Raw genomic sequence first — 288,358 nt, 5'->3', positions numbered from 1 at the left:
AACGCAGGGAGGAGGAGGGGCGGGACTGCACTTCTGCTGATTTAAGGACCTTAGAACTAGAACAGACAGTAAATCCCTACTTTCTCTTCCTATCCACTAACTCACCCCTCCCCACACAGAGCCTTTCTTCCATGAAGTGCACAAAGCCTTTGATTGAATATACCTCTATCCCTGTCTCTGTCTCTGTCTCTGTCTCTATCTCCATCTCTCCCTCCCTCCTCTCTCTTCCCTCCCCCTTCCTCTCTCCTCTTCTCTCTTTCTTGGAAGAGCCTGAATTGCTCAGATTCCTTATGAAATCACTGTTACTAATCTTCTCTTTTACTACATAAAATATATGAAAGTCCTTCTCGGACTCGGCCATCCAACAGCATGCTGATTCTGTTGGTTAAGCAGGCTGGATTAGTTACCTACAGCTCCCTCTGTTCAACTTCACTCAGGAAAATAAGCAACCTCACAAAAAGAGCTAAACCTGTAACTCATTGCTCCTTTGTAAAATGTAAGTGGCACTCTACTGCATGAGGCTTCATTTTTAAGATTATACTTCCATTAAATGATATTTTTAAAGATTTATTTGTTTATCTATTTATCTATCTATTTATTTATTTATTTATTTATTTATTTATTTATTTATTTATTTATATGAGTACATTGTAGCTGTCTTCAGACAGATCAGAAGAGTGCTTTGGATCCCCATTACAGATGGTTGTGAGCCACCATGTGGTTGCTGGGAATTGAACTCAGGACCTCTGGAAGAGCAGTCAGTGCTCTTAACTGATGAGCCATCTCTCCAGCTCCCTTAAATGATTAATGAATTAATTAAAAAATAAAATTGAGTGGACTAGGCTCACACCTGCCTTGACCTTCCTCTTTCTGCCCGGAATGAGATTACAGTGGCAGGTGATACCATGGCCACGTTGCTATATTGCAGCTGTGGCTAAAAGTCACATGCTAGCACAAGCACAGGGGAGCTCGGCATCGGTGGCTACTTGCAGTCTAGATCTGGGATGGAGTTGTGACATTGCTGTTTCTCTCGAGTTTCTTCCTCTTAGAATGTGGGGGAAATAAATGTCTATTTGGCTAATCCTCTGTAGTAGATTTTATGTCTCATGCACCTGAAAACAATCACAAGTAACAAACTGACTCCCGTTCCAGGGGAAATTATTGACATTATTTCTTCATTCTTGGTGAGAGGTCTGCTGTAACTGCCAAGCGTATAGAGTAAATATTACCACCAACCAAAATTTGTATTGAATAAAGCATGAGGTGAATATTTTGAGCAATTAAAGCAAAGAAAAACAGATGTGCTCACTGTTGTGCCTATGCCCCATCCGCGTTCCTCTTTTGCCTGGTCTTTTGTTTCTACTTATGTTTTGCAAAGTGAATATTAAAGTCATAGAAGATGTATTTAGAATTAAGGGGCTCCCCCATTGATTAGTTATGCAGTACAATGGTGACTTCAAAGGTAAAAACAACCAGGAGCGAGATTCCTGTTTTTAAACATTGTGGATGCAATTGTGTGATCAAGTCTCTGAGATGATCTCACTTGGATTCAAAGAACTTGACCCATTCCTTAAGTTCTGGCTTCATGAAAAGAGCAAGAAGGCTTAGAAGATGACAAACTCGAGTAATTCCCCAGTTTTCTGGTGTTCCAACCATTCCTTCTCAAGCACCTTTGGATCTAAATCAGCCATAGCTATAAATACCATTCATTTATAAGTGGTTTTGTTTTGACTATCAAGTAACAGAAAATCCATGGGTCCAGGGAAGAAGGCAGAGTGGAAACGGTCACTGGAATCTTCACTTTTGAGAAACAGAAAGCCTGGGGGTGGGGGAAGACAAACGGCAGCATCTTCTGAACTGCTCGCTGGTGAGAGAGAAATAGTTTAGATTGCTCTGCCACATAACAAGCCTCAGAGTTTATTGTTTTGCTTGCAGACTGAGGTCTGCAGAAAATAAATATCTGGCGCCGAGGGCATGGGCAGATAATGAACATTCAGAAGTGCAACCACACCCTCGGGCGTTTGCGGAGTCATCTTAGTAGCTGAGGAGAAGTTTTAGCAGAGAGAAAACGAAGAGAGAGGCCATGAGCCGGAGCTGGTGTCTGGGGATGACGGGCACTCCAGCCGGAGTCACCAGGCGTCTCCTCTGCAGACTCATTACCAGCAGGGCTCACTTAGTGTCTGCACCAGATACCTCGGCTCCTGGAATATTAAGTAAGCCCCGAAGCAGGAGCCATTCCAAACTAAGCTAGCTCCATTCTTCATTCTCCTCCGACAGCTCCATCCTCTCCGGGAAGCACAGCGGATGCTCACGTTCAGGGGAGACTAGTTCACGGCCATAGCAGGCAAATAACTCTTGGTGCTGGCTGCGGAGGAGATGGCTCGATGGTTAGGAGCACTGACTGGCTTTTGTTTTGTTTTTGTTTTTGTTTTTGATTTTTTAGATCTAAGTTTAGTTCCCAGCACATACATAGCAGCTCACAACTGCCTGTGACTCCAGTTCCAGGGGATCTCATGTGGCGCACACACACACAACATACACACCACACACACACCACACACACACTACACACACACCATATACACACCATACACACTATACACACTACACACCACACACACACTACACACCACACATACACACCATACACCACACACACACACACACACACATACCTTTAAAGAAATTACCCTTAGTGGACATGAGAGATTCATCATGAAGCAACAGCCATGACATTTGGTTTCTTTTATACAAGGGAATTGGGGGTTATCTTACTTTCTGCTGATTTTGTATGCAATGTTGAAGGTTCCCAAAGCAGAAAGTCAGTTGCTGCAAAATGGTGACCCCCCCCCCAGTGAATCAAGCAGCTTCTCAGTTGCCTGCATCCCCCAAATATGACATAGTCAGTCAGTGATCAGAATCCATCCCGTAGCTGGACTACTGTGCCCTAGGCCAGCTGTAGGTCTCTGCAGAGATGCACAGGCCACAGGACCATGCTCAGGATGTGAGGGTCTAAGGAAGGAAGGAAACACACATACCACGTGCAGGCACAAGGAAATGTGGGCAGTAGAAGGTTCGCTTGCTGAAAACTGAAGAGACTATGAGGAGAACATTTCAAGCTATACAATATGTGTGTGTGTGTGTGTGTGTGTGTGTGTGTGTGTGTGTGTGTGTGTGTATGAAGACTGCGAGTATGGACAGAGCCTGTGGCTCTGATGGTGATGACATGGAGACCTGCGGGAGCATAAGCCAAGGCCTGGCAGTGAGGTGAGGTGCACATGGGATGGAAGGAGAGCATCTGTCTTCACAGTATTGTTTCCTAAAAGCCAGCCAGGCAGGTCCTGTTCCGATCACACATCTGTACAAGCAGCGGGTTATAAAGAACGAGGAATCACACCCATGCATTGACTCCATGGGCTTCTATTAAATTGACTTAGTTATTTCTTAATGACTCTTTACATTTAATTCTTAACGATCATAAACAAGCCTAAAGCCCAGCGTTGACAACAGTGGACATAATATCCAACTAGAAATGAAGTACTCTCTTCTTCCCTTCCCCATCCCTTTCTCTTTCTCTCCCTCTCCATTTCCCTCTGTTGTTTAGACATATTGCCGCTCAGGAAGCCACCTGAGCTCAGCCCTCAGTGATGAAAATGAAGATTAATGAAAGAGAGAAAGACTGCGAGACTGAAACCAAAAAGTAGGCAAAGGATTTAGTATGCTAATTAGCTTGATTTAATCAGGTAACAAGACATCACTACAACCTCCATAAATACATGTAATTGTGAATTTTAATTTTTTAAAAAAGGGGTAGAAAATACACACTGGAACCAAGTATCTCGTTGTAATGCAGAAGGAACTAATAAGAAAACAACTTCATCATTGTCTTCTACTTCTTGTTCCAGGTAAGCTCCAAAATAATGTGACTTATATTTATAAAAGCCGTAACTGGCACCGTTTACAAAATTCAGCCTTCAGAGCCAGGCAGGTATGCACGCACAGTCCAGACCCACAAGAAAATGATGAAGCAAAGACACAGCCAAAGCGCCCAGCCCCTGGATGAAGATATCCCTCCTCCCTCTTCTCTGCTCAGAATCGTGTAAGTTTGAGAGCGAGTATACACACAAGCGGGGGTTGTGGAGGTCAACCTCGTGAAAGGATGCAGAGCGAGGCGCCACAGGCTCAGGCAGTTGCTTGGAGAGACGTGATCCGCTGCACACTGCATTAGATCTAAGATGGCTCCCGGAACATGAGAAAGCAAAAAAGCGAACCAAGACCAAGGCGGAGGCTGTTTCCGCTTCTTAGCGGAAGTCCTAACAGGTGACACATACCACCCCACTTCTCAGTTACCTCATCAGGCAGGCCTTTCATTGGGGCACGGTGGCAGTGCAGTGAGATATGATTGGCTGAGGATTTAGGGGCCTTGGGATTGGCTCAAACACTATATAAACGCTTATGCACTGGGTCATGAAATCAGATCTGCACCCGAATCCTGGTCTTTGGAGTCTGATTGCCTGGCATTTGTCATGTGACTTTGTTGCCTCTCACAGTCCCATCCTTGGTCCTGTCCCCACCCACTCCCATACACACACAGACACACACAAGTGTATGCATATACATATATACCAGGTCTGCAAATGCAGCTAAATAAATAATAGATGGTTAAGGATTTTGCATATATATGCATAGATAGATAGATAGATAGATAGATAGATAGATAGATAGATAGATAGATAGGAGATAGATGTGATACATACATATATACGAGAGATACAGAAAGAGACATAGAGACACACTCAGAGATATTGGTCCATACCACCTGTCTACAAACAGAACCCAAGACAGCATTTCAACCATAAAATGAAGGTTGGTAAAAGTATGCAATCCACATCAGCTACTTCAGACATTTCTAGATGTTGAAAGACAGAGAGAAGAAGTTCATCACACAGCAATAGAGGGTCAGAAAAATACTGGGGAAAACAGAAGTACTCTGAGAAAGAAAAAACCCTATTTAAATTCTGTACTTCGAGGATTCATGCTAGTCAACAATGAAGCTTATTATAAAACACAGAAACCATTATAAGGAGACCACAGAAGAAATTATGCAATCATCTTATTTTTATCTTAATGTGCTTAAGGTAATATTTTCAGAACATTTCTGATGGACAGGTGCCACCTATTTCTAATTCCCTCTCTCAGTAATAAACTTACCTTGGTGGGATAGGGCATCCCTTACAAATTTTACTGATTCCAATTTTTTTCTGGCAAAACAAAATGATAGTTAGTCAAATACTTAAATATTCTGGCAAAAGAGCACAGCATTTGATGCTTCCAGTCAGGCTGAATTATCCATGTGTAAATGGTTGCTGGAGTCTTTTCCCCTGTCTGCTATGACCCTTCTGCCAACAGTTCTCTGTGCTGATTTCCTCCAGTGCTGACAGGGATCCACTGAAGTGTTGTGCCAGGAGACATTGGTAAACACCAAAAAGACCACCAAGGAGCTGAATCCTATGCACTCACATTAGAGTCTCTTTATTCAAGCTCCAGCTTGGGCCACACCACCATCTCTGACGAAGGAGAATGAGAGGGAGCCCCAAGAAAAGCATTTATAAAGGCAAGAAGGGGCCATCCAACCTGGCACACGTCTGATTGGTGGGTCATGATGGCCTTCAACATAATTGTCTGGTGCTGGGAGCCAAACTATAACCTTAATTTCTGCTTTCCTCTTGATTGGTGGTTGTTAGGAAATGAAGGGACGGGGCAGGCTTGCAACCTGGAGGTGCAGATTTGTTGGGGGAGTAACCTGGAAACTGGTGCTAGGACCCAGCCTGTTAGTTAACTTGAGTTTAGCCTTATTAGGTCAAGTTCTCTAAGATGGAGTCTAAAGCCAAGATCTGGTCTCTCAGAGGAAATACACACAGGCTTCAGCACGAGCTGCCACCAGCCTTAACTGAGTAAGTCCAGAGAATGAAAAACAGTCATACTATTTTCAATAATGTATGCCCCAAACATGTATCAATTAGAGCCTATGAGATCAACCTCTGGGCTGGCGTCCGTTGGCACAGCTAAGTTGGTATCCATGTTTATCATCATTCTGCAATGGTATCTCTAGGCAGAACATGGATACAGAAAAGCATTCCATTGTCACATTTGTCCTTCATGCTCCAGGAACCTCATGTCAAAGTAAGTTAGTGAAGAGCCTACTTGGCTAGGCTGAGGGTGTGTCTCTCTTCACGGAGCTAGTAGGGCTGGCTGGCTCTTCTTGCAGTTCTCAAGCTTTTGAGTGTGGAAATCTTGGTATTCCTGATTTCTGCTCACCCCTTACTCAAGGGATAGAAAATCAAGGAAGACCCATCCTGTTCCAATGAGAACTCCTCACACCTCCAAGCCTTGCTCATCTGTGTGATTTGGAGAGAAGCTTACAAAGTTCTGAACTAGAGATAGACAATGGTAAATTCCCACAATTTACCATCAGCCAAATCTTATGCTGGGCACCTGGCAAAGTATATCATCCTATTGGGCATTTAAAATTATACAGCAAAGTAAGAGTCATAAATATCCTCATTTTATACTTAAAACAGATTCAGAAACATGAACCTTTGCTGAGAAACAAAGGGGTAAGACTGAATTTAGCTTGCCAGACCCAGTGCCTAGGTCCTTAGGAACCTCAGAGCCATCAGGTCGGCTAAAGTTAAACCCATAGAGTCTCAGGCACAGAGCTGGACCTGAAGGAACTGGAGGACACAGCAAAGACCAGGCTTGTAAGAGCATGTGGTCCTCAGGGCAGAGGGCTGGTGTTGTCTGGCTCAATGTTGCTGCTTAACTTTGTGTTTTTCTCTAATTTATATACTCAAGATAAAGGTCATTTCCACTCAAATGCCTGTTTAGGGGTGACATCTTGATTTCCACCACAGTTTCCAACTGGACTGACTAAAGGTCAGGGCAGTGAGTGGAAGCATCTGGAGCCAGACTGGATTTGGAGCTCAGAGCATTTCTCCTTCCACTGACTACTCCTGATGTTTGTTTTATTTCTGTGATATTCTGTCACAGGAAATCCCTTACATTGGGTCGAATAACTTAAATATAATACTATATCCAATCTTGTTTCTGCAGTGATCAAAAATCAATGGAATAAAATGCATTAGGAAAGCAGGAGACATATTAATGTAGGAAGGGTGCAGGGTAGTATTTTCATTTCACAGCAAGGTACAAGTGTAACCAGATATGGCACCACCAAGGACCAGACAGATAAGCCATTTGCTCCTAGAGTCCTCCAGGGAGCATCTCTTATGTTGGCTACTCTTCTTTCATTCTCAAAAAGTGATGGTTTTGAGAATGGTTCATGATGGTTGCTCTGCCTCTCTGAGTCATGTATTTAATGTAGAACTCACCCAGCTTTGGCAGCTGAGTGGAAGAAAAATCAGAAATCACATGACTTTGCCCTGACCAATCAACAACTTCTGTTCTATTAGACCAGCAGTTGCAAAGATAGATGAGTCACATGAAACCAATTTGGGGACTTTGACTACAACCTTTGGGTTGCTTGGTAGGCTTGTAGAGTAGGCAAGCTGAAGGCACTACAAGACAAAGACTGACTTCAAGGAATCCAGCACTCAACAAAATTACAAAGAGACAGAGAGACAGAGACAGTGATGGTGGATGAACACAATCCTTTTGTGCTACTTGAGCTCACAATAAAAAGTGGGCTACTGGAAGGTAGACCTTGTGGTCCATGTTCCAGCCCAAATTCCTGTCTAATTTCTATTCCCCTGATGGCAGATGCAACATGACCAGTCACAGCACATACCTTCCATCATGACTGCCCTCACCAGCCAAAACAAGCTATTCCTCAAGCTGCTGCATTTCTGGACCAATGGCTCCTCTCAGACAGACCTCAACTTCCCCAAAATTGAAAAGCATAGCATCTGTGGCCTGGTGAAGAAATATTTCAAGAACATGATGGGGGTCAGATGGAGGGTCTTGTATTGACTTCCTCCCTTCAGGGGAGTCAGGGCTAAGGGATGCAGTGATGAAGACAGAATGAGGAAAGCTGTTTGTCAGTGAACACATGGGGCCTTGATTATAAAGGGGCTGCAGGAACGAGGCTCTCTGAACTTCAGTGTCCTCAGGCAATGGTAGCACAAAGCCTGCTCTCCCACCATTGCTAATGAGCAGGCATATCTTAAAGTAAGACAAAATACAACACCATGCCCTGTTGAGAAAACCACACCGGTTTCCCATTACTCTTAGAAGATGTAAAATGTACTTGACCCTGTCTAGCAGATCAAGATCTGACTCACGCTTACCCAGCTCTTCCACTGCCCCTGAGGCTCTGTTCTCCAACTTTCTCAATTTCCTAACACATCAAGTTCCTTCTGGCCTTCCTTAAACCTGATTTATGTTGGGCTTTCTCAGTCTTTATTTCTCTTTAGCAGCGTTTCACCTGGGTAATTTCAACCCACCCCCCCTTCCCCCGCCACAGTGATATGACAATTCAGTCTACTTAGACATCAACTTTGGCTTTCCTACAGTACTTTAGACTTCTCTAACATTTTGTTTAACATCCTGAATATTTCTTGACAACATTTCTTGTCATCCTTAATGTATAATTTTTCTTTAAATATTGGTTTCTCCTCAAGTATGAATTGTTGGTTCGCAGGGACTTTGGAAACAAGTCAATAGTGCTGACATGTGCGTTCTCTACAAATTTCTTCCAATATTTAGTAAAGATATGAAAATATCTAGAAAAGTAAATTGTTCTTAGAACCAAAAATACAAAACAAACAAACAAACAAAAACCAAAAGAAAAAGAAAAAAACCCAACCTCTTGTGAAGAGACACCCACTCTTATAAAAGAAAGAGTATATATAATAGGGCCTTGATTACAGTTTGAGTCTCAGGTTTAGTCTGTTATAATTATGGTAGGGAGCGTGGTGGCAAACAGGCAGACATGGTGCTAGAGAAGAGACTGAGAGTTCTACATCCTAATCCACAGACAATAAGAACAGAAACAGTGGGCCTAGCATGGGCTTTTGAAACCTCAAAGCCCATCCCCAGTGATACACTTCCTCCAACAAGGCCACACCTACCCCAACAAGGCCAGACCTCCTAATCCTTCCAATCCCTTCAACAGTTTCACTCTTTTGTAACTAAACATTCAAATCTATGAGCAGAAGGAGGCCATTATTATTCAACCACCACATACTTCCATTTTTATTTTACTGTCTGTGATGCCTTGGGGACATTTAAGTTGCTATAACAGAATACTATAAACAGTAGCATTTATTTCTCATAGGTTCAAAGACTGAGAGGTCCAAAATCATGAGTTTGTGACAAATGGCTGTCTTCTAATGAGTCCTCACAGTAGAAAAAACATGGAGGTATATGGTGTTTCTTAGAAGAGGATACTAGTCCCAATAATATGGTATTCACCCTTATGACTCAATTGTTCTCAGTGGCCCCACTTCCAAATATTAATGCTTCAAGAATGAGCCTTCAACCTAGCAATTTGACAGTATATGAATATCCAGTCTAACTGGAACCCTAAAAATGATTGTGCATAGAAAGGCAGACAGTGTTTCTAATATACTGGTGAATATATAGACATTTACATCTGTATTTATACAAATATACCACACATACATGGACAATTTTATGTAATGCATGAGCATCAGGGGTGTGGCAGCAAATGCACTTCTTGCTATGGCCTACCTACACTCAAATGCTTGAAGAGTATCTTCTTCTGATTCTTTCTGAATGATGAGAACTCAGCAGAACCTGACTCTTGCTAGGAATGCAGTCTCCAACTCTATTCCATTACAATACTTTAAAGCATCACTGATTAGCATCATGTCTTTTATTTTGCATCATTCATTACCCAAGATGGTTGAAGTGTAAGCCATTAATAGCAAAAGGAGGGTGAGTATAATGTGTAGGTTTTGGTATGCTGCTCAGTGTTCCCAGCTAGACACATGCGTGCAAGCATCCAGGAGCCATCCTATATCCTCAAATGAAACACACACACACACACACACACACACACACACACATTAATTTATTTTTAATATCTTTTAGCTCAATGGCTGGGCACATCTAAGCCTTCCTCGGCTATCATACCCTTCTTTTCACTCCCAGATCAATACCTCTAAAAGTACCCTCAACTTAGTTGTGTTTCTAATATCCTGCTTGCTACCCCAGCCCCAGCCAGGGAAGTGGCCAATGTCAACTCCACCTAAGATCTCACATGGCTGATCACCCTCTCTCCCTCCAAAGCACGGTGAATTTTCTTTCTTCCTCCTGCATCTGCTAGCCTGCCTGCAGGAACCTGGAAGCTCCACCTCGTTCACCCAACCATTGGCCACTAGCATCTTTATTGATGGACCAAGAACCAATGGGGGAACAGGACCTTCAGTATCCATTCCCAATCAAAGCATTGGAACCACCCCCTACCGGTAAGTTAAATAATGGGTATAAAAAATGGAGGCATTTATTCAGAGTAGAATTCTTGCTGAAATTCTGTGTGAAATATAGTAATGGAAGGTAATTTCCAGAAAAACACTGGACAACCTCAAGCCAATGTGTCTAGTTTGTATAAACACCATTATAGTTGATACACAAATAGAGGTATGAGTATAAAAACATTGAATATCTGGGTGTGTTGGCATGTGTCTTTAATCCCAGAACTTGGGAGGCAGAGGCAAGCAGATTTCTGAGTTTGAGACCAGCCTGGTCTACAGAGTAAATTCCAGCTCAGCCAAGGCTATACAGAGAAACCCTGTCTTGAAAACCCAATGTGTGTAGGTGTGTGTGTGTATATATGTGTGTGTGTGTATACATATATGTATATACACATATATACATATAGATATATAAATATCAAATAGTGGATAATGCCCTACTTGTCTGAGACTATCTTCCCATTTCACAAAATCATAGCACAACTTGCAACTTGAAGTTCCTGATTTTCAAATCTATCTGAAGATTTGAATGCTTTAAGCTTCTAATCATTTCTGCAAAGTATAAATATGTCAGTATAAACATGTATATATAATATTCATATAAATCTAACCTGAATGTCTTTGTATACAATTCTCAAACTATATACACCTTTATTACCATATCTATACATCTCTTCTGTTTCAAATGTCTATACACACATGGACAATCACAGTCTATTTCTCTTTAACCCTCAGGGATATGCCACTACAGAGAAACCAGTTCTCAGCTTAACAGGTGAGTAAATGTTGACTTGGAAGTTCAAGAAGCAAGTACACTTAGGTGAGGTTTGTGGTGAGCAAAAGCAGGATTATAGATGAAAGTAGAACAAAATCTGTTCTTGAAATCCCTAGAGCCCCAACTCCTACTTCTGAGCAGTCATATTTCTGTGGTCTTCAAAATCCATTATTCTAGAATCTTCCAGACCCTCATTCATAGCTTTAACTGGACCCTGAACAGAAGTCAACACATAATGGAAGTGAGTGAAAACTGGAAGTATAGAAGAAAGAATTGTCTATGAAAATTTAAATGGCTTCCCTGACATTTCCATAAGGGACATAGGGCAAAATAGATCAGCGAGGCTGCCTCAGACCTCCCCATTCTAATGCACAGCCCATGCCTGCAGTCAAGACACAGCGAGAGACCACCACCCTGCAGCTTATGACTTTTCAGGAGAATCCAACAAGTGACTGCTTTAGTTGTTCACTGTACTATTTATTTATAGTTATCCTTGTGTGTCCCTTTCTCTCCATATGGTAATATCTCACAGGACAGGTTTGCTGCATTTTCTGAATAATGCCATGCTGGGTCATGAAGCCTTCCCTGATCTATGATACACCTGTTCAAGTATGCTTAAGATGGCAATCGTAGCAGTAATAAATATTATCTGGATCGGAACTTTTATATTTCTTCCCAATCACAAGCTCTTTTTTTCATTTATTTATTTATTTATTTATTTACTTATCTATTTATTCACTTTTATGTCCTGATTACAGCTCCCCCCATCCTCCCAGTATCCCCTCACATAGCACTCCTCTCCCCTCCACATTTTCCTCTGAGAAAGGAGAAACCCACCCTGAACACCAACCCACCAGGCATATCAAGTCATTGCAAGACTAGGCTCATTCTCACCACCTTAAGTCAGTCAAGGCAGCCCAGTGAGGGGAACAGGATCCACAGTCAGGCAAGAGAGTCAGGGACAGACCAGACCCCCCTCCCCACTCCAGTTGTTGGGGAACCCACATGAAGACCAAGTTGCACATCCGCTATATATGTGCAGGGTTGGTGGTTCCGTCTCTGAGACCCAACCACGCCCCACCCAGTGGTCCTGCTTAGCTGACTTTGTTGGTCTTCTTGTGGAGTGCCTATTCCTTCCAGTCCCTCAATCCTTCCCCTGATTCTTTCACAAGATTTCCCAAGCTCCGTTTAATGTTTGGATGTGGGTCTCTGCATCTGTTTCAGTCAGTGCTAGGTGGATACTCTCAAAGGGCAATTATGCTAGGCTCCTGTCTGAAAGCATAACAGAGCAATATTAATACTGTCAGGGATTGGTTCCTGCCCATGGGATGGGTGTCAAGTTGGGCTAGTCATTTGTTGGCCCTTGGTTCAGTCTCTGCTCCTGCAAGCTCTTTTTGTCTGAGAAAGTTGTATACAAAAATAAGAATACACATTCAAACACCTAATAGTAAATTATAAAAGAATTCATTTTTAAAACAATTCTTTGATACATATATATTTATAATTGTATCATTTGTTAATGATGGAAGTAAATCTTCAAATATAGATGAATGTGCTTAATATTATAGTTATAAGACATGGTGATACATTTGCACATTACTGAGACTGGTATAATTTTTTTACATTAAATGTTGTATCTTGACGGAATGTTTGATAGTGCATCTCAGAGAGCATCTTCAACAATTGTGAGAGCTCACTGGCATTTTGGATTGACAGTTATCAGTACTTAGAGCACTGCATCGCATAAGTATGTAGCACCAAATCATAGAAACATTCCCAGGGTCATTTTAGATACTAATGTGCATTCTGATCTAATCCCAAGGGAAATTAATTTAAAGATTTAAAAAATTAGATTTAATTATTTATGCATATGAGTGTTTTGTCTACATATGTTTGTATACTCTATGTGTGCCTGGTGACTGCAGAGGTCAGAAGAGGGCATTGACTCTCCTGAAACTGGAGCTAAAGACAGTTGTGAGCCACCATGTGGTTGCTGGGAACAAATCTAGGTTCTCTGCAATACCAACACATGTGTGCTCTTAACCATTGAGCCATCTCTCTACCCTTAATGACTTAAAAAATAAAAACAAGTCAACAAACAAAATTTTCAAAACCAAATATTCCCAAACAGCATAATCTAAGCTGCAATAATCTGATGCATCCATTCTAAGGAATAATACTGAGAAAAATATTTTAAAGTCTTTATTTTCTGTAATTCAAACATTTTGCTTCTATAAAGAACAGAAAACATCCTATAAAAAGCCTGCGGTATAAACCCTGCAGTTCATAATGCTGCAGTTCCAAATCTGAGCTGAAGCTTTGGGGCAGCCTTTGTCTGTCCTTGGCATGAGGGCTTGCACTGTAAAAAATGTCATGCTGTGTGCTCAGAATCAACGCTGAAGTGGAGTCCCGTTGAGCAGCAAGGAGTGCACTGTCAGAAACCTCTGAGATTTTCATGCACACCACTTTGAGTTAATATTTGCTCTTTGTATATTGTTCAGAAAACATTTACTGCTGCTGTTGGTTTTCCAGCCCTGTATGGTTTTACAACCCAGGATAAAAAGCGGAGATCCATAGACTAAGTTTAATGTAACAAGCTGATCGGGTGTAACCAGTGAGTCAGTCATCTTTCTCTACGTGTGGCATCTCGAGATTATGGGAATGTTGGGAAATGTCAGTCAACTTCCCATTACTTCATAGGTTTTATTCTAGAAGTCAATACTGAATTCGATCCCCATGTCTACTATTCCTTAGCTTTGTGATGGTTGTGATGAACATTCCCAGGGGATCCCATACAGGAGACCAATGACATCCCAAAGGATGACTCTACCAAAGTCTGACTTCTGGAGTCAGCGAGTTGAATGGTTTTATTTATGAAGCTTAGGCGAACACTTACTTGTAGGAGTCTGGGTGACCTCAAAGCAGCTTCATCAATGAAAAGTCTCAGCACCATGGATAATGGCTTCCCAGAGATGCATCAACATATTTCCCACCTTTCCATTAAAGTTCAGTACTCAATATACTCTGGTACCTCCCAAGACCACAAGACCATGAGCAACTAAGGCAGAATTACAGAAAACTGGCCCAAAAGGTAAGGGATAGAATACCTGGAGTCTTAGTAGAGGGTCCAATGACCATCTCTAACCCATCTTCTTAAAGGCCAAGACCTAATCTTCACAGACTCTTGAACGTACAGCAATGGCTGTTAGGTTCAGAGGACAGTGCCGTGTACTGTGACCATATACAAGTTAGCAACTTCTCTGAGCATCAAAGCCATCAACAGCCATGTCTCCTATCAGACAAAGTTTTGAGCACAGCACATATGGAGGGGCATCTGGAGTATTGGCAAGGAAATGAAGGAAAGGAGTCCAATGGAAAGAGTTGTAACATCTGCTGCTGCAGTGGGATAGAGAAGGAGACACAGTACACGCGTGTGCCACTCATGTTTGGGAGCTATGCTGCTCAAGAGATATATCCGCCATATCCTGAAAAGCAGTGGGTGAGGGCCGCCATGCAAGCTGGGAAATTTTTAGAACATCTGGCTTGCTGCATGACACACATGAAGAGTGTGCTTCTGGCAAAGGTGGAATTCAAAGTATCAAGAGCCTTTGGTCTCGTGAAGGCTCAATGCTCCAGTGTAGGGGAATTTGAGGGTGGGGAGGTGGGAGTGTGTGTGGGGGGTGGGTAGGTGAATGGGTGAATACTCTTCTAGAAGCAGGAGGAGGGGGATGGAATAGGGGCTTCCTGGGGGGAATCAGAAAAGAGAATAACACTTGAAATATAAATAAATAAAATATTCAATAAAAACAAAAAAAGAAACAAAGAAACAAAGAAAGAAAAAAAGAAACAAAGAAACAAAGAAGCTGTTAAGGTAAGAGACCATTTGGAAACACAAAACACTTCTAGAGATGAGATTGGGAGCATGTACCACAAGAAGAAACAATCAAAGAAACTTCAAATAAATCATGTTATACATGCTGTGATGTGTTAGATACTCTCAAAGTGTAAGCTTTCAGCAAATGGCCCCTTCATTAAGACAGCAAGAGGGGAAAATGTTAGGCCTGATGTGTGCACCTCTTTTAAACTGAGCCAACATCACTTTTGCATGCTATAATAGATAGTTATAACTGTCCACTTGATACAACCCAGAAAAATCTGGAAGTGCTCACTTGCTTGTTCCATTTGGTCTTCTTGACATGTATGTGGGAACTGGGATAAATAAGTTAAGTGATTAGTAAGATCCTGCCCACTGTGGGTAGTGTCATTCCCTATACAAGGCGTCCTGGACCATCTAAAAGTAGAGACATTTGCACAAGCAAGCAAGTAGCCACGAGTGCATTCATTTCTCTCTGCTTTGGATTGTGGGGTAGCCTCTCTTGTGTGAAACGGAGCAAAGCTTTTAAACAGCACACCCTCAGACACCATTCCTCTAACGTCTCATCATGTCTATGTATCTAAATTTAATGCTGCTGTTTCTGAAGTTTGGAAGCACTAAGATCCGAGTCCACAGATGTCAACACTATATGTGTTTGTCGAGCACCTACCAAGTATAAGACCGCATGCTAGACAAGAATAAACACAGCTGTCTTAGTGCGTGTTCTACTGTGGTAAAGAGACACAATGACTAAGGTATCGCTTATAAAAGGATGTAGGTGAGGCTCGCTTATAGTTTCAGAAGTTGAGTTCATTGTCAGGATGTGGCAGAGAACAGTGCAGCATGCAGGCAGACAGGAAGCTGGAAAAGTAGCTGAGACTTGTACCTCTCAGGCTTCTAGAGAAGAAAGGGCCACTGGGCCTGGTTTGTACTTCTAAAACCTCAAAGCCCATCCCCCAGTGACATACTACCCAGAATAAGGCCATCCTACCCCATCAATGCCACGCCTCCTAATCCTTCTAAATAGTGGCACTCCCTGATAACAAAGCATTAAAATGTATGAGCCTGCAGGATCCATTCTTAATCAAACCACAAAGGAACTTGCTTTAAAGGAGATCTTTAAAGATATGCTTTTTAAAAATATCTGTTATGTTGGGAGAAGGTCATGCCTTCTCTAATCTCTTCACAAATATCACTAAAACAGTTCAGCCACGTGCCAAAAGAACCAAGAATAATATTAAATAATTCAAGAAGTTGGTTGCTTAGTTGCACTTTCAGCAAAATTTTACCAAGTGCAATATTAAGCAATCTGTTGTGAAAGTTTATCTTCTCAGCATTAAAAGCAAATGAGCAAGAACATTACATCAATTGCTTGTGTGCTTGTTAAGAGTAAAACTTGGTATTTGAATCTCATTCTACTAAGAATGTGGACATCTGTAAGTGATTTGGTTTATTTATTAGTTTCTCAGAAATAATTCAAAGTTTATTCCTACACTAATTTACAACACAGAGAAATAATAGACTTATCTTAAAATAAAACCCACAATGGAAAAAAATTTACAATCAAAACCTCCAATGTCTTTATTATTTCAGTGAATTCTTAGAACTTACTTGGGATTTTCTATGTCATGGGAGCCAGTTTCCATCAGAAGACCAGCAGTCGCAATTAACCTGGATCCCGGAGATTGCTCAGACACTGAGCCACCAACCAGGCAGAATACACCAGCTGATATGAGGCCTCCAACACAGATACAAGGGAGGACTGCCGGGTCTTGACTCAGTGAGAGAAGATGCACTTAGCCTCAAGAGACTTGAGGCCCCAGGAAGTGGGGAGATCAGGTGGGATGTGGGGGTGGGGTGGGGATATCCTCTTGGAGACTGAGGGTGGGGAGGAAGTATGGGTTGTAGAACAGTCAGAGGGCAGACTGGGAAGAGGATAAAGACTGGACTGTAAAAATAAGATTCAAGTATATATAAAGGAAATAATGGGGACAGGACTAGAGAGATGCTTAGTAGCTTCTCAGTCCTGAGGACCTGAGTCCTGGTCTCAGCCTCCATGTCACCAAGGCTCACAATCACCTGTAACTCCCCAGCTTCAAAGGATGCAATGCAGTCCTCGGGTCTCTGTGTGCCCTCATTCACTCACACGTGACACACGCGTGACACACACACACATGCATGTGTTCATACACACAAGTTAAAAACCTTTCAGAAAAGGAATAATGATGATTACAAAAAGAACATAGCTGAACACGCCTCTTGCTTGTAGCAAGGACAAGAAACCAGAATGTTTCCTCCTCGATAATTCTCCTGAGAAATCAGAAAAGTCAAAGCAGGGACCACGTGGCAGGAGGCCTCTGGATTCAGCCAGACGCTCTTGAATCTCTAACACTTTGTATGTCTCTGAAGAAGCCATGGGCTACAGTGATTGCCCTAGAAATAAAGAATGCTGGGGTCCACTCCACACACCCAGTGAGGCTATTTCATCTCATCTACAAAGCTGTATGGGCCGCTGTATCAAGGCTTCTTGCTGTTTCCTTATGTATAAAGGATTCAATATATTTGGCCTTCATTTTTACCTAGAATGTTCTATTGCTTTTATAGTAACTCCTTTGCAAGATTTAGGCTTCCTTGGGAGCAACTAAAAGGAGAAAAGAGGCTAAATTCTGGTAGAAATGGCTACCATACAAAAAGCTCAAGCTACCTTAAAGAAAAATCTATTCCCATCTTGAGGGCTGGAGAAATGTCTCAGCTCTTAAAAGTATTTGTTGCTCTTCCAGAGGACCTGGGTTTGGTTCCCAGCACCCACATCTTTCTTTGACTCTAGTTCCTGGGAATCTATTTTCTTCTTCTGGTCTATACTGACACTATACGCACATGGCACCCAGATAATCACACAGGCAAAACACTTATACACATAAAATGAAAATAAATAAATCTTTAGTAGCACGTGGTATTTTTTAATCTCAACACTTGAGAGGCAGAGGCAGGTGGATCTCTGTGAGTGACAGGCCAATGTTGTCTACATAGTGAGTTCCAGGTCACCATGTAGCTGGTCAAAGCTACATAGTGAAACCCTGTCTCAAGAAAGAAAAAAAATTCAATCTTTCATACCACACTACTAAAACAATCCCCAGACACAGATGAAGACATATGTTTGAACAGATTTATAATCAATTTATAATTAAATTCACTACTATTTGGCATCCAAGATTTATAATCACTCTATAATCAAATTCATTACTATTTGGCATCTGAGATTTATAATCAATTTATTGTCAAATTCATTACGATTTCGCATCCTGTCTCCTCCACCCAAATGTCTCTCAGACTCCTCCCAACCTTCCTCCGGATCAGTATTAGTGGGAATACCCATTGCTTAATAAAACTGTAACTAACTTAGTATGCATGATGTATTTCTCATGATCACATGGGTGGAGAGAGATGGAGGAGGGGCTCTCATGGTTGAGGCAAACACATAGTAAGATGCACACTCAACTCAAAACTCCACCAGACCCTTTGACGCGCTCTGACTGTAATCACGCATGCGCACGGACGCAGATTCCCCAGGAGACTGTAATCACACAACAGTCTCCATCTTTGGCTTTGCCTCTTTCTTTCATTGTCTAAGCCACATCTACTCTCCTTAATTTCTTGATTTTTTTTTGTTTCATTTAATTAATGCACGAGGGTCCCTACGGATGTTTAATCCAGTAATTATGAAATCTCGTAATTTACTAAATCTCTGAGCACACAGCCCCATCTAGAAGCCACATGGCATGAACTGCTACGGGAGCATCCCTGTTTCCCAACAGTGGCGTCGCACAGAGCTCCCACGGCTCCTCAGAGGTGTCCTCATTTGAGGAGCCTACGTACAGAAAGACGAACTGGACGAAATAACGGTCTTGCCGTCTCCCAGCTGCTAAGCTTTCGTGTTGAGATAATAATCGAAGCACTAAGTGAAAACTCCCACATGGCATTATACTATGTTTTCACACCGTGGTTCCCCCCTTCCATTTGCATTCTCACACAGGAGAAAGTTCCAAACAGCAGCTCGATCAACTCAGGTTATTCAGAAAGCACTGGAACATTTTAGATGCCATCAAACAAAATTTATGCAAGGCAGTGTCTAAACACTCAACTGGAACGGACCGTAGGTTTGACCCTTGCTTTCTGTCCCCTCTCCCCACTCACCCCATGAGGAACCCCATGCCCCAGGTTACCCTCAGAAGATCATTTCCAACAGCCTCGGATGAGTTAACAAAAGCCCACACCACCTCGCACCCGAGGTCGCTGAGGAGACACATCAGCCACATTGGATGTCGGAATAAGAGATTCCACTTGGGCTCCAGACACAAGAGAGACTACAGAAGGAGTGGGGTGTCCGTCTGTTTTCTTTCGTCTGCCTGGCTTAACTTTTTAAATTTTATTTTTAATTTTCATAACTGACAATATTTATTTTTTATTTGTGGTATATAACACAGTGTTCTGACATATGTATTATAGAATGGCTGACAAACCAATTAGGTTTGTTATAGTGAGCACATAAACCTCCTCTCAGCAATTTTCAAATATGCCTATCTACTCCGTGATGTGCACGATATCTCTAAACTTACCACTGCTTCATAGCTGAAGGTTTGACCATTTGGCCAGTCTTTCCAACCCGGGCTTCTATAGAAGTAACTATGATTCTGCTTTTTCTATGATTTCTATCTACTAAGATTCCATTTATAATTGATATTATGAATGGTGTCCCTATGGTTCTAGTTTCTTGTATTTAACATAGTGTCCTTTAGGTTTAGCTGTGCTGGAAGGGAGCATCTGATCCCTTGTTGCTAAGGTTACAGGCACTTGTGAGTTATCCAGTGATGCTGCTGGGAGCCAAAGTCAGGTCTTCTATGAGAACAGCCAGTGCTCTTAATACTGGATTTATTTTTATATTTCAACATTATTCAATTGTGTATATAGACACAATGTATCACTTTTATTCACCCATCCACTTAAATGGATTCTTGGCTAATGGGACTGCCACGTCAGTCAACATGGGAGTGCACCATCTCATCTACACACTGATATGTGTAGCCTTTGGATATGCACCAAGAAGCAAGATTACCAGATCAAACGGAAGGTCTATGGAGAGGACCGCCAAACAGTTTCAGCAACTGACTGCAACACTCGCATGGCTCTGCCACAGACCTACCTGCCAAACACTGCTCCAAGAGCAGCCATGCAACCAAGCAATTGCTTCCTGCAAAACTGTTGTGAGTGCTCGCTGATTGATGCACCTCATAAAACATAAGACACTACGAGGATGGAGAAGCTACTCAACAGAGAACCTGTATGCCAGCGCGGGCACTTCCTACCGCATGCATGGAAAAGCAGGAAAGCCTGAACTTTGAAGAGAAAAAGAATAAATTACATCCATGGACACACATGAGGATGAGATCCCATTCACTCATGAGAAATGAAGAAAATAATTTTTAATCATTGAATCCATAGTTTCCCATTCCAGTCTCTCTAAGCTGTGCACACTCCCTCCCTCTGAGCCCCCAAATAACTACAGACTCATAGAACACACACACACACTTCATGTTCCCACACTCTCAAAAGAAACAGGCACATACATTTTCTACAACGTTATCAAGTCTCATTAAGTCTCTATTACTTAGAACCAAAAAATATTGTTGAAAATGTGAATGAATTTTGTGATAAAAATAGAAATCTCAACATTCCTGTGATGTTAATTCAGGATAATATGTTAAAAAAAAGTCTCATAATTTATTTAATAACTTAGGTTAGTTAGCCAGGTTCCCTGTGGAGCTTGTTTCAGTCAAAGGAACAGTGATTGCCTCTCAGGGCATTCTGTAGGGTGGATTGAGAGTCACTGACGACAACACAAGGTGGTGTGGAGTCTTGGAGAACAGATCAGGGTGACTCAAAGCTGAGGTCAAGTGAGTAAAACAGATGAAATTGCCTGACTAATCCAAATTACTCATGAGTCCTGAGGCTCAAATTCCCATGGAATTCTGAGCGTGCGTGCGTGCGTGCGTGCGTGCGGCTTATAAGGTGCAACTTGGTCCCTGAGGGGCACCGTGGGAGAGGTAGAGGTATGACTTCCAGCTCCAACTGTCAAGTTATATTAGGACTATTGTAGAGTACTTTCATTCACTAAAAGGTTTATGTCACTGAGGGAGTCTCAACTTATCTAGCAGCAGGTTGTGACCTAACAGCATGCAAGGTAACTAGCGTCTTTGCAGGCACTGTGCTTGCTCTGTGGAGTAATGGATCGGGTGGATACCAGCGATGCTTCCTAGAAGCAGCTGCACAGTTCCAGAATGTTGATTGACAACCCTAAGGCTTCTCGCTGTGCTGTGAGCAGGCCTTTCTCGGAATCCTATGAAGCCCGAGATAAAGCTTTGGGACTTCCTGGGGAGGGCCCTAGAGCACTGCAGCTGCTCACCCACGCCAGCCTTTCGCATCATCTGCCCTCTTAGGAGTGCACACCCTCTTCACTGCAGCTTTTTAAAATCAAGTGAAAGTATTTTCCCATTGCCTGCTGCTCATACGTTTGAATCCACTAGCTTGTTTTGCTTGTGACTTATTTAATAGCTACATGCATCCATTTTTCTCTGGACATGCACTTCTATTGCTATGGAATCTGTTATGGAAACCTGACTAAGGCAAGCTCAGTCAGAAAGCCTTTCCTCCGCTCAGCCCTCAAGGCCGAATTCTCTTTATTTGGAAATCTTTTCACACAGACCCAAACTCCTACCCTGCCAAATCCTGCAGTCTGAACAACAGGCCTTCACAAGGTCAGGGGATCATGAAGATTAAGTGGCAGTGAGTGGCCTTTTTCTGCCTGTCTGAAAATGCCTCCCACCATTATCAATTTCAATACCCCATCAGCAAAGGTCCAGATAGGTGAGCACACACAGCCCAGAGGATAAAAGGGCCACACCTGGAGCCATGGTGCTGTAGAAAGGGGCAAGGCTGGTATCTGGCCCAGGTTGCTCTCCCGACTTACAAAACTGGCCTTAGGGTGAAACACCCAAATATAGAAAACACCTAATTTCAGAGAGGGTAACCTTCCACTGTTAGAGATGACTGCAGGACACACGTGCTCGCTCAGTTTCCATGCCTGTGTCACCCACACTCAGTGTGGTTGGTTATTCTGCAAACCAGATGTGAGGTCATGGGCCAGCAGCACTCCCACAGTCTTCTGTTTTACCCTGAGGCATATTGTCTAATTAATATGAAAGGTTGAGCTTGTGGGAGGATTTTTTTCCCTAAACCAGTTGTCATCTTTTCAAACTGCCACTCCAAAGCACGCTTGCTTTCTCTTTTCTGAACTGGTTATTTTCTTTTTCTCCCCAGGTTGTTTAACAAACAACTCACTTCTTGGGTTGGGCACGGTCTCTCACGTGTACTTGCAATTCGCACCCTTCCCTGCTGGCAAACTTGGCATGGGAATGCGCCGCCTGGCATTCTGCATTCGTCTGGCCACTCTTGCATAATCTCAGCGGCCTTCTGATGAGTAGAACATGAGCATTAAATGAAGAGCAGGGAGAGGGCCAGAGGACAGGTATACCTGAAAAACGACCACGCTGTCTGCACACCTCCTGGATCCCTTCCCACCATTTCTATCAATGTAGAAGCAGGAAGCAGCTATATTCTATTTTCATTCAGATATGGCTCGTGTTTTTATCAAGAGACAAACAAAAGAGAGCTCCACACAGACAATGCAACGCTTGCCTTGCTTTGGCAAATCTTCGAACATTAAATGTTGTTTGGGGCCAGCAAGATGGCCTAGTGCCACGGTTCTCAACCTGGGGGATCACAACCCCTGTGAGGAGGACTGTATGCTAGAAATCCTATGAATCAGATGTTTATATTATGATTCAAAATAGTAGCAAAAGTATGGATATAAAGTAACAATGAAATACTTTCATTGTGAGGAATCATATTAACCACAACATGAGGAATTTTATTAAATGATGACAGAATCAAGATGGTTGAGTACCACTGCCTTAGGAGATAAAGGGGTTTGCTGTCCAATTTAACAGTTTGGGGAGTAACCTTGTAGAAGAAGAAGAGAACAGATTTCCCACCCCCACCCCACCCCGCCAAGCTGATCCTTTTTTCACATATAGGCGGTTTTATAAACACACACACACACACACACCATAAATGAATAAATAAAAACCTAGCGTTTTTAAAAAAAATATTAAATTCAATGTGGCATCTAATTAAACAAAACCCATCATACTATAGAAAAAGGTCACAAGATAGATCGCAGTTAAAGGTCCCTGTCAGGCTCCACAAGAGTTGCCATCTGAGGTATAACCGGAAGTAGTCTTAGCGATGAATAGAAAGTTTGTATCAGATATGAACAAAATGAAAGCACACTGCACACAATGACCGTGGTTCCCCCCACCTGCTCATGGGTCTCATGCTGGTGAGCAAACCGCAGCACACATGACGAGCAGATCCAGGTGCAGACAGAACTTCACCTCTCTTCGCAGACTCCCCAGCAGTGGCTCTCAACCTCCCTCATGCTGTGTGCCCTTGACACAGTTCCTCATGCTGTCGCAACCCCCAACCATAAAATTATCTTGCTGCTACTTCATAACTGCAAGTTTGCTACTGTTAGGCATCATAATGTAAGGATCTGATATGCCGATGGTCTTAGGCGGCCTCTGTGAAAGAGTTTTGGATTCCCAAAGGGGTTGCAAACCACAGGTTCAGAGCAGCTGCTCCAGAAGTCTTCCTTCAATCCACTCATTGAATAATATGAGAGATGGGTAAGAATAGTATTTGTTTCGAAGTCAAGAAATTAGGACCAACAAATGGAGCTTAGAACCAATCTAGAAATGAGACAGGAAATTATAGCACCTCCCTTCCCAGCTTAAGTTTGGCTCTGTGGAAGCTCTAGCCTGCACTTAAGGAAGTGTTCTCAGCTATGAGCACTGAACCCTTTGTTCAAGAAAGATGAGGCAACTTTCACAGTATCTCATGAAAGATACAGTGTATTCTCTAATATATTCCTACAACAGCCCCACTAAGTGGTGACTGAAAGACAGGTTGTTTTCAGTAAGGACTATGTAAGAAACTAAAGGAATATTTGGTTACAGAAAAACTATCACTAGGAGATTGTGAACATGATGTTTAATAAAAAAATTTATAATTGGATACTGGAAAGATGGATCAGGAGTTAAGAAAGCTTGTTGCTATTGGAGAGGATCGGAGTTCAGCTCCTAGGACCTACATCAGGTCACTCACAACCACCCTTCAACTGCGAGAGCTGATGCCCTCTTCTGGCCTCTGAGAGTACTTGCACACACATTAATGTAACCACACAAAGATATCCATAAATATAATTAAAACTAAATATTTTAAGGTACTAAAATACTCATAGACCATGTATCTATTAAAATGTTAAAATGTTGGCTTTCAAAAGACACAAAGCACCCCAAAATTAGCTTCATTGAAGGCCAAAGACCGTGGCAGAGAGGAATGAATGGATAAGACAAACATTTCTGTAATGTCTTGTTTCTCTGGGGAGTTATGAAGAATTGGACTGGGGGGAAAAAGGCCAGCGGGTAAAGTGAAAACAGAGACTTCAGTTCAGTCCCCACAACCGTTACAAAAGGGCTACATGGTGGTGTGCTTTTGTAATCTCAGCACTGAACGAGTGGAGACAGGCAGATCACCAGTATTTCCTGGCTACCAGCCTAGCCTACTGAGTCAGCTCCAGGCCAATGAAAGGCCCAATCTCAAAAGAAGATGGATGACAACTGGAAAAGATACAAATTCTGTGCTTTGCCTCCTACTCCACACACACACACACACACACACACACACCACATGCACATATGCATGCACAGGTACACACACGCCACACATGCACACATGCATGTACAGGCACACACATGCACACACACGTGCACACATGGGCACATGTGCACGTGCACACACACACATACAAACCACACACCATGTACCACACACATGCACGCACATGCACATGCACACACGTGTACATGCACACACACTAACACAAACACATACAGTTTAGATAAAGGACTCCATTCCTTGGATAACAAATTTTATTCTCTATATTTTTCTCTATTTTAAATACTTTACATATAAAATATAGATGTATATATGATACTATCTATGTGCATGTATCTAATATAATTGTATATTCATGTCAAAATATAGTATAGGTAATATGTAAAGATATCATGTACACTTATACATATATTGAATATGTATATATGTAACCAACTTATATATATATATGTATATATATATTGTGTGTGTGTTGGTTTTACATATATGTTATATACATAAATACATATATTTTAAATCTGTGTGGTATTTTATAAGATATTTAAAAACAAAAATATATAAGATTTTCCTCTCAAAAATATGAAACCTTCCAGAATACAGTATATAACCCATATGCACAATTGTAATTTATTTTTATTATAAAGGTGATAACACACTCTCCCATCATGATCACGTCATCTAGGCATGGTGTTATACTTCTCATTATCACCTGCTCTTGTAAGTTAAGAAATGGTCAGCACATAGTTATCCAGTTAGAACACACTCAACGGAACAATTTATGTATGAGACATGCACAGCTTTAATGATGCATACTTACCCTCTTTAATTTTGCTAAGGACTAGGGTGGAGCACATCACCACAGAGCATCACCACAGAGCATCACCACAGAGCATCACCACAGAGCATCACCACAGAGCATCACCACAGAGCATCACCACAGAGCATCACCACAGAGCATCACCACAGAGCATCACCACAGAGCATCACCACAGAGCATCACCACAGAGCATCACCACAGAGCATCACCACAGAGCATCACCACAGAGCATCACCACAGAGCATCACCACAGAGCATCATCACAGAGCATCACCACAGAGCATCACCACAGAGCATCACCACAGAGCATCACCACAGAGTATCCTCCTATCTTCTCAGACCTCCTTTCTTCTTGGCCTCCTGTCTTCTTCTTGCCACATGCCTCTAGTTGTCTCCTCCACTATTACTGTATGCACCTCTATTACTCTGGAGTTGATGGGAACCTCTTTGTACCTCATATTCCATGGAAAGTAGAGATGATTGTTAGAGAATGTTTCATTTCCTTCAGTGATAGACAAGAACATTCGGGATAATCTTCCCTGTCATTGCCAGCCCACCCTATGCCGAATTACCCAGCGTGTATACCGGTGGGCTCAGAGTTTCATTACTAGAATTCCCTTTACAGCCTTCTCTGCTGACACCAGTAAATCGTTAAAGGACAAATGTTCACCATTTAGAAGAAACAAAGGATTAGTAAGGTACTCAGTTGCAAGAGTACACCCCAATGCCTACATAAATACCTAGGTGGGACAGAATCCCTGTGTGGGACAGATCCCTGGGCTGCATGCTAGATAGTGTAGCCTAGTGGGTGAGCACCAGCTCAGGTAGAGGCCTGTCTGAAGACAAACAGTAGGCAGTTCCCAAGAAAAGAAAAGAAAAGAAAAGAAAAGAAAAGAAAAGAAAAGAAAAGAAAAGAAAAGAAAAGAAAAGAAAAGAGAAGAGAAGAGAAGGGAAGGGAAGGGAAGGGAAGGGAAGGGAAGGGAAGGGAAGGGAAGGGAAGGGAAGAGAAGAGACAAGACAAGACCTTTGGCCTCTGAAGATATGCACACACATATCCACACACACATGCCTCCATAAATCACACATACACATACCCTCCTTACCCTCACATACACATACACATACACATGCATATGCATGCACACACACACACACAAGGAAAAAAGCACACAAAATTTATTCCATAGGCTATGGAATTTTAGATAATTTCTGCTCTAATCCTTTATACACTTTTTGGTTAACACAGGAACCAAGCTATCTGTTTCTCTCAGTTGAGCCAGGAAAATGGTTCAACCATGGCGCGCTTCACTTCTCTGAGATTTGGTCAGCCTTTTCCCAAAGCAAAGCTGGTCCACACGACCTGCCCAGAACCCTAGGCTTCCAAGGGACAAACATATAAGAAATCAAGAGCAAGGGATAGAACTCAACAGTTGTATGATATAGAGTGCTGACAAGAACCCCAATTGTTTTCTAGTGCTCAAAACATCCAGATGATGGTCAGTTCTGTGCAAGATGGTCTCATTGGACATTTGCCTTGCCATAGTCCTTTGGGTCAATGGAAGTTTTCAGAGAAAGATCAGCAAAGTCCAGAGTTTTCATGCCAAGATTCTAGATACCAGGGTAAGAAGCCCCATCTGTACCTCTCTACTGAACTGGTGATATGTGGCAAAAGGAGCAACTGTCCAGTCTGTCTGCTGCCTGAGACGGACTGAGCTGGCGTGAACATAGAGAGCCTCTGAGTTCATTCCTTATGACTGCCGCATGCAGTAACGCTGTTTTATCTTCCCTAGAACACAATAGCAGTGCAGGCAGACACCAGGAATAAATTCTACACACCTGACAGTGTCTTTCAGAGGAGCATGGAGTAAGTCATAGAAGCAAAATGCAGGTACCAAAAATAGCTCCGATAATGGAAACAAGACACTTTGTATGTCTTGGAAAAACTATTTAAAATGCTATGGGTTGTTTATTTTTTTGAATGGTGTATTTTATAAATGGTGTGGGCTAAGAGTGTTTTCTTCATTTGGATAATACAAGAAGCCTCACAAGAGAAGACAGCCATTCGCTGAGTCAAAGATATGAAAGGATGAGAAAATTATAATGCTGGGGTCTGGTTTTACAGTTCTCATCCAAACGTCTCACCCTGGAATATACAGATGAGACGGAAATTGGTTAAAACTGACTTGAACCATGTTTGCGATTTTAAAGTTCAACCTTTTTTTTTTAATTGTTTCAGCCTTGAAATAAATGTGAGCTGATACTATCCTTAAAGGGGTTGAGGGGAAGGATCTTAGTAGGACTGTCTGAACCATAAAGAAAAGGTGGTGCTGCATACATCTGGAATTCTACTTGAATTCTGGATGGCATAGCAATGACTTTGAGACAGAAAGGAGGAGGGAGAGAGGGGGGGAGGGAGAAGGAGAGAGAGGGGGAGGGAAGGAGGGAGGGAGGGAGGGAGGGAGGGAGGGAGGGAGGGAGGGAGGGAGGGAGGGAGGGAGGGAGGGAGGGAAAGGGCGAAGCAGAGGCAGAGGCAGAGGACCTTCTCTTCAATATCATAAGCCAAAGGAAACCTCTGATTCATGCAGAATTGGGGATAGATATGAAGGGAGATTTAACCTGGCCTGGGCCACAAACAGGTGTAACAAAGCAGGAAAATCATAGATAAAAAAGCAAAATTATGCTTCTAGAGATAGGGCAGGGAAGCTGTACTTGCTTAGAGCTGGGACAAGACAGCTGAGCACTTTGTGGGTGCTGTAAAGTCATAGAACGTTTTATCAACTCTATCCCAGAGGAAGAGAGAGGCAAAGACAGAGGCAGAGGCAGAGACAAACACACAAACAAACACACACACACAAACACACACACACAAACACACACACAAAAACACACACACACAAACACACACGCAAACACACACACACAAAACACACACACACAAACACACACACACGTGGGGGAGAGAGAGAGAATGAATGAGAGAGAGAGAAGGAGAGAGAGAGAGAGAGAGAGAGAGAGAGAGAGAGAGAGAGAGAGAGAGAGAGAGAACTATAGTGTGGTGGCCTGGCTTCTGGGATGAGAAGAAATGAACTAGAGTGTGTTCTAACCAAGTCCTATTACAGTAGGTCTTGGAGACATGATCTACCATGGAAATGAAATCAAATGATTAACTTGCTATTTTTTTCCAAACCACATTGTGTATATATATTTTTAATTAGTGTGTGAATGGCTGTGTGGCTGAGTTTAAATGCATAAATGGAGCTTTCGAATGTTACCTTTATTTGATTTGTTCTCCCTAACAGTTATAAGTGGTTCAAAGGCTGAGCTGCCACCGTGGAACAGTGAACTGAACAGGCTGGTGCCCTCTGAGTTAACATGGACAGAGATTAACTACACCACTTCAGCACCGAGGTGGAGGAGGGATGCCTCTTCCTCTAAAATACATTTGTATTATGTCTTTGAGAATTTCCTACAACGTATTTATATCATGCCCACCCCTATTTCTCCCTTCAAGTCCTCCCAGGTACAACCCCCCCCCCTCAGCTCTCTATCCTTTTTTAATAAAAAAAATTACTACTTAAGAACCTATTGACTGCAATTTGTGCTGTTCATATAGTTCTGGATGTGGGACCATCCACTGTAGTGCGATCAGCCTAAGAGGAGGCATACTCTTTAATAAAGCTGACTCTCCATCCTTCCAAAGCTATCGACTTCCCCTAATTCCTCAGTTAGGGGTGGAGGCTTATTAGCACATTCCCCTTTATGCTAAAACATTAACTGGCTTAACCCTATGTAGATCTTGTGCAGTCGACCACAGCTCCAGTGAGTTCATGACTGAGTCCATGACTACTGTAGCCTCAACATGCCCAAAGACTATTTAGCACTAGTTCTCCCCAAGTACTGGTTCTTAAAAATGCTTCTGTCCCATCTTCCATGACAGTTCTTGAGCCTTGAGGCGGAGGGTTAAATCTATGTCCCAATTCTGTTGAACACCCTACTGACACTTATTCTCTGGACTCTGACCAGTTATGGATTCTAACACCTTTTATTAAAGGCTTTATTATTTTTGTTTATGTCTGTCTGTATGTGTGCATGTATGTCTAAGCATGTGCATGTGGGGCCTGTAATGACCAGAAGAGGGCGCCAGATGCCCTGAAGTTAGAGTTACAGGTGATCTGACCCAGATGCTAAGAACTGATCTTAGGTCCTCTGCTTTTAAACCACTAAACCATCATGCCAACCCCAGATATAATGTTATAATGTTAAGAAGGATTAGATTCAAGCACTAATTTTTTTAGAAGAAGAAAATCAAAACATTCATAGTCCACAATGCTCTTACAACACACATACACAGACACACAGACACACAGACACACACACATAATCACACAATCACACACACAGACACACACAGACACACACAAGCACACACACACACACACAGGAATACAGACTGGCTTTTAGAAACCATGCAGTAAAGAATGAACTGGGGTTGTTTTTTGTTTTTTGCTCCCCCCACATCCCCTACCCCCCCCACCCCTGACTGGACCTTATCTCTATGCCTGTGCTGCAGCCAATTCGCCATGGCTGGTAGAAAGCCAGGGATGGGTGAACAGAAGGCCTGTCTGGCACACCACATGGATGCTGAGGTGCATCACATCTCAGCCCTACCGAGGAAAACAGCAAGAGCTAAGGCCATCCTTGGGTAGCATGGGGGTCCTGAGACCAGCATGAACCTCCACCTCAGAAGGTCTGCATTCTAAATGAACATCTTGACACTGAACAACCTGTATCTGGTTTGTGAGCATCCTGTACTATGGAGATGTGGAAACGTCACAGTTGGCATCGGTCATTTCCTCCCTGGAAATGAGACAGTGAAAACAGCATGCTGTGTCTACTCTAGAGGGAATTGGGGATAGAGGAACTAGCCAATGTCCTTGCCCTTGTCATTCTGACTGCTTCAAGTCAAGAGAGCATAATCTGCATCTTCCTAGGTGCTTCCAGGGGCTTCCCTCACTAACTCGTAAGAGCCACACCTCCCAGTCACACACATTCCGAAGGCCATTTTGCTCAAGACCCTCAGATGGTCATTGGTTTGTCATTTTCATGGTCAGCCCTTCTGCAGCTCCCTCTTGGAAGCACATAACAAGTTATAATTCTCTGCACTGCAAGGTCCCAGCTTAGGTTTTACACCCATGCCCGACATATTTAGGTAAGGGGCTTCAAACATTAAAACTACCTTCCAGAAACCTCAGCGTTTAGGAGAGTCTCCCTCCAGGTGAATATGCAGATTGTGAGCACCTGGCTTGGGCTACTGTTCTGGGGACTTTAATGAAGATAAATACTGCTGGCATCTGGGTGCAGGACTCACTCGTAAGAACAAGCCACGCTTGGGCAAGCCAAGCACCAGAATGGACACCAGGCAGTTGTGTTCGTTTGTGACATGCCTCAGCCTACTCTCAATGAGGTCTTAAGAGGGAAGCCCCCCGTGTAGTTGGCATCTGTACTCCTAAACAGTAGAATAAAATAAATGGAGTCTTCAAGCCTCTGCATAATGTATGTATGCATGCTAGAGAGAAAACTCAACCCTTAAACTGCAGCCTCTCCGAACATGATGTCACAAGTCAGATCCCATTAAAGGAAATGGAAGATGAATGTTTGCTCCAGGCGGCTGGAAGGAGTCAAAAAGAAAATACATTATAAATCTTCCCACTGCGTGCCGAAATTGTAAAAGATGCCTTTCAGCATCACCCAGACTCCTTGTGATGAGTAACTTCTTCCTGACAAAGATGTTCCAAGCAGTTGGTAAATATAAAATACGGATGATCGGATTAGCAGAGGGAGACCAGTCCATGCGACCCTGTTCCTTCATCTAAACCCTAGCTTAGTCCTCAGGAGGACAGTACCCAGATCAGGACCACAGTGGACTCAGAATCTGACAAGACCAACTGGACAAGAAGAGTTCAGACGTCAGACTTCAGAGTTCAGAAAGAAACTCACATAAGCAGACCTAGCAAACATCTCCTCTGCTTTTGGAGTGGGGAGTCTTTGTATTGTTTCTTGGAGCCAGAATTGATTGTATGAGAACAGCAGTTCTTTATTCAGGCTTCTATCTGAGTGTTATCACCACCTTGTGTAACTGCAGTTAACAAGTGTTGTATTAGACAGGTGCTCTCTTTGATTAAACTTAGTAATGACACTGGGCTGATCATCAGGCACAATCTCACAGGCACACATAGCCACAAAGCACACAGTATGTGCAGAGAAACAGAGGTGTTGGGAAGGGCAGGAAGGCCCTCCAGCCTCAAGCATAAAGGAGGAAGATCCTCTTTGGACTAGAACCAAGTGTCTCAAATCAATACTAGTGAATCATTTAAAAATTGTTGCTGAATGTCTCTTGTACATTATACACACTGGCATCTGCACACTTCTGGCAAACCGACATAGCATATGGCTCTGCTTCCTTCCAGGAGCGCACTGCAATGGTGCGTAGCACCAAGTAGCTGTCCTTGACTAGGAGGGAAGGAAGCACAAAAGCGAATCCCCTGGGGAAACAGAAAAGAATAAATGTCACTCACTTTAGATATGGCACCAAGATAGACCAGAGAAGCCAATACACTCAAGGCTAGCTTAGAGAGACAGTGCTAACTTGGATCCTACGGGGTATGCGTGAGGGGCTACCTACAGGATGGGGAGGATTCAAATCGCCAATGGCAATGTGAGTGACAGCTCACAAGAGCTGCCTCCCTGGAGCTCTCTGCCCAACTTGCATGCATCAGGACCTGCTGGAGAGACTCACTTCCCCTATAATTATTGCTTGCGTCACCTTTGGGAAAGGTCTTGTTAACCTTGTTAAGTTTGAGAAACTTCCAAAGACTTGTAAGTTGGTTGGTTGGTTGGTTGGATGGTTGGATGGTTTCTTGATTTTCATTTTTTTCCTGAGCCATAAGAGCTTCCTTCCTAGAGGGGCTGTTTCTATTCAGAATAAATAACTAAAGAGGAGTGAATAAAGAAGCACATAGGGGCTGGAGAGATGGCTCAGCATTTAAGAGCTGAGAAGTTAAGAAATGCTCTTCTGAAGGCCCTGAGTTCAAATCCCAGCAACCACATGGTGGCTCACAACCATCCATAACAAGATCTGACTCCCTCTTCTGGAGTGTCTGAAGACAGCTACAGTGTACTTACATATAATAAATGAATAAATAAATAAATCTTTTTAAAAAAAGGACAGATAGAGAAGAAGTGTGCAGAGAAGGATCCTGATGGAAAATGAGAAGGTTGTCTGGAGACTTTCTTCAACGTTGATTGGCAGCCCCCCCAAATAAGAAGCCCAAGAGGGAATGACTTCCATGTTGAATTGCAGAAATGTTGCACATTGCACAGAAGTCACCATGGAAAATTGATGTTGTAAGTAATCGTCCTCAGACTCCAGGCCTGCCCTCCTATGACATACACAGGTAGACTTTCATGCCTTGTGATGGTGCAACTCTGAATTATAGATCTTCATATCATGCTGATTATGATGATTTCAGCTTTTAGAATGACCGTTATAGGAGGAGATCCGGAGGGACTAAGTTTGGCAAATATCTTACAGTTTAACCCACTAGGTCTAGAAATATCAGAGAACAACAATATTAAAATATCAGCCAGTTCCCAGGACTTGCCATGTATATCTAGCGACATAACCAATCAGGGAAAACAACAACAACAATAACAACAACAAAACAAAAGCAGAACCAGAAAATCTTAACTTTTGGAAATCACCTGTGTGAGCAGGATTGGAACAGTGGTACAGAACAAATGAAAGCAACAGTCTTTTGAATCCTATGCAGATCTGTCCACTTTGGAGTCATTACCCATGTCAAGAAAGACTACAAGGATGTGTTCAGACTCAGCAAGGAAAAGCATTCTGGCAGGAGGACTTTCCCATCAAAAGACAAACTCTTGTCACAGTAGGATCAGGATCAATACTGATAAAAGTATTGTGACTCGAGGGTAGGTACCACAATGACAAACAGGTCACCAAAGTTAAGGAAACCAAAACCTTAGTGCAAGAGAGGCTGGTGGATTGCATAGCTTGCAGGGAGTTATGAAGAACTCGAGGAGAAGATCCGAAGTTGTTTAATATTCAGGCCATCATCGGTATGGCGCATGCCGACAAGCCCTATTGCCTGCTACATTGATGTCTTGGTCAATTTAATATACAGATGGAGGTCCTGGCTAAATACTCAGAACTGCAGATGGCCCATTAGGAGGAGTCTAGCGATTTATGGAAGTCTAACCCAACCAAGCTGCCCAAAAACATGATCTCATGAGGAAAAATGGTTACTGAGAATATTTCCAAGTTATCAGTGTGATGAGGAACATTTCTAACCCACTAATGAATCTGTCTCCCAGCCTACTGCAGCATCTGTAACTGCAGAAAGAGTGGGAACCCCAAAAGGGAAGGGAATCACAGAGCTCTCCTACAGAAACAAAGGGCAAACTGACGGCTAATTGTGTGTCTGTGATTAACCAAACTCCTAGCCATTGTTTACAAAACAATTAAGTATACATAAATTAACACAGAAAGAGAAAGAGTGAGAGAGAGAGAGAGAGAGAGAGAGAGAGAGAAGACAAAAGTAGTGCAGATCATATTTGTCATCCATATTCGTCAATAAAGAGGTTTACTTTAGTGTAGTTGAGCCTTTGTTTTTATACCCAATTTGTACTGTTGTTTTTATGGGGGTAGACCCATCAGTTCATAATCTGAGACATTTTTAGTGTCACTCCTTTTAGAAGCCCTTGCTAAACTCATTCACTGGAAAACTTAAATATGGCTTTAGTATTTGAGTGGTTAGTCAACAGCGGGCGATTTCAAATGCTGCAGTTGGCATCCATGTTAATACTGACATCATGAGGCAGGGGGACTTACCTGGCGCAGCCCACCTACTGCAGAGCCATTATTAACAGCTGGCCACTAGCAAAGAAATCACAGACCTGGATGTCATAGCTGTATATTATTTAGCTAACTTATTCGTTTTGAGAGTATAGAATGGACATTTTTTGGCCAACTATTTTATTGCAATTTCCAACCATGTTCATGTTGGCCATCTGTTTTAATAATGGAATCTGCCACTTTTTTAAAAAGTTTGATATTTATTTTTGTTAACTTACACTTGAGAGTAATCAACCCTTAGCGCACATGCTTATTTAATAATGGGCTCCAATATTTCCATTGATTGATCTCCAACATTCTGGTTTATGGTTCCCTAAAGTGACAATTTACTGTTTAAAAAAAAACAAAAACAAAAATTTGTTGCAAGTTTGTCTCTGAATCTGATCCTTTGCTAGGCCAACACCATCTGTTTTGGACTGATAGTTCTTTAACCACATCTCTGTGCTCTGTATTTAGTAGAAAGTATCAGTTTATTAATTATAATTAAATGGGCTCTGAATTTTAGAATCAACAAACTATGGCCCACAGACCAAATTGACCAAGCATATGTTTCTATGAGATCAAAAACAAATTGTACATTGGTATACTTAAATGCTTAAAAAAAAATACCTAAAGAACAAAAACATTGCATGATATATGAAAACCCGATCTCAGCACCTATGCTTCTGCTGGGACAAGGCCAACCTTGGCCATTTATCCTCTGCCTGGGTCTGCTTTGGGCTGTGGCTGCAGCCAAGTGAATCATGTAGGAGAAAGCACAAGGCTTACAAAGCCAAAAATATCCACAGTCCAAAAAGTTTACAGAAAGCTTACTACCTCCCTATCACCCTGCCCCTCTGACTATTTTAATGTTACAGATATATCTTGAATTTCCACATTGCAGCAATCTTTGTTAGGTTTTTGTTACTACAGTAAAACACCAACCAAAACCAACTTGGGGAAAAGAGGAATTGTTTGGCTTACGTATCCTGATCATATTTCCATCAAGGGAGGCCAAGGCAGAGATTCAAACAGGGCAGGAATCTGGGGATGGGACTGTCACAGAGGCCATGGAGGAAGGCCACGCTCTGGCTTGCTCCCTATGGTTGTACAGTCTGCTGTCTTATGCCACTCAGACCCACCTGCACAGAGGTGGCACAGCCTACCATGGGCTGAGCCTTCCCTAGTCAGTCATCAATCACAATCCCCCAGTTCTGCCTGCAAGCCATACTCATGGAAGCAATCCCTCAGCTGAGGTTCCTAGGTATCCCTCTTGTGTGTAATATTGGTAGAAAGTAATGAGCACAAAAGGTGTGTGCATGGTACTTCCAGCTTAAAGATGAGATTTCTGGTTAAAGATGGCAGAGAGAAAATGAAGATTGAAAGACTCTGTGGCCATGTAGTGTCTTGTCACACCCTGAGTTCATGCTCCACTTCCTGGAGATTCATTTTCTATACAACACATTCCTTCTTTCTGTTTTTTAACCAGCATTAAGGCACTGAAACCCTTAGTCTATCTAAACATGTTCCTTTAGGATCACAAATCTCCTAATGCATGCTTTAACCGTGCCCTTTCCTGTAAGTCTTGATAGTCAACATATGTTAAAGTTTCTCATCTCTCCTTACAGTGGCTGGGGTGATTATGAGCTTTTTTTAAAAAATTAATTTATTTTCATCCCATGTGGATGAGTGTATGTCTCTCTGCTATGTGCATGCAATATCTGTGAGGGTTTGAAGAGGCACTGCATCCCCTAGCACTGGAGCTACAGAGGTAGCATAACAGGTTCTCTGTAAGAGCAGCCATTGCTCTTAACCACTGAGCCACTTCTCCATCGCCACAGTGCCAATATGGGTGAGGCACACATTTGTAACTCGAGAGCTGAGGAGAGGCAGATGGCTGCAACTTTGTGGCAGAACAGACTAGTTACCTCAGGGAGTTCTGGGCCAGTGAGAAAGACCTTGTCTCAAATTACATGGAGTCTGTAACCTCAGAAACAATCTGGAGGTTGACTTCTGGCCTCTACATACATATTGTGGTGGTCTGAATACGCTTGGCCCAGGAAGTGACACTATTAGGAGATATGCCCTTGTTAGAGGAAGTGTGTCACTGTCTGGGAGAGCAACGAGACCCTCCTCCTAACCACATGGAAGCCAGTCTTCTCCTGTTTGCCTTCAGAACAAGATGTAGAGCTCTCAGCTGGTCCATGTCTGCCTGCCTGGACACTGCCATCCTTCCTGCTGTGATGATAATGGACTGAACCTCTGAACTGTAAGCCAGCCCCAATTAAATGCTGTCCTTTATAAGAGTTGCCTTGGTCATGGTATCTCTTCACAGCAACAGAACCCTACCTAAGACTCATGCTTGCATTTACATATACATGCATGCACATGTACACACAGACACATTGGGTAAAATCAGATAAGAATGACTCTTGAGTGACATCAGTCTTCTCTTGGTGACCCTTTGCACACAACTGATACTGTAACATGGGTACTCCATTTTCCCACCCACCCCACCCACAGCTAACCTGTTATATTGGACTCGGTGGCTGTGAAGGAGTTGAATAGGAAACTGAGAAACACTCCTGCGTTTCTCTCTCTCTCTCTCTCTCTCTCTCTCTCTCTCTCTCTCTCTCTCTCTCTCTCTCTCTCTCTCTCTCTCTCTCTCTCTCTCTCTCTGTGCTTTCCTTCCTGGAAGGAGCCAATGTTACAGACAGAAAGTTTCTGAATTACATGTCGATCTTGCTAAAGTTAGCTGTGCTGAAATTTAGCAATAGAGGAAAATACCTGTTCACGCTGTGCTAGTTGGGTGGTGGAATTTTACAAATTAACATCGTAGGGACCAGAGAGGTGTGTTAGCACCTGCTGCTACACTTCCAGAGGAACAAACCTCCTGGAAAGCCTGTGACCCAGAGCAGTGACAAGTTTGTACAATCATAGAGAAGCCTGAAGAGCCCTGTGAGCAAGGGAGAGCCAATCCAGGACTGCCACTGTGGCTTTCTTTCATCCAAGAAGGCTTTATGGACAGAGCAGGGGTGACGTGTTCAATATTCTCTTTATAACTTTTAATTGTCTCGAAATTATAATTATATTATCTACCTTTTCCCTTCCTTCCTCCCTCCAACCCTTCCAGCCCCTTCCATGTACCCCTCTTTGATCTTTCTCATATTCATAGGCTCTGTTCCCTTTGCTTGCTATTACACATATACATGTTATACCATGGACATTTTAACACAGAAGAGGGAAAGCTCACAGGGCTTACATACACCGTAGATGAAGACCTATGGGCCCCTAGGGAATGCTGAAAGTGGGGGAAATGCTATTCCCCAGGGAAGAGTCCCTTGACGTGTTTATCCAGTGACAAACGATCAGCCCATATTGTCTGCATAAGCTAGTGACAGAGCACAGTCAGTCTGGTGTAAAGAGAAGTTGGCTGGAAATGGGGGAGAAGCGTCAGCCTATTTGCAGGGATGTAGAGAGAAACAGGGAACCAATTATGCTGGCTGAGATGTGGAAACAGTCCCCTGCACGTTTCTCACTTGAACAGTGGCACCGACAACTGATAACTGGCTAGCACTTGGGAAGAATTTTAATTTCCCTCAAATGTCTCCACGTGTCTTGTCTTCAGTAACTGGAATATTGAATGATTGATCATATTTATAAATTATTCTGTGGTTGTGGAGCTTTCAGAAGTCATTTCTGGAGTGTATTGCCATTTGGGAGCTCATCACAAATTACTAATGCATTATCACCACTCGGTGGTGGCCACTTCTTCGCCAAGCTCCATCGAAACTCATGTAAGCAACACGTGCTTGTTCTCCCGTTGACGTCAGGAGACCCACACCATGAAGGAAAGCAATGTGAAAATGGAAGACTATTCAGAAAAAAAATTAAAATAATTCAATTAATGTTTACCATTTGCCTTCTGGACCCTGATGGCTTTTCTAATAGGGAAACTTACACACATGAACAGAACCATCTAGACCCAGGAAGAATGTACCGCATCTTAGGGGCCACTCTAGACCCCATGAGGTGCGCTGCCACAGTCTGATATTTGGAAACAGAACGCATGGTATCTATTGCAGCAGATCTCCAATTATCTGCTCTAGTGGGAAGGATAATCACCTTTTGGGTTATATTCTAATTTATATCTTTACACTCTGTCCGGCTTAACTGTGGGGAGCTCGGGGTAAGGGAATAAAATCATCCAAAGGTTAAAACACACACACACACACAAACTTAGAGGCAATATTTGAATTTTCCTTCTCCACTGTAAAGGTAGGCTCTTGCTTGTGTCTGCTGAGCCTCGTGACCCTTCTTCTGCCTGATACACCCACTTATCACTGTCCATCTTCCCTCCCTTCCTGTCTCTGCAAATAGTTCTGCTTCATTCTCTCCTTGCAATCCTCAGCTCCTATGATAACCCCAAGATGGACCCCAGGCCATTTGCATCCCTAAAGCTTGCACTGCCAGAGAGATAATAGGTGGGGGAACAAAAGCCAAGAGAAGCAACCCAGGTCAGTGAGCACATGTTCTGACACTGTCCCTTTATACCATACTTAGGGACAACACAGATTTAAAAATGAGAATGAATGATCAAGGACTCACGAGGGTAAGAAGTGCAATTGGAATGGCAGGAGGAACAAGTGAGTGGTCGTCCACCAGGATTAGCAATTGTGGACAAGGGCATCACTGGTGACTTGTCTGGAATAACCAATGCTTCCTGTCTTCCTGTTGCCATTGGTTTCCATGCTCTGGGTATCTTTTTAGGGAGTGAAAATAAGCACAGTCAGGTATGTATGGCTAAAGGAAATGTTATTCAAAGAAGAGCGACTGTGTAGGTCAGAAACGAATGCGTTGTCAGGAGTGAGGGCAAGCCCATGAGTGAACTCAGGGACTCCACGAACCCAGGTCTTGTTTGAGGCTTGCTCTTTACGGCGTTCAACAGCAGGGGATGTCTGGTCATCAAAGGAAGGCTCGTGGGCAGTTGTATCTTTTGATTGATGGGCTTGTAAGTCTTTTTGAAGGTCTTTGCTCTCTTGCATGTCTCTTCCCATGCTGCAATTGAGAGGGACCATCTACACACCCAGTTGTTTATAAGCTTACGATCATAAATAGGGAATATGTCCTAAATGTTCACTCAGAAAACAAAGTCTGAATTGTCGTACACTTACCCAAAACCAGGCTAGCCAAGTTTAGTACCCTACTCACCCGTAACTGGAGTGCAGTTACATAGGCTGTCTACATCTGATGATGTGAATGAGAGGAGAAACTTATTCCATTGTTTGGAGAGGGATGTGCATGTAGCTGGATGCAGGTGGCGATCCTGGGCTGAAGATGCATTGTTAGAGGGGTGCACATAGCCCAAACCAAGCATAGTCCCAGGTTGCTAAGCCATTCCTTATGCTGGCCTGCCTTACTCCCTCAGCTGTGCCCGTATTCTATTTGCATTGTTACTGCTACCAATGACCACAAACACAGTGGTTTTAAAACTACATGCATTTATTGCCCCATAGACTTGTAGGTCTACATTCTTACTGGGCTTAGCTGAGTTCTCAGAGTAAGACCCAAGATATCAGCTACCCTGGGCTCTTTTCTGGAGGCTCCATTAGAGAATCCATCAAGTCCTACTCAGCTTGCTAAAGAAGCTCTTTCCCTTGTAGTCCTGTGGCTGAGGTTCCCATTTCCTTACTGTCTACTGACAAGGAAACAAGCTCAGTTTTTAGAAGCTGTCCTCATTCCTTAACTCAGAGACATCCCAGCCCATTTTCAAATTTTTATCAGTGCCCCTGACCAGCCTGACTCAAAATTCCTCAAAATTTCTCCTTCTGATTCCAGGCATGAAAAAGCTCTGCTCTTAAAAGCTGGCATGATTACATCATATGATTCACCCTGGTAATCCAAAATAACCTCTTTATCTTAAAGTCGGATCCTTAGTACTCTAATTTCATCTGCAAAGTCCTTTTTAGCCATATAAATACCTTCTCCATTCAAAAGCAGTGCTAGATCTCAGAGCATATGAGGGCAAGCAAAGTTCCAGCTAGCAAGTCAGTGGTGCACAGTGAAATAGACAAAGACCCATTTGAGCAAAGGGCACCAATTCTCACCTGAGTTACTTTTCAACAAATACGGAGATGTGGTTCCTCGTGTGAGGAGAAAGTTGGAAGAAATGGGGTAGAGAAGTCCTAAAGGGTATGTGTTCACCAACCCTTCACTCCAAGGGGAAGGCATTGCCTGCAGTGACCCATCAAAGTGGAAGAGGACCAGCAGGAAGATAAGTGAGGGAACCGGATCACCCAGCATGTCTGCTACTGGCTATGAAGCAAAAGAAGCCAAAGCCAAGACACTGCCTTAGGAGCTGTCTTAGTCGGGGTTTTACTACTATGAACAGACACCATGACCAAGGCAAGTCTTATAAAAGACACTTAATTCAGGCTGTCTTACAGGTTCAGAGTTCAGTCTATTATCATCAAAGCAAGAGCATGGCAGCATCCAGGCACGCATGATGCAGGGGGGAACTGAGAGGACTACAACTTCATCTGAAGGCTGCTAGCAGAATTCTAGCTTCCAGGCTGCTAGGATGAGGGTTTTAAAGCCCACACCCAGTGACACACCTACTCCAACAGGGCCATTCCTTCTAATAGTGCCATCCCCTGGGCTGAGCCTATACAAATCCTAGCAGGGGTTCTATGGCTGTGATGAATCACCATACCCAAAATCAAGTTGAAGAGAAAAGGATTTATTTCACTTACACTTCCATGGCACTGTTCATCATCAAAAGAAGTCAAGACAGGAACTCAAACAGGGCAGGAACCTAAAGACAGGAACTGATGCAGAGGTCATGGAGGAGTGCCGCTTACTGGCTTATTCTCGTGCCTTTCTCTGCCTGCTGTCTCATAGACCTAGGACAATGCTCCCAGGGATGGAGCCATGCATAATTGGTGGGCCCTGCCCTGTCAATCAATAATTGAGACAATGCCCTAAGGCTTGCCTACAGCCTGATTCATGGAGGCATTTTTTCAATTGAGGTTCCCTCCTCTCTAAGGAATCTAGCTTGAGTCAACTTTACAGGAAACTCACCAGGACAGATACATCTGTTTTTTGGTTTAATTTCCAGACTGCGTTTACAAAGAAAAGAAGCTAAACTGAAGAAGAAAGGGGAAAGGAAGGAAGGGAGAAGCAAAGAGAAAAGGCAAGGTAGACGGGTGGGAAGGAGAGAGGAAGAAAAGAAAGACAGGGGGTATTGAAGAGTGTTTCTTTTCTGAATGGATTCTGGACAGGGAAACATTTTCGGAGTGTCCTTTCTGTGGCAGAACCATCATTGTCAATCCATACACCTCACTGAAGCAATGCAGCTAGGTCTCCATTGCTTTCATTATTACTAGATAATACCATAGACACACTTCTCTGAAATGTCAGACTAGCCCAGTGGTGAAAGTATCATGACCCAGCAGCACAGCTCAGGTTTCTGGCTCTTTTTCCTCTCTAGAAAACAGGCTCCAGGTTGTACCTGGGCTCTTGGAGTTGTGAAGAAAGTAACCAGAGGCCACAGAAGCAATGAGAGCAGCTACGGCCTCTTGAGGCAGACAGAGCTAAGAAACAGAACAAGAAGTCAACAAAAGAAGTGGTCTTGTTTCTAATTATCAAACATAAGGAAAATATGGACTAATCATAGGATGCCTAAGCAAAGTCTGCTTCTATACAGAATGAAAGTCAGAGGCCCAAGCATTTGTATTCAGCATCTTCAGATACCCGTCTCGAGTTGTAGTCTAGTTTTTCAAAGTTGACTTTGTTGAAAGGCTTTGAAACTAGGAATATAAAGTTTATAAATTATGAAATAGAGAAAATAAACCAAATGGCTGTGACTTAGTCTTAGTTTTAGAATAACCTTAGTTACTTCTGGAAACTTCTATAAAACTTGTGGACCCAGTGATCTGTGCTGTGGAGATTCCCAGAAAAGGGGCTGGTCCTCCTTTTATCATACTATTTTCAAGATCCTGGAAAACCACCCTGCCCCCAGATAACTCTATATCTGAATCCCCAAAACTTATGAATCCATCACACAGCATGTGATCTGAAGGTAAACTGCATATGTACACTGGTAAGTCAAGGCACACTAAAGGTCAGAAAAAAGAAATATCATTTTAAGGCTGATGGCTTTGAAGACAGAGGAGGTGGCCACAAACCAGGAACTGACTGGCCTCAAAGACTTAGGAGAGGCAAGAACTGTGGTTCTTCCCTAGAAGATCCGGAAAAACAATCCTGAGTGCCTTGATTCTAGATCTAACTTCTAGAACTTAACAAAACACATCTATTGGCTTGCTTGCATCATTAAGTTCATGGTTTGTTCTTTTTTACAACAGCAGGAACAAACTAATACAGTAGGCAAGACCCAAATTGTTCAGGAGTTTCCTCAACCAGCTATGCAAGTCACCCACTTTAGGTGTTTATCCTATCAATGTGGAGAGGGAGCATCTTTGCATCAACAGACCATCTCTGTGACAAAGAAGAAATATAAAAGGGAGCACAGAGCCCAGCCCTGCCTCCCTTGGCTGTCTCTCTCTTTACAACTGAGATTCTCATGAAGATCCAGGGATTGTCAGCGAGAAAACTGAGATTCCAGAACTTGGTCTCACTGACTGGACAGCTGTGGAGGTTTCTATACTTTTACTTCTTATTTAAGAGAGTCTAGATTGGTACCAACATAAGTCTAGTTGGAAATGGACTTGTGCAAAGAACGGAATAGGAAATCAATGTCTTACTATGCATATGAGCACACCAGCCACGTACAGCAACCGCTCTCTGAACGCTCATCATCTGCACCAAGTCTCCAAAGCTAAGGCATCAAGCAGATGCCAACCACCACAGCCCAGGACATAAGCACTGAATATGGAAGCAAAAGGAGCCATTTTGCCTGCATTTCTATCGTGATTCACAACTTCTTCCTGAGCTTGCCTGTCTTAAACAATCTTCTCTCCATCTTGGGGACTCATTTAGAAGCTTTTGTCCCTGCTCCCAATTTATGATGCCCTCCTAATAGAAGTTACAGCGACAAGTTCCACCCCAGCTGAGGGAACCTTGCTTCCAGCGACAGCTGACAAGGAACTTGTAACTTTCTCACCAAGGCATGTTCTCTCCTGATGGCTCCGTTGTGCTCTCATGCATGCTATGATAAAATGGTAGGTAGCAAGGTGACCCGGGTTCTACCAACGGCGTGACATCTCTAGGCTCATCTCTCAGATAGGTTGTGTTACCCTCTTAGCCAAAGGCAGCAGGATACCGAAGTCATTTATGCCCTGCTTCTGCTGCTTTCTTCTTTTCTATGAACACTGGTCCTAACTCTTGCTTTGCATGAGGAAAAATGATAGACTTAAAAATCCCAAACACATCTGCAGTAAAAACGCAAAGAGGCTGCAACTGAACTAAAGTAGGGGACAATACCATAAGCTGAAAGTTGCAAATAAAAACATAGCTCATGGCATCATGGGTAAGGGAGGGGGAGAGCCAATAACCAGAGAGTTGCCATCTCTGTTAGCGGGACCAGATCAAAGCTGTGACTACTCACCTTTTGCTTTGATTCTCATTGGGCTGTGCACAGTTGGGGTGATAAGAAAAACATTACAATTTAAAAGCAATGAGGTTCTCTGTGGAGAGGACATGGGAGGCTATCCTTGGGCAAACTTGATGGTTACCTACAAGTTCATTCTCAAAAGAAGAAGGACTGCAGGAACCCCAGCTGCCGCGGCTGTCCACGACCAGCCACATTACCATGGGCTCCACATCTGCAAAGATAATTAAACCGTAATTAAGTGCTCTGCCCCACGTCAAGCAATGAATCAGGCAGTTTAAGCAGTCTTCCCTTGGGGATTGGTCAGCCATGTGTCCTGAGAAAGGGACAACTTCAGATTGATTTTGTTTCACTGTGTAAACATGGAAATGAAATAATCCATTAGAGAGGCAAACTAGAGAAACGCAAAGCCTGCCCCACCTCAGATGCACTCTAAATGAAATTTGCATTGCATGCTCTGCCTGTATAACTTGGAAATAAAGGATGGAGGGGAATGTCCCTGGAGCGATGGAGCAGAGAGTTCCTGGCAGGGCTCAGGTGGGGACGGAGTGAGCTTCAGAATAAGCTCTTAATTCCTCAAAAATGTGAGAAAGCAGAGAAGTAAATGTAACTGTCCCGTGTGTGTGTGTGTGTGTGTGTGTGTGTGTGTGTGTGTGTGTGTGTGTGCGCACACACACACACACACACACATGTTACAAAAATACAGGTCCACAAGGGGTTTTATTCTTCTGCCACTACGGTGCCTGCTTATGGAATCTCAAGTTCCCTTTCCTAAACTAAACATTTTGTTCCCACCATCATAGCTCTCTGTCTTTAATTCTGCTCTGCTAGCCTTGAAACTCCAGTGTTTATTGAGAGAATATAGGTAGAGATTACAAAAGACACTAAAAAGCAGGAAGTAGTTCTGAGCACAAATGCCTTGCTTGAAATCTCAGTCTCATCACAACCTTCCCAGTAGGCTATGTTCTTAGTTTCTGGGCAATGCCCCTCTCTAGAGAGGCCCCTCTAGCCACCCTCTTTAACCTAATTCACTCTTTTCTCTGATGCCTGGCCTTCCCCAGTTACCATACATGGAACCAGTACACACATTTGTTGTGCACCCACTGTCTCTCGTTCCTGAAGTCAGGAGCTTGTATGGTTCACAGAGTCATTTGTCAACTGTAAATTATGACCTCATGGTGAAAATCAGTCAGTTACCAAAGCTAATGAAGGTCACGGAAGACCCAGCATCCAAAATCGAACCCATTTGATTCAAGGCTTGGATTCTTCGTATCTGAATCACAAAAGAGGCAAAGGCAGTTTCTTTATGGTTACACTTCCAACCAATGATCAAGGAAAAGCATAGATCCAACTTCAATAATCATCTTCTGGTTTCTCATTTGTCCTTTAGATGAATGGGTGACCAGATAGTAGGTAGAAAATACGTAGATAGATGATAGACAGACAGATAGATAATAGAGGGATAGATAATAGATAGATAGATAGATAGATAGATAGATAGATAGATAGATAGATAGACAATATATAAGGTGGATGAATTATAGATAGATGATTGGGTAGATGAATAGGAAATGATTAAGCATATATACATAGAGGACAGATAAGATAAATATGTACTAGTTAGGAAGATGTGTGGATTAATGAATATTGCAAATAGATGGGTAGATATAACAGGGCGGTAGATCTATGTCAGATATTAGATAAATATATGGATTCATGGATATATAGATGGATAGGGAGATGATAGATAAATGGGTTATAGATTATTGATAGAAAATTTTAGATAGATAGATAGATAGATAGATAGATAGATAGATAACAGATGTATATGGTATCTGGACAGATAGATAGATTGATGGTTCCCTGGATTAATAGTAGATAGATAAGAGGTAGATAGATATAATTTCAGACAGACATAATTATCTGTTTTGGGGTCATTTCCCAGCTTCACTACCTGCCCTTATAAAACCTAAATGAATGACTTTCACTTGTCATCAGGTTTTGAATGCCATTACAAGTACCTCTCACCTGTCCTCAGACCTAGTCAGAAGCATCTATTCTATATAATTCACAAGCAGTATTGGCTAACAAATTCATTGACTAATTCATGCTGGCACTCTCAAGGACTACTCTGATAAAAGAGAAAGATGAGGGTGTTCTTTTTAATTTTTTAAACTTTGCTTCATAGAAACCCACTCAGATTTCATTCTTCCCCTCTAACCCCTCCAACAGGATAGCATGATCAGCCATGGCGAAGGGCAGTTGCCATAAAGCACTAAGAGCCAGGTTTCCACTCAGGTGATGTCCTTGTGGTTCCTGGTACTCTACATGGAAGCTTCCTTGGCTTTCAACAGTAAGTTATAGAACAGTTCCTTTGATCCCCAAAGGAACAAATTCAAAAGTTGAGTTTCAAATAGGTACTAAGAAAGCAGTGTTTGATGTGTTTAAAATAGTCAACTCCTGAGCAAAAGAAAGAGGCCTTCTAATACTAATGAATGTAAATGTATTTCCAAATCCAACCTAAAATATCACTTAAAACCAAACTCTGGGCTCTGACCTACAGGGTTAATTCTCTGAACTCAAAAATATTCCAGAATATCCTTTAAATTCTCTAAGTGGGTAGATGGTATGCTAAGTGTTTGTCCTAAATCACAAAAAAAAAAAAAAAGAATAAAGACAAGAGGAAACATGGGGAGGGAATGGGTGAGTGCTGGCCTTGATGGTACAGATGGTCTCATGGGTGTGTTGATTTCCAAAGATAGCTACATTGAGCTGTAACCTCCATGCCACCAACCTGTTATGACTCCTGAAAGCCCAAAAGAATCAGAACCATGAACGATCCTGCTAGTGAGAACTATATTATGTGTGAACTTTTTGTGGTGCTTAACCTGCTGCTGCTGCTGTTGTTGATGATGAAGAGGAGGAGGAGGAGGAAGAACAAGAAGAAAAACAAGAATAACAAGAACAAGAAGGAGGAGAAGGAGAAAAAGGAGAAGGAGGAGGAGGCGGCAGCAGAGGCAGAAGCAGAAGGAGAAGCAGAAGCAGCAGAAGAAGCAGAGGCAGAAGCAGTAGCAGCAGAAGAAGAAAAAGAAGAAGAAGAAGGAGGAGGAGGAGGAGGAGGAGAAAAAGAAGACGAAAAAGAAAAGAAGGAGAAGGAGAAAGAGAAAGAAGGAGAAGGAGGAGGAGAGGGAGAGGAAGAAGAAGAGGAAGAAGAGGAGGAGGAAGAACCTGCTGATGCTGATATTGATGTGATGCTACTGAGCCAACAATCACACAAAGCATTCAGTATGTCAGCATCTATTTACCAGGCTAGGTAATACCCTTGCATTTTTGCATTATGTAGTTGCAAGTATTCAACAAGATTGCTGTGATTTTTATCTTGTGTTACAGAGAAGGAGACTGAGACTTAGGAATGCTGAGAAATGCCCTAAGATCACATAACTAAGGCATTGTCAATCAAATGACATCAGGCTGTAGACTTCTCTGGCTCTCTTCTATGCCAAATTTGGTTACTCATGGCTTGGAAGTGAACTTGTGATTATTCTGCATCAATGAGATAAAAAAAATCTCATAAATAAACCATAGGTGTTTAAATTAGTGAGACAGATATATTGATATGCAGGACCTAGTGAGATATAGGAACAGACACCTTACTCAGTTGGTAGGAAGCAGGATAGACAGCTCTTTGAGTTGTATAATCTGCCAGCATCTAGTAAGATCTGGGTCTACCTTTTGTTTACTCTATAAACCCTTGTAGACACACCTAAAAGAAGCCACTGTGAGTCGGACTCTTATATAATTTCTTGCTCCTGAGTACAGGCAGATGGGGTGACTCCCTTCTAATCAACAGACTATGACAAAAGTGATGGATATGTAGATCATGTTCATATAACTCCCTTAGAACAGCTTCTAGGCCACTTTGCTTGTTTGTTGTGAGACAGTATCCTTCAGGAAGCCCAGGCCTGGAGCCTGCTAACCTCTTGCACAGCCTCCCTGGTGCCATGGTTACCTACCCACAGAGCATTAGGCTCTTACCATTCACATTGATGAAGTAAGGAGCCTGGCTGAAGAAGGGGATTCTGTGGACAGAGGGGTTACATCACAGAGAACTGTGGCAGTGTCTGTAAACTGAGAGCGACTCTGGGCCAAAAAAGCCAACAGGAAAATGAATCCCCTAGGCTGACTGCTAAACAAAAGCAGATTCCACATCCATGCCAGTGAGCCAAGAGTGAATAGGACCCCAGTAAAGCTTTATAAGAAGAACACATCCCCTCAGGTACCTGGGTTGCAGCTTCTGGAGTCCCTGAGCAGGGCAGACAGTAAAGCTGCTCTCGCTCATAGGAATGCCAAAACCATGCACTTATGTTTGTCTCGCTTGCTACATTTGTAATAAGTGGTTATACAACAATAGAAAAATAATGCACTCCTATTTGGGGCTCTGGAGTATTGACATGAAGTAGAACACATATACATATTGCATATATATATAATACATGTTCAGTATGTTGATATGCAATCAAGAAGTCTGCGGCCAGATGATTTATATGGGAAAAGCTCTAAATATTCTAAGGGGATATGAACATGGTGGTCCATTCTTATTATGGATTATTGTATCAATGCTGAGCAAGAGTAATGTCTATAATGATGAACTATTTTGTTCTTTGTTTTTATTTTAAGAATATTTATCCTGAGCGTATGCCTTATGGAGACCAGAAAAGGGTGTCAGATCTGCTGGAGCTGCAGTTACGGACAGCTGTGAGCTGCCCTACATGAGTACTGCAAGCAGAACTCCAGTGCTCTGGCAGAGCAGCAAGCACTCTAGATCTAGGCCTGTGAGGGACACTGCACACTCAAATCATGATACAGGTAGTCAATTTGCACATCCATCCAGGATGTAGGCTGTGGATGTGGGAACAGTGTCAATTCTTAGCCATTCCATGCTTACAAGCGAGAGAGGACACATGAAAGAGACATTCTAGATGATTCTTCACGAGTCCCCCCCCATTTTGGCCTACATATGTAAGTCTTTCAGCTTTCAATTTTTAGGCCACAGCTCATCACCCAAATGTAAGTATGTAATTCATGATACTGGGAAGTGAGGCACTTCTGATATAGAACCAGAAAAGTCTTCAAGATTATCATGGGGCTTAGTGCTGCAACCAAGGAAAGCAAGAACTCCATAAACCAAACAGCAAAATGACCAAGTGGCCTAGTCCTCTAGGTTCTCACCTTGGATGGACACCTTGGGCAAGTTATGAGGGACTAGAGCATGTCTGAGTTTCCTCATCTGCAAGAAAAGGAAGTTATTGATTCAGACCAAATTAGCAGCCATTAAACACTGCACTGGCCTAGGAGTCACAATGAAGATCAGCAAAAAAGGGATCTGAACTTTTTAGTCTAACCTAGGGGTTCTAATCTAGCAGTTGTCAACTACTGACCATCTCAGGTTGCTATAAAAATAAAGCTATGAATATTCATGAAGTGCTTAGATCAGTGTATAGCATGTAATTATGATGATTTGAATAACAATAAGCTGTTATAATTATTGTCGTGTTATTCTTTAGTAACAACATATTTGTTTGTATATACACATACATAATTATTTATAAAGCTTCCACATGCTGGAATGGGTATAAGGAGGAAATGAAAAATTTATGTAAAATATTATGGATATACAGAAATCATTTCATAGGCTGTATCTATCATGATTATTGTTATTGCTAGTGAAGTGGCCTGCCAAAGCCCCAGAGCAAGACACTGCAGACTTGAGTTGCAAATTACTACCATGTGACTTCTCCCTTTTGCAGACCCAAAAAGCTATTCTGTAATTGTCTGATTTGCCAAGTGCCTCCTCTTTTCAGCCTTGAGACACAGCAGTCACATTTTACCTAAGCCCTGGATGGATTTCTTCTTACCAGGGTCTCAGTACCAAAACCCACCAAGGATGTGAATGTTCACCCTGGATACAAACATGCTACATGTCTGGTGGTATTATTGGCAGCTTCTTATGTCAGCATCCATGTAATCACTGTCCATTTAAATAAGTATTTATTCAATATTACGTAGCTATTTCTGGGTCAGTCAGAACGATGGCCTCATGAGACTGGGTCTATTATCCTTCCCTGTGGAAGAGACTCATGGAGCTCATGAGGTTCACAAAGCCTTCATGAGGCACACAAGAAGCCCTTCCCTCTCTGAGATGAAATTGGATACAAATGAGTGGCTCAGGTGAGCTTCTAGCCTAGGTTATGTTCCAATCATGTAGATTTTCAGGACTTGTCTATCCTGGGATTAGGACTCCTCAGCGGTGTCACTATTGGTAAGTTGCCCAGAGGACCACACAGATTAGTTATGCTAGTTAATTTCAATTTAATATAACCTGGAGTGACCAGAAATAAGAATATTGAGGAATTATCTACATCAGGTGGACCTGTGGGCATGTCTGAGGAGGGTTGACTTGATTGTTAGTTGATGTGGAAAGACCAAGCCAACTGTGGGCAGCATGATTCACTGGGGCCGTGGTTGTGACCAATATAAGCAAAAGGAGAGCTAGCTGACTATGAACAGGCAAAGAAGCAAGGAAGGCAACAGGAATTTATTCTCTCCCTTCCTTTGACTGGGGATATCACCCTTTAGTTCACTGCCTTGATTTCCCCAGAATAGCAGACTGTAGCCTGGAATTGTAGTGTATAAACCCTGCATTTCCTGCACTGCTTTTTGTCAGGGTTTTTTGTGCCAGCAGCAGAAATGAAATTACAACAGTGCCTTAAGAAGAAGCAGACAGCTCTCGCTCCTCTCTTGCTCCCCTGTTGCCCTTGCCTTTCTGTTCTCGCTCTCTCCCCATTCCGTTTACCCCCTCTCTCCACATACTCATGGCCATCCTTCTCTCCTCTTCTCTTCTCTTCTCTTCTCTTCTCTTCTCTTCTCTTCTCTTCTCTTCTCTTCTTGTCTTTCTTCTCCTCTCCTCTCCTCTCCTCTCCTCTCCTCTCCTCTCCTCTCCTTTCCTCTCCTCTCCCCTCCCGTCCCTTCCTCTCCTCTCCTCTCCTCCCCTTCCCCTCTCTCCTTCCCTTCCCTCCTCTCCTCTCCTCTTCTCTTCCCTTCTCGTTCTTGTTGTTGTACTTCTTCTTCTTCCCCCCTCTATGCCTTTCTCTGCCTCTACTACCCTCTTAACTCCCTTCCCCATGCCCTGAATAAAATCTATTCTACGCTAGAAGAAGAAGAAGAAGAAGAAGAAGAAGAAGAAGAAGAAGAAGAAGAAGAAGAAGAAGAAGAAGAAGAAGAAGAAGAAGAACAAGAAGAAGAACAAGAAGAAGAACAAGAAGAAGAACAAGAAGAAGAACAAGAACAAGAACAAGAACAAGAAGAACAAGAAGAAGAACAAGAAGAACAAGAAGAAGAACAAGAAGAAGAACAAGAAGAAGAAAGAAGAAGAAGAAGAAGAAGAAGAAGAAGAAGAAGAAGAAGAAGAAGAAGAAGAAGAAGAAGAACAAGAAGAAGAACAAGAAGAAGAACAAGAACAAGAAGAAGAACAAGAACAAGAAGAACAAGAAGAAGAAGAAAAACAAGAAGAACAAGAAGAAGAAGAACAAGAAGAAGAAGAAGAAGAAGAAGAAGAAGAAGAAGAAGAAGAAGAAGAAGAAGAAGAAGAAGAAGAAGAAGAAGAAGAAGAAGAACAAGAAGAAGAACAAGAACAAGAACAAGAACAAGAACAAGAACAAGAACAAGAACCCAAGCAGGTCAGGATACAGGAGCTGATGTAGAGGCCATGAAGGGGTGTTTCTTACTGGCTTGCTTCCCCTGACTTGCTCAGTTTGCTTTCTTATAGAACCCAAGACTATCAGACTACAGATGGCACCACCCACAATAGCTCTTTCCCCTTGACCACTAATTGAGAAAAAATGCCCCACAGCTGGATCTCATGGAGGCCTTTCCTCAACTGAAGCTCCTTTCTCTGTCATAAGTCTAGCCTGTGTCAAGTTGACACACAAAACCAGCCAGTACACAGTACTTATCTAGCTGGAGGTGGGGACAGGTATGGATCACAAATGGGCTCAAGAGATCTTGAGTATAAAGGCAATGATCTAAATGTGGATTCTAGCTATAGCTGCACATATCTATAGATTTATTATCTATAGATTTATCTAGGTCTATAGATTTCCCACTGATACTGAGTGTGACAGTGTGTGTGGGTCACACTTCCACAAAGCCCCGTGGAAGAAACAGATCTTCTGAATGAAATGCCCCATCCATCATTTACTGTATTTTTGCAGCAAGTTCAGTGAACAGCAAGTCCACAATTCTTTAAAAGCATAAAACAACCAACCACCTCTCTCTCTCTCTCTCTCTCTCTCTCTCTCTCTCTCTCTCTCTCTCTCTCTCATGAATTTCCTACTTCCAAAGAAAATGAATTGAGGAACAAGGGCTTATATGCAGCGCAGCTTTGATGGGAGAAGAATGTATAGATATAGACCCCAGTTATTCTCAAACCATATGGACAGACGTCTATGCAACTTTATGTATGTGCATGTGGATGCACTTATACATATATACGTTTACATGTACAGATAACTTTTTACATGCAGAAATGCAAATATACCATGCCCCCCATTGAAACATGACATTTTAGATATGTGAGGGGCTTTTGTTTGTAGAGCCGGACTATGCATCCTTGGCTGGCCTGAAACTCGCTCAACAACTCAAGCTGGTATCAAATTTAATGCAAAATCTTTCTGTCTCTGCCTCCCAAGTACTCAGATTACAGATGTCATAACTGTGCCTGGATATGAAGGGGCTTTTTCCAAATAGGAAAGTCACATTCAATCATACTGCTGACCAGACCTCCCAGAAAGCTCACACTTACCTCAGATGAAGCACAAACCCTGACTGGGCCTCTGAAGCCCTCTGTCATTGTACAGATCCCCACATAATTGGAAAGTGTGAAGAGAAGGCAGAAGTGGGCAGAAGGAAGTCGAGGCATCTCCTGCCTGAGCGCATAGTAAGGTGGTGCCTTGGGTGAGTGGCACAAGCAGATTAAGAAGTCACATCAGACCATCCCCTACTCCTGACAGCAACAGAGGCAGGGTCTGGGCATGTGACTCAGTTGGCAGAGTGCCTGACATGCACAGGCTCTGGGTTTGATCCCACATAGATCAGTTGTGGGGTACCTCTACCAATTCAAGAACAGGGGAGGAAGAGGCAGGAGGATCAGAAGTGCAAGGTCCTCCTCAGAGAGACAGTAAGTTCAAGGTCAGCCTGGGATCCATGACATCCTGTCATGTGTGTGCTCTCCTGTGTTTGTGCACATATATGTGGGGGTACACAGGCATATGTGGCACACATGTGGAGAACAGAGGTCTGTCGTTTTTCAATTGCTCTACACTTTACTTCAGGGGCGGGGTCTCTTGTTTGTCTGGAGCTCAGCAGCTTGTCTAGAGTGACTAGCCACCGACTGATCCTCTTGTCTCTGATTTTCCAGGCCCAGGCCACCACACCCAGCTTTTACACGGATTCCTCTAGCTGAACTCAGGTCCTTGTGCCTGTACAGTAAGCAGTTTGCTGACTGAGCCATCTCCCAGTCCTGAGTCCCGACCATTAACAATCATAAGCCACAGAGACAGACCACATGTGGGGCACTGTGTATGTTCTAGACACAGCACAGAGCTCTCCTGGCACTGCCGTGCACACTGGCTCGACACTGGCTCTGTCACCCTTGTCATGTTAAAGGTAGGGATCCTGACTTTGTCTTGGGTGGACGAGAAGGGCTGACTGACTATTCACACCGCCTTTATCTCGAGCAGAGCATTTGCCTCTCATCTTCCCTGGGGGCTACCTGGTGTCCTGTCCTCCCTGGCTCACCACATCCTATGTGCAGGAAGAGGTCAGAACGAGGCAAGAAATTGGCACACACGAGGCCGGTGCTGTGAGGCTCTGTGAGGAGCTGAGTGGGGAGGAGGGCGCGGGCTCATTAAGTTGCCTTCCAGAAGGAGCCAGAGCAGAGCCTGGGCGAGCCGACAGGAAAGGGAAGGAAGGATAAAGGAGATGATCATTTTCAAAAGCATGAGCCACTGTGGCTGCGCAGCTGGGGCTGACAACGCTCTCCTAATGAACTGACCGTATCCCCCACTGTCATTCAGAGTGGAGAAAATCGGTACGGGGCACCATATATGAGACCAGAGAAGTAGGCCATTTAAAAGCCTGCCTCTCGGGCTCGAGAGACGAGGTGGCTTGGTCCATCACGTACCAGCCACGCATGCGTGAAGTTCTGAATTTGATCCTCTGAACTCAGGCAGGAAAGCTGGGCGTGGTGACGCATCTTCCGAATCCTGACTCTCAGGAAGCAGACACAAGACGATCTCTGGTTGCCAAGTCATTAGTGAGTGAGAGACCTTGTCTCAAAAACTAAGATGGCCAGAGCCTAAAAAACAAGAGCGTAGGTCATCCTCTGGCCCCCACAAGTAGATGTATCCACACGTACATTCATACAATTGCGCATTAGTGCGCGCGCGCTCACACACACACACACACAAACACCAAAAAAATAAATAAATAAAGGTAGATAGATAGATAGATAGATAGATAGATAGAAAAAAAGATAGATAGATAAAAATAGATGATAGATAGATAGATAGATGATAGATAGATAGATAGATAGATAGACAGACTGACAGACAGACAGACAGACTGACTGACTGACAGACAGACAGATAGATGACAGATAGATAGACAGATAGATAGATAGATAGATAGATAGATAGATAGATAGATAGATAGATTAAACCAGGCAAAACCAGATCTGTCACTGTTTTTTCTCTCACCTTCCTTAACCCCATCTCACCCTGATGTCTCTCCCTGGCTGAAATTCTTCTGGTGAAGCCGGTCTCCTCTGGGTGTGTGCCTGGGGCTAAGCACCTCCAAATGGACAGTTTGGAAAAAACCAAATCTTTTTTAAACGGCTCCATGCTGTATTTCTCACACACAGGGTTGCAGGGGCAGATCTAAGTCCATGTATCCCGGGAAGCTGGAAGGAGCAAAGGCGGCTTCTTGTTTTCCTTTCCTAAGTCTTGGTGGAGCTCCCCGGCCATCTAGGAACGCCTGCTCTCTATTGTGCTTTTTTTCCTCCGCTCTGCCTGGAGAGGATGCCTCGGATAACACAGATGCCCCTCCGTGTGTACAGTTTGCATCGCAACTGTAACAGGAATAAATATTACGGGCTTGGCATGGCAGGAACTTCAGAGAGCATCATAAGATAAATTTAAAGGAAGAAAAGTATGTAAACCCCTTTCCCTTTATTAGCTATAAAGGCAAGCTTAGGCAGAGATCAGAGTCTGGCCAACATCCTTCAACAAAGTTTCCAAGGCCCTCTCCTGTTTTCCAAATGAAAACATCGCCACCTGCTGGGCACTGTCTTTTCTGCGGATTTTCTTTGAAACACCCAGAAGAGGGAACTTTTCAAAATCACCTTGACCCCAGAGGTCATAGGTAGACAGCCAGAGGGCTATAGATAATGGAAGGAGCTCAGATTTCAAATTACGCGCTGACCTTTTGAGTTCCTAATATATAGCTGGCCCCTAGGAGACTGAGTCTCCTGCAAACCCTTTGTTTTTCTGTAACTCTAGTCTTCCCTGGATGTGGCCCCCAGGAACACAAGAACTCCCTGCTATTGACTCGGATTTTTGCCTGTTATTTAGCACCGAGTGTTTTGCTCACCTCATCGGGAAGTCACTGGGACAGCAAAGGAATACAACATCCTCTTTTTATGTGATTCTCGTGCATAGCATAATGTCCAACCACTTCACAATCCTGTCCTTGTACACTAGCCTGCACCCCAATTCTGCTCAGGATAACTCTGCTAGGAAGGGTATATAGACAAGAGCTCAGGTCAGTGCCCCTGTCAGCTCAATAAACACTGAGAAGCCCTGAACCCAATGTGTCAAATTGACAAATTCATTCCGTTATCCACCTATCTAGAAACAGAACACTGGCAGGTTGGAGTAGATCCAACTTTCATTTTGACTTTTAGAGTCAGAGATTAAATTTTGAGAGTTGTTTTATTCACTGAAGTAAATTACAAGACCTAGTAAAAGGTTAAACTCTTTTGACCTAAAACTGTATCACCTTTGGGGGTAACCATCCTTTCTGCATCTAAGGAAAGGGGGATTGTTGAAATTGTTCATAGCCTAAAAATTCCACAGAATGAGAAGAAATTCTGGATCTCAGGAGACCATGGAATATGAAAGAGTTACCTCAGTAGTGACAAGGAGCCTCTCCTCAGAGCTCTAACCAAGAACTCTGGGGGTTGGGGGGAAGGCAGGGGGCCTCCAGATGAGCCAGATGAGAGAGGAGTCTGGCAGTAGCTGCAATAGGGTGATCTACCCACTCAGCCACATGGGATCATCGAAGACTTGGATTTTATCAGGAAGGGAAGGTAGAAATGTAATACCTGGTTTGCTTGAGGATCAAGACTAAGATTTATGCCAAATTTTCCATTTGAGAAGTTTCCAGAAACCCACTGTCACCTCACTGGAAACCCACTGTCCTCTCACTGGAAACCCACTGTCACCTCACTGGAAACCCACTGTCCTCTCACTGGAAACCCACTGTCCTCTCTCTGGAAACCCACTGTCCTCTCACTGGAAACCCACTGTCCTCTCACTGGAAACCCACTGTCCTCTCACTGGAAACCTACTGTCATCACAGAATGGAGTTTATCACATAGTCATGCCAACAGGGAGCCAGTGTCAGAAGCAGGGGAAACATCCATCTTCTGTGGTCAAGAATGGCTTTCAGTCAGAGAGCATCCAGAGCAGAGATGCAGGCTGACCAGAAGATGAATGTGTCCAGGCAACCACCACCTCTCCCTTGGTGGTGAGTCATCTCTCCACTGATTTCTGCATCTCCATTGTCCTCTGGAGATGTCTCTCCACATGCCTTGCTCCCCTTCTGGACCCCTGCTGTGGCTCCACACTAAGCCTAGGAGTGATTAACTAACTCCTTGTGTGACCTTCAGGGCTCAGCAGCTGGATTTGGCCTTCCCCGCCCTCACCTTCTTACTCCAGAGCCTCTTTGCCTCTTTGCTCTGTTTTTTTTTTTTCCTTAAAATGTTCACATGGCTCCCTCCTTTATTTTATTCAGATCTTAGCAAGGTCCTTTCCATTCAGTCTATTTAAAGTTGTTTTTCCTTCTCATCTTTACCAGCCTGTCCACTCTGCTCAGCTTAGACTGTAGCAGTGATCATACCTGGCATTGTATTAAATGCCTATTTATTTAAATGCCAGCCTTTTCTCTTAGAATATATCTCTTAGAGATCAGGAATTTTTTTTTCCACCACTTTCCCCTTAGGGCCCAGTACAAGGAATTCTCCAATAAAATATCTCCAGCTATTGAATTTGCCCACTCACCGATCCATTCACCAGTCTATCTATTCATACATCCATCTAAGTATGTAATAATATACCCAGCCATCCATACATGCGTCTACCCATCGATCTATCATGTATCTACCCATCGATCTATCCACCAATGCATCCATTTATCCACCATGTGTTCATTCACCTATCCACCCACCCACTCGTCCATCCATCTGTTCATCCATCCACTGATCAACCTCATACGCCACCCATCTACCAATATCCATCTGTATCACTCAGCTCCATCATCATCTGACTCTGCTTATAAAACTTTGTTGCCTTGATGGGACATTTGTAAGAGGCGATCACAAATGCTGGAAAAATCCAAATTCTGCCTGAATTACCTAAAGCAAAGCTTTGCTGTGGAGATTAAGGTACCTTGTGGACTAAAACGCTGAACAGAACTTTTGTGTGGAGAGCTCTATGTCGTCTGCATGATCAGCTTCTCGGCATCTCTGATCTTCTCAACATTTCATGTGCATGGCTAAATTTTTCCAAAGAGAGAATTTTAAAAACCTTTTGCTGCCTGTTCTTCAGATATTATTTAAGATTCAGAGGATTTGGAGGTGAATAATGTGGCAAGATTCCAGTCTGCTGGGGACAGTAAGGAAGAAAAGAAATGGACTTCACAGGCTCCGTGGTGAATGAACCCTCAGGCAGTCTTGGGAATCAGGGGAACAACTTTGAATGAGAAATGATGCAGCCTTGGCCAGGTGAAGTTGAAAATGTAACAGATTCCTTTCAAAGACCCAGAAGAATCCTTTAACAGAAACATGTCAGGCATGGGACTTGACTGGAACAGCCTAACTTGGTAGAAGCTCCCAAAAAGGAATCTATGCTCCAAAGGCAAGAACAATCATTTTCATAAGCAAAGGCAATGACAACCAAGATACCACTTTTAGTTACAATAATGGTACCCATAGAAACAGTCCTGAGTGGGCATTGCTACTGACTGGTCTGGCCTTAAGGAAGTCCAAGAAGTCCCAAAAGCATCATGGGAGTCTCAAGTCTGGAACAGCTGAAGTGCTTGCATTATCATTAGCTATGCAGGATTTATAAGAAATAAAGTCGCCCTTTCCCCTGATGCATGTGCAGACTTTCTAGAACCTCACACATGGGGAGCTTACCATTAGCTTAATGTTCTCTGCAGTCCTTGGGAAGCACTGCTTGCCTGTGTATTCCATTCCACCCACCTCAAGAAGAGGACCCTGTAGGGAAGAGCAGTCCCATAAAGACACATAGGAGAGTGGGGGCGGGAATTGACACCTCTCCTGAATTCCTTAGTCCAGAAAGCATGTTAAATCAGTTCTCCCCAGCCCAAAGGTGCCAGAGAATTTGTGTTACCTGTCTCTCTGGTCTTCTGTCGACAAAATGGGCATGCACATGCTTCTTACTCCACTAAGTTCCAGTGAAGGCTAAAAGATGTTTTGCCTACACATATTGTATGGCTGATGCGTGTTCCCTCCAACTCTTCCTCTCATTCTCATGCCTGCTCTTTCTCCTGTGTCTGATTGTGCTCCCAAAATGCTGCCTATCTGGAATGTCTTGAAAATATGTGCAAGACAGCAAGCAAATCAAACTCCATAATTGGCAGTTCTCCAATGCAAAAATCAAAGGGCACACTTGCCTGTCTAAGACTTTTAACAGATTCTAGATGTGTATTAAGTGTATTTCATCTTTTTGTTTTTAACCTATGTATCTCTGTCTCTCCTGGACACTCTGCCCAGAGAAATATGTACCTGTGTGCACTGCTATGGTGTGAGTCTGAGTTGATATTGTTCTGGTTTTTACTTCTTGCCTTTTTAGGACATTGTAGCCTGTCTTAGGGTTTCCATTGCTGTGAAGAGACACCATGACAAAGGCATTCTTTTAAATGACAACATTATCTCTGATAAGTGGATATTAATTAGCCCAGAAGCCCTGAATACCCAAGGCACAAATCACATAACAAATGACTCCCATGAAGAAGTATGGAGAAGGTCCTGATCCTGGAAAGGATTGATCTAGAATTGGAGGAGAATATAAGGACAGAGAAAAAAAGGAGGGAGGTGATTGGAGAATGGATGGAGAGAAGAAGGTTTATAGGACATATGGGGAGGGGGGATCTGGGAAAGGGGAAATCATTTGGAATGTAAACAAAGAATATAGAAAATAAAAATATTAAAAAAAATAAATGACAACTTTTTTTAAAGATTTATTTATTTATTTATTTAACATACATGGGTACGCTGTAGCTGTCTTCAGACTCACCAGAAGAGCAGCTAGTGCTCTTAACTGTTGAGCCATCTCTCCAGCCCTGCCATGTGTCCTCCTTTGAGGACTGTCTCTTCGGTAAATCGGGCCACTAATTGATTGGGCTGTATGAATTTTTGTGTCATTTAATTTTTTTTGAGTTCTTTGTATATTCTACATAAAAATGTCAGATGTGTAGCTTGCAAAGACACTGTAGACTGTCTTTTCGCTTCGCTTCCTTCACTGACCAGAAGCAGAAGCATTTTAATTATACGGGGTCCCACGTGTTGGTTGTTGGCATTCGGAGTGGCTGGAATGATGTGTGCCTACAAATGTGAGGTTAGAGGTGAAATTCCTCAGGGGAACAAAGGGGACCAACAGGCGAGGAAAGGAACTGAAACAAAAGGAGCATAAGAGGCTTGGAAGAGAGATATGCTCAACTTGCAGTCTAGACTTGTGTGGAATTTTTAAGAGACATTTTTTTTAATCTCAAAAATATCAACTGTGCTTTTTTTTGTAAACTGCAACGCTATCATATTCATTTTAATCCAAATTCTGGGGAAAAAAATCAATGTTTCCCTACTGTATTCTTTTCCTTTATACCTAAATTATAGTTTATGGTTTTATAAAAGTGATTCTGAAGCTCCTTTCTGTGAGAAAAATAATTTCTCACAAAAGAAAAACAATTTCATGTGGGTGAAGCATCAGCCTAGCACAGAATCCTCTAAGGACAGAGTGATCCTGCAGTTCTCAATGAAATGCCAGGCTAGCCATCTGTGTCTGTCTGTGTTCACATGTGTGCTCCTGTGAGTATACACATGCAGGGATGTGTTTGCAAATGGAAGCCTGAGAGGACAACTTTCAGTGCTGGTTCTTTGATGCAATCAGCACCCGCTTCCTTTGGACTCAGGGTCTCTAACTGGCCTGGAGCTTAGCAAGCAGGTGAAACTACTAACCAGAAAGTTCAGGAACCCAGGGGTCCATCTCCCCAGCACTGGGAACATAGGCAAACACCAGTACACTTGGCTTTTATTCATGGAGTCCGGGGATCAAGCTCGGGTCTTCTTGCTTACACAGCAAAAACTTAGTGGACTGAGATACCTCTGAAGTAGAAACTTCTGGTTTCTTTGGGAAGTCATTTATGTAGAATGGTATTTTGCCTGGGAACACAGGTGAAAGGATGTTTTGCTAAAGCAGACACATGAAACAATGTTTTCCTAAAGCAGACACAGGTGAAAAATGGTTTTGCTACAGTAAACATGAGAGAGGACACATGATGTACAGGAGGAATACAAATATGACCCCACAGACAGTGGGATCTCAAACATTGGTTTGTTCTGCTCCACCTCAGAATTCTTTTCTAACTACACACATGTATTTGTTCACCTTACATTGCATTGTTGAGCTCTGCTTGTGGTGATGCTTTAGAGAAAAACTCAGCGAAGAACTTCTTGTGAGATTCCTGAAGCTTCTTCCAGCTTCTGTGACCTCAGGCAGGTTGGTGAGCCTTGTGGTTTCTTCTGGATTGAACCATCCTTGTTTGATTGTGCTGTGACTGTCAAGTGGACTGAACTGCAGCTGCTGGTTTGTGTGTGGTATCTGCTGAGAGGACTGGACTACAGCTCCTGATTCGTATTTGGTGTTTGCTACGGGACTGAACTGCTGATATCTTGACAGTGAAGATTGGACTTGCTTCCAAAGATCTGTTTCTAAACAGGTCTACTTCCCCTGTGTCCTAATAACTTTTCTTTTCCACTACCGCTGGTGAGTGGTGGGCTAGAGAGGTGATACCTCCTGAACCTCAGCTTATTCTTTCTTTTTTCTTTCTTTCTCTTTTCTTTTCTTTTTTGTTTCTTTCTTTTCTTTCTTTTTTCTTTTCTTCTTTCCTTCTCTCTAACATGGGCTCATCTATTATATTCTGGAGGCTGGCCTCAGACTCTCTGTGTAGCCGAGGATGACCCTGAACTTCTGAATCTCCTACCTCCTCTACCTAAGTGCTGGATGACAGGCATGAGCTGTATATCTGCTTATGTGATGCTGGAAATTGAACTAAGATCCTCATGCATGCTAGACAAGAACTCTACCAACTACGTAGTTCCTACAGCATCCTTTCCCAAGTTGGTTGTCTTCATGTTATTTTTTTTGTTGTGAATGAACAACTCCTGCCCATACTGTTAACTGGAATCTGAATCTGGCTTTATGTCTGTCTTCCCCTTGGTACCCCACAAATGGACACCATTATGTCACCCGTTAAACAAGCAAAGAAACTAAATTCAAGGCCTTGAGCTCTGTTACTTGAGTAACAGACTTAGCACTGGGGTATTCTTTGAAGGATCAATTAAGTATTGAGATTCATAAGACAGTCCCTGGGTACTCCTGGCCCTCTTGGGGCTATAGAGAAAGCCAAGCAGGGAGGGGATGTACTTCTCTTTAGTAGACATTCAGATTCCTCTCAAGGAGTATGCCTCATGTTCAGCACCCTCATACACAGAAGCACCATAAAATGTTGCCTCCTATCACACAACTGTGGTTCACCATCTCTGCTCCCAGACCCATAGCTTGACTGGGTATTGAGTTTTGCTCTGATCAATGCTAGCTAGTAATAGTTGGTTTCTAAGCAGCCAGAAAGATAGATGTAGGAAGTTAACTCAAAGTCTAATGAGTTCCTTAAATGTCAGGATGCTTATAACTAGCAGGTGATCTTCCTGAGATGAGTCGGCCTTGAATTATAATCAATGACAGATTTGCTCCAGTAGGCAAGGCCCATGAAGAATTCATTTTAGGAAAGATTCTTGCTATTAATATGCTTTTCCTGTTATTATAAAACATATATAATAATCACTAGGTATTAGCCCATGCTTTTGAGCAGATCTCTGCAGAACAACAAAGATGTACTGCCTTGTAGTGATGCTATATCAACAAATAGATGATTTCTTAATCCTTAATGATGATCTTATAAGAATTCCTAAAATTATATCCATATTTGTTAATCTTTTTATAGTGAGACTGCTATTAGGTTCTCTCTGGTAATCAAGACTGCAATAGGAACTCTGCCAATCTTTAATGTCATGAGTTAATTGCTTCTGAGATAGCAAGCAGGCATCTACTACTCCGAGCACATTCCAAGAGGTTATAAAACCATTAATCAAAGGTCATAAAAGGGGAACTAATGATACAAGGACAGAAGATAAAATATTTGACTGGGTTTAGCTATCCAAAACTTCACTAATATCTTGGTCACAGGAGTTATGGTTTTTAACTCTCCATGAACCTGCAGAGCTGGTGACAAGTGATGAATGATTAGCCAGATAATTACTCCCGATGGATATGCATGTAAACATTCTCTATTGTAAACTTCTTTATTTATGTGTAAACGTGTGGTGAACTTTTTACCATGTGATTATGTATTCTGAAAGATGTATAAGTGCTGAGGACAAAGAAAGGAAACAGAACTGAGCTGAGGACACCTTTTTTTAGACAGAACATCTTGTAGACAGAGCTGAACTGAGGAGAATGTTTTAGACTGAACTCAAGAGAACTTATTAGACAAAACTAAACTTAAGAACTTAGAAGTGACGGCATAGTAATGAGAGTAATGGTATTGAGAGAAGGGCGCTACTGTGACATCAGAGCAGGAGGAGCGAGCAAGATTAGAAGGAGAATGCAGAGTGTAGAAACTATAAGACAACTTAAAATCCTAAGAGAACAATGTGAAGGATGCAGAGGGAAGGAAGAAAATAGAAGATGCTGCAGAAAGAGCCAAAGGAGGAGGCGGCTTCTCCTTACCATGGACAGAACAAATCTTTTCTTAATAGCAAGGCAGGCTTAGTCTTATTAAAGAGAATAAAGCTTTCTTCTTGAAAACTTGGGTTTAATTTATTTAGCCAAAAAAGGTAGAAGCTTTTTCTTTCTCTATGCAATAGAGATTGGAGCTCATTTTTCATCCAGAATGAGTGAGTTCTTTCTGCACTGGTGCTTGGTCTTTTGCTCCAAATGCATATGTAAGTATAAATGTGTGTGTGTGTGTGTGTGTGTGTGTACACGCGTGCGTGTGTGTAAGCATGTAATTATGAGAATGTATGTATATTGGGCCCAACAGGTTTGGATAGAAATTATAAATGTGCATGCATGAATCTGTATATAAATTTATGTGAGTTAATGCTTATTTGCTTATATAAGAATTTTTCCTTCTGCAAGTGTGATTCTCTTCTCCTGGTTCAATAAAAGTTTATTGCTCCAAACTTTACCCTCACCTGACCAGAGAGAGGCATCTGGACAAAAGGGAAAAAGTTCTAGCAATTAATCCTTTACCTAATACTCTGATGTTTTATGATGAGGTGCTAAATGCCAGAGATTACTGTTTCTGCCCTCAAAGGCACTCAGGCAGGTCAGCTACAGTAGTAAAGTAACTTAGACTTAAATAGGTAAATGTTTTACTATCATTATACAGCAACTAAATATCTCATAAGACCAAGTCTTACCTCTGCCAATGCTCTTCCCCCTCCACTGCCTCAAAAAGAAACAAGAACAAGAAAGAAGACCTGCTAGGGCTAGATCTCCCCCAAGCCCAGCACTTAAGGAAGAAAGGAAGTTGTAATTTGCCCACAAAGGGTCCTTCCTGAAAGAAGGCAGTTCCTAAGCACATAAGGAATTGTTCTCCTTCCCCACCCCTCCCACCAGGAATGCAGCGTGCCACACAAGGGATGATGGTTGGATTATTCATCTTGGCATATGTAGGTAGGATTTCAAGATTCATCTCTTTAGGGAAAAAGAGATCTATTTTTCTTGATGGCAATATTTATTCAGAGCAAGGAAACAGTCAAATAGGCAAAGTGATAATCAGCTGAATGAGCACAGATTCATTGAACTATTTTTGAGAATAGTCACGGTGATATACACCCTTGACTCCCCTTCTAGGATTAAAAAGAGGAGCTATGTATTCTCAGATTCTCACTGAAACATCATTTATACCCGGAGACATTTTTGAAAAACACCTAAATGTTGAAGTATAGAATAAAGACTTCTTTGTGCAAACTCTACACAATAAAATATAAGAAATGAATAAAAGCATGCATTTTAAATTTTTCAATAACCTAAAAATTCTTGTAGCATTTTGATTCTTTAAAAGCACTTACTCAAAGATATTTTAAAACAAAATTGAATCTACCCATATGTAGAAATAGCAAAGGAAATTATTAAACATGGTTATATATCTACTAGGTACAAACTCCTTTGGTTTTGTTTGTATTCATATTTGCTTATTTCTGTCTCTTTCTAAAGATATTTTTTACTTTTTTGTGTGTATGCTTGCATGAGTTTATGTACACTACATGATGCTGGTGCTCTCAAAGGTCAAAGGGCATTGAATTGCCTGGAACTATGATGATAGGCAATTCTGAGTCCCTATGTAGGTGCTGGGAACTGACCAGGGTCCTCTGCAGCATCAGTAAGCAATCTTCTGTGCTAGGCCATCTCTCCAGCCCCATTTCTGCCTTGTTAATAATATACTCACCTGAATATTTAAGCAAGAAAATAAAAATGGACAGAAGTCATATAGACAATGCCACAAAAAAAGAATTTAATACTTTCAGAGAAGTTAAAATGTGTTGCTTTGGCTAAAAGGGAGACTGATGCAACTAATTTGGCTTGGTCAGGCACTCCCAGGGGTTCCTATTCACAAGCATGCTCAATGGAGAACCATTGGTGCTGTAGAGACTCAGTGGATCGTCCATGTCTGCAAGTTCCCAGACCTCAGATTGGTCAGGGTTGGGGCTGACTGAACTGATTTCCTCATGGAGACTCCTATCAAAGAATGCATCTATCTGAAGAAAGCCAATTCTACTGTCTACTTCAAACAGATTATACAACTACTTGTTTATTCTGTTCATAGATCAGGGCAACATAAAGTGACAGGCATCAAACAAAATCAGTTTGCCCCAAATTCCATAATCCTGATAGTCACACCTATTATTTAAGCTATTTGGTAAGTAGATCCTTTAAATATCTGATGCATGTATTAATATACAGCCTTACTACTCACAGTCCTACACATGTGTATCTATGTAAACACATGCATCTATTTACATGTATGTAAGACTAGAATTGTATTCACTGTTCTCTCTGTATCCCATATAGATATTTACAAAATGCCTACTACACACCACACATTGTCCTGAGTGCTTAAGGAAGGTCAGTGAATGATACAAAGACCTTTGTCCTCATGAAACAAATATTATAAAAAAGAGAAGCAAGATAAGCCAAAGTTATTAAGCTGAACTAAACTTTGTAGTACACTAGGCTGGATTGATGCAATATATGGGAAAGGTATGGGAACAGAAGGTCATAGATTAGATTATGATTGGATTAGAGGACATTTTCATAAGGTTTTTTTTGTGTGTAATTGTATGTATGTGTGGGTATGTGTGCTTAAGTGCAGGAACTGGTGGTGGCCACAAGAGGGCATTAGATGCCCTAGAGCTGGAGTTTGTAGCAGTCGTGAGCCACCAAACATGGATGCTGGGAACAGAACTCCGGTCCTCTATAAGAGCAAGATTTTTTAAATAGAATGTCATGTTAGAATCTATATTCTCATGCAAGCGATGTGAATAAGAAGATATGGATGAAACATCAGGCAGAGACAACGACCAAATAGACAGACCAACAACCCTGGCAGAGCACACCTGGAGTAGTACTGACAGATGAAGACCCAACACAGGAGTGAAGAGAAAGTAGGAGATGGAGATGGACAAGACCGAGTACAGGAAGGAGATGTCCAAGAGACAGAGTTTCAGGACTTCCTGAGCACCATGATAAGAATATCAGACTTCTTTGAAAGCTGCCCAGAAAGGTTGTGATTGATGGTGGCTGCCATGGATACTGAATGAAGGCAATCTCGGCATTTATCGCTACCAGCACCCAAAGCATCATTCCTGTTGGGCAGAACTAATGTGGAAGTACAGCGGATGAGAGGTTCATAGCGCCCTCTGCAGTTCATCTCAGGGATGGTACGGTGGGTGTACAGCGGATGAGAGGTTCATAGTGCCCTCTGCAGTTCATATCAGGGATGGTACGGTGGGGGTACAGCGGATGAGCGATTTATAGCGCCCTCTGCATCTGAGGGATGGCACAGAAGGTGCAATTTCCAATACTGCATGCAAACACTGATGGAAAAGCCAGAAAGGGAATAACCACACTGGTCCATGTGTGACCCCTTCACAGGTAAAGGTGGAAGATCCACCCAGTCCATCCGCACTGCTCGATAGGAGACATGGTCAGGGCTCAGCTGGATACTCCCTGAATTGCTGCCTGTCCGTCTCTGGCTTAAGGTTTTTAGCTCCACATTCATCTCTGTGTAGTCTTCCCAATAAGCCAATACCTCCCCAGCAGCACCGTTCCCATCCTTCCATAAACACCTCTGCTTACCACTTCTGCCTCCTGCCACCCACTGCCCACAGTGCCTCTGTAACTTCTGCCCCAGGTGTGGAGAAACAGGTTGGAAATAGACTTATTCAGTACCAGGGGCAGGGGGAGAGCCATATGTCTCTGCCTCCTAAAGAAGAGAAACCCTCATATTTCTTATACCGAATCTAAATATGTTGATCCAAGGGAAATCTTTTCTTCTTCCCTCTGGCAACTTCGCATACATGCATTTTCTTGCCACCGTGGGATCTATCATTCTGCCTGTCTCAATGCGCTCTGTGGGCATTTTCTGCATGAGGGGAAAAAAATACAAGGAACCCTTTGCATAGGTTATTTACATATAAATTATATTTGACACTTTTATAACAAACCACGAAATCTCCATGTGCTCTGATGTGGCACAGTGTAATAAGATGAGTAAATACACATTCTTCTAATAACCAATTGCTTTCTTCACACAGGAACATATAAAGGATAGTTACTGTAAGGCTGGGCAGAAAAAAAATTCTTCACAACAACAACAACAAAAAAATAAACCCGGTGTGAAATTCCGATGGTTCTTACAATGAGGGCTGGCTAAATGGGTCTTTGAATTAATAGAAGTGCCAAATGCCCTTCTTGTAGTGTTTGGAGAATGAGTTTTACAAACAGTTATACAGAACAAAATCATTAGAGAAGGGAGGCCCGAGTTAGCGCTGTAATGGCGGGAGAAGGAGCCCTGGGTCTTAATTAAATTCAGGTAGAAAGGATTGCTTTTGCACACACCGTAGAGAACTCCATTTTGCAAGGAAGCTGCTTTCATAACTCTGCCCAGCAAGAGGGGAGGGAACAGTGTTGTGCAGGAGGCTGGGAGCTCACAGCTGAAGTAATGAAAACCGTGTCCCCTGGGTAGCAAGTGTGTACCAGACACTGGGCCCCACAAGTTCATATGCATATATATATGTCTGTAATCCTGAAACAACTGTTGCCTCTTTAAGAAAGTGTCTGCTTTACAATGGGCATTCACCTTGTTGTTTGAGCAAAACATTAATTGATCAAGCAACTGCATAAAGCTGATACCAAGAGAAAGAAATTATAGGACTTGCTTAAAGTCGCGTAAGAGTTCAAACCCAGTTTGGCCAAATGCCAAAAGCTTTTGAATCTACATTCCTTCTCTCTCTCTCTCTCTCTCTCTCTCTCTCTCTCTCTCTCTCTCTCTCTCTCTCACACACACACACACACACACACACACACAAACACCACAAATTGAAAGTAGACATATATCCTTTAAACCACAGATGGGAAACTGGAGAGAAAAAAAATGAGCAATGAACAAGAAGAAATGAGAAAAATTCCTTTTGAGATAAAAAAAGGAATTGGGCAGCAAGTGACCTTCACAGCTTATAAACGCCAGGCTTCCCAGGCCCCTTCCTATGTGAAAAGGCATGACATTTTTATTTATTGTTGTGTGTTTGCATTAGTGTGAGAAACACAGTCCAGGTTGTATGTGCTCTTCTGACAATATGTATATATTGTCAATATATTGGCCTCTAAACCATGTGGAAAGAGCCCCCAGGACAATCACATAAAACCGTGTCAACAGGAAGCCTACACACTGAGAGACTGTGACTTACGTACCTGTATCTGCAACAAGATGTTTGGGATCATGTTTGCGGAACACAACAGAAAGAAATGCCCACAGGATCAATCAAGACTACGTTTGGTGACTCTAGTGGTTTGAATGCAAATGGGGCCCATAGGCTCATAGGGAGTGGCACTAGTTAAAAGGATTAGGACATAAAGCTTTGTTGGAGTAGCTATAGACTTGTTGGAGGAAGTACATCACTGTGTACTGTGTACTCTGTGTGTGTGTGTGTGTGTGTGTGTCCCTGTGTGTGTCCCTGTGTGTGTCCCTGTGTGTCTTTGAGCTTTTGGAAACTTAAGCCTGTCCCAGTGGCCTTCTCTCTCTCTCTCTCTCTCTCTCTCTCTCTCTCTCTCTCTCTCTCTCTCTCTCTCTCTCTCTCTCCTCCCTCCTGATCCCGATTTAAAACTCTCAGCTCCTTCCCCAGCACCCTGTCTGCTGGCATGCTGCCATGTTCTCACTATGAAGATAATGGACTGAACCTCTGAACCTGTAAGCCAGCCCCAAGAAAATGTTTCACTATAAGAGTTGCCCTGGTCACAGTATCTCTTCACAGCAATGGAACTAAGACAGTGACTGAGGGCATAGCTCAGTTGTTAGAGTGCTTGCCTAGAATGCACGAAGCCCTGGGTTCAATCCCCAGTATTATGTAAACCAGTCATAGTCACACATATCTGTAATGCTATCCCTGGGGAGACAGAGGCTGGAGGATCAGAAGTTCAAGGTTATTGTCAAGTAATATCATGGCCCCCTCCTCCAAATAAGCACATTTTTGAAATTAAAAAACAAATAGTCTTCTATGCCTGGCAGACTTTTATTATTCCACCACCTCTCCACCTCCCTGCATCACAACTGTGGACTCTGAAGCGTACAGGTTAGATTACCTTCCTCCACCCATTTTCCCTGCTCCCTGAGTCCTCTGGGGCACTCAAAGCTGCCCTAACCTGTCTGCTATCACCGCTGGAGCCCCATTCTCCCACCAGCCCTCTGCCTATCTTCATCAAACCTGTTAACCCAAACCATACAGCCCAAGGATATCCACCAGAGGCCTGCCATACCAGCATCATCGAAGTTAAGCCCCTTCTCAGTACTACTACAGCAGGAACATCCAGGAACTAAAGCTATCCAGATGGCTAAAGGCCCTCAAAAGAACACAAGCAACAAAAGTCAGGGCAATGTGACACTTTCAGAGCATAGCTACCCTGCTACAGCAAGCCCTGGCTATGCTAACACAACCAAAACAAACACACAAAAATGACCTTAAATACAATCTTATAAAGATGACAGAGGCCTTTAAAGAGGAAATGGCTAAATCCTTTAAAGAAAGACATGAAAATACAAACAGATAGAGGTCTTTAAAGAGGAAACAAATAAATCCTGTAAAAAAAGAAAACACAGAAAAATGCAATTAAGCGGATGAAGAAAATTGAAATAGAGGCAACAAATAAAAGACAAACTGAGGAAATCCTGGAGATAGAAAACCTAGGGAAGGAAACAGGAACAACAGATGCAAGAATCACCAACAGAATACAGGAAACTAAGAGAGAATCTCTGGTGTAGAAGTACAATAGAAGAAACTGATACATCAGTCAAAGAAAATGTTAAATCTAAAACATTCCTAACACAAAACACCCAGGAAATCTGGAATACCATGAAATAAACTAACCTAAGAATAATAGCAATAAGAGAAGGTTAAGAGTCTCAGTTCCAAGGACCAGAAAACATTTTCAACAAAATCATAGCAGAAAACTTTCCCAATCTAAAGAAAGAGATGCCGATAAACATACAAGAAGTTTATAGGACAATACTTAGACTGGACCAGAAAAGAAAATCGTCCCAGTACACAATAATCAAAACACAAAATCTTCAGAAGAAAGAAAGAATATAAAAAGTGAAAGGATAGAAAATAATACAGCCTAACTCTAATGACCCCAAGAAATCAGGAGTTTAAAATGCTATTTCGCTTTGTTAGAAACTAGGTAAAAGGTCACATTCCAGAGCCCGCCCTTTGTTTAGACATAGCAGAAAGGCCTTGAATAGGTGATCCTGGCCCCATAGGGTAACTGGAAATGGGCTAAGCTTATCTTCTGTAAACTTACACCATTACCCCTAAGCAGGAATTCACGCAGCTGTAGACATTATAGGAAACTAATTGGTCCACTGAGTGGGGGCTCCAAAAATTTAAACTGATTGGCCTAAAAACTCTGGAGTAGTACAAATCAATTGGCTCGCATTTCGAGGGCTCTCCATGCTAAGAAATGATTGGTTTGTGATTCGAGGGCTTTGTTGTAAACTTATAAAAGCTGTCGCAATTTGGCACTCGGGGTCCATAGTCCTCTAACCCTGCATGGTGCACAGCTATGGAACCCAGAATTCTGGAATAAAGAAATCCTCATGCTATTGCATTGAGACCGTTTCTTGCGAGTAATTTGAGTGTCGCCTTCCGGGGTGTGGGGTGCTGGGGCACCCTCAGTTTTTGGAGGTCTTACAAAAGCAGCAAGGGAAAAAGGCCAGGTAACATCCAAGGCAGACCTATCAAAATTACACCTGGCTTCTCAACAGAGACTCTACAAGTTAGAAGGGCCTGGACAAATGTCTTGAAACCTCTTTTAAAAAATCCCAGATGCCAACCTAGACTACTATACCCATCAAAACTCTCCATCACCCTAGATGGAGAAAAGAAGATATTTCAAGACAAATACTGTGGGAGACCAAACTGTGGGAGACCAGACTTTCAACAGCTCTCACCTTGAGAATCCACTGACGTATCGGTTAACAGCCGAACCACCCTCTTCTTCACACAAGGCTGATTGTGAGAATCAACTGATCCTTATCTTGGCTGAACACCTGGGGTTGTCTAGGTGGAACCAGCATTCCAGAAAAACTGCTAGATGTTTCAAGCCGCGCCGCAGATGACCTTCCCTCTTTCTGGGCCTTTAGCATCCCCCTCAGCCCCTCCCTACTTCCTCTCACTGTGTTCATAACCAGGCGTTCAGCCTTTCATTAAACAGGCCTTGATAAGACACCCTTTTTGCTTGGTCTCGCTCTCTTTCCTCGCCCATTTCTCTTTCAGGCTTGGTCCTCCTCAACTTCCTGAATAACTGGGTCCCACAAGACGGGATAAAATACATATATAAACAATATTTATACACAAATCCAGCCCTACAGAAAATACTAGAAGGAAATCTCCAACCCAAAGAGGATAACTACATCTAAGAAAATGCAGGAAATAAGCAATTCCATACCAGCAAATAACAAGGGAAACACACACACACACATCAAAATAACAGGAAATTAAAATAAGAAATCACTGGTTATTAATATCTCTCAACATGAACTCAATTTAACAATAAAAAGACACAGGCTAACAGAATGGATACAAAAACAGGATCCATCATTCTGCTATATACAAGAAACACACCTCAGCAATAAAGATAGACTTTACTTCAAAGTAAAGGGCTGGAAAAAAGTTTTCCGAGTAAACGGACACAAAGAATGCCAAAGAATGGAATGGAGTCGCCGTTCTAATGCCTAATAAAATAAACTTTCAGCCAAAATTAATCAGAAGAGACAAAGAAGTACACTTAATACTCATCAAAGAGAAAAACCGACCAAGATGATACTAGTTCTGAACTTCTATGCCCCCCAAACAAGGGCGCCAGCATTTATAAAAGAAGACATTGCTAAAGCTTAAATCACACATCAAACTCAACACATTCATAGTGGGAGACTTCAACATCCCACTTTCACCAACAGATAGGTTATCCACATCCAGACACAATAGTCACAATTAATGTAAAATATCTTAGTGTGACTCTAACCAACCAAGTGAAAGATCGGCATGACAAGAACTTTAAGTTGCTCAAGAGAGAAACTGGGAAAGATATAAAAAGATGGACAGATCTCTCAAGCTCATGGATCAGCTGGGATTATAGGCAGGCCACCACACCTACCCAACCTTTACGTGTGTTCTGGGATCTCAACTTTCATGTTCAGGCTGTAAGACCCCACAAAAACCGAGGGTGCCCCAGCACCCCACACCCCGGAAGGCGACACCCAAATCACTCTGGAGAAACGGTCTCGATGCAATAGCATGAGGATTTCTTTATTCCAGAATTCTGGGTTCCATAGCCATGCACCACACAGGGTCAGAGGACTATGGACCCCGAGTTGCTGAATTGCGACAGCTTTTATAAGTTTACAACAAAGCCCACGAATCACAAACCAATCATTTCTTAGCATGGAGAGCCCGCGAAATGCGAGCCAATTGATTTGTACCACTCCATAGTTTTTAGGCCAATCAGTTTAAATTATCGGAGCCCCTCCCCCCCCTCAGTGGACCAATTAGTTTCCTATAATGTCTACAGCTGGGTGAACTCCTGCTTAGGGGTAATGGCATAAGTTTACAGAAGATAAGCTTAGCCCATTTCCAGTTACCCTATGGGGCCAGGATCACCTATTCAAGGCCTTTCTGCTAGGTCTAAACAAAGGGCGGGCTCTGGAATGTGACCTTTTACCTAGTTTCTAACAAAGCGAGATAGCATTTTAAACTCCTGATTTCTTGGGGTCATTAGAGTTAGGCTGTATTATTTCCTATCCTTTCAAGGCTTGCAGAACCATCGCCCAAGAACAAGATGTGTGTGTGTGTGTGTGTGTGTGTGTGTGTGTGTGTGTGTGTGTGTATGTGTGTATGTGTGTATGTGCATGCGTGTGTGTGTGTGTGTGTGTGTGTGTGTGTGTGTGTGAGTGTGTGATAAGTACATACATAAGCATACATGTTGGCATAGCTGCTCATGGGGAGTCTCGAAGGACCCAAGGTCCTTCTTCTCTGACATGCCTACCAAACATCAACATCTCTGGCATGCCTCAGAAAAGCAAGAGGCCTCACCATTTCCAGACATCCATCTGCATCCTAAGCAAGATGAAGGAAATTGTAACAGGGATAAAAGATGTGTTTGCTTCTAGAGGCTTGCTTTACAGAGGGGCCTTCTGCACACATCCTTGGCCATTACTGTGTCCATCACACTTCAGAGAACCTATCAAACTATTTTCAAATATAATCATTACTTCCCCCAAACAAAATTGGAGTTATTTCTAAGGAGGAGAAAATGAAGTTAATGTAGGCAATCATTGTCTGATTCAGCAGTCATAAATTCTACAAGACAAAATGGATCTCTGGTCCCAATATAGGAATGAACTATCACAGTTCTACTTAAGTTCAGGTAAATTTCAACCTAGCAGAAGAATGAGAAGCTCAGGTTAGCCTGTTTAGATCATTTAGGCCATTCTGTCATCTGTGACTGCTGAGAAAACTGAAACAGAGCCACAAATTCATGCCGTCTATCCATAGTACCTACTTCTGCAGGCTAGGTTTATTTATATAAACCACGTATTGTCTATCACAAGACTCCGAGGCCCTGTTTTCTAGGTCAATAGAAGGTGTGTGGTTCACATCTCCTTGTCTGGGTTAAATCTTATCTGCTAGCTAAATATGACCTCAAGTATTTGTCTCTTAAAAGAAAGCTTTGTGCGAGCTCTACCCCAGGCTGAGCATGCCTCTTGGTGCTGGGCCAGCCTGGTGACCTGAAGCCCAGATCACAGACACTTCTCACAGTGTGTGATCAGCTTTGCTTGAACTCTTACTACTGAAAAATATTGTCGGTAATAAAAGGGAGTTGGCGGGGGTTGGAAAGATATTTCGGTCTGTAAAACGCTTGTTTTTCAAGCTCAAGGAACCATTAGAACATCTGAACCCATGTTTACAAAAAAAAAAAAAAAGCAAAACAAAACAGCTGGGCATATTGGGTGCATGAACCAGGATGATCCTTGGACTTGCTAACAAAACTAGCCAAGTTAGTCTACTTGGTGAATTCCAGAGCACTGAGAGACATTGTCCCAAAATAAGGTAGACAACACTTGAGAAACAACACCCAAGTTGTTCCTGCTCAACTTGATATGCACAACTCATGCACACATACTCCCACACGCATGCACCTTCACACACATGCACACCACACAAATGCACCAAGTGCCAATGTTAGTCACATGCCAACGATACACTATGCCACTAGCAAAAAACTACAGAGACAGTCACCACCCTGTTGGGTTCTGTGGACTAGGTGTTTTATAGAATTTTATGGGCTGGTCACAGTGGGACTCATACCCAGACAGCATTGGCTCATTGTCTATTTAAATCAGTATCTTTGTTGCGAACCAAGACTCAGACTTCCTAGGTGATAACTGCCCCAGGCACTGTCTTCAACACTCCATGTGGGTTACACTGCCATCTTCACAGAAACTCTGAAAGAGAAGGCTAGCTGCTATTCTTGTCTTCTAAATTGGCAAACAGGGCAGACTGTTTGCATAACCTGTCACAGGAGACTGAGTGCAGCACAGAGGCAACACCAGGTTGTCTGACTGTGGGACACAAGTTTTGTTCTAAGATTCAAGTCTGCTCCCCGGGTCCACCCTGAGGATGTTGTACCCCACAGACTGAGGCCCTTCCACTGCTCGGACTGATGCTGCCCAGCCCTTCCCTCAGAAGATCCTGTCTCTGTATGCGAATGATCTCCATTATACAGCTGAGGGAGGAGGATGACATTTATGGGCGGGGACATTTTATTTTATGCATGCTCCTATACACACACACACACACACACACCATCTGACAATGACTGGATATACTTCTGGTCATCACAATAGAAGGAAAGGATGTCACTATCATCTGGAAAGCAAAAACACAAGAGTCTGCTCACCATCTATACTACACGACAGAGCCACCCTGGGAGTAACAAGCCACTTCAAAGCACCGGTCCTGGTTGAGTGGAGGAACCCTGCTTTACTAAGAACCTGTGGAGCTGGTATCACACCATATACACTGGTACTGCAGGAAGTGATAGCTTGGACATCAGAGAGGTCAGGAGCCGGGTTACGACCAAGAGGCCTTGAGTAATTGGGCAAGGACTAGGATCTCTTGGCCACATTGGTTGGCCCGCTCTCTTCCCATCCTGCCTGTAGCTTTCAGCCTCCCATGACTTGTGGCAATTCATGTAATCCAAGGGCTTACTTACTATTATCAGCAAGTGGATTGAGGAGGGGTTGTTGTGTGCTTCTCTCTCTCTCTCTCTCTCTCTCTCTCTCTCTCTCTCTCTCTCTCTCTCTCTCTCTCTCTTCCCTAGCCTTGCCAACTGTCTAAGCTTATGCTCGAGACTATTCGAGAATTATAGAGTATGAATATGAGATATCTCCTGTAAGTTCCTGTGCTTGAACCTGGGGTCCCCAGCAGGTGAGCTGTTTAGGGAGGTTCTTGAAGCTTCAGGAGATAGAGGAGGTAGCTCTCTAGGAAAGGATGGGGAACTTGAGATTTGACAGTCTGGCCATGTTTTCTGTCCACTCCCTGATCCCTTTTGTTGGCCTTACTAGATGGGAAGGTGTCCTGGGACTTCGAAGCCAGGAACCACATAGATCTGAGGTGGGACAGTGTCCCAGTGGGAGGGCATCCTGAGACACAGGAGCCCAGGGACTATACAGCTCTGAGAGAAAGTTTTCTCAGCAGAGTCATTTGAGCTCCCAGGGGAGGGAATCTGCAGCGCCTCAGCCTAGCCCTTCTCTTTTCTTCTTTTCTTCTCTTCATTGCTTCTTGTCTTCTTCTGATGAGAAAGTTACACCGGGCAGCAAATCTTATAAAAGAGATTTATTGGAGGGTCCAGGGTGTGGAGGGACAAATCCAGGAATGGCTGCCTATGCTTCTGTGAGGGAGCAGACAGCCAGTGATTGGACAAAGAGCAGTGCTTATATAGCAGTTCTTAGGGGTGGAGCTTTCTTGGGGTGAAGATTTTCAGGGTGAGGATTGATAGAATTTCAATTCCTGAGCTTGGGGGAGTTCAGGGATTGGTAGGGTTTCCTGTTCAGGGATTGGTAACTTTTGTTCAGACTTTTCACCTAAAATTACCATAATCAGGGGATGGTCCTATTGAGGGGCCGGAGATGACCCTTAGAGAGGCTAGAAATGGCCTTGGTGACAGTTAGGGAGGTCTGCAGGAGGGGTCTGGCCACTTTCCTGCCTTGAGGGTTTACAAAGTTTACAAAGAGAATCCACTGCAGGAAAAGCCTTCCCTGCACATTTTCACCAAAACTTGAGTAGGAAAGGGGTCTTGGCTACCTACCTCCCGCACCACTGTAGGGTAGTCTGCTGCCATGCCTTACCCCTTAAGGAGATCCCCCAAAAAATACGAGCCAGAATAAACCTCTCTTCCCTTAAGTTGTTTCTTTTCGGGTATGCGGTCACAAAAATAAGAGAATCAACTGATACCCTCAATACCAGCATTGTGATATTTTTCGAAAAGTGACTATTATGGGAAATACAGGACACCTTCAGGGACACACAGTCACCTAGGACCAAAATGTCACAAAACATCCTCATCCACGTTAAGTGCGGTTTACTCTGGTACTTTCTGTCTTCTTTCATTATAACAAACAAGTTGATTATTATTATGATACAATTATTTCCTCCCACCCACATTTGAAAAAAAAATCACTGGATATTTAATGATCCAAATTATGTGACACTCTAAATTAGACAAAACTAGGAGGGGAGAAAGCCAGTAAATGATTTTTTTTAGTGGACCAATGGTGGAAGGAGCTGATGGCCAAGAGTAAGGAGGGAACTCTTGAGGACACCATGTTCTAGATCCTATTGTCTTTGTTGTAGAGATAACGGTACTTTTTGTACCGTTGTAGAGATTTGGCTGGTACTTTTGCCAAATCTCACAAAACCACACTTAAAAAAAATATGGTGATTATGGCAATCAAAGCTGATTATTTAAAGGTTAACACCTGCTGTGGCTGGTGACTGTCTTTACGTTTGCTCTGCCTGGTTTAGAATCTCCTAGTGTTCAAATTTCATGCCGCAGACAACTTGGATGAACATTTTAGGAAGTCCTGAAGCCTTGCCTCTATGAGCCAACCTTGAAAATTATTGATAGGTCAGGACCTCAAAATTCCCCCCAAATTGTCACCTTTGGCATCTGAGCGAATAGCAGAAGAGGGTTGGTCACTGTGCCAGGTGGTCTTCCTCAAATTTCAACCTGATGGGATGTATAGAGAAACTTGGCTGTGTCTGTGAGAGATTCTTTTCCCATTGGGCTAAGTGAAGAAAGTAGACTTGCCCTAAATGTACCGGGTGCCATCCTACGGGTCACGGTCCTGGACTAGGTTGCAGAAGACCCAGGACTGAGCACCTGCATCCAAGGGTGTCTGGGCTGCAGCTGCGGCTGCGTTGTAACCAGCTGCCTCAGGCTCCTGCTATGACAGGTTGTAACAGAGACCCATGAGTCAGAGTCAACCTTCCTTCCGAATGCTGCTCTTACGGGATGTTTGTCACAGCAATAAGACAAATGGCACAGTCACTCCTGCCGTTCATCCTTCCTCCTCCTCGCCAAATCTCCTCCTCCTGTGCCGCACTATCTACAACCATTCATGGTCACCAAGAGGAGGCTGACCACGCAGGCCTTTTTCCTCCCCCGACTGGTTTCTCGCCCTTCAGTAGATTCCAAGCTGATTCCTATCATACTTCTGCAGGACTGTCATAAAACTACACAGATTTACTTGACGTTGTAGGGTCTTCGCTTCCTTTGCACATAATACTTGGTAAATAAATGTGTTTGCTTTTCTCTTGCTAGCCTGTTCTAGCCCCACTGGAAGCTCTGCTGTGAACCTCGGGGCAGGGGAAGAGAGGGTACGTGTTTACATGACTTCCCTACTCACGGCTTCAGAATGGACAGGCTTTCCTGAGACCTAAAGTGTGAAAGGCTCATGATAGAGACACGGGTCCTGTGGTGCTCACTTCCGCGGAGTTATGGATTATCTTTATAGATTTTAAAGAGGGAAACACCGAGGCTTGATTCCCATTGAGAGTTCTGTGATAATAAGTAGCAGAGGGTAAAAACAACCAGACACCTCTGACCAGATCAAAACCTGTGCCTGCATAGTCCAGAGTCTGTGCCTGCATAGACCACAGTATAGTTCAAAGCCTATGACTGCATAGCCCAAAGCCTGTGATTGCATAGCAGAGCTTGTGACTGCATAGATCACAGTATAGCTCAGAGGCTGTGACTGCATAGCCCAGAGCCTGTGACCACATAGACTACAGTATAGCCCATAGTGGCTGCATGACTCTGAATCTATGACATCATAGCCCAGACCCTATGGCTACATGAGTCCCAGTCTGTGATAAGCCTGTGACTTCATGATTCATAGTCTGTGACAGTATAGCCCAGAGCCTGTGACTACCTGAGACACACTTAGTTGCTGCATGGCCCACTGTGACTGCATGAGGCAGTTCATCTACGTGACCCATAGGCCATGGTTGCGTGGTCCACAATATGAACTTTCAAGGAAATGACCTCTCACACCAAGGAAAGTGTGTTCTATTCCCTTTGAAGTTCTCTCTCTTCCTCTCTCTTTCTCTCTCTCTGAGCCACCTGTCACTGTAGTTGTTTGTCACTGCTTAAGTGTTGGATCCAATCTGCCTTTACCACCTGAATATATCTTGCTGGTTTTGACAGATATTAGAGATTACATATCAAATAATGTCACAGCACAAAAGCAATTTCATATTAGTTTGAGTTTCTGTACGAAGGGCAATGAATAAAAAACAAAACCGGATTGAAGGGACCTTCACAAAGAGACCAAGGTCACAGGGTGTTGTGTGCTTCCATAGAGCCACAGTAAGCTTCATCTGTCCCTCCATTTATTCATAAAATCCAGACAAAAGCATTTACTGGACTGTCAGCTCTATGATAAAACTTCCCACGCTGTCAGCTAAAGACGATGAATTCAGGCACGAGCACTGGAGAGTCTCAGAGTAGATTAGTGGAGGTGGGGGAGGGGAGCAAAGAATATGAACTGATAAAAAGAGCAAAAGAAATTGAAGGAAGATCCCTCCTGTACCCCCAACCTCAGGAGTCACGGGAGTTCTGGATGCCATATCACCCTCTCCATGCTCTCAGAATAGCATTAATGGCCAATGGACAGCCTATGTAATCAATGGTCTTGGTACCACCTCAGTTTAGCCTGATAGGTTTGCATGCAGGGCCTCCTGAAAACTTTGCCCTTAGACATATTTTTTTCTAGTCCTTGGCTCTCCAAAGAATTCCAACTGCACAATATTTTCTTTATGAATGTTTCTGATACTTAAAAAATGGGAAATTCCACATATCCTGAGTTCCCATATCGAATGAACCAGAAACACAAAAGAAAATTTGGGGACTCTTGAAGCCACAGTTCCAAGTGAATAATTTCCCTAACGAGATGGTCACCCTCTCCCCAGGTGTCTGAAGATGCCTCTCCCTGGGCTAGACTTCTCAGGAGTCCTAGCTACCTTTCTTTTCCACACAGCGGTGAGCCTCTCCGCACACTAAAACTGTTGCCAAAAACTGAAGACTCACCTGGATCTTTGGATGAGGCAGCCTAAAGTTAGGAGCTCTTCCCTAAAGCACTTCCCAGAGGAAGGGTAAAGGAGGAGGTTTTAAGCATGGAAGAATTAGAAAGTTATACCTTCTAGGGTAAGGACATCGGAAGGGAAAAACAAAACTTCCGTTCTTGGTCCACTGACCAATCAGTGTGTGTGAATTGTGTTCTGCCCAGCATGTTGTAAACCTTGGTCAGGCTAACCAAATTTCTCCTTCAGGTCCAACTGAGCAAGAAATAATCAACCATATTTTATAATTGTTTATTGTCCTTTAGGGTTGAAGGGGCTTAAAAAGAGAGGATTGAGGGTTAAGGTAGTGTGGCGTGGTGGTGTTGGGGAAGGGGGTGCCCAGGTGGGCCCTTGTCCAGGCACCTCTTCCCCCTGAGGGACCACACACACACAGGCATGGTATAGAATAGAGTTTATTTAGGGTAGAGGATGGGAGTTACAGAGGCAGAGGGAGAGAGAGAGAGAGTAGAGAGTAGAGAGTAGAGAAGTGGAGTGGAGGCCGGCCATGACCACGTGGAGAGGGGGAGAGGAGGAGAGCCCAAGGGGCAGAGAGGTGAGAGTGGGGATGGAAGAGAGCTAAGAGAGGGGGGAGGGGGGAGGGCAAGTAGCCCCTTTTATAGTGGGCCAGATCTATGGGACGGGGCATACCTGTCTATTGCCAGGTAGGTGTCAGGTGGAGCTTAGACAGAACACCAACAAGGGTCAGATAACTATCGTTTTGTGTAGCCTCAAACTCAGGATGGCTGTTTGAGACGGGCGGCCTCTGCCACTCTTCCTCACTTTTGAGCTGCGCCACATTTGGAAGTTTTAAGTTGTCCCTGACATTCGGTACCCTCCACCCTTCTCCTAAACCCTAGCTTACCGACCCCAAGAGAACCTCGGCTAAAACTCAGTGCTAGAGTATTTCCTCCCTGCCTCTAGTCGACCTTTCCCACACAATATGGGCAGAAAAACGAAAGTGTGGCGAGCTCCCAGTGAATGCCTCTGCTTCTCTGACTGCTGGCTGAGGACAGTCAGCAGGAGTGTGGACATTTAGGGCAACTTACACTACAGTCTCTGAAAACTGTATCTGAGGTCAAAGACGCCTGCCCTCGGGGATCTCTAACTATAAAAGCTATTGATTCAACAGCGATCCCAACCAGGAGCATTGGTTTAGGTGAATTGCCAACTAGAGCTGGGCACCCTGTGTTCAGGTCCCACGTTGTCCGTGCACTGCAGGGCTCCAGGTTCACAAAGCAAAAGGTGGGTTAGTCAGAGGCAGTAGCCAAGACAGAGGCATGCATACAACAGGAGTTGCATTAACCTTTTAGGGATCTGTCAGCCCAGCTAAAACCAGATCCCTGACTTTGATGCAGAAAAGGAGCCAGTAAAAAGTGGGGTCGCGGTTCGTTAAAAACAGCAATGTTCTAAGAGAAAGAAGGAAGCACGCCAACCTGGGGGCACAGGGTGGCTCCTCAGGAAAGCCGAGTTCGTTAAAGACATTTTAAACACAAGCCTGGAGATGAGGGTACAGTGAATGATGTGAAGGGGAGGGTCTGGGGGCGGGGCACAGGGGAGGCGGGGCAGGAAGTTAGGTTGTAACCCGGAAGAGAGAAAGCGGACCTTGTTAACTTGTGCGGGAATTCTTGTTTGTTAGCTGGCAAGAAAGGTTTCAGCTAGACTTTAGAGTGAGGGGCTCCATTTTCTTCTAGTGTCCATTTCCCTGTCTTTCTATGCTGCCTCAATTTCACACACACACACACACACACACACACACACACACACACACGCACACACACACACCAGAATCCTTAAGGGTCATCTAGAACGCATCAGGGGAATCCAGCCCGGCCCGGGACTGACCTGTTGGCTCCTGACCTGTATTGCCTCCGGACCAGAGAGGACCAGAATTAGACCTTAGCTTTCAAGACTGATGGCCGGCAAGGTTTCTGCTATTGTTCCCTAAGCTCTTTCCCTTCTGCGTCTAAATCACAGACTCATCAGAAGCCCCATTGAAGGCACCGGTAGGAGGGAGTCTACGTGATTCTTATCTTCAAAGCTTTCTTTTTTCCTCCTCAGGCTGGAAATTTGCATGGCAGCTGAAGAAAAGGCCTGGCTACCTTTGATAACCAAATGCTCCTCTTCTTTCCCCTTGCTTCTTACAACTCTCAAAGAAGCCCAACGACAAGAAAAGAAGTGCTTTACTGGGCTCTATGTAATCACTTCAGCTGGCCTGAGAAGCCATCTTCTGTCTTCTGTCGCCAGCTGAAGTCAATTAATAACTTGGGCAGAAAGTATTAAACCGTCTACACCAGGACCGGTTTGGGATCCTAAGACCCAGCACAGGCTAGGCTTAAGGTGAACTTGGGCTCTGTAACCCAAAGTTGCCTAGAAAACCCACTCTTGTGTTGGAGGTTCACCAGGCTGGTTGACTAAAGTGCCATGACTGGGCAGTATTGCAGATCCTCTTGAGCTACCTGTATTAGCCATCTCTGTGTTTGATCTAATGTCTTCTTAATCGCCAGCTAAGATCTTTGGGTTATATACTTTTAAATTTCTTTTACTTTTGAGTAATTACACCATTTTCCCCTCCTTTTCTCCCTCCAAACCGTACCATATACTTCTTGCACTCTTTCAAATTGATAGCATCTTTTTTCATTAATTGTTGTTATATACATATATACATGCCTAAATGCATAAATACATCCTGTTCAGTCTATATGTCACACACACATACATATGTATATATGTATATGTACATATATATACACTCATTATATATATATATATATATATATATATATATTAGATACTAGATATTAGAGGGCTTTCAGGGCTGACCACTGGTGTTGGTATTCTGTCTAAACTCCACCCCACCGTTACCTGGCAACAGCCAGGTAGGCCTGGCCCACTATAAAAGGGGCTGCTTGCTCCCTCCTCTCTCCCTAACTCTCTTACTCTAGCCCTTCTTGCCCTCTTGGGCTCTTCCCTTCTCCCTTCCCTTCCCCCTTCCCTTTTCCTCCTCTCTCCACGTGGTCATGGCCGGCCTCTACTTCTCTACTCTCTCCCTCTTTCTGCCTTTCTCTGCCTCTACTAATCTCTTAACTCCACTCCCCATGCCCTATATGAACTCTATTCTATGCTATACCATTGTGTGGCTGGTCGCTCAGGGGGAAGGGATGCCTTGGCATGGTCCCACTGAGGCACCCCCTTCTCCCATACCATGGTATCCCTTCCCCCACACCTTATCACACCCCAATAGAACGTATTCTTACACCTATTTCTCTTTTTATCAGCACAACAATTGGTATTGGATAACCAGTTCCTGTGCTCTTTCCTGGGCAAGACTAATGTCTTCCGGTCTCAGTACTTCCTAGTTATCCATGGGTCTTTGTCTGGCGTGGCAGCCCCACGGGCTAGCCCTGTTTACTTTGGTACGCCTGCTGCTGTCCGTGTTCAGCTCACGTTTAACAGGCCATGTTGGTGAAACTTTATGGTATAGTTCTGACATTACTAGGAGATACAGTTTCATAGCAAACTTCCCAAGCCTCTAGCTCTTACAATCTTTGCCCTGCTTCCTCTGCAATGTTCCCGAGCCTTAGTTGCAGGAGTGTTTTATAGACATATGCATTGTAACTGAGCTCCACAGTTCTGCATTTTCATTGATTGTGGTTTTCTGTAATAGTCTCCATCTGTTGAAGAAAGAAAGAAAGAAAGAAAGAAAGAAAGAAAGAAAGAAAGAAAGAAAGAAAGAAAGAAAGAAGGAAAGAAAGAAAAAAGAAAAAGAAAGGAAGAAAAGAAAAGCTTCCATAATGAGAGGTGAGGAATATACTTATCTGTGGGTATAAGATCAAATATTTAGAATATAGTTAGGGGTTATATTGCTTTAGTAAAGTGGTGGCTGTGGACTCCCCTTCATGATCCATCACTAGTCCTGGGTGGTTAACTGGGTTTCTAGTTTCAGGTCTGGTTTTCTTCTTGTGGGACGGGTTGTAAGTCTGATTGGAGAGCCGTTGATTACCACCAAGGTATGCATGTGTGTCAGCATTGTACACTCACGGTCACCAAGCCATGCTGGTCTGGAATGGGTTCTCAACAGATCACTAGCCACTTTTCAAAGAACTCGGAATGACAAAGATAAGACTTTTCTAAGCAAAGGAAAGAACTGCAGCCTCTTCCGTGAGCAGTACAAGCCTGTTCAAGAGTCATCTGACTCCTGGGAGGACCTTCATTTACCAATGATGCATTGCAGCAGTCTGAAGCTCAAGTGGCCTGCTGGGCTTGAACATCAGCTCATTAGAGGAGGACTGTGGGAAACAGTCTAGAGTACAGAGTCCTTCTGTAGCTCTCCATTCACATTGCCTAAACAAGCAAGCATGACTGTGTGCCAATAAAACTTTATTTAGAAAAGCAGAGTGCTGTCTGGCCTAGGATCAGAGTTTACAGCTCTTTCCTATAGCCGTTGAGAACAGAAGGCCATAGGGACAAGTTGCTATTTAGACAACATGGTGCTGACATGGGTATCAGGCACTGGGCATCTAGAAGGCTATGTTACACCAAATGGCTGAGACTGACCATCCAGGGTCCCCAAAATAAACTGTGATGACTATATAAACCACTGTATAGCTATTTGGGCAGAATGCAGTTTTGTGTGACTGTACAAATGTATCTTTAAGGTCAGAGGATCAACCTGTGGTGTGTGTGTGTGTGTGTGTGTGTGTGTGTGTGAGAGAGAGAGAGAGAGAGAGAGAGAGAGAGAGAGAGAGAGAGAGAGAGAGATGCCTGTATGCCTACCCACTGTGTGCCCTGAATGGTGGTCTGCACGTGTCCCTGAACCTGCCTGAGAATGGCCCACATATGTCATTAGGAATCTGCTGGAGGCTGTACTCTGAGCTGTGTGTGCTGGTAAATAAAGTATGTCTTGGGTCTCCGTGGCTCCTGAAAATCTCTCCGAGATGCAGTCTTCACTTGAACCTTCTCCTTTCCCGCCCCGCCCTGTCGTAGCTCGACCTTACACCCTCCATCTCTTATTCATGCCCCTGCAGGGCTGGAGGGTAAGCACTGAGAAAATGACTAACCTACCGCACGATGAAACAAAGTCCTTGGCCCTTTAGGCTTTCGGACGTGAGTATGCGCCGTGAAGGCTTGGCAGGATGTGGAACAAAAACAGTCTGCAGTACCTGTGGAGCTGAGCCATATCTGCTTTGGGAAGGGAAGGAAAGAGATGCCACCAAGAGCCAAAGGCAAACAAAGCTGGCAGCTGTGTTCAGGAGGGGTGGGGGAGGGGTGGGGGCAGGGGCGGGGCGGGAGGGAAGCAGGCCTGATGGTGGATGGCTCAGGGCCTTAGGTAGCAGCCACTGGATTCTCACCTCCTTCCCAGCCCCGCCTCTCCTAGCCGGGCTGCGCTTTCTGTCAGAGCTTCTCCCAGGCCTTCTCCTTCAGAAAAGAGCAATGCAGGCAGCTTTGCTCTCCTGCTCTCCCAGGCATCTCAGAGCAACAAAGAAAGTCAAACCGGGTCTCCTTATTAGTTGTTATAGCAACAAAGCAAACACGGCAGAGGTACTGGAAATGCCAGGCAGGTGACACTTGGAGAGCTGTAGTCACAACATACCCTCCTCCCTGCCTGTGTGCAACACCACCCGCAGATATCATGGTACCTGGGTGCTGAATTTCTCATCGAAGAATCAGGGTGGGGGCTCCCTCTTGAGTCTTCAAATCAAACTTGGTACATCCAGGTGATCCCCTGTGAGCGTCTAGAATGGCAACACTCAGCCAGTTGCCTCAAACGCTAAGTTTAGTGTGAGGCTGACGGGCGATCTCTCTGCCTCAGATTTAGCCCAGTTCCTTGAAGTAGGACTTGCTAACATACACTAAATGCATTGAGATTATCTGAAGATGGCTACTCCAAGTGCAGATTTAGGCTCCACCACCATCCATGGAATGAATGTTTTACCAACAGTTAGAGACAGTGTGAATAACACTGCCTTACTTTCTCATAGATTTAGCTGACTGGTCACCAAGTTGTCCTGGGCCAGCTGGGCCAACTCATTAGGAAACAAGAATAAACATGAGGATGTAATGAAAATCTAAATTGTTCTGGCAACAAGGGAAGAGATGTCTCTGCTGAGAGTTGGAACCTTGGGGCTGGGGTTCGGGGGTGGGAGGATTCCCTCAGTAGAAGCGCATGCTCTACAAACTTGAAGACACTCATCTCTCTCTCTCTCTCTCTCTCTCTCTCTCTCTCTCTCTCTCTCACACACACACACACACACACATTGTGTCTCCTGTCTCAAAAATAAGATATTGTTTCCCAAATGGAAGAATATCCCTTCATATAGATGCATATTATCTTTTAAGTGTTTTCTAAACAATCAGCTTAAATATTTTGAGCCCACGAAGTAGGTATCTGAATTTAGGAGCACAATGTATATAATAATGTGTAACCCACCATGCCTACAGGTGACTCTAAATTAACACTTGAATTCCAGAAATGCAAGCCATCCCCTCTGGTACGTTGATGTTTTCCGGGTGCTTCTGCTTTCAACTGGACAAAAGTTCTTTGCAACAACAGGCTAAGCATGCAAAGGAAATGCACAGCTTGTCTGCCTGTCCTCCAGTCCTCCCCAAATAAACAATCCCAATACCACTTACCCTGTGGAACAATGAAAACCCCAACTGAGTCAAAGAAGCATCTCACAGTCTAGTCGCCAGATTTCAGGTTCTTGACAGCACTGGCTTGTGCCTTTGAATTTCATTTTAACTATGACTAAGACTAGTGTTGCCCCCTGCCCAAGTCTGCACTTGTACGTTCACACTGGAGGGAGAGATTTACAAACCCAAAATTCAGTTCAAACCAGCACCCCAATGGCTGAAGTGTGGAGAGCAGTGTGTCAAGGGTCACCTGGCATGGCCTGAACATCTAATAGCAGATAGTACGTGGGGCTCTTGTCATCCATTGCCAACCATGTCATCCAGTGATGCAGAGTCTGGCAGCTATGACATGGTTGAATAGCTTGTCCCTTGTGCTTATGAATAAAGCTTTATTATTTTTTTCAAACAGAAAAGCAATGGAGACCACCTAATGCACAAAGTCTAAAAATACCCATATTCTAATTCTTTCTAGAAGAAGCTGTCTCTGCCCCCAGATTGCCTGTCCTGGGAACTTACAGTCCCAGCTTGGGAATTTGGTGGCCTGGGTCCTAATGGAAGTTTCCCATCTAGCAAGCCTGTGGTCATGGCTGTAGAGGTTAGATTATAAATAGTGCTTGAGACTGCCCGACGGGAAAGGGGTTAGGCTAACCAAACTTACTTCCCAGAGCTACTGGAGAAAGTGAACACCACAAAACAACTAAAATATTTCCAAATGGGAGCCAGGGCCAGTGTGTCTAGCAGAAGTCTTTCTTATCAATGGCCCTTTCCCTAAAGATCTCCAAGGAGACCTGGCTTGCGGCTAACTCCACACTCAGTAACATTTCTCCGCACATCATTAGCTCGAGCCTTGCTTTGGCAATTTCGACTTCATTAAAATTATAATTATTTCTTTCGTTCCCTTTCCTTTATCTGCTCCTCACCGTAAGCTCCTCATTGTCTGCCAAGGCCGAGGGGAATCTGGGAGAGTCACTTATGAGACCAACTGCAAAGCAAAGGAAAAGAAAAGAAAGGCCAGGTAGAGCCGGAAAGGAAATGCGCAGGGCGAGGGCGGGGTGTGTGGCAAGCCACATTGTTAGGAGATGAAAATGGATCCATCTGGGAGAAGGAAGAGCAAAGAAGGGTGTGGGGGAGGAAGGAAGCTGCAGAGAGCCCAGACAGAGACCAGATGCATTCTGGGAAGGCCACCAGACCCAAACCACTAGGTCACCCTAATCCACTCATTAATTATTAGCTGGCTTCAGAACCCTCTCCTGAGATTTCACCCCTGAGAAAGGTCCTGACCAGTAACGTCCTTGGGATCCCAGCTCTCTCACAAGCAGTGGGTTTGGCTTAGCAGGCTTGGGTTTTTAGCTAGGCCAAAGATATGGGCTTAGAATGGGTGTCTAGCTCCCCTTTGAGCCCTTCTAGAAAAGTTCAAACAGCAGTGGAATGTTCAAGGGTCTTGTGGGAACCTCTGTAATATATGTTTCCCTGAAACTCATTAGCTATTTTCTTCCATGAAAATATGATTTCAGAGGAAGCTGGTGTGCAGAAGTATGCATTCGAGGTGAATTCCTCCATGTAGAAGGAATCCCATTCCAAGGATAGGAATCTAACCTTCTCTTTCTGTCTGTCCATCTGACAGGCATCTTTCAGGGGTGCAGGCTGCATGCCAGGCGCAGCTCTAGGGCTGAACACTGTAGTTGTCAGACCCAGCAAAGAAACACACAGACAATTCAGGTCAATTGGGATTCAAGATACCAGGGACACTGTAAAACATTCCCCTAATCTATGTGGAATTTGGACCTCAGCTCCATTTTTAAATAGCATATAAGCGATGCTTACCTGAAGATCAAGTTTAATTAGGGGATGTGACAGAGAGCAAGGTGGGTGCCCCCAGCTTTCTTTTTCCATCCTGGCAAGAACATAACCTCTAATTGCCACGAGAGATTCTATTCCCATCTGGCACCTCCCCAGTGACACAGCCTGAAGAATGGAATGACCTTCTCTTTAGAAGCCCATCATCCCTGGAGGCCCACTGAGCAGGTGACACTCAATCCTGTGATTGTACCTTCATTCCCTTGATGCCCTCCTCTGGAAGGAATTAAGGTTCTTGGCAACAAAGCCTGTGTCTTTGTACCTCTAAGTCCCCAGAGTCCAGCAGAACACAGGGAACAAGAAGATTCCAGATCTGATTAATGAATGAATGTATAGATGTGTCTATGTCTGGATTTGTATCAAATACAATACAGAACCCTGTTCCCAGTGTATTCACCCTCCAGATATACTAAGTGGGGGCTTAGAGAAAACTGGCACCAGGACCCGAGAACTGTAGAGGTGGCCTTGCTGCGTATCTTAAAATACCTTATGTAAGCAGTCTACTTGAAATAAAGGCTTTTAGGGGTGAGAGGGGGTTGAGGAGAATGCATGTTGCATGGTAAGCCATGTTAACGGTCCCCTGAGGGAGTCTTCACTGAGAAGAATGAGTGGAAATGTTGATTTAACTCATCGGGAATATAACCAAATGTGGGTTCACGAGTGAGCCGGCACCACAGTGCCAGTCACTGAGGGATCGCGCACAAAGAACTAACAAATACTGAAGAGGCATTTTTATTGTCCATGTTGACTGCCTTACGACTGAAACACTTACAAGGAAAATCACACACATCCACAAAAGGACAGACCCAGAGAGGCACAAGGGGCACTTGTCACCAATAGAAAATCAGTCCGTAGTAGCGACACCACTCCTTCTGTCCAGCTATAAAAACAGGGCGGGTTGATATTATCCAGCATGTTTCCATGAGCTTGGGGCTGTATCTTTAAAAAAGAAAAAGAGAGAGAAAGAAAAAGAAAAGGGAAAAATATATGTACATATGTTGTTCCGCAGCGATTCCCATGGCCACACACATTAGCAGGGTTCGAAGCTGCTGTTCTTCATTCTGCGATTCCCTGGCTGTCCCTCTGTGCCCTCCTGCACGTGGATCTGTGGCTGACACAGCACGGATGCGCCACCAGCTTCTGGCTGTTGCTGTCAGTGCTCAGACCGGTAGGTTGGGAAAGTCTCTGTCCGATGAAGCTTCAGCGGGCTGGTAACATCTTTTCCAAAAAGAATTAGAGAAGACAAAGTTATCTCTCGAGAAAGCTCGTGATAAAACTGGCTAGTGAGGCAACTGATTAAATTTACAAGAGAGAAGTGGTCTGTTCAGGACAGGAGACTGTATTCCTAAGGGCACTAGCAGCGATATGCAAATACGCATCACGTGGGAGTGAGTGATTAACATATCATTTGCATGTGGCCTTTGGGTTCGGCCCTGGTCAGTCTGTTAGCAGCTGTGTTACTCCTTAAACTTTCATCTGCAGTTCCTCCCTGTGTCGTGGCACTCAGAGGGGATGTGTGGAAAACACAAGACTAGGGGGACTTTTGATGCAGACATTCTTTGCAAACGTGACTCAGAATAAGATGATATTGCGCATTTTCTTATGTTGCCGTTAAATGGAAGACTTTGTTTAACTTCCTCTGTTCCAGTTCAGTTTCCAGCCAAGAGAACAAGTCAAGAATATCCCCCTTGTGAGAGCTCCTGGCCCTTGTGAGAGGGCCTGCAATCAGGATGTAGAGTGAATAAATTAATTAATGAATGAATGAAAGAAAAAAGAATGCCCCCTATCTCAGAGTTAATGCAGGGACTGGCAGACTTCCTCTATACAGGGCCAGAGAGTAAAACTAAGTAGATACTAACATCAGTGTAGCAGCCACAGTGAACACACAGTGAGTGAGAATGTATATCCCTGTAAAACTGTATTAAGAAACACAGGAACAGGGCCGGAAGGAACGCCCCTGGGAGAAACCAGTTTGCCCAGCCTGACAGCGAAGCACCCTTAATTTTATTTAAAAAACAACAACAACAAAAAACAACAACAAAAAAAAAAAAACCAAGGTGTCTTACTGCCACCTGCTGGCTAGGGGTGGCACAAGCAGAAATTTTACAGGGCTCAGGAAGTTCTCATTGGGCATTAGGAGGCAGACAGGAGGAAGTGGGGAGGGACTCGAGGAAGAGGGGGGGCACTGAGATCCAGCAAGCATGGATGCTTCATGCACACTTTCAAATCCACGTTGCGTGTAGCTGCTTAGCCAAGAGAAAAAGGTGGTTGGTGCCGTGTGGCTCTGTGGCTCCAGGGCTGTCAGCTGACTTTTCTTTCCTCTATCACAACAGCCCTGACTGAGCACTTCTGCCTCAGCCTCCCCAGCCCCGAGAAGAAACACAGGGAATGCCAGACACCCACCCTCTCCCACTTCTACAAGATGAAAGGGAAGATGCCTTTCATTCTCCCGTGCTGTTCTACTGAGGATTAAGGGAAGTGCAAGGGGATTTGTGAGCTGAAACAGTTTGCAGCTTTATCCCAGTCTCCGCCCCAAACTAAAACAGATCCAAAGAGAACTCAGTTTGGGCAGAGTGAAATGGCTCTGTGGGTACCTGCCTCCAAGCCTGAGAATCAGATGTGAGTCCTCAGAATCCACATGGGGGAAGGAGAGAACAAATCCCAAAAGCTGAACTCTGACCTCCTCACACACGTCATCAATGCAAATCACACACACATAGGCACACATGCATACACATACGCACACAGGCACACATAGGTACACACATATGCACACATGCACACATACATATGCACGCATGCACACACAGGCACACACACATGCACACATGCACGCATATGCACATAGACACACATGTACACACATATGAACACAGGCACACATGCACACACATGCACATACAAGCACACACACATTTGCACACATGCACACACAGGCACACACATATGCACACAGGCACATACATATACATACATGTGCATACATACATGACCTCCTCACACACATGCACACACATGACCTCACACATATTCCACCATTGCCTATGTCTCACACACACACACACACACACACACACGTGCATACACACACATATGCATGCACACACAAATATTTTTTTAAACAAGAGACAAAAGCTTAGGTACTTGTAAGCCTCAAATCTGAACCCAGACTAAATCCTGGGCTCACAGAGGTGTGACGAGTGTTAAATGTTCTCAGTCACCTCTCACCTCCCAGGCAATATGACCACGTGTTCTTGTCTCTTTCTGATGCCTGCACTGCAACATGGAATCATGGAATCCATGGGTAATGCTAAAACTAACTGGTATACATTCCTGCCATGTATTTATTACAGTTTGAGAACAATGTCCTGCTGGGATCAGAAAGCCTAGACAAGGCATTCAGGAGGAATGCACATCTTGAGTCAAGTGAGGCCCCTGCCAGCAGCTGTTTAACCCCAGAAGCTTCCAGGGAAAGAGACAGATGACGGCCACGAGGGTCCAAGTGAAAGGCGGAGGCTAAACTCAGTTCTGCCTTGAGATGTGAAGGCTGAGCTTGGCTTCGGACAGGAAATGAAGAACTGGAGGGCTGTCTGCCCACTCGTATCTGGGAGGGATGACAGAAATCTAGTGCCAGCCTAGCGTCCACACACCTGGGCTCAGGTACGTCCTGACCCGCCACCGCGTGGCTGACTGGAGGTGGCTGCAGACAGCTCTCAGATAAAGTTCATAATGCATGTGTCCTTGAACAAGGTCCCATCAGATCTGTACTGTCCCCCCTCACTCACTCCATGTCCCCTTGACGGCCCTGCAGATGTGAGCGGGATGCCTGGCGTCTTAGTAAGGGTTTCACTGCTGTGAGCAGACACCATAACCAAGGCAAGTCTTACAAAGAACAACATTGAAGCTGATATATGTTCAGAGGTTCAGTCAAGGCAGGAGCATGGCAGCATCCAGGCAGGCATGGTGCAGGAGGAGCTGAGAGTTCTGCATCTTCGTCTGAAGGCTGCTAGTGGAAGACTGACTTCCAGGCAGCTGGGAGTAGGACCTTAATGGCCATACCCACAGTGACACACCTACTCCAACCAGGCCACACCTCCACATAGTGCCACTCCCTGGGCCAAGCCTATACAAACCATGACGCCTGGCTTGCCATCTTCCCACATGACCTTTAGTAACTGCTACAGCAGCAGGACGGTTAGCACATGTATTCAGAAAACAAATCAACTCCCCAGCCTGGCCACTGGCTCCAAGAATCTAACCGCCTGAGAATGGGCATGAACTTGCACGGGCTGGACTTAACCGCAGGAAAACATTCTGATCTTAGCACATGGGCCTGTGACTCCCGGCGGCGCCAGGGCCTCCTCTTGGAGCTACAGACCATCTGATGCTGCTGCCAGGGGCTCAGAACCTGGGTCCCTTGCCCACTGCTCCATCTGTGAGTCCCATGATCCTTAGAACGAATTGGCTGCCATGTCTCCAATCCTTAATTCTTTACAACAGAGAAGAGGAGGGTGATAATAATGATGATGAGGAGCAGGAGGAGGAGGGCGAGGATGAGGATGAGGAGGAGCTGCTCTAGCCAGATCCAGGTGTGGAGTTCCTCACCAGGAAGATGAAAATAAGGCCGGCCATATGGTAGATTCTGGCAGACACACATGCTGCCATGCTCTGGTTTCCTGTCTAAGGAATGACACGGGGGCTTGCTTTTGCTTGGTTTCGTTTTGAAATGAATGAATTTTATTGGCAAGGCAGGCTGGTGCAGGTGTTCTGGAAATCCTGGTGCAATGGGAGATCTCTGACACGAGGCTGAAGATTCCCAATGTGATTGATAGTAAAGGGAATGAGGGCTGTGCGGTGCCCTGAGCTGAGGCCAGGCACTCCACAGCTCATCAGGATGCCCCTCTGCTACCCCCTCCCCAGATCCTTTGCAATATTAGAATTAAATCAGGATTCGAGTACGACACAACTGTGCTCAGCACCCTCAACACACCGTAGACAGGGGAGACTTGACAGTCCCCACCATCCAACCCCCTTCTCCATACCCCACTTATTTCTACCTCAGGACCGTTGCATTCACTGATCTGACTAGGTAGAAAGTTTTCTTGGGCTGGAGAGATGGCTCGGCATGTGAGAACACTGACTGTTCTTCCAGAGGTCCCAAGTTCAATTCCCAGCAACCACATGGTGGCTCACAAACATCTGTCATGGGATCTGATGCCCTCTTCTGTGGTGCCTGAAGACAGCTACAATGTACTCACATACATAAAATAAATAAATAAATAAATAAATAAATCTTTAAAAAGGAGGAAGAAGAGGAGAAGGGGAGAGAGGGAGGGGAGAGTAAGGTGAGGAGGAAGAAGAAGAGGAAGAGGAAGAGGAAGAGGAAGAAGAAGAAGAAGAAGAAGAAGAAGAAGAAGAAGAAGAAGAAGAAGAAGAAGAAGAAGAAGAAGAAGAGGAAGAAAAGAAAGAGCGAGAGAGAGAGAGAGAGAGAGAAAGAAAGAAAGAAAGAAAGAAAGAAAGAAAGAAAGAAAGAAAGAAAGTTTGCTTTTTTCCCACCTAATCCTCCATATGATGGCCTCTTCTAGAGTTAAAGTTTTGTCATAAATGCTATGGCTTCTTCTGACAGCTACCTGATCTAGACAAGACCCTCAAGCCAGTAACTATGTCTCCCTTTGTGTGAACACTTTCTATAGAAACTTATAAACATACTTCCTGTGACTGTTACATGTGTCAGATCTGAGATAAATGTTTGTCACTCCCAACTCTCCATTAGCTTGCAAGCTGCCAGTGGAAAGACACAAGCCTGCCATGCTCATGGTGCTAGCAAAAAGTATGTGCTCAATAAACAGGCACGGAGTCCATGGGTGTGCAGGTAGGTGAGGGAAGGGAGAACAACATTAAGTACTCTGTAGATAGCAAGTCTCAGAGGCATCAGAAGCTCTTCTGGGTCCCAAAGTTTTAGTAGCAAGGAAAAAGAAATCCTTCCTAAGTTACCCGATTTAAGACACTAGTATATTAGGTGCCCCACAGAGAATAACTTCTTATGTTTATATTTTACTTATTTAGTTCATGTGTGCACTTCTCACATGTACACATGTCACTGCACACATGCTGAGGTCTGATAACTTGGGGGATTGAGTTCTCTCTCTCATCACCTCAGTCTTTGGGATAGAACCCAGGTCTGATGTACTTATCCACTGATGCGACTCGCTGGCCTGACCATAGAATTATCTTTGCGGGGCACCAGTTCTTACATTGTGAATATTTTGCCATCTTCTGTATTGTGAAATCTTTTAATTTTTTTTTAAATCTGTTGCATTGCTGAGAGGTTCCTTCAGATACGTGGGCCAACAAAATTATGTTCACTGTTTCTCTTTCATGGATTTCTCCCAGATTCTATGCAAAAGGGCCTTCACATGTTCGCTGTGTATTCTCCTAACCACAGAGGAGTACTTCTACACGGAAACTGGAAAGCATGGGAGGGGCAGAGAAGATCAATTGAGTCCACCTTTCTCAATGTAGCACAAGTCAAAGCCAGATACTTCCTTCACTGCGCAACATACTTAAACTCTATTCCCAATCTTACCAGCAGGTGGCACTCTAGGCCTAAATTTAGGAAGGTGAGGCCTATTTTTCTCAAACCAGTCTGATAAATTCTGGTGTTCAGATTAATCACTTAGAGACACCAGGAAACTTCAACTTGAACTCCATCAATGTAGGTAATTTGGCAGATTCAACCTTTCTTTGGCTGCTTATCCAGCCACTCAGGATCCATTTTTCCAATGTCTGCATAGTCACTGCTAGCTTGAGGAATGTGGCGTCAGGAAGACCCAGCAGGGCTTGGAAGAAGCTCAGCTGGTAGACTGCTTCACACGCACAAACGGTCTGGGGTCTGTCCTCCAGGCACAATGTCACAAACCCAGCAATCATGATATGGAGATAAAGGCATCAGAAATTCAAGCTCTTCCTTGGCTACACGGTTGGTTTGGGGCCAACCTGGGCTACATGAGGTCCTATCTCAGAAAGAAAGAAGACTCTGGCCTTTCTCACATCCCACCTTTCAATACGTGATGGTGACCCCATGTGGGATCCATAAGACAACAGGATGGAAGCAGTTGTGGCTTGGCAGCTGGGCTATTGCTTTCCAGAAGTGTAGACTGTTTTGTAAACAAAGAGATTCAACCCGTGGTTTGGTTCCCAATAAGGAGCCTGGCCCCTTCATCTCAGGAGTTCCATGAACCAGGTTTGTGCACCAACAACCAACTGTAAAGTTCAAGGCAAGACAGGGTGAGTGAGGAAGGGCAAACTCCAGTCATAGCGTTGTGAGGATGGCAGTATATTCCAGAAGGAGGAGGAGGAGAGGAAGAGGAAGAGGAGGAAGGAAGCAGCAGCAGCTTGCAGCTCGCCTGGGGATGGTTGTCAGCAGGAAGAGCTAAAGGGAAGTTGTGTGGCTTGAGCACAGAGCAGATATAGATGACAAAAGATGGGTTTTTCTGTGATCATCCATCTCTCTGTCCATCCATCCACCCATCCGCCCACCCATCCACCCATCCATCCATCCGCCCACCCATCCACCCATCCATCCATCTACCATTCATCCATCCAACTACCCATCCATTCATTCACCCATCCACCCATCCATCCAGCCATCATCCATCCATCCACCCATCTGCCCACTCATCCACCCACCCATCCACCCATCCATCCTCCCATTCACCCATCATCCATCCACCCATCCACCCACCCATCCATCCATCTATCCATTCATCTACTATTCATCCATCCACCTACACATTCATTCACCCATCCATCCATTTACCCACCCATCCATCCATCCATCTATTCATCCACCATCCATTCACCTACCCACGCACCCACCCATCCACCCATCCATCCACCCATCCATTCATCTACCATCCATCCATCCACCTATCCATCCAACTACCCATCCATTCATTCACCCATCTATCCACCCATCCTTCTATCCATTCACCCATCCACCCATCCATTTATTCCTACATATGATGGTTAGTTTGAAATACTAACTTGTCACAATTTAGAATCACCCAAGAAGAGACTGTCAATTGAGGAATTATCTAGCTCAGGTTGGCCCGTGTAGGTAACTGTCCTAACTCTTAATTGACCCAGAGCCCACTGTGGGCGGTACTGTTCCCTACGCTAAGTCCTGGACTGAAGAACAGTGAAGAAAGCTTGCTGAGCCAGGGGCAGCAACTTGACACTGTAGCCCAGTTTATCAGCTGAGCCACACCCCTGATGCCATTTCGCTGCTTGGGTGCCTATCTTGATGTCCCCTGCATAGACTACATCCTGGAGCTGTGAGCCACAATAAACCCTCCCTGTGTCACTCTTGGTCAGGACACTATTCACAGCAATGGACATGAACCTAGGAAACCACATTCATAAGTTCTCTGAGCTCTGTCTCCGACGTGCTCTTTCCAGTGTAGGGCTGCACACACCGTCGGGTCCTGCAGCAAGGACGCCCCCACACAGGGATGTTGGTTGGCTTACATATCAGTCAGATGTGAGTGAGCCAATTTCCTTGCACTAAAGTATCAGAGGGTGCATTTAAAGGGATAATAAAGGTTTAAGTCTAGTGCTGATTTGGGAAATCTTTTGGTCTCCCGGTAAGAGATTTGTTTCTCAAGAGGAAGGGATCTCTTCTTCCCTTGTAGTCATAAAGCAATGGTTCCTACCAAGAGTGTTTAGGAGAAACACCTTGGGTCTTATTCAAGTACTACAGGCTAGAGGGGCCCCACTCCTCCTATTTTAGAATGGCTAGAGAAAGTTCTGAGAATCTGCATACCTGGCAATCCCCTAATGATGCTGACCATTAGTCTTGAGCCCAGAGGGCTGTTTCTAGAACCTGGACTCTAGCCCTTGGCCAGACTTTGTACAGGTGTCCCTCCAAAAGACGGGTTGCTGAGCCTCTTCCTGGGACCTCAAGCCCCAGGACTGCTGTGGCTCTGGCTAAGGGCCCACGAGTCTACATTTTAAACAAATTCCCCAAGGACAGTGTGATAGATGCAAACCTTTGAGGTTCAGGAATCTAGAAAGATGAAGTTATCTAGGTTCGTGAGGCCTCGGTGGAGGTCCTCGACTTGGGAGATGGTGGCACACAGCAGCTTAACAGGCCCCTTAACAGGCATGGGGCCCCGTGCAGGCAGTGTGCCCTGCTTACCTTGCAGGTGGTACAGCTGCCCCGTGCTGTGTTGTCTTGTGATGTGCTGCCAGTAGGCGCTTCGGGGCAGGGGCACCACGGTGTTCAGTGAGGCCGCCCGCTCACTCTTCTTCATCTGGAGCTGGGATCAAAGAGAAGAGAGAGGTGAATCAGTGAGACAGGGCCTCTCAGAGACCCAAGGGGCAGCGAGAGTGTCAGAGGACAAGGAGAGAACCACAGAACCATGTCTACACACGAAGGGTCCACCATGGTGGTGGGCAATCCCCGGCCTCATCTGCTTAGGAGCTCCGCGCTTCATCCCATGGCAATACCAACTTCTTTTGGGGGTCCACTTTCCCACTCGGCTCAACCCTTTAGCCCTCAGTGGGTGACCTTACCACCCATGCTGGGGTTAAGCCGGTTGGTCACCCATGCCAAGCCCAAACCGATGTAGTCATCTGGGCTTCTATTAAGTAGGGAACAATTAATAGAGGTGAGATTTTTTATTTGTGATTTGTGGCAATTTTATTATTTGCTTTATCCTCTGTGTCAAGAATATTTCCTGGCACATAGTAGGTATGCAAGAAATGGGTGTTGCAGGAAGGTGTCTTCTCACAAAGGGAGAAAGGGAAGCAGAGACTGACTTGGAAGAACAAAGGATGCGAACAGATGCCAATAAGAGCAGCCAAGGAAAGAGAGAGAGGGCTAGAGAGGCTCACAGAGACCATAGACCAATGGGGCTAGAGAGGCTCACAGGAACCATAGACCAATGGGGCTAGAGAGGCTCACAGGAACCATAGACCAATGAGGCTAGAGAGACTCACAGAGACCATAGACCAATGAGGCTAGAGAGGCTCATGGCTACCAGAGGCCAACAGGGCTACAGAGGCCCTATGGAGATCCAAGGCCAACCCCAGACTTCTCAACAACCTGAGCAGAGAACTGCTTCTCCGCTCAAAATGATCGAGTTAGATCTGTCACCAGTGTCAGAAAACAAAAGCACCCTGTCTGCTTGGCTACCATGCCTTCCCTCAACTGTCCCCTGGTCTAGGTTCCGAGCGAGCAACGGGGCCAAGGCAACACAAGAGAAGAACAGAGACCTGCTCTGTCACAGCAGGGAACCCTACAGAAGTCACAGAGGAAAGCAGCCAGGACCACGTGTAGAAGACGAGTATGTGATGATGTGAAGGCATCTGAGCACACCATCCCTGAGCACTGGCCTAAGGTGTCCACGGTACAGCCTTCTTGTGCCAGAACACACAACACAAATCACTGTTTCCTAACACACAACACACGTTGCTGTTTCCTAATTTGATACCCTGAGTACTTGAACACCAGGTAAGCCATTGTAGCTCTTTTAAAAGAGACCATCTCATCAAGACCTGGTTTGTGTAGGATGTTTATCACTGTATACTTTGTGATCAGCAAAAGTCGGAAGTTACTTAAACATTCTGCAGACCAGGCCTGAGTAGTTGCTCATAGACACAACTGGATACTTTGTACCAGCTTCCCATGAGAACAGCAGTTAAGTAACAGAAAAGGAAACTGGTGTATGTCGTGCCTGGAAGGAAGCACAACAGACTTTAGGTGTCACATGAAAAGCAGTAGCATTGAGTCCCTGGTGAGAATTTGATGACAGGACACAATGCTTAACCTTGCCTAGGAAAACTCTAAGCACAGGGAATGAAGCAGAGGTGTGGAGGGTGATGGCGATGGTGATCATGGTGATGGTGGTGGTGATGATGATGATGATTGTGGTGGTAGTGATGGTGGTGGTGGTAGAGATGGTGATGATGGTGATGGTGGTGGTGGTGGTGATGGTGATAAGGAGTTGTAATGATGTTGGTATGAAGCTAGTTGTGATGATAGTGTAATGAGTGTGATGTTGATCGGGATGATGGCGACAGGCTGAGAGAAGTGACAATGATGGTGACGTGACCTGCCAAGCCCATTTAGATTTTCTCTTAAAGAAAGGAACTTTCTGTGCACGTGCCTTCAGCCTGGGTGGTTTCAAACATAACGCCCACACAGTCTCCAATAAAGCCAGACAATATTAAGCTTCACACACCGGGCAGACTGACTCATTACAGCTCCTGAAACTCAACTTGCAAGAGATAATAAGCAATCGCTCAGAGATAGTTTAATTTGTGGGTGTTGCTTTGCTGTTGCTGAATTGAAATTTCTGAATGACATTAAGAAGCACAGGGTTTCACGGGGCAGCTTTCCCTAAAAATGGACTCTGAGGGTGAAAGGTGGGAAGGGCGAGTGAGCACTGAGCCTCAGGGAAGCACCTGCAGCCCTTCCTGTCCTCGAGAAGAGTCTCCCAGAAAGAAAGGAGAAAGAAAATCAACCTTTGAGCAGTGACATCTGGTGACATCCAACCTCATTTACTCGCAATGAGAGATTAGGGAGAAAAAGATGAATGTGGACACCACGGGATTTGATTTTCTTAATACAGGATTATATTTAATATAATATAATTCTAATATAAAGGAAACCCTTGAGAAATAGCAGCCATTTCCATTATTTGCTGCAAATACGTTTGGATGGCCAGGCGCTCTGGTGGTATTTTTAGAAAGCTTATTTATTTAGTAACAAGAATGAAATGACACTGGTGTCCTGTTTTGTGGAGAACAGCACAAAGCCTGGCTTCCCATTCTTCTCTCAGCCCTTTGAAAATATATCCAATTCCATGAAAGGAACAGTTTTTTAACAACTGCCCTTGGAGAAAAATGACAAGAAAGGACTTGTGTCATGGGACAACGTGAAAACAGCTGAACGGTCCTTCAGAGGTGAGAAGATTCTGGAGACACTGGATCTAGGCCACTCGGAAACAGTGAGGTGAGGTGGTCTCATGGTGGGGAGTGCTGTCTGTGGAGGAAATGGGGAGGGTTCATTGTAGGGGGGTCTCAGGGTGGTGGGGGCTTGTGGTACAGAGGGTTCGTGGTGGGAAGGGCTCGCGGTGGATGGAGCTCCTGATGGGGAGGGCTCATGGTGGGGAGGGCTTTCGGTGGGTGGAGCTCCTGATGGGGAGGGCTCCCAGGAAGGGTTGTCAAAGGGGGGCTCAGGGTGGTGGGGGCTTGTGGTAGGGAGGGCTTACGGTGGGGAGGGTTCCTGGTAGGGAGGGCTCCTGGTTTATGGGACTCCTGATGGGGAGGGCTCGTGGTGGGCAGAGCTCCTAATGGGGAGGGCTCAAGATGGGGAGGGTTCATTTGTTCTGCCATGCTTCTGCCTGGAGCTCACACGGGCAAAGCAGTCAGGTACATGACAGGAATATCAATTAGCAGCCAGGGTGGAGGATTGCATTTGTGTAGCTGGAGACAACTGGACCTTTCTCCTTTATAAAACACCCTCCATACTTCTGTATCATGTGGCTGTTTTTGACCATCTATCTGATCCTTGCACACTGGGAAAATAAGAATCACCTTGAACCTTGCAAAACAATGGGAATTTCTGCTCTGAAGAGACAGCTGCATTGTTGGAAGGCTTCCCCATTCACAAAGGCGTGGGAGCATCAGCTTAGGGACTGGTCACTAGAACCACGTGCTCGTGTGCAGACAGAGTCACCACCACCCTGTGGCTCATCTTGGGCACTCATGAAGTCTGGACTAGGTTTATAAGGGACTACAGAACATACAGGAAAAAAAAATTCTCGGTTGGAAACGCTGGCTCTTAGTTTATTACGCTGTTTCTGTGATACAAATATCCTGACAAACGTAACTTAAGGGAGAAAGTGTTTGTTTTTTCTCACAGTTAAAGGTAGGGAAGCCAGGGAGGTGGAGGTGACGCAGCTTGTCACATTAAATCCACAGTCAGCAAACAGAGGAGCGGATGCTGCGGCAGCCAGGCTCACAGTCTCCTTTTTAGACTCTCCAAGATCCTCGCCCAAGGGAATGGTGCCGCCCACAGTGGGGAGCCCTTCTCACCATAGACGTGACTTCTTGACTCTGGTGAATTGGTAATTAAAAGTTGTCACCACAGCCTGCCTGAGGAGGTCCAGGCAATAAAGATAGAAGTGATATTTTCAAGAGGCCAGCACTGGTGGGTGGGTGTCTAGGTCAGTTCCCCTCGCCAGGGTGGCTAGCCCTGGGTGCTTTGTTCATCCTGTTAACGAGAAGGACTGTCTGAGCAGCTGCACGGGGCTTCACTGTCTGAACCAGCTGCACGGGGCTTTACTGTCTGAGCGGCTGCACGGGGCTTCACTGTCTGAGCGGCTGCACGGGGCTTCACTGTCTGAGCGGCTGCACGGGGCTTCACTGTCTGAAGCAGCTGCACGGGGCTTCACTGTCTGAAGCAGCTGCACGGGGCTTCACTGTCTGAGCAGCTGCACGGGGCTTCACTGTCTGAGCAGCTGCACGGGGCTTCACTGTCTGAGCAGCTGCACGGGGCGTCACTGTCTGAGCAGCTGCACGGGGCTTCACTGTCTGAGCAGCTGCACGGGGCTTCACTGTCTGAGCAGCTGCACGGGGCTTCACTGTCTGAAGCAGCTGCACGGGGCTTCACTGTCTGAGCAGCTGCACGGGGCTTCACTGTCTGAGCAGCTGCACAGGGCTTCACTGTCTGAAGCAGCTGCACAGGGCTTCATCTACATCACATCTGACTTTGCTTCTTTAGAAGAAAGTCCCGTGCAAAGCATCCAGGCTTCAACACTACAATGGACCTTCCTCTGACTCGCCCAGTGCACCTGAGTTCCGTGGGAAGGGAGACACAGTGTGGAAGGGGAGGGAAAGACTATTGTATACTCCACCTGGCCGTGAAGTCAGGTCCCATCTCTCCCAACACACACTCTGTTCTGCTCTACAAGAAACAATGGCCACAAGGGAATCCTGGCGTGCTCTCTCTTCTCTCTCTCTCTCTCTCTCTCTCTCTCTCTCTCTCTCTCTCTCTCTCTCTCTCTCTCTCAGGTGTCAGTACAGTGAGTCATGAAGCATCCAAGTTGGAAGAGTTAGCCCAGTATCTCAACTTAGCCAGCTGAGAACCAAGTGTTGCCAAGCAACCAGGCCAGCTGCTTGGAGGTGGTGTTCCCTTCTCCCCTCCGCTCTCCTCTCAGGCCTCGCCACAGCCTTCACCTCTCGGCACAGCCACTTCCAACCATGACTGGATGCCATTGCACTTCTGCACCGAGGCCTGGGGGCTTCTCCACTTCTCAACAACCTGACCCCCATTTCCCCTCTCCCTCACCCTCTTATCCCCCCATCTCCCCCACCCCTCACCCCTCCCTCCTGCTTCCCTGAAATGTGTTCAGGTTACACCTTTGCACTTCTAACAGGGTTAGGCAATGCTACCTCACCTCAGACTTGGATTCTTAGTCTAGTCATTTCATCATTGGCTAGTGCCCCCTGCCTCCTGCAGACCACAAATTCCTTGTTAACCCTGCCCCTCCCCCCAAGCCATAGGGACACACACAGGGCTCTTTCTGAGCCAGGCTAAGAGACTCCTGGTGCTGTACAGTGCCATGAAATACTCAAGGCAGTCAACCAACCTGTACGATCCATGGGGTCTCAAATGTACTAGAAGCGTCATGCTGCCTGAAAGAGTTGTTGGTTCTGCCAAGTCTCTTTTCCCAGGGTTGTTCATTGACTGAACCATAAACACTTTAACAAAAATATCAGTAGAGGCTGGAGATACAACTCGGCAGTTAAAAGCACCTACAGAGCACCGTAGTCCGGTTCACAGCAACCACAGCTCACAAATATCTGTAACTCTACTTCCAAGAAACATGGCACCCTCTACTGGTCTCCATGAGTACTGCAAGCACATGGTGCACATACAGACGAGGAAAACACCCATACACATAAACTAAATAAACCTAAAAAAAAATCAGATTGTCATAAAAAAGCAAAAGCAGACCTGATGCGTGTGGTCACATGTACAAACCTGAAATGATTGCACTTGGTGAAGGAAGCCACTATAATAACGTCATAGGAATATATTTCCATTTATTTGAAATTCTGAGGAGAGGTGAATCCCTGGGGGAAGCGGATGCCCCCAGTGTGCAGAGGAGACAGGGTTTTCTTGGGCGATAGTGAGAATGTTCTGCACTTAACTGCGGCCTCGTAGTTCTAAATTAAAACTATTATAGCTTAAAGAGGTGTGTGCCTGTGCTCTATAAATGAGGATGATACGGTATGTTCCTACCTCAAGGGAGTCCCCATCAAAGCTACAAACTTATCTTGGGAGAGAAAAAATTCTAATGGCCAGGCTATTAGGCCCCCACAGAACCTGTAAAGTAACAACAGCTGAACCTCCCAAACCTACCAAAGTTCCTGGGCTCTGAACTCCTTCAGTCTGACGGGACCGCGTTCCCTCTGCCTACCAAGAATCTAAGCCCAGGAGTGCACAGCGACAGGGGCCTGGCTGCAATCCTCCCCAATACTGTCCTGCTCCCAAAGCCATCTGCTTCTGCAGTAGAGCTGGGTGGAGAAATGGAGCCGCATAGCTAGGTAGAACTGCACCCACTGCAGCCAGTCCCAGGACACAGGTCATGTGATCCTGGGCTGCACCTACTTGGAAGCAAACATGCCTCAGCCCATCAGCAAATCCTTTTGGCTCAAAGTCCTAAAATCATCCTTCTCAGGCTAATTGACTTTCCCTTGTCTCAGACTGAAGGGAGATCTCTGGCAATGACCATGTGCTAACAATACTGTCCTTGCCCATCCATTCATCCCGGTCCTAAGAGGATGGGTGTCTCCAGCACACTGTTGGCCAGTGGATCACGTGCGTCAGGGGCCATCCCTGTCCCTCTGTGTTTTCCACCTAAGAGGCTTCCAAAGCTCACGTGATTATTTCCCTCCCCTTTTCTTTCCTTGATTCTTCTTTTCCTCCCTCCATGTCTCCCTCCTTCCCCCACTCCTTTGCTTCCTTCTTTCTCTAAGACAGGGCCTCTTGTGGCTTCAAATTCACTGTGTAGTCAAAGGTGACCTTGAACTTGTGCTCCTCTTGCCTCTGCCTCCTAAGTGCCGAGATTACTGGCATGTGTTACCACACCTGGTTTAAGTGATGCAGGAGATGAAGCCTGTGGCTTCCTTCATGCTCAGTAGGAGCTCTTCCAACTGAGTTACATCCTCAGCCAAGCCTATGGAACTCCGATAACATCCTCAACTGTGTGTGTACATGTGTGTGTGTACATGTGCACGTGTTTGTGTATGTGTGTGCATGCATGTGTATATATTCACTTGTGTGTTCATATGCATATGTGTGTATGTTTGTATATGTGTGTGCATGCATGTGTACATGCATGTGTATGTATTCACTTGTGTGTTCATATGCATATATGTGTATGTCATTGCATGTGTGTAGGTGTGTACACACATGTGTGTATATATGTGCATATGTGTACATATGTGTACAAATGCATGTGTATATTTTTGTGCCCGTGAGTTTATGGATGTGTGTGTGCAGATGTGTATGTGTGTATGCCTATGCATGTATGTGAAAATGTGTATACATGCATATGTGTATTTGTGTTTGTGTATGTGTGTACATGTATGCGTGCATGTGTGTTTATATCAAATTTCCAGGATGTTTTAAGCATAAAGTTAAGACAGATGAGACAACAGTCTGAGAGACAGACAGAAAGGAGGGGACAGAGGGGAGGAGAGGGAGGGAGAGAAGAACAGCTCTCTGCTCTTGCCCTTTTGACTTCTACCCCATGTTTAGCTGTCTCTTGGCATTCCCCACCACCACCACCCCACCCTCACCCCACCACCACCACCACCCCCATCTTAGCCATTGGCATCTCCAGTTTCCTTCCATTTTCCTATCAGTGACACAATTAAATTCTCCCCACTTTGCCCTCCAACTCCATGCCCCATGCCCTGGTTGTTTTGTTGTCAAGTCGAGACACCTCCAGGGAGGGGAACCTCCATTGAGGAGTTACATCCATCACATTAGGCTGTAGAGCATTTTCAGGTTGCTGACTGATACAGCCCACTGTGGGTACAGTCCCCAGGCAGGCAGGTGGCCTGTCTGTATAAGGGAGCTGAGCATGAGTCAGGAACAAGCTAGCAAGCCCCACCCCTTCGTGGCCTTGACTTCAATTCCTGCCTCCCTCCAGGTTCCTGCCCTGAGTCTCCCTCGGTGATGGATTATAACCTGTAAAGGAAATAAACTTTCTCCCCACCCCCACCCCCGTTACTTTTGTTCAGTATTTAATCACAGCAACAGACACATGCTAAATACACGACTAGAACAGATAGCATGAGACCTTTCAATGTACGTCCTGAGCAGTCACCGGAACAGGAGTCAACCCCAGAGGTTGCAGTACGCTAAGATTCTATTCCTGCCCATTCCTTTGATACGCTCAAAGGCAACTCAGGCTTTGGATCTGAAAATATTTTGCCTGGCAGCAAGAAGGGGAAAGCACTCCAATATTTGTGATATTTATGACCTGTTCCTAAGACTTGTAATATATTGTGCTCTCTTACACAATTGATATATTTTGTTGTGTTTAGGACGTACAGGAGTATATCTACGGAAGATCCTAAATCAGCTCCAAGCAGGCAACAAAGAGAGACAGATAATGCCTGTGAACATGCTGGTATAGTTCTTGTCTATCTGTTTTAAAAAGCAAATATATATAGGAGCTAAAGAGATGGCCCCGTGGTTAAGAGCACTGGCTGATCTCCCAGAGGATCTGTGTTCAATTCCCATGCACCCACATGGCAAGTCACAATTGTCTGATTCCAGCCCCAGGGGGTACAATGTCATCATCTGGCCTCTCTGACCACTGCACACATGTGATGTACATACACACATCCAGGCAAACACTCATACTCATATAAAATAAAATCTCAAAAAGTAAGAGTGCATTCTGTTCTTTTAGAGGACTTGAGTTCTGATCCCAGCATCCACCACTGAGCAGCCCTCAACTGCCAATAATTCCAGTTCCAGGGGTTTCCACACCTTCCTCTGGCCTCCCCAAGCACCTACGAGTGCCAGTGCATACCCACACACAGACACACATGCACACATATGATTAAAAATAAAATGAGCATCACACGTGACACACCCTAGCTCATAAATACAGCTACAGAACACCCTCTCTTTCCATGTTGTTTAGCATAGATTCGTCTTAATACCTTTGGACCTGTTGTGCTCTGTGATGTCACAGCGCATGCCCTGCACAGTAACTTATGTTGCATATTTTCAGGGCTGTTTTATTTAGCAGGTAAGAGACTCTGCATTTTAAGGTGACCCACTCTCCTTTCTGAAACCCTTTCCTTACTGACCACAGTCTTCATCCAGAAAGCCAATATAGAGACAGCTGCTCCAACAGCCAATTTTCAAATGGGTTTAAAATTTTAATTTTAATTTGCACGTTAAAATGGTTTTCAACTGACTCGAAAATTACTTTTAAGTGTTGCTACGATATCACAGAAGCGACGAGTTTGTGATTTCATTTTTGTTCTTAAAGAACTCTCACCTTCAGGTTGTGCAACAGACTAAACTGTTATCACCAGGAAGAGGAGAGTTCAGTTTTTGGGAAATCATAGAAAATAAACTTAAAAGGGCGGAGTAGAAATTTCCTAGGCAGGCTCCAAGAGACAGTTTGTCATTGGAATGAATTTAAATACTATCTAGCCACAGTCTGTGCTTCCTAAATATGTGTTCATTACCACAATCTTCCCTTAATTATTATAATATATTGTATTGTAATATATATTATACATATATAATATAATATGTAAATATAATATATGTAATATATATAGATATATAGATATAGATATATAGATGCAGATATATATATAGAGAGAGTTAGTCACTGGCAATGACACCAGATATCTCTCAGGAGTCTTGGAATCTTTAAATGTAGTCCTATAAGTACAGGGACATTATCATTCTTGTCGGATAAATTAATTTATTAAGAATCATAAGGCCAACGGGGTACATGGGATAATTGCATTCAGGAGAGATTCAAGGAGGTAAACTGGAAGGGCAAATTCTTTGGCATTATTTGCATCTTATGCCACACTCAAACCGAAATGAATGCATTTCATAATAAGTCCCAGTCCTTCCCCGTTCGTTGGCTGAAAGGACTAGGGCAACTCTGAATAACCACTAAGGAAGGGGTGGATGTGTCTCTCTCCCAGGATCAGGAAGGTAGGGTGGGCAGCCATGGGCCCAGGAAAGGACCTAAAGGAACATGCACTCCACAGATCTTGGTGGTGTGACAACTTCCAACCCACACCATCTCCAGTCCCTGCCCTCCACTCTCCTCCCAAGGATACCAGCAAAGCAAACCAGAAGTCAGAAAGGGCGCTAGAAAGAGCTCTCGGAGGATCCGAAGGTAATCTCAAGTCTCTAAATTGAAAGGACTGCTCACTTATCTCAAGATGGGGCACAGGTTTTGAACCAGATCTTAAATGTTGTGTTTATGTCTACAGAGTCCAGACCAGATGATCAACCTTAAACTAGAACAAGAATCTTACTCGAGAGATTTTCTTTTAAAGGCACTGAAAACCAAGTGTATGCTTGAGTAGCCACAAAATGTAAACCACGCCCAATGGATTCACATCTCCCAGGTTCCGCAAACACCTCAGCAGCTTCCCACTAATACATCTTGTAGACGCTGGTCAGGCCTTAAGGATTGAGATAAACACCCTTGCTTCATCCCTCCAGGCTCTTCCCCCTTGATGAGCGGGTCGATCAATACAAACTACTTAAAATGCTAATCATTAGGCTGAGTGACAGCAACCAATTCTCCGGAACCCAGGAGACACAGATAATGCTAAACAACTTTCCTGTGATCTTTGTGGGGCTACCACATGGTGTTTGGAAGTGGGGGGATCCGTGGGTGCCAAGAGACACAGAGACCAGCATACCAGCTTTGAGCACTCTCCTCCCTCTGCTGGCCTTAGCATTAAACATAAGGAGCATTATCAGGATCTAGTGCTTGGGAGACAACTCAACAACCTGCTCTTGATTACCTAAACGCACAGGACATCAACATTCCACGGTCGGCTGGTCGGTGTGCTGGTAAAGGTGGCTGCATTTAGCCAAGTAGGAGATTTTGCCCAAGCTGACACTCTGTTCCCCAAGCGATGATGTGTACACCCCCGCTCTCCAGTGACACTGACCACAAATGCAAGACTCTGTGTCCCTGTCTTAGGAGTCAGGAGCCATTGTGCCTCAGGAGCAGCCTCCTCTACAAAATGGAACTAACATCAGCCACAAGACACAAAGCACCATTTGCGATGATCACACACCTGTTATCCCTGCCCTTGGGAAGCCGAGGCAGGATCTCAGGTTTGAAGTCATCCAGAGCCTCCTAGCAAAAGCCTGTCCAAACGCCAAGCAAAAATTTTAAATTGTTAGATGAAGATATTGTTAAGAAGCCTTCCAGGTCTTTATGTTTCTATCCAGAGAGTGACGCTGTTCTCGGTTTTGGTGACAGACACTTTTTTTTTTGCAGTGGGCAGTGAGCACTCAGTGCAGAGACTCCTGACTAGTCAAAGTGCTGGAAATAAGTGATCTGTGAGTGTCTAGCCCTGAATGAGACAATATATCCACCTCCCTGAGTTTCGGGAAACACGGTGGAAGAGAGGGTAGGAAGACCGTGTGAACTGGTGGATCAGAACGCGTAGAGTGCTTCCTTAGTAACACACATGGCTGTTGCAACGATGAACTCACATCATCTGTACACAGCACGGCCCCTGCAGTCATGAATTCACAGCAGCCGTGTTCTCTGCACGAGATTAAGCCAATCAACATCCCAGCATGGGTGTGGCTGGTGCTCACACTGTTCCTTCCATAGCTGAGGAACTGCTGGCAGTTGGTGGTTACTGGGGGAGGGGAAGCTGTTTTTTCTAAAGGGTGTGGCCACTGGTAGGTAGTTGGCCCCACACCCATAAACCTAACAGTAGATACGAATTTATCTGCAGAAATATGTTGTAGACATTAAGCAGTGGAGAAAGTATTCTTATATTCCAGTTGATAGAATAAACAAACGTGTTATCATCCAGATGCTTCAATATCACTTAGACACCAAAGCTGACTGTCCTGGCTGGTTCTGTGTGTCAACTTGACACAGACTGGAGTTATCACAGACAAGGGATCTTCAGGTGAGGAAATGCCTCCATGAGATCCAGCTGTGGGGCATTTTCTCAATTAGTGATCAAGTGGGGAGGGCCCCTTATGGGTGGGGCCATCCCTGGGCTGGTGGTCCTGGGTTCTATAAGAAAGCAAGCTGAGCAAGCCAGGGGAAGCAAGCCAGTAAGTACCATCCCTCCATGGCCTCTGCATCAGCTCCTGCTTCCTGACCTGCTTGAGTTCCAGTCCTGACTTCCTTTGGTGATGAACAGCAATTTAGAACTGTAAGCTGAATAAACCCATCCCTCCCCAATTTGCTTCTTGGTCATGATGTTTTGTGCAGGAATAGAAACCCTGACTAAGATACTGACAAATGGATTTCCAGACAACACAGTCCCAAGCCCCAGCTATACAACTCCGTTGTTTCTGTGGGCAAACACTACAAAGGCATATAAATGAATGGAAACATAGCCATGCTGCAATAAAACTTTATTTATAAAAACACTGACACTCTGAGCTTTGACCCTGAGCCACGGCAGAGACACCTGAATTTGACCTTTACTCTGACTCACATCTGTTTTCCACTGGCCACTTTTTGTTAAGTGAAGAGATCTAGCTAACTTTCATGGAAGTCCAATGATGTTGATTTTGCAAAGCTGACAATGACCCCTAAACCCAGTGTGTGTGTGTGTGTGTGTGTGTGTGTGTGTGTGTGTGTATGCAGATAGAGGTTTCTGTGTGGGATTGTGTAGGTACACATGAAAATGGGGTACACGTGAGTTGTTCCCTGCATTCCTTTCCTTCGTGTAGTTCTGGGGTTGGCCCACAGTCTGTTTGCCTGCCTCCTGATAAACTACACCCCCAGCTTCTTTGACCTTTAATCTTGTGTCATAATCTTAGCATATCACCCTGGTTGAACTCGGACTCCCTCTAACCCATCCAGTCCTTGAAAGTATAATCCTCCTGTCTCAGTTCCCCCAAATAGGTGATATTACAGTCTTGTGCCACCAAGACTGGCTACACCAAGTTTAGGAGTCTCTAATCAAGAAAGAGTGTGGGAAATGAGACCCGTACGAACAATGGGAAGAAGGAAAGGCAGGATTGAGCATGTATATGATCATAATTTTGCAGTTAGTTAAATTTGACATGCACGTGTTTATGTAAAAATTAACTAAATGGGATTTAAAATCCAGTTCCTAGCTCCAAGATAGTTGTAAAAATAGAGAAAGGGAGAAAGCTTGGGGTTCTCAGGGCAGAGAGCCAGCTGGAACTGCTTCCTCTGGCTTAAATGGCCACTCCGTCCAACCAAACCGTCCAACTCCATGTTCTGTGCACAGCTCCACCCAGCAGCCCTGGTCTCCAGGCATGAATTCTGCATTCTGAGTTCTGCAGCTCATGGTCCACTTATTGTATTCATTTCTATACTCCAGGAAGGCCCTGCCCTGCGGCTGGAAGCCTGACTGTGAACAAAAGACCATTTCTCTGTTCCTCTAAGTCCAAGAAGCAGTTGCAAGGCCAGCTTTGGCCACACCATGGTCTGTTTCCACACTGGCACTGCTTTGTCTACACAGAGGCCTTCTGAACAGCATTCTCCTTCCTGAGAGCAAAGGTCTCTCAAGCATGCTTTTAAACCCAGTGCCTTTCGGGATACCAGGCACATAGTAGGCACTTACTACAGAGTAAGTAGATCGTAAATGCTTCATGAATGAACCAATCAAATGTGAATTCTTCAATCATATGAAGAGAACTATTCTATCATCTGCAGTGTGCTCCAGGCCAGTGAAGAAACCCTGTTTCAAACAAAGCAATACCAAAAATAACCAAGATAAAAAAGGAAAGGTATTTAAGATTGACATCTGGCCTCCAGCCACATGCTCACACACATGCTGCCCAGACACGTGAATACATATGCCCATGAAGGTACACACATCTGCCTAGAAAAGAAAGAAGGTGGAAGAAAGAAGAAAGGAAGGTGGGAATGGAAGGAAAGAGAGAAAAGGGGAAAGGAAGGAAGGAGAAAGGAAGGAAGGAAGAGAGGGAGGGAGGGAGGAAGAGAGGGAGGGAGGGAGGAAGAAAAGGAAAGAAAGAAGGGAAGGAGGGAGAGAGGAAGGAGGGAGGGAAGAAAGGAAAGTAGGGAGGAAGAGGGAGGGAGGGAAGATGGGAGGGAGGGAAGAAAGAAGAGAGGAAGGGAGGGAGGGAAGGAAGGAGGGAAGGAGGGAGAGAAGGGAAGGAGGGAGGGAGGGAGGGAGGGAGAAAAGGAGGGAGGGAGGCTGATTTCTTTCCTGCTAAGAAAAATCCTGCAAAGGACACAGGACTTGGTGAGCAGGAAGCTGTCTGGGACAAAGCCCCCTCTGGGGCTTACAGCTTTGACAAGCTGACTGCTTGCGAAATCCACCATTTGGGGCCAACCTGCCAAGTGTAGCTCTCTGCCGTCCCCAGATGCACTGCAACGGTTATTTCCATGGGAAATGAAATGAAACTTTGAACATCAAGTTATTCAGCGCCATATGAGTCCTCAACTGCATGCATAAAACAAAGCCGTTGCTCCCTTCGCTTTGGTAACCATATGTCTTCTTACTGAAGAAACTCCCCACCTGCCCTCCTTAGGAGGCATCATTAGGGACTCAGTGTCCCACGCCTTTTAAAGCAGTGCTGCTTGGAACCTGAACCTTGTGTGGGCATTGTGGGGTGGGGTGGGCAGATGTGAGTTTGGTATCTGGCATTTTCTGTCATTGTTGGTTCTGGTTCTGTTTTCCTTTCTGTCTCTAATATTTTGCCCATCCGACCGACCTTTGAGCCTAGTGCCCGCACAGACAGTGCAGCTGTGACCCTGACAAGCAGAGGTTTGTGGGTCTGTGCACCAGCTGCCTTTCCAAGAGCAGACTTCTAATGCTAACGTGCATATGAGGGTGGGAAGAACGGCTCAGTGGTTAAAACAGGAACCGGCCTTGAAGAAGACCCAGATTTTGCTCTCAGGGGGTTCACAGCTGCCTAGAACTCCATCTTTCTGGGGATCCAGTGCCCTCCTCTCTGGCCTCAGAGGAGCACCTGCCCACATGAGCACACACACACACAGACAGAGAGAGAATGAGGGAGAGAGAGGGAGGGAAGGACGGAGGGAGGAAGGGAGGGAGATCGAAGGAGGGAAAGAGAGAGTATGCAGTGAACATTTACACACTCCACACTTTAAAATTCGAGAAACTCTTAATAGTTAATGCATAAAGCAAAAATCTTAGTGCTAGGGAGGCAGAGACCAGTGGATCAGGAGGTTGCTAACCAGTGAGCTAGTGAAGAGACTGTTTCAGAAAACAAGATGACAGATCTTGAGGAACGACTCCTGGCCTTTCCACACACACACAATCATACTGACCCTTTCTTTCCATTCTGGGACCATACTCAGTAGAAGCAGAGATCCAAACACACCCCAGCAAAGAAGAGGTGACTCATTTTCACATCTCCACTCTGGGGCTGGGTTCAGGAAGGAGTGGCGGGCTGGCCACAGGGTTGCTGCAACAGATGCATCCTCTGTGGCTGTTTGTCTCTTGGTTGTATTTTGCTATGCGAAGCAGGTGTAACCGTGCGTATCTGTGGAGTTCCTGTTAGGAGCCCATCCCTGCTTCTGCCCTACAACCACAACTTCTTAAAATCATGCTGTCTGCCTTTTGATAATGTGCCACCTCCGTCAAAGAACCAAATCACGCAGCCAAATTCCCTTTGCTACCGGTTTCTACCCAGCAACCCCTGGAGCTTCAAGCAGAGTGTCTGTTTCCTGGCCCAGGTCTCACTAGTTTGTATGTGGAAAAAGAGTCTCTAGAATAGAGTACATTTGTGGACTCTCCTGCCAGTGTGTTACACATACCAGGTCATGTGACCTACCCAACCATGCACAGCAGACACCCTAACCATTATCCTCATGTGACATTGGAGAAGCCAACAGGCCAATCACAGAGGGTAGAATGGGCAGTCTATTTCAGATGCACTGGTCCATCAGATGCTGAGCCCCTTGGAGGAGAACCTATCTTTAGGTCCTGGTTTCTTAACCTTGGTGCCAACCCTGGGTTCTTGGATCAGGTTATTCTCAAGTTTGGGACATTGTAGGATGTTAACGTCTCAGGACCCTCTCTACCCTGGCTGCACTTTAAATCACAAATGTTGACGACATTGGCTCCAGTTATTCTGGCTTGTCCCTTAATGAATAAAACAGCTACTCAAGGAGAACCCATAGTTTAGAGTAACTACACATTCCAGTCTGTCTACCTTATCTTAGTTACATACACTGTATTGCATAAGGAGCACTTTCCATTGGAGCTGATGTTGTGCACACACAAAACATAAGCCTGCAGGCTAGATTTGATGCTCAGATGCCACCATCTTGAGAATCCTAATACCTTATTCCCAAGGACCTTCATTTTCATTTTGAGCTTATTCAACAGGTGGCCAACTTTATTTTTCTTTCTACAGATGTGCATGCATGTTCTCATGTGTGTGGTCATATATGCATGGATGTGCACCTGCATGTGGAAGCCCACAGTTGACAACAAGTGGATTTCATGATCACCTTAGATATTGAGACAGAGGTTTTCAGAAAACATGGAGACTGACAATTCTGGATAGTCTAGCTAGATAGTCCAGCAAGCTCCTTGGGCCCTCATCTCTACCACCTGTGCACTGACATCACAGGCAGGCCGCCATGCCTGTCTGACTTTTACATGGGTTCTGGCCATCTGAAGTGTAGTCCTCATGTTTGTGTGGTTCTTCACCGTTTGGACAACCTCCTCAGCCTAGCCCACCTCTTTCTAAATATATTTTAAACATTAACATTTATTTCTTTTACATGTGTGACTGTTTTGCTTGCATGTATGTGTGCACACCACATGAGTCTCTGGTGCCTGTGGAGGTCAGAAGAGGGCCTCAGATCTCCTGGCACTAACTACAGATGACTGTGAACCACCATGTAAGTTCTGGAAACTGAACTCAAGTCCTCTTGAAGAGCAGTGCTCTTGACCGTTGAACCATCTCCCTACCACCACCCCAACACTTTTCTTGATAAAGTCAACTCTCAAAAATATTTCCACTTAAAAAGCAATGTCTACAGTCAGTATTTTGATCAGACCTAACAAAGCCTTTAGAAGTTTATCATGTGGTTTTGTTTTGAGTTAAAAGCTACAAAATCCCCATTTTCTCTCCCAAAGAAGAGTGTCCAGCTGACTGTAGTTCTTGATCAAACTACTGTACACACACACACACACTTGTTTTCTAGCATAAACTTTCAGATGTATTTTGACACTCCCCAGAAAGAACATGCCTGTGTTATTAAAAGTAGATTAAAAGAATTGCCATCTTCAATGCAAACTGATATCAAGAAAAAATATGCATCAAAATCCCATAAAGTGGGAACACACACACACACACACACATACGAACGCAATCACGGACACACACATATGCACATACACACACACACACACACACGAACGCAATCACGGACACACACACACATACACACGCGCGCATGCGCGCACACATAAATTGTCCCCCCTAAACATAGGGTTGTAAATTTGAATGAGGTGATCATTCATGTTGCTTTTGTGAGCAAAAGACCCAGGTTATTGAAGCAATAATAAATAATAGGAATAGTGAAAAGTTGAAGACCATTCATCACTTCCATGACATTTAAAGATTGTGTTAAGTCTCAGCTCAGACAGGCCCAGTATTCAACACATGCTCTTATTTTGTAAAATGTAGCAATCTCTGTTTCTTGTGGATTTCACCAGTATAAACACTAGAAACAATTCTAATAAAAAACTAGAATTATCTCAGCCATTAGGTAGCAAACCAAACAAAAGCTGGCTTGTATCTGTCAGCTCACAAAACCTCTGCATGGTCTTCAGTCATCTTAATCTGGTCCCTGGTCTGTCAGGAGACATCAATCAGTGTGTTCTCGATTCCTGTACTGAAGCCGGAGGATAACATTTCACCTTCCAGGATGGCAACATAGTGGAGCAGAACTTGTATTTCATGCTTGGACAGATTGGTAAATACTTGGCTAGAAACCCATTAAGTGGCCAATTTCCAGTTCTGCAGACGCCCTGAACTGGATCACCCCAGAATGTTGAAACCTTAATATCTGATGGCAACTGTCATAGCTCTAACTCCAAAGGCCCTGTCCACAGCATTCTGGCAATTAGTTGCTGGCCATGGCCCAAAGCTATGCAAGACAAAGCCTTTTCCTACTGGGGCGTCCATAAACTAGAACCTCTTCTGAATGATATCCCTAAAGTGATGCCTTTTGTGTCTCTAAAGTGATGTATTCTGATTAACTTCTTCAGGGCATCAGATTTAACCAATGGGTATTTGAGTTGTGTGCTTTTGTCTTTGGTAAATTCTTATCAGGAGATGCATGGGTTGGAAAGGAAGGATTATTATATAAGTGCATTTGTATTTAATGCCCAAGAATTATGATTCAGAGCTGGAGTTGGGTCAGACATCTATTTATAGCCTGCAAGAGAAACTCCAGTATCCTAAGAATAGATTCTACATGTTGCATATTAAAGGGAACAACTGGATGGGGCAGTGGGTAAAGGGGCTTGCTGCAAAACCTGCTGACCAGAGTCTGTTTCCTGGGATCCACTCAGTAAGGGAAGAAAACCAGCTCCAGTAACTTGACCTCCACAGGAATTCTGTGGCAAGTGCATTCCCCAAATGAGATAAATTAATTAATTTAATTTAGAATAAAGTAAAAGGGAGGAGGAGGGCTATTCAGAGAGCTAGCAGCAAGAGAGTCAACTCATGGCTTCAAGAAACCTGAGATATTGTCAATCTGACCCTTTAGAAAGGTTTGCAAAGGAGTCTTTATTGTAGGTGTCTCACAATAAATTAAGAACTGTAAGGAGTTGATCAGATTAATCTTTCCTGTGTCTTTACTCCCATTCCCATCCTGAGATTGACTGTGACGGAGATTAGAAAAGCCATACTACTTGCCATTGTCTACGTGGTCTACCCAATGCACCCACAGACCTCTGCTCTCAATCAAACAAGCTTAACACGCAAGGGTTGAGGATACACCCTGGGGTTTGTCCTATCATCCCCAGGCTTGCAAGCTGGCACCTGCTCATGGAGCGATCCTCAAACACTGAGTGTCAGTTTTGAGTCTACAAAGCTACACTCTGCTGGTAACAATGTTTCTTTTGCTAAAGAAGTGTAGCCCAGAGTTAGACAGGAACACAGTGATGGGCACTTACAGCTGTGAAACATGGGACCATCCAATTAAACACGCCACTGTGTTCCTTAGGATGTTATAGGGACCAGAAAGGAAGAGCTCCCACAAGATAGGCTTTACCTACAAGAGTCACAGCAAATTCCAGTAAGGATCCTAAGTCTCATCAGCACCTAGCATTTCTGAATTAACAACCTGCTCTGTCTTAACTGATTAATCTTTTTAAAATTAATTGATTCTTTTAATTTTAAATGTATGAGTGTTTGCCTGCCTGTGTCTATGTGCACCATGTGTGCAGTACTCACAGAGGCCAGAAGAGGGCATAAGATCCCCTGGAACTAGAGTTTCAGAAGGTTGTATGCTATCATGTGGGGCTGAGGACTGAGCCCAGGTCCTCTCCAAGAGCAGCAGTGTTCTTAACTATGTTTACAGTCCCTTAAATGTTTATTTTTAAACATGAGGCATTTCCACATATCTACTACTAATTTCTAAGGAATTCGTGTGAACTTGTGTGTCTTGATTTTATTTATTTACTTATTTTAACTTTAGCCGAGTACACACACAACCTCACTAGTACTCTGGAAATTGTGGTCACTGTGTTTAAATCATGGCTCCATCACTCCCGAGATGTGCGTCCACATGTCAACCCCCTGAGGCCTAACAGTGGATGATACCGCCCATACCTGTGGCCATGTTGAAGATCCAATGTTAATAGAACAGTTCCTCACGCACAGTAAATTCTCAATGAGTGTCACATACACTATCCTTCCCGCCTGCAGTCAAGGCATGGAGCTAACAGTGTACCTCCCAAGAACTCAGCTCAGGCACAGCTTGCTGTGGAAAGATGCTCAGGGCCTTTGACACGGCACCACGTACCCCTGACAATTTCCCTCAGTTATCCCTTGCCTTTCTGCTGCTGTGAGAAGAAGAAGGAGAAGGAGAAGGAGAAGGAGAAGGAGAAGGAGAAGGAGAAGGAGAAGGAGAAGGAGAAGGAGAAGGAGGAGGAGGAGGAGAAGGAGGAGAAGGAGAAAAGGAGAAGGAGAAGGAGAAGGAGAAGGAGAAGGAGAAGGAGGAGAAGGAGAAGGAGAAGGAGAAAAGGAGAAGGAGAAGGAGAAAAGGAGAAGGAGGAGGAGGAGGAGGAGGAGGAGGAGGAGGAGGAGGAGGAGGAGGAGAAGAAGAAGAAGAAGGAGAAGAAGAAGAAGAAGAAGAAGAAGAAGAAGAAGAAGAAGAAGAAGAAGAAGAAGAAGAAGAAGAAGAAGAAGAAGAAGAAGAAGGAGAAGGAGAAGGAGAAGGAGAAGGAGAAGGAGAAGGAGAAGGAGAAGGAGAAGGAGAAGGAGAAGGAGAAGGAGAAGGAGAAGGAGGAGGAGGAGGAGGAGGAGGAGGAGGAGGAGGAGGAGGAGGAGGAGGAGGAGGAGGAGGAGGAGGAGGAGGAGGAGAAGGAGAAGGAGAAGGAGAAGGAGAAGGAGAAGGAGAAGGAGAAGGAGAAGGAGAAGGAGAAGGAGAAGGAGAGAAGAAGAAGGAGAAGAAGAAGAAGAAGAAGAAGAAGAAGAAGAAGAAGAAGAAGAAGAAGAAGAAGAAGAAGAAGAAGAAGAAGAAGAAGAAGAAGAAGAAGAAGAAGAAGAAGAAGAAGAAGAAGAAGAAGAAGAAGTAGTCTAACCTGAGGCAATCTGTGGAGAGGAAGGAATTATTTGGGAATGATTTGGGTTGGACATTCCATGTCACAGCCCAGCATTGAGGGAAACCACAGCAGAAACCACAGAGGAGCACTTCCTGCTGGCACACCTATCTGATGATGCTTAGGTAGCATCCTTCTGTAGCCCGGGATCACCTGCTTTGCACAGTTTACAATCCATGCTCCCTCTCAAAAACATGTAACATTTCTGTTCATTGAAACAGTCTCAGTGCGTAGTTTAGGCTGGTTTCAAACTCAAAGGGTAGCCCCAGGCTGACCTCAATGCCTGGCCCTCGTTCAACAGCCTTCACAGTGTGAAGTCACCCACGCAAGCCACCGCATCGGCATATAGATGTGGAAGATTTTGTGTCCTTAAGTTTTATGGTCTGTTCTCCTTAAGACATATCTATCACACTGCTCTGCAGGTAGTTGGCGGAAATTCTAAACAGTTTCTTGTATAATTAGTATGCCAGGATATAAAAAGATTTTAATTTGGGAGAGGAAAGAAGAAAAGGTGATAATTGCTTCAAGCAGGGTGTTAAAGTTAACACAGTTAACCAGAATCCGTAAATAACAGAGGTAAATCTGATCTGGGAGGGGGAGGGCGAGGCAAAGACAGGAGCAAGGCAGGGAGCATGAGAAAGGCGCTCACTCACACAAAACCTACGCCTCAACAGCTACTTCCTTCAGTGTCCGGAAGGCCAACCAAGTTGATCGCATGAGTTTTTAAAGCTGCCTTGCCCCATTTTATATGTGTGTGTGTGTGTGTGTGTGTGTGTGTGTGTGTGTGTGTGTGTGTATATGTAGATATGTGTATATGTGTATGTGCACATATGTGCATATGTGTATATGTGTATTGCACATATGTGCATATGTGTACATATGTACATGTATACATATGTGTATAAATATGCATATGTTTATATGCATGCATATTATATGTATCAAAATGCTTTTACAATTATATCAAATATAAATTAATTTGATGTCAAGAATTATGAAAGAAATCACTTGAGTTCTACAAATTCATTTAAAAAAATATTCCAGAAATTCCATTTGGCCATAAATCAATCCATTAATCCATTAACAACCAAAAAAAAAAAAAAAAGCATGACAAAGCATTTCCAATTTCTGGCTCAAGCCCATGTGTCATCAGGACTCAGTTTACGTGGGAAACTTAATGCCCCCCTCAACTTAGTCTGCTCTGAGGTACCTAAAAGGCTCTGCTAAGTAGCAGACCACCCTGGGGCTCATGCCTCAAAGGGAATTCTGGAATGACAGGTCTCCTTTTGGCATGAAGAGCGTCCCACGGGCTGCCACTCCTCATTCCAAAATTAGACTTTAGCATAGACACAGTCCTCAGAGGCAGCAAAAATAGCGGACTGCCGAAGGGAGGTCCTCAGTTGTCCCAGGAGCTCCATGCTGCTTCCTCATCAAGGCAGCCAAGTCACACACAATGATGCACTGGATTCAAAAACATGAGGATGGGAGAGAATTATACTATACGGCACGTGGTATCAGAACTCCTAAAAACATACTCTGAGCCTAATCCCGTTTGTATGTGCACATCTGTAGTCACGTGTGTGAGTGTGTGGATGCACAGGCATGCACATGACAGTGGCGGTTAGAAGACATTCTCTGCCAGGCTGTGGCAGTGCACGCCTGTAATCCCAGCACTTGAGAGGCAGAGGCAGGCGGATTTCTGAGTTTGAGGCCAGCCTGGTCTACAGAGTGAGTTCCAGGACAACCAGGGCTACACAGAGAAACCCTGTCTCGAAACAAACAAAAAAGAAGGAGGAGGAGGAGGAGAAGGAGGAGGAGGAGGAGGAGGAGGAGGAGGAGGAGGAGGAGGAGGAGGAGGAGGAGGAGGAGGACACTGTCCACCATTTTTTTTTAAAGACTCCATTCTTACACTGGCCTGGCCATGCTAATTATGCGAGGCTGGCTGGCTAGGAAGGCTGAGGACTCCAACCGTCTGCCTGCCCCCCAGCACGGGATTCCAAGCTTGTGCCAACACACTGATTTTGTGGTTTTGGAATGTGATTCTGGAGACAGATCTTGTGTCCTCAAGCTTGCAAGTCTAGCACTTTGCAGACGGGTCCGTCTCCCAGACCTCTTCTTATTTATTAATTTTTTTTTATATATGTGAGCAGTTGTTTGGAGGAGGTGCTCTGATACTGAGGGAGATTTGGAAACAAGTCAGACTTGAAAACACTGACCAGATGGAGCTTTAATACTTCAAGACAGCGTAGAGGGAACCAGACGAAAACTGCCCAGAATTCCTGGCTCCAATGACATCAAGCCTCCATAGCTGCAGGCAAATGATCTAGTTGGTGTAAACATCGCTTTTCTCATGTGTACATCAGGAGGAGGTGATTAAGTTCTTCCAGGTCAAAACCATGAATGAAACCATCTCTTCCAGTGTAGGACACACTGTCTATCTAACATCATAATCTGTATGACATCATACAACCAAGCAGGGCCTCACTAAACATTTATGCGTGAAGAAGTGGTAGAGAGGAATGAACGAAAGCATTATTATAGTGCTTAGAGAAAATCCAGGTACCGTCCCCAGCTGGTCTCAGGAGGCTGGATAAACGGCAGTAAGGGTGTCACTAGTGAGCAGAGAACCAAGCACACAGGATTTCTAGCACACAGGATGAGAACCACACAAGGAACGAAGAGTAGAATCATTTAAGAATAGAGTAAGAAGCAGATGCGAAGGCGGCCCTGCTGTTTCCTGTTCCTGAGGTTCGTAGGCTTGTATAGTCAATCTCTCCATGACTGTGGGTAGGGGATGGGATCTGGGAGAGGGTGTCAGGAAAATGGAGTGGTTTCTCCATTGTCCCCCAGTGGGATTGTGACATCTACCTTTCGAGAACACTATTGCTGAATTTGATGAGCCAAGTGACTGCATGGTAGAGACCCAGGTGACAAAGAGTGGTCATTGCCTCAGGGGTAAGTAACTGAGACTCCAAATTGCACACCCAGGAGACAACATGCCCCAGTAACCATGAAGCCCCTTCTGCTTCTCATCTGCAAGTGAGATCATTGCCCTGACAGCACATAACAGTTTGAGGAGAAACAGAGGCAGAGGGATCCCACTAGGCTAAGCCCAAAACCAAACCCACTCAAACGGAGATGGCGCATGTGTGCCCTGCGTTCTGCCCACATCCCCAGGCATGTGAGCTGCTTTGTGGCACCTGAGCGCTGCTATCTTGTCATGCAGCAATAGAAAACTATTCACTTATTAATCCAGATTAGATAGTCCCTGACCACAGTGTGCACAGGAAGTCCCCAGGCTGAGTGTGACAACCTAGAAAGCAGGGGGCACTTCAGAAGACAGAGAGACCCAAGTCTGTCTGAGGGGGCAAGCTTGACTGGGCATTCCCAGGGTTTGCCTCATTGAGCAGTGTGGTCACTGTGGCCTGACCTTTTCACCGTTCCTCATAATACAGAGAGTGGCATGTAAGCCTATCTTAATAACTGTTCCTACCGTCCGACACAGCCTCATCCTGATGAACTCTGGGATTTGGGGCTGAGGCTGTAGTTTCTGACTAGAGTGGTTCCCCGCTGGCTCTATTGTGGATGCAGTTGCTGGGCTTTACCAAGGCAACAGGTGTTCGGAGAGCTTGGATTTCCCAACAAAGAGGCTGAGGCTAGAGGCACCTGCCACCACCTCTGCCAGTTACAAGGTTGGCTACTTCGGGAGCAGGCCAGCAAGAGGACAAAGGTCATCGATAGGAAAGAATAGGATTGTGTTCCCTGTGACTGCAATCTTAGGCACAGGAATCCAAAACACTAACCTCAGGACAGGTGCATCATGGGGTATCTTTGCTTCCCTAATCGGGCTCTGATTAAAACATGGTCCTGTTTGGCTTCCCACAATCCCCAGCCTAATGCCCCACCACCACCACCACTCAGATCCCATTTGGATGCTTTCCTCATTTCTTCTGAAACAGGATACGACCACCTGAAAGCCACACGTCCCTCCTGGAACTTGCAGAGCGTGCAGCAAATTAAGGGCAAATGATATTATTTTCTAGTTAAATTTTCAGAGGGATGATTGAGTAAATTACTCATACCACCGATTAATTTTAGCAGAAATAATGAGGAGGCAGAAAAGGGGAAAACATAACATGCACACCGTCATCTCCGTCTGCCTTTCCAGGACTGATTCATGCTAATTAAGGCTTTTCAAATAAGGTAATCTCACCAAAACTTCCTTAGGACCTGACAAGCATCTAATGGGGAAGCAGGTAAGCCAGGAGCACCGGATCCCCACCGTCAGGCCAGGGCACACCCACCCTGCACTGTCTGTTTCTCCATCCAGTCATTATCCTTCCTGCCACCCACAGGATTATTCTTATTGTGACGCATAGAAAGTATAAGGACAAAGAGATAAACTGTGAGTCCATATGTGCCAAAAGAACGTTTTGTTGGAAAGTCATGGGGGGGGGGGGAATCAAATCTTTCAAAGCATTCAGTCTTTGGTTCAAGGTTTGAACTTTAGTCGACGCTAGGCAGTTAGTGCCAACAGACTGAGCCCTGTACAGAACCACGGCTTTAAGTTTTCTTATTTTATTTTGTGTGTAACAAGGTCTTCTCCTGCAGGTGTGCCTGTAAACCATTCACATTCCTGATGTCCACAGAGTCCAGAAGAGGACATCAAGTCCCCTGGAACTGGAGTTTATTTTTAAATTGTGTGTGTGTGTGTGTGTGTGTGTGTGTATGCGTGTGTGTGCTTGTGTCACGGCATCTTCATACAATAGCAGGTGGACGGCTATGTGTCCTATCTCAGGCTTTCTTTGTCTCAGAGAGCGTTTATAGCTGAACTGCACTCCACCCCACAGTCGTTCCCTGCCTGCATGCTGTCACACACGGACTCAAATCCTTCATCGGAGCCTGGACTATTTCTCTCCAGTTTTCCCCAGCCTTCTATCACTTGTACTTTCTAGACACATTCGTTGGCCCTAGAAATAATAGCCTCTGATAAAGATATGCATACACATGCAGAAGCCAGCAAGTCATACAGTTGAGTCGGTAGATGTTGAAGGGCCTGCGTGTAACGTTAATGTTGGTGAACTGTCACCTGTTGTTCCCGAAAAGTTCCCTCCACTTCCGTCTTAAACACGTTTATCTCAAAGTGTCCTCTAAAACACCCTATCCAGTGACCCCCAATTCTCTTATGGGCAGAGAGAAGCTGCAAGAATGTCAGGCTACAATACAATCTTGAGAACAGCTAGGAAAACCATTCCCAACGGGCACCACTACTGTTTATCCTGGGGATGTAAAACTGCCTGACGTAGGAGCAGAAGGAAGCCAGATGTTCAGAAAATCTCAGCTGGGCGTCCCAAAGAGGAGTTCCCAGATGATTTCTGCTGTGTGACGTAAGCTGCGGTCTGAGGTCACTTCCCTTGCTCCCTCCCAGTCAGGCTGCCCCAGGCTTCTTTGGTGATGTCATAAGCACCCAAAACGATGTTTTGCCACCTCTCTGCTGCTTCTCTCTGCTACTTCCTGTTTGGTTTCTCTTTACAAATGCTTGCTACCTGCTTAATAAACTCACTCTTTGGCCAGGCGGTGGTGGCACACGCCTGCAATCCCAGCACTCTGGGAGGCAGAGGCATGCGGATTTCTGAGTTCGAGGCCAGCCTGGTCTACAGAGTGAGTTCCAGGACAGCCAGGGCTACACAGAGAAACCCTGTCTCGAAATAACAAACAAACAAAAAACCCCTCACTCTTTGGAAATCCAAAACACAGCTGTGACTGCACATCCTCCAGGCCGTACACATGGGCAAGTGTCCATGTGCAGTAGTTAAAGAAAAAGCAGATGAATACGGGTATGGATGGTTTACCAGTTAGCCACACTGGGATTCTAAGGATAGCATTCATCCCACACCCTACTGTGTTAAGAAACAAATCAGCTGCGAGTGTAAAGTGGGCCATGGGGTTCAGCGCGTCCATTCCCCGACCATGCTCCATAGTGGTGTGTGCTGGACAGAAAGCAGACATTCCAGACATACCATTGAATTTTTCACGCCCTGCAGCAGCCGTTCATGCTGCTCAGCTATGGCCAAGGCAGCAGAGTGGACCTTCTGGTAGATGGCCTCTCCATCCCGTGTTTGAAAAATAAATAGTCCTTCACCAGTCTCACACATCCTGTAAAGACAAAAAGCAATGAATCTCTGAAAACCTGCCTCTCAGAAGGTCGATGCACTGAGATTCTGCTCATTCACTTTCGACACAGGATCTTGCCATGTAGACCTTGCTGGTCTAGAACTCTATGTAGCCCATCTTGGCCTTGAACTTGCAACATCTCTCTGTATTTGCCCCCTGACTGCTGGGATTAAAGAGATTCCACCACACTTAGCATTGCACCGAGGGCTTGAGAGCATTTACTCCTAATGTGATTATAGCTCATGTGCACATTGACTAAATAAAATTAACTAGACCATAATAGTCAATGTCTAATTAATTATCGTAACAGTGGGCAGGGAATCAACACTCCTGGCTGATGGGTATACTGATTGGTGTGTTTGTTTTGTTTTGTTTTTTAAATTGAAGTAGAAGGTAAGTACGATTTCTCCGTTCTCAGCAATAATGCTATATTTCACCTTTGTACTCCAAAGGGGACCCTGTGGCACTGGCCCCTCCTTTCGCTCCATGAACAAGCTGTCAGCAGAAAATCTCACATGTGGCCTGTACTTTTCAGGGGGAAGTTAGGGCTCTGTCTCTCTTCCCTACTGTTTGAAGTTCCCCTGCAGACAACAGCCTCAAGGATTCTTTCATTTCCAAAACCCCAGAGCAAATTATGGTCCAGCTTCTGGCCAACGTGCTGAAGCAAATGCAGCCCAGCTCTTCCTTAAGGAGCACGACTCTGCTGAATTAACATGTGCGGCCACCATGTATATGGTTTTGGTGACTGATGTCAAGCACTGAGAAAATCCACCTCGGACCACAAAAATCCAGAAACAAACTGATAAAGGGAGCTGGCCAGGCACCATTAGACGATAACAAACAAAATGATTTTCAATTACATATATTTTAATGTATATACATATATATACTAAATATATATGCATATGGAAATATATTTAATTACTATGAATATTTTAGTTTAAAAATATTTATTTTATGTGTACAGGTGTTTATTTTTTCTTTTTGCTTGTGTGTCTGCGTACCACATGCATACCTGGTGCCCTTGGAGGTCAGAAGAGGACCCCAGATTCCCCAGAACTGGAATTACAGACTGTTATGAGTGACCGTGTGGGTGACCCGTGTCCTCTGTCAGAGCATCCAGTACCCCTAGCTGCTGAGCCGTCTGTCGCTCCAGCCCCTACTATCCCTCTCTTAAAGAATTTGAATAAAATCACATGCAGCAAGACTGTAAAGGGTTCTAGTGTGGCTATATATTCAACAATGGTGAGAGTTTGTTTCTATCCGTCTACGCTAAAGGATCTGAGTCTCTGGTGGCCCCTCTTTCTACTTCAGTGCCTCCGGCTGGGAGTGTGAATACTGCCTTACTTAACGCTTAAGTTGTGTTCATGTCTGAAAACCCGCGTAACACTGTGAAGCAGCTAAGGAAGTTTCTAGCTCAAGCTGTTGTTGTTTCTGAGTCTTGTCCAGTAGGCACAATTAATGCCATAGAACAAGGAAATGTATACCAGTCCAAGACCATAGTCAGCCCAGTGACACAGCTGCACAGTAGGGCCTAATAATGGCAAATACTGCTTATATTAAATGTCGGAAATATGGATTTATGAGGAAAAAGGAAGGGGGTGCTGGGAGAGGGAGAACAAGTTTGGTGTCAATCAGTCAACCTCAAGAAGTTAATGCCAATGAAACTGATCATGGGATTTTAATCATTTCATTATATCCATCCAATAAAGTATGAAAGACACTCTTCAGTGACGTCTGTTTCAGGACGACATCTTATGCCTCCACAAACTCCACTCTCAGCTCCTTTGCACGTAAGCCATAAAACCTGGATACCACATCCTTGCACAAAGTTCTGTCAGGTTTGGTGATTTCTGTCCAGTAGTAGGACGGTTGAGGTGCTCCAGGGGCCATGAACAGCTTGTTTTGTTTTGACTAAAACTCGCAGTAGGAAAAGTAGTTTCAGTTATTACCGAATCCATGCATCTGTTGATATATGGATTGGTCATTGATCAGCCTCTGTGCTAATGCTGCCTTCCTGTTCTTCGTACCCGATGCTCACATGACAATACGGAATATGATGCTCGAGGGACAATGTTCTCTCTACATCGCCTCTCATCAACTGGCAAGAGCAACTCTGAAGAAAGAAGTGACCCTTTCGGACAAGGCCTGAATGTTTCCTTGTTTGTCTTGAGATAGGACGTCATCATCCCACTCTGTCCCCCCAAGTCACTCCATACTCATGGATGAGTTGAAACTGCTAATCTCTCTATGGCTTCCACCTCCGAGTGCTGGGATCAAAGGAGTGAGTCACGATGCTCAGTTCCAGCAACTGCTTGGGGGCAAGCCCAAGGCTTTGTGCACGGTAGATAAACCTTCTACCAACAGAGCTATATCACTAGCCCCGTCCAATGTCTCCCTTTGAAAAACCTAATACAGACCTTTTCTTTAGTGCTATCATTTAAATCTTTTAGATGCTGGAATCAAAAACAAAGGACCAAAGGGTATCAAAATGGCTATGGCATCAAAATTTCATTCTTGGCATGCTTTCACGTCTCTCAGTAAAGCAGACGCACGGCACAGCCACTGGTTTGAATGTCGGAATTTTCTCGTCTGTTTAGCAAATGATGTGTGTCCTTTAGTTGCACTGCATGGCCCACACAGTGGGAAACTGACAAAACCTGGGCTTCTCACACAATTCTCCTCAGGCCTCCTCTAATCTTGGTGCGCACAAGCCCTCCCATCCTGCTTGCTTTGTCTGACTGATTGGCTTAGAGTGGTTCCATCAGCACCTCTCAACACATTAACGTGTTGCTATAGGCCTTGACAAAACAGCACAGTGGGGGAAGGGCCCAAGGCAATAAAAAGAAAAACACATCAATCAGACTAATGGCTTTATATAACCCAGCAGGGCAGTGCAGGGCTGGTCAGCTCTTCAGAAAACACAGGAGAAAAACTTCCTCAGGGGTTCGTGCATGGAGAGGCAGGAAGGGCAACAGAAGCAGGCGTGTTGTCATCTTGTGACCCCCCCCTTCCTCCTTTCTCTTCATCCATTGGTTTAGCTTGGATGCTCTTGGAAGGATGTCTCATATCACATCTTTACCTCAGAGGTAAGATGAGGACCACATGTCATGGATGCCAGTCTGACTGAAGATGGTGGGGTTGGAACATGCCTGGGGGAGGAGCCTGAACGCACACTTAGGCTCAGAAGTGAGGGCAGTTTTGAGGTCAGACTTTTGGTCAGAGCATTTTATCACAACACAAGGAAAACCAGGACAGCATTGTTTCCATTCCCTGGTGGAAGAGGATTCCTTCCACCTGGTTTCTCCTGAGAAGGTCTGCGTTCGAGACCCAGCATCCTATTTGAACTCCTCTGTTCAACATGGTGGAAAGGAAGATACCCTGCCCACTTCCCTTTCTCTTCCTTGATAATAAGAAATGCACCGTCCATGAAACAGTCAGACATTAGAGAATGTTCAGTGACTTGAACCAAGAGCACAAGTCATGAGTATCCAGGAGACAACAGTGAGGCATTTGTTTTCTCTTTGGTTAGAAGAGAGTCCAGCTTCTCTGCACAATGTGAGCTCACCAGTGACCATGCATTTAGTGTGAGCTATGTGGAAAGCTCTAACTTATTTTCCTGGTCTGTTCAGATGGCCTCACACCCCAAGCAAAAACCCTTTTCATAAGTTTAAAGTAAGCATCTGCGCCTGGAACTCAAGTTTCCACCTTCCTTGGCATACCTAGAATTTCTTTTTAAATGATGTTAAAGGCCTAAGGGAGACTCTCTCTTTCTCCGGTCAGTAAAGAGAGGCATTCATGTGTGGAAATTATTTAGCACATTCTGCCAAATGTCTCCTGAGCCTCTCTCACCCCTGCAGAGGGAAACCCGGGTATTAATTTAAATCATTCCCCGAGCGAGGCAGAGCCTGACACTGAGGCATGCGAAGCGGGCAGTCCGCTCCAAACATAAAAGGGAAGCTCGCTGGACACCTGCCACCCTTCTCCGAACAAGGGCACGTCTGGAAAGGTTCCATGGGGATGGAGCTGCCCCAAGGACACTCTGCCAGTTGGATCTTCCCATGGAAAACTCCGGCCTCTGATGGGTTGATATGCATAAGTGACACGTCAGAGCTCCAAAGCAGAGGAAACATCAGGCTACAGACAGATGCCTCAGACAAAAGAAGCAACTTATCTTTAGGTCTCTAAGACATGTTGTTATTTTTTTATTGGGGTAGGGGGTGGGAATCTTTGTGCAATCACAGGTTGTTACAATTTTTTTTATGCTTTCTCTTCAAATTTCTTCAAGGAAAAAAAAATGACAATAGGGCTGAATCTACTTATCCTGGGAGGTGAAGGGGAGACCTAGGCATTAGGTCCCAGAGGCTTTGCCCCACCCCCATGGCTACCCAGGAAAGGTAGCTGGCTCTGGTTACATGAGGGGGGTGGGGGAACTCCCAAAGTAAATCCAAGCTAAGGGTATTAATACACTAGCACAGGGAGAGAGGGATCAAATTAGGAAGCTCTTCCTAAGTCTGTGACTCACCAATGGGGACCTCCCTTGACCATGTCGAGATGGTTTCATAAGTAAGGAATGAGATGCTGACAAGATTATAGATGATATAGGGGCAGCAAAGATGGCACAGAGGTGAAGAATGCTTGCCACTCTTTGAGAACACTGCAGTTTGGTTCCTCCTACCCACGTCAGCCCCAGGGGATCTGATGCCCTCTTCTGGCCTCCAAAGGCATCTACTACATACATACACACAAATCACATACACATCACAAGCAAACACATAGTACCATACACACACACACACACACACACACACATGCATACACATATGAGATAAACGAGTGCCAGTCCCAATGGGAAGGTTTATCTTCAAATGTTTAACTTCTCCTTGGTTGCCCCAGGAGAGTCGCCAACTCACTTCTATATCCTTAAAAACAAAACAGTCCATGTGTGTGCTGAACATCTGTCAACCTAGTACTTGGGAGTTAAAAGGCGGGAAGATCAAAAGCTCAGGTTTGAGGGCAGCCTGGGCTACATGACATACCATTTCAAAAACAAGTGAAAACAAGGAAACCAAAACCAAAAACAACAAAACCAAAAAGAGAGCAAGAAGACCAAAGGAGAAGTGCATATGGAAGAGGAAAAGTGCTTTTTAATTTTTAGAATGCTGAGAAAGTATTAAATTTTATAGACTCTGGCTGTAAACTTAAGAGGAGGTGAACTCGCTGACCTAGAGGGAGCACTACTCTCATTTGTTCACATGAGCTGGAGGGCCAGGTAGTGATCAGAACTTCTGATTTTTGCTCTTTAAATCAATATCATTTCCTGTAGAGGAACTATGGAAGCCAACTACCTTAGACATGCTAAAAGTTGTTACTTCAGAGTAATTTTAACACACATCAGGGGCTTATGTTTCATTTTTAATACAATATTTTTATTAATTCTTTGAAAATTCCATTTGATGCATTTGGATCCTGTTAATCCCTTCTCTTCCCCATCTCCTCCAAGATTCATGACCAGGGCCCTGTCTCCCAACCTACCTCTCAACTTTGTGTCTCCAGCATGTTTGGTGTTTCATTTAACCTTTTATCCAGTTTGTGCTGTTTATATACTTGAGGGTGTAAGGCCATCCACTGTCTTAGGGTCCACCGAGCAGAAGCCGCACCCTTAGTGAAAGCTGACTCTACCTCCCCCAAAGCCATGAAGTACCCACAATTCCTTAGTCGGGGGATTCAGGTTTGTGAAGCCTTCCTACTCCATGCTAGAGTGTTGACTAGTTGGATGGACTCCTGTTTCTTAAAACTCGAGTGACTTGAAAGTTCAAAACGCAAAAGGTGGCTGTTTTGTGCCTTAACAAGGAACTGAACCTCTTAGGGAGAAAGGGTGGGGCTGAGGAGGTAAGATGAATCACTGACCAGCAGGATCTCTTTGTAGGCCTTGATTCACTGGATTGGAACTGTCTTCTCTCCACTCCTGCGTTTACCTCTAAGGGGAATAACTCCCAACAAATGAGATTTAGAACAAAGCACTCTAGCATTCCAGCCTCTCTACTGGAACAGCTCAGATGGACATCAGTTAGCTGCAACCCGAGAAATGTCTGTGGCATGTATGATCTTCCCTGTTAGTTCCCATTAGAGAGCTATTGCATTACAACCAAGAGATGTACACACAACAGGAAGCTGGCCTCTAGTTAGCTTATCCCTGTCTGTGGTACAGTTTCCCAGCTCAGCCTCAGTTTGTGGGATGCCATCAAACAGAGTATCGAAATTCGAAATTTGTGTCATATCTTGGAAGAGTTAGAATCCTCCCTAGGAATGCAGGGATGCTGGGTGCCGAACACTGTGCTATATATAACCTTGCCATAAAACATCAGTTTACGAATTGTCCAAAGCATTCCTCTGGCCCATTCGCCACGATCTGAACCTGGAGGAGGTAAGCAGACATTGGGAAAGGATATAATAAAAGCTATGGACTCACCTCCCTGCCTCAAAAGTAAACCACGTGGTGTCACGACCGTACCGCCGCAGGGCGCTTAGAGGCCAAGAGATGAGTTTGACTCTGGGATTCTGGATGTCCCAAAGACAGATGTACTCATATGTAATCTGCAAGGCACATTCGCCATGTACATCTAAGCTAGGAGATGGCATCAAATACACATTGAATCTCTCTGGGAGAAAAAAAACAAAAACAAAACAAACAACAACAAGAAAAAGTTAGTCTAAAATCCCCAGAAATGAAAGAAAGAGCAAAAGACATCTCAGGAACACAAAAGCATTAAAAAATATGTACATGCTAGGGTTTGGTGGAGCATTCAGGAAGATAAAAGTTATAAATTAACTGTCACAGAAAAATGAGTTTTTAAATGCAGGTGCTATTACACGGCATAATGATACACTCTGGGTGCCAACACGCACTAAGCACTATTTACATGAACAAAGATCATTTTTAGACCTTTTCAATTTGCATCGTGGAAAATAAAACCTACACCAATAAAAGACCAGAGCCATGAAATGACTAAAAGCAATTTTTCCCCTGCAGAGTACACATTAATTACACCTACACTTCCATATTCACAAAAGGTACAGGTGCAAAAGGCCGTGTCTGTGATTTGTGGTTCTAAAGTAACCCTGGTCAGCTTGCGGTTCTATGATCAGCTCGATAAAACTGTAGCCCAAATTGTTTAAACCACGCTCCACAGTAACAGCATGTAATTGTGAGGATGTCAAGGGATATTCTGAGTTTAAACAAAGAACTTACTTTAGACGACTCTGCAAAGCAACCTTTGCTTCCTGGGTGACTGCTGAAAATGTCACCAAGCTTGTGATAACTAACTTAGCTAGTGACTGTAAACAAGATCTCACCTGCACACAGTTACACTGCTTTTATTATTACTATTCAGAAAATTCGTTAACATAAAAAGTTACAGAGTCAAAAATCTTTAAATGAACAAAAATACTACAACATCTGCAAGCACAGTTCTATCTAACCATCCTATAGTAGATCCCAGACATCTGACAAGATAGTGTCATGCTAACCATTTTATATTAGGAATGTTCTAAGTTAGCTATTCTATAGTAAGAGGGATCATCAAAATCTCTATATTTTCTCTGAAGTTTGGCAATAGCAATATCAACATTTTGTGCATGAATTTTGGGCTCAGGCACCTGCTATTTAAGTTTTTAAATTTACTTTGAACTATCAATAACCAAATGTTGAGGGCTTTCTAGAAACTATCACGAAACATATATGTCCCCTGAGCATTCTGGACTCATGAATATAAAGTTGTTTTCAGTAAGTCAGAGGCAAAGGGATTCACTGTCAACGGATTCTCTTAGAGGCAAATTGATTTGCTATAAGATACATTAGTGGGGCTGGGGACAGAAGAGACCAGTCGGGGAGCTCTTATCTAGTATGCTTTGGGTGAGAAACCATTTTAATTGTACTTATATGAACCCTTACAAAATAAGACTGTAGAATACTTTCAAAGAAATACTGGAGTTTTTTAAGAATCCATAATAAGAGAAAACCCAAGCCCACAAGGCTGGCAGCAAGGAACCGTAGGCATGGCTCTTAATTTGAATTTCAGCACTGTGCGCTTTTACTGTGCCACAGGCAGAAATGTCTGAAAGCTAAGTGCTGACCTGGACGTTCTCGAGAATAATGGTAATCCAGTCCTACCACGCTTTCAGAGTCCAGGACTGTGTCCCTAAGGCCCTGGCTAGCTCCCCTTTGTCCGTCATTACACTGACTGACTGAACCACAGAAGAAAGGTCTGGGGTGGGGTGAATCGCTGTGGGAGGTGACTTCGCCTCTCTGTAGCTCTAGCAAGAGGCTCCTCTGCACGAGCTAACACTTCCAGGTCGTGATCATCAACAGTTGTGCAGCCACAGATTGTGGTAGGTGCAGTACATTCAGGGTGGGCAATGACTGCTCACGTGTCATGAGGACTCAGCGCTGCTTGGGAGGGGGCATGGTTTTAACTAACACCTGGAGTGTGCACGGAGACTTCCAATGCAGCTCCACCTCTGTCATGTCTGCCATCCATCCAGGTGGCCCAGAGCATCCACCACTCTAACCAGAGCTCCTAGATCAAGCCAGACAGAACCGTGGCATCCAATCTCCCCAGCCACTATAGGCTGAGCTATTTTGAAGACGAAGCAATTCTTCTAGGCTCATACTATGAATGGACATTGATTTTTGCTAAAGCGTTCATGAATATTTTGGTCATTATTATTTCAAAAGATTTATTCCTAGATGCTGTGTTGAGCGGAGTTGGCTCAGGGGTTGAATTTTACTTTTAAATCACAGTTTTTAAGTGGGTTTAAACTTGATGAGGTATTCGGGGTTGCGGTTAAATTCTATTAAAATACGTTGGACAGTGTTCAAACATACTTTAAGTGAAAAAGCAAGGTGAAAATGATCACACTTTAAAGACTGGACACAGTAAATGGAGACCTTCGGTCATAGTCTTGATTTAAAAGCTCATACTTGCTACATTTGGAACAAGGTGTTTAGCCTATCTACAAAATGAGGGAAGTCCTACCACCTACGGAGTGGGACTCCTATGTAAACACAACAGCTGAATATTCATAAACATCTTCCATTCTGTTGGCACACCTTGTGGTCCTCAGCATTGATGAATTAATGAAACCATTATGTGAAACCATTAATGTGGAAACGTTTTTTCTACTAAAGATTACAGAACGTTTGAGGAAAGCATTCACTGTGTCGTTTACATAGACCGCTATCCCAACTTCTTCATACGTATTTATAATATCAGAATGTACAGGTTCAGGGTGCCTTGTGTGTCACCTCTGTCATCATATGGAAGCAAAACCATTTAGGAGAGAGATGGGCGGTGAAACCATTGTGTACATACCACTCTGCTCACGCTCTACCCCGGTAGCCAATAAATCAGGCTCTCCAAGGCTGATGTCATTGATTCTGGTCCCCACACACTCCATCTGGAGAACTTTGCACCATTCATCCGCCTCAAGATCTGTGGAAACGGCAAAAAACAAAACAGAGAACAAAGACCCCACAAAGATCCGTCATCCTTTAGGCCTGATACTCAAAGATAAAGGCCAAAGACCCCAACCCCACTCTCCTCAAACTAACCTGATTCACAAGCAAAGGTCTTCGAGGTGTCATCATTGAAATAAATCCCTATAGCATGTTTCTTGGTGCTCTTTGGCAATCGAGCTACGTTTTTCACATTGTTGAGTTCTGTAACCTGAAAAGAAAAATAATGATTTGCAGGTCTGGTCACGTGCCCTGGGTGAATGAACTCATGACTACATGAACTCATCCCCATGATCCCAGCATCACAGAACCAAAACATATCTGCAGGTATGAAAACTAAGCACAACTTGGGAGGATGGACACAAAGGTAGGTGGTCTTTCCTATCACTAAATTATCCCATCAGAGGTGAAAGGTCGAGGGATCTCAGACTCGTCCCTGTGATCAGTCTCCAATCCCTACATCACACCTCGGAAATTCCATCACAAGCTTGGGGCCAGTCTCTCTGACTTTGAGCTCATCCGTGCCTCTGGGTCTTGGTGAGAACGCCGCATGGTTCTCACACGCTGTCCACATCATGGCCGATGATGTCCCGTTAGACACTCAGTGCCCTCCCTCTCCCACAATCTTAGCTACTGGCACTTACACAAATCCCTCCCTGCCCAGAGGGTGTTAACTCATGGTGCCTCCACCACCCACCACAGAAGTTCCACTGGGGTGAGATCCTGTCAAGCTGGAGGGGCCTGCCAGGAGGAAGGCATACGTGGCTTCCTGTAAGTATTTATTTACAAGATAAATAAGCCTTTCACAGTGGCAAGCTTAAACTCCCCTTAACACCCCCTTAACTGTTATACAAAGGAATAATATGCCTCCCATTAATCTTGGCCTGCGGTGATGCCGGACCACCTCTCCCATCTATTACCCTAAATTCAATAAATGTCTGGCTTAGGAAATACCCGGGAAGAGAAATAAATACCCTCCATGGGCACATTAATCTGATCATTTCATTTTCCAGCCTTCTAACCTCCAGTGGCCCTTCTTTTAGTATAAATGCAAATTTATCCGCATGAAATGCCACACGGGTGCCCCTCAGAGGCTTTTCCCACTCCAACATCTCCAGGGACTCTGCAGGACACGGCTTACCCTCCGTCTGCAACAGACCCTTCAGCACTCGCTACACACAGTGGCTGGTTGGCGGTGTGTGTTTATTTTTGTGCCAGAACCCAGCCTAAGCCGCTGCCATCTTTGTATAATTATTTATTTGTTTCCCTACTTCCACGTTAAACCCCAGGGATCCGCTGTGCAAATGGCATGTCATCTTTGCAACCTCCAGGTCTGACTCTGGAGGCTTTATGCACGAAACGTAACACCTCCAAGATCTCCAGATCCTTGTGTCCAAATGACCGTGGTGTCCCTCTGTGTCCTCCACAGCCATCTCTCCTGCATGCATCTACCATGTCTTCAAGCTTCATATAGCTTTCTATCCAAGCTGGGCTCTACTCTGTGCAAGAATAAACCATGTGGCTTCCCAGGCTTAGAGCCTTCCCTCCTCTCCCTCAATCACCCTGAAATCTTAATTTAGATCTCAGCTACTCACAGATTCCCTATTTGAAACTCCGCCCCAATATTCAAACCTTCCTAAGCTCTACAGTGCAGAACCTTTGTGGCTTCCTTCCTGAGCTTTCAGCGGCTACAGAGGTGATTGGCTTGATTCGTATCTTGCCTAAGGAAGAGTCAGTTCCTCCTGACAGGCACTGTATTTCTGTTCATCATTGTTTCCCAGGTCTAGTACAGGGTGTGTCTGCAGAGGATGGCAGATGATCTGAGTGAGTGAATTGCCCAGGGAATGCACGCTGTTGACGTGGGCACCATCATGACCACAATTCCAAGACCTCAGACTCATGGGACCTTTGCAAAGTCAGTTCCCCATATGGGCCAGGCTCAAGAGGGTTCTCTCAGTTCTCTGATGTCCCAGTATGAGTGTGTGCAAACAATAGCAACTGTAGCATCCTCCTCACACATGTTTAGAGCCTGAGACTGCTTCCTGACAGAGACGTCCAGACCAGCCAGCTCCTCCTGCTGTGTTGTGTTTAATAGGCACAAGGATGTTCTGGGTTGCTGAGGTAACCAGACTCTGCCTGATCCCATACTGACTGTGTGTCTGTCTGTCTGCAATTTCTTCACTCCTTCGCGGCCCCTAGTGAGGGTTTTATGCTGCCAACCTTGTCCTCTGGTTAGAAGTCACTCAACACATGGACTCTATGAGCAAAAGACTAGACTAATCCACAGATGTATCGTGCAAGTTCACTTCCCTGCGAAGACTTCCCTGGCCTCCATGTGACATCATTATCCCAGTCCCTAAGCTGCCATACATGGGACTTGAAGCTCTAGCTGAGTTTCTGTTGTTTGAATCCCTATTTCTCCAGACCCTGGGGAAGACTTGAATCATCTGCAATGGCTTCCTGGTGGATGCCATCAAAGGATCAGACCCTGAGGCAGCACACTCAGAAGCTCCCACAAGCCACGTTCTGGGCTTAGTCTTTCTGGATGTATGCTTGTTTTGATCTTCATAAAAGTCTTGGAGGTAGTTGTTAGTACTATCGACATTTTTCTGATGGGGAAACTGAGGCCGAAGAAGGTTTAAATCACACAAGCAAGTTCATGGCTAAAACCAGCAGAAGTAAGTTGTGGTATGCAGCAGAGCAAAAGGGCATGGTCTGTCTCCTCATCTAAACACTGACTGACCCTTCAAAGCCCTCGGCCTCCAGGGCTTGCCTTCTGCTAGAAGGTGTGTGTCTTTTCAGCGTGACTCCTTGCCTTTGGGACACGGGTAGAGCATGCGTGTGCCAGGCTTTAGGCGGGCCCTCCACTGAGACAGGACTCAAAGGGAAGTCTGAAAAACAGCTAGGACTTTGAAATATGTCGCTTCATTACATATCCATTAAGGGGCCAAGAGGAAGACATAAGTCACTGGAAACAGCCAGGAAATGTGGGAGAACGGCATGAGTCAGAACACAATTACCCGTTCTGGAAATTGGTTTTGGTAATAAGCAAAGCAACCACCCCATTCACTGCTCCAGGGAGAGGAGTGAGTATTTACAGGGCAGACAGGGTCAAGATTGCACATGACAAAAGACGACTGGTTCCCAAAGCAGCTGGGTACGGCAAGCTCAGAGCTGCACTCTACTGAGCATGTGCACGTTCCCATATACACCACCCCACCCCCAACCCCTTACTTTCAAAAGACTCGCAATCTAGACAAACTCATGCCAGACCCTTGATCAACATACATGCTGAAAACCATAACTACCCTACACAGGCATCTTTGTGTCCTGTGAGGCCTTTGAAAATGTATTTATTTTTTTCATTTCCTTCTACAAATGACAACTCGGGAACAGAAAGGATGAGCTGCTATGCTTTTGACAAACAACTCATGTGGGATGATCTGGTGTGTGTGTGTGTGTGTGTGTGTGTGTGAAGGGTGAGTTTGATGAGGTCTCAGAGTTTTACTTGATATAACTGCTTTTTGAATGAGGTCTCCAGACTTGTACCTAAACAGCAGAGGTGACTCTCATAGATTGATTTAAGTGACCTCCTCAAAGAGGATGGGCAACAGAGCGTACACTAGTGGCATGTGACTCATTCGGGTAACCTTCAACTTGACTTTCTTTGCAGTCTAGTGGTTTCTTCCCTGTTGCTACGATAAAATACTCTGACAGAAGCCATTTAAGGGAGAAGAGACTTGTTTTGGCTCATGGTTGCAGAAGGGATGCTGACCACCGTGGTGGGAAGGCGTGGAGGAAGAATGAGGCCATCCCATAGCATTGTTTTGGCATTATCAGAGAATTCACAGGGAGCGTGGCCAGTCCGTCAAACCCCCAAGCCCACCCCCTCCAGTGACGAACTTCCTCCAGCGAGGCACCACATTTTAAATGCTCCATAACTGGGGAGGAGGGCAGAAGGTGTCCAATCCCATGAGATGGGTTCTCAGAGGAAATGTTCCCAGACACTGGGAACTCCCCAAACCAGACACCAGGCCCCCACAGACTGAGTAAATGCTCTCTCTGGCTTAAGCGGCATCAGCCCGTGTAGACTGTGAGCAAAAGAGATAGCTGCAGGGTACCCAGCCCCAGAATGTGTAGGCTGTGACTGCAGGAACGTCACATTCCCTCCCGAGCCCTCCCCGACGCCCCCCCCCCCCACACAGCCACACACACAGCTTCTCATCCCCTCCTGTGCATAGCACTGTGACTAATCCTAACATCTAATCCAAAACAGGGTTAAATTCCCACTCTGTTTTCTCTCTGATCTGAAGCCACAATGTTTATCCTGACAATCTTTCCTAACAGAACACTATCTCATCTGCCAAAAAAACCTTTACAGATTACTAAGGCTATGAACACGCATTTCTGATATGCTCCTTGTTATAACTGATGTGCAGTCATTCCCACTGAGGATAAAACGTAAGCTTAGAGAGCAAAGCCTCTCTCTCTCTCTCTCTCTCTCTCTCTCTCTCTCTCTCTCTCTGTGTGTGTGTGTGTGTGTGTGTGTGTGTGTGTTGTGATACAGTCTCCACTCAAGCCTTTTGATTGTATTTTTTCTCACTACTTTGTGACTCTTCAAATTAGGGCGGGGAAATCAAAGATGAATCTCAAGGTATAAGAAAAATTTGAGGTCTTCTGTAAATGTCATATTCCTTTGCGGGGGTGGGGGAGTTACTCTCTTAAAGCTGCTAAATTCGATTAGCACGCAGGAAAGATTCCTCCATCACCCATAAAACCACTTTTTAAGGAGACAGAACAGATACTTGCTGTGAGCTGCAGGCAACGATAAAGCAAATAAATAATGAATCCCTACAGCTCTTTTCCTCACCACAAAACACCAGGTCAGGAACATACGAGTCAATCCACTTTCCAGAAATCAAAAAAACAGGCAGGGGCTTCTGGTCTCAAAAGGGCACAGAGTCCATGCAGGACAGCTCTCCAGAAAACAAACACAAGGCACTTCCTCACTGTATCCTCTCACACAGCTCAGCAGGGGGAGACTGAAGAAAACGCCCAGTGCCCACCTGCTTCCCTTTGTGCAGAAAGACCAAAGACTGAATGAAACAAGGTTGCCTCGATGCTCCGACTTTTATGAGAGAAACAGCACCCACTGACTTCTGATGTCTTGCCTGCTCCCTAACAGGGCTGAAGATTTGAGAGGGCTCTAGAAACAAGGGAATAGGGCAGCTAATCCCCATTGCAAAGCACCTTCAGTGTGGTGCTCAAACAGGAACAGGTGCCAACAGTTATAGGCTTGCAAAAGTTAGCACTTCTCAGGCTAGAAGGTGCGTACACAAGTTCACAGGACAGGCATCATCACAATGAAGATTTAAAAGGCCCCCAGGATCTCCAGTCCAGTCTCTTCCTATCTTAAGGGTGCCTGTCAGGATGGGAGAAGGTGGCTGTTTTTGAAAGAATAGAAAATACAGCCTAACTCCTGCCTTCTAAGGAGCCCCAAACACTTCACATTCCAGAGCCCGCTCTTTGTGCTCTTTGTTAGAAATTAGGTAAAAGGTCGCAGTCTAGAGCCCACCCTTTAAGAGCTAGGCAAAAAGGCCTTGAATAGGTGATCCTGGCCCTGTAAGGTAACTGGAAATGAGCTAAGCTTATCTTGCTTCTGTAAACTGCTTACGCCATTACCCCTATGCAGGAGTTCACACAGCTATAGACATCCAAGAAAATAGGAAACTAATTGGTCCACTGAGCGCGGGCTCCAATAATTTAAACTGATTGGCCTAAAAACTATGGAGTGGTACAAATCGATTGGCTTGCTCTCCATGCTAAGAAATGATTGGTTTGTGATTCACGGGCTTTGTTGAACTTATAAAAGCTGTCGCAATTCGGCACTCAGGGTCCACAGTCCTCTAACCCTGCGCGGTGTATGCTGTGGAACCCAGAATTCTGAAATAAAGAAATCCTCATGTTATCGCATCAAGACCGTTTCTCGAGAGTGATTTGGGGGTCGCCTTCTGAGGCGTGGGGTGCTGGGGCACCCTCGGTTTTTGGGGGTCTTACATTTTCCTCCAATGTGCTGACCCTAACATGAAGCTCCAAGACATGGAAAGAAAGAAGGAAACAGATCCCAATCAAAGGTGCTCGCTACAGCCCTAGAAATCGATGCTAAAGAAATAGAGGGTAGCTAGCTGTGTAACACTTCCTTAGTCTTGAGTCTTTACTGATCTTCTCTTTGTTAAGAGAAGCACCGCAGGGAAAGTCTTAAATTCCAGCTAGTTCTGGTCGCTCCTGCTGACTCATGCTGATTCATCAGAGGCCTGGCTGTTTCTGCTGGATGTGCTGCTGCTGAGTCGTGTTTGGTGACACTATTGAACTGGACTTTGGTATCCTGACCCTGCTGAACTGGGCTAAAGATATCCCCACAAAGGAGACTGGAATCACCCCTCCCCCCAAAGAACTACTTCTAAACAGGTCCGCATCCCTTTGTCCTCCTTACCATCATTTCTCCCCTACCTTTAGAGAGTTGACTAAGGGGTGGGGGGAGGCTGAAGCATTTTAAAGTCATTATTAAAGTATGTTTTGAGAAACCTAAGCCTATAGGTGGTCATAAGTTAGATGCTATGGTAATGTATCTGCACAGAGAAGATTCTTAATTGTTTGTCCCAGGGAGAGTGGCAAAGATATGTTACCTGACTTTTCCAGGCTGTGGGGTCCAGTTTCTTAGAATGAGCAGCCAGAAAGAGCAAGTCATGATCTAAAATTTCTTATGCGCCTGACATTCGAGACGTGCTACACTTTGCATGGTTTAAATATTGGGAATCTCCTAACTTTTAAACTGAAATTCTTTTAGCATAAAGGCAAAACAAAACAAAAACCATAAAGTGGAGTTAACCACTGTTCATATCAGCCACTTGCTGGTGCTCTTTCTCTCCTTCTTTTCTCCATTCCTCCCCTCTTCCTTCCTTCCTTCCTTCCTTCCTTCCTTCCTTCCTTCCTTCCTTCCTTCCTTCCTTCCTTCCTTTTCCATCTTATTTTTTAACAAATAGCATATTACAGGAAAAAAGAGGTATATGAATCACATGATAAGTTATTAAAAATTAATACCTTTACATATGCTCAGTGCACTGGGTAAAAGAGGCTGAAGAAATCATGAGAAAAAAAATCAACAGAATACAAAGGAACTAAGAGAAATGTTAGAATTTGGGGAAATAACAACTGAATGGAGAAATCCACCAGGGAGGGCTTGCTGGTAATGTTCTGTCGACTTGAACCAAACTAGAGCCAGCTAGAAGAGAGAGCCTCAGCTGAGGAATCACGTCCATTAGATCAGACTGTGGGTGAGTCTGATGGAGTATTTTCCTGATGAATGACTAGTATGGGGGTGTCCAGCCCACTGTGGGTGATGCTGCCTTTGGGCTGGTGGTCCTGGGAGCAGCCCGGAAGCTGTCTGAGCAAGCCAGCAAGGCACTGCTCTCTGGCCTCTGTTTCCGCGCCTGCCTCCAGGTCCCGCCTCGAGTCGTGCCCTGTCCTCTCTTGATGATGGACTGTAACCGTTATGACAAATAAACATTTTCCTCAACCAGGTTTGCATGGGTGAGTGCTTGATCACAAGCTGGAGCAGAAGCTGAACAGAAACTTGATAGAAAAGATAGAAGAGTCAATCTCAACCCGGGTTGTCTGACATGATCCAATTAGACCGTGAGACACCATCACCCAGACCAACATGTGCACTAAAAAAGTTCCAGAAGACAAAAGGAAGGGACTGAAGAAAATTCATCTGCAGAATGACCCAAACCTCCTCAGTGTGTGGAGAAGGAAATGGACAACCAGAGGAAGTAGGACCAGAGGACGCTAACTAGCACGGATACAAAGAAACCCACAGCACAGCACTGGCAAGGGAGAGCCCTGTTATAATCTCAAAAGCTAAACAGCAGAGAGAAAACTGTGAAAGGGAAAAAATAAACTGGACCACCCAAACATCATCACAAGAACAGATTGATACAGCCCAAAATGAAAAAAATAAACTATTAAGCAACAATGCTATATCTCACGAAACAGTCCTTCAAAATTAAAGGCGAAATAAGGGCTTTCCTACATAAAAGATGGAGGGTTCACCATTGAGTACCTTGCAAGAAATGCTGAAAGGGTCTTTCAACTGAAAGGAATCCAAACAGAAACAGGAATGCTTGAGATTTGCTGATAAAGGTGTAGACAGACAAATAAATACTGCTGCAATAATGCAAGGGTGTATTAGTCATTAATTCTGGTACAGAGGCAAACAAGCAGGGACCGCCATAACCGTAAAATATATTAGCATGTGTGCAACAACATGAAATGCATTTTTTACACTGGTTGTCTAAAGCAGAATGTGAAGATGATAAGATTTACATCATTTTATAATTAAATTTAAGTCATTAGGTTGAAAAAATGAATTGGAGCTAAAATAATTTCAGCCCCATCATAATCACACACATATACGCTTCATAGGAAAAATACAAAAGAACAACAACAATAACAACAGAAACCAACAAATGACAAAGATAGGTAGAAAGTAGCAAGGACAAAGGAGACACTGACATGTGGAAGACCGCAGAAAGGCAATTGCGTCTTACACGTTGGTAACTACTTACTTGAGATGTAAATTATTAAACTCCCTGATCAAAAGCACGTAGCATGGATTAATGATCAAAGCCCAAAGTAAAGAACCACTTCATACTCAAGGACAGGGATAACCAGAGACTGAAAAACCCGTCCCCTTAAGATGAATTCACAAAAGGGGGGATGGTCATACTTCCATCATATAAAATAAATTTTGACTCAAAAAAAATTAGAGTTCACAAAAAGACACTGTATGGTTATAAAACATCGGTTCCTCCCAAGCATATCACAGTTATAAATCTAGGCACCACCCAATAGAATATTAACAAGGGAGTAGGGTGTTTGTATCTCACTGAAGAGTAAATGATGCTACCAGATACAAACAGAAGCTTCCACCAAACAGCAGCTGAATATATATTTCTTCCTGAGTTTAAAGAAAGCATTCTCTAGAACAGACCATTAAGTCTATGGTTAATGCCAGTAACTGGAAGGCTGAGGTCGGAGGATCAAGGGGTTTGAGCCAGAAATCACATGGGGAAACATTCCAAATGTGCGGAAAGGAATCGCTGCCTTTAAACAAGTAACTGTTCAAAGATGAAATCAGAAGGAAAACTTAATCATTTTTGAGATTCAATCAAAATCCAGAGGCAGCATGCCACACTCGAGTGCGACAGTGAAGATGGTACAGAGAGGAAAGAGAGGCAGCCACAATTGCTACAGTAAAAGAAGAGACATCAGCAAACGAAGCCACGTTTTGCCACAAAGAACTCAAAAAGAAAATGGAAAGACTAAGCCCAAACTAAGCAGATGGAGGCAATAAAAATTACGATAGAAATAAATTCAGTAGTAAATAGAAGAGCGATTTGAAATTCAATGAAGCTAAGAGTTGATTTAAAGAATTTCAACAGATTTGAAGATTCTTAGACAAGGGTGGGAGAAGGGCTGTGTGACTGACAGAAAATATGTGTGGGGGGGGCAGAGGATTCTCGTAAAATAAATAAAATCAGGAATATAAGGGAATACAACTGGCAATACAGAAGCAGAAGGGACAGCTAAATGCAAAGCACACTATAAAGGTTAATTATGAAGAAGTAGAAAATCCAAAGACTTGCAATTAAGACAGAAAGCCAACCACTGTTATCGTTATCAACAAAGAAATTTTTGAACGACTAAAGTCCAGAACCAGATTATTACACTGGTAAATTCTATAAAATACTTAAACAAGGTGTAAAATTTCAAAGGCTTTCAAAAGTTGTAGAGGAAGGAACAATCAGATTGCATTTTGTAAGGCCAACATTGCCTGATCCTGGAGTCAGACAAGGGCATTATAAGGAAAGAAACATGAGCCAGTGTACTGTTGATACAGATGCAAAAATGTTAACAAAATACTAGCCAACTGACTTTGCCAGTATAATAAAAATATCACATCTCACACATTCATTACTGATATTGGATTTATTCCCGGAATTCAAGGATGGTTTAACATTAGAAAACAAATCAATGTAATATGAAATGTTAAACAAAAAAATCAGAATAAATAATAAATAAAAGACATTTGAGAAAACTAGTATACTTCACATTGGTAACAGCAAAAAGTCAACAAGCTACGAACAGAAAGAAATGATCTCAACACAACGAAAGTCAAATATGAAAAGTCCATATGCAAAAATATGCCCAATGGTGAAAAGCTGGGGGGCGGTTACCTGTAGGTAGGTAGAGGATGTGTGTGAATTGTCTACCAGACAAGGGATGAGTATCTAAAACATACGAGGAACATCTACAACTCAGTAATAACAACAATGAAAGCCAATTTGAAAGTGAGCGAAATGTTTGAGTGGTTATTTACCCAAGGAAAGTACTGAATGGAAAACAGGTATTAGCAACATCACCAACCATCATGGAAATGCAAATTAGTTCAAGAAACAATGAGATAACACATTCGTTAGAATGACTGCCATTAAAAAAAAATGAAGGGGCTGGAGAGATGGCTCAGCCGTTAAGAGCACTGACTGCTCTTCTGAAGGTCCTGAGTTCAAATCCCAGTAACCACATGGTGGCTCACAACCATCCATAATTAGATCTGATGCCCTCTTGTGGTGTGTCTGAAGACAGCTTACATAATAATACATAAGTAATAAATCTTTTTAAAAAATGAGAGTTGGGCAGTGGTGGTACAGGCCTTTAATCCCAGCACTTGGGAGGCAGAGGCAGGTAGATTTCTGAGTTGGAGGCCAGCCTGTTTTACAGAGTGAGTTCCAGGTCAGTCAGGGCTACACAGAGAAACTCTGTTTTGAAAAATAAAAAAATAAATAAATAAATAAACCAAAACAAAACAAAAAGAGAAAGCTGAAATGTTTTGATAAATATGGGTTTTGTGGGAAGAATGTAAAATGATGATTTAACAACATATGGAAGACATAGGCACCTTCAACTACTGAAAGCTGAATTACCGTGTCTCAGCACGCCCACTTTAGGGAATCTAGCCAAGGGAATTAAGCGCAGAATTGTTGATTTGGGACCTGGAATGTGGAATAGACTTCTAGTCTTCAATACCTGCCACAATGTCACCAACATCCAGTTAGACCCCACTTCCTTAAGGTTCGCACACCTCCCTCAAATCACACTACCATCCAGAGACCAAGTATCCAAATACACAAACCTGTGGAGGACATTTCACCTTCAGACCATAGTGATCAGGAAGTAGTGCTGCCATTTCCATGCCCAAGGTACCATTATGCACAACAGCGAAGGGTAGAATGTTCTATCAACCAATGGATGGGTAAAGGAAGCAGGGGTGGGGTGGGGTTGCAGAAGAAAACACAATGCTACTTGTCTGAGCAAAGGAGGCATTCTTGTTCCGTGACACAAAAAGAATAAACATTTAATATGACGTGTGAAATGAACTCATCATAGCCACATAGATACTACCCGAGTCTACCTATGGGAAGAGTCCACGGCCATGAAGAGACAGCAGAACAGAGGTTTCACGGGGCAAGAGGAAAGTGGTAAGCAGCTGTTTAATGGTCAGACTTCCAGGCAAAATTAGTAATTATAGAGATCTGCAATATGTAAATACAATACATTTGCACATAATCAGCAATATATTTTACTGCATACTTTAAAGATAGGTTGGGAGCACAACACCAGTGAATCCTTGAGTTTCCTCTCCAACACCCTAATATTTTTGAGAGGGCAGATGTCATTTTATGTGTGTAAATACCTATGCCTATCTTACCACATACTTGTTCAAAGCAACCACAAAAAGTTAAGATTCCATAACTGAAAATCATGGTTTTCATTGTATATTTTTGGGCTTATTTTATATGTCTAGGTATAGTGTATGTTTGTATGTCTGTGCACTATATGCATGCTTGATTCCAAGAAGAGGGCATCAGATCCCCTGGAACTGCAGTTACAGACTGTTGTGAGCTGCCATGTGGGTGCTTGAAGTGGAAGTTTCTGGTTGTGTCCTGTGATATGGACTTGCATGGTGTTTTGCTGAGGTAAGAACCATGGGAGGACACATGTGATGTTTGGAGAGAATATACATAGGACTCAATGGGCAGTGACTGGACACTTGTATAGCTAGCCTTGCAATGCTTCATTGGTCTTGTGTCTTTGCTGATCTTCATTTCCTTGAGAGAGGCATGTCAGAGAATTTCTCCTGCTGACTCTTGCTGATTCGGTGGAAGCCTGGTGGTTTCTGCTGGATCATGCCACCACTGCTGATTTATGTTTGGTATCCTGACACTACTGAACTGAACTGCTGCTGGTATCCTGACTATGGAGATTGGAATGACCCGCCCCTCAACACTACTTCTAAACAGGTCTGCATCCACTTGACCTATTTACCATCCTCTCCCATACCTTTGGACAGTGGGCAAGAATAGTGGGTCAATTTGGTAACCCTTATTAAAGTAGTTTTTTTCCTAATCTAAGCCTACAGGTGCTGGGAACCAAACTCAGGACCTCTGTAAGAGCAGCTAATTCTCTTAATCTCTGAGCTGTCTATCCCCTTTATTTTATTTTAAATGTTACTTTCAGTTTATTGCATGTGATACTGATTCTCAATTAAGGGCAGTAGTAATTTTTTTTTCTTTTATAGTGTATGTACTGAAACCACAAAAAAAAAAAAAAGCTTTGAAGACTTAAAACATGGCATGAAGCAAATAAATGTAGAAGTGATTATGGGGAAAAGAATCAATCAACCTCAAAAGATAAAACTTTAAGGAAAACATCACCGATCTGTTACCACTAGTCTGGCTCTACCCTTAGGAAATTGACTTGTTTCATTTACACTCTCCTGAGCCAACAGCCCAAGGAGTCAGATGAACCAATTCTCATTTATTTAGCAGGAGTGAACCAACAGGTTTCCCCAGAGACATGGCTATAATCTGACTCCCACTCAGTATCCCAGGGATCACCACTTGGATTGTGACCACTTGTTGTCTTTGTGACTCTGGGTTCCATTTCACAGCTGTATCCCCATGTGAGAGACACAATTGAACACTTCAAACGTCATGGCCCAAGTCTGAAGTGTTTGATAAGTGTGGCTTACAGGGCTAAACAATTACAGAAAGAGGGCACTAATGTGAGATCCAGGTAAGATGTTTTCCTTACTACCTGGAGTAGGGTGTAGGGTGCGATAGGAGGGGAGGGGTGTTGATGGGAGAACATAGCAGCAGACTGTGAGCTTAATGTTATATAAACATGTCAAAACAATAATGGGTAGGCAAAATTTAAAAAAATGGTAAGTAACTTCTGCTTCTTGGGGGAAGGGGCTGTTACTTATCTGGTCGGTGGGGGAGGGGCTGTTACCTATCTAGTTGGTGGGGAGGGGCTGTTATCTATCTGGTTGGTGGGGTGGGCTGTTACCTATCTGGTTGGTGGGGGAGGGGCTGTTACCTATCTGGTTGGGGGGCTGTTACCTATATGGCTGGTGGGGAGGAGCCATTATCTATCTGGTTGAGGCAGGGGGTGTTACCTATCTGGTTGCTCTTTGCATGTAATAATGAGGTATCTTTGAGGCCTTTAACTTTCTCTTCTTTTCCCAGAATATATTTAAGGTCATTAACTCTAGATACATTTCTCTTGAAATGAAGCCAAAATCTGCAGCTATCAAGAGAGAGCAGAAATATCTACCAACTTACTGAAAACATCAATATTAAGACATTTAAAAAGTTTGATTTTTCTCCATAAATTGGATGTTTACTTTCAAAGGTCTAACATAGGCTTACATTTCATCTGATTTGGGGGGGTAAATGATCATGAACAAAATCTGAATTAAAAAAAGACAGAGACTCCTTGAAACTTCAGTTGACAAAAGAAAATGATGTCTCTGAAGGAACTTTTCTTGTGCTTAAAGTATTTGTCTAAACATTGGTGTTGCACAAGAAAGGGCAAAGAATGGTTGTACAAAAATCATTCTCTCTCTCTCTCTCTCTCTCTCTCTCTCTCTGTCTGTCTGTCTGTCTGTCTCTCTCTCTCTCTCTCTCTCACACACACACACAATTGAAGGCATTTAAACCAAACCAAAGGCACATTTTGTAGCTCTCGTCAATCACTATCTTCAGTCACAGATTGGGTTATTTATTAATAATGGTTCACTCCTTCCAAACCCTTCCAACTGAGTTCTGATAGCTTTAGACTTGGCCATCCCATATGATTTTGTCAACAGCATCTGAGCTAAGCCACATGTGAGAGGACCCTGATGTGTGTGTAGTTAGCTAGCTTCCTCTTCAGTTTCAGCTCTCCAACACCTACTCCTCCTCCCCTCCCCCTCTCCTTCCTCCCCTCCTCCTCTTCCCTCCTCCCTCCTCATCTTCCTCCTCCTCCCTAGGTCTCAGCAGGCCGAAAGATCAAAACTGAGTCAATCTATCCAACTGTTCTCAGTCTTCCCACAGCCAATCAGATCCCTGACCACAGCCCTGCCAGAACCAAGGCAGAAGATAAATATGCAGTGCCTTAAGCCACCAAGACTTTGGAATTATCTCCACAGCAGATGTGGCTAATACATCCTCTATTTGATTTCCTTCTTGCCAAGACTTTGCAGAGTTTTATTCTCAAATATCACATCAATATTTTGTGATGAGATTGCTTCTTCTGTTTAGAACACTGGATTCCCTATCCAAATACGGAGCAATCAGGGACTGTATTAAAACTTTGGTTATCAGTTCTATTTTAGAAGTTGAGTAATTTAATATGATTTTTCTCAAAAGAAATCTCAGTGTACAGAAGAGCTAGTCTAATTCAGGGAAGAGATGAATTCCACCCTACTGTTAATCCCAATAGTGACAGTTTCATAGCAAGTTGCCAGGAGGAGGACCAATCATGCAACCACACCACAGAGCACTGCAGGATCACAAGGGGACCATCCATTCTCTGGGGGATGTAACATCCTTAGTAACCAGTTAAACAAATATAGAGAGAGATGTACTGAGAACCCACCAAGTAATGTAAATAGCATTTCACAGGTAGAGGCAGGTCTGTACTCAAACTGGAGTTTCTGGCTTTGAAAAGGTACTTACCCTAAACACAGACTATAGCACACTCTTCTTAGAAGCAGCAAGTGGATGCATGAACAGAGGACCATCTGAAGACCTCCACAGTTACACACAACTGAGAGAGTGCCAACACTTTGACAGCCTGATGAAAGGAATGTCATCAAGCTCTAAGCCACATCTTTATAAAGCATCATTTCAGTGGAGGATGTAGACCAGTAGAAGAGAGCAGGCTGAACCCTTGCAGAGGCTCCACATGTGCCAAGACTGTCCAACGGCCTCGGAAGCACAGCCAGTCTAAAGGGATAACACCCCTAAAATAAAACCTACTCTCCAGCCCCAGAAGCCACAACAGTGAAAGCAATGGCAAAGTGAAAAAGCGTAGCGTTCAGGGGTAGGAAAGGGGGGAACTCTAAGCTGGCCCAAAACATTAATTTCTAAGTTGTAATAAAGTATCAGTTTAAGAACAAAGGTCTCATCAACTAACCACCCTGTCCCGCTACTTCTTGAACCTAAAGTATGCAAAGGAGTTCAGTTTCTCAAGGGCCTTTCCTGCCATGTGGACACACTTGACGTTGTGGGTTTAAAGCTCAGGACGCCACAAACATATCCTCCCTGTCAGGCTCAGCAAAGAGCCCATGGACCAATCACATCTGGTTAAAACAAACAAACAAACAACCTGAAGACTTCAGTTTCTGTCGCCCCTTTCCTGCATCCACGCCTGTGTAGATACCACCCAGACCCATGGGTAAGCACATCAGTTACAGCCACTCTCGCCTCTCCATGGCCGGTACTTTCCACTGACCTTCACGCCATTGGTTAGCTCTGTCTCTTAAAAACAATAAACAAACAAGCAAGCAAACAAAATATTCCTCCGTGTAAACGTAATCGTGTCGTTTGTATTTTTTTGGCTTCTGCGTTCTTCTACTGATAAAAGTCAGGCATGCAGTCAAATGCATACAAAGTGTTGGTGACTATTTCTTAAACACAGAACCGATTTTTTTTAACATACAATATTATTTACGCATGTATAAGAATTTTACGCACGAATACAATATATATTTTTGTCATGTGCAACCTCCATTCTCCCAGCTCCAATTCATCTTAGGTCTTTCCTCATGACTCCTCCCAATTTAATGTCCTTTATAAAAATTTAGCTATAGTATGGTCCACTGAGTTCTATTTGTAATGCCCATAATACTGAAGCCATCCACTGAAGTATGGGTCAATCCACCAGACTACACCCTTAAAGAAACTGTAGTCTCTCCCTCTGCAGCCATCAACAGCCCATAATTAATTCCTCAGCTATGAGTGTCACAGCTCTCCCTCAATCCCCACCCGCTGCTACAGGTTCACTGGTCTTATACAGGCCACCATGGCTGCTCTGATAGGAGCACGGTGTTCCAGTCATGTCCAGAAGACACTGCTTTGTCCCTGTCCTCTACAACCTCTGGTCCTTACAGCCCTTCAGCCTGTCCTTGTGGGTGTAGGGTGTGATATAGATGCCCTGTTTGTAGATGGATACTCCACCAACATTTGTTCTCTGTATTTAGGACCTCTTGTGAGTCTTCACAGTGCCGATTATTTAGAAACACACAATTGGATTATCATACTTATGCCACACCTAATATTTTCATTTACTACAAGTGTTAAAATGTATTTAAATTGGTGCTTATGACAGCTATTTGAAGGACTACTTCCACCTTCTGGTAGTCTTTCTATCTTTTTAGCATCCTTTTTTAAAAAAAGAAATATAGGCCAAGAGATGGTGGCTCACACCTTCAATCCCAGCCCTCTGGAGACAGAGGCACGTGGATCTCTCTTGAGTTCTAGGTCAGTCTGGTCTGCACAATGAGTTCTAGGACAGACAGGTGGCCAGGACTACACAGGGAAGGAAGGAAGGAAGGAAGGAAGGAAGGAAGGAAGGAAAGAAGGAAGGAAGGAAGGAAGGGAGGGAGGAAGGAAAGGAGAGAGGGAGGGAGGGAGAGAGGGAAGGAAGGAGAGAGGGAGAGAGGGAAGGAAGGAAGGAAAGAAGTAGGGTGGGAAGAAGGAAGGAAAGGAAGGGAGGGGAGGAAAGGAAGGAGGGAGGGAGGAAGGGAGGGAAGGAAAGAAGAAAGAAAGAAGAAAGCAAGGAAGGAAGAAAGGAAGAAATCTCTTCTCTGTTTTCTGCGTTCTGTTCTTTTCTGAGCGGATTTTGCATTTATGGTTTCTTTTGCAGAGATTCACTTAGAATACTTTCGGCAAAATAGGCCCAAAGAGAAACACGGCAATGTGTCAAGTCAACACTAACAATCTTTTCACCTGTTCTGTTTGCTTCCTCTCTTCCTTCACAAGCAGATATGGCTCGAGTTTGTGAATGCATGGTCACATGAGCACTCGTTTGTAGTTGACAGCTTTGAAAGTAAATTACAGTCATCACACGTATCATCTCCATAACTCCAATAAGAATTCCTTACAAATAACAAGGTTCGCATCACTGAGCTGCTATCCTCGCTGTAAGAAGGCAGGCACGGATTCCTTCCCTGGACATCCACCGCTACTTCTCCGAGCTGTGTCTACGCCTACACTCGTTACCCTGGTGTGTGACCCAGTAAGGGCTTGAAGAGGACGTTTGTTCATCTATCTCTGGGCCTCTCCGTTTCATTTTGTAAGTGATGTCTGCTTTCAGAAAAGACTGTGTCCGTCTTCTTATGGAATGTTCCATGTGCTAGACTTCTTCGTTTTTTTCCATGACGACTCTCTACTTCTATAATGGATGTTATATTTAAAAGTTTAGGACAGGCCTTGGAGATGCAGCTTAGTGATGGTGCACTGGCTTAATGTGTACAAAGTTTTACACTCTGTTTCGGTCAGTGGGTAAGTAGGTAGACAAGAGCTGGACAGACAGATGGACAGACAGACAGACAGACTGATAAATAGATAGATGATATTGGTAGGTAGGTAGGTAGATAGAAAAATAGATAGATAGATAGATAGATAGATAGATAGATAGATAGATAGACAGACAGACAGATAGATGATAGATAGATAATAGACAGACAGACAGAAGGTAGTTAGTCAGGTGGATGATAGAAATAGAGATATTAGCTGTCATTCACATAAACTTCTATGCCTAGCACACCTTATAAGTGGTGCTGCACACCCACAGAAGGCAAACACTGTCATCCCTCAAAATCTACAAAGATTCCACCTGTCTTAGTCAGGATTTCTATTCCTGCACAAACATCATGACCAAGAAGTAAGTTGTTTGGGGAGGAAAGGGTTTATTGAGCTTACACTTCCACGTTGCAGTTCATCACCAAAGGAAGTCAAAACTGGAACTCAAGCAGGCCAGGAAGCAGGAGCTGATGCAGAGGCCATGGAGGGGTGCTTCTTACTGGCTTGCTTCCCCTGGCTTGCTCAGCCTGCTCTCTTATAGAACCCAAGAGCACCAGCCTAGAGGTGGCACCACCCACAAAGGGCCCTCCCCACTTGATCACTAATTGAGAAAATGCCCCACAGCTGGATCTCATGGAGGCACTTCCCCAACTAAAGCTCCTTTCTCTGTGATAACTCCAGCCTGTGTCAAGTTGACACACAAAACTAGCCAGTACACCACCAAAGGACCAATACCAAAATCCGTAAGAAGTTCAAATATTGTGAGATGGTAGAGTGTGCAAATTCTTGTGTATACTTCAAATTATTTCTAGGCTACTTACAATATCTAATACATTTAAATGCCATGCAAATAGAGTTTGCTCTGTATTACTTAGGGAGCCAAGAAAATGGCATAGGTCTGTATATGTTTGAGATAAACATAACCATCATGGACCTATGATATAACACAGGCAAGGGACAATAGAATGCTTTGTAATGTGATCCAGATAAATCCCCAGACTCAGATAACACGGATGTGAAAGAATATTATATACTCCCACATGGGAGACGAACACATTCACCATGTGGAAGAGGCTGCCATTCCTCCCCATAGTAAACACCCTTTGAATTGTAATTGGATCTGGAAATGTCCCCTATCACTGCATTATGTGCTCCTAGCCCCACTGCAGCACCCTCAGGATCTCCTGGAGGTCTTCTAGACCCAAGCTCTGCTCCTTTCATCCCATTGGCATATTACACTAAGTTAAATCCTATGTCTGTGATCACCTCATTCTAGATAAATACGAAACCAATGTGCTCTTTCTTTCCCACCCCACCCTGCTTTTTGGCTAAGTTAGTCTGGAAACACAGACCCCAATTATTGCTAGGCTCACTGGTAACTCTTTCCTTTTAATTTCAAAACATATATACCTAATGAATTTGATCAATGAGCAAGTCCCACTGTCTGTGTGTACACTGGCATAAATGACCACCATACAACCTTTTCTACACATGGGCATCCTCCTTAAGCTATTGCTGGCATGTCCTCAGGTGATATGTATGTGGGGTGTGTGTGTGTGTGTGTGTGTGTGTGTGTGTGTGTGTACAGGTAGCCTGCTGAGGATGGTGGGTGGGGGCATGTTTATGGACTCCAAGCCAACATATATCTGTTTAGGGCATCCCAGAAAGCACAGCCCAAGTTGATCACAAGCACACATTCTTCTGTTTAGGACACATGAGACGTGGGCACAGGAGGACAGGGGTGTCCCGTCCCTTTAGCTCACACTTCTGACAAGACAGAAATGGACAATGCTCTGCCTTTCAAACCATTTGATAATTCCTGTCCCCCATCCTGGCCAGACTCTGAAGTTCACAGCTACATCACAGCATCTTCCCTTCACCAGACTCTGGGCAGATGGTGTGGGCGGGCCAGCTTGCCTATTCTGAAGCAGTGTAAGAAGTAACATAAGGTAGCCTCATCCGTGGCATGCTTTCTGGCTCTAGTGTCTGATCGTGTTGGAAGGTACTGCCTGGAAGTCAGTCTGAGAAAAAAATCTGATGCTCTCATTTCAAGACTGATCCCCACAGCAGATTTTCCTCCCACACTCCCTGGATTGCTTTCAGAGAGATAGCCCACCTTCCACTGCTGCAAGTGACAAAGCTGCTTCTGAAGAATGTCTAGTGAACAGTCCCTGGAAGTTCTAGGACACTCCTAGATACCTCTGCCACCTGGAGACATTGTCTTTATGACCTTTGCAGAGGTCACTGTATTGGAGAGACCTAGTTCTAGCTGAGTGAAGTCAGTCAGAATGGATTTCATCTTTTGAAAACCATAGCCACATCTTGGAACTGGAACTGGTCTCATTCACGGGACCTTTAAGGATGCACTGAAGCAGATACAACCTTTGCTTTTGTTCACTGTTCACTTGAAAGCCATGCCCAGCCACACGCCCCAGCACTCTCCCGTGTCCCCTTCACGTGCAGGCAGTGTCTGCCCAATGGCACCACCACTGATCCATTTAAAACCGTGGTCCTCCTCTCCCACCCTTTCTCCTGATCCCATCTGTCTGGCATCAACCCTGTACACCAACACTGGAGGTAATTCCTTTATCTATTTCTCTGTATCTTCCTCTTCCTCACTAGAGGCAGGGAGTCATCGATTTGGTTCTGCACTGCATCACCAGTGCTAAGAACTGTGACTCGCAAGAAGCAGACATTCTTGAGGTCTTGTTAAACAAAAGCTCGGACTCCTGGGGCGGTCACTGTCATCGGATCCACAGACCCAAGCAGAATGATGGACATTTCCATGCTAAGGGATGGACTACCCCTGACTGGTGGCAGGAACACTGAGCTGGAATCCAGTCAGGCAGATTCCCAAGAATTATGTAGATCAAGTCTACATAAATGAAAGGCAGGAGTCCAGGAATCTAATCCACAAAGATCCAAAACTCCCAGAGTAAGATAGGGACTCTATCTCAGCCTTGTCTGGGGCATCTGCCGAGCTCTGCATAATAGACAATATACTGAAGTCATAATAACAATGTTTGTGAACAACATTTATCTAGTTCCCAATTAGCATGCAAAGTATTGAGTTATAACTACTTCATATCAATTATAGCCTCTTATTTTTTCATAATGTTTATATTGACTATATGAGAAAGTTGAGCCCTAAGGGTTTTTAAGTTGTCCCCACAATTGGTAAAGAACAGAGACAGAAATACAAATACAGACATGTAGGGTACTCTACTAAGCCCCCACCCCAACACCAACGGAAGAAGGTAAGGAGCAAGGAGTCCTCTGCTCTTCAGTTATGACTGGGTGTCCCCATAGTGGGTGTCAAGGGTAGGCAGGGAGTTATGAGGTGAAAAAAAACCAAATAGATTTCCAACAAAATAAATTACTATGTCATGGACTGTATGTAACCTGTAAGCTAAAGTAAAGCTTTTCTTCCCCTAAATTGCTTTTGGACACCATTTTATCACATCATTGGAAAAGCAGTGTGCATGTGTATGTGTGTGTGTGGTGAGGATGGTGGTGTGTTTGTGTGTGTTTGTGTGTATGTGTGTGTGGTATATTTGTGGGGTGTGTGTATATGTTTCTGTGTGTGTGTGGTGTGTATGTGGGGCATGTGTATATGTGTATGTATGTATGTATGTATCTGTGTGTGTTATATGTGTGTGTGGTGTGTGTATATATGTATCTATCCATCTATCTGTGTATGTGTGGTAGTGGGGTATATTGTGTGGTATGTGTATGTGTATGTATTATGTATGTATGCATGTATATATCTCTGTGTGTGGTATATGTATGTCTCTGTGTGTCTGTGTGTGCTGTATGTGTGCAGTATGTGTGTATATGTGTATTTATGTATGTGTATGTGTGGTATATGTGTACGGGTTGTGTGTGTATGCCTCTGTATGTGGTGTATCTGTGGGGTATACGTGTGTCTATGTGTGTGTATGTATGTATGTATGTATGTATCTGTGTGCATGTGCTATATGTATGTGGTATATGTGCATGTATATGTACACATGTATTATGTATGCATGCATGTATCTCTGCGTGTAGTATATGTGTGTAGGGTATGTGTGTGTCTCTGTGTGTCTGTTTGTGTGTGGTGTATATGTGGAGTATGTGTGTGTATGTGTAAGCATGCATACATGCATGTATGTATTTATGTATCTCTCTGTGTATGGTGTATGTGTGTGTATGTGAAAGTATGTATGTATCTCTGTGGGGGTATGTGTGTGTATGTATACATGTATGTATGTATGTATGTATCTCTGCGTGTGGTGTACGTGTATGTATGTGAATGTATGTATCTCTGTGTGTGTGTGGAGTATGTGTGGGGTATATAATGTATCTCTCTGTGTATGGTGTATGTGTGTGTATGTGAATGTATGTATGTATCTCTGTGGGGGTATGTGTGTGTATGTATACATGTATGTATGTATGTATCTCTGCGTGTGGTGTACGTGTATGTATGTGAATGTATGTATGTATCTCTGTGTGTGTGTGGTGTATGTGTGGGGTATGTATGTGCACATATATATGTGTGTGTGGTGTATGTGTGTATATATGTATATATCTGTGTGTGTGGTATATGTATGGGGGTATATATATGTATGCATAAGTCTGTCTGTCTGTATGTATGTATCTGTGTGTGTGTTTGTGTTGCAATGATTACTATGTGGCCCATGTGTTCCCAGTACAATGGGTCTTCAGGGTCACTGGAATCTTGAGATAAATGGCACCAATTGGGAGCTGTGTGTATCTGACAAGATCATTTATTGTGGCTTCAACCTTAAGGAGACCAGGAATTAGAGCAGAGGAAAAGTAATGGGGTCAGGAGAGCCCAGCAGTCAACTGGCCAATGAGTGATGATTAAGTTCTCCCCTTGGGTTAGAGTGGGTCTAAGGAAAAGACAGGAAAGACTTAAGAACTAATTGATTGCTATACACATTACCATAGGGCTGTGGAAAGAAAAAAATACCAAATTTCTGATAAGTCTTTAAGTATGCCACCCAATTTAAAACTACTAAAAATAGACTGCAAATTAATTTGTCTGTTTCAAAGTTGCATGCCAGATGTCTTATTCGTCATAAATGATAGTATTTGCTGAAATAAATGTTTAACAGGCAGCAATTAGCAAAGTGGCCATACTTTAAAAGTTTAATTTGCTGTTAAGAGGGTTTTGCAATAACAACTTGGAAAACAATCGCAAATTACACAGTTCAATTTTCCAAATGGATTATTTTGCAGCTAGATGAAGAAACGGTTGAAATTTCATCTAGAGTTTCAAGGGGAGATTCACTCAATTGGATGTTTAAAGGCATGTTCCCTTGAGGAACCCGAATGCATGTGGTGGATTAGTGGGCACTGCCAGGGAATATTCGACCCTGTCCTGGTGAGCTGAAGTCTGAAGTCACTCAGGCAAACAAGGACCTGACTTCCAATTCTACCTATTTTCTGCTCATGGTAATTTATAGATGATGATTTATTTATGTTTACCAAGTGAAAATGAGAGCACTGCCTGAAAGGCACTTCTCTGCCTTGCCTTTGTTGGCTGAATCCTAATTATTTTTCCCTTGTGGGACCGAATGAATTAAGTGAGCAATTCACTTTGTGTATGCAAATTGCAAATCTCTGCAGAAGCCTCAAATTACTTCATTCTTCGGGAAAAAAAATGGAGGCCATTATCGTGCTGAAAACGAAGAGGCATAAGCCCCCTTTCCTTTTGTAGGTCATCTTCAAAATGAACACAGTATGAAAATCATCCCTTTCTGAGCCCACCGCAGGCCCTGAAGTATTACTAAGTAACCCACTAAATTAAATTATAGTTATTATTATCGCATAATTATAGTGATTCAAATTTTAGGGTACTCTTATAAACATTTCTATTTTAAAAAGCTCAATACAGTTTTATATAATGCATTCTGAAACTTTTAACTTGTTCATACGGCCTTTTTTATAAAAACGAGAATGGTTGAAAGACAGAGATGGTGGTTTGAGGGGAGCTAACACATCAAGGCATGCTCAAGCTGATGCAGAGTCCTGAGAGGAGAGCTTTGTCTCCATTTGAGAGTCTATGCTCAGAGCCTCCAGACGCAGTGGCTTCAGACGAACGTTTTTCTAAAACACTTCTGTAGGAAGGGCAAGTGTACACAGTTGCAGCCCAACCCCTGTGTTAGTGGGTTTCTGTCTCTCTAAAAATATCCCTGCATCCTTGGTCATTTAAAACAAGCTGGACTCGTGCCTGAAATTTGAACTGTCTCCCCAAAAGGGGGTCTCTATTTGTACAAGTGCAATAACAGGAATAAATCCATTTGTTCTGCGTCTTGCTTTTGATATAGAGGTGTCTGAACTGCAGAGCGTGGCATCTCAGGCTGGTAGAGGGGATTCTGGGATGCAGGATACCTGCATAAGCCGGCTGTGATTGTGCCATCCCAGGTAACCTTTCCAGCGATGAAGGTAGGCGTTAGCACAGCTTCCGTACCAAGGGAGACACAAGTTCTTCATGAGGACTGAGTTCTTATCAGTGAAATGTCAGAATCATTTCTGTGCATAGAATTTTTGAAGGAATTGCTTTGAAGTAAGGGTAATTTGTACTCTGGAGCAGTTTTATTAGTAAAGAATACTCTTACGTTACCAGCAGGGAAAGGGGGGGCTGCTAGTAGCTGATGCTACAATACCATTTACGTCATGAGTCAAAATATTCTGAATACCACAGAAATTGTCACTACAACTTATGCACAACCCAAGAGCATGAGGCAACCTGGACTCAGAGTCTCCTTACACACGTGTGCAGTGAATGGCACTATTCCCTATGAAAAACACAGTCTCTCTATATGTGAGAACATGTTTCTGTATGTTTCGTAGAGCAAAAGGTCTGGAAAATATTTATTAACCTACTAGTTGTTTTTATGAAGTCAGAGACTAGGGCCTGATGTCATAATTTGTTTGCTGTCTCATTACCAACTTTTCAGAATTGCTGACATGGATTTCAAGGAAGACATGAGATTGTATGAACATCATAAAGTATAGCCTTGAGAACTGTGAGGACTGAAGGGGTCAGGGGAAGCAACCTCTCCAGCACAGTGTCATTAGCTAAGCCATGGTGGTCAGTGTGTCAGGGTCTCCGTGCAGAGTGGTCCCAGGAGACTAACTCGGTATGGACATCAGAGAGTCATGGGAGGATCAGACAAGGTAGAGATTGGAAGAGATGACTACCTTTTGCCATGTGGACCAGAAAAGGTGGTAGGATCAGGTGGGGTGGGGTGGGGTGGGGTGGGCGTCTGTGCATAAGGAAGACTGCAAACTTGGCCACATGCTGAATGTGGAGGGGTGTGATGGTTTGTATATGCTTGGCCCAGTGAGCAGAACTGTTAAGAGGTGTGGCATTGTCTGAGAAAGGTGTGGTCTTGTTGGAGGAGGTGTATCACTGTGGGGGTGGGCTTTAAGACCCCCATCCTAGCTCTCTGGAAGCTAATCTTCTCCTGTCTGCCTTCAGAGCAAGATGTAGAACTCTCAGCTCCTCCTGCACCATGCCTGGCTGGATGCTGCCATGCTCCCACCTTGATGATAATGGACTGAACCTCTGAACCTGTGAGCCAGCCCCAATTAAATGTTATCCTTATAAGAGTTGCCTTGGTCATGGTGTCTCTTCACAGCAATGAAACCCTGACTCAGACAAGGGGCGAAGGAAAGGAGAGAATCCAGGATTCTTTGCTGGCCTCTGCTGTGAATAGCTGCATGGATCTAAGTGCCAAACCACACGCCGGGAAACCCCAGAATGGAGTCCAGCTTAAATGGAAAGAGAATTAATTCTGTGTGGAGCAAGCACTGGAGCCTCAGCATGTGCTCCCCTTTGCCATACAAAAGGATCTAAGCAAGTAAAATAGGGGGGGACTGCATCCCAGACCACTCCCTCTCTCTACCTTCTCTACAGTTGGGTCTGGCTGGCCTTACTCTGGAGAGAAGAGCTTCGCATAAGGACAATTGTAGTTACAGAGCTGTGAAGTCATGCTGCCTTGAACGAGAGGAAACTTCCAAGTATGAGCTGGTGGGTGACTTCCTGCACGAGTAGGGGACAACCGCAATGGGTAGGTCTAAGCTTTGGAAGGAAGGGCTAGGATGTATTCTGAGATTTCCAAAAGACGCACTGCAGCTGGCTACATCAAAAGAGGAGGTGTTTGGAGAAAGGAAAACTAAGTCAATTATTAATTAATTAATTAATAACCACATGATTAATTCTGATCCAAATATATACACATAGATGAGAGGGCATGGGAACAGAGTACAAGAGAAGGAGAAAGGGAAAGAAAGAGGAGAGGGAGAGAAAGAGAGAGAAAGAGAGAGAGAGGAGGGAAAGAGGAGGGAGAAAGAAGGAAGGAAAGGAGGGGGGAGAAAGAGAAGGAGAGGGGGACAAGGAGGGAGGGAGGGAGGGAGGGAGCAGGAGATGGGGGAGATAAAAGGAGAGGGAGAGAGAGATTAGATCGATTATAAAGAAGTTGTTTTTTAGAACATTGGCCATTAGCTCACTGTGAAGACCCTAGAGTCCCATTTTCTCAAAAAACTAAGCACAATCTGACAGGGACCCAAGAGTGGTTTCCAGTAAACACGAGTCAGTCAGGATGGATGGAGGCAAAACCGGAGGCCTAATGGGGCCTGGTGAAAAGGCAGAAGTCACAGCACGATTAGAAGGTTGTGGTTTTCAAACACAGTCCTGTGTGTGTGTGTGTGTTTGTGTGTGTGTCTGTGTGTGTGTGTGCGCGCGCGCGCACACACACACACGTGCGCGCATGTGTGCATGCATGCTGTGTGCTGCAGTGGGACACCGATCCCTCACTGTTCACTGCTGTCACAGCCGTGGGCCCAGTGGACACTGAAAAATGAGGACATGTATACAAGCATCATGTTCCTGGTAGGTTTTGTCAGAATGGAAATTATTTGTTCTAGGAAATGCTCAGAATAAAAGGAGAGGAGGAGAAGATAGGGTAAGAGCAGAGGAGGGAGTGGAGAAAGGAAGGAGAGGGGGAAGGAAGGAGGAAAGAAAGAAAGAAAGAAAGAAAGAAAGAAAGAAAGAAAGAAAGAAAGAAAGAAAGAAAGAAAGAAAGAAAGAAAGAAAGAAAGAAAGAAAGAAAGAAAGAAGAGGGAAGAAGGAAGGGAGGGAGGGAGGGAGGGAGGGAGGGAGGGAGGGAGGGAGGGAGGGAGGGAGGGAGAAAGGAAGGAAGAGAAGGAAAAAACAGAGGAGGTAGGGGAGGCTGGAGAAAGGAGGGGAGAGCTGAAGAGGGGGACATAGGAAGGGGAGGGGTGGGAGGAGGGGAAGGAGAGAGCCAGGGCAGACCCCAGGCCTCGAAGTCAAGCAGCTGAGACCTCCCTTCCACACCGGAGTGTGTCCTGATTCTCACCCATTCCCCACAAAGCAAAGGACATTAAGAAACACGTGAACCTACTGCTCTATTTTGGCCACCTGACTTCCGGAATAAAGACAGGGAGTCTGCAGTTCAGAAGAAGGGCAGGGAGGACTAAAGCCACTGCAGTCCTCACAATGCCAAAATTAAGGCTAATCAGTTTCAGGGCATCCCTGACAGCTCAGGACAGAAGCAAAGAAGTAAAAAAAATATTTTTTCTTTCCTTTTGCATCTTGTATTCTTATTTTTACCTTTCATTCTTGCCCAGGAGAGATAACACCTTTAACTGCATGCTCGGTGAAGCATGCACAACGTTTTAAAATTCTCCGGTCAACTTGTATGTTAAAACTGCAGAAAGTATTCAGATACAGAAAGCAGGCTTTCCTACCAGAAGGATGTGTCCTCAGACCCCACGCCCATGGCTCTGTTGATCAAAGAGCAGAGGGCACATTTCCCAATGTCTTCTAGAAATCTCTTTCTATTGGAATACATTCTGAAATCTGCTCACAGCATGCTAGTTATAACCTTGGTATTTTTATTATCAAGATTCATAAATTACACAGCATTTAGATAAAAAAAAAGGCATGTCTCAGAATTACTTCTGTGCCCCCCAAGAGATTAATATTCAACACGTCAGATTTGAGAGAGTAAAGAGAAAGAAGAGAAGCCAGGAGCTCTCTCGTCAAGGGCTTGGAGGCTTAAGGGAGATAATTCCTCCTTAGCGCTAGGGCTTTGAACCTCAGTTAATGATGATTACAGATGAAAGGGAACCCAATGTACCGAGTTCCCCAAAGATCTGCATATTAAATCGAAAGCCAGCAAGCCAGCAGGTAGGAGTCCAAAGTAGGGCAAGTCACTTTGTCCCCAGCTTCCCCTCCCAGTCAAAGGGCCCTTTCAGCCTGGGCAGGTATAGAGTTGGAATCTGTCCTAAACTTTCTCTAAAATTTCCAAGTCCTGGCTGGTGCTTTGAGGTCCAATCAGCATGATCAACATCTTCCAAATCAAAATTCCTTTCCCTGGTTTCAGACGATTCTTTGGAAAATCTTTTTCTTGATCCTTAGGAAGTGCTAAGTCGTCTGCTCTGTGTTTGGTACTTATAATTAATAATTAAGGAGTGGCTTAATGGGTTCCACTATAAACAAAAGGGCTAAGGGACAGTATTTCCTATGAGGAATTTGAATAGTCACTGAGCTAAGTAAAGAAGCGAGCCTTGTGGGTGTGTGCCCAGGAGTAACAGGCTCCCAGGGAAAAGGAAATAAAAGGGTGGCGCTGTGGAAAGACTCTAGGGTCCCAGGAGCCCCACTAGCAAGGTAAGGGGAGACTGTGAATGCTGAGCTAGGAGGCTGCACAGGTCTTGGGAACTCAGATGCTGAGTCCCACAAGCCACTGTGAGGGAAGTGATGTCATACCAACCCCAGCGAGCCAGCTAGAGTCCGTCCAGCCGCTTCATTCCCACAAGTGTCCGGGAGGGGCTATGGGAAGTCTCTGGAGTCTCCACACACTTCAAACACACAGTCTTCACGGTGAGCTGATGGACAGGCTCAGAAAGGCCTACAGAGCAGTCCTCACTTCTCTTCCTTCTGTCGGGATCATTCACACCTTGCGGCAATTACAAACTCTTACTCTCACGGTCTCTTTTGTTTTTCCACACCCACGAAGGTAGTATAGGGGCTCGTGAAGAATGAGCTATTTCTGGAAATGCTTTGGGCTTTATACATGATGATCATACAGCAAAGAATGGTAAAGCAGGAGGCTGGGTGAGGTTCTGAAGAGAGGAGATCGCTAGGTAACAGACACTGAACGATTTGAAAGTCTGTGGGGTACATGCCCCATCCCTCTTCATTGACATCTTATAAAACCAGGAAATGAAATGGCAGACCTCTGATCATGGTCAACAGAGGGGGGCTTGCCTCATCTCTGACCCTGGACAGAGACACAACTTCAGAATGAAGAGTACTGCCTAGCAAAGGCTTTACCATAAAGGGCAAAGCACACTGTTGTGTCTTCCTGAAGAGTTAGTCCAATCCAATACCCTGTGGGGGAAAGCATCCACAGCGGAACTCCGACTGTCCTGGGTGCCTTAGGAAGAGTACAAACCCCGTGTATAGCGTAGATCATCCCGGTCCCTCTGGCCATCGCTTACTCTTACCATGTGTCTCACTCTACTCTGTAATAAACCATGTCTGTCTTCTTCGATATACTTCGACTCATCTGAATCCTTTTCACAAAGGTCACAAGGACCTGGGAGATGAGAGGACTGCAGAGAAATGCCCGTGACAAGCTTAGTATAACCACACTATTGATAGAAATCTCAGTTCTACATTATTTGTATGATGTATGAACCAAATACTGCTTTGGGTCTTTGAAGTTACCATGGAAGGAAAGGCCCCCCAAGCAAGCAAGTCAAGCCATGCTTTTAGCTCTGTTTTCTGGAGAAACTGGTGTGTACCCAATGAATCTGGATGCGCTTGACCGGGTAGCAGTCCTGTAGAACGGGGTCAGAGGGCTTGGCTTTAGAGCTTATACAAGGGTTTGGTGCGCACCACTGTTTCCCATCACTGTGTGAACATGCACAAGGAAGACGCCACAGGGCCTGTGTAAGAACTGCATGGAAAAGAGAGCCAGGTTTCTGTGTGGATAGGTCTCTTCTGGTTTTACACAAAACTCTAAAGGGCAATGAGGCCCAGACCAGTTTTCTATGTTCCCGCGGGTGGTTCCACACCATGAGCATGTAGGGTAGCATTCAATGGATTTAGTGGATTAGTTTTAAAAAAAAGAAAGAAAGATGTAAAATGGGGTGGTGCATTCTAGGTGTCATAGGGGGATTGGACAGGGAAATGGGGGTGGATTTTGTCAAAACACTGTCCAAGAATGCAATAACGTGATAATCCTGTGTGCTTATAAGAAAACCCCAAGAGAGCAAGCCAAGTGTCTTGTGACCTCCCTTTCTTCAAGAATTGTTCTTGGGGTGTGCTTTCGTGCCCGTCCCAGGTGTAGTGGGTAGGAGGGGTTTCACTTTAGCTGTTGTGGTCCACACACCTCCATGAAGAGCCATGCTTTTCCACACGTGGATTGTTCTTGCGAATGAACACGTGGAGTTCTTGCATGTGACTCCCCTTAACCCTTAGAATACAAATTGTCTGATGCTCTGAATAAAGTTGGCTGTTGCAAGAGACCTCAGTGTGCCTCATTTTTAGGGCCCTGTCTCCCAGGTTCACACCACCATTACAGCACTAAACAGATATGAGGATGTTCCGCTGGATGTATGCACAGAATTCTCAAGAACAAAGAAAAATCATTTTTAAAAGACCTGGAAACCACAGGATTTAAGAAAAAAATGAGTAGCAAGTAAATATATTACATTACAGATATCTGTTTACATAAACATGATAATGATCTTTATCAGTAATTTGGTTATGCTTTCCCAGTAAAAGGTTCAAGCCACCTCCTTCCAAACCTACGTCTAAAGAGGCACAGTGTGGGCTCTTACCTTGTGGTAACACCTGAAGTACGCGGCCCGCTCATCTGAGAACTTCTCCAGTCTCTTTGGACCCTTGCTCGAAGCTTTCTTGAACACTAACCAGCATCGTTGATAAATCTAGAAGAAAATGCAATATCCGTTCAACATCTCCAGACTTGACTGCCTCTGACATTTACATTTAAACAATTTCCTTTTGGTCTTTTTACCAGTGAAATATTCACGCACTGGAAATGAATGTTGGTTTGGGAAGGTAAGGAGTAGGGGAGGGGGACAGAGGGGGAGAAATGGGCAAACTGTACGTTTCAGACAATTACCGGAATCAAAATAAGTAAATAAGTAAAAATAAGTAAGTGGGAGGGAAAACTCCATGTTTTGATATGGGGAATTATCTATTACATTTCAGGCAAATTTTCCAGAAATAAAAATCCTCTAGTGCCTGGCAGATGGATAAAGCATCTGGCTTGCTATGGTCTAGATCTTGATATACACCTTCCATCCGCCTGCCCCAGGGACTCAACATTTATTAATTGCTTCATTTCGGGTGGAATAGAGAGATAAACCCACTCTTTTCTGAAGCTTAGGTCAGAAATAGGATCCAACAAGTGTCTGGTGCCTCTGGGAAGATAGTAGGATGTTACTAGTTATAACAACAAAAGTTAGAAATGACTCAATCTTCAGCAATAAGGAGTGACCTTGCTTCTATTAAGGATTCTTTAGCCCACCTTGATCATCTAAACAGCTAAAGCAAAATATATTGGCCTCTATTCAGGAACCTAAACAATTCTGGTGTCAGCACGCTTCTAAGTGTTGATAGTTATAGATCTGGGTTTCTCTGCTGTCAACTGTAGTGCAAGACTCGTAGCCGGTCAAATGGCTGAGAAGACAACTGAGTTCCTGGCCCTAACGAGCCATCTGTATCAATCGTCCTGCCCCCACAGGGCTTAAGCAACATCTTGGAAGAGGGGGCGGAAAGCCTGTCAGAGATGGAGCATGGGAGGACTGCTGTCAAGTGCTGTCCTCTGAACACAATGTGGCTACTCACGAGACCTGCCCAAGATCAAGCCAGCAAGACCTGTCAACAGTCTAGCTTACAGCAGGAATTGGGCTCAGAGAATTACAAAAACGAGGAGGGGCCATGAAAGTCAGGGAGGGATATCCTGCAGTCTATCATGGGAAATGGGAGGGGCTGGGGATAGATATGGCCAAAGTACATTATATACATATATGGAATGGTCACGAGATAAAAGATATTAAAAATAGAGGCAGCTGTAGTAATCATACAGGTGTGGAAAATATTATGACATATGATATACATCTCTCACATGTAATGCACGTTAAACATCTATAAGAAAATGCATCATCACTGTATTAGAAACTCCAGCCATATAGATGTGATACATATTTGATAGCAAGTTATGCCACACTTGTCATATTCAGGCAATCTAGGAGCAGATGGCCTTGGTAGCACACTCGAACTGAGTGTCAGAGGCATGTCTAATGGCATGGGAAATATTTATGCTGTGTTACAGGAGTGACAAAATAAAAGCTCAATGTCATGATCATCGTAATATTAAAATGCATGATAAAAGGACAAAGAAAACATCAGGTCATTAAGGATATTTTCTGTGGATCACAAGAATAGGTCTGGGGGTTTTATCTGCTTAATAAAATTTAATATGATGAATTAAATAGAATTAAATAAAATATAAGTGGAATTTATATTTTAACATGTGCATGTAGGTATAGGTGTGCAAATTGTGGAGGCTGGATAGCAACCTTTGGTGTTATGCACTTTCTTTGAGATTCATATATTCTGCTAGATTGCAGAGCCAATGAGCCTCAGGACATTCCTGCCTCTGCCTCCCTGACACTGTGATTACAAGCACACGTGTGAACCGGGATGTGAAGAACCTGCTTAAGCAACACACCTCTAATGTTTAGGAAATGGTCACCTCACAGTCTTCAGCGAGACTGGGGAGGGATGTGATGTCTGGGGAGGGACATGATGTCGGTACCCTTGCAGAGTAACTGCTTCACTGCCCAGGCCACCCTCATCCTCAGAACTTTGTTATTCCGATGAATACCCAGACGTATTCATACAGTGCAAGTTGGTTCTACCAGCGTTTCGTCTTGCACAGTCACTGGCTCTTCCAAGGAATACAAAAACACAAAGACAAATTGGAACAGCAACTCAGTCGAGTAAAATAACCTCTCAAGGAAAGGCAAGTGGATATCCATAGGGAGAGAGAGAGGAAAGGGAGAGGGTAAAGGCAGGGGAGAGGGAGGGAGGGCTTCTCATATTCTTAAGCATTGAAACACACACTTTATACAGAAAGTAACTGAAAGCAGACTTACAAATAAAAGTATAAGCTTTTGAAAATATTTTTTCTGTTTATGTATATGAATGCATATGATTATATACGTATGCATGTATATGATTGTATACCACACATGTTCTAGGTCTTCAGAGAAGAGGGAGGGGCTATTGAACCCCTGGAGCTGGAGTTACAGGTGGATGTGAGCCATATTTCTAGCTTAGAATTTTTTACAAAGCTCCAGGTCTTGGGGACCCAGGTCTGTGCAGAGGGTTTGATGTCAGCAAGCCCAGAACACACCAAGATAGAAGAACAGGCTTTGTCAAAGTCAAAACTGTTTGCTCTGTGAAGAAAAAGCCCATTTAAAGGACAAAAACAAGAGCTGGAGACGGAGAGAAGGCATGAGCGTACCATGCCATTGACCAAGAACCGTGTCTGGAGAAGAACAGTAATTCATTGCTCAACCAGCAAACGGCCAGCGATCTAGTGATGTAAAGACAAAAGCCAGATGATGAGGAGACATATAAAGATGTCATTGGAGCAGATATTCAGGCAGCTCAGAAGCACACCAGAAACTGTTCACGTTTTTTTATGAACAGTGGGGGTGTGAGCTGCAAGCACACAGCCATCAGACTGGAATCAGATGGTGATGATGGTGATGATGGTGATGATGGTGATGGTGGTGATGGTGGTGATGATGGTGATGATGGTGATGATGGTGATGGTGGTGATGGTGGTGATGATGGTGATGATGGTGATGGTGGTGATGATGGTGATGGTGGTGATGACGGGCATCGAAGACATAGCCATCAAACCCTCCACACAACATGAAGTCGTTGCTTCAGCAGCACACCACTGATGCTTACAATGAGTTAAAACTGGCTTAGCCACTCTATAAAGAAGATGGTATTGTCTTTAAAAACTACAGATAATATATGGCCAATGCCTGCATTCTTACTGAATTATTTATTTACTCTGTGTAAGTGTGTGTGTGTGTGTGTGTGTGTGTCTGAATTTTGGGAGGAGTTTATTTCCAGGGAAGCTAGGTAAAGGGTAAAGCATCTCTGTATAGTATAAATCTACAACCAAATGTACATCTACCATTATGTCAAGGATAAATGCTGCTGGGCACACTAAAAACCACACCTTTGATCCCAGCACTCAGGAGGCAGAGGTAGAGAGAGCTATGTGAGTTCAAGGTCAACCCGGCCTATATAGGGAGTTCCCTGCCAAGGGGGCTACAGATTGAGACCCTGGGTCAAAACAAGATGTTTGATTGTTAAATGAACCATGTGAAAATGTTTATAGCCTGATCTAAATCTAATAAGTATTATCTATATATTCTTCTTTAATCTTCCTTTTCCCTACTCCTGCACCTCTATTTCTGGCCATTAAATAGCAGTCTAATAGAATACTAAATAACCGTAAAAAGGACAAGGTAAAGCGGCAGGTAAGATTTGTGCACAAAAGTCCTCTTCAGGGTGGAGAGCCACCCATGAAAATTAGCATTCTGAAATGTTGGCAGGAAGTCCTAGCAACGTCTACTTCTGTCTGAAGGGCGGACAAGTCCGCCGGCTCCCTAACATTGTACCATCACCAAGGGCTGCGATTGCAGAGGCTGCAAAGACTTCACTTGCTCGTTCACATCAAGCGCGTGCAGAAGGTTTCTTACTGTCTTTCTATTATTGGAAACCTCCTGGTTCTTTGCACATGCCTCTGAAATGAGCTCAGAAACTGAATATTCTAGAGGGTACGTAAAATATAAACAAACAAATAAATGCTCCCGCTGCAAGCAAAAGATACTTTCAGTATCTTTTCAGTAAGGAGGAGAGTATCCATTTCCTGAGTATGTCTCCACTTTTCAGACGCACTCCTTTTTTCTAATGAGAGTGATTTTAACTATGAAATCTGTTCATTCTCTTCTCAGTCGGACCAGGGTTGGCCTGGATCCCTTCCAAAGACTGTGGAAAGCGGGGGAAAGATCCACCGTTTTCAGCTCATCTGGTGAGAGTGCTGTCTTCCATGCCTTGGTGTGAAGGTTGAGGGACTTTTGTTTTTCACTCTGTGCCCCTCACTTTGTTTTATTAAACACTAAAGGCACAAAAGTACAACATTGTAGCAATATAACAGCATCAATTATGTTCCAGAAGTCACACACAGGTGCTGGAGAAACAGCTCAGAGGTGAAAGAGCTTTCACTGCTCTTACAGAGGACCTGAGTTCAGTTCCCAGTACCCACCCTGGAAGACTCAGGACAGCCTATCACTCCAGCTCCAAGGGATCTACTGCCCTCTTCTGGCCGTCTTAGAAACTGCACCCACCCACACATATCCAACACAGAGACACATACATACACATAATTTTTAACAAATGAAATCTTAAAAAAAATTTAGTGCAATGCAGCTATAAAATAGTTCTGAATAGAGGTTAAAACCCATTTGTCATTCAGGAAATGAGAACCATCTGCCTGTGGAATGAGAAAGAGCAAATTGGAATGACAAATTCTACCCTGCCAGTATCTGACATGTGACTAACCAGACAGAAGGTCACCAGGGTGAGGGCACTGCACAGCCTTCCTTTGCTCTCCATTGTCCCTCAGTGGCTCCATGTGTGTCCCACTCAGAGACACACTTGTTCATGAGAACCCTCAACCATGCAGAGTCCTAGAGATCAGACAGTGTCTGCTTATCAGAACCCACAGTGATGAGATCATGTCAATTTACCCTTCGGTGAGCTCACCACATACTGACTTTTTCATTCCAGGCCAAGGCCAGGAGTTATTTGTAATGTTCTTCCAGCCACGGCCGTGACCCTCACCTGGGACTGACGACATGGAATTTTCCAAGATGGGTTGGTGCTGACAGGATGGCTTGCTGGATAAAGGCCCTTGCTGCCAAGTCTAACCGCCTAAGGTTGACCTCTGGAACCCGTGTGGTGGGAAAAGGAAACCGGGACCTACAAGTTTTCCTCTTGTGTAAGCTATACCTCATCCACTGAATGAATGAATGAATAAACAATAAATAAATAAATAAATAAATAAATAAATAAATAAATAAATAAATATAAAGTCAAATCTTATAAAAAGATGACTGAAGACATATCAGGACTTTGCTGATAAAGATCAACCATTCTGTGATGTTCTCTTAGGCACCTTGGTCACAGCTACAGAAAGGACCCATTCACGCTGCCAGAGGTTAGGAGGTAATTTAACCATCACCTTCCAGATCTCATGTTGGAAGAAGATGAATGTGACGGTTTGAATATGCATGGCCCAGGTAGTGGCAGTCTTAAGGGTTGTGGCCTTGTTGGAGTGGGTGTAGCCTTGTTGGAGTGGGTGTGGTCTTGTTGGGTGGGTGTGGCCTTGTTGGAGTAGGTGTGGCCTTGGAGTAGGTGTGTCACTGTGGGAGTGGGCTTTAAGACCCTCATCCTAGCTCCCTGGAAGCCAGTCTTCTCCTGTCTGCCTTCAGAGCAAAATACGGAATTCTCAGCTCCTCCAGCCCCATGTGTGCCTGGGCACTGCCATGCTCCCACCTTGATGATATGGACTGAACCTCTGAGCCTGTAAGCCAGCCCTAATTAAATGTTGTCCTTCATAGGAGTTGCCTCGGTCATGGTGTCTGTTCACAGCAGCAAAACCCTGACTAAGACAATGAGCCATTGCAAGAATCTTCAAGGACCCTAATTTGGAGAAGCCCATTTGTGAACTCCATAGCATGGGTGCTGGCAACCCAGCTCAGGTCCTCTGGAAGAGCAGAGAGTGCTCTCAACTTGTGAGAGCTTCCACAACTGCTCCAGCCTCCTCACTCACAGCGGGCCAGATCTGCATTGTGAGCCTTGATTTATTAATCTCTCTGTGGTACAGCTTTTCAGACCTTAGCTTTGGGCCATCTTTGATGAGCATAAAGACCTACCAGGCAAGTCTCTGCTTGGGGAAGCAAAGGTAGAAAGGCCTCGTGTAAGAATTCCATTTATTCCTCCTCTGCCGCAAGCTGAAATCCTACGTTATTAAATTTATATTAAAATGTTGGCCTGGGGCTTCTTAAATCCCTCCCATCGAATGGTTAATGTCCATACCGAAGACCAGAATCACTGTCCCAGACACACTGTACACAGCACTGAAGTTAGCCTCCTCCTGTGAATGAAACATAGTTCTTTTCGACACCGTGGGATGTTGCTGCGTTTTTTCATATTTCTTTTGTTCTAGGAGGCTAAATTTAGTTCACACTGTGCGTAGGGGAAGGGGGTAGGTCACAGTTGTTTTTCTTTTTGCCAGCATTTCTTTCCTGTATTCACATCATCTTCCTTTTCCCCAAGCATTATCCTAACTTTAAAGCTACATCCTCAGCCACAGAATCCTGAATTAGTCTCTTTTCTCCTACCCTTACCCATATTCCACACAAAAATCAAGTGTTTTCTTCATCCAGATATGAATGTCAACAGTTAATGGCCTCTGAACAACTCCTCTACCTGTTGTGGAAAGCTGACCCTTCTGGATCCATTTCCTCAAATAATCTTCCTGGCAATACTTTAAGAGATGAAGAGTATCAACTCTGCATCAGTGGGAGGCATGGGGAAGGGGCGATATAGGAATAGTGAAATTAAACATCTACCCAGAGTCCTGAAGCTACTTGAAACAAGCCAGAAGTCAACTTTTAACTGGTTTTCCCCTAAATCACTCATTTATTTTTTTAATTAGATATTTTCTTTATTTACATTTCAAATGCTATCCCCTTTCCTTGTTTCCCCTCCAAAAAAACCCTATCCCATCCCATCCCCACCCCTGCTCACTAACCCACCCACTCCAGCTTCCCTGACCTGGCATTCCCCTCCACTGGGGCAATGAGCCTTCACAGGTCCAAGGACCTCTGCTCTCATTGATGTCCGGCCAGGCCATCTGCTACCCATGTGGCTGGAGCCATGGGTCCCTCCGTGTGTACTCTTAGGTTGGTGGTTAAGTCCCTGGAAGCTCTGGGGGTACTGGTTGGTTCATATTGTTGTTCCTCCTATGGGGCTGTAAACCCCTTCAGCTCCTTGGGTCCTTTGTCTAGCTCCTCCCTTGGGAACCCTGTGCTCAGTCCAATGGTTGGCTGAGAGCATCTTCCTCCGTATTTGTCAGGCTCTGGTTAATGTGGACATCAGGATTTCCCCAGAAAAGTTAAATCCGCAGCAATGTGTAATCTGGTGCAAGGCTCAAACTGTCCTTTAAAGGTGAACATCTCGTTCCAAAAGGAGAAATCAAGTTGTAACCCTGTGTGCTTTTATCTGGACAATTGATTCTGCTTCCATGCACGATTGGAGTTTGACTTTAAGTTCACCTCACCGGCATCAACTTTAGTTTTAAGGGAACGCTTCTGAAATTGAAGTCCTAGGATGTTATTTAATCCAGGACCCCAAAGTCCCCCAGCCATGTGTAAGAAGTGCTTGCTTTGACAAGACGTCACACTCTCTCACGGCTCCCTCTCCTTCAGTCGGGATCCTTGGCAGAAGTCTGAAGGTCCAAGCATGCATGGCTAATGACGCAAGTGGTCGAGAAGTGCCACCAGCAACTTCTTGGCTTTCTGGATCTGCTCTTACCTCACCGACGCTCAGCCTCAGCCAGCGGCTTTTGCAGTCACCTTGGCAACAAGTTTAGGGAACAGGCTGACAGACTCTGCCTACAGATAGTTGATCACGGGCTGCCCAAGAGTACCCTGCCCTTCCCCCTGGCTGATCCTACCCTTCCAAAGTCAGTTCCTCTGTCCCTTTAAGATAGATAAAAGGCTGAAGTCTGAAGCGTCCCCTGCATAGCCCTGGAACATCCATAGATGTGATTGGCCCTACAATATGGAAACCAAGGGAGAGGAGAGTAAGTCAGGAGACACTAGAAATAGGACTGAGCTCAGCAACAGGTTCTCTCCGTCCGTCCTGCTGGCCAGACACTGCACATTCTCCTGGGACAAAATAGCACTGGCCTGAACCGTGTCGGGTACCAGGACAGGAGTTGTTTCCAGACCTGTGGGTAGAAAGCTGGGTCTTGTGAGCATGGCATCTCAACTTTCCCTCCCAGTTTGCCATGAGGACCCTCAGAAGTTGGTACTTGAAGCTTGTAAGAGGGCGGCTCTTCAGTATTCCCCAAGACCTAATTGGTGGGCTGCTACCAATCCTACTTTATAGAATAATGAGCTAGCTCAGAATGGTGTGCTTTTATGGAAAAAAAAATAAAGAACAAGATTTCTTATCCCAGGTATGTACCTATGTTTTCTTAAAGGGGGAAATGCTAATTTAGTGGAAGCTACTATAGGTATCAAGGAACAGTTAAAATTCACTGCAAGGAAAAATACTAGCAATATAATGAGACGGTAAATCATAAAACCAAGTATGGTTTTAAATGAGTCTGAAATACTTAGAAAGCATCCACAGGAAATAAATTAGCAGCGGCAACCCTGGATTGATGGCATCAATTAGCACAACCGTTCTAGGTGCAGAATGATTCTGCTTTGGTCCAGAAATGAAACTTCTAGGACTCCCCCACCCCTAGGACAGAATTACAGAAGCATGCAAACATGTGGACACAGGCTGAGAACATGTGGGCACAGGGGTTCTTTGGTGCAACCATTGCCAACACACAAGTGATACAGACGGTTGCTCCAATCATGACCTCCCTGCAAACTGAAGACGGTTCGACTTTAAAACGATACTCCAACAATACCAAGGTTACGGGAAACATGGTCAGAAAACGCTGAGGGTAAAAACTCTGAAGCCTTAAAAGGAAATGCCTCTTTTAACCCCCCATGATGTACTCATATAGTATCATATAAATTAGTTTAGTAAATAAGTTTCACTCAGCTATTCACGCAAACTTTTAAACACTCAGACTTTTCACACACACACACACACACACACACACACACACACATCAAACCTTTAAAAAGGTAGAGAGCAACACAGGAAGGCATACAACATTGACTTCTAGCATGCACTCATACATCGCACACACGCATGCACACGCATGCACATTCATGCACACACAAATTAAAAAAAACAAAATGATCTCTTTAACACAATACACTGAACCTGTGCGTTTTGCTCGCTAAAGCAGGCCCAGCAGGCCTTTATCTCTCTGCAGGAGTCTGACACTCCACGCTAACCCAGCGGTTTCTGCGATCAGAGTTCTCTATTCTCAATCTAGCTTCTTTGCCCTGTCTCCTACCTAATCGTCTGGGCAATCTTTAGACACTAATGTGGCCACATCTTTGTTCTGCCTAAGGCACTCCCAAGGATTCCTATTGCCTTTAAGGGAAAGCCTGAGATGTAACAAGGTATCCTGATTTGCAAAACTGGCCTTGCCTATTGTGGGACATGACTTCACAGCCGTCTTCAGCACATCGTCCTCATGTATGACTATATATCCTATAGTTAAATATGTACTGTGCTTTTAGTGTAATCCAAAGCAATCAGGTGGCACATTTGTCTATCCTGCAGAGGTGAGACCCTGGGCTGGATCCTCAGTACCACAAAAACACAAAGCTAACAACGGCAGTCACATGTCATTTTGGTAGAGCTTTGATGGTATCAATATCCACACTGCAGAGCTCAGCTCTCTCTTGCTGAATATAGGACACCATTCTCTGGACAGTACACAGCAGATGGGCATCAAGGAAGCAGTAGGTCACTGTGTGCATTTCCAACTCTCATTCCCTTCTGCTCTTAGGTGTACAACTTGGAAAATGAGGACCATGAAGAAAACTGCTGAGGAGGAAATTCAGGATGAGATAGAGAGCTGAGGATGGACGTGGTTGAAGCGCGCCTTTGTGAGGCTGGAGAGGATGCTCAGTGGTCCAAAGCACTGGCTGCTCTTCCAGAGAACCCACGTGGCAGCTGTAACATCCATGTGTAACTCTAGTTCCTGGGAATCTGGTGCCCTCTTCATCCACAGTGGGCAACACGCACACACACATACACACAGACACACAAGTTGCACAGACACACATTCAGGCAAAACAACGGTATTAGTTTGAGTTCTCTAGAGTCACAGAATGTATGGGCAGTCTCTATATAGTTAGGGAATTTGTCGATGACTTACAGTCTATAATCCAACTCCCCAAAAATGGACAGCAGCAGCTGTGGATGGAAGCAGATTAATCATCTGGGATTAAAGGCATGTGCCTCCATGCCTTTAATCCCAGATGATCTTGAACTCGGAGATCTCCTTGTCTTAATCTTCTGGAATTTATAGCCACTGTGCTTCAAGACCTCCATGCCAAGATCCAGGTCAGAAACTTATATCTCTGAGCCTCCAGATTAGGATCATAGGTGAGCCTTCCAATTCTAGATTGTACTTCATTCCAGATATAGTCAAGTTGACAACCAGGAATAGCCACTACAATCCACCCCTTGTCAACTTGACACAAATAATATCTCATGTCCACATGAAACAATAACAAGGTCATGGATACGCCTAACATGATATACCTATTCCTCGTACAATCGCAAACGCATTTGTAAATTTACAAAGGGGCAATGTCCCTTGGGAACATTCTTTTAGTGTCTCAATACCAATTGATGTTAAAGGAATTGGAAGAAAGACAAATATATCTTTAACAACAAATAAGATAGAAGCATTCATATTACTTATAATCCTCGTTTCTGCAACTGGTTACGTGGCCTTAGCTGGTATTTATAACTACCTTCCTCTGCTACCCATTCTGTATTTCCTTCACCTTCCACAAGCACCTCAACAAGTCTTGACTCTTTTCCTGGAGGATTTACCCATACCTTCATTCCTGATGGGTCTGTGTCCTTTGTCATCCTGCTTGGATTAGGCTATTGTAGTTTCCCATTGACTTTAATCACAGGACATGGTAGTACTAAGAGACGCCCTAAGGGATCACCTGCACTCTAGACATAATCCTGCTTACCTCCATTGTGGAGAGGCAATCCAATTTCCCCATGGTAATCTGGATCTATCACCCCTCCTAACACTGTTATTCCTTTCTTAGCCTGTTGGTTTAAGGGCATTAGAAGCCCAAAATGGCCAGGGGGAAATCTGAGCTTCCAGTTCAATGGAATGTTTGTTGTGGCTCCTGGTAGGAGCACTCCCCCCTCTGGAACCAAAACTTCTAGGCCAGCAGAACCTAAAGTTGTGGGGACAAGAAGCAAAAGTTTTCCTAGAGGGTCACTAGGAGTGATAGTGAGTGGAACTATTCCCTTTTCCACCCCTTGATTCCTGGACCCATGGGTCCTGGCTATGGGAGAAACTGTACCATATATTGAACGCTGATTCAAAGCATATACTGCCTTCTGAAGAATTCTGCCCCATCCCTCCATGCTGTTGCCACCTAATTGGCGCTGTAACTGTATCTTCAAAAGGCCATTCCATCTTTCTATCAGACCAGCTGCTTCGGGATGATGGGGAACATGGTAAGACCAGTGAATTCCATAATCATGGGCCCACTGTCGCACTTCTCTGGCTGTGAAATGAGTTCTTTGGTCAGAAGCAATACTGTCTGGAATACCATGATGATAGATAAGGCATTCTGGGAGTCCACGGATGGTGGTTTTGGCAGAAGCATTACGTGTAAGAAAGGCAAATCCATAACCAGAATAAGTATCTACTCCAGTAAGAACAAAACGTTGTCCTTTCTACGGGGAAAGTGGTCCAATATAGTCAACCTGCCACCAAGTTCCTGGCTGGTCACCTCGAGGAATGGTGCCATATCTGGGGCTCAGTGTTGGTTTCTGCTGTTGGCAGATCTGGCATTCAGCAGCAGCTGTAGCCAGGTCAGCCTTGGTGAGTGGAAGTCCATGTTGCTGAGCCCAAGCATAACCTCCGTCTCGGCCACCATGGCCACTTTGTTCATGTGCCCACTGGGCAATGACAGGGATGGCTGGGGGAGGTGGACTGTCCACAGAACGGGTCATCTTAGTCACTTGATTATTGAACTCCTCCTCAACTGAAGTCACCTTTTGGTGAGCATTTACCTTGGACACAAATATCTTCACATCCTTTGCCCATTTGGAGAGATCTATCCACATACTTCTTCCCCAGATGTCTTTCTCACCAATTTTCCAATTGTGATCTGTCCATGTCCCTGACCATCCACCCAATCCATTGGCTACAGGCCATGAGTCAGTGAACAATCGTACATCTGGCCATTTCTTCTTCCAAACAAACTGTAATACCATGTGTACTGCCCGAAGTTCTGCCCACTGTGGAGATTTTCCTTCACCTGTATCTTTCAGGATTGTCCCAGAAAGGGGTTGTAATGCTGCAGCTGTCCGCTCCTGGATGGTGCCTGCATAACATGCAGAGCCATCAGTAAACCAGGTCCTAGTCTTCTCTTCTTCAGTCAACTGGTCATAGGGACCACCCCATGAGGCTATAGGCGCATGCTTGGCAGCAGATGGCTTTGTAACAGGAGTAGAAACCATAAGCATCCGAGCAACTTCTTCATGAAACTTGCTTGTGCCTTCAGGACCTGCTCTGGCCCGATCACGTATATACCATTTCTATTTGATAATAGACTGTTGTGCATGCCCTACTTTATGACTTGGAGGGTCTGATAACACCCAGCTCATGATGGGCAGTTCAGGTCCCATAGTAACTTGGTGTCCTATTGTCAAACGTTCAGTTTCCACTAAGGCCCAATAGCAGGCCAAGAGCTGTTTTTCAAAGGGAGAGTAGTTGTCTGCAGATGATGGTAGAGCTTTGCTCCAAAATCCCAAAGGTCTCTTCTGTGATTCACCTACAGGGACCTGCCAGAGGCTCCAAACAGCATCTCTATCTGCCTCTGACACCTCAAGTACCATCAGGTCTGCTGGATCATATGGTCCAAGTGGTAGTGCAGCCTGCACAGCAGCCTGGACCTGTTGAAGAGCCTTCTCCTGTTCTGGGCCCCACACAAAGCTAGCAGCTTTCCGAGTCGCTGGGTAAATAGGCCTGAGTAACACTCCTAAGTGAGGAATGTGCTGTCTCCAGAATCCAAATAGACCCACTAAACGTTGTGCTTCTTTCTTGGTAGTGGGAGGGGCCAGGTACAATAACTTATCTTTCACCTTAGAAGGAATATCTCTGCATGCCCCACACCACTGTACTCCTAAGAATTTCACTGAAGTAGATGGTCCTTGAATTTTGGTCGGATTTATTTCCCATCCTCTGATACGCATATGTGTTACCAATGAATCCAAAGTGGTTGCTATTTCCTCCTCACTTGGTCCAATCAGCATAATATCATCAATATAGTGCACCAATGTGACATTTTGTGGGAGAGACAAACAATCAAGGTCCCTTCTAACTAAGTTATGACACAGGGCAGGAGAGTTAATATATCCTTGAGGCAAAACTGTGAAGGTATACTGCTGGACTTGCCAACTGAAAGCAAATTGCTTCTGGTGGTCCTTATGTACAGGTACTGAGAAGAAGGCATTTGCCAGGTCAATAGCTGCATACCAGGTTCCAGGAAATGTGTTAATTTGCTCAAGTAATGAAACTACATCTGGTACAGCAGCTGCAATTCGAGTTACTACCTGATTTAATTTTTGATAGTCAACTGTCATCCTCCATGATCCATCTGTCTTCTGCCCTGGCCAGATGGGAGAATTAAAGGGAGATGTGGTGGGAGCCACCACCCCTGCATCTTTCAAGTCCTTGATTGTGGCAGTAATTTCTGCAATTCCTCCAGGAATACAATATTGTTTTTGATTCACTATTTTCTTTGGCAGAAGCAACTCTAAAGGCTTCCATTTTGCCTTTCCAACCATAATAGCCCTCACCTCACAGGTCAGAGAACCAGTGCGAGAATTCTGCCAATTTCTAAGTATATCTATCCCAATTATACATTCTGGAACTGGGGAAATGACCACGGGATGTGTTCAGGAACCCACTGGACCTACTGTGAGTCGCACATCAGTCAAAACTCCATTAATCACCTGTCCTCCATAATCCCCTGCTCTAACTGGAGGGCCACAATGTTTCTTGGGATCTCCTGGGATCAGTGTCAATTCAGAACCAGTATCCAATAGCCCCCGGAAAGTCTGGGCTTCAGTTTGATTTTCTGCAACTTGAGCTCTATGGCTGCTAGAGAGTAGATTCTCTTCAAGGGCACACTTAGCAACTTTTAGATTGTTTACTTGAGTCTGGAGCTCTTCGATTTTATCACACAACTCCTTTCTTTCCTTCATTGTTTTCCCCCCCCCCGAGATGCTAAGAGCAACCAGCCAGCAAAATCATTTTATTTTTTCCCCAATTTGGAGAATGCATTGTATACCACTGGATCACCTAATTCATCAAGATAATCAAAGGCATTAGCTTCTTTAAGCTTGAAATATAGTTTCAACAACAGGTCTTCAATATTCTCTGAGCTCCCAGGAGGGAGAGAATCTGGAGAGGTTTCAGTAGTTGAAGGTGCTAGTGGATCAACCAACCAACTCCAACATTTTAAAACATTCATCCTTATACTTCTGCTCCTCTAGAACCATTCCTGGTACCAACTTCTGTATTAGTTTGGGTTCTCTAGAGTCGCAGAATGTATGGGCAGTCTCTATATAGTTAGGGAATTTGTTGATGACTTACAGTCTATAGTCCAACTCCCCAACAATGGTCAGCAGCAGCTGCGGATGGAAGTCCAAGGATCTAGCAGTTGCTCAGTCCCATGAGGCAAGCAGGCAAGGAAGAGTGAGTAAATATTCCTCTTCCAATGTCCTTATATAGATCTCCAGCAGAGGGTGTAGCCCAGATTAAAAGGCTATAGCTCTCCAGCAGAGGGTGGGGCCCAGATTAAAGGTGTGTGCCTCCATGCCTTTAATCCCAGATGATCTTGAACTCGGAGATCTCCTTGTCTTAATCTTCTGGAATTCATAGCCACTATGCTTCAAGATCTCCATGCCAAGATCTAGGTCAGAAACTTATATCTCTGAGCCTCCAGATTAGGATCATAGGTGAGCCTTCCAATTCTAGATTGTAGTTCATTCCAGATATAGTCAAGTTGACAACCAGGAATAGCCACTATAACAACCATACACATATTTTTTTCTTTCTTTCTTTTTTTTTTAATGTATGTGTCGTAGTTAGGATTTCCATTGCTATGAATAGACATGATGACTAAGGCAACTCGTATAAAGAACAGCATTTAATCGGGGCTAGCTTGCAGGGTCAGAGGTTCAGTCCATTGTCATCAAGCCAGGAAGCATGGTGCTAGAGGAACTGAGAGTTCTCCATCTTGTTCTGAAGGCAAACAGAAGACCGACTTCCAGGCACCTAGGAGGAGAGTCTCAAGACCACCCTAACAATGACACATTTCCTCCAACAAGGCTACCACCCCAACAAGGCCACACCCACACCAACAAGGCCACACCTCCTACTAGTGCCACTCCCTGAGCCATGCATATTTAAGTCACTACAGTATGTGTGTATCAAATTATCAAACAATAAAATGAAAAAATTATTCTTTTTCTGAGAATCACATCAGCTGAATTGATCCAGCTCCTATTTACAGTAAGTTTCATAACAAAAACCAAGACAATGAGCCACTAGAAAAATCTAAACAGTTGGGTAAGCACAGAATTCAAACACTGAATTCAAGTGGATGTCATTCATAAATTTATTCAACAAATCTACATCAGGTACCTGTCAGATATTAGACACTGTCTAGGCACAAGGGATATAAATATAAATAAAATCGAGAGAATCTAATGCACTGATTGGGCTTCCAGTTAATGTGGCCCACAGGTCTGGGTGAGCGTGTTTGTGCGTGGATTCATATATTCATCTTATACTCAACAAACAACACAGCCTGCAGGGTTAGGGGCTATGAAGGAATAAGAGACAAGGAATTGGCTAGTGGCGGGTACCAAGACTCTGAAGAGCTGTCAGAGTAACTCTTAGGGGAAGGCAGTAGCTGGAAAGGAGCTGACAGAGATGATGGTATCAATGGTGGGGGAGGGGAGACAAGTCAGAGCAGAGATAGCACAGTTGCTAAGTGGGAAGAGGAAAGATGTAAGAGGTGCTGAGTGTGGGTTACACTGGTCAGCCTCGGTAGCTGTCATCTTAAAGACTAGGTCTTTTTCTGTGAGTGAGAACTCGAAATGGAAAGCTTCAGTTGGGTGTGACGTAAACCAACATGCTAAAGGCACCATAGTGCAGTTTGATGACAGGCAGAAGTAGAGAGGCTAGTTAGGAAGTTGCTACACATGAGGCCAGAAAGTAACTCCTAGGGTTTGGATGTAAAATGTCCCACACAGGCTCCCGTACTTGAACTTTTAACACTGCCAGCTTCATAAAATCTGGGAAGACGGGGCCTAGATGGAGGAAGTGGATTCCCGGGGGTTGAGGGAGAACCTTGCGTGTTTCCCCACTGGTCCTCTTTCAAGCCAATCTTTCTGCATCTGAATTCACCAAAATGGAAGCAAGCTACTCCATTCTCCTGCCGAGAGCTGCGCCGTGATTGGCTGTACCTTCAGGGTACAGGGAGATAAAACAAATCTTCCCCTCCTTAAGATGCTCTTTGTAAGATACTTCGTCATGGCGGTTAGAAAATGAACAGTTAAAGTGACTTCAACCCGGGTGAATGGAAGTAGAGGAGATTGCAGGGTCCCTCAGAACATAGGGAAGTCATCAAAGAGTCGTCAGCAGGACTTACGGTTGGGGTGGGAAATGAAGTGTGATCGAGGAAAGAGTCAAGGATGATTTCAAGATGTTTAGTCCTAACAAAGGGAACGCTAGTGTTAGCAGTAACTAGTGATATTGAAGGAAAACCAAGTACTCGGTGAGGATGTCAGATTTGATAAGGGACATGCTGAGTTTGTCGTGCTAATTAACCATCTATATAAACTTAATGTTATAGATAACAAATAGGCTGTTACATCTACTTTGCAAAGGTGAGGCTATATATACACAAGATTTTAAAGCTATTGCTGTAGCTTGCTTTCTGTCTCTGTGATACACACCCTCACCGGAAGCAACCTGGGGAGGAGAGGGTTTATTTGATCACTAATTCCTTGTCACGGTCCATCATTGAGGAGAGCCAGGACGGGAACGTGGAGGCAGGAACCATAGAAGAGCGCTGCTCGCTGGACTGCTTCCCTCTCACTCATCCTCACGCTCAGCTAGCTTTCTTACAGCCCAGGTGCGCCGGCACAGAGGATGGTGCCGCCCATAGGTGGCTGGACCCTCCTGCTTCATCAACAGAACAATCCCCACAGACCCGCCTGGTAAAGACAATTGCCCAATCAAGACCCTACTTTTTCAGGTGATTCTAGGCTTTCAAGTTGATGCAAACTAGAACAACTTTGAAAATATATTAGCACTGTTTCCTCTATATGCTGGTCTCAAAAAGTAAATGGATTAGCACTTTTGATGTATTAATAATACACACAGATTTTTTTTCCATAAGAAAGTAAGTCATAGTCTGCCTGGGGTAAACCTCCGGGTGTTTAATGTCATTTACTTCAACCGTTGATAATTGTCTTAAATATTTCCTACATCAACATTTAGAACTACATCAGAGAGTTGTGGTTTCTCCTTCAACCTTCAGAAATAATTTTTAAAGCTTCAGAAGAGAAGAATCAGTTACATCCACCCATCTATTTTCTGACTGGGGTCTTCCCCTTGGATGTGCCCAGATCCCTCCTTAAACTGCTTCTTTCCTGTTTAGAAATCCTCTGTTAATTATTCTTCTGAGGGAGATCTGCTGCTGACAAGTCCTCGTTCATCCTGTCTGCAGAAGCCCTCACTTCTCTTTATTCCTGGAGGTTATTATCCCATTATCCATATTAATGGATCCTTCTCCTTTAGCGCTCGAAGGGTAAATCTCTTCAAGGCTTCCAGCCCTTTCCTCTCATTGGGAGTTAAATATTATGTTTTTTTTTTTTTAATAGTCCTGAGAACGTTTTTTTTTAATTCCATTTCTCTTTGTTTCTCTTTGTACTATAATTTCTATTTTCTGCCTTTCTTCTATTTGCCCCAGCCTGCTGTTGAGGCCATCCGCTACCTTTTCCATCCCAGTGACCTCTTCCTCCAGTCTAAACCTGTATTTGGTTCCTCTTTATGTCTCAGTCCTCAGAGAGCACGCTCTGCTGCCTTACTGAGATTACTGATTTCCCCCATGTGCTCTGGTGTGGCCCTAAGTCTTCACAGGAGCATTTTAGAGCGGTTCTTTTATGTTTTTGTCAGGCATTCTCTCATCTCTGTCATCTCAATATTGATGCCCTTTTGGGCGTTTGAGGCAGGATCTCAGGTAGCTCAGGCTGGCCTCGAACTCACTATGTAACAAACATAACTTTGACCTTCTGGGTCCTCTGCCTCCATGTCTGAAGGCGCGCACCACCGCACCTGGTTCATGTTGATTTTTTATTATTATTATTTATTTGAAGAATAAATTTTGTACTGAAGCATCAATATAGGATTCCGGATCTTAATTAAACTGGATCCAGGAGGATTACTCTAAAGTTGCTGGCGGGGGGGGGGGGGGGGGGGGGGCGAGGGGGGCGAGGAGGGAGGGAGAAATGGGGGGAGGGGGAGTGGAAAACTTGCCTACCCATGACGGATGGATGAATGGATAGAAAGTGTGGACTGATTTATGGAAAGTGCACACCTCATAGCTGATACGGAAATCCAGATTTTCTCCTAGGATCAGTGCCGTGGGAAGACCCTGCTATTAAGGTCCCAGTTCACCATGTACAAAAAACTCCCGAGCTTGGTGCTAAATGGAGGGCTCCCTTCCACAGTGGGCTTCCTCCTCTTTGCCTGACCATATTTGGAGAGCAAGACCACCACATCCTCTACCCCTGGAAAGTCATATGATCCATGACCAAATTACAAGTTCAACTCTCTCCCCCCTCCTCTCCCCTCCCCTCCCCCCCTCTCTCTCTTCACCAGGAATTCCTCTTCATGTAAATGAAGCATTCCCACCTTCACAGCCAATAATATACTCTCATCCTGAAAACCCCTACCCACTCCCCAAGGTTCATAGAGCCCTGGTTCACCCTGATAGCACAAGCTATTTCACTGAATATCATCTAAAAGAGCTGTAACATTGGAAACACTCGAAGCTCCGCCCCGCCCCGCCCCGCCCCCGCCCAGCACTCACTGCTCCTTTTCATTCTTTCCAGTCAGGCTGCTCTGCCACAGCACCAGGACACCCTGAGGAAGTTGAACACCTGAATACCAAAACACACAATGATGCTTAAGGAGGCCGTCAGGATTGTTTGGGGCGGGGGAGGGGGTGGGGGAGGGGCGGGGGAGTTGTGTCTGACCACATACTCTTCACTCTACCAGCTCCTGGCTTTGGGGAGCTGACATCATTTGTAGGTGATTCCGATCGCACTGTCTTCTCTAACACACCCCAGCAGAAGGGCGCCTCTGTTTTGGGGTGGAGTGGAAATCCAGACTCCCCATGTTGTGACCAAGAACACTACAGTATGGAAAGCTTATCACTAACTGGAGGAGGTGACAACCTCAGGTCCCTACCTTCCTGTCATCCATACTACCTTGGATGGAAAATTCATCATGGTCTCACAAAGACTGAAGACCAGGCCCTCACTCCTCTGAGGTAGCTCAGACTGTTTGGTCAGCTGAATCAGACCAGCCCTTAATGTTTTCGTTTTCTTGGTCCCTGGTCCCCTATGTTGGTACATCTTTATGCCTGTGCCTATTGGCATCTTTGGGTTACTGGAGTCCTTAGCAACATGCATGAAGCAGCAGCATGCCTTACTGTCTCCATGTTTCAGAGACCTCTCAGGTTCGATTTCTGCACAATGTCCTGGGTGTAGCCATAGGGAAGATGAGAGAGGCACATCGTTGTCCCTCCCTGTCAGTGAAAGGCTGAAATGCCTTCATAAGCCTTCCTCTGCTAACGCTTGTCTACACAGCTGTGCCCAGGGTGACAGTGGACGATTCCAGAGGAGGTGAGGCCTTAAGAGAGCAGTTTTCAACCTGTGGGTTCTGACCCTTTTGGTAAGATGATTTGAGCAACCATTTTACAGGGGCTACATATCAGATATCCTGCATATCAGGCATTTACATTGTGGTCCGTAACAGTAGAAAACTTATAGTTATGGAGTAGCACTGAAAATAATTTTATTCTTGGAGTCAGCACACCATGAAGAACCGTGTTAAAGTGTCACAGAGTTAGGAATGTTGAGAGCCACTGTCTTAAAGCATCGCCGTCTTCTGCAGTGTCACCTTCCCAGAATCTCATCCCACAAACCACATCCACAGCACCCTTAGGCCTAAATACAGTGATTTCAGAACAATGATGAATGTTGCAGTTACTGAGCCAGCTGCAGCCTCATTTGACTCCCACCTCAGACGATAAAATCATACACCACCTCCTCTTAATCATAGCAAATGCTTAAGGTCTCAGAACACATCAAGTGCTCCCTCCCTCACCCCTCTCCACTCCCCGTGTGTGTGTGTGTGTGTGTGTGTGTGTGTGTGTGTGTGTGTGTGTATGTATGTGTGCGTGTTCCCTCTCTCTCCTCTTTCTCTCTCCACTCCCCGTGTGTGTGTGTGTGTGTGTGTGTGCACTTGTGCGAATGAGTAAATGAACCAACAAGCAAATAAATGAATCAAGAAATATCATATTACAAACTCAAAAAATTCCCAGAATCTCATAAATGATGCTTTTGGATATCAAAGGGCCGCAGGATGGACCCCAGATTTCTAAGCAAGCCTTGACATAACTATAAAAATGGAGGCAGAGAAAGAAACAAGCCTTAAGAGGCCCTAGATATATTCAGCACCAACACTCAGTCATATGGAGAGACACTGCCTTAAAAGATGCATTATTTCTGTATTTTATTTTAACCATGTATGCTATTTTAGCATTATATTAACACCAGAGTCCAATATGTTGACCACTGAGTAGGACAGATTTAAATTAGACCCTTGGCATCTATGGGGTCTCTCCCAGATCCTAGGGATATCAGTGATGGTGAATGTAAAATACAGAAAGTGTGTTGATTGTTTGAGATGAAAGTAAAAGAAAAAAAAAGATGCACTATTTCATGTGACCATAAAACACATTTTGCCTTTAAAAGTCCACTCTGTGAAATGCTGCTTTTTGATATTGCAAAGAAAGGCTTTCATACTGTGGCCATGGTCTTCTGTAATAGTAGCCATTTGTCATAGAGGATTTTCAAATATCAGTCGGTCTCATTCCAAAGCCAGGGATAAATTCAACCTGAATAAATTCTCATCTATGCTGAAACAGACGTATCCCTGTAATTAGAAACAAGTTCTAACCACACCGGGGAACCATCTATCTGCTGTGGCAAAGTGTTGAAATCCCAAATCAGAGAGTTTTCATTTCTAAAAGGTCTTTTCTAAAGCAAAACGGCCACGATGATCTCAGGGAAAATGCCAATGTGGCTCCAACGCCTCGCACCCACATTACCGGAGCAACGCAGAGTAAAAGCCACTAGGTGCCAGGGCTTGGGGTGGAAAATGAGACTGTCACTCTCCAGCAAAGGAAGAGAAATGAATGCCACGCTCGAGAAAACACTGTTTAAATAAATAAATAAATAAATAAATAAATAAATAAATAAAATCCCCCACCAAGAACAGATGTTGCCGGGAAGGGGCAGAAAGGTAAGATGTAATAAGCTGAAAAGATTTCAGCCAAACATCCAAGAGAAGGAACCTTGCACGGTCGCAAAGGCTGCCGAGGATTCTCATGGACGGGGAAGAAGCCTGTCAAAAGTCGGTGCGTGGGGGGGAAGATGGCCCAGCGGATAAAGGAGCTTGTTGACATAGCCTGAGTTTGGTCCCAGAACCCACCAGGTGGAAGGAGAGACCCCTGCGAGTTGTCTCCTGACCTCTCCTGTGTACTGAAGGAAGCGTGTAGGAAACCCATGTACGCAAAAGTAAATAATGTAACTTTTATAAGAAACAATTATTCCTTTTTAAAAATATCTACTCTTGCTTTGAAGGATTGGGGAAACAAAAGCATTGGCAAAGTGATTTTATTTTGCTTCTCAAGCAAGAGAGCAATTGAAATATGTAGACAGTTAATTATTTTTTTATTTTTTTTAGATTCATTTATTATATGCAAGTACACTGTAGCTGTCTTCTCAGACACACCAGAAGAGGGCATCAGATCTCATTCCAGATGTTTGTGAGCCACCATGTGATTTCTGGGATTTGAACTCAGGACCTCTGGAAGAACAGTCAATGCTCTTCAATGCCAAGCCATCTCTCCAGCCCGACACATTATTAATGTTGCATTAATAGATCATGTTCTTCATGATCTTCAGGGACTCTTCCCTGCTTCCTAAACGACACGTGTTTAGCTGTGTGCAGCACACACATGTCTCTCGCTAACATCTTTTCCAAGTCTTGCAAGATTGAAACTATTCATGTCCTCTGGACAGTCAGTGACAAAGACATAAAATTATCACACCATGAAGTCCACATTTGAAGTCAGGGCTGCCTGCCTCCCTGGGCCAAGTCCCAGTTCCTGAGCTCAGGTCGCTAACATTTAGTCCAAGGAAAGAGTTTGTGACCCTGGATTTTTCATGATTAATCCTCCAGCTACTGGTCATATATGTGTGTGTATATGGTGTACTTCCATTAATGTGTGTGTGTGTGTGTGTGTGTGTGTTGTAGTATACTTGTGTTACTGTGTGTGTGCATATGTCTGTGGTATACTTGTTAATATGTGTGTGGTGTGGTGTACTTGTGTTAATGTGTGTGTGTGGTGTAGTATACTTGTATTAATGTACATGTATGTGTAGGCATGTATGTGTGTCTTAATTAGGGTTCCATTGCTGTACCCCCCAAATCATGTGTGCTCATGAGTGTAGAGGCCAGCAGCTGGCCTTGGGTATCCTCCTCAGACACTCACCGCCCTATGTTTTTAGACAGGGTCTCTCACTGAACCTGGGGCTCATTGGTTGAACAACACCAGAGAGCCAACGAGGCCCCCAGAGACCCTCTCGACTTTGCTCCTGCAGCTCCGGGAATACAGATTCATGCAAGTGGGCTTAGCTTCTCCATGGGAACCTGGGTACCGGGATCTGGCCTCAGCCCTGTACAGCGAACACTATCGCACGAAGCATCTTTCCAGCCCTGCAATCTGGTCCTTTTCTCTCCACATCCCTTTTTGGGGAACTGAATCATTCCTGACAGTGAGAGGAAGTTCCACTAACTCGGAGAACAGATGAAATGAGGCAGCCATCAGGGAAGCAATGGCCTGGTCGCTGTGTGCGCTCATATCTGCCTACAAATAGTCATCAGCGTCCGGGGAGAGTACTTTATCTAGAGCTACAATAGTAATCAAAGAATGCAATTTGCTTCTACCGTTGGCTTGTATGTAGGAGAAACACCACATTTCTTGTAGAGTCAACTGAATAATAATCCTCAAAATATAGAAATCTTGTTTTCTGCATCACAAATTTAGTATTAAGAGACACAGCTCAGGAGCTAGGCTCGATGGGTGGAGCACCTTTGTGTTAGCATCTATGAAGCCCGAACACCTTCTTTAGCACCAAATCAAACAGGTGTCCTCGTACATGCCTGTAGTCCCAGCACTTGGATAGAGGCCAGAAGACCAGTTCAAGACATCCTCTGCCACATAGAAAGTTCAAGTACCAACTGAGATTAATGAGACTATGTCTTGAAAAATAAAGGCAGAGAGGGGGGAGGGCAAGGAGAAGATGGAGGAGGAGGGTGGAGGAGGAAGGTGGAGGAGGAGGGTGGAGGAGGAGGGTGGAGCAGGAGGGTGGAGGAGGAGGGTGGAGAAGGAGGGTGGAGGAGCAGGAGGGTAGAGGAAGGTAGAGGAGGAGGAGGAGGGTGGAGCAGGAGTGTGGAGGAGCAGGAGGGTGGAGGAGGGTAGAGGAGGAAGAGGGTGGAGGAGGAGGGTGGAGCAGGAGGGTGGAGGAGCAGGAGGGTGGAGGAGGGTAGAGGAGGAGGAGGGTAGAAGAGGAGGAGGGTGGAGGAGGAGTGTAAAGGAGGAGTGTGGAGCAGGAGGGTGGAGGAGAAGGAGGGTGGAGGAGGAGGGTGGAGGAGGGTAGAGGAGGAGGGTGGAGGAGGAGGATGGAGAAGGGTAGAGGAGGAGGGTGGAGGATGGAGGAGGGTAGAGGAGGAGGAGGGTGGAGGAGGAGGGTGGAGAAGGGTAGAGGAGGAGGGTGGAGGAGAGTAGAGGAGGAGGAGGGTGGAGGAGGGTAGAGGAGGGTGGAGGAGGAGAGTGGAGGAGGAGGGTGGAGAAGGGTAGAGGAGGAGGGTGGAGGAGGGTGGAGGAGGGTGGAGGAGGAGGGTGGAGGAGGGTGGAGGAGGAGGGTGGAGAAGGGTAGAGGAGGAGGGTGGAGGAGGGTGGAGGAGGAGGGTGGAGGAGGAGAGTGGAGAAGGAGGGTGGAGGAGGATGGAGGGGGAGGATAAAGGAGAAGAGGAATGCTTAACAATGATTATTCTTTTCCTGGGTCACCTATTCCTCTCTTAATCACATACTTCATCATTATTAATACTGATACAGTGTGATTACAATAGGGACAAAGCAAGTCTAGACCCTGAGTCACTGAAAGGGCATGAAACATCGTTTTTGCTCTGTACTGTCCAGGCCATTCTTAAGCCCAGTGAGGAGATGTTCCACCTTTAACCCTAGTGCTGGAAAGGCAGAAGCAGAGGCAAATCTGTTCTACTCAGTGAGGCTGCCTCAAAACTCAAAATGTTAAGAGATTCCCTGAGGCCCACACAGTATATGTGTGTGTGGGGGGGGGCACATTTCAGGACTCTTAGACGTCAGCAATCAAAGATGGCACCAAAATCTGCATATGCCCTGCTTGCCTATATACACTTGCATTTCCATGACAGAGTTTCATTATAGTGTAGGCTCTGTTCGAAATTAGGACAATAGCTAAATAAAAGAGAACAGTTGCAGAAATGACAGAATCCACTGCAGTACACGCTCTGTTACATTACTGTGCACCATTTCTCAAAGTCTCTACCTCAGAGGTTGGTGAGATGGCTCAGTGGTTAAGAGCACTTGATCTTCCAGGGGATCAGAGTTTGGTTCCAGAACCTACGTCAGCTGGCTTATAACCTTCTGTAATTCCAACTCCAGGAGATGCGAGCACCTCTTCTGGGTTCTGTGGGCACCACACTCACACGTGTGCACATATGCTCACAGAGTCATGCACACACATACATAAAAACAAATATCATATTGTGCTCTACCTTACCCTTCTGTACAATGTAAGATGGTATCTAAGCAAAGCACCTGATAGCTTTCCCTTGGCAGGTCTGAGGGACAATGTCACTGCCCTTGTCCTTTGGGGCTATGATAAAGGGAGCTAGGGGTGTCTGAGCCCAGGTTCGTCCATACCAAGGCATCTGAGTTGATAAATGAGTGGCTAATGCTATGGTTAATGTTCATTATGAACTTGTCAGAATCTAGAAACATTTGGGAGTGGGAGTCAGACCTCTAAGCGTGGCTGTGGGGTTTTCGTATGTTAATTGAAGCGGGGTATTCGCCCACTGTGGGGGGCACCATTCCCTAGGCTGGGCTCTTGTCTGCATGAAGAGGAACTGAGCAGCACTGTCTTCATCTTATCCTCTGGTCCTTGTGGATGTGATGTGGCCATCTGGCTCCCGGGCCTTACAAGATCTTGTCAAATTACCAAGAACAGAGCACAATTTAAAATTCATGAATGGTTTATTTTTGGAACTTTTCGCCAACTGTTTTAGACTAGAGCCACGGAAATAGAAGGCTACAGTGCATCTGAATGACACGGAGCTGCTGATGAAAAATGCTTTTTTTGTGACTGCAGGAAAAGTATCAAGTAGCAGACAATGTCTGGATACCTACTTGGGTGTGACAAGGAGGGAGGAGGTCCTGCAGGCACCTGGTGACAGGGGTCAGGAATGCTGTGGGACACACACAGGGCAAACCTCACTACAGAAATAAGCCACAGCAATTTCAAGCTTAAAATGCAAACAGCGTCAAAGCCAAGAAAATGATGAACAAAAGATGCCTCCTCCCGGTTAAAGCTATAACCCAGATGGGAGGGGCACACTGGCACGTGGGATGAGGCCCTGGCAACAGACTCCTCAAGTTGAAAAATAAACATCAGGGCGAAGGAGCCAGCTGACAAGGCAGAAGCTGCTTTAAGGTCAGGTTCACACAGACACCAACCTGCTTTCCCCAGAGAAAAATGCTCAAAACTTCAAAGACTTTTCAAACTCAGGTGGCAGCAATTAGTTTGGGCCAGGAGGTTGCCAAAGAGCTAGAGGAAATGCCCTTCAAACCGCAGGTCTCAGCATCTCCTGGAGGTTTGCCCAAATTGGAGAATGGCTAGAAAAGCCACTGCCAGCCATTCCACCCAGACGTGGAAAACAAGAGAGAAAGGTAAGGGTCAGTCGGTGGGAAAGAAAAATGACAGAGCGGCAGTAGCAGGTGCATAAAGTCTCAACGCTTTATGCAACTCAAAGACTTCAGGCAAGCTGTGAGCCAGGACCACTCAGAGCCTCCTATACCATCAGGTTCTCCTCCTCCTCCTCCTCTTCCTCCTTCTCCTCCTCTTCTTCCTCCTCCTCTTCCTCCTCTTCTACCTCCTCTTCTTCCGCCTCCTTTTCCTCCTCCTCTTCTTCCTCTCCCTCCTCCTCTTCTTCCTGTCCCTCTTCTTCCTCTTCTTCTTCTTCCTCCTCTTCCTTGTCTTCCTCCTCCTCTTCTCCTTCTCTTGAAGCAGGGTTTCAATTAGCCTAGAATGGCCTTCAACTCCCCTATAGCAGAAGATGACCTTGAACTTCTGATCCTCCCTCCCCCACCTCCCAAGTTCTTGGATTACACACAAGAGCCGTTACTTCCAGTCCATGCAGCTCTAGGGATCAACCCCAGCTCCTGCTTGATGGGCAAAGGCTGCCGACCAAGCTCCGTCCATCTTCATTCCACTAAAGATGGAGATCTCTGCTTGTCACACCCATGTCAAAATATGGCCAAGTGTGTCATGCTACGCAAGCTGTGAGCACAGCCTGGCTAGTCTCAAATGTTGTTTGTCAAATACACATGCTGGAGCTTCAGAGATAGCTCATGGATAAAGCTCCTGTCTCACAGGTTCCAGGACTGGAGTTCAGATCCCCAAGACCCATCTAAAAATCCAGGGGCCTGCTTCTCACTGCTGAAGAGGGAGAGACAGGAGCGCCCTAGGAGTTGCTGGAGAACAAGATTGGCAGAGAGAGTCATGCAGCTCTGGGCTCATCCTGAGAAACTATCTCAGTAAACAGAGCGCTTAACAGCTGAAGAAGTCAGACATCAGTAGGCTTGGACACATACATGTGAACACACACATACATCACACACATATGCAAGTGCAATAAAATTATAAAATAAAATACATATGCTGTGTGGATCTCAGCAGGTTATCTAATTTCTCTCTCTCCCCCTCTCTCTCCCCCCCCCTCCCTCTCCCCCTCCCTCTCTTCCTCCTCTCCCTCTCCCTCTCCCTCCCTCCCCCCCCCCCTCTCTCTCTCTCTCTCTCTCTCTCTCTCTCTCTCCCCCCCTCTCTCTTTTCTGGGATAGCTGTGACAGTTGGCCCCCCTCCATTATTGGCTGAGAGAATCAAAGGACTCTCAGGACAAACAGCGTCTTAGAACAATGTCGGCTCAGCGGCTGACTAGTTGCTTAATAAGTGTTTGTTCCTCCAGCTCCCCAACTCCAGCCTACTGTGATTCACCCTGTAGGCAGTGGGTTAATATTTGCTGCAGAGACTGTGAGAGGCCCCTGCACTTGAAGAATACTGACTGCTGATCTCCATCATAAAGAAGCCACACCCCCACGGTGACTGCATAATGGCCTCTCAAGACTTTTGGCACTACCAGTGGCAAGGCCTGCTGCCTGCTCTACTCCCACGCAGTAACTGGATGACTGTGGATGGGGAGCGAAGTACCTCCCCGAATGGCCTGGAGAAATTAGAAGAAAGAGGCCTGGAGTAGAGTTGGGCCCCTCACCCCCCACGCATGCGCACTCTCCAGGAGCAGAGTGACCTCCAACTAAATCTGTTCTTTGTGCTTTCTTGGAAACTTGTCTCCGAAAAGTCTGTCTGGAGTTGCCCTTGCCTCCAGAAAGGATGTGAAGAAAGAAAGTGGGAGCCTTTCCACCACACACTAATTGGACCCCGGTTCCCCCATGATGTGGTAGTAGCAGATGCAGTCGAGTTCAGGTTCCTCTGTCCACCTACTGTGGGTGAGAAGCAGCCGAGAGGGGAGCTATTGAAGGTTGCAGGCCCCTGAATGCATCAGAATTCCAGTGTGTTAAGAGACAAAGCAAGCTGGTGCTCCCTGCCCACCAGTTTATCCTTCTGTGTTTCGCCTGCGGTGGACGCCGCTCTCATCCCACCCACAACTTCAAAGTTTCCCTGGCTAGCATCCACGTTGTCCTGCAGCTCCAATCTTCTGGTCGTCTGGAGCACGGAGGTCCTGCAGCTAGGGTGGAAGTGCATTCAAGGTTCATCAGAAGCCCAATGTCCCGCTTGGGTGTAAAGCTTTCCCAATGAGACTCCATGGAGAGATACAACCACAGCAATATCATCTCAAATGCTTGTAACGGATGGGCCACAAACTTGGCTGTAAGCAAATAGTATGATACAGACGTGGTGAGTCATGAGTCATATTCTCCATAAGGTAAAAATAATAAGCAAATTACAGGGGAAAGCCACCACATTGGTTGGGTTAGGCCTGGAGAGAGAGTTGTATCCGGGTCTTTGGAACAGATGGAAACGCGGTTTGGATAAGCTCCGCGGTGTTAGTACCAAGACCTGTGACATCACGTAGGCGACAGTGAACACAGCTTGACCTATAGGCCTGTTGCCAAGGCAACAGCCACCATATACCCAGAGTTCAATGCCTACCTTTACCTGTAATTACGTCATCACCCGTATCTATTTGGGTAGCGTGTCTCTCCTCTTTCTTTTTCTTCCTTCTTTCTGCCCGCTGACCCCTTTGTCCCATCCCAAATAAAGCCCCTTGTGGAACTGTTTGGTCTGGTGTGGTCCCTCATTGCAGCCCCATTTCCGCCGTGCCTCCACGGCCCCGCACAGCGTGCAGGCACTTGCCTGCGTGAAAAAAACAACACACAGGACATCTAGATGTTGTGAAATATTAAAAAAGAACTCCAAGTTCCCGCGCTTCGAAGGGCACGGGCGGGCCACGTGGCTCCAGACTCTCTAGCCCGGGGCTCCTGAGACGTTGCCACCCAGCTCGCTAATTTCCCTTGGCTGGTCGCTGCCAAACCAGCCCCATGCAATGACTGCCCACCTCTGGGTTAGATATCACAATGCCCAGTTAGCCGGTAAGATCAAAACTCTCGAGGCTTATAATTAACCAGTCAGATTTACATAACAATAAAATCTCAATTCACGGGATGCTCACACAATAAATTCAGGGCCAATTGATGATGGTACCTAGATTAGACAAGCTAACCCAATTATTCTATCTCTATATGATATTACATATACCTGTGGCTATTTAAAGCCCCGCGGAATCTGAATCATCCTGTCCGTCCTCCATCTTGCTTACGTCTCCCTACCTGTCTCTTCTGACTCTGCCCCTTTCAAACTGCCTCCCCTTTCCCTGTCCAATCACAGGCTTCTTGTTGTATTAATAATTACATTAATTGGACATGGAAAATCCTACAACCCTGAAGACCTGTTCAAGCTATTCTTCAGATAGAAAGTGTTAGTATTCTGTCTAAGCTCCACCCCACAATTACCTGGCAACAGCCAGGTACGCCCCTCCCATAGTTGCCTGGCAATGGCCAGGTAGACCAGGCCCACTATAAAAGGGGCTGTTTGCCCCTCCTCTCTCTCTCTCTCTCTCTCTCTCTCTCTCTCTCTCTCTCTTTCATCTGCTCTCACCTTGCCTTTTGGCATTCTCACCTCTCTGCCCCTCTTGGGTTCTCCTCCCCTCCCCCTCTCTCCACATACTCATCATACTCATGGCCGGCCTCCACTCCTCCCTCCACTTCTCTTCTCTTCTCTCTCTCTCTCTCCCTCTCTCTCTGCCTTTCTCTGCCTCCACTACCCCATTAACTCCCATCCTCTGCCCTGAATAAACTCTATTCCTCTATTCTATACCATGTCTGTGTGTTCCTGGTCCCTCAGGGGAAAAGGTGGTTGGGCATGGGCCCGCCTAGGCACCCCTCCCCCACACCTCCGTATACTATTCTCTAAACCCCTCTCTCTTTTTATGAACCCATCAGAAAGTTAGTCCTCCTTGTGCACATCAGAATGGTTGTGTTCATTCTACTGATATTTAAAACCGGAAAAGAGGTGATTTAATTGAAATATTTACTAAGAAGGGGGCAGTTGGTAGATAAACAGGTCATCTTGGAAGACTACTCAGGGGTCGGTCAGGAACAGTGGTAAGTTCTATCTGTGAATATGCCCCCACCCCCACCCCCCCACCCCCGCCTCTCTAAATAAGATGACTACATACAAAAGCAAAAAGGAGTTTGGGAGAAGCTCAAACCTGCAGGCAGCACCAATCTGTTTATGCAGATATGCAGAACAGCTTGATTCACAGTCCACAGAAGGTAGAAACAGGCTGACAACCCTCACTCACACACACACACACACACACACACACCTTCCTCACCCCCATGGGGCTGAATGTGAATTGTCCTCCACAGGCTGGTTCCCAGCTGGCCTTGCTGGTGACCACTCCCCTCACAGTGCGGGAGACCAAACTGTGGAAAACCAGACCTTCAACAGTTCTTACCTTGAGAGTCCACTGACCTTGTGGTTTACAGCTGGACCACCCTCTCCTTCACACAAGGCCATAATGAGAATCAACTGATCCTTATCTTGGCCGAACACCTGGGGATGGTCTGGGCAGAACCAGCATTCCAGAAAAGCTGCTGGATGCCACAGCCAGCATCCACTCAGGATGACCTTTCCTCCTTCTGTGCCTTTAGCATCCCCCTCAGCCCCTCCCTACTTCCTCTTACGGAGTGTTCAAAACCAGGCGTTTTGCCTTTCATTAAAGAGGCTTTGACAAGACGCCCCTTTTTGCTTGGCCTCGCTCTGTCTTTCCCGTCCGTTTCTCTCTTTCAGGCTTGGGTTCTCCTCGACTCCCCCAAATAACTAGGTCCTGCAGGACGGGACATCACAGAACAAGTACCATATGAGCGTGTCTCCTGTTGGGCCCGGGAGTGGCTCAGTTCATGGTGTGTTCAAAAGTGACCACTCTCAATAAAGCTGACCTCTACCTCCTTTGAATCCTCACCCAAACCTCCTAAGTGGCCACTGGGCCAGGCAGCGGGTTGGTATTCGTCCAATGGAAGCCTTCCTATTCGTAAGCCTTTCTCTTTTTTCCTTTACAAGTCGACATTCATTTCTGCTGAATCTTGGTCTATATTTAATCTTCTTTGGGATGGGACCACATACATGGAAGCCACTGCTTGGGTGGTTTTGGTGACAATCAGTCAAAATGGCTACACATGTTAAGTACACACACACACACATACACACACACACAGAAAACAATAACCACAAAGACATCTTGTGGCTAGGGAGATGACTTGGTGGTTGAAGTGTTCACTAGGCATATGAAAGAGTTAGTGTCCCAGATCCCTCACGGATGCCATGCAATCCCAGAAGCCCATGTAATTCTAGCCCCAGAAGTGGAAAGAGATCCCCAGGGCAAACTGGCAACAGAGACTGGCCATATGGGTAAGCCTGGGGTTCAACTTAAAGACTCTGCCTCGGAGAATAAGTTGCATGGTGATCAAGGAAGACTCCCAAAGTCAACCTCAAGCCTCCACTGGCATGTGCTGTGCACACACATAAACATGCACACAGGTGAGCCAGTATGCACAGGTACCCACCACATACAAATGCACGCAAAAAGAAGAAAGCATACAAACAAACAAACAAAAATGAATGAATAAAGCAAAGAGATAAGAGAAATTTTAAAGGAATATCCTTTAGTTGACCATTAGAACCAGAACAACAATGGTTCAGATAAGCGAGCCTTCCTCCAGCACAACACCCCAAAATCTCTGCTATCCTGCAGGTTATGACGGCCTTACACTTTGTGGAGAAATATTAATGAGAGGAGCCCTGTCCTTCCTCTGCTTACGGTACAATCATTATCCTTATCTGACTGATACAGAAGGCTCATCTATTGTGAACCACCTCTCAGTAAAATAATAAGCCAGGCAGACTGTGCCTTGGTAAACTGTCTCTGTCAAATCAAGTCTCATTATTTCATAGACATTACCTGTTTGTGGCAAGCAATTGATCCTAAAGCGCCTCTGCTTCTGAATGCAGAATTGTCCTGGCCTTTCAGGGTGATATTTGATAAGAGGGGGCGGGGGGGCAGGCTGCTTTCCCATCGCAGACAACCCTACTGGGTTTTTTTGTTTTGTTTTTCTGAGAGTTTAGACATAGCCTTGTGTGCAAAGAGCTGTCTATTATTGGAAGATGGAATCGCTCCAGGTAATTCTGGAAAACACAATTTAATTTAATTACACAGCTCTAGGGGACTTCCAGCAATTGGGTGTCTTTTCTGTATTCTCAAGTTGGTTTTGTGTGTGTTTTATAGCCACGAATTCTTGCTCTCTGCCAAGCACTTATTGGTTCATAATGAAACCAGGAGTCTGTGGTAAGAAAGTTTGAACTCCAAGGAGACAATAGTGATGTAAGGTCCTTTGCAGGGGACTCTCTTCCAGGTTTTCAGCCACTCTGCAGCCAGCACCCCAGGCAGCCAGCTCCGGATCAAAGGCACAAATAGATCTCTGCCCTGAATATTTACCGGTTAGAGTGCTCTGTGGACCTGGTGCCAAGCTGTCCGGGACCCATCACAATGCAGAGAAAAGCCCCTCTGAGGCAAGGCTGTCACTAAACAACCTTCTCCATCCAAAGTCATTAGCTGAGCAGAGGGAATGAAATCTGACCCCATCAAACCCAGCGGAGAGGAATGCGGGGAAAGGTTAAAACCGAGCCTGCCTTTGTTTCCGTGCAGGAGACAGATGGGGCAGAGTGAATCTTAATGAATGCAACAATAGAACTGGGGGGTTAAAACCTGGAATGGTGGTGCCTACAGGCTGGAGTCAGGATTAGCACTGAAGAGAGAAATCAGTCAGTGTCTTCAAAAGTTTATTCAGTTTAACCTACAGATAAATCAATACACATTGAGCCTGAAAATCTAAATTCCGCATCTAATGAACCTTTCTGTAATTTCAGCAAGAATGAAATGGTGGCTTACATGTCCAGAAAAAAAAGGGGAAACCCTGTCAAACATGCCTGGGAAATTCTTTTGAGTAGGCTGGCAAACTCAGCACAGAAAAAGAAAAGAAGGTGGCAGCGGCGGCGGTGGGGGTGGGGGGAGGGGGACAGGGGAGGCTTGCATCATGGGTAGAAACTCAAACTGGCCTGCCAGGAAGAGCTCTGCCCCTGCCGGTGAGGGGTGTGTATTTACTCATCTTCATCCTCTGAAGGTTTGCACTGCTGACCTCTATTAACTGTTAAATTAATTAATGGGCTTGTTAACTGAGTGAAGTACAAACGGACTGTCTGTGACATCACCGACATTGTTCTGAGTGGTAAACCAACGTGAAGCAGGCAGACTTGGGTGCTGGGTAAGAACTGTGTATCCCATTTTGTCCCTAACCCCTGGTACAGAGATCCTAAAACTCCTGAAACCACCTAAATGACAGGGGTTCCAAAAGCATCTCTTGTCGTCTATCACAAGCTCATTTTGGCCTCACCTGACACTTGGGGACCAGAGAAACCAAGTACATCATCTGAGGGGTAGGACTCTCAGCCCCAGCAAGGCCTTCCTGGGGGAGAACAAAGAATGGAGATCAAGTTGATCACACAACCACTCCTTCCACCGCCACGCTACCTCTGTGAAACTCTTAAATGACAGGAATTGAGCAGTTTCCGGGTTAGTGAACAGAGAAAGTAGCATACCAGAGAGAACATGGGACATGCAAGGCTGTCAGAACCGGCCCGAGCATTTATTCCGTCTGGCTATACTCAAGCCTTGACCTTTCCAATGATTCAGGAAATGCAGATAAAGAGTGTGTTCTACCATGCCTGAGAGGGGAACCACAAGACTCCCTCAAATGTGAAGAATGCTAACCAGAAGCACTGGATGCCTTGGTTGCTGGAATCTGATATAGGTAGGGCCGGTCCAGGTGTAGGTACCCGAGGCCTGCAAAGCTTGTGACGCCATACAAGCGACAATTAAGACAATGTATAGGTCTGTTGCCAAGGCAACAGCTGCCGTTTACCCAGAATTCCATAGCCTACCTTTACCTGTAATTATGTCTTTCCTTCCTTCCTTCCCGCCCACTACCCCTTCCCTATCTTAAAGTCCCACATGGAACTGTTTGGCCTGGTGTATCTCATTGCGGCCCACAGCTCCACCACATGCCCGCACTGTGCGGCGGGTGTGCACACAAGCGAGCGCAGCAAGCAGACAGGACATTTGCACAGAAACCAACACCAGGGACAGAACTTGTCATCTTTGGGATCTTTTGGGGAACCTGGGAGTCGGTATCAAAAAAGTCCTGGTTGTTTAGAGGGTTCAGGTGCTATAGCATAGCACATGTTTATCATCAGAAATCATGTGCTTGAAAAGGTCACAACTGGTGATGAGTGACACAGTCAGGTGGCAGGGAATATGGGACATTTCAGAGAGTGTGTGCAGAGGTTCTCTGCTAGGTAGCAATGAACCAGTGAGCCAGGTGACAGAAGGAAGTGAAGGGGCTTAAAAAGAGAGAATGGGGGTTAAGGGAGTGTGGCATGGCGACGTGGGGGAAGAGGGTACCCAGGTACTTCTTCCCCCTGAGGGACCACACACACACAGGCATGGTATACAATAGAGTTTATTCAGAGTAGATGGTGGGAGTTAGTGGTAGAGAAAGGGAGAGAGAGAGAGAGTAGAAAGTAGAGAAGTGGAATGGAGGCCAGCCATGACCACGTGGAAAGATGGGGGGAGGAGAGCCCAAGGGGCAGAGAGGTGAGAGTATGTGGGAGAGCAGAGGGAGTAAAGAGGGAGAAGAGGGGCAAGTAGCCCCTTTTATAGTGGGCCAGATCTATGAGGCAGGGCATACCTGGCTATTGCCAGGTAGGTGTGGGGTGGAGCTTAGACAGAACACCAACAGGAAGGAAACTGAGTCGTGCATAGGAGAAAGAAGTTACAAGAAGGTGCAGAGGCAGCATGCACCTGCCATGATTGGGAAGGGGCGGGGTAGTGAAATAGGAGAGAAAACCTGGGAAGGAGTCCCCAACCCATCAGAAGCCACCTACAGACACTGCATTTTACTCTCAAGAGCATGCGAAATGTGTGGCATCTTGAGCAGGGGACTAGACTCATACAGTTTCAAATGTCATCTTCACCTTGTTCAGAATTGAGCACTGGGGGAATACGAGAAGAGAAGTCAACGTTCAGCCATCCATGTAACAAGGTGTGAAGCCGTGCCCCGCGCTGGTGATGAAGGGCTGCCCTGGGCCGAGATGGGAAGGATGGACGGTGAAGGGGGTGGGTTGCACATCCACCTGGCATGCCTTTGGCCCAAACAACGGTGTCAGAAAAAAGAGAGGCCGTTTGATGTGTGCACAGAGAGCTTGTAAGAAGTAGGGATGGGCCAGTTGCCTCAGTAGGCAGCGCTGTATACTACACTAGGAAAAGCATACTGTGCCCAAGACCAGAGCGTTCAATAAGAGTCTCTCCTGAGAAGATGAAATGGGTGTTCCTGAAAGCACTGGGTCAGACCGGCCACAGACAATCTGCAATTTCTAAGGTGTCACATCCTCTTAAAGCCAAAACTGCTATTCATTGGAAAGCAAAAAGAGGAAATTGGTTATTTCACAGCATAGAAGCAAATTCTCCAATATGGTACAAACCCATCATTTATTTGAATCCCATGAGGGTGTTGCAAACTTAATGACATCTATTTAAAGTGCAAACTAGTTATTTGAGAAATCTGCTAACAGGTTACATTCAAACTTGAACCCTGACCCAAATGCAGAGTGTATGCATTCTGCCTTCTGAGAATGCTACAAAAGTATTGCCAGTCCCTTATTTTTGCAACATTGTAACTAGCAAATTTTGTATCCTTAGAGAGAAGAATACATCTCAGAAGCTGGGGGTGGTATTAAAATTAAAAGACAATAACAGAAACAGAATTAATGAAGATTATTATTTATAGATTAAAAGTACATAAATCTAATATTAAATGTTTGGGGTTTTTTCAACATTTACTGTGAAATGGGCACTAAACATCCAATATATAGTATGCCTCCTTTCAAAACAAGTAATATATTTATTCATTTTGGGGACATGGGGGGGGTCAGAGAAAAACATGTGAGAGTCACCTCTTTCCTTCCACCGCGTGAGTCTGAGGGACTGAACTCAGGGTGTAAGATTGAGTGGCAAGAACCTTTAGCCACTGAGATGTCTCACTGCTGATCCCCTTGTGTCTCTTTCAATCTTCACAATATTCACCTTCTTGATATAAAGATCGGAGTGTAATAGGCCCTCACTAAAAAAAAACATTAACTAACACATAACATACTTTGAAAATCTGCCAACTTACATTGGAGACCTGGATATGTTGACTCTTACCTGGGTAGACTCGAACTAGACCCCAAATTCCTCATGGCAAAGTAAGAGGTGGTAGCAGCTATCACAGAGCAGTCACCGAGAACATCAGGGGGACAATCACATGAACAGCTTAACAAAGGACCTAGTGCATACAAAGACCTGGGAGGAGGCCCTTGTCTACTCAGGCTGCCACACCAGAGGCTACGAAAGAGTGGTTTACAGTGAGTATCAGTTGCTTCTCACAGCTCTGGGAAGTGTTGACACATGTGAGAAAAGGTCCTTGAGCTGCCTTCACAAGGGCTGCCGTGTGGTCCCTAAGGGCTCTCTGCTCCTGCAACCTCCCAAGAGCCCCAGCCCCCAACACCGTCTCCTGGATGTCTGGGATTGTAGCACACTCACTGTGGAGGGTTCATTACATCCATCACAGAGCCCTGCAGACCCCCAGGGGCACCTCGGTGTTCTCCCCACACACTCAATACTGTACAGGAAAGATTGCGCTTGTCCTGTTATACCAACAAGGAGATTAAAGCTCCAAAATACAAAATGAATGGCTGAGTCCCCACAGGGTCTTTTGAATGGCAAAGCCAGAATTTAGTCAAAGCCTATGTAACTACACAGAGGCTGAGATATTCAATCTCATGTTGCCTAAATCATACCGGAACACCAGCCTCCCATTTTATGCATATGCAAAATAGCACTTGATACCCATCACAGCCCTCACCTCTATCATATCAAGAGAAGAGAAAAAAAAAAAAAAAAAAACTGAGGCCAGGTTAGCCCAAATGAGTTATCACAGTGGCAGCAGGAGAGACAGAGGGTTAGGAAGCAAATCTTTAAGCTCATGGGCAGACAATATACAAGGGTGGGAAGTCGTATTTTAATCAAGTACACACCACTAAGTCTTTGTGGATTTTAGACACCATGATATTATTTTGGAAGTCTCAAACATAAAGAACTTGGAAGACTTGTATAAACACATGACTCTAGAGCTATGGCAGTATTTAGAGCTGACAATGCAGCTTCGAGACTTGAGAATAGAAGGGACTTTCAAGTCCAGGAGAGACTAGGGAATCACGCTAGGAAAGGCAGTTTTAAATGCATGATACAAGACAATGCAAGGACGGTAAAGGCATCACTGTTAAGTGGGACTCTCTCAGTACTTAGGAAGCAGAGGCAGGAGGATCAAAAATTCAAGGCCATCCTGAGCTTCATGTTTGGCTTGGGCTACGTGAAACCCTGTTTCAAAACTAATAAAGACTTCGGTGTAAGATAAGACTTGGGTCTACGCTAGACCACAGTTCTCTGAGAGAAGTCTGTATTTGCCAGTCTAGTAAGAGAAATCTCGATTTCCTAGTGTGCATACTTTGATTGAATAAGTGAGGACATAATTGTATTGACATTTTCATAATTTACACCTCAGCTACATCCTAAGTCAGTATGAGCATGCACCCAACATCAACCTACCTTAGCCAGACAGTGAATCATCTCTTAAAGGGACCTGGATGTTTGTAAGGATGGAGAAAGCCTTAACGAGAATGTTACAAAAGCAAGATCGGGCTCTGAAACTATTGCACAGTCTCCATCAGATGCAAGTAAGTCAGAACCGGTCTAGTGGAGCTGAGCGTTTCTAAAGGGTTAAGCTTAAATCAGCTCCTTCCCTTTCTGGTGTCTCTCCATCTGCTGCAGAGGCCTCTATAAATAAGTCAGAGCTGCAGAACACACCCTTACTATCTCCTAAGAGGCGAAAATTGAAACAATGTTGCTCAGTTCTCCCTAAGACTGAATTAGAATCCTCATTTGAATAAAGGCAACCCCCGCACCAGAAGCAGGTCCATAGATATTCCTACCGCAATGAAATATGTATCTGTGGCTGACAATGGCGCCCAGCATGCATATTTAAACACAGCTCCTCTCCTAACAGGATTATACAACCACAAACACTTCAGTGCTCTTAAGGAATCACACACTAAGGGAAGTGAGGAGACAGGAGCTGCATTCAAGGCGTCGTCAACCTTTAGCTTGCCGGTGCATGACACATGGCAAGTGAACACTTTACTGTGGCTTACACATCTCTCTTCCCCTGTCCTCAGGAAGCGATGGGTTGTGTCAGAAGCTGCACCCAGACGAAGAAGTCCCCATGAACTTCTGCCCCACAGGACTGCATCAAGTCCGCTCTAGACAAACCCAGCTGACTAGAAGCAGTGCAGGTTATCCCCTGGGCTAGCCTGGGTTTCTGGACAGCTTGGATCTCCCCCAGAGATGCACATCATGTTCAAGTTTCTGCACACACCTTTCGTTGATTCTACCGTTAATTCACCATTGTTCGATGGCAACCAATAGAACAAATGGCTATTCTTAGTGAGGAATTTAACTTTCTGAACTGCGTTAATCAAGAGGGAACACGCACTGACAAATTCACAAGTGGGTCTCTGAACTGAAATTGGTAGGAGACTTCCAAAGATAAGGTTTCAAAGAGCAGTTGAGTTGGGTGTGCCGTGTGGCTGTGAGCACGAAAAGGTTCTTCTCCAAGATGTTCACACTCTAATCCCAGAAGACGGGAGAGTAATGCTTGTCTGTTATTAAGGGAAGGTTCCCTGGAAAAGCCACTTCTGTGCTAAACATTCTGCGTACAGACTGGTCAACATGAACCTTGAGACTGTGGAGAGTTGGAATGTTACAGGTCCAAAGGATTTTGGACCATATTAGTCCCTTAATAGCCATTTATCATTCACCTCTGTATCTGACCTAAATCTTTGTGACCACTCAGGGTTTAGAACATCTTAGCTTAATAGATGGCTAGGTTTCTTCTAGCAACCCCAAAGCTTAGAAGTCACCAGGCAGCATCAACAGTGGAATGTAGCCTCCAAGACAACTAGAATCTGTTTCCAGGCTATGGCCAATCAAATCTGCCTCAGACATATTGCCTTCCACTCAGTCCAATGTGTCTTGCATTGACAATGGAAAATGATGCTTCACGGGTGGGGTTAGGTCAAAGCTGTTGTAGTGGAGATTGTCTAGGGTTGCCTGGCCAGGTCCACTGTAACCATGAGCATTCTTAGAGAAGAGAAGCAAAGATGAGTAAGAAGATACCTGACTGAAAAATCCTGATGAGGATTGGGCCAAAAGCCAGGGAAGAAAGATGGCTTCAAACATCCTGAAAATGCAAGGAAACAAGTTTCCTAAGAATGCCTGGTTGCCTAGTTAGTTGGCATTTAAAAGGTCCCTCTTTCGAGGATGATTCCAGTAGCATTTCTGTTTCGGTAACAAAAACCCTAACCAAAAAACAATGCACGGGAGAAAAGAGTTTACTGGGTTTACACATCTAGAGTGGAGTTTACCACTGAGGGAAGCCAAGATAGGGACCCAAGCAGAAACCACAGAGGTAGGCTGATTGTGCACAGGTTCATGCCTAGTGAGCTCTCTTATATAAGGTTAGACTACTGTGTAGGGATGCCACCACTCACAGCAGACCAATCTATATGTACTGGCTGGTTCAGTGTGTCAACTTGACACAGGCTGGAGTTATCACACAAAAAGGAACTTCAGTTGAGGAAACGCCTCCTTAAGATCCAGCTGTAAGGCATTTTTCTCAATTAGTGATCAAGGGGGAGGCCCCCTTGTGGGTGGTGCCATTCCTGGGCTGGTTGTCTTGGGTTCTATAAGAGAGCAAGCTGAGCAAGTCAGAAGAAGCAAGCCAGTAAGAAACATCCCTCCATGGCCTCTGCATCAGCTCCTGCTTCCTTATCTGCTTGAGTTCCAGTCCTGACTTCCTTTAGTGATGAGCAGCAGTGTGGAAGTGTAAGCTCAATAAATTCTTTCCTCCCCAGCTTGCTTCTTGGTCATGTTTGTGCAGGAATAGAAACCCTGACTAACACACTATGCTAATTAATAATCAAGACCATCCCCCACAGACATGCCTGCAGGCCAACCTGATCTAGACAATTCTTCAATTCTCAACCGAGGATATTGTCTCAGAGGACTCTAGACTGTGTCGGGTTGACCATTAGAGCTAACTAGGACATGAGCATATGCAGCCTTTGAATTTGTCATTACTACAATGTTGCAGTACTTACTCTATTTTAGAGGTATACATGAGATTTCCCTATGCATGGTTTTTTTTTTTTTCTGGAACATTCTATAAAGGATTTTCCTTACAAAGAGAATGCATAGGCCAAGCTGTGAGTGGTGATGTGGGCTGCAATCCCAGTTCACAGGCGTCTAAAGTGGGATTACAAATTCTGTACCTCCTTGGGCCACATAGTGGGACCTTATCTCTAAACAGATAAAAAGAATACACAGTCCAAATGACTGCATTTCTAGGGTTATGTGTATTTATATAAATGCCTAAACATCATCTGCAAATGCATTAAGGAAATTGAGAGCAAACATTACCACAGAGGGTGAGGGAGTGGGGGACACAGAGGCCGAAGGGTATTCCAGAGAGATGTCAACTGTGTCATTTATTGTATTGCTTCAACCTCCACCGTGGGAACGAGCCGCACATTAATTTCAGATGAAGGTTAATCATGACCTATCAGAGCAGCATATGTTCCCAGTGGGAGTGAGGAGACTTCAAGGGGCAGAGCACAGGGAAGAGTCAGAGCAGAAGACACCATGGGCTGGACCAATGACACATTCCCAAGAGAGTTACCAAAGAGCATCTCAGGAGAGTATGGCTTCCCTTCTGAGACAGCAGCTGCCTTTCCCTGAATCATGCTGCGTCTGTCACATGCTCAGAACTGCTGGGATCAGCCAAGCCTGGAAAGCTACCTCATAAAAAGAATAAAATGTAGAGTGTTAAGGTCCATTGGCCTTCTCTTCCCAGAAGAGATTTAACCACCTTGAAAGGAATTCTTCTAGGGTGGGGTCTTCTTGTCCTGTTCCTGCCTGTGTCCCATGAACACATGCTCTGCCTCAGGGATGCAAACCAATCAATGCTTTTATATGGATAAAGCCTAGTAGTGCACCAGTCACACTGGCTTCCTTGGCTTAAGGCACACTCCCTGGTTAGTCCCTTTTTTATGAGTCATGCCACACACACATTCACACATTCACACATACACACACACACACACACACACACACACACACACGATTGCACAAATGCATGCATGCACAAACTCATATGTATACACATACTTACGTACATGCATGTACACTTACACACATACATGTATACCCAAACACACACAAATGTATACACATGTGTACACACATATGCACACATATTCTCACATGCATACACAATTACATACACATGCACTTACAGACAAACATACACAAATGCACACACACATACATGTACACACACAAATGCACACACATGCATTCACAGACATGCACACTCACATGCACACATACATGCATGCACAAATCCACATACACAAGTGCACACACACATATGCACACACACACACATATGTACATACATGCATGCACAGACCCACATACACAAATGCACTCACACGTGCACACACATGCATGCATGCATGCAAATGTACTTACACATCCATGCACACACACTCACATGCATACATATACACAACATACACACACATTGGAAAGGCAGACAGTAAAGAACCACACTCTGTCCTTGAGTGTGGAAAGGTGTCCTGAGTGTTACAGTGGGAGCTCAGGGAACCTGCTCTGCCCCATGGAGCTCTTCCCAGCTCAGTGTCAAATCCCTGAACAAGTAACTTACAAATCTGGACTGACTTTGAAGACAGGCAGAAACAGAGCAGGTTTTCAACTGGATCCCTGGCCTTCCTCTCCCAGTTAAAAGAAGCAAATGTTAAATAAGGCAAACAAGCTGAGTGTTGTGCCTCATGCCTTTAATCCCAGTCCTCTGGGGACTGAGGCAGGGGGGCTGCACTGAATTCAAGGACAAAACCAGAACAGCTTATATAGTGAATTCCAGACCAACCCTGGGTGACAGAATAAGATTCTGTCTCATAAAAAAGAAAAAAGAAAAATCAATAATAATCCCAAATTCAGAGCCTGAAATCCTATCTACAGAACACTGTGTGGCCTGTGACTCTAAGAAAGTGGGAGAGGCAGGAGAGATGGCTCAGCAGTTAAGGCCACTGTCCCTCTTACAGGGGATCCTAGTTTATTTCCTGATACTCAAATAGTGCCTCATAATCATCCAGAACTACATTTAGTTTGCTCTGGCATTTAGTGTACTCTTTGACCTCCCAGGGCAACAGGCATACACTCATGAACATGAAATAAAACAACAAACTCCAAAAAGAAAGGAAGGAAGGAAGGAAGAGAGAAAGAAAGAAAGGAAAGAAAGAAAAGAAAGGAAGGAAGGAAGGAAGGAAGGAAGGAAGGAAGGAAGGAAGGAAGGAAGGAAGGAAGGAAGGAAGGAGATCAAGAGAGAGAGGAGAGGGAGGGAAGGGAAGCAAGAGAGGATGAGAAGGAAAGGGAAGAAAGAAAGGGAGGGGACGGGGTAAAGAGAGGGAATGATGGAAGCAAAGAGAAAAGAAAGGAAGGAAGGAGAAAGGAAGAAGGAAGGAAAAAAGAAAGGAAGAAAGGAAGAAGAAAGGAAGGTGGAAAGAAGGAAGAAAGAAGGCAGACAGAAAGAAGAAGGAAGGAAGGAGGGAAGTTCTTTTCAGCTCACTTCAAACACTGAGCAGAGCCATGATTCACACGGGTCAGAGCTCCTGGACTGCAGTCCTCCTTGCCTCTGACAGAGACAGCATATCAGCGTCCTTTATAACAGCAGTTTGGGGTGACCTCCAGTCCCAGAGAGTCACCCCGTTGTTCTTTCATTTCTCTAGGAACCTTGTCTTCCGTTCTCCTTCCTGACTCCCCTTCAGTTGCAAAAGAAAATGCAAAACTTCTCTCAGAAAGTCACATCACTACGGTTGCCAGGCAATGCTCCCTATATTTTAAAATAACTTCGAATTCTTTGGCAAAAGGAAAAGGAATATGTAAGACTCCATTAGGGTTTGGTTTTTTTTTAAGTACACCTGAACCTAAGTTAGCATGAAAAGGTTTGGCTGCCATTTCTGAAATACTTGGGATTCCTACTCCGCCTGAAAATGGGAATCAGAGCGTAGTCTCTCAGAAATGCCTGCCGCCTCTGACAATGGAAGGGATGAACACTAGTGCTAGTGTAAGTGATTCAGGATAATGAAGGAGGAGGCGGCGGGGGGGGGGGGGGGGGGGGGGGGGAGAAACACCACCAGGACCCTTTGTTCCAAGTCAGGTGTCCCACCTCTGCAGGTCCTGGCGGGCGAGGGCCAGAGCAATCCTCTCGTGCAGTCAGCACCCACAGTCCTGCCACCATGTCCTGTCACACTGTCCACAGCAAAGAGCTGGCAGCCATGAGTAAGGGATCCCACCAGCAGAACTGGGGGTGCGGGTCACCCTGAGGTCACCTGACCCCTGCCAACCCCCTCCTTCTGTGCATCTGCCCTGGTTTGAAAACAAAAATCAAAACAAAACAAAACAAAATAACTGTCAATTTTTAAAAATATAAAGGTTTGGTCTAAAATGGGATGAGTTCTTAATATCCAGAAGATTTTTCCCCATGTTTCTTCAAAATGTTACTGTGCCTCAAGTCTCTTTTCTTTGTAATACTCACAAGGAGACAAGGGGTAATTAGTCATTTTCAGCTATTTAAAGTCCCTCCCAGCCGCCTGTAATCCCAGCACTGTGGGAGGCAGAAGCAGGTGGATTTCTGAGTTCGAGGCCAGCCTGGTGTACAGAGTGAGTTCCAGGACAGCCAGGGCTACACAGAGAAACCCTGTCTCCAAAAAACCAAAAAATGTAAAGTCCCTTCCAATATCTGGACAGGATTAATCAATGGACAGCTCACTCCTCTCCAACCTCAAGAGTCTCTTCCTGTTTCCTTCTTCCTCTGACAAGCGTTTTTGGTCCCAACCCTGTGCAGCTCACTTCTGAATGAACATCAACCTCTCCACAATCCGCCGAATAACCCAACAGGTCAGGTATCACAAGACGGCCCCCCTCCCTGTGGATATCTGGGGTTATTTCCCCTCCCGGAACATTAAGAAAACTTTTGTGTCGAATTTCACATTAAAAAAAAATCAGATGTCCATTCCACTTTTGCTTTCCAAAATTGGAAAACCCGACAAGGCTGAGAGCAGAGCCAAGAGCCAGGGTGAGCGGGTGAGCGGGCCAGCGGGCGAGCGAGTGAGAAGCAGCAGCTTCCGTGCAGCAGTGTACGACTCCTCCGTTGCAAGGCCATCACTACCCAAACCAACTGACAAGGCTGAAAGTATAGCCAAGGACCAGGGCGAGCCAGCGAGTGAGCAGCATGGGACTCCGCCAAGGCCATCGCTACCCAAACCCATTCCTGCCTTTGTATTAGTTAATCACCCTATGATGCTTGAGCTTTTCACTCTCTAGAATAGTCTTCAACCGCCTCATCTCATTGCTGAGCAACAACCACATATCACCACGTGTCAGCCACGTGTCAGCCATGTGTCAGCCATGCAGACTTAGTCCCATCTGTGACGCCGCATCATTAACCCATCAGTTTCTACACTGTTGACAGCAGCCCTACTGGTTAAGGTTGGTGTTCCTTCCTACTTTGTGGAAGGGAGGTTCTGAGACTACAAAACCCAACTAGGGATTTCAGCACAGGTTCTCCAAAACCAAAACACCACTTTTCCTCCACACTGAACGAATGCTCCAACCGGAATAAAGAAAGGGTTTGCCAATGATAAAACCTAAGGTACATCAGTCAGAAGCAGTGAGCTCATCCCAGCCGCTGCTAGGTGAGCGGTCCACAGCCCGATGAATCATGGTGAGCGCTGGGATTGACTCAGTTGAACCCTGGAGGCCACTGTGGGCTGTAGACACTGACCTGTCTGGAGACTGATTGACAGCTCCCCCAGCTGTGAAGCAGTTTGCAGCATTGTGGATGCTTCAGTGTGGGCTTGTTTGCTTAGCTTATAACTCCATTTAATTTTACTTATCTTTGTGACATGAATTCATTATAAAAGGTAAACTTAGACCTTGCTCAAGAATAGGAGCTGTGAGCTGGAAATTTCCTGTAATGGTTTAGCGTCAGACTCCTCGTCTGTAACAGAAGCGGTGTCGCAAGCTTTGACAACACCTCCGTGGCAAGAGCTAACATGAAAAGACAAACACAGGGCATTGAGCTCAAGGCTTGCACATACTCCATGAAGGTCAGCTACCCACCCTTTGTGTCGCTTTACTTGCTAGGAATTGTGTGTACCTAAACATAGCAGAAATGTAATTAATATAGCTTATTAGTTCATAGCCCCAAGGTGGCCCCCCCTTCCAGGTACATCCTCTTGCTACACCCTGGGACAAGACAAAGACATTGCCAGCTATTACATTTGAATGCGAAATGTCTTCAATACACATGTGATATGCAGCTAATAGGGCTGATTGTGAGGACTGTGGGACATTTGGGACGTGTGGCCTAGCTAGTAGAAGCGAGCTGTGCTGGTCTGGTCAGAGAATAAATGACAAGTCTTATAGTCTGGAACAGTCCTTAAAGCAACGGTCTCCTTCCCCAGCAAGTGTCACTCTGGGTAACTAACTGCTCAGCTAGGGGTGTGAGCTGTGTGCCCTCCTCTCTGCGCTGACAGGTGTGGGCCACCGTCTTCACTCATTTTGGCTGTATCTATTGGGCAGAGGAAGTACTTGTTGCACAAACATGAATGAGTTAAATACACTAGTAAAACAGCATCGGTGATGTTTATAACACACCCATTACCCACCAAACACCACCGCAGTCATTTAATACGGCAGCTCTAAGGTGGTCTGCCAGGATCCCATTTCAAACCTGAGTCAACATGAGCCTCCAGGAATCAGGCCCTTTGGTAAGGTCACGGAGCTCAGAGGTCATTACTTCCAGTACTGCTAACCTTAAGGGAGAAGTGTGAGAGCTTCCTCCTGCAGCTGGGAGGAGGCACTGTCAGCTCCCGCAGTCAAGGCAAGGATTAAAGACAAAGCAGATGCTGGTGTCCTGCTCAGCTCTGCACTGTAGGAAAAAAACCTACTCACACAGGCTGCCCGGGACAGACAGCGCCTCTGGGTTACAGTGTGGCAGCTTTCAGTGTCTTTGGACACAGATGCTGTGCACAGAAGAAGTGAGCAGGTCTAAGCTATTCTTTAGCTATCAGGCTATTAAAGCGGTGAGCCCCAAGAAATTGGACTTTCTTCAGAAATCTCATCCCAGGAGAAGAAAAGCCCAGCCAGCCAGAGTGGAACCCTTTATAACGATGGGTCAGTGGTAAGCAGGACTACACCTAGACCAGAACTCCTCAGATGTATGTGTCTGTCTGTCTGTCTGTCTGTCTGTCTCCTTCTCTCTACCCCTCTCTCCCTCCCCCCTCTCTCCCTCCCCCCTTTTTTAGGTTTTTTTATTTTCATTTTATGTGTATGACTATTACCTGAATGCACATATGTGTAGCACATGTATGCCTGTTGGATCCTCTGAAACTGGGGTTGTGGGTGGCTGTGAGCCACTACCTGGAAATCAGACCCAAGTCCTCTGCGAGAGCAGCACCTGCTCCCGGCCATTGAGCCAGCTCTCCAGCATTTCTTTACGTATCTTTTGATGTCACTTTACAACCCCAAAGATGGATGGCACTGGGTCACTGCATCTCTTTGTCCCTGTCCCCCACGAGGCCACACTAAATAAATCTTTTCTCTGTTTTTTTACTATATATTCAGCTGTTCCAACTGGGATCTCCAGGGCAGGAAGCTGAGTGTGGCTTCTTGGAGTCTCGATCTTAACCACAAATCTGATCACCGTGCTACTCTGTCCTTGTCACCGTGGACAGGAATGCTGATCCAGTTTTTCTGAGCCCACTGACTCATTCCATCTCTCTCTCTCTCTCTCTCTCTCTCTCTCTCTCTCTCTCTCTCTCTCTCTGTGTGTGTGTGTGTGTGTGTGTGTGTGTGTGTGTGTCTTCCAGAGGCCCAGCTGTAGAATCAAGTAACTGCATTTGACTGCATTTGGAGTGTGCCCCAAGGGCTGGACAGGGGGAGTAATTCTAGCCCAGTGAGCACATAAGTCCAGGCAGCTTTCCAATCCCATGCAATACCCCCAGGGTGACGTAAGAGTGAGCAAGCCAAGAAGAGAGAGGATAGATGGGCTACAGATCTGAGATTAAGACATTCACTTTGAAACCAGGCCAGGGGGTGCCAAGCTCCCCAACAGGGCACTCCTTACATCATAGTTTCCTCTTCTCCACTTAGTCACTACTATACGCCAGGGGTTTGGACTCAGCCGAAGTTCGGACTTCACACCTTTGGATGACTCAGTGAGATTAGCCACGAAACACTCATTGTCACATGAAATTCAACATGAAATGGCATATTCTCCTTCTTAATCTACTAAACTAAAATGTGTACAAGCACGTGGTTTTGAATTGGCACTCTGCTATGTGGTGTGTGTGTGTGTGTGTGTGTGTGTGTGTGTGTGTGTGTAGGGTGGGCTGATGGAGAATTGGCTCAGCAGTTAAGAACACTGTCTGCTCTTCCACAGGATCACCAATTCAACTCTCAACACCCATGTGGTGGCTCACAACCTTCTGTAACTCCAGTTCCATGGGATCCAATGCCCTCTTCTGGCCTCCACAGATAGCAGACACAATGTTAGACAGACTTACATGCGAGGAAACACTCACATACACAAAACAAAGGAAAAACTTTTAGATATACGTTGTCTGGCATACATGTATTACAAATGTGACTTGACTCCTGAGCGTCTGCGCATGGGCCGATAGGCACCTAGTCCATCTCCCCTCCATTTTAGATTCCCCTCCCCCAAAACACAGTAGCTCTCTTTGTCTAGGAAGGAAAAATAAAAGACCCTCCCACGGGGAAAACTAAATCTCTCTGTTTATCAAGGCAGAGTCTTTTCCAAAGAGTGCAAACAAAGGAAAATATAAGTCAGTCAGCTTAAAAGCATCCACGCTGTTGTCCAGACCATTCCCAGGGACGCTTTCAGATCTCTGTGCAAGTGGACAGTTCTCAATACTTTGGCTCCAGGCAGTGTTTGTCTCCCAGAGAGGGGGCGGCTGGGGTCAGGGAAAGCTGGCAAGCAGTCTGTCCTGAGGTAAATTTCTCCCTGTGATTAAAGCTCGGTCCTTGCCAGCATATGCTTCCAACTTACAGAATTTCATCAGGGAGGATGGAGAGGGCAGAGCAGAGGCTGTGCTGGCCCATGATGAATGTCTGTGTCGGTGTCTCATCTCTACATCGTTCATTTGTTCTCACTCTGAGTGTGTGCAAGGCAGGAAGGATGGGAAGAGGGAGAAGAGCTTACCAAAGCACTGAACACCCTGTCCTGCTTGAGACTCATCCTTGTTAACTCCCATCACATGCAGAATACATGGCTGTCCTCTCAACAGCCTTTCACAGAACCCCGAGATGGCTCAGACAACCCTCACCTTCCTGGCATGCACACCTCTAGAAATTCTTGTGGATCTCCACCCTGACTTGAAACCATCTGCTCTGCCCAGAAAAGTCATTTCCATAACAGAGCTCAGTGAAATGATGAAAATCGATTTCACTTTGTGTGTGTGAGAGTGTGTGAGTGTGTGTGTGTGTGTGATAGTGTGCCTAGCAGAAATAAAAATTTTAAAGAAGAGGTGGCTCAGTTGGCAAGCATAAGGACCTGACTTCCATTCATGCTGGGTCAAAAGAGCCAGGCATAGTGTCATAAACAGGCTTGTGATCCAAGCAGCAAGGAAGTGGAGACAGGCGGATCACTGGAAGGCAGCCTGGGCTAGTCAGCTAGTTCTGGGCCAGTGAGAAATCTGTCTCACAAACCCAGATGGTTCGCTCTTGATAACACCTGATGTTGACCTCTGGCCTGTATGTACTCATGCATACATACACACACACACACATACACACACACACACACACACATACATGCAAACATATATACACACATGTACACATATCTACACACACATACATACACACATATGCACACATACTTTCATACATACCAACATACACATACATATACATATACCTACACTCATACCTATAAACACAAACACTTATATATCCATATACACATATGCACACATACACATACCTACACACACATGCACACATACAAGTATTCATACATACAAGCATATGCACACATACCTATACCTACATAAATACAGATAACATACAAAGCAAGTATTAGCAAAATATAGCCTGTAATGGGTGAACTGATAAATACATATATGCTAAATAAAAAATAAACATATTGTAAGTTGTTTTGGTCAACTGAAGGAACTAAGTTATCAGAAAGACTGAGGGATAAACACCCTGGTATGTAGAGTTCCATCTCCAGCCTGCTTTGCCTGGATGGCTCCAATTTATCACACCCCTTCCCCAGGAAGTCCTTGGCCTTCCAAAGCTGGACCTGGCAAGGGTCTTACAGCGTTCTGCTTCCAGTCTGTCTTTTCACGTCCCATCTGCACAGCAGTCCCTGGGAGTGTAATCAGATCCCGTCTTTATCACCTTCCACTGGGTCTCAGTACACTTAGAATAATTCACATTCTTTGAGGGCCCAGCCATGAGAGCTTTGGAAGCCCTAAGACTGTCTTCGTCATCCTGCATTTATCTTGTTGCTGTGACCTCAGATGACCTCAGGAAGCACACTCCCCCACACCAGGTCCTTTGCCTTTGCTTGAGGATCTACTGTGAAAGGGACCCCCAAAGCTTTATACAAGCCACAGCCTTCTTGTCAGTTTGGTTTTCCCTGACCTCCCGACTTAGATCCTGAGTCCCTTGAGACCTGTAATGCTCAACACGCCAGCTACTTGTCACGCAGATCTTTATCACCAGCAACACAAATTGAGCCGTTAAAAAAAACAAACAAACAAACAAACAAAAAAAAAACAGACTCATGAGATTTCTGAAGACTTAGAGGAAAAAAGAACGTAAAAGCTTTATAATTCATTTTTACAATTCTCACATGCTCAGAGGAAAATATTTTGGCTGCACTCAATTGAAAATGTTATTAAAGTTAATTTCACCGACTTCATGTTGCTTCTAGGAATGCGGAGCTGCACCTGTGGCTCCTGAGTGTGCTTCATGCTCTCTCTCTCCTGGCCATTCCTGCTTCACACTGCGAGCGTTTTTTGATCGTCTATATAATCCTCAGTTCTACCCCCCATCTCTATTTATTACCATCTGCTCCTCCTTCCAGCCCTGCTATGCTATGGAAAATGGGATCTTTTTCTATGGCGTACACACCATCATCGTCAGTGCTTCTGAACTTCCTGGCATGTGGCATGTAGCCAGCAAATGTATGTGAAACTAATAAATGGTGTTAGAGACTCTTTTATACTGAGAATTAATGTCTACTGAATGCCAAACCGCGCTATGCAAATAAAGTCGAGGCCCCTGCTTTATAGGCGAAGGCAGGAATATAGGGAGATTAAGGGGCTGGGGAGACAGTTCAGAGGGTGAAGCATCTGCGACACAAGCAGGAGGGCCCTGAGGAACTATGGAAAGGTGGGTGAAGCAGGCAGTGTGTGTCTATGATTTCAGTGCTCCTGCAGGGAAGAGAGACAAAGACAGAAGCACCCCTGGATGCTCATGGACCCCCGAGCCAGTGAGGAACAGGAGACCTTACTTCCAACAAGGTGGGAGGCAAAGATTGTCCAGGTGGTCCTGTGACCTCTATATACCCTCATCTACACACACACACACACACACACACACACACGCTTGAACACACAAATACAAATACACACACTCGCAATCATACACAAGAATATATAAAGATTAGATCATCTTTAAATGACAAATGTCGAAAGAAAAGTAACGGCCCGGACCTTGACAGCCCACGATCCACCGAACCACACAGCCAGGCATTTACTGTTCACCCCGGGAAGTCCTGGGCAGGACTGCAATCGCTGTTTCATCTCTAGTACTGACTGACGCATAGAAGGTCTTACAAAACGCTGACTGAAGAAGTCCTTGGCATTATCATCTATCATGATGATAAAGTCAGCTAAAGCTGACTGAGCGTTCGCTACAACGCAGGCACTGCCATTCCCAGCAGGCTCAATCCCTCTGCCTCCATTTCCTCATCTCAGCAAACCATCCTCTCCATCCTCCCGCTGACCTAATCCAAGACCCCACCCACATCATCTCTGACTTACCCCTCTTCCTCAAAGCACACTCTTAGCCTGTCAGAAAAGCCATATGTTTACTTTTACCATTGTGTCATCCCTGGTTTCCGCTGGCCACCTCCACCACCCCGACCTCCCTTGAGCAGTCACCAATGTTTACAGTGGCCATGCTGGGTGCCCCCACCCACCACAGGGGCTCTCTGAGAGCAAGTGGTGTTTTCAAAAATACCTATTTTTAAAGTGGTGTCTTAAAATGTAAACTGAGGTATGTGAGTCGCCCCACTCTGAGACATCCAGTGTCCTGTCTGTCACACAAAACAAATTTCACTGAGAGGTCAGTGACTGAGGAAATCCCACCCCCAGAGATAGTCTCTTCAGAGGCTCCCACCCTAAGCTCTGCCTCAGGCAGGTTTGGGTCCCTACCTGCTGTTCTTTCAACTCTCTAGACTCTCGGGCCTCAGCTCCAGTCTAAACCACTCATTACTTTCCCACATGTTTCCATTTCTCTACTTCTTTGAAACATTGTTTCGATGTTCCTCTTTTACTGAGGCGGAGTCCTTCACTACTCCAACCTAGACCCCTTGAGGAGGAAAGGGTCCGCTTAGCTCTCAGGTCACACTCTATCAGCAAAGCTAACGCAGCAGCCGAAGCAGGAGCTCGAATTGAAACCTTGAAGCTTAGCTCAGCCTTCTTCGGTACAGAATCCAGGACCACCTGCGGAGGATTGACGCTGCCCACTGGGCTAAGCCCTCTTCTCTCCATTAGAGAGTCAAGCAAACACCCTGCAGGCCAGTCTGATAGAGGCAATTCTTCAACTGTCTGCCCTTCCTGCCAACATCAAGAGCACAACCAAGACCAGCCACCCCATACATCCCACTCAAAGACCTGAAAAATACTTCGTGTCAGTTTCATGTGCCTCCGCCATCATCTCTAGGGCTGTGAGCTGCGTTCTAATCCGAGGGATTCCACCTGTGCTTCTGTCTGCCTTTCTCTACCCAGCGTCTTGTAGCCAATAAACACATGTGACCTCAGTTTACCTGTTTCAGTTCACCTAATCCAGGATCAACCAGTTTTCTCCGTTTTGCGGGGCAAAGGATGCTCGCCACGGGCATTTAGGCCAGGGACAGCTCCTAGACAATATGTAATGAGTGTTGAGGCTGGACTCCATTGGAGGATCACCTGCGCACACAGGCAGGGGCGGGGCCAATGGGTAAAAGCAGCCTTTGGAACACAGTGCTTCTCACAACTACCACCTGACTGCAAGAATAATATCCCATCATGAGACAATCTCAGTGGTGTATCTCAAATCAGACTGCTGATAAATTGCAGGGCCAACTCCGACCATGCAGCCGGATGTGGGGGAAGTGCAAATTCAAGGTTCAGAGGACTCAGAGATGCCTCGTGCAGTGCCCGGGAGAAATATGAGAAAGAAGAGTCTGGCAAATTCCCTCCACAAACAGAGCCCAGAAACTCAGAACCATGACAGCCGCACAGCAGCCCTCAGAGTCCTTTCATAGATAAGAGAGAGCAACAACCTTTCAGAGATACAAGCCAAGCCACGCTTTTGCATCCCAGCCATTTCTTCAAAGCCCACAGATCTTTGCTGCAGACAACCTTGGTCTTTGATGTGTGGCCAGCTGAGTCTGCAGTCAAGTGGATCTGGAGAGGGGCATGCGAGCATTCCAGGGCTGTGATCTTCCCTCTTCTGCTGATGTCTTATTCTCTGCCTTCTCCTTCCTTCATTAAAAACAGGAAATGGCACAGGAAACCACTCAAAACACCACACGGGTCTCATCTCCACCATGCAAGGAGGCAGTGACTCCCGTAGGCCTCACAGTGAGTGCCAGCCCTGGGGTTGAGCCAAGGAGAACAGTCCATCCACTTGGTAATAGTAATTTAAGAACCCCTGTTTCCAAACCTTGCCAATATTCTTTTACAATAGTGGGAAGCTTGAGATTGGGACCTTCACTAAGCAATGCATCTAACTGGAATCTAATCACACAGTTTGGTTTTCACTGAACATGTATAGTTATCTACTGTGAAAGATTTGTTTTATGTCGTCTCAATAAAAGGTGGAACTACGCCTTTGGAAGAAATGTCTTTCCTGCATGGGTCAGAGTATCCCACACAGTGCAGGAAGTGGGAGAAGAAGTGGCGACACCATTTGCACAATTTGAGAGGTCCTCTCGGTGCACACACCACAGCTGCTATTTGCATTATCTGGTGTGAGGCTTGCTAGGTTGCCTTGGCGCTGCAGCTGTTCCAATGCCTGCCATATTCCCATCAATCCCTAAGAAAGCTGAGCCAGGTACCTCTTACACTCCATACTGACAAGCCCCCTCTCTCCGAAGGACATTGCATTGCTCAAGCTGTTGAGTCGGAGGCTCTGAGAAATGGGCGCTCGCAGCCATCCACACAGACTCCAGCTAGTCACCACAGCTTCCTCTGGAGGTCTCTGAACTTCCAGTGTTGGACCTAACACTAAGTACATCTAGATTCTAAGATGATCCTCACTTCTCCCCAAGCCCCAGCCTGACTCTATGAGCCAATGCCCCCGCCCCGACCCTCCCCCTCTGTCAAGCTCCCTCACTAAATATTTCCAAGTCTCTAGGCTTTTCCAATGAAACCTCACCTAGCACAGCTTCAATAGCTTGGAAGTATCAGGCTGTTTAACAGTCCTATACCAAATATTGTCGTAAATAAAGGCAAAGCATTTAAACAAAAGGAAAATCAGCCTGTAGACATCAGCTAAATGGAGCTGAGGTGGGAGTTACTGGCAACTGGGAGAAAGGTGCTGTTTCTCCATTATCTGCAGAGAAGCAGGGCAAAAAACAATTAGAGCCAATCGATGTTCAATTCCCATGACTAGGCCATCGATACTGTATGTGTGTGCATGTGTATGAGTGTGTGTGTGTATGTGTGTGTGTAAGTGTACATGTGTATGAGTTTGTATGTGCATGTGTGTGTCAGGGTATGCATGTGTGTGTGAGTACATGTGTATGCATGTGTAAATGTGTGTATATGCATGTGAGTATGCATGTGTGTATGTGTATGTGTCTGTCTGTGTCAGGGTATGCATGTATGTGTGTACATGCACATGCATGTGTGAATGGGAGTGTTTATGCATATGTGTCAGTGCTCATGTGTGTGTATGCATGTGTCAGTGTATGTGTGTGAGTGTGTATGTATGTGCATGTGTGAGTGCATGTGCATTGTGATAGTGTGTATGTATGTGTGTGTACATGTGAGTGTTTGTGTATGTGTGATGTGTACCTACATTCAGAAGCCAGAGGACACCAGGTCCTTACTCTGTTTGCCTGCATATCATTCCTTTGTGACAGGGTCTCTCTCTGAGTCTGGAGCTCACCATTGCAGCCTGACAAGCATCTGGCAAGCCCCATGGAATCCTCCTGTCTCCACCTCCCACAGTGCTCAGGTTGCAGGTGCCTAAGCGGCAGGCTTTGCCTTTATATAAGTGTTGAGGGTGGGACTCAGGTCCTCACATTTGTGTGACAAACACTCGCCCGTACCCACCAGGCCAATCCCTTGTCTGCTTTCTGATGGTCGCCTTCCTCCTGATGCTGCTCTACTTCCCAGTACCAGCTTCAGAAATAGAACCTTAAGCTTTTTAAACCATAGATCAAAATGGCAGTATAACAGTAAATCAAATTTTAATTTTTAACTTCATCATTAAAGAAAAAGAAAGCTTTTTAAAATTAGTAGAGTCAAATAGTCTGAAATTAAAATTTACTTCAGAGGTCTTTCGAGTCTGGTTCCCACTGCTCCATTTCTCACCTCCATACTAGTGTCTCTCATTCAGTTGTTCTGCATTTATTGGTTTCTTTGTACAAACGAGAGTGCACACACACATACATATATATACACACATACATATACATCCATATATACATACACATACATACACACACATACATATACATACATACATACATGCATACATACAAATATACATATATACAAACACACCCCTGCATCTTACTTTTTACATGAGGCACAGGTGTCACAAACAGTGTAGATCAATACCACCAGACCATTATTTAAAACATATTTTCTAATAGTCATAAAAAGTCACTCCATTTTAAACTCATAATTTCAGTTATTAAAGAAAATTATGCACAAACATACCTATTCCAATACTTTGTTCAATAAAATGAAAATCAATAACATTCAAAAAGATTTCAAATACATATAGTATTTAATATAGTTAAATACTATATGCATTTGAGGACAGGAAAAGGATGATCTATAACCATGTGGAGAAATCTGTGTAGAGTGAAAAATAGAATATATAGTGTGTATCAGTACATGTCGCTGAAGAAAATGGAACACATGCCACACACATGTAAAAACCTGCAGACATATGTGTGCATGGATAGACTGACATATGTCAGCAGTATGGATGGGAAGGTGTACAGGGGACTAACGGCCGCTCTGGAGGGAGCTAAGTGGCCCTCTGAGAGAAAGATGAGGGAGAGTCTTTTTTGTTGTGTACCATTTTTAAACTTTTAATTTTAGAACCTAGAGCCGTGAATGCTCTTGAAATTGTATCAGTTGTTATGGAAACAAAAAAATGATTGGTTAAATGAGTATAGATCACAGGACCAACACTTACCCTTCATCTATTTGCTGCTTTATTCCGAGTCTAAGTTATCTGGGGTAGCAAGATCTGAGTCAGAAATAGTACCTCCTCAGTGAACAAAGGAGGCTGAATAAATGAAAGAAAAATGGGCAAATGAGTGAGTGACTGAGTGAGTGAGTGAGTGAATGAGTGAGTGAGTGAATGAGTGAATGAATGAATCAGCAAATGAGTGAGTGAATGAATGAGTGAATGAATGAGTGAGTTAATGAATCAGCAAATGAATGAGTGAATGAATGAATGAATGAATGAATGAAATCTATGGCCCCACAAATGGAGCACATTACCAGTCATATAAGTGCATTAGGTATTATAAACTACTAGAACATTCGATTGCCGGCAGTGTGACTGTAAAATTGATCTGTGGTTCCTGTGGTTTCTGACAGTGCCAGGCATATCCCACAGAGAGTCAGAGATGCCTGCTCACCATGTGCAGACCCGGGGCACACTCTGCTAGTGAGCCTTCCCAGACATTGGTACACACACACACACACACACACAGAGAGAGAGAGAGAGAGAGAGAGAGAGAGAGAGAGAGAGAGAGAGAAGCGCATTATCAACGGGGCGTAAGCCACAAAGCCAAACCCAAAGCCCCGTCGTCTGCAAGCCCCATGAGAAAAACTGTAATAATGGCCTTCAGTCAGGATTCGGGATTGGCTCAGAATTCATAAATCAATACCACGTGTCTTCTTCCCAGTTCTGGAATAAATGAAGTCAGAATGTTCGCAGGAATCATTTGAGGTCGATTATCGATGTGTGGGAGATGGCTCTGCTCACTCTTGAAAAGTGTGTTCTTAATTTTTCTCTGATTATAGTGAAAACCGTAAATGAATGGAAGAATTTACAGAGGCTCCCCAACACAGATGTCACAAAGCCCTGTGTGCGCGTGCGTGCACATGTTCGAATCATGCTAAGATCTAAAACATATGAGAGGATCATGAGGATGACGTGGTAATGTTACTACCCGGGGATGAGGACAAAACAGACGTCAACTTCACCAACAGGTTGGGAACAACGGTAATGATAATGGTGTTTGTCTTATTCAGTCTGTGCATTCTCACGTAAATGCCAACGATGCCTCCAAAAGAGAAACATTGCCCTAAACGGAGCTTCAGTTTGAATGAACTCGCTGGTCTGGGTTTTTTTTTTTTTCTCTAAATTTCTGGTCTTTCTTTGGGGTAACCGAGAATGGACTTGAAAAACAGTTCAGCCGTATTTTAGGAAGAAATATGTCGCCTGCCCATTTCATGGCCCCCGACTGCAGGCTTACTTACTTCATTTCCAAGCACTAGGCTTTGTGTATTTCTCACGATACCCCATTGCATTCCACACAACCACTTGAATGGCTCAGCTGTCTCCTAAGGCCCTCAGGTTAGCATCTTAAACATCGATTTTACCCCTTCAGACAGCAGGCAGGAGTTTAGATGACCCCAACGGAAGCTAACACAACATGTGTCAAGGACATAAGATATCCGAACTCTTCAGCCCCATGATCAGACCATTCCAGGGAAATAGTATACACCATGGTCAGAGTTGAACAGCCTAGGTGTCCTTTCTCATGAGGGACAATTTCAATGCTCTAATTATCAAGTCAGCATAGACATCATAAATACAGTCCTGAAGATGATGCGAGCATCTTTGGAAGTGTTCACTATAGGACACAGCAACGACTGTCCTTCAGCGTCCACAGCAGACAGCCCCTAAGGCCCGTATCTCTACAGATACGGAGGTCTGTGGATGCTCATGTCCTGGGACGACAAAGATGGAGAACTTGCATCCTACCTGTGCACACCCCCCTGGGTACTTCAAATCACCTCCGGATGACTCGGAGTACTCAGCAAAATGCAAATGCTGTGTAAATAGTTGTTATCTTGAGTTGTTTTAGAAGGAATGACATGAAAACATCTGTACCTTTCCAGAGCAGGTGCGATTTCAGGTGAGGATCATGGTTGGTTGGCTCCACGTGTGCAGAACCTGTGTATGAGGTCAAGCTGTACGCGTTCAGGCAGATATTGCTGCAGGTGATAGTTTACATATGTGCTACTTACAGTCATATCAAAATTTTAATGTTTAGGAGATAGATGGGATAGACTAAAATAATAATTTCATATTAGTGTGATAGGTTTATATGATTTTTATATTGGTGTGATAGATTTATTTTATATAATTTTTTAACAAGGGAAATGCGTGCATACTGTTGGTCTTTACCTTCTGTCTACAGGAGCCCATGAATCCAAACATGAATCTAGCTTTCCTTCCCATGTAGTCTGGGTCCACTATTGCTTCCTTGATGAACACAAGGAAATGGTTCTGTGTTCCAGCTGATGATATTGGGAGAGATGTCATTGAAAGCCCAAGCTATCTGTGTTCTTATTAAAACAGTATTAACAATGCTAACATAAACACTAAACATAAAATAGTAAACGTTCGTTTCAATCGTCAAGAGATCTGAAAACATTTTACACTGAGTAATTATGGTGCCTGGTCACCTTTCCTGCTAAGAAAAACATACGAAGGCAGTGACAAATAGGTGTGGGGGTACATATGAATGAGCACGCCCTGTCCCTGTCCAAGGTCCCAATTGATAAAGGTCAGTAACATTATTGGAGGCACTCTTTTCAAACAGCACAATATATGATTGAATATATGGCCCCCTTAAACACACACACACACACACACACAGAGAGAGAGAGAGAGAGAGAGAAAGAGAGAGAGAGAAACTTTTAATGCATTCTTGAAAAACCAGGCTTACTAAAAAAAAAAAAAGTATCATGTCTCAACACATGGTCCTCATATTTACTTTTAAGACCCTGCAAAGGTCGGCTGTGAAAGCAGGTAAGAGGTGGCGCAGTGGTGAGGAGCACTGGCTGCTCTTGCAGGGAAACAGAGTTCTGTTCCCAGCTTCCCAGTCTGGTGGTTCACAACCTGCTCCATAGGTTCTGATGCCCTCTTCTGGACTCCACTAGTAACTGCACTCATGTGCACATATGCGCGCGCGCACGCGCGCGCGCGCGCGCGCACACACACACACACACACATACACAATATATATATAATGATAATGATGTTCCTGAGAACCACCGCAGAGCTTACAGAAGTCAGAAGGTCTCAACCTCAGCTTCTGTAGCGCCTCGTATCAAATCTCTAAGAACTGTGCCCATTTCCGCTTTGCATGTTTCCTTGACTTCGAAACTTGAACTACTAGCATTATGTTACCCTATCATCCTCAAACCTAGTAGAGTTCTCATGACATGTGTGCAAAAGAGCAGTAAGAGGCCCTTAAAATAGCTCTCTGTCAGTACTCAAATCATACGCCTGCACATTTCTCAGCAGATAAAATGAGAACCTTTATTTTTGAATTCATATGCCTGGTGCTAATCTAAAATCAAAATTACAGATTCTCTGAAACATATGACCTTTACACACAGGAAGCTGACCCATTTGTTGAGTTAATATTGGAGCAATAGACCAATAAATTTTTTTTCATTTTATATTATTCAACTCCATCTTAAAAAAAAATCTCTGGAAATTAAGCTTCAATATTAAAGGCCAACAGAATATCCAATCTCCCTTTCACACACTTGATCCTGTGTGTGACTTTCTCACTAAAATGAATTTAACTTCAGAAATGTATTTCCATATGATGAAAGAACTTCTTTAAACCAAAAGGCCAATCTCCTTAAAAGGCAGCCCGGCAGCCTGGGGGATGCTTGCACCTAAATCCTTAATCTATATCAAAATAGCTTCTGGTCAGCATATGTCTGTAACTCCATCTCTCTAGTGAGATACTAAAGTTTCACCCTAAAAGTCAGAGCCACCCAGTGCACCCAAAGTTATGAAGAGAAAAAGCCTAATTCAAATTTTCTCATCTCAGTGGCCGGGCTGCTGTCTGGAGGAAATGGGATTAAATCGATTGGACACAGCATCTTCCATCTCTTGGGCTCCCGGCAAGACTGAATCCCTTGTTGTGAATACTCATCCACAGGTACTGGTGGGGAAAGCTGTGACCAGGCTCTTAATGACAAGAGAGAGGTCCGGGTGCCACATGGGGAAGCCTCACCTATTGTTTCTTTTTGTGGTTTCTTCCTCAAAAGGAAAAGCAGTCGATACTGATAATTTTCTCTGTACAAGTCAATGTAACAAAGTAGTTCAAGAAGGCTCCTCATTTAAACAGACGAACGTTCACATTGTGAGGGTAACTGGGGAAGAAGTTGCTTGCTCATGAACCTGAGGACCTCAGTTTGATCCCTGGAATCCACAGGGTGGAAGAACTGAACCATCTCTCAGACATTGTCCTCTGGCCCCACGGGCACATCATGACACACATGTGTGCGCACACACAAACACAGTGAATGATTCTTTAATAAAGAAAAATCTAGTAAAGAGGCTGATGTGTTTTAACCACATGGTAAACAAAATGAGCCTTTTTATTTCCATTTTTATGAAAATTGCAGAACTGTTAGCCGGCTTGTTGACTGATTGCAGGGTTGGAGGCCACTGGGGCTGGACTCTTCCTTATGACCAGTAAATTCAAAGACAAAGCCTAATTGCATGTCTGTAATCAGCCAGAAGAAAGGGCAGAGAGTGGAACCGTGAGCTCTGAACTGCTTAGGAAGCCATTAACAGATAGCTATCTAAATCTCCTGAGATTACCATCTAGCTGGGGGCTTTCGGGTGGAACGGGGACATACTATCATTTCCCTCCCCTAAAAGTCAATCAACTGAACCTGCCAATCATCTGGACAGGAAAATGCTCCTCGAGGGAAGCTATCTAAAGACTTTGGAAAGAGTAGAAACCCCTCCTTAACATGCAGGCTGGCACAACAGTCTACCTGGCCAACATCTACTCCCGACCCCCCTGAGAGCTTCCACTCTCCCTTGTGAAGCTCCTACCCATCCTCTGCTCCATTCCACTCTGCGGTCTTCTGACAGAGATCAGTAGGACTGAATAGCTACGGGGATTCCAGAGTGACAGAGCCACTTCAGTTGTAAGAACACCCTGTCAGATACAGGGGGAAGCCACAGACCTACAGGCCGATGGGTCCTGAAGCCGGGGTGTGCTCCCAATGCCTCTGCAGGAGCCTGAGCCTGAGCCTTGTTGGATGACTGATCTTAGGAAGCAGACAGGCCTGTGAGGCACACTCTGGGGAACAGATGCAGGACAAGTGCCTTGGAAGGAGTTGGATGCATGACACAGTTGTCAGACACTCTCTACTGCTGTCTCCCAAGATCCTGTACTTCACCTGCAACTATGCATGTTGACAGAGTTGCACCTAACTGGAGCTGTCATGGATGGAAGGGGTGAGTGTCCTGGAGGCACACTGTGATACATACCCCGTAGGTCAGGGCTAGTCGTGCTCACTCTTTGCAGTTAGACAATGAACTCTGCGATGCCAGCCTCATGGAAAGCTTAAATATTTCCAGGTGATGACAGTAACAGAATTAGTCTTTTCCAACCAGAATATGAGAGAGAACATGGGTAAAATTATGGAGTGATTGGTCCTTCTGCAAGCCCCTGCTGAACACTAAGGGGCACATGACAAAACCAAGCACTAGAGAGAATTCTTCAATCCATGTATGCCCCCTCCCTCCTCATAGATTCATCAATTAGCTACTGAGGGACTACATGGGAATAAAGAAGTTAGTGCCAACCCTGCTGAGCTCCTGTGGGGATCCCAGCTTAGTGAAGCTAAAATCATCAAAACATATCATTTAAGCCATCCATCAATGTGATACGGACATGACGCAGGCAGCATTGTCCAACAGAGCTCATTCAGTGATGGAATTATGTTATATACATGGTGCTGCTGTGGTTTCCAGGAATGAGCTTCTGTGACTATTTATAACTTCAAATGGTTCATGTGCCAAAGGATTTTTTAAAATGCTTTTTAAAAAATAGGGTGTGTGTATGGGGGGGGTGCCTATGTGAGTTTTAGGTGTTCTACATGTATATAAGTGCCTCAGAGGGCAGAAGAAGGAGTTGGAGCACAAGGAGCTGGAGTTACATATGGCTGTGAGCCATTCAGTCGAGAAGCTAGGAACTGACCCTGGGTTCTCTGCAGGAATAAGCAACCTTAACAGTGAAGTTAAGTCTGCTTCAAATACAAAAACAAAACCCAAACCATGTAACTTTAATTATTTAAATATCTACATGTGAGAAACTACCCCCACTGAGGTGGTGGGTGGTGTCTGGGGGCACCATCACAACCCAGTGGCGTGCAAGCTGGGATCATCAGGATGAGGAGTTAGAGAAATCAAAAATGGAGAGAAGAGGTTGGTAGTCAAAAGAAATGAAGAGAAGTAAGGCAGAGAAGACCATTTGCTCTCTGTGGGGAACGGTTTCCACATTGATGTTGAGGATGCATGGTGACACTTGGCAGGTGAGGCCACCACATCTGTCCACACAGTGTCTTGATGACATGTGTAAGGGGAAAGAATTAGGAGTTTTAAGTAAAGATGAGAGAGAGAGAGAGAGAGAGAGAGAGAGAGAGAGAGAGAGAGAGAGAGAGAGAAGAGAGAGAGTGTGTGTGCACGCACTCACGCACTGGCATACATATACATGCATGTGTCCACATGTATGCACACGTGAATGTGTGTGCGTGCATGAGTATATGTGAGCGTGCATGCATATGTGCATGCATGTGTGTGTATATGTGTGTTTGTGTGTATGTATTTGTGTGTGCACTTGCATGTTTGTACAATAGTGTGTGTGCATGCTTGCATGAGTACATGTGTGTGCATGTGTGCATGGAACATGTGTGTGTGCATTTGCATGTATGTACATGTGTGTCCATGTGTATATGTGTGCGTGCATGCATGCATGCATACATGTGTGTGTATGTGTGTGTTTGTGTGTATGCATTTGTGGGTGTGTGTGCACTTGCATGCATGTACAGGAGTGTGTATGCATGCATGAGTATATGTGTGTGCATGTGTGCATGGAGAGTGTGTGTGTGTGTGTGTGTGTGTGTGTGTTGGGGGAGAAGCACACCCTGAGCCACAGCCTTATATTAGTAAGGACTGATGGTCATTCCTAGGTACAGTGCAGGCCCAGTGCGGTCTGGTGGCACTTCGGCTCTATTCATACAGTTTGTAAATGTGTTTGGCTTTGTACGAGCATCCTCTGCTACCCATTCATCATCACATACCCCAACATACCACCCTCATGGCTTAAACGGGGAAATAGGAAGTAGCTGAAGACGTTGGTTATTGGTGGAGTAATTAAAGAACGGTGGCAGAGCAGGCTGACAAGAACACTCAGGGGAAAAAGTGCTTGCAGCACAAGCTTAAGGAACAGGGTTCAATTCCCATAGCCCATGTACGTGTAAGAAACAACCTGACAGCAGAAAGTGTCCTCTGACCATCACCTATCACAGGCATGAAATGGCATGTGCACGAACGGGTGCATGTCATGCACACCCATGCATGACGTGCACACCCATGCATGTGCATACATACACACACTAAAAAAAAAATGAAGAAACCGTAACATAGTCAAATAAATGAATGCTGACACCCACAACTTTTTGAAGTGTGCTCCAGTATACGTAAGACATGAAGGGAGAATGATATAAACGCTGTATTAAGAGGGACAGGAACATACTCTGTGCAGAGCAAACTTTAAGAACACACATTATGTGTATCTATGAACAAAAATCTCTGTACAAGACTTTGCTGAGTCCGATGTCCTGGGAGGTGACACAGATTGGGGGCGGGGGGGTTGGGGGGGTAGGGGGTGGGGGTGGGGGGATGTGGGAACGGAAGGGATTAGCTTTAGCTACTTAAGCATAACATTGCCATGTAAAAGGTATCCATTCTTCCCGGTAAAAAGAACAGAGTCTCTCTCTCTCTCTCTCTCTCTCTCTCTCTCTCTCTCTCTCTCTCTCTCACACACACACACACACACACACACACGCACACGCACACACACACACACACACACACACACTTTCGCCTTCCATACCCTACTTTCTTACTTTTTATCTTTTATGTCTCAGAATCCATTTCTTCCTCATTGTAATATGAGGTCACTTAATGAATTCAAAATAACCAATAAACCAAGAGTTGTCAGCTCTTACATGGGGTTGAACACAACTCAACTATTTTGGAGAAAAAATTCCCAAGATTTCTGTGCTATTTTGCATACGTCATGGTACAGAGACATCCATACAGGCAAAACACACATGCACATAATATAAATAAATGAATAAGTAGTAGTTAAATAAAAGTCGATGAGAATTCATTGAGTACCTACTGTGAGCCAGGCTCTGGAGTAAGACAGACAGACAGACCATTCTTTAGTGAGAATACACTGTCATGCTTATTTTTGTATCTGAAGAGGCTAAATCAGACAGAAATTATGTGATTTGCTTCAGAGTCAATAAGTAGCCAAGTTGAGATTCAAAGTAAGAATCTGGGTACCAAATATGTCCTATTGCCATCCAGAAAATAAAACCATGCATCCCATGAAGATGTGTAAGAAAAACACGCTGCTCCCAGTAGGCCTCCTACTTGTAGACATATTTGAAAATGTATACGGAAAGATAAAAAAATTAAAGTAGCTAACTATTTTTTGACAAAAGAGCAACTTCCCATACTGTATGGCTGCCACTCAGACATGCGTAGACACCCCGAGGTGTGTTTGCATGTCCACAGAACGACGGGCAGGGCAGAGGACTCACAAGGAGACCCAAATAAGTGCCAGTGGAGAAGACGGAAATTTCAGCAGATGGTCCTAGAGCAACTGGACATCCATGTATAAAAATGAACCGTGCCCTGCATTTCACTGAATTGTAAAATCTGCCCTATGAACGGCCGTCCTACGGGCTGGCCATATGGCTTGCTGCAGGAGGAGGCACTTTCTGTCAGGCCTGATGGCTGATCCATCCTGGGATCCACGGGGTGGAAGAAGAGAACCGACTCCTACAAGTTTACTCTGACCTCCATATGTTCACACACACACACACACATGCACAGATACACATAGACAGACAGAGACACATACACACAAGATACACACACAGATACACACACAGATAAACATACAGACATAGAGACATACACACAGATACACATACACAGACACACACAGACACACAGACACACACAGAGACATATACATATACAGACACACACATAGACACACAGGCACATACCCACAGATACACATTCAGACACACAGACACACACATACACACAGAGATACACACAGAGTGATACATACAGAGACATACAGACACATACCCACACACAGACATATACAGAGACACACACAGACACATACAGAAAGAGGCACAGACACACACCCACACCCACCCCCCCCACACACACACACACACTTAAGCAATACAAGGCTCTGGTGATGAAAGGGAGCACTGTAGACTATGAGAAGCTATCTGCAAACCACATGTCTGAAAAGACATTTGTATCTAGAATGGATGAAGCTCTCTCCAAACCCGGTGCTAAGAAGACAAGCCAGGCATGCTACTTACATGTGTACATGAATGGGCAAAGAACATGACTAGAAGATCAACAGTACTCCCCCTCAGAGAAATGCACGTGGAAGCCACACACAACACCTCCACACACCCACAAGGACAGTCAGAAGCAAACTGAAAGCAGCATCAGCTCCTGGAGATGCTGCAGAGAAATCAGGTCACTCAGACACTGTTGGTGTGAACATAAAAACAGCAAGACTGCTTGGTATTTGGAGAGAACTTAGAATAGCGTAGGAGACTCTGTGTGTGTGTGTGTGTGTGTGTGTGTGTGTGTGTGTGTGTGTGTGTGTGTGTGTGTGTATGACTGTATGTCTCTCTGTAGGAGTGTGTGTGTCTGTGTGTCTGTGTGTGTGTCTGTGTGTGCGGGTATGTGTCTGTGTCTCTCTGTAGGGGCATGTGTGTGTGTTTGTGTCTGTGTGTGGGTATGTGTCTGTGTGTCTCTCTGTAGGTGTGTGTCTGTGTGTCTGTGTGTGTCTGTGTGTGGATATGTGCCTGTGTATCTCTCTATATGTCTGTCTCTATGTGTATGTCTGAGTGTGTCTCTGTAGGTGTGTGATTCTGTGTGTCTGTGTGTGTTTGTGTGTGCGGGTATGTGTCTGTGTCTCTCTGTAGGGGCATGTGTGTGTGTGTTTGTGTCTGTGTGTGGATATGTGCCTGTGTATCTCTCTATAGGTCTCTGTGTGTATGTCTGTGTGTCTCTCTGTAGGTGTGTGATTGTGTGTGTGTGTGTGTGTGTGTGTGTGTGTGTGTTTGTGCGCAGGTGCACATGCTCATGTGCAAGTCTATTTCCAGAGGGGTCTGACTGGCTAAGGGAGCCAGCACTTCCAACAGGAGATCCAAGAGTAAAGGCGTTTGCCTGGCGGCTTGCACCACTCCTCCTCCACACATGGGGACGTAGCCACTGCTGCTGCTTCCCAGTTACTGCCACCAGTCAACTGCTGCCCCTCTGGCCTTCCAACTTGGATTGATCACCAGTCTCTCTCCAGGGACCTCCAGACCCCCAGCATAGGAATTGCTAAGCCATGCAGCACTGCGTACTGAGCAAGTTACCAGGTTCTCTCTGTTCTCAGCACACAGACTTTCCATTGTTGGAATCATAGCCCCTAAGAAGTAGGCCAGAGTAATGACACTTGGCACACACAAGCCATAATATACACATTCCATTTTATTCTGCGCTAAAGAACACGGCCTAATAGTTTCAAGCAACTAAACCCACAAGTACCCTCTAAACCAAGCAATAGTACTCCTGAGTATCTCAACAGTTATGAAAACTTATATTTACACAAAATTCTGCACACAAATGTCACATCATCCCTCTCTAACAGCCCAGTCTGGACAGAACCCAGACATCCTTCAATGAGTGAAAGGTTCCAAGAACCTGGGACCTGTCCAGGCGTTGCCAGAGAGCACCCACTACCCAGCATCCAGCAGCACCTGAGAAACCTAGATGACTCTCCAGAGAGTGGGGGTGAGTAAAACCAGGCCCGTCCCCACAGATCCACACGGTTTCACTTATAGATACTCTGCAAGGGACAGAATTCTAGAACTGGAGAACACGTTAGTGATGTCGAGAGTTGGTGAGTGTGGGGAAGTGAGGGACAGTGAAGGACTCCGCCCCTGGCCTGGAACTTCATCACAGAGTGAGTGTGCAGGACTCCTCCCACCTGCGCCCCCATCTCAGAACATTGGGGTTACAGGCATGAGGCACCACACCTGGTTTTTTTTGTGTAGGTCTTGGGAATTCACATGTAGGCCCTCCCTCTTGCAAGCAAGGTCCTCTACTGAATGTGTCATTTCCCCAGGCCTCCATGTTCATGAGAGTCTACAATTACATAAAAATAAGTTTCCATCGAAAACACATGAGATCATGATTCTTTTGGACACGGTCTGGAATCAGCCTAGGGCAGGAAGGTTCACAGGTGCGAACTGTCACCACAAAGAATTGCTGTCCCCTAAGGCTGCCTGAGAACTGGTGCCTGAGCTGAACAGGTACCTAGCCAGAGGCGAGGAACTCTAGTAATGTAAGAAGGCCCACAAATGCTCCCCAAATCAGCTTCCAAATCCTTATCCAAACACCGCCCAGCTGCATGTTAGGAAGACACTATTTTAGTCCCTGCATTCAAGTACATCTTGTGGCATTTCAGAATTCACAACTTCATTTTGAATCTCACAAGGATGGGGGGCGGAAGAGAGGCCGCCTCATCTTTTCCTAGCCTAGACTCTCTGAAGGTTTGGTCTTCATCCAGCTGGAACCAAAATTCTTGAGTAAAAGGAGATACAAGCACAGCATCCCCCACTCCACAGGTGTGGGAAAAGGAGCTATCTCCAGCTATCTTTCCCATCCTAGATGAGTTGTTCATTCCAGCAGCTGACCTTTGACCGCTGTGAAAGTATAAATGACCAGTTAGCAGCACAGGTATTTTCTGTCAGATTGTCAGTTTACTGAGGACGATGGCTGAACTGTCCTGTTTTCTGTACTTTGCATGGAGCACAACAGTAAGAAGCATTCCTTGGACGTTTGACAGACAAGGAAGTAATGACCACAGATGCACCTCACAGTGAAAGCAAATTCTTAAGGTACCAAAGGTAAGTGACTCCTCACCCAAACTGCCCAGGCTGCCTAAACATACATACTTCTAGTCGCCTAATGAATATAATTTAGAACCCACACTGGCAGATGTTGGGATATCATCGTATCAGTAATTTGGTTTATGCCTCCATACAAAGCCATTAAATTGGCCGTTCGTTGCTAAGTCGATTTGGGTGATCATAATTAAAAGCAGAATACATGCACAATTAATCATATCCTCCACGAGGACCGACGTATCAGCTGGAAAGTTATTCCTGGTGTGGAAATCACGTCAGTGAGGCTGAGCTGCAGGGAGCCAGGACACTAAAGGATTTTCACCACACCACATGCCGTGGGTCTACCTGGACATCCATTTCACTACTGACAAGCAGACATCCCCCTCTGTCCTGTAAGGAGGGCCAGCAGTACTTCATGTATCTTACTGGATGCTGCTTATCTGTCTGTGACCTTGCCTCAATCCCCTCAAGAATGGCCTAAGATGGCCCTAGTCTGCCGCACGACTTTTATAGAATGATCCTTCCTTTTCAAGTATTATAGTTTGAATATGAATTTTTTTCTACGGGCTCATCGGTGAGAACAGATGCCCCAGCTTGGAGCATTGTTGGGGGAGGTTGTAAAACCTTTGGGGCTATGCTGTCACTCAGGGTGACCAATATAGGCCAGCTCCACTTCCTGACAGAGTCGCTTGCCCCCTGAAACTGCATCGGTGGATGCCTGATTCTACAGGCGGCTACCCCCAGCTGCCATGCCTGCCTTGTCACAGTGGACTGTAGCTTCTGACCAGTGAGCCTGAAGAGATACTCACTCCATTAAGCTGCTTCTGCCCTGGATCCGGTCACAGCGGTGAGAAAGGCATCAGCTATACCTGGGCACTGTAGCAAATGAATCAAAATCTAAAAACGTAAATGAAATATGAAATCCTCAGTGGGATATTGGGCCAAGTGGAACAGGGAAATGCTTCTCCCTAAACTCTGTGCACTCCTTGTCTGCTTTTCAAGACATCTAAATTAAGAGGAAAACCTCCTGGACCAGCAGGTTCATTTAAAGTGTCGTTTCACAGAGATGTGCATCCCTTCGGAGGCATTACGAACATTTATGCAGATAATGTGGAAAGTCTTATAAAGGCGAATACTCACTCTGTCCCTAACATCAGTGGCCGATGGTATTTTTGTTTGCACATAAATTATCCGCTGGACATTAAGTGTGTTTTTCTAACTAAACAGCAATTGCTTTGAGTTAGCACAGTAAAGGCTGGGAAAATAATAACCAGCCAAGTACCACCATATCTACCGTCAGTAATTGTAGAACCAAGAACAGAGCAGTAATAAATATTAATTGGATTTTCTCTGTGCTAAGCATTGTGTTGAGCCCCTTATAATGATCATGTATTATGTGGATATCACGATCCTCTCAGTTCTTATAGAATAATCAGGCTGGTGAATATTTTAACACTCATACCAAGCCATAGTCATCATGCTGGGATTTTTTAATGCACCCTTATATCAGAGGAAATGGGGTAGGAGCCTTCTTCCATCCATTGGCTGTACAAGTCTTCATTGAGTGTCTACTCTGGGCACTGCTGGAGTGAAAAGAGAGAGGAATCCCATGGGCATCCCATGTTCCCTGGCAGGGGGTGGGGGATGTACAGGAAATAAACAAAAATACAGTCTAAAATGTACAGAGTGGTAAGAAGTCTAGGGATACAGGAGCGGAAAAGAAAAATCAAGGATGTTTGGAAAGGTCCCACTGAGATGGTGAGAGCTGAGCCAAGGAGAGGAAAGAAGCGGCGTGAGCCAGGGGAGGAGCAGGAACAGACACAGGTCGGCTGCTCAGCGGAGGACCCAGCAATGTAGGAGATGGTGCTGAACAAGAATGGATGAAGGCGTAGGCTGGTGGGGGTGGTTACTCCAAATCTACAAAGCAGAAAGAACGGGGCATTAACCGGAGTGGTCCCAGTAGATGATCAGGGGATAGGAGATGGTCAGATTCAGATGGAATGGCTACAGTGGTATGAGATTGGGAAGGGGAGCTACGATGCCAGTTTTGCTTGGTTTCTAGCTTAGGGTTGATTTTGCCCGGGCAACCAAAATGCTGTCTAATGGCTACGATGAAGATACTGCTAGCAAGAGCCAGCATGGGTAAGTCCATTGAAGCTGCACATGCGTTGAGCTTGAGATAGCTATCCTGGGCTTTGAGCCGGGGAGGTGGGGAGTTGGAGAACTGGCCAGAAGGGAGCTCACGTGGTCCACGCCGATAAGCTGTTAGATTAGAGCAAAGAAGGGTTATTTAAACACCAGGTCATTGAGGAACGATAAGGAAAATGGGTCTAAATTTAAGCTCTGAGAGTTGCATTTTGCATCAGTCAGGATAATTATAGATAGAAAAATTCTCCTCATTGCAAAGAAAGAAGCCAAATGAAGATCCGAATGTGATCCATCTAAATAGCGCACTTAGCGGGTTAACGACGCAGGCACCGCCTACTCCACTCATCCAAGAAATCTCCAGTGTCTTTTGAGAATTAGATAATTATAGATAGCTGCTCCCCTCCTCCCCATAACTCTCCAAATAGAAACATCAACATTCCTGAACAAATATTGTACCCAGGGCACAGCCTAAGACCTGGAGGAGCCAGTGTGGACAGAGACATCGCAGTTAAATGAGTTGAATTTCATTTGGCTTTCTGATGTTCAAAGCTGAGTGTCAGTTTACACCAACTTTGATTGCTTAGGGCAAAGATTAGGACTTTCATTGAAGGCGACCTACCTGTGACCTGTCTGAATAGAGAGGGGTTCCGAGTTTACTTCACGTCTATTGACAAATTATCTAAGTATCTTAGTTACAAAACTACATTTATATACAAATCTTTTGTAAGAACCTCATCCAAAGAAAAGAAAGACCTAAAGCAAGATAACTATTTCTGCCTCAAAAAAAAAATAATTTCACTAAGTGAGGATAAAGATATTACCCTGATTTAAGCATTTAAACCATGCACACACATCAAAGCACAACTTGGTACCATGTTTCATGTTCTGATATGTTTAACCAAAGTAAATTTGAATTTAAATAGAAATAATGATAAAATCTGCCTTTGGACACATACGGACACAAAATACGATCACAACCCTGAGAAGCATCGCCACCCTTAGCTCATCCTTGATCATGTTAGAGATAAAACTGCAGTAAGAATCAATACTCTGTCCTCTCTCTGCATGTGCACAGATATTATCTTATTAGACGCCATAAGAAAAATCTTCAAATAGCATACACTGCATAGACACCGGAAAAATCGAAGCCACGAAGGTCAAAGGTCATAGGCCTTATGAGTCAAACAGGCAGAGTTCAGTCCTATCTTTTCCCAAACCTGGGGACATTCTTTGACATAACAGCTGCTTACCGTGAAATCCAGTTTACTTGTTTAATTATAAATACTCCCAGACGTGGCTCTCCTCCACAGACGCTTGTCTGGATGCCATTAATAAAGCCATTGTCATATCACTTACCAGTCACAAGGTCATCCCTCACTCTGTATGATTACTGGGTGTGTCAATGTATGTGCTCTGTCTGCTGAGTCTGACAGAACCACTGCGTTAGCTCTCTGGGCCTCAAGACAGGGCTCAGAAAATACATGTTCCATGCTATATACAGCCCAGATTAACACCAGACATTCCTGACCTCGGACACTGAGTATTACAATCACTTCCCACCTTTGCAAGTCTTCTACCAAAACTTCAGTTGGCATTCAGCTCTAACAATGATGGAATTGGCCTTCTTTATAAATTATAACACAAGTGCATCTTAACAGATTGATCTACTGCTAGAACAAGATTGTCAAATAAGGCCAGTTTTATATGGTTGTAGATTGACTTTTCTATCTGCACGTGATTACCATAATTCAATGAATATTCTTGTGTATGTTTATATAAACACAGACAAAAAATGACTATATCTTGAGAAACTGGACTATCCAAAATACTATAAATATGAAACAAATGCAAACTAGACTCTGTTTCCTCTCCGTTTGCTTCTAAGGTCTATCCAAAATTTGCTGGGATTCACACAAGACTATATTATGTCAATTATAATAATATAGAGAAAAAAAAAAGACTTGAAAGTGATGTTAACCAGTTTTTCCTATAAATCACCCTTGTCAGGATTTGGCATCAACTCTGATCCTCATGAATAATTCATATTCAGTGCATTAATAATGTATGTCCTCTTCCTGTTGGAATGCTCTCTAGCACAGAATGAATGTCTAGACCCAATCCCTTCCATTGACATGATGGAGTAAATGCAAGATTAGAATGCGACTTTCTAACACTCTCTTTAAAAGTGTAATTCATGATCACCACAAGATAATAAAAGGTGTGACACTCAGGATTTCTTCCTCGGCACATGGAAGTCACTGGATTGAGGACCTCGGGGAGAAATTGTAGTGAGTCCAGGAAAGTTGGTTAGTTTTGTTACCATTATCCTTCTCTGTGTTTACAACAGTCCCAGACCTGAGAACTTGACTATTCAAACATAGCGGCGGGGAGGGAGCAAAGAAAGAAATAGGCCAATGGAAGCACACAAGAGTTTTATAACAACCCAGGCTGCTTCTCCCAGCAAACACTCCTCTCTAGCCACAGTTACTACTGAGAAATTTCTTTTATTCCCAGTCAAATTAAAGGGACATTTAGAAGAAGAAGAAGAAGAAGAAGAAGAAGAAGAAGAAGAAGAAGAAGAAGAAGAAGAAGAAGAAGAAGAAGAAGAAGAAGAAGAAGCCAGAGACCATATAAAAGACTCGTAGCAGATACAATATATTTGTGGACAAAGATACTCATTGAATCACACAGCCTAAGGGAGACATTGACCTTCTCACCAACACTAGCTTTCCTTGCTGAGTAAACTTATGTCTCAGCCCTGCCTCATCACCACCACCTCCACCACTTCCACCACAACCACTGCTGCTGCCGCCGCCGCCACCCCGCCCCCAGCCTCTGGCAAACACAAACCAACAAAAACAGCCACGGTATTAAACACATGGCAAGAAGAAATGGGGTAGGCTGAAACGCACACATATATTCATATGCATATATATGTATACACACATATTCATATATATATATATACATATATATATACATATATATGTATACATACTCCAATATCCTCCCCTCCCTAAAGACTGTACTGTCACTTAAAACCCAAAGAGGCAGAATGGTTCTCTCCTAAAGTGGCCCCAACAAGAGAAAAGCAAAGCAGCCTTAAGAAGGAAGTCATTGGGATTCTTTCTTTCTTTCTTTCTTTCTTTCTTTCTTTCTTTCTTTCTTTCTTTCTTTCTTTCTTTCTTTCCTTCTTTCTTTCTTTCTTTCTTTCTGCTCGTATTCCAGGAGCTCCACGCAGGCACCATGCTCCACACGAAATGATCGTCCAGTGGGACTCAGAAGGTGGAGTCTAAAAAACAGAAACCCACTACCCAGGCTCAAGGATAGGGAGTTCCGATTTGGGCTTCTACCAGGGAGTTGGTCCTGTCCGAGGCCAGCTCTCTCCACCTCTGCTAACCCCTGAGCCGCAGAGCAGAGTCCCTGGGGCCAGACAGTCACTGACCTTGATCCCCCACTCAGAGTATCTGCCCTGTGTCCTGGCCTCCATCCATCCCCTGGAAAAGTTAAGTTGACGCGAGTGGGATGCCGGCTGGGGACATCCGGCAGGCTCAGCACCATGCCACGCTTTCCAGATTCAGCACCCATGGCTACCGGGAAATATTTATTCCGAGTCAATGGGCTCCGGTAGCCACTGCTAGAAAGTCAAGCCATCCGAGAGATAAAGATAGCTCCGTGACCTACTGGATGCTGGCGTTAGCGCCGCAGCCGCCTTAGCCTGGGATGTGGGCTGCGAGAGAACCACCAAGCCAATCTCCAGCGCCAGGAACCGGGATGCTGGCCGCCGACACAGACCCTGAAATCGCGAACACGGATCACGGAAAGGTTGATACGTACCCCTAGGCGTCTGCTCCGGATCCTCACGTACCCCTGCTTCACTATGTCATTAAAATTGGAAGCCATCCCAGACAGACAGTGACCCTGCTGCCCCCAGCGTGCGCTCGGCACCCTGAGTGGCTTCGAGGAGGGATATGTGTGTGTGCGTGTGGGGGTGGGGGTGGGGGGTCAGGACCGAGACTGGGGGAGAGAAAGTTGACAAGGTGATGGTGATGCGGTGAAACCAGGCGTCAGAAGGCGCACATCGCTTTCCCGTCTCCCCAAAGCCTGAAAAAGTGGGCGGCCCGCCGGCGCCCAGCAGCCACTTTGGGGGAGAGCGGCGGGGAGGCGAGACCGGAGCGCGGCGTCAGCTGACTGGGCGGCAGCCAGCCAGGAGGAGGAGCCGCTCCAGTCCCCAAGGAGGAGGAGGAGGAGGAGAAGGACCAGAACGGAGGAGGAAAGAGAGGAAGGGGAAACAGAGAAGGCCCAGAAGGAGGAGCACATGTGTCCCCTCCCCCACGGCCTCCGCCCACCTGGCCCCCAGACGCCCGGATCCCACCTCCTCTCCCCAGGGGCGGCTGCGCATCCCTGTACAGAGCAGACCTTCGCGAAGCTCCAGCTCCTGCCTCTGTCTTTTAGAGAGAAGGACATCGGACTCTTTTTTTTTTTTTTTTAAAAAAACAGCTGTGTGCCCCAACCCATCCCTTCAGCCCCATCTTTTTCACATAAGAGGTAATTAAGGGTGTGTCTGTGGCCAGGGAGACTGAACTGCGTGGTTTACCTGTGACCTCCACATATAAAGAGAAAGCCATCTTCAAGGTTTATGCTCAGCTCTTCCGCGAGGACCCCCTGCCCTCAAGCTCTAGGCTCCTATCAACTGTCCCTTTTCTGGTCTGAACCTGTCAGGCCAATAAGACTGTAAGCTTCCCCAGAGCTGATTCTTGGCCTGTCGCTGCTTTGTCCTCCCCTCCCCCCCCACACACACACACCCGCTCTGTATAGATGATCAATAAATCTCAGGACTTTGTCAAGGAGGCAACTTGTACTGGGCACTGCTCTGTCCTTCGTATGCACTGACTGGGTTGAGGTGTGGCTTCTTTGTGTAATTAGCAGGCTCCCATGTAAGCCGCCATAACCGACAACATAGCAGCCACTGGCAAACATCATGCTCTGCCTTCCTTAAGCAAACTTATATTTGGATCCCCTTTGCTACAGAAAGAGTGATGTTGATGTTAGCAGATTTTAGTGTTACAGAGCCCAAAGCTGAAAAGAAGCAGTCCCTGGGGACTTGCCCACCATCCCACAGCTGACCAGCACAGGGCCAGGATTAAGGGATGACTATTCTGTTGTGTTTGTTTTCGTTGTTGTTGTTGTTGTTGTTTTCGAGACAAGGTTTCTCTGTATAGCCCTGGCTGTCCTGGAACTCACTCTGTAGACCAGGCTGGCCTAGAACTCAGAAATCTGCCTGCCTCTGCCTCCCAGAGTGCTGGGGTTACAGGCGTTCGCCACCACCACCTAGCTATTCTGAAGGGACAATCCAGGACTGATGTCATAAACACAAGGTTACTTCTTGAACTCCATAGTAGGCCTTAATCTTCCTTTACTCAAAAGTTAGACCATTCTCAGTCAACAGAGGTGACTCCAATCAGACAGAGCTAATGAGCTAAGTGACCTTCAATGAAAGTCACAGAAAAAGAGTCATCTATTTCACAGGTCCTTAGATCTGATGACACTGAATTCCTCTCATCTCTAATATCATACAGGACTTCCTTTGTCTGTTGGAACACTCATTTTAGTCATCCTGGCTTGATGGGTCTTAGTCAAAGAAGAGAAATCACCCAAGAATGTGTCATAGAATTGAGGCTAAATTGGGACAACCAGAAAACAGAGATGCCGATGAGGAGAACTCTATGCTACATTGTAAGCCATCTGCTCTGTCTTCATGTTTCCGTTCTATGAAAAATGATGTTGTAAGTGTCAGCCTTTCGCCCAAAGAGGAGGAAATGGTGAAGTCATTTGGAAGGCTGCTTTAGAAGAGCTAGCACTATTAACCAACCCTGCCCGTGGGGGCTGGGAAACAGGTGTCTGTGAATGACATCTGTCCAACGCTTCATCTGTAGACCGATTACAGTGTCACAGGAACAGAGAATGAAACGCTTGCATAAGAAGCTAGAAGTAGGTGGCTGGCCCACAGTACCAGAAGTCATAGATGAGGGGAACACGGGCCTAGAACTAAGGATGGGCAAATCAGACTAGAGAATGCCAGTGGGGAGAAACAAATACTTTTTCAAGTGCAAGGTTGAATGGAATATATGGTTTTATTTGGTTGGTTAAAAAAACAAAACAACCTGATCACACACACACACACACACACAATAGACTGTGGTCTACCAATCACAGGACAACGTCTAATTCTTCTATAAATTAGGCAATTCCCAATGATGTCACGGAAGGAGAGACCCACAGGGATGCAGAGTTCAGCAGTGTCTGCTGACTTCCTGAGGATTCACTTACCGTGCACAGCTACACACTGCTGGTTGCATCCTCTTTGTCTCTAGATAAATCTTCCACACACCAGCAACATTGTTTTAATTCCTGCTGTTCATTCAGTTTCAACCCTTACTACTTGTTTTTATGATACACATTTGTCTTACCTTCCTTAGAATCCCTTCTTGTGTTTTCTGAGTGTTTCTTACCGTGTCATGTTTGTTGTTTGCCTTTGAGACCCTTTTTGATCAGCAGGTGAGCCCCAGAGAACAGGCCATCTCCACTTTCCGGCAGTGTTTCAGGCTAGTGCCCCTGCACCTTTTCTTACGTGGGTTTAAGGGGTTGAACCCAGGTCTTCACACTCGTAGTACAGCTCCTGGGCCATCTTCCCAGTTCTATATCCGCTTCCTTGGATGACTGGTGTTTTCTTCAGACGCGGCAGATGGTTCCAGTTGGCTGGTCGGAGTTAATTGGCTTGCATTTAGGAAGCATCCCCTTGACTACAGCTCTTTAAACTTGGCAAGCTCTTTTCTGGATCTCAGCCTTTTAAAAAAAAAAGCCAAAAACCAAAAAACCACACGTTTTGTTTACTGCTGTGTATCTCGGAGTCTCACTGTATTTCAGGCTAGACTCGTTCTCCCTCTTTGTCTTAGTCAGGGTTTTACCGCTGTGAGCAGACACCATGACCAAGGCAACTCATAAGGACATTTAATTGGGGCTAGCTTACAGGTTCAGAGGTTCAGTCCATTATCATCAAGGCAGGAACATGGCAGCATCCAGGCAGGCATGGTGCAGGAGGAGCAGAGAGTTCATCTGAAGGATACTAGTGGAAGACTGGCTTCCAGGCAGCTAGGATGAGGGTCTTATAGCCCACACCCACAGTGGCACACCTACTCCAATAGGACCACACCTTCTAATAATGCCACTCCCCGGGCGAGCATATATAAACCATCAGACTCTTATAGACAGGGATAAACACAGGCTTCTGATCATCCCTCCTTTACCTTCTTAATACTGGGATTATAGTTGAGTATCACCATCCCTGGTTTACTCAGGGATGGGATGGCGCCCAGGGCTTCACAAGGGCTAGGCAGTGAGTGCATCACCCACTGAGCTGCATCCTCCGCCCCCATCTCAGCCTTTTGAAGCATACTGTGTTATCTAGAACCTCTCAGACAGGTCCTTGCTTCCCCTGATGCATCCCACAGAAGAATCTCAGCTTCAAGCAAGACATCTGCTGTGCCCCTTTCTTTCTATCTTCCTTCCTTCGTTCCTTCCTTCCTTTCTTTTTTCCTTCTTTCCTTCCTTTCTTTCTTTTTTCCTTCTTTCCTTCCTTTCTTTCTGTCTAAAGGCTCTCAACTAGTCTCCACGTTGTCTATAGTCAATATCTTATGTATCAGCACCTCTAGACTCTTAATTAGTTCATTGACAGTTTTGGTTTATCAGTATGTACATGTGCATGCATGTGGAAGATGCTGTGGGTGACCCGGTGTACAGCGTGCACTTTACACACACACACACACACACACACACATACACACACACACTTGTGTTTTGTTGTTTTGATTTTACTTTTTATTTTAGACACACACACACACACACTCATGTATATATATGAGTGTTTTGCCTGCATGATGGTGTGTGCCCCAAGTGTGTGCCTGGTGCCCACAGAAGTCAGAAGAGGATGTCAGAAGTCCTGAAACTGGAGTTAGAGATGGCTCTGAGTCCCCATGACTGCACATGCTTGCTGGCCACAGGAAGGAAGGACTGAGAGCAGAGAGCACCTGGAAGGCAGAGCTGTCCCGTGCTTTCTTCCACCTGATTGGGTGTCACTTCCAAGTCACCTATCTTTATTTAGTGAAGGCTGGTGGAGCAATGACCTGCTGCAGAGCAAATCCCCTTCCTGGTGACAGCCAAGTGACTTTCAATACGTTACCTCACCTACCAGAGAAGAGGCTCTGAGTGTTTCTGAGGCTCCTGTGACACTCCCCCTGGAAGCAGCAGGGGTGGGCGGGAGCTTAAGTTATTTTTGGTAAAGGCACTGGACAAGTGCCACACTGCCTCAGCATTGGTACTTAGCAGCACTTGATTGAAAGTGTAGAACTTAGAGGAACCTATCACTTGTTCTGGAAAAGTCCAGGACCCTCTGGATTTCTGCAAATACTTCTCTGGCTTAAAGGAGCTCAACAGTAAGAACAGAGGCTAGAGAGATGCTTCAGTGGGTAAAGAGTCGCTGTGCGGCTCCCCCGACGGGCGACCGGCATCAAGGTCACCGGTGCCCATAAGAGCAGGAGTAGAAGTGTGGCTGTTTGTGCTGGGGGCGTGGGGAGAGACCAGAAGACCTGTGCCTGTCTAGCCAGCCTAGCCAATCAGAGAAATCCCAGTTCAGTGAGAAACCCTGCCCTAAAACATGAGGCATAGTGAGTGCTAGAGAGATGGCTCAGAAGACCACTTGCTGCTCTTTCAGAGGACCAGGGTTCGGTTCTCCTCCACATGTGTAAGTCAGCTCACAATTGCCTGTAACTCCACTTTCAGGGCACCTGACTCCCTCTTCCGGTGTCTTCAGGTTCCTGCACGAATGCGATGCACATAAACTCATGCTGGCTCACTCACACACATTAAATTAATTAATTAAAATAAATACATACATACATACATCATACAAAAATAATGAGGCGGGGCACAATTGAGAAAAATTCCCAGCATTGACACACAATAATAATGGTCATAACAGCTGGTCCTGCCTGCACAATGCCAGAGACCCGACAAGAGCTGCTTATGTCTTGTTACATTGTATCTGCTCTCAAGCAGCGAACCACCTGACCTGGTGTTGACATCTAGCTCTGAAAGGCTGCAATTAGAAGTTTCTATTTTAGTGAACGTCTGCTTTGTATTGTATCAACAAGTTGTCCATGCCTGGGTCAGTGAAGAGGACTGCTGTCTGGATTTTTTATGGAATCCAGTAAAGACTTTGCTCTACAGGCAGTAGAAACGACCTATGTGATTTAAGGAAGCATGTACTTCCAGGGACTTGCTGATAGTAGTTCATTACTCACACAACTCTGACATTGAGAGCCTCCTTAAATTCTTTGCCCTAGAACCTCATTTTTACCCCTACTGCCAGATCTTAGGAAGGAGCTCTCCATTCTAACTAGAATAATGTATGTGTTCCCAGGAATGATATGAGACACAAGCGTGGCTGGCAGGACTGGAATCCACGAGGTGGTTTTAGGTCTGGGACTTTCTCCAGCCTCACTCACTAGTTTTGTTCTCTGCTCTCTCCTAGAATCTCATTTACCAAAGGACTTGAGTCCTGCATGGGATTTTCTTGGGCCATCTGGGATTACCGAATCAAGTTCAGTTCAGAATTTTGAAGCTTCTAGTCCAGTGGTCCTCAACCTGTGGGTCACAACCCCTTTGGGTTAGGGAGGAAAAACAATATAACACAGTAGCAAAATTACAGTTATGAAGTGGCAATGAAAATTATCTTCTGGACGTGGGTCACCACCACATGAGGAACTATATTAAGGGGTCATGGCATTTAGAAGGTTGAAAACCACTGATGTACTCACAGAGCACTGGTGCCTCCAGGAAAGACTCCTTTACACTAAGCAACAGCCTCAGCATTGGGCTTCTATAAAGGACAGAAGTGACCCAGTGTTCTAGACATTAATGGCAGGCCCATTCCTCCGCACTGTGTGTTGTGCTGACTGAGAGAGACGCACATGGTGAAGGACTATTGAGACTTTTCCTAAAAGGCTCTTTCTTGTGCTGGAGCTGAAGTCTTCATATGGTGGATCAGTCACTGGGAACAGCAACAGGATCATAAGAGCTCTGGTTAATCCATGATGGTTTTGTCATTCAGCTATTGGAAAATGCTAGAAACTTTTGGGCCCTGAATCTGGTTGGAGAGAGTAGGTTCACATGATATGGCTAATATCTTGACCCAGCCCCTTCCTTTCCTCTCTGTCTTTCTCTGATGCCTGCGGTAAGACAGTACAACCCAAACCTGTGGAAACACCAGACAGCAAACCTGTCCTCAGACACTAGTCACAGTGATAAAGGGCTGACAGAGGACCTGCACGTTCTGTTTCCCTTGGAGCACCTGTGGCCCTGTGGAACACACTGGTCTGAAGGATGCATGAGAAAGATATTTGCAACACTATGGCCACATTCTCCATGAGGCTGTTTTCCCGCCATGTTCTCCATCCTTTCTTGCTTTTTTTTTTTTAATAATTTTTTAATTTCAATATTCTTTGTTTACATTCAAAATGATTTTCCCTTTCCCGGTTCCTCCCTCCCCATAAGTTCCCTAAGCCCTCTTCCCTCTGCCCATTCTCCTATCAACCCCCTCCTACTTCTCTGTCCTGGTGCTCCCCTACAATGCTGGAACAAGCATTTTCAGGATCCGGGACCTCTCTTTCCTCCTTCTTGGGAGTCATTTGATATGTGAATTGTGTCTTGGATATTCAGAGTTTCTGAACTAATATCCACTTAACAGTGACTCTATTCCATGTGTGTTCTTTTGTGAATGGGTTACCTCACTTAGGATGATATTTTACAGAACCAACCATTTGCCTAAGAATTTCATGAATTCATTGTTTTTAATTGCTGAGTAGCATTACATTGTGTAAATACTGGGATCAGAAACTAGACTCAAGGGTGGATGGAACCCATGGCCTGAGGAGTCAGAGGAACACAGGGATCAGTCGCTCAGTGTTCTCATAGGACCACACTCGCCATCTTCCAGAGACAACTTGACCAGTTAGAGTTGTTACCTGAGAAACAATGAAACGTTTACATAACATAAGATATTAGATTTTGAAGTCTGTAACAACAGCTGGAGTCCCACTCCAGTAGCACAGCATATTCCTCTGATCCTGGCTGAGTGGTGTCTGGCAAGTCTTCACGATTGAATCTGCTTCTCCTTAGCTTTTGATTCTGTTTCTTCTGCATCCCCCGCCCCTGCCCCCTGCACACGCATACAACACACTTACATGCTTATGCACACGCATGTCCACCTCTGGGGTCTTATGATGGCGCCTATAGCTTTTAACTGTTTTTTCATCCACAGTATGTTTCCAACCAGTAGGGTAGGAACCTTTGTCCCAGAGAAAACAGGAAGGCAAATATATTCTGGAAGCAGAGGGGGAACATTCTCCTTCCCTGGAGGCAGGGGAAGGAGATGGAGTTTCACTGACTCCTTTAGCCTGTCCTAAAGGAGTGGCTGATCTAATTATTAAAGCATTAGCCTAATAAGAAAATAATTTAAAATGGTCTTAACATATTCTTTTTAAAAATTAGTCATTATTATGTGTGTCTGTATGTAAATACACATATGTATACATACACATGTGGGCATGCATACTATGATATAGATGTGCAGAACAGAGCACAGCTTGGGGTTGGCTCTCTCCTTTCAGTTTTATGTGGATGCCGGGGGTGGAACTCAGGTTTCCAGGCTCAGGCAGTGAGCCCTTTACCCTCCGAGCCGTCTCACAGGCCCCTCAAAGGCTCCTCCAGTGGCAGTTACCCAAAAGCCTTTAGAAAAGAGGACTAAACGTGATTGAGAAGTTGAGTCTGGATTCATTGCTACAACTGAGCGCACATGTCACCAGCTGCCAAAGAGAGACATCCCTGATACCCCCTGACCCTTGACCCCATGATACCTGCTGACCCTTGACCCCAGCAGTGACTGCTCCAGAAATGCATCTCAAGGTGCAAAGGTTAGAGTGTGCACACTACCCTGGCACTAGCTTCTTTTCCTTCTTCAGCCCCTTTAGCTGCTATGCCACAGGTGGGCTAACTGTGCGCCCAACCTCCAAATAGAACACTTTTGACATCTTCTTCCTGAAAATCTTCCACAGATGGCCCAGCTCTTGGCTGTGGAATGTTCTCTAGATGTTTTCCACCCCCAGACCTGAAGTCGTCTTCCAAAACGAAGCCAAGAGAAAGTCATTGTGGCCATCACTAGGAATCTTCACCACAGCAGCCAAGATGGATACAGTAGAGCTCACCCGTTTGCTCATGGGGCAAGTTTTACTTGAACCAAGCATGGGAACTGGGGAGATCCGACAAGGAAAGCAGAGTCTCTGTCCCGGTGCAGGGGGAGGCGGCCATCAACAGGAGCCAAAGATGTTAGAAAACGGATTAATGCGTGTACAACTATTCACAGAGAGAAGTTTTGTGAGGCTGTGTCGAGCAGACGGAATGGCTTTGGAAGGTGGGAAATGGAGAAGTTAGAAGGCTGTGATGAGATAAGGGAAGTGCTGTTGTGCCCAGGCAACAGCGGACAGGCTGGAAATGGGCACAGAGCAAGCTGCCACTCAGAAGAGCAGGGTGCAGCCAAGTCAGAAGAAAGGCCAGGGTGGGGTGCAGAGAACCGGAGCATGCTCTGTGCGCCAGAGGCCCTAAGGGGGCTCCGTGTATATCAATCAACGTGGCATGGGCTACCTGTCTTGCTTGTTAAACAACAGACAGGAAATATCTACACCAAAATGTTGACCATGGTTATTATTCGTAGCTAAGAATACAAGAGCTTTTTGTTTTCTCCTGCTTTTTTTTTTTAAACCAATGTATTACAAACACAAAATGACTTTTTTTTTCCTGTGTGGATGATTGTCAAGTCTTAAGTTTCATATCTAACGCAAAAGGAATCACACCTCTAGTTAGCTTAATGGTGGCACGAAGAGAAACAGACGTGTGATCACGAGTGCTCCTAGATAGTTTCTGGGGAGTGTTTGGTTGTGTTTTGGTGAGGGGAGCCGTCCTTTCCACAGATCTGGGCAAAGCTGAGTCAGTCGGGAGAGCAGAGAGAGTCATGTGGGTGATAGAGGCCGCTAACACTTCTCACACTGCAGCATGCACCTGAGACCTGGCAAGACCGGAAGTCAGTCTTGCAGAGACAGCGCCTGGCTGCCCCCGCCCTCGCTCACTGAGTGACTATGGGCAGGCCACTTGCTTCTCTCTACCACAACGGTTCTCAACCTTCCTAATATGAGACCCTTTAATACAGTTCCTCAGGCTGTGGTAACCGCCCTGCCCCGCTCCCCCCCCCCCCCATAAAATTACTTGGTTACTACTTCACATCTGTAATTTTGCTACTGTTATGTTTTGTAATGTAAATATCTGATATGCGACCCCTGTGAAAGGGTCATTAAACCCCTAAAGGGGTCATGACCCACAGGTTGAGAACTGCTGTGTCTACCTCACAGGTTCTACCTCATAGCCTGAGGTGGAAACAGATTGACGTGCCCGGAAGCAGCGTGCCAGGAGAGCAAAGACTTCTGTTCAAAGCGATCTGCCAGTATTACTGAGTCCACATTTCACAGTGCAGGGACCTCATATAGAAAGACCAAAAGACTTGCCTGATGACACTGAAGCCTGCTTCTGAGCGCGGCTAGCAATTAAGACTAAGTATTTCAACGTCGCTCCAAAAATACCATGAAATTCTGTCTGTAAGGGCTTTCTTTTCAAAATTTCGTCTTCGTGTTCATCAATTTTAGAGAAAGGAAAATAAACAGCCGTATTTACGAGATAATAAGACAGACCCATCGGCGATGTTGGGCGCTTTTTTGTGAATTCAAGGCTGTAACGTTACATACATTCCAGTTCCAGTTTTAGTCCGTGACTATATCCCTTCACAAACACCCTTCACAAACATGCAGGCTTTCTGAGATGCGCCCTTCGGTTGGGTATCTACCGCAATGGAAGATGGGATACTGCGTAGGAATTGAGAAGAGTCACGACAGGCTAGAAAACCACAGGGTTTCATGCCAAATCCTAGAATGGTTTAATCTTGCTTTCGAAACCTGGGGATAAATCCAGGGACTTACACACTCTAGGCAAGTGACCACTTTGTGCTTTTTACATTGAGTAAGATTCAAAGCTATCTATATTGTCTTTAAACGCATTGCTTAAAGTTTGGGCTGGCCTTGAACTTGTGATCCTCCTGCTACGAAGCCAGGCACCAGAACGTTCTGATCTTGATACATCTAAAACCAATTTCTGCCTTCCAATCATTACTCCACAGGAGTCTGCCCTGTTGTAGCTCGGTCAGCAGAGTCTCATGTCAAAGACATTTATCGCTCTGTTTTATAACTCTAAGACACTAGGAATTTTAAAATACAACCACGTTTCACTCAGGTGGGAGGAATACAGTAGCCGCGGCACTTTTTTGTATCAAGTAGCAATCACATATTTTAAAAAGCAGCTTTGCGAATGATTGACATCACCAGTCTGCACACATAGAAAGTATAAGATACTGTTAATTTCAACGTAAGTCTAGGCCTTGGAGATCAGGAGCACACCCTGAGCACACCCATCTCCCTCCTTTTAATCTTGCCTCTGGTCACTTGTAACTCTACTCTCTAGTACCCAGTCTTCCTTGTGTCTATATATGTTACTGATCCGTATTGTTAGTGTAGCAATGGTTCCTTTTTAACTGGGTAGTAGTATCTTATTCCAGTGAATGGATAAACCATAATGTGCTCATAATTGTTCCTATCAATTGAAATTCAGGGTATTTCCACTGTGGGCCATTATTAACTGTTCTCCCTTTTCCTGATTTATTGATTTATATACTTGCTTTCTTCAGATCACCCTTTTTTGTTTTCTCTGTATCTCTATACCCGTTTTCCCCTCCTGTGTCTTCTCAGTCTGTCTTTCCGCCCCTTTCTCCTCCCTCTCCTCCTTCCTTCCTTCCCTCAACATGGAAGCTAAGCTGCCTACGTATAGTTCTTTTTGTCTGCTTTTAAAGGTTTCTGTAAATTAATTTCACGTGTATGGTCTGCCTACATGCAGTACCGACAGGGGCCAGAAGAGGGCATTAGATCCTCTGGAACCAGAGTTACAGGCGGTTGTGAGTCTCCATGTGGGTGCTGGGAATCAGACCCAGGTCCTCTGGAAGAGCAGACAGTGCATGTAACTCCTGAGCTATCTCTCCAGCCCTGTTTTTTCTTTCTTATATCAGCTTGAAAGGTTATCTGTTTTCTTGCAGTTAGTGCTGGAGTGCAGTGTTATCTAATGCATTTCAAATGTTGCATTTTTTATGTTAAATTGAAAATCTTTCTCTTTCCATTTATTTTTGAACACTGATTTAGCAACAGTTGGTTGCTTGGTTTAAAGACTTTCCAAGTATCTTTTTGTTATTAGTTCTTCCTTTAATACTATCACGGTTGAGAACAATTTGCATCTTTGAATACATTTTCTTTACTGAGACCTATTTTCTGGCCCAAAATATAATCTGTGGTGGTAGGAACTTGTATGGCTTTGAGAGGAATGTCCCTTCTGCTGTTATTAGAGACAGAGTTCTAAAATATGAAGCCAAATCAATGTTCCTCTGTCTGCTTGATTTATTAACTATTGGGAAAAGAGTATTTGAAGTTTGGAAATAACCTGAATTTCACTAACTGTGCAATTGTCTGGCTGATATGTTTGCTCTATGTAGTTTGAAAGCTGTCATGGGCTACATGAACATGCTTTAGATGGTAATGTAACATGATCCCTCAAGTGTCTGATTTTGGGTCTATTATTCAGTTCTCCTATGTGCTTCATTCACTTTTCTCTCATTTTTATTATCTTAATGTATTTATGATCCTCTTTATTTTCTCTTATGGCTTCTCAGCTATAAATATCTGTCTTATTATTTTAGAGATTGACACTCCCCTTTTAGTTGAAAATGAGTATATCCCCATAAGGCTTCTGATGTCTGCCTCTTACGTATGTCACAGTCTCTGGCTATGGGGCAGGGGTAGAGAACTGACTATGTGGCTGTATTTTACCTCCATAATTAACAAAATTTGCATTAGGTTCTGGTTTTGGTGAGGCTGGGGGTGACTCCGTTGGTAGACTGCTTGCCTAGCATGTGTGAAGCCCTGGGTCTGATCTTCAGCTCCACATAAACCTGGTGTTGTAGTGTAAGTCTGTGATCAGAGCAGGCGGGAGAGAGAGTGGGGAGTCAGAAGTTCAGGCTCAGCCTCTGCTCTGTACTGTGTGCAAGAGCAGCTAGGAATAGATGAGGCCTTGTTTGTTAGATTAAAGGAAGGAGGGAAGGAAGGAGGGGAGGAAGGAGGGAGGGAGGGAGGAAAAAAGGAAGAAAAAAAGAAGGAAAGAAAGAAAAGAAAGAAAGAAAAAGAAAGAAAGAAAGAAAGAAAGAAAGAAAGAAAGAAAGAAAGAAAGAAAGAAAGAAAGAAAGAAAGAAAGAAGAGGGGAAGGGGATGAGGAGGGGAGGGCAGAGAGAGGGAGGGGAAGAGAGAATGAGAGAGTAAGAGAAAAAGAAAGAGACAGAGACATAGAGAGAGAAAGCAGAAGAGAAAGGGAGGGAAGGGGAAAGACAGACAGACAGAGACAGAGATAGACAGTAGAGAGAAATCAGAGCAGGCTGAGCAGTAGTGCCGCCACTGTCCAGCTCCTCACACAATCCAGGAAACTTAGGAAGCATCCAGATGTTTGCCTTCCTCTAGATGATCACCATCAGATTTGTCATGGGGTTCTTCCCTGTAGCCCTCAGATATTCCTTAGATACCTGTGCCCTGGTCCCTAGGCTTCCGGCCCCACCCACTTGAGTCCCATGCCTGCACCTATTGGCTGAACTAATGATGACAGCCCACTGATCTGACCAGCATGAACTCCACTCTCCACGGACACTCCAAGGATCTGCCTTTCAGGCAGTAGGTCTAACCACCCCCTTGTCTCTAAAGTGTACTATTTAAGGTGTTTTGCCACCGTGATAACAAAATAGCTAATGATCCTTGCTCTGACCTGCATCCGCAGCAGGGAATACAAGGCTTTCCTAGGTCGGATCCCTCTTCTTCCTCTGTCCCACCTCACAGACCTCTCTGCAGTTCTGCACTTGCCCGACTCCTCTCCGTAGCAGGCCTGTGGCGGCCACACTGCTGGCTGCTGGGTCATCACCTTACAGCTGTCACCCTGTAGGATCTGCAGTGCTGTTCACAGCAGTAACACTCTCCGTAAGCTGCTCTAGCCAATAGGAAAACATGGCTGCAGTCGGCCTATGCTGCAGGGACCGCCTTCAGCCTGATGCGTTCTCAGCTCTCTGCTGAGTCTCCAACCCTGTCCTCCTTCCCTCCTGCCTCCTTTTCTTGCAGATGTTTGAACTTGAAGCTTCTCCCAAGATCATTCTCCCTGGTTCCTGTGGATGGCTCATTATATATGTCGACGTACCTGGACCTTAGCATGCCTGGACCTCAGCATGTCTGGACCCTTGGTTGAGCATTGCTTTGAACGCAGCTAGATAACATGGAGTCCACAGTCTGGGCCAATAGCCTTCGTAGGTGTAGATATCTTCAGCCAGTCTGTCGAACATCTAAAAAGGACAAGAAAGGCAGAATGGGAAGAGCTTTTCCTGCCTACTCAGGTACCATTTATGTTTCTCCAGCGTTCAGGCTCAATCAGGTTCTTGAAAATGTAAGATTTGCTTTTCTGGGTGTCCGGCTTGCTGACTACACACCCTCAGACTTGCTGAGACCCCGAGTCATGTGAGTCAATGCTTATCATAAATTTAAATATGGATAAAAAGAGGCTCTGTTTAGTGCTGTTCCTCTGTAGAACCCTGACCAGTGTTTTCTGGACTGTTTCCCAGTGGCTCTTCGTGGTCTCACCTGCTCCTTGTCACGGCTTCTGGTTCTCAGCTCTCTCCCTGTCCCTGTCCCTGTCCCTGTCCCTGTCCCTCTCCCTCTCCCTCTCCTTCCTTTCCCTCTTCCTCTTCCTCTCTCCCTTGTCCCTCTTCTCTCTCTGTCTCTCTCCCTCTCTCTCTCTCTCTCTCTCTCTCTCTCTCTCTCTCTCTCTCTCTCTCTCTCTCTCTCTTCTCCCTTCTCCCCTTTCCTCCCCCTCTCTACATCCCCCCCCCATATCTACTTTATTTTGTTGTATTTGGATTGAAGCTAGAACCCTGTGTATGCTAAGCACGTGCTCTACTGTCAGGCTATACCCTGGCCCTCTGTAATTTTCAGTTTGAGACAAGCTCCCTCTAGCTGCCCAGGCTGCCCTTGAACTCACTCTAAAACCCAGGCGATCCTTGAATGTGTGGTTTTCCTGCTTTAGCCTCTCAAGTGGCTAAACTGCAGGTCCACACTGTGAGGCTTAGACAGTGATTCTGCCCTAACCCCATCAATGCTCTAACGACATTGCGTGGTATTAATTACCTCACACCTCTCCCTGGTGACACTTGACACTGACATGGGCTCTATGGAAGGAGGTAACTACATATTGAAGAAGTTTCTTTCTCACTAAACTCTGCACAGCAGGTTGTTTTTGTCTGCTTCTTGGTTTAGTTTTAGTGAACTGTGATGATTAGTATATATCATCCACTTGACAGGATTTAAAATCACACAGAAGACAACCTCTGTGTATGTCTGTGAGGGTGTTCTCCAAGAAGAAGAAAGGAACATTAAATGTGGCCAGTTCCTGCCTAAGAGCTGGAGTGCCCGGCTGGGCATGAGGAAGAGAACAAATTATTTAAAAGATAATTTTATGCACATTATTATATTGCACATTATTTAAAAAATAAATGTATAATAATTAATTATTATTTTTATTATTAATCAAATAAATGCAGGCCAGAGGAAAGCACTATATACCCTGAAACTGGAGTTAAGGATGGTTATGAGCTACCATGTAAGTTCTGGGAAACGAACCTGGATTCTCTGCAAGGGCAGTACATGCTTTTAACCAAGCCATCTTTCCAACCCCTGCACCACCTTGATAAAAGCAACTAAAGGCAGACAGGGTTTGCTCTGGTTCTCTGCTTGGGATACAGTCCATCTAGGTAGAGAAGTCACAGCAGCAGAAGGGCAAGACAGTCAGACATAGTACATCACAGCAAGGAAGCAAAGAGAAGTGAATCCTGTGCTCAGCTCAGTTATCCTTTATACACAGCCGAGGAGCCCACCACGTAGGGAGTGGTGCTGCCCACAGTGGGCCAGTCTTCGATCTCAGTCCTTACAGACATGCTCAGGAGTCTGACTCATGGGTGAATCTAGGTCTCACCAAGTCGGTTGTTAATATTAACCATCACACCAGCAAAGTTGAAAACTCCTTTAACCTTCTCTCTCTTTCTTAAATAGAAGCCATTGGGCGATTATGCCTTCCCAATGCATTCTACTAGTCAAACTATATATGGTTAAATCTTTCTGTATCTAAAAATTGTAAGTTTCTATATCTGTTTTTGTTATAGCTCTTTTCTCCTGTTTCAATTTTGCAGAGATATGGACAGATTAATACACGCAGATCTAATTTATTAAACTGCCGAATCATGGTCCATTGCATGACAATAACATTTTATTTCTTCTTTCTTCATTGATGGACATTTAAATCATTCCCATTGTATCCCCATGACAAGGAAATAGACTCTGAGTTGTTATGCCTACACTGAAATAAGATCACCACTGTAATAATGTCTTCTTTTAAAACTACCTAACACTGCTGGCAATCAGAGCTACTCAGGATCAGAATTCTTAAGGAATCCACATGCTCCTGGGCTTCTGGTAAAATGAAGTAAAATACTCCACAGACTTCCTAAAGAAATATTGCAATAAAAATAGTCTGTCTCACAGAAATTCTGTAGGGAGAATCTAACCCAAACTAATATAGTTTAAATATTTCTTTGATTTCCCATGTAAGCTTCAAACTCTACTTTCACATCAGTCTATTTAAATAACCATAGAAATAAAACTGCTCCTGACAGAAGCAAGAGCATTTTGGACCTTGCACTAGAATTTTAGCTGAGTGAAAGATAATATTTGCTCTTTCTTAAATGTATTTTTTATTTATGGATATATGTGTGTGCCTGCGCCCATGGAGGCCAGATGAAGGTGTCAGGCCCTGGGGATACAGGTGTTTGTGAGGTACTCAGCTTAGGTACCAGAGCCAAAGTCAGGTCCTCCAGGGGAGCAGCACATGGCCTTAACCACTGAGCCTTCTCTCCAGCCTTAAGCGTGTGTTCTTTTGTAATTGGCCTGATGAGATGACTCAACAGGCTGATGCATTGACTGACAAGCCTGAGGACCTGAGTCCTCTACCTGGAACCTACGAGGCAGAAGCAGAGAACCTATACTTACAGACTTCCCCCTTGTGTGTCATGGCACATGTGTGCATGCATGTGCACACACACATACTCTATACACATACTCACATTCACATTCTCACACAAACTCACACACACATGCACACACATTCACACATTCATACACACTCACACTCTCATACATACAAATACATACACTCTCATACATATAAAAATACACACACATTCACACACTCATACTCTCATACATACACATACTCACACATACATATACACACAAATACACACTTACACACACAGGCACACTCACACTCATACACACTCATACAAACTCACACATACATACACACAAATACACACACATACTCATACTCTCACACACTCACACACTCACACACATACACACTCATTCACATTCATGCACACACTCTCATACACACTCACATACTCACACATACATACATACTCACACACACAAATACACTCACAAATACACACACAATGCAGACATATATACTCATACACACATATAAACACACACTCATATACACACATACACACACTTACACATTCACACACTTACACACTCACAGGCATACACACAGATACATTTTTTAAATGTTTACTATGCTAATATCTGTGTCACACGTATGTGTGGAGGTTAGTTAGCACACAGTGTTCAGGAGTCTTTTCTCTCCTTCTACCATAGGATCTAGGGACTGACCTCAGGACACCCTGAGTTTTGTGGTGAGTGCCTTTACCTGCTGGGTCATCTCAGCAGGCTCCCTCATACTTCTGAAGTATCAGGATCTAGCTTTTGTTGCCTGGCTTCCAGCCATGCTGCAGTGCTATAGATTGTAGGTAACTGACTGATAGGCAAATGCATCCCCTCAGAGTGTCCACTTGTCTCCCCACCCTCCCCCATACTCCACCCAGTGTAGAAACCAGATTTGTTTTCCTCCAGGCACTAAAAATATAATCAACAACCTTAAGAATGTTAGGGTGTGCTTTTACACTCCAGCCTGATTTCTGTGCTGTTTTGGAACTGATTACAATATCAGCCTGCATGCCTGCTTACCAGTGAAATAAAACCATCAACAGTGTTCATTTGACATCTGTCTACATGAAAATTATGGTTTAATCCTTTCCTGAAAAGTGTTCTTTTACAAAGGTTAAAGTCATTTACACACACCTCTCCACTTTGCCAGAGGAAGGTTGGCCTAAAATAATTTTTTGTTTCCTTATAGATAACTTGATTATTTTCTATACAGAGTTATTTTTCTTCACCCTTGAAGACTGGCTAGCCATCATAAATGAATATTAGTTTTTTCACATACTGATAATTGAACACTATTAGGCTTTTTTCTTTTTTGCTATATAGCAAGAATTTAAAATTATGATAGGTGGCCATTAAGACAAAGGCAAAAAAAAAGTTCTAATCATATTCCTAGTTTTGTTGAATGAAATTTGTGGATATTATCAGACAATATTAAAGCTGCAACAAAATATACATTAGCACAACTAAGTGATCAGGATGGAGAGTCTAGGAGGCATCTTCGTGTGTATACTTGTCTTAATTCCTGTCAGGTCAAGAGAGATTCCAATTGTGCAGCTATTATCTCAGATCTCAAGATGAGAGTTTGATGTCACAGTGTGTTATTTTTGTCTAAGAGCTGTCCTTCAGACACTTCTACGCGCTCTGTAATATCATCACAGCTCGTGTGTCTCGGAATGACGCTGCTTATAGCGGACCACGGTTACAGCATCACATACGTGGCACGTTCAGACGCTAAGTTTAAAGGGATGCTTATTTTTAGAAAACAGATGCAGCGCCTCAAACTTACTGCTTTCTTCTTCCAGTCAGGACATTTCTGTTCCCATTTGTCACTTAAAATTACCCTTCGTAAGACGGCAGCGGAATGTTTATCTCTATGCGTCATATCATGTGCCAAAATACACAGAGATGAAATTATTCCGGGGCTGCAAAAGGTGGGAATTCACAAGTGTCAGCAAAATCTATCTTGATGGGACCCACGACTCTGGACCCAGCACCTCGCCATGTGACATCACTGAGAAACAATGTCGCCGTGGAGGCATGGAGGAGCCTGCCTAGAGAAAGCTGCCTCCCACATTCCTGCAGATATTAATAGAGGGTAGATAGCTGGCCTGGATTTTTAATGGAAGCTTTGAAAAAAACTTTAGGAGGAGAAAGAAGGGTGTGGGTGTGGCCTGTAAAGCGTTGGCCTTGTGAGTTTGAGCCCCATAACCTGTGGAGAAAATGCTGACAATGGGGGTACACGCTTGTAATCTCAGTGCCAGGGAGGTAGACGCACGAGTCTCCCACGGGCTCACTTACCAGATGGTCCTAGCCTAGTGAGTGAGCTCCAGGACAATGGCGTGCCGTCTCACTGCGCACATGAGCACAAATGCACGTACACGCATGCGCATACCATGCATACAAAAAGAGAGGCTGGAGAGCTGCGCATACCAGACCATGACTGCAAAGATCTGTCAGCAAATGCCAGAGGTTAGAAAAGGCAAGAAGACTGCAAGGAAAACAGGTCTCTGCAGAGGCCCTGGCACTCGGAACTGCAAGATAACGAGTCTGTTTTGCTAAGACCATCCAGCATGCAGTGCAGTTGTATATTATTTAAGGATGAAACATTCAGTGAGAAACTCATCACTGGGCTAGCCTGTCCTCATTAAATGACAGAGAGAGTGGTGACACCGTTCTATACATACAGTGGAGCGCTGTTACGATAAACACATAGGTGACAGATAATAGATATGAATAGGTTGGAGAGAGATGATAGGTAAATAAACAATAGGTAGGTACACGACAGATGATAGATAGATAGATAGATAGATAGATAGATAGATAGATTATATATAGATAGGTAGGTAAATAGAGAGATAGATGTTCTATAGGTAGGTAGATAGGTAGACAGGTGACAAATAGATGATAGCTAGCTAGATTTAGAACATAGATGATAAATATAGAACATAGATGATAGATAATATATAGATAGGTAGGTAGGTAGATAGATGAAAGATAGATATAAACATAGATGATAGATAGATAGATAGATAGATAGATAGATAGATAGATAGACAGACAGACAGATAGACAGACAGGTAGATAGATAGAAATGATTATATAAGGTCATAGATGCAGGTAGAGCACGGGATGGTCGATGCACCCCATTGATGACTAGATAACGCTCTTCAGGTGTGTCATGGCCACACCCTGGAGTCATCTTTTCATTTCTGTTGTAGTTCAACTCCCCCAATTAAAACAATGTAAGGAAGAAAAGAGTTTCCCTGCCTCACAGTTCCAGAACGGAGTTGGTCACTGTGGGAATTCGAGGCAGGAACTTACCGTCTCCTATCACAGTCAGGAGAGGAAAAATGCCTGTTATCCTCGCTTGCTCTCAGCGAGCCTTCTCCGCTGTTAAATTGTTGAAGACCTTCTGCCCAGGGAATGGTGTGGCCTACAGTGTCCACAGGTGTGCCCACAGACCAATCAGATCTAGATCCTTCTTAATGCTCTCTTCCTAGGTGATTCTTCTATAAGGTTGACAGTTAAACTTAACCAGTAACCTTTCCAGTCACAACACATAGGTAAGACACCCTTGGCAAACCATTCCCCAGGATTTTATACCCACCTCAGTCAGAGTCTCCTGTTCCCCAGGTCAGTCCCCTTTAAAAGCTGACTGCAGCTGTCCTGTCCTCAAAGCTGTAGAGCATGGGGTGTAAATTTATAGAGATAAGGACTCACTTTTCCTTAATCTTCATTTAATCGTTCCATTGATCATGGAGTCAAGAGCACAGCCAGCGGGTTAAGCTAGGCTATAATTTCCCATTACCTCTCATAGAGTCATCCATCTGTCCAGCTGTACTGTGAAGGCAAATGTCTGTTTTGTAACCTTTCCACAAAAGCAAGCCTGACTTCTTGACTAGGAGCTGGCGTATTAGGGACAATTACCTTAAATGACTGTGCTTTTCACATCCAGGAGGCTGGCCCCGGGAGTGACTTTTCTAGGTGGTTAAGCCCGTTACCAGAAAGAAGGAAGAATGGACCCAGAGTGAATGATGACCTAAAGAGAATAAAATGTCTGGATCTAAACTATACATGGACTCGGAGGCTGACATGAGATCAGCTTACCTCGATCACAGAACACAAACCCTGAAAGATTTGAGTAAAGGAGAGGCTGGGTCTAGAGCCAGATACGGTCATTATCAAAAGACTGGCTCTGCCTTCACCCAGCTCAGGGTCCAGGTAATACACATGCCTGTCTGTCTACCTGTCTATATGCCCATCTGCTGATTTTTTTTTAATCTATCAAAGTATATTAAGATGGCCTCCTTGGTAGGACTGTGGTAAGCTTACAACGCTGTTAGAACCAGAATTGGGGGAAAAATTGCTTTTTCTTTGCAGTTCATCCTGTCAAAACTCATTTCAAATTCTCCCCCAGATTATTACAACTCACTTTTATGAAAGGCAGCAGCATCCTAATGCCACCAACCAGGCCCCATGGCTGACGGCCTGCAAGCCCTTGCCTCTGTACTCCTGAGCCCCTCCCCTCCCCTCCTCACACACACTCTTTAAAGGCTACGGCTTTCCCACACTGTAGCCATCAGCTCTGTCTTGGAAGTTTTTGTGGGTGATGGGGGCTCCCCATGCTTAGCAAACTGTAAACTCAGCTTTTTGTTGCAGATCCTAAGTGGTGGGTGTCTTTTCTCAACATGGGAAGACTAGATCACTGGATATTGGCGGATGATGATGATGGTGATGGTGGTGGTGATGATGATGATGATGATAGTAATAAGGGAAGATAGATAAGATAGACTGATAAAGTTAATGCATGATAAATAAATAAATGCTAGATAAAAATAGATCTGAATAGGTTGGTTATAGATGGTAGATAGATACATACATAGATGTGTATATATTGGTAAGAGATGCAAATAGATCATTTCTGGAAACTTAAACACATGACAGCTCTACTCAGATGACAGATAGCTAGATAATAGATAAATGATGATGATAGATAGATAGATAGATAGATGATAGATAAACAGATTGAAGAGAAATGATAGATTATAGATGATAGATTAATAGATGATTGATAGAGGATAGATGATAGATAATTGATAAATGATAGGTAGATGATAGATGGATAGATAGATGATAAATAGATGATAAATAAATAGATAATAGATAGATGGATAGATAGATAGATAGATAGATAGATAGATAGATAGATAGATGAATGATAAATCTATCCTTAGTGCCTGGTATGTATTAATCATTCAATTCACATTCATTATGCTTATTACACAGCACAGTGACCTTGATCTCCTAGATGGGCCAGCAGTGGGAGATATGAGCATAGCACTGAAAATCTAGGCTTCAGGGATCAGGACAATCAGTTCAAACTCTAGCCGTACAGGAGGTGTTTACAAGCAGACCTGTGCCCCGCCCTCCAGGAGAGCCACACCACACCACGCCACATCACGCCACGCCATACCATGCCACGCCACATCACGCCACGCCACATCACGCCACACCACACCCCTGCACAGCCTGGCGGGTACAGGCTAAGCATTGCCCTTGCTTGCCTCTGAGACAGAGACGTGGTAGTTGGTCTATGCAATGCCTGCGGCTACTCTCGAGCCACAGTCATGGAACTGAGTTGCAGGGCTTCTCAGAAGCCAGAGCAGAACGGATGGGGTTAGCTAGCATCTGCCATGTATGCGACTGTACCCTGCCGTCTAGACACGCCTAGAGAGAGCACAGTGCTGAGTGTGGGATCCTCTCAGAAGAAATCCACGTAGCTGTTAGGCATCAATGACACCAGTCACTCTTCCTCTGTCGTGCTATTAACTGAAAGAACACAAGGGAGGCAGTCGGAAACCCCCTGGCAACCCCTTGCCTAGGGTCAGACCTGCCAGCCATGTGGGTGGCAGACGCTCTGGGTTTTTTTTACATTTTATCAAATCTGAGCTGTTTCAGTTGGGATATGGCTGCATTTTAGCTGCGGCCCCAACCTGCTTTTTCTTCAAGTTGACTTCCGTCTGCGGGGCTTCGAGCCGAACGAACCCAGCTTTCCTAATGCCAGCTGTTTCTTCTTTCGCTTTCGGATGCTCACCTAAGAACTCATTAATAATCACTTGGTTCTGTTTACATACATCAATTTCTTTCTAAGTAACAGGACACTTAGCACAGAGTAGCGCAGCGTAGCGGTGGTTTAAATTAGCTCGTTGCCAGCACGGTTGTGGGCACGTGTGAAGGAAGAGTAACTTTCGCTGAGTGGGTAGAGCAGCCTAACTAAAAGGAACTATCTGAGCTGAGCCACCGGTGAAAGCAGAGAGCATGCTGGGTAAGGTGGATGCCTCCAGCGGAGTGACTGGGGCGACCTCGGTTCCTGGCTGAGTGGGGCGCCTTCAGTTCTGGGGATGAGAGAATGGACTCCCTCCACTCCGCGCTGAGCAGATTGGACTCCCTCAGTAAGAGGCAGCAAGCCTGGTAGAGTGGAGTCAGAGCAAAAGAGCGAATGACACAGTATGAACCCCGGGCCTGTGCACTGAAGAGCGCACCGGGCTTGTCATGGTCAGGGTTTCCACTGCTGTAAGGAGCCGCCATGACCACAACAGACAGCTCTGACAAAGGAAACCATTTCACTGGGGCTGGCTCGCAGTTCAAAGGTTTAGTCTGCTACCATCTGGGCAGCATGCAGGCAGGCGTGGTGCTGGAGAAGGAGCTCAGAGTTCTACATCTTGACCCGCAGGAGTCAAGGGAGAAGGAGATTCATTGGCCAGACATGAGCTTCTGAGACCTCAAAGCCAGGCCCGAGTCACCCATTTTCTCCAGCAAGGTCACACCTCTTAATAGTGCCACTATGGGGGCCATTTTATTCAAACCACGAAGGGCTTCATGGGCTCAGCATTCTTCTAGGAATGGGGGTGAGGTAGGGTGCTGCTCCTTCTGAATGGAGGAGTGGACCCAGGGCTGAGGGAGGCTCAGCCACTAGGAGCACCTGCTGCTCTTGGAGAAAACCAGAGTTTGGTGTTATAAAGACCTCAGGCTTCTCACAACCACCTGCAGCTCCAACTCTAGAGGTCAGATGCACTCTCCTGTGGCCTTTTAGGGTGCCTGTTCACTTATGCACACACACAGACACACAGACACACGATTAATAATAAAAGCAAAGAAGAAATGGATTCCACTTCCATGTGTATGCATGTATGATGTATGTGTTCATGTATATGTGTACTTATGTGTTACGGTATATGCTGACACATGCATGTGAATACACATGTGGACTTCAGAGGCCAACCTCAGGCATCATTTTTCCTCAGGCATGGTCCACCTTAGCTTTTGAGACAGCGTCCTTCTTGGTCCTGGGGCTGGCCAATTAGGAACTACTTATCTGTGCTTCCCCAGCATGGGGACTACGGAGACTACGGGCACAAGCCACCAAGCCCAGCATTCTTAAAAGTGCCTCCTGGGCTACCTCCAGACCTTCTCTGTGTCTGTGACAAGCACCATGACAAAAGCAGCCTGGGGTGGGGGGAGAGTATTTGTTTCAGTGTCTAGCCTAACATTAAGAGAGGCCAAGGCAGAAACCTGGCGATGGAAGCAGAGGCCACAGAGGGAGGCTGGACCCTGGCTTGGCCCATCTACCTATCCCATAGACCGCAGGTCCTCCTGCAGAGACATGGCACCTCCCACCGCGGGCTAGGCCCTCCTGCGGTCATCAGCAATGAAAACAAACTGTCCCGCAGACACGTCCAAAGGCAAGCCTGAGGGAGGAAGTTCCTTGATTGTGGTCCCCCTTCCCAGGTGTGTCCAGCTTCGTGTCTTTATTACGTTGACAAGACTATAACCCAGATCCTGACTTATTTTCGACAAAGGTCGCTTTTATGAGGAATGGCTGAATGAATTAGTGAATGAATGAATGAATTATGGTAGTCTTCCTTTGTGTTCATTATTGAAAGTCAACATGGAAGGGGTGGGCGATTCAATAGAAATCAGGCAGCACGAAGAGCCCAGAGTGGACATTCTGTGTGGGCAGAGCTGGCTGTGTGCCCCCTAACAGGTCTGCTGAGCACTGCTGACCTAGGCACAGAACGGGCCTCGCCCACTGTGTGAGGAACTGATCTGCAATGACAGCAGATACTAGAATTTTACTCCCAGAATGTTCTTTAAAAAAAAAAATCTGGTTGGGCAGTGGTGGAACACGCCTTTAATCCCAGCACTTGGGAGGCAGAGGCAGGAGGATTTCTGAGTTTGAGGCCAGCCTGGTCTACAGAGTGAGTTCCAGGGTAGCCAGGGCTACACAGAGAAACTCTGTCTCAAAAAGCCGAAAAAAAAAACTGCTACACAGATATTTATCTAAACTTGGTGACTCAAGCTAGAAATAACCAGGTCAACATTCAAACATACAAATATATTACAATCTAGTTTACAAGAATCCAGACAAAAGATGTTTTGCTGTTCCTGTGGTTTTCAGGGTTGTTCTGTCAGGGTGGGACTGCTTGTAAAATCTTTGACTCAAAGACCCTATCTCCATCTCTAACGTTAAGTGGCCAATGAAGACTTCAGGTCTTCGGCTGCGACCAGACGTGTGGTTGGTCTAGGCGCACTTGACTTGCTGTCCCAAGTCATTCACTCCATTAGTATTAATTTGGAAATTGCATGCTTTAATGTATAATGGGGCACTGGAGGGATTAAGAGCCCTTGTTTTTGCGAGAGACCTGGGTTCAGTTCCCAGCTTCCCCACTGAAGCTCGCAATCATTCATTAACTCTAGTTGCAGTGAATCCAATGACTTCTGGCCTCTGTAGGCACTGAGCACACACTGTACACACATGGACTTGCAGACAAAACATCTATACACATTAAAAAATGAATCTGAAAACAACAAATCCTTGTAAAACACATCTTTGATGAATATAATATTTTCAATTATTAGTAACATAAAATGAGTGAGTTTAATCCAAATGGATCAAGGACCTCCACATAAAGCCAGACACTCTGAAGCTAATAGAAAAGAAACTGGGGAAGACCCTTGAGGATATCGGTACAGGGAGAAAGTTTCTGAACAGAACACCAATAGCGTATGCTCTAAGAGCAAGAATTGACAAATGGGACCTCATAAAATTACAAAGTTTCTGTAAGGCAAAGGACACCATCAAGAGGACAAATCGGCAACCAACAAATTGGGAAAAGATCTTCACCAATCCTACATCAGATAGAGGGCTAATATCCAATATATATAAAGAACTCAAGAAGTTAGACTCCAGAAAACCAAACAACCCTATTAAAAATGGGGTACAGAGTTAAACAAAGAATTCTCACCTGAAGAACTTCGGATGGTGGAGAAGCATCTTAAAAAATGCTCAACTTCATTAGTCATTAGGGAAATGCAAATCAAAACAACACTGAGATTTCATCTTACACCAGTCAGAATGGCTAAGATTAAAAATTCAGGAGACAGCAGGTGTTGGAGAGGGTGTGGAGAAAGAGGAACACTCCTCCACTGCTGGTGGGGTTGCAAATTGGTACAACCACTCTGGAAATCAGTCTGGTGGTTCCTCCGAAAACTGGGCACCTCACTTCCAGAAGATCCTGCCATACCACTCCTGGGCATATACCCAGAGGATTCCCCACCATGTAATAAGGATACATGCTCTACTATGTTCATAGCAGCCCTGTTTATAATTGCCAGATGCTGGAAAGAACCCAGGTATCCCTCAACAGAAGAGTGGATGCAAAAAATGTGTATATCTATACAATGGAGTACTATTCAGCCATTAGAAACAATGAATTCATGAAATTCTTAGGCAAATGGATGGAGCTAGAGAACATCATACTAAGTGAGGTAACCCAGACTCAAAAGGTGAATCATGGTATGCACTCACTAATAAGTGGATATTAACCTAGAAAACTGGAATACCCAAAACATAATCCACACATCAAATGAGGTACAAGAAGAAAGGAGGAGTGGCCCCTTGTTCTGGAAAGACTCAGTGAAGCAGTATTTGGCAAAACCAGAACGGGGAAGTGGGAAGGGGTGGGTGGGAGAACAGGGGGAGAGAAGGGGGCTTACGGGACTTTCGGGGAGTGGGGGGCTAGAAAAGGGGAAATCATTTGAAATGTAAATAAAAAATTATATCGAATAATAAAAAATTTTTTAAAAAATAAATAAATGAGTGAGTTTTTATTTTGTTTTTTAGATTTATTTATTATTACTGTATTACGTGGGTGTTTGTTTGCCTGTATGGATGTATATTACCCATGTGTACCACAAGAGGGCAGATGTCCTGGAACTAGAATCACAGACAACTAAGAAGAGCTATGTGGCTGCTGGGAACTGAACCCAGGTCTTCTGAGAGCAGATTACGTGAATTTAGCTGCTAAGCCATCTCTCTAACCCCCTAAATTAGTAATTAGTAAGCAGAAGGAAACCCTGAGGCTGTGTTAACATGAATGAAACTGGAGGATCATGGACCCGAGAGTGGGTAAAATAAACCAGCATAGAAATGACAAATTCGGGAGCCAGGCATGTTAGTACACTCCATAATCTTTGTACTTGGGAGGCTGAGGAACAAGGGTTGTGGGTTTGATATCAGCCTCGTTTACAGAGCAAGATCTTATCTCAAGACAAAACAAAAATACAAATACTGTATCCTCTCATATATGGAGTCTTTAAAATATCAAATTCACAGCAGGGACAGAATTGTGGTGGCAAGTGGCACAGGAGAGAGTGGCCAGGCAGGCCGTCAAAGCACAACATCCAGTTAAGTGTGGGTCTAACAGGCAGCATGGTGGCCACAGGAAACAATGCTGTACTACATATGTGGAATGATTGAAGAAGGCAGACCTTAAAAGCTATTACCAAAAGGGAGGGAAGAGGAGGGGGAGGAGGGAGAGGAGGAGGAGAAGCCCTGATGGTCATACATTCCTATAACCCCAACACTCAGGAAGCTGGTTCAAAAGCTGGCCTGTAGAACGAGACCATGTCGTAGGCAAATTAGCAAGCAAGAAAGAGGTAGAGATGGAGGGAAAGAAGGAAAGAAAAATTAGAACAAAAGGAAGGAAGAAAGGAAGGAGGAAGGGAGGGAGGAGGGAGGGGAGGGAGGAGGGAGGGGGAGGGAGGAGGGGAAGAAGAGGGAGCAGAGAGGGAGGAGGGAGGGAAGGAGGAGGGAGGGAGGGAAGGAGGAGGGAGGGAGGGAAGGAGGAGGGAGGGAGGGAAGGAGGAGGGAGGGAGGGAAGGAGGAGGGAGGGAGGGAAGGAGGAGGGAGGGAGGGAAGGAGAAGGGAGGGAAGGAGGAGGGAGGGAGGGAAGGAGGAGGGAGGGAGGGAAGGAGGAGGGAGGGAGGGAAGGAGGAGGGAGGGAGAGGGAGCAGAGAGAGAGGGAGGCAGGGGGAGGGAGGGAAGGAGAAAGGACGATCTTAAATTTGGTGATTATCAACTAGTAGAAATATGGAGAATGAATGTTTAGCATTGGTCTTAAACAGGACATTGTATCATACACACACACACACACACACACACACAGAGAGAGACCCAGGTAACATCTAGAAAAGGAGGGGGGAATAAACCAATTGAAAACACAGATGCATATATTGCTAGAACAGAACTATTCTCTGAGTTGCTTTAGTGAAAACAGATGTACCTGCTCAGTTAAAGGAGTCGATAGATATCACCCATGCAATGTCAACAAAAGCTTCATAGAAGAAAATTGTTACTATGCAAAGCGATAGCTGATTAGTTTGTGGTAATCATTCAACAGTGTGTGCATATATCAAAGTGTAAGTTGCACACATTCAACAGATAACTAACTTTTATTTAACAGTTATACCTCAATGATGTTGGAAGACTGTTAGCTACGTGTCTATGGCAAATGTAAGGAGCAGAGACAGTTAGTTCTGGCCATCTCCACCGTTAACTTGTTATTACTAAAGTTAGCTAGTTAGCTCTCAACCAGAGCCTCAGCTCTGACAGCTTTTATATCTCTGTGTACACATGTGTGAGTGCCAGGGCATGTGCGCTGCAGTGTGCATGTGGAGGTTGGAGGGCAACCTCAGGTCTTGGTCCTCCCCTTCCACCTTGTTTGTTGTTTGCCTGCATGTGGTAAGGTAACTGGCCCATGAGCCCCTGGGGATTCTCCCATCTGCTACTCCCTCTCATCTCCCCACAGAATACTGGACTTACAGGCACATACAGGGTCTGGGGAATCAAACTCAGGTCACAAAACTCACATAGAAAGCACATTGTCTACTGAGCCTTCTCCTCAGCACTGCTCGGAGAAATTTTAAGCAGTTCCCTATATAGATATCACTTTGATTTTATATGTATATGCGTATGTGTATATAATGTGTGTATATATATATATATGATGTATATGTATAATTCCTACATGCAAACACACACAAGTCATCCTCATACACACATGCATACACACCTATGCAAGCATACACACACATGCACACACCCATGCACACACAGAGTTATCTATATAAAAAATACATCTGTAGCTCCAGTTACAGCCAGGATCTCTAGGAAAATCTCAGTAACTGATTCTTTACATGATTAATGAGCAGTGCCGGGCTATGAAACACAGCCAGAGTTTCTTAAACCTTTAAAATAATATAGACCTAATAGCGCAAAATAAATCTCCGTGAAAAATATCCCGTGATTACGAATCTGAGGCCTAACAATAAATTTTTCGACGTTGCCGCTTAGGATTTCAACAGGAAGGCGCTTCTGCACAGGCAAAGCCCATGAGACATTCACAGACATCTCCTGATTAATGCTCACTTTTCCATCCTTCAGGAGAAACATGTGCAAATGCTGAAACCCCTGCGGAAGACCCACAGACTGCGGACTATGGGTAAATGGAGGCAGCAGCAAAGACCAAACCCGTGAGGAGGCAGCACAAGCGAACACAGGCAGCGCAGCGTGGCCGGCCGCTGAGAAACACAGCCCGCACCCTGCTGCTGGGCTGGGATTCTCAGAGCGGCCTCCAGGCACAGAGCAGCTTTCTCTCTACCGCCTTCTGCTTGCACTGTCAGCTGCACAGGCCACGGAGAGCTCAGGAGAACACATGGCTCGAGTGTGATTATAAAAGAATCCATACAGAGGCTCCTGGAAGGGCAGCTCTCATCCGGATTAAACAGCAGGCTCTGCCTTCATCACCGTGCCAGGCTGCACACATAGAAGTCCAGAGCCTTCCTCACCATTGCCTGAGGAGACAATGTCCTCCAAATGACACTTGCTTAGGGATTGTAGCAATCCTGTGATCCTTCTTCCCTCAGAGGCCTTGTCTAGGGACCAGAGGGTGACAGGAAAGAAGCATGCCGACATCAGGACCAACAGTTTCTTATGTGTGTATAATTGTGCATGTGTGCCCATGTGTATGGTGCCTGTGTATATTTCTGTGCATAGGCATGTGTATGTGTGTGCCCATAGGTGTGTGTGTGTGTGTATGTGTATATATGTGTATGTGTGTATATGTGTATGTGTGTATATGAGTATGTGTGTGTATGTGTCTGTGTGTATATGTATGTGTGTATGTGTGTATATGTGTGTATGTATGTGTGTATATATGTGTATGTGTGTATGTGTGTGTATGTGTATATGTGTGTATGTGTGTATCTGTATGTGTGTATGTGTGTGTATATGTATATGTATGTGTGTATGTGGGTATATATGTGTGTATGTGTGTGTATGTGTATATGTGTGTATGTGTGTATGTGTATATGTGTGTATGTGTGTGTATGTGTGTATGTGTGTGTATGTGTGTGTATGTGTGTGTATATGTGTATGTGTATGTGTGTGTATGTGTGTGTATGTGTGTATATATGTATGTGTGTATGTGTGTATGTGTGTGGGCGCGTGTGTGCTCACGCGCGCACGCGCACACACACACACACATATAGACCAGAGTGTGAGAGAAAGGGAAGATGCAAGCACTGTTTACTACTAATCAACTTTAAGTATCACTCCTTAGGTACCACCTGCCATTTTGGGGGATAGTATCTTTCATTTGCCTGAAACTCTCCAAGGAGCCTAGCCTCACTGGCCAGTAAGCTACAAGAATCTACCTCTCAGGCTGGAGAGATGACTTAGCAGTTAAGAGCATTTAATGCTCTTCCAGAGGTCCTGAGTTCAATTCCCGGCAACCACATGGTGGCTCACAACCATCTGTATTGGGGATCCGATGTCCTCTTCTGGTGTGTCTGTACTCACATACATAAAGTAAATTAAAAAAAAAAAAAACCAAACAGAATCTACCTGTCCCTGTCTCTTTGGTGTTCTGCCTATAAGAACATATCACCATACCTGGCATATTTTACATGAACACGGTTCTCAAACTCTGATCTCTGGGTTTACACGGCAAACAAGTTTACACACACACACACACACAGACACATGCACAACTGAACCTAAGTAATATTGTTGTCTGATCTCAGAACACTGTGCTCTGAATACTGATATACAGGTTCATATTCAGACTGTCTATGCTGAACCCCATCACCACCACAATGATATGATGCCACTTGGTCGGGCCTGCAAGTGATGGGTCCCTGCCTAGGGTGAAGCTCACGAATGGCATTGGCATCCTTCAAAACATGTTAGTTTCTCTTACTGCCTCCAGCAAATGGGGGCACAGGGAGACCTTCTTTGAACTGAGAGGCAAGCTCTCAGCGCATACCAAATTGACTGATGCTGTGAACTTGGACTTAATCTCCAGAACCACAAGAGGTAAGTCTGTGTCACTTCTAAGTAGTCCAGTTATGATGACTCAGCATCATAGTCCTAAGGGGTAGAACCTTGGTCTAGTCCTGTGGCCTGCAGAGACCCTAGGAAATACAAAGAACCTATGAGCTGAGTGACCCCCACGTGAACACTGAGAAGGAACTTAACCTTTCTGGGTGGGGGGCTCTGGAAAGGTGAATTTTTTCTGCAGAGGGTGTGGCATTGAGAAAAATGCAGACAGACATGCTCAATGCCTCTCATCCTTAGCGGAAGCTGTTGGGAAAGGATGCTGTGCTTGGAAGGGAGGTAGAAAGAGCTTCAAGGACGTTGACCTGTAGCCCTTGAATTGTGGAACCACTGAGTCACCATCAGAACAATCACTTCTCTTCACAGATTCACAAGTCGGGTGGTGGGAGAGATGTGAAGCCCTCCAGAGCCCGGCAAGGGACGATTCTCTTACAGAACAAAACGTTCACCCTCCGTACCAGCACCCTGATTTTGCCCTCATTTCCCGGCTGCCTCATAAAGCAGTGTGAGAGTTGCGATGGATCTTGTATGAGGTCGAAGGAGATGACTTTGCAGGGACGGTCAGTGTGCCTCCTGCTGGAGAAGGCTGGAGGTGTGGGGTGGAGCGGTCAAGGTCGTGACCCTGAAGGCTCTCCCTGGGCACAGCGTGAATGCAAAGTCACCACTGACTGCTCTGTGCCCACGTCACTTTTCAGGGCTCTGCTTGCAGGGAGGGGCTCTGAAGGATGGGGTTCCATTCCCTGTCACTGCCACCCCCCCAAACAGTGAGTATCCTTGATAGGCACTCACTGTTACAGCAACGAAGACTTCTCTGCAACTCTCCCCCATGTGGTACAACCTGGCCAAACCCCCATTTTCCCTGCAGTGATACCCGGAAAGCAGTAGAAGCCACAGGCTCCTGAAGTTCAAGCTTTGATACATGTGATGAAGGCCTTTGTTTCCAGCCCAAAAGCCTCCTGTCTCCTGCTAGCTACAAAACATGGTCAAGGCCACAGAGATGGCCCTGTCGGTAAAGTGCCTGTCTTACATGCACAAGGACATGAGTTCAATCCCAAGGACCTTGTGAAAAAACAACAAGCAAACAAGCAAACAACAAAACCAGGAGCATGCTCGTAACCCTGGCGCTAGGTGGAGACGCAGAGAGACAGAATCTTCCTCCGAGCTGGCTGAGTCGGCCAGTCTCGGCTACTTGACACATTCCAGGCCAATGAGAGAGCCTCTCAAAAATAGGGTGGGGTTAGAAGATGCCCAAAGAATGACACTTGAGGTTAGCCTCTGACCTCAACACACACACAAGCACAGCTGCACACACATTCACAAATATATACATATATGTAAAAGTTCACAGACAAGCTAACATCTCAGACTCTAATGGGCTTAATAGGATCTGGAGCAAAATGCCTTCCCTGTTACTTGCTCCCATGAAAACCAGCACTAAGCCCCCAGAAGTCATGATTGTGACTTTCAAGAGCACGGTCCCTAAGGATAGACTCAGTCCCTGTTGAGTCTGCAACTACGGAACTCTGTGTGACTGTTAAAACTCGTTTTGTTTTTTCTTTTTCTTTTTAAATTGGATATTTTCTTTATTTACATTTCAATGGAAACTCCGTATCCCATTCCCCCTCCTCCTGCTTCTATGAGGGTATTCCTCCACCCACCCACCCACCCACCCATTCCCACCTCCCCTCCCTTAATTCCCCTACACTGGGGCATCTATCGAGCCTTCATAGGACCAAGGACCTCTCCTCCCATTGATGCCTTACAAGGCTGTCCTCTGCTACATATGCAGCCGGAGCCATATGGACTCCTTGGTTGGTGGCTTAGTCCCTGGGAGCTCTGGGGGCAGGGGAGGGGGTCTGGTTGGTTCATATTGTTCTTCCTATGTGGTTGCAAACCCCTTCAGCTCCTTCAGTCCTTCCTCTAATTCTTCCATTGGGGATGCCGTGCTCAGTCCAATGGTTGGCTGTGAGCATCTGCCTCTGTATTTGTCAGGCTCTGGCAGAGCCTCTCAGAAGACAGCCATATCAGGATCCTGTCAGCAAGCCCTTCTTGGCATCCACAATAGTGTCTGGGTTTGGTGACTGAATGAGGGATGGATCCCTAGGTGGGGCAGTCTCTGAATGGCTTTTTCTTTCAGTCTCTGCTCCACAATTTGTCTCCATATTTGCTCCCATGAGTATTTTGTTCCCCTTTCAAAGAAGGACCAAAGCACCCACACTTTGGTCTTCCTTCTTCTTGAGCTTCATGTGGTCTGTGACTTGTAGCTTGGGTATTTGGAGCTATACCACTCGTGGACATATAATACCCAAAATATTCTCCAACATATAACAAGGACACATGCTCCACTATGTTTATAGCAGCCTTATTTATAATAGCTAGAAGCTGGAAAGAACCCAGATGTCCCTCAACAGAGGAATGGATACAGAAAATATAGTATATTTACACATTTTACTACTCAGCTATTAAAAACAATGAATTCATGAAATTCTTAGGCAAATGGATGGAACTAGAAAATATCATCCTGAGTGAGGTAACCCAATCACAAAAGAACACACATGGTATGCACACATGGTATGATAAGTGGATATTAGCCCCAAACTCTGAATACCTAAGACTATTGAACCACTTAACTCCAATGCCTTCCCTTGGAAAACAGAAACAAGGACAGCACCTTTCAGGGTGTAATCAGGAGTCATTACATTCCAGCAGCACAAAGATGAGATCTGTAAACCTAGTGCAGGCTGTGCAGCTGAACTTATGCAGTGTAAGCCGACCGTCTGCATGGGTTCTCCAGCCAAAGAGCCATGATCTCTTTCCCAGCTGATTGTGGAAATCGTCTCCTAATAGCTTCCCTGATTGCAGTCTGCCTCCGTGTTGATTCATTTCCCACAAGGCAGCCAAATCATCGGTTCAGAAATCAGAGCGTGCCTGCCTGCCCAACCCTGGTGCAGGGACAAGATGGCAGGGCTCGTAGGTTCCACCTTGATCTCTCTCTTTTCTCAATCACAGATCTGCCTGTGTTTCATGTCCTTCTTAGGCAGGTCAACGAGGCATTCCACCCGCCATTCATGCTCCGGAGCATTCTGTGCTTGCGTGCTCCCTTGGCTGGACTTGGTCCCTCAGCTAAGCTGTGCGCGATGATCAGCTCCATTCTCCATGGAATTACCTTAGACTATTTCTTTTTGCTTGGGAATATTTCTTTTTTATTTTTCTCCTTTTTGTTAAGATATGTGTTATATATATATATATATATATATATATATATATATATATATATATATACATTTTAATAAATTAGTATTTATTTGTTCACTCACCCAGTTATCTAGTGTTTTCATGTATGTGTGTGGATGAAAGCATACCACAACATGTGTGTAGAGGTTAGAGGGCAACTTGCAGAAATCCTTTCTCTCCTTCATGTGGGTCCTGGAGCTTGTCCTTAAGTTGTCATGTTGTGGGGCGGTGAGCTGTGATAGGCAGCCTGGTCCCTGGTCAAGCCCGGGCTTAACCCCCCCCCCCCCCCCCCCGTGACCCAGCAGGTGACTGTCGCCTGCAAGGATGGCAGGCATTTTGGCCACTCTCCTTGGGCCCCTGGCTCCTATCCAGTAGCTCCAGCCTCCCACAACCCCTCTCTGCCCCCAGAGAGGTCTGTGGTGATCAGTCACAGAGGAGCAGCACCCTAAGCCCTCCCACATGCAAATAAGGTATCTCCAAGCTCTCAGCCCAAGCCAATGAAAAGTACCTGTTGTCAGACCCTGACCCCCAGAACTGTATATAAGAATCCTATCCAGAAGGACTAAAGATGTGTGAGAGCTACTTCCTCATCTGAGAGCTTCCATCATAAGAGCTGTACACCATTGTTCTCCTGAGCCACCTGAAGCTCCCCCTCCCCCACTCCCACACTCCTCAATGGCTAGTCGGCCTCTCATTGGAGCAGCCCATCCCGTGGAGTAACTGGGACAGCAATGGCAGAGACAGAGGTGGAGCCAACTGTAGCAAAGGAAGCAGCGAATCCACTCCCCCTCCCTGCTCACACTCACTACCCATTGTCTGAGCCCTCGCACCCAGCGAGAGATCCCTGGGGAAAGCCTCCAGGACACAGGCCCACATCAGGTTTGACTATAAGTTCCCTTATTCACTGAGCCCCTTGATGGCGCCCTGAGTTCTATTTTGAACCGCTCCAACTTTGACTTTAAAGAGAGCATCAATGATACAGCTGTGGACAAATCAACAAATGACTGTTCCACTGGCAACAGTTGTATCCACAACTGTAGGAAACAATTCCCAGGATTCTCCAAACCCAGGCTCATTTCCCCAAAGCCTGTGCCTTGAGAGCAACACTGTATCTTAACCAGTTTACAACATTCAGACTGAAAACGGCGTGTAGGCGGTCTTTCAACTTTTAAGGATAACCCCGTGACCTTGGCAGAGAACTCTCTGGAGATGAGGCGGTTGTTAACCACAGTCCTTGACTTCCGCTCCCATCAGGACTCTGTGATGGACGTTAAAACAGCATAGGAGGTAAAAAGGAGAACTGCAAAGTGCAGACAAATACATAAATGAAGGTGTGCTGATGGCTTTCCGACTAATGTGCTTTTGAGATGCGCCCACAGATGTTGATGGTTCCAAATGACATTTGTGATGTATAGTAATATATTCCACAGAAAATGACCCATTTGGGGACAATCATCTAAAACACACTTTCTCAATTGAAAATGGATTTTTTTGTAGTGGAAGAGGGGCTTTTAAAAAAATCATGATGCCCTAATAGGAGCATATTTTAGGCCCAATTCCCACTAAGTATGAATTGTAAATAATGTCACTAATATCCTGGAGGAACCCTACTCAGGTGTAATACTTCTGCACTATCCAGACTGTGGGTGCTGATGCATAATCTAATGGGACCATTAAACTGAGACTGGCTGGCAATTTATACACAGTCTAAAGGAATCACAGTCTTTGTTACCTTATTTATAACATTCTTGATGATGTCACATGTTTATAAACATAAATGGGCATGTCACTTCCGGAGGATCCTGCTATACCACTCATGGGCATATACCCAGAGGATTCCCCAGCATGTAATAAGGATACATGCCCCACTATGTTCATAGCAGCCCTATTTATAATAGCCAGAAGCTGGAAAGAACCCAGGTATCCCTCAACAGAAGAATGGATGCAAAAAATGTGATATATATACACAATGGAGTACTATTCAGCCATTAGAAACAATGAATTCATGAAATTCTTAGACAAATGGATGGAGTTGGAGAACATCATACTAAGTGAGGTAATCCAGTCTCAAAAGATCAATCATGGTATGCACTCACTAATAAGTGGATATTAGCCTAGAAAATCGGAATACCCAAGACATAATCCACACATCAAATGAAGTACAAGAAGAGCGGAGGAGTGGCCCCTGGCTCTGGAAAGACTCAGTGTAACAGTATAGGGCAAAACCAGAACAGGGAAGTGGGAAGGGGTGGGTGGGAGAACAGGGGGAGGGAAGGGGGCTTATGTGACTTTCGGGGAGTGGGGGGGCCTGAAAGGGGGAAATCATTTGAAATGTAAATAAAAAATATATCAAATTAAAAAAAAGGAAAAAAGAGCAAAAAACCCATAAATGTATTAATCCAGTTAATTCACTAATTGAATATAAAAGTAAGAAAAATATTTTGCTATGAAAAATAACATTAATATTAACCAATCCAGTGGGAAAATAATTTTTCAGTGCAGGTGAGAGCTGATGACAGAGTCTCACTCTATATCCCAGGCTGGGTTCAAAACTGACATCCTCCTGCTGCAGCACTTTTGAATGCTGGGATTACAGGCCCGGGTTCATTATGCCAAGCTTCAGGCAAAATATTTAAAGTTTAAAAATTTTATCAGATCAGAAAGATAAGAGCTGGGGGGCAGCCAGCTCTCCCTCATTCTCACCCCTGGGGCGGGTCCACCTGCACCCGCTCCATCAAGGCCAGCCATACTGTGTCCTGTGCTGCTCAGGCAAGGTGCAGGCCCACTGTTCCACATGCTGCGGCCGGCAAGCTACAGAGTCAGCTTACCTGCTCTAACCACCCCAGGGCCAGCTCTCCTAACTGCAGCAGGTGCTGAGGGGCAAGGGAGGGGAGGCGCCACCCCTGTACCCACGCCATCTCACTGCAGGCAGGTCAGTAGCAGGGCCAGCTCTCCCTAGCTCTCTTCTTCAGGGCCAGCTTGCCTGTGCCCCTACCACCATGGTCAGCTCCGCTGTGCTGCCTGGGTGAGGGGCAGGACCCACCCAAACCCCAACCCCCAGTACTGCCGACAGTGAGGGGGCAGGGCCAGTAATGCACAGCTCCTGACCATCCTCATGGTCCCTGGTCCCAGCAGCTGTTAGTGGTAATATGAGCCACAGACATCATGGACACCAACCCCTGCTGCTGCATAACCATGGACCCAGAGATGGCCTTCATCGGCAGCTCAGACCAAGACTTCGCCATGGCGGGCCCAGCCACTCACAACAGGCTACTCCTCTCCACCCTCGAGTCTCCAGTTCCATCTCTCTTCATAATGCTCAAGCTGTTCTACCACACTATTGTGATGAGCTGGCCACTGGCCCCTGGGTAGCTGCTGCAAGCAGGTGTCTTTGGTCCGCCTGTGCTGTGGGCAGGTCCGTGGGTGGTATGGTGCTCCAAAGTCTTTTTCTTCCTCCTCCTTGGCTGTGCTGGGTGGTGGTAGGTGGCACTCTGTGTGTCTATGGCTACCTGCATCATGGGGACAAGGGCGGGTCTGTGGGCATCTTTCCCCACCTGTACCTCGTGGCATGACAGAATACAGGTCTCTGTCTGTCTTTCCCTTCCCACACTGCGCTGCCTGGATTGGATGGGACTTTATGTGTCCTAGGCATAAAACAGCTTTGGTCACCAAGCCAGACATCAAGCTAGGATGAACAAAGGACCGCCATCTGCTCTGACTCTGACTGATATAAGAACAACACCACCAGGGCTGGAGGCATGGCTCAGCAGTTAAGAGCACTGACTGCTCTTCCGGAGGTCCGGAGTTCAAATCCCAGCAACCACATGATGGCTCACAACCATCTGTGATGGATCCAATGCCTTCTTCAGATAGTTACAGTGTATCCATACAAATAAAATAAGTGAACCACCACCAAGGTGTCTCTGTATTTACTCTTGATACTCCTAAATTCTATGATTCTTGAGAAAGTCCATACTTATTTAAGCATATCATTTCTGTAGTTAAATCTTTGTACACACCCTTAGTTATCTTAGGTTAAAAAATTTGTCAAAGTAGGATTATAATTCTGAAGGATATGTGTATCATTATAGGAAAAACATTGAAACAAAATAAGTTTTAATTAGCATTCCCAGCCAGGCGTGAGGGAGCATGCCCGTTCTCCCAGCACTTGGGAGGTTGAGACAGGAAGATCAAGAGTTCAAAGCCAGCCTGTGCTGCACAGTGAGACAAAGTTTCAAGAGAAAACCAGGCAAGGATGTGGTTGAAGAGATGTCTCAGGAGTTACAAGTACAGGCTGCACTTCCAGAGGACCCAGGTTCAGTTTCTAACACCTCATGCATGACACCTTACAACTATTAATAACTCCAGCTCCGGGGGATGTAGCACCCTCTTCTGGCCTCTGGGCACATACATGCATGTGTTTTACCTAAAACATTCATCTACATAAATATAATACTTTAATAAATATTTTTTAAAATTACGGAGAAAAAATAAAGCATCCACCAAGAATTATCCTTCAGAGACCGTCTCTCTGAAGTCACACGGAAACCCAGCATGATTATGAAGTCTCCTGACTGCGTTCATTAGCTATTCAGCCCCGGCGGTGTGCCGTCCTGACTCAACATGGAAGCCCCTCCACCAAATGTCCACCAGCAAAGGTTTGCTGTCCACACCAGTCCCTATTTTCCTCTCTGCTTCCATGGCTGCCTGCTGGCTCCGTTCTCTGCCATGGCCCTTCACCGCTTTCCCGACTCTCTTCTTCCCTCACCAGCAGTGAATCTGTAGCTCCGCAGTGGACCGCAGGAAGGGACTTGACTTTTCCTTCACCCCACCGCTTGCACAAGTCCAGGGAACATCCTGATGGTATCTGATTAGCTCTGTCCATCCACTGCGTTGTGTCCCAGTAAACAATGCTCTACTTTCTGGGAGTGGCAGCAGCCTCTTCTCCCTGTACAACTTTCTCTGCTTCTCTCCTTGTCTGTACCTTTGCCTGGCCTCACACAGAAGCCATGAGGGCCGTTTCTTAGAAGTACACAAGCTGGATCACACCACTCTTAGTCTAAACCCAAAGAAGCATCCTGATTTCACAGCAAGTAAACTCAACCGCGGACCTGAGACGGCCACACACTTATTTTTGCTGCCTGCTTCTGGACACATAGACAGCACTGGACATGTAGACAGCAGCCTCGGGGCTTGTAGGGCCATCTTCTGAGCCACCCTCCCCTCTCAGCCTCACTTTCCTGCCTTCTTCAAATCCTGGTGGCACATGCAGAGGCCTTTCAGGGCCTTCTCCTCCTCCATGTTGATTTTCTCCTTCTTTGGAGTCCTTGTGTCTGCTGCTGAACTTACAAGAAATGGCATGTGCCTGCTGGGCACGCTGGTTGACCTTTCAATTCCAGAATTTTAGAGTCTGAGGCAAGAGGATTGTCACAAGTCTGGGGTCATCTTGGGTTCCACAGTAAAGTTTAGGTTATCCTCACAGAGGTTTTAATTTACCTGTTTAAGAGATGGGGAGAAAGAAAAAGAGGAGGAAGGAGAAAGGGAGGGAGGGAGGGGGGGATGGAGAAGAGGGAGGGAGGAGGGGGAGGGAGAGAGAGAAAGGGAGAGAGAGAGAGAGAGAGAGGGAGGAAGGGAGGGAGGGAGGGAGGGAAGATAACCATCCATGAGGCAGAGGCTCTGTATTTGGTTCAGGGGTGACCACGGCTGTCAGTCTCTGACACCTAAGACCTATCAGATGACCCTGTGGAGAAACAGATGAGGAACTGGCCCTGTGCTTTGCTGTGAGCCCTCCCCTTTGTTCACCTCAGGCACTGACACTCCTGGCCTCTCCTGGCCTCTGTGCAGTGGTGGCCATCAACTGATTTTCCTGCCATGCAGAACACACCTGTGACCTCCCACAGACAAGAATGCTCCCCACTTCTCCCTGTCCCGCTCCTTCTTCACAACTGTCAGCTGAGGACTTGGCATTCAAACCACCGTGAGCCAATGGGAGACGTTTCAGATTCAAACTCTGCTGACCCCATTCTGGAGATCAGAAACAGCAGGGTTAGAGAGACACCTCTAGCGGGCAACGGCTCCTTCATAGCCTGTGCTTCTACATCTCCTAAGCCGTGAGCTTTCTTCTTATCTCTGTCCCTTATTCTCCTTTTGCCCTTCTTCTTGTCCCCGTCTTGAGTGGAGACATGCGGCCATTTCTAGCGTTAAGCACATGCTGTGTTAAGCTTGGGACCCTGGGATCTTTTAATTCACCAGACTTTTGGAAGAAAAATATACTGTGCTAGTTATAGCACACAGATGGCTCCTTCAAAACTCACAAACTATGTCAATTAACAAAGCAGAACAGAAAAGAAGCATGTTCTACAAAGTGCCCTTTTTTGTTAAAACAGAACTTTTATTATTATTATTGTGTGCAGTGTGTGTGTGTGTGTGTGTGTGTGTGTGTGAGAGAGAGAGAGAGAGAGAGAGAGAGACAGAGACAGAGACAGAGACAGAGAGAGATGAGTTGGGGAGAAAGGGGTGGGGAGACACATTCGTATCACGGAGTGCATGTGAAGGTCAGAGGACAACCGTGGAGTCAGTTCTCTCCTTCCACATTATGTTGGCCCCAGGGATCAAACTCATGCCATCCAGCTTGCGCAGTGAGCAGTGTGACTTGCTGAACCATGCCACCAGCCCAATCTTAGGGGATCACGAGGACAGAGAAGTGGGAGGGGGTTGATTGGAGAATGGGCAAAGGGAGAGGGCTTATGGGACTTATGGGGAGGGGGGAACAGGTAAAGGGGAAATCATTTGGAATACAAACAAAGAATATAGAGAATACATTTTTAAAAAGACAATTTTTGTGAGTCATATTTGGGGAGACACAAACAGAGTGCTCTCTCACTCTTGATATACGAATATATACAATAAAGGCATGGGGCATGCTGGCTCTGGTGATTTAATGATCCATTAGGAAGAAATGGACACTTTTTAAAGTGGACACCGTGTTCAAGCTTTGGCACTAAATTATTGTTGATTACATGCACCATGGATCTAACTCCAGATACACCCTTGCTGGATTGTACCCCACATTTCCAAATTCTAATTACATTGTGATAACATTAGTGCTACCCCCTGCAAATGCTTAACACCTCATGAATCAAATATGTCCATGGGGAAAATTCTAGAAGTGGGAGAAAATATGACCGAGGATACATCCTGAAATCAACAGAAATCTTTTAAGAAACAAGTTCTTGAAAGTACAAGGATTATAACTAAGAAACGTCTTCCCCACATCCCTTCTCCCTCCATCCATCCTTCTTTTGTTTCTTGTTTTGAGAAAAGGTCTAATGAAGGTCAGGCTGACCTTGAACTCACTGTGTAGTGAAGGAAAAATCTTGAATTCTTGGCTTCTATCTCCCAAGAGCTGGGATTGCCACTGTGCACCACTACAGCTGTATTCCTCCTCCTCCTCCTCCTTGTCTTCTTCTTCTCCTTCCTCTTCTACTACTACTACTACTACTTCTACTTCTTCTAATCAACTTTCTACTCTGCCATTTTCCCCAGAGTATTGTAGATTAAACAGTAACTGCAAACCACAGAAGGAAATACATTGTAACAATTGACCCAAAGTTATGTACAAAGTGTGGGGGGGGGAAGGGGTACAAATGACCAGATAATGCAGGGAATGAATGAATGAAAGTATGAATGAATGAATTCCACAAGTATTTACAGAACACTGAGATCAAAGACCCCTCCTTAATATAGTGATTAAGATAGGTTATAAATTTGATGAGAGTATAGAGTAATTAGCAGGATCTACCTATGATTTACACTGGGTAGCAGGGTATTTAACTAAGCCTTCAAAGCCCACGGTAGAGTGAAGAAAAGAACTTGTCATTCATTCATTGTGAACTCATTAATGTTTCCTAAAATGCAAAACCTTAGCTATGGACTGACTGAAGAGATAAGGTCTTGTCATGTTGCCCAGATTGACCTGTCAGTCTTGGACTCAAGTGATCCTCCTGCCTCAGCTTTCTGTGACTGAGGCAAAATACCTGCACCACTAAACTACTCTAGACATAAAATAAATTTTTAAAATACATCTATGAAAAGGTACTTTTTATTCCTTAGTTAGTTAGTTGTAGTCTCCAAGGCTCACTGCCTCAGGCTGCTAAACTTAGGCCTAGTCTTGGAAGCTTCTAGCCTCTGTACAATCTAGGGCTAGAAAGTTTCAGCTTCTGAGACTTACTGCTGAATAAGATCACCTTTCTGTTCTTTCTGAACTCGGGCTGGCTGGATCAACTCAACTGTTCTGGCTCCAAGTCCTCGCCAAGCTGACTGCTTCACCCTGGCTTCTCTTAGCCTCTCCTGAATTGCTGTTTGGAGCCCTTCTAACTTTGGCAATCTTTTCTAATTTTCTGGCTCCTTCTCATTCTCTGGCTCCTTCTGTCTTCACCCATGTCTCGCTTGTTCTCTCTCTGAAACCTGTGTCTGTTCAACTGTCTCAGTAAAACTGCCTCTTCTTTCTTCTCTCTCTGTGCACTGCCCTTGAATAGCTTCTCTTTCTTCTCGTGAGAGTGGGGCAGATCCTATTCTGTCAAATCTTTCTCTGATTCGTCACTTTGTCTGCCACTCAATTAGACATCACTTTCAAACATGGGTGCTTCTTTCTACAAACTAACTTTACCTTTATTGTTTGAAGTGGGATTTAACTCCAGGGGGATTAAAGGTGTGTATTAAGGGCTGAGCCACACCACAACTAGAAACAGTTTTTCAGTAAATAATACAATCTTGGGGTACACAGTGTGATCAAATATACTGCAACACATCTATTTTATTATGCATTTCTCTGAAAACATTTCTACTTTATGCCAGTGACACATTATATGTTTGTTGTTTAAATATACCTGATATAATTAAATAATACTGCATATTTATTTATTTTCAATTTCAAGAAAACTATGAAATAGAAATAAATGATATATGATTATGATAAAATGCTATAAGGATAGCACTTAAATAATACCAAAAAAATCCAAGCACTAATTGGTAAGTGATTTTATAATGAATCATAATTCCAAACTGAATGTGTGTAAATGCTTAATATTAGGAAGACTTGCTTACCAAAGGGGGAAAAAAAAAAGCCGGACAGTGGTGGCATATACCTTTAATCCCAGCACTTGGGAGGCAAAGGCAGGAGGATTTCTGAGTTCAAGTTCAAGGCCAGCCTGGTCTACAAAGTAAGTTCCAGGACAGCCAGGTCTACACAGAGAAACCCTGCCCCCCCCCAAATAAAAGGAAGAATTAACTCTGTGGCTTTCATTCTACCAAACATGAGTTTATATATGTGTGTATATATATATTATATTCTATATATTCATATATATAGAATATATATATATGTGTATTCTATATATTCATATATATTATACATATTTATATATATCCTCTATATATTCAGTAACTGCAATATTAATTGGGGAATTATTGCAATCTAGGCATGGTTCCAGGCATTTTACATATTTTATACCACTTTATGTGCACAATAAAATTATGAAGTAAATAATAATTACTGTTTTCATCTGTGGCTTAGAAAATTGTGGCACAATAAGAAAAAATGATTTTTTAAAAAATAGGCAAAGCTATGCCTACTTTGAGATGACATATTTATATATTTGGAAAAAAACTAAAAAATCCTTAGTTGGAGATGTCTATGAGTGGTTAGACCACCTAATAAAATAGCAAGTATGAAATCAATATCCCAGGGCAGTGGCCTTTAGGCATCTGGTTCTTAAGGATATCAGGTTCAGATAAGAACTCGAGAGGACAGGGATAAAAATGGGTGCATGGATCAACACGAACTTGCTAAGAGGTGGGCAGGCACCATCAAGAACACTACAAAGCACTCCCAAGAGATGCAAAGATGAACTTGAGCAAGAGAAAAGACAGGGGAGGCACCGTGTCATAAAAATATCCATTCTCAGTGACTTCATTAATTAAACACTGATCTGGTGAGTATTTTTTCCCTTAGAGCTTAGACAAGGGCATTGCAACATTGATGTAGCATAGATAAAAAGCAGAAGGGATCAGAATGGTAGAGAGATGGAGAATGGTTGGTCTTATCACACACTGAAACTATGTTGCTCTCTGTTGCTATGACAAACAGCATAACCACAAGCAGCTTGGGGATAAGGGCTCATCTCCCCTCTCAGGTTACAGTTGCCATCAGGAAAACTAAGCAGGAGCTCAGGGCAGAGCTTGAAGCAGAGACTAGAGGAAAATGCTGTTCACTGGCTCGTTCCCAGGCTCATGCTCCACAGCTTTCCTAATGCATCCCAAGCCCATCTCCAGACGGATGGCACCACCCACCTATGTAGGGATGGTGCTGCCTATGGTGGGCAGGGCCTTCTGACATCAGTCAGTTCTCAGGAAAATGCCCATAGATATGCCCACAGCCAATCTAATGGAGGAAGTTCCATAGATAAGGCTCCCTCTTCCCAGGTGTGTCAAGCTGACGGCCAAATTTAGTCATCACATCTACATAAGACATAAAATAAGATAGCATGGCATTGTTATGTATAGGCAAACAACAATGGACCCTAGAAGGAATGCAAATATGAGTCCAATTATTTAGGCTAATTTGAATGCAAAAACCCTCAGTATTCACAGCATTGGGCAAAGGTGACCATTTTAATACCACTGTTGAAATAGCTGCATTGTAATAAAGAGAAAGAGAAAATTAACTTTAATTCTCATGCTGTACACAACAATTTCCAAATGGTAGGTTTATATGTCAAGAAAAAATGAGAAAGACAACTATTAGGAGGAAAATTTGGAGAATGTCTCTACAACCTGCAGCAGGGTTTTGCTAATTTTAAGTTAAAACCCAGACACACACCAAAAGGCAATGCCTGGCGAATCTGACTACTTAGAAATAAATGCTTGCACTACAAGCAAAGTAAAAATAAAAATGACAAATCAGGGGAGTTGTGAGCAAATTAGACTAAAGAATTAATCCCCTAAGGCGTAAGTAGAAGCAAGGAGGGGAAAAATGAACCTTCAACAATCCTACTGAAAAAAGAACTGGCAGAGTCAAACACATGGCCCACAGGAAGAAGGGAAATACACTTTAAATATCACATAGCATGCTCAACATCGACTGCTAGGGAGAGCGAGGCGAGAGGTGGGGCTCAGTGGTACCTGGTGCCAGGGCCTCGTGCCCAGCGTGGAAGAGAGAAAGAATCAGCAGGGCATCTGGACTCTCCGACTCTTAGCTGTGGAGAAGTTCTTCAAGCACACTGCCTTTTCACTTGCTTACATTTATCTACCTATCATCTATCTATCATCTATCAATCTATAATCTTTTATCTATCATCTATTTATCTATTGTCTATTTATCTATCATCTACCAATCCATCTACTGTCTACCTATCAATCAACTATCTATCATCTACCTATCTATCATTTATTATGCTTGTGTGCGCATGACATGGTGTGCACGCAGGAGTCAGAAGACAACTTTCAAGAATGTCTTTCCTTCCACCATGTGTTTCTGGGGAACATAACTCAGACGTAGCATCTTTACCCACTGGGCCATCTTCACAGCCTAGATCCCCTTTTAGAGACAGCACTCTGATGCCATCACAAGTGTATGCCTCGTTTGTTTAGATTACTTATTTAAAACAGATGTGCTATGCCATGCTATGCTATGCTATGCTATGCTACGCTACGCTACGCTACGCTACGCTACGCTAGTCTATGAGCATACTGAGCAGAGCGAGCTGATAAATGGAAGTTGGCCTTTGTAGATTCTTTGCCCATGACTAACAAACTGCAAAAACTCAGCTGCTCCACTCGCGGCTTCCTCGGAGCTGGCTGGTGTCACACACATCAGCAGCAATCGTCCTTCCCTAACATTGAAACATGTTCCAGGGGAAAAGTCCAGTTTGGAGAAGCCACCTCTGATGGTCTAGGGTCCCTCCAGAGAAGCCGTCTGAGTCTACCGCCGCCGCTGTGTACTTTTCCAATAGGCATAGCCTGGTGTTCCGTAAGAGCTCTGCTTTGCTGAGGCCGCTCTGACAATCTGACATACTCTATTAAAGAAGTATTGCTTGAGTATTAGCGTAGCGGAAGTGATCTCTTGGCCGCTCGGTCTGTGTTTCTGTGGGGAATGAAGAATGTTGATAAACCACCGGGTGGAACACAAAATGGTCTGTGAAATGCAGCAGGGCGGCAGTCAGATGCGGGCGCACCTAACCTTTGACCTGGCTCAGCGTCTTCCGGGAAACCATCTGAAAGGGACAACCAACGAAACAGGACAAACTGTGCAAAGGCAGACAGGCTTGGGACTTTTTGGTTTGTTTTATTTGTTTTCATTTGCTGTGACAAAAAAAAACACCCTGATCGAAAAAAACCTGAAGGAGAAAGGGGCTGCCCCAGCTCACCGTTCACACCCCATCCCAACAGGATGTCAGGGATGTCAAAACAGCTGGGGCTGAAGCCTCAGGCCAAGAAGCAGACAGTGGTGAGCAGGTGCTGGTCCTCTGCTCAGCTCACTCTCTCTGCCTTTGCGGTCCCGGATTTCAGAACAGAGAGTGGTCCCACCGCCAATGATGATGATGATGGGTCTTCCACAGTAATTAATGCCACTCTAAAAATCAATCCCTCGCAGGCATGCCCAGACACTGTCAGTTCCCTCCCAGGTCCCTCCCAGGTGTACCTGGAGGCTTGCGTCTAGATGACTCCAGACCCTGACAGCCCCCAGCAACATTCACTACAGCCCTATTTGCAAAGCATTTTAAAGTGGACAGCTTATTTCATAAACAATGGAATGTCTGCACTGTGTTATTCTGGGTGAGTTTCTGAAGAATATATCAAAAGCAAGGTGTGGGATGAGTGTTACCATCCATGCTTTATCTAAGGAAGGGACCTTATAAACGTGTATGTCACATGTGCTTAGTGTATTAGTGGTCAGTGGCAAGACAAACCGGGACACTGGAAAGTCCATGCGTAAGACAGGACAGGAAACAAATCACAGGCCAGACGGAAGCTAAATGAATACTTGATTGAAGTTTCATCACTATAAAACAAACAAACAAACAAAAATTTAAGAAAATTCAAACAACCTTTAAAATGAAATGAACACATCCGCCTAGCAGGTATTGTTTGGTGGCTTAATAAAGAAAACTTCTTTTACATTCATTTGTTGTGTGTGAGAGGGGTGACAGGCAAGCTGAGGCGTTTGTGTGAGGATCGGGGACAGCTTTCAGGAGTTAGCCTCTCCTTCCAGTTCATGGGTTCCGAGCATCAAACTCAAGCCTCCTCCCCACCTCTCCTGAGAGAAATTATTTTAAATGATTTTAAAATGCAGTAACTGAGCCATGTACCTTGAGTAGAACACATTATAAAGGCAAAAGACTCTAAAATCATTGGTACTATATTTTCACACATACATGTTTTCCAATATGATTAATAATAATGTATGCATAAGAATAATGTATGTGTGTAAAATGTAAATGGTAATATTTAGATACATGCATATACATATATTCCCAATCACATTCACTCATTTGCATAAATATGAATAAAATTATAGCATAAGGTCTGGGGCTTGCTCTTCAGTGTCTTGACTAGA

The 288,358-nt window shown here is 44.8% G+C and overlaps 1 protein-coding gene and 1 non-coding gene across 2 annotated transcripts; both read right to left on the bottom strand.

The window, feature by feature from the left end:
• Window positions 1-89,655: 89,655 nt before the first annotated feature.
• Window positions 89,656-240,460, bottom strand: Dok5 (docking protein 5). The gene is made up of 8 exons (XM_052181581.1): window positions 240,205-240,460; window positions 165,549-165,656; window positions 134,791-134,905; window positions 134,552-134,671; window positions 131,650-131,839; window positions 125,024-125,159; window positions 98,101-98,221; window positions 89,656-90,119 (listed from the first exon to the last, which is right to left on the bottom strand). Exons 1-8 carry the CDS (start codon window positions 240,268-240,270, stop codon window positions 90,055-90,057), a joined length of 921 nt encoding a protein of 306 aa, XP_052037541.1. The 5' UTR covers window positions 240,271-240,460; the 3' UTR covers window positions 89,656-90,054.
• Window positions 240,461-278,378: 37,918 nt separating this feature from the next.
• On the bottom strand, window positions 278,379-278,522 carry LOC127686538 (small nucleolar RNA SNORA48). Its single transcript, XR_007978157.1, has one exon. It is a non-coding gene; the product is annotated as a small nucleolar RNA SNORA48 (small nucleolar RNA).
• Between the last annotated feature and the right edge of the window lie 9,836 nt (window positions 278,523-288,358).

This window comes from Apodemus sylvaticus, chromosome 5, assembly GCF_947179515.1.
Source record: "Apodemus sylvaticus chromosome 5, mApoSyl1.1, whole genome shotgun sequence".
In the NCBI taxonomy this organism is placed as follows: domain Eukaryota; kingdom Metazoa; phylum Chordata; class Mammalia; order Rodentia; family Muridae; genus Apodemus; species Apodemus sylvaticus.
The sequence above is the reverse complement of the archived record's forward strand: the minus strand, read 5'-3'. Positions and strand labels throughout refer to the sequence as shown.

Bases quoted from the DNA above. Each gene is read 5' to 3' on its own strand.
- Dok5 (XM_052181581.1), bottom strand. From the start codon at position 240,270: ATGGCTTCCAATTTTAATGACATAGTGAAGCAGGGGTACGTGAGGATC. The intron at 134,672-134,790 runs GTTAGTTTGAGG...CCGTTTCCACAG, and splicing joins GACCTTTGCTTGTGAATCAG to ATCTTGAGGCGGATGAATGG. The intron at 131,840-134,551 runs GTATGTACACAA...TTTTTCTCCCAG, and splicing joins GGTAGAGCGTGAGCAGAGTG to AGAGATTCAATGTGTATTTG.